Consider the following 250,765-nt stretch of genomic DNA (forward strand, 5'->3'; position numbering starts at 1 on the left):
CAAGGTGCAGATGTGCAAAGAGGCCTCAGAGACAGTCCAACAAATAGTGGCAGGGTGTAAGATGCAGGCAGGAACAGCATACACTGAACAGCACAACCAAGTAGCTGGCATAGTGTATAGGAGCATCTGTACAGTGTATGGGCTAGACCCCCCCAAGTCCAGATGGAAGATTCCAGAGAAGGTCATGGAGAATAACAGGGCTAAGATACTGTGGGACTTCCAGATCCAGACGGACAGGCAGGTACTGGCCAATCAACCAGACATCGTAGTAGTAGACAAAGACCAGAAGACAGCGGTAGTGATAGTTGTAGCAGTGCCAAGTGACAGCAACATCAGGAAGAAGGAGTATGAGAAGGTGGAGAAGTACCAGGGCCTGAAGGAGAAACTAGAGAGGATGTGGAAAGTAAAAGCCAAAGTGGTCCCAGTGGTGGTAGGAGCACTCGGGGCTGTGACTCCTAAGCTGGGAGAGTGGCTCCAACAGATCCCAGGAACAACATCAGAGCTCTCTGTCCAGAAGAGCGCAGTGCTAGGAACAGCTAAGATACTGTGCAGAACCCTCAAACTCCCAGGCTTCTGGTAGAGGACCTGAGATTGAGGAAGACACGTACCACCCATAGGGATGAGAGGGGAAATTTTTTATTTTAATAGAGGAGAATATATGTAGCTCAGGGTTGAGCTGTGGAGTCCTTGATGCTCTCTGAGCTTGGTTGTTTGCTTGCCAACTTTCATTACCCGACTAGGTAACATAATCAGTGCACTAGTGACTCCACAAATATTTTTAATGTATCTTTGTACTATGTAGTTATATTAGTTTTATCTGTATAATATTTAATAAAATTATTGGAAAAAAACAGGGATGAATAAACCATGGTTCAGATAGCATATCAGTGTGAGTCACTATGTTCATGGGGGCTTATTCTCTAGTAAACGCCCCTAGAATTTCAGTTTTAGATTGCAAATCTATCTGCACCTGCCTAGAAGTTCCTGCTGAACATACAGTGCATTGGAAAGTATTCATACCCTCTTTACTGTTTTCAATTTTGTTATGTTGCAGCCTGATACTACAATCATTCAAATTCATTTTTTTCCTCATTAATCCACACTCAGTACCCCATAATAACAAAGTGAAAACAGAATTTTAGGAAAGTCTGTAAATTTATTAAAAAGGAAAAACTGAAATATCACATTGGCATAAGTATTCAGACCCTTTGCAACAACACTTGAAATTTAGCTCAGGTGCCTCTTGATCATTGCTGAGCTGTTTCTACACCTTGCCTGGAGTCCACCTGTGGTAAATTAAATTGATTGGACATGATTTGGAAAGGCACACACCTCTCTATAGAAGGCCTCACAGCTGACAATGCACACTGTATCAGAGCAAAAGCCATGAGGTCAAAGGAACTGCCTGCAGAGCTCAGAGACAGGAGTATTGCATGGCACAGATCTGGGGAAGGCTACAAAAAAATTTCTGTTGCACTGAAGGTTCCCAAGAGCACAGTGGCCTCCATAATTCTCAAATGGAAAAAGTTTGGCACAACCAGGACTCTTCCAAGAGCTGATCGCCTGGCCAAACTGAACAATCGGGGGAGAAGAGCCTTAGTAAGAGAGGTGACCAAGAACCTGATGGTCACTCTGACTGAGCTCCAGAGATCCTGTATGGAGATGGGACAAAGTTTCAGAAGGACAACCATCACTGCAGCCCTCCACCGATCTGGGCTTCATGGCAGAGTGGCTAGACGGAAGCCTCTCCTCAGTGCAAAACACATGAAAGCCCGCTTGGAGTTTGCAAAAAAGCACCTGAAGGACTCTCAGACTGTGAGGAATAAGATTCTCTGGTCTGATGAAACCAAGACTGAACTGTTTGGCCTCAATTCTAAACGTTATATCTGGAGGAAACCAGGCACCACTCATCACCTGCCCAATACCATCCCAACAGTGAAGCATGGTGCTGGCAGCATCATGCTGTGGGGGTGTTTTTCAGCAGCAGGGACTGGAAGACTGGTCAGGGTTGAGGAAACCTGAATGGAGCAAAGTACAGAGATATCCTCAATGAAAACCTGTTCCACAGCACTCAGGACCTCAGGCTGGGCTGAAGGTTCACCTTCCAACATGATAACAATCCTAAGCACACAGCCAAGACAACACAGGAATGGCTTAGGGACAACTCTGAGTGTTCTAGAGCGGCCCAGCCAGAGCCCTGACTTGAACCCTATTGAACATCTCTGGAGAGACCTGAAAATGGCTGTCCACCGACAGTCCTCATCCAACTTGACTGAGATTGAGAGGATTTGCAAAGAAGAATGGCAGAAAATCCCCCAATCCAGGTGTGCAAAGCTTGTCACGTCATACTGAAAAAACTCGAGGCTGTAATCGCTGCCAAAGGTGCTTCAACAAAGTACTGAGTAAAGGGTCTGAATACTTAAGTACATGAGATATTTCAGTTTTTTCTTTTTAATAAATTTATAGACATTTCTAAAATTCTGTTTTCACTTTGTCATTATGGGGTACTGAGTGTAGATAATGAGAAAAAAAATGAAGTTGAAAAATTGTATCAGGCTGCAACATAACAAAATTGAAAAAAGTGAAGGGTCTGAATACCTTCCAAATGTACTGTAATATGACTCAACAATACATTTACCATTATACAGTCCTTCTCTGAAAATCCCATAGCCTCATGAATCTCAAAATTACTCATCCAATTAGTGACATGTAGAACAAGTTTCTTTAGATGGCCAGACTGATGCTAATTCTAGTAATTGGGTAATCCGCTTCAAAAATACCTACTTCAAAAATAGTAGCCTCTTAAAATACCTCTAGGATGAAAATTCCTTTCTGGAGCCACTTAAAAAAAGGAAAGCCCAGTAGAAGATATATATTTTTATTGCCTAAACCATGCGGTTTATAAAAGAGAGCTAGGAAAGCTGTGATAGAGTATCTCAGCACCCTTTCCCGTCCTTGAATGGACATAACCCTGGATCAGATATGCCCACTGGCTTGCCTCATGAGAGACACTAAGCCAGGAATTAGCCAACCACATTGTAGACAAGCGTGTTGTGCAAACTACCCACTTAATTTATGGTTTCGTGTGTTGTGTGAAACCAGAAAACTGGATTGAGTAAACAATCCATTAAGTTAAGCAAAGAGTGTCTCATATGAACACAGTCACTGAAATGAATGGGCTGATCACTTTGAGAAGAACGGAACAGGGCCGAGACCTAATGAACCCAGCCTTATATTACAAGCTATTAGGGAGTTAACCGGCTAACTAGGACTTTTTCTGTCGTTGCTTGAGTCTCGGGGACCACCTGCGTCCCCAAAGCACGCGCAAAGCCAGCGCCCAGACAATCGGGAAGAGCTGCGCCGCAGAAATTGCAAGAGATTCTGAATCCGGCACTTTTCCTTTAAGGACGCAGGGATGGCGCCCCAAACACCCCGTCCCCTAGAGAAGCCTCCTTTCGAGCTCCTTTCCTCCCGTTTCCTGCGGCGGCGAGTTGTGCTCCCACCGCGGGTCGGCCTTAATAGCGGAGAGCTATTTACTCGGTTTTGTCACGATGATTGGTTACGATCTCCTTTCTCTCAACCCGCCCCTTCGAACAACAACGGATCTGATTGGTTCTCCCGAAGCCCCTTCTTTCCTACGGGATGCAATCGGTGAGATCCCGCCTTTGCTCCCTTCGCCCGGTTTGGTTTTGCCCCTTCGGCCTGTCTCGCGCAGTGTTCCGGCCTCGTTGCGTCGGGATGAGCTGCGCTGTTTATCCATGGAGACCAAGCGGCCTGAGATTCCCGGCAGCGTCTTGGACGACCTGTGCAGGTAACGCTTCCGCCTAGAAAAATAGCGGGAGTGGCCCCTGCGGTCCTTCCACTCCTCGTCCCCCAAAATGCCTGCCGCCGCCTCCCCTCAGTGTCGCAGCAAGCGGTCCGAGGGACCTCGACAGTTGCCTCGGTTTTAATTAATAATTTTAAGCGAAAGTGCTTGGACGGAGAGGTGCTTGGGTATTGACCACACTCTGTGGTGGTAAAGTCCATACATTCTGCTGAGCCATAGTTCGTGAATTACTGAACAAACTGCAGTTGGCTGGATTTCCACACAAGGTTAAGCCATAAACCATGGTTTATATGCAACAATGACTGGGTTCCTACAACCCGTTAAGCCAGATATTGTGGCTTTGTGCAACCTGTGAACCTCCTATAAGGTTCGCGGATCTGTTCTCCGGCCGAAAAAATGAGTTCTAGCCTTTAATTTTTCCGCCTTTTAAACATTTCTTACAGTTCTCTTGAATTATTCACAACAGATTTCCAATAACTCTGAAATTGCTAAAAAGATGTTGCTTTTTCTCACACATGACTTTTAAAAGAAGTTATTTTAAAAATGGGCAATGTTTCAAACAACCATACTAAATCAGCTTTAATTAAGAAACTGGTCAAAAGTATTAAAACTTTATTGTGGAAAAGAACTAGTATAGGTGAAGTAGCCATTAATCTTATGTATTTTAAATGAAGGATAGGGCAATAAAAAACTTGAGGCTAGATCAGATATTTTGGCTCAGTTCTGTTTTAACTGATTATAAAAATGTTGATTAGATTTAAGCAGTGGTCAGGAAAAATTCTCAGCATGAATACAAAGTGAATACAAAGCATTTAAATTAGCATGCGTTCTTGGTTTCTGGATATTCAGAGTTATATACAGTGTGGTATTAGTGGCTACCTGACTTTAGATACTTAAAATAAGTAAGTTAAGTTCTCTGATTAAACTGAGTCACATTTCAGAAGCCTAATTTGCAATAAAACCTGGAGAAAGTGCAAGAAGAATGTTATTCTGTATTGCTTATGTTGGAGAGGCTGTTCCTTTAAAAGTCAGGGCTGGAAAATATAAAATAACTTTTGACAAAGTTAAACATTATTAAAGAAGTGTGATGATTGGGCTGCAGATTTATTAATGTTCGTATCAGTAGTTGATAACCATGATCTTAGAAGAGGAATTGGCTTATGGGAGAGAAAAGTTGGGATGCCTCTTGGGGTAGTTTTACTTGGATACAAGTACATAATCTAAAAATACATTTGGCTTCTGTGAGATAATTGCTTGTAAAAATGTAATTATAGAAAACACATTTAGTTAATGAAGCTATAATTCTTTAATAAGGTGACAGCCCATTTAGAATTGTTTCAAAGATTATAAAATTGCTGGGAGTCCCTAGTAGGTTCAGTGGCATATAAATGAAATAAAATGCCTCCATTATTAAACTTGCTATTGAATGTCTAGTTAACTTTTGGTTATAATGAAAATGGCTCCTGATAGGTAATGACTTATTTATTTAGTTTATGGTGGATAGCTTAGGAAATGGGTGAAGTGGGATGACAACAGTACTAGTCTTCTGCAGGAGCTTGCTTTATGGGGAAAGATACTGCTAGGAATCAGAAAGTTTTGTGGAACTACTGCAGATTGTCCACAGATCCGACAGTACTGTACTTTCTGCCCACTTAAACAGTTTTATTTGTTTGCTCAAAAGCTTTTGTTAAAATACTATAAAACCTAATGTAAAAATTCTAGCCTATCATTATTTTTTAGAAATGTGGCTCTTAGCTGAAACTTTTATTTCATACTCCCTATTAATTTGATAATTTGTTCTATTAGTTTAACAATTCCATTCATTCATCGTTCTGCAGTTACAATAATTTCTTAAATTTTATACAACATTTTCAGTGTTAAGCTCAAGGAAAGTCTCTTGTTACAGTAAATCATTCAAAATGTTGTTACAACTTATCCTTATAAAAGAAATATACAATCGTTTTGGGCTGAGGGCCTCATTTGTCCTTTAGGTAGCACTTTTAGGGGCCACATCACAATAAGTAGGAGGGGCAAGACAACTTAAATTTTAAAGCAGTTTAAGTTAATTTTTAATTAAAATTACATATTATATAGAGAGCCAGTTTGGTATAGTGGTTAAGGTACTGCCCAAGAAACCAGGAGACTGTGAGTTCTATACCTCCCTTATGCATGAAAGCTAGCTGGATGACTTTGAGCCAGTCACACACGCTCAGCCCAACCTACCTCACAGGGTTGTTGATGTGGGGAAAATAGGAGGCAGTAGTATTAGGTATGTTAGCCAACTTGAGTTGAATATATATAAACTATTCTTGGTTTTGGTGGTACATTAATCCTTATACCAAATTTTGGAATGCCTCACCACAGATCTCAGTCTCAGCCACTGCCTTGTGCCCAGTATTAGTGTAGACTCCAGATACCTAAAGCTTGCTTGTCCCAGTTTTAAATCTTTTTGTAGCTTGAACTTGTTTTACAGAAGTCTTATATTCATTTGTGTTATATTTTCACTGTAAAAATAATAATATGCCTATTTCTTACATTTATTTTTTGCTTTTGGCAGTCGATTTATTTTGCACATTCCCAGTGAAGAACGAGACAATGCAATTCGTGTCTGTTTTCAGATTGAGCTTGCCCATTGGTTTTACTTGGATTTCTACATGCAGAACACACCAGGATTACCTCAGTGTGGGATAAGAGATTTTGCTAAAGCTGATATCCTTTTTATGTGATTTTGTTAAAGATACAAATGGTGTTGAAACTTAGGTAGTGAAAAGTTGCATTCTTGGTATATGGTGGTTCTCAACTTTTCATGTCTTGGGTTTGTCAGTCACTGTTATGAATCTGGCCCTGCCAAGACAGAAGCAAACAGATAACTTTTTCTGAAAAAGATGTGTCTCTGTTTACAGGCATTTTATATTTATCCATTATGTTTTAAAGACATAAAGCATTGCAATAATATTGTTTCCAGTACAGCATGAGAGTGTTATTGTAAAATAATGATGAATAAAAGGAATCTAGGACTGAAGCAGTGTTTGCCTCTGTGGGAGCAGTCTTCTCTTAAGCCCCAAACTAAAAAAATAGATCCAAAGAATGAGAGAACCTACTACTGAAAAGCATGGTTTTATTTTGACTGCTAAGTCTAGACCTCAGGGAATTCCAATATCATTTCCTAACAAACGCCAAGCTGTGGAGTACCCTTTCCCCAGAGTACTCATTTGGAGACTGGTAGCTTTATCCACTTTTTTGCTCTCCTTTCTGTCTTGTCAGTTATTTCCTGATTTGGGGATGGAGGCAATGTCCCATCTAAGCTACTTATGCGTACCACCAGTGGTATGTGTACCATGACTTGAGAAACACTCTGCTGTACTATGAAGTGTACTTCTTTGGGTATACCAACCTCTGAAATGTGGGAAGCTTTTAAAGCATGGTACTTTTCAAGTAATTTCTTCTGAAGTTTTTCTTACTTGCTGCTGCTGCAAGTTTATTATGTGTGCATATCTTTGGAAGTGGGTATACCATAAATTTTTACACATTGGTTGGTTACACGCAACTTATTTTAACCAGATTAGTTTGATATGTCACAGTGGTATAGTTTACACAACACTAAGTCATAAAACAAGGGTGGGCTATCTCTTGGACTGCATGTGACTCCCAGCACCCTATTTGTAGTCCTCAGTCTACCACAAAGTGGGTGTTATTGAAGTTTTCAGACCTGATGATTTCATGTTTGTAGAGCTGTAAGTGGCAAAATGGTGCCTTAAGTGGCCAGGACAGAATGATGTGTTTTGGAGGGATTCAAGAGCAAAACGATTTCCTTAAAGCTCTGCAAGCCTTAAGGCCCACTATGCTCTTTAAACTCTTCTCAACGTAGCATAATTTTTAAAAAGGTCCCAAAAGTCCACCCCTGCCCACAAATAATAGCAGCAGCAGCAGCAGCAGCCCCCTTCAGGTATAGGGTAGGACATAAACAAAGTGACTGGTCCAGGCTGAAAATGATTGCTCACTCCTGCCATAAATTATGGATCAACATTCCAAAAGGCTGAGTTTACACATCAGAATAAACAAATGCAATATATTGAATTCAGCCATCCTTAAACAAGATAGAATGTCTCTCCACTGAATTGAATGTGGAAATTCATTTTGTGGGAGCACCGTGTGCATGTTGAAGCTCTGGATTAAATGTACTTGAAACTAATGCTGGTCGATTTCTGTGATATATCTGAATTGGAGAGTGCTAATAATCAATGATTTGTTTTTGGCTTCTGTGCATTTTAAAATTATATATGTAATGTTTTTTACTTCCCTGGCCAGAGACATAGGACTGGACTTTGTATTGTTGCACACCAGTTTTCAGACAGGTTTATTTTTGAAGTTCTATAGTAATTTACTTGCAACAATAATTTGGAAATGGTTTATAAAATAGAATAAAAAGTATATGTGGATATATAACATTCAGATAGTATAAATTGAAACAAGTAAACCAGTTTCAAGGAAACAAAGACTCTAAGGTCTTATTGGCATGAAATGTAATGCTTTTGAAAGGAAAGGAGATGAGTAGGTATCCCAAGGCTATTAAAAACCTGTTACCCTGCTAAGTGCTAAATTAATGCTTTATACAACATGAGTGTTATCTTGCTAGAAGCAAGAACAGAAATCTTTCCTGAAATCCTTAGGATGAAGTCTTATAATTTGAAAGTTCAGAAACTGCATATTGATTTGGAATCAAGCTAATAGTCACTGCAGCTGTTTTAGAAGATCACAAATCCATCAAACCATAACTTTCAATGTCCTGATCCCTTGTACTGATTTCACCTGGCAAACTAACCATATGTTTTGCCACTTGAGAGTCTAGGAGTCTTCACTCCAGGTTAAGAATGCTTAATGGGGGAGTGCTTTATCGAGGAAGGCATTTTCTCAGTTGGGCAGTTCATTGAGTGTTCCTGAACTTACTGTTTTCACTTTTATAATCTATTTCCTATCTTAGGTACTTGTTCAAATACTACCTATTAAATATGTTTGTACTTGAAAAAAATCACAGCAGGATGGCTCTTTACTCTGGGTTTGAACATCCAGTGTGTTTGTGTAAATATAATAGCTAAATAGAGAAATAGCATAGAACAATTTCAAGAGGGAGGACTGTAACCATAGATTAATTATGTTCTGCAACATACCTGTTAAAAAGAAATGGGATTTTTTTATAGAGAAGCTATACCTTTCTGTTACTTTCTCATGGGTCATCAAGCAAGGCACCCAGAACAATTTTTCCTTAAAACTGAAATTAATCAGCTTCATCTAAAAGTATCACTATTAAAGCATCTTTTTTGGCAACCATTGGCAACTACAGGTAGACCTTACTTATTGACTGTTCTGTTTAGCAACCATTCAAAGTTATGATGGTGCTGAAAAAGTAATTTTACAACCAGTCCTCGCATTTACATCTGTCACAGTGTCCCTGCAGTCATGTGATCAACATTTGGGCACTTCACAACTGGCTTCCAACAAGCTCAGTCAATGGAGAAGCCACCAGTAAAATCGCAAGTTGCAGTCATGTGATTTCTTGCTTAACAACCCGCCATGACTCGCTTAATCACCGAATGGGAAGTGACAGCATACGTCTGTCGCAGTCACATGATGTTTCACTGTGACAGTTCCAACTGCTAAGCAAGGACTACTTGTATATCAAGATCAGATTGTTCAAGATTCAAAGATAGTTTTATGAGCATAAATCTCACCATTGGCTTCCAGGACCAGGGATTCATCCCACTCTAAAATTGTTCACTGCCAGCTTTTTCATATAATAAACTTGATCATATTACATTATCTGGCATTTTCTTTCATAACTTGGTCTGGATGGTTTTAAAAATTGGTAAGGAATGTAATGTATACTGAGGTTTTTAATAATGTTCTTGTGGTTACTTAGAGCAGAGTTTCCCAAACTCTGGAATATATTTCAAAATTAGCCTGTGGAATACATTTCAAAATTAGAGAAACTGTAATTGATGTCACTATAAAATGGCTGCTGTGGGGATGGGCTGTTAGAAAAAACCAAGTGTCCCCATATGGCAAGAGAAATCATCCACTACATTCAAAACCCCGAGCATTCATACAATCCTCACTTCCCAAGCACACAAATCTTCAGACTCTCTCTCCAAACCTCCCTCCAAAAAAAAACCTTCAGAAGATCTGACAAAAATAAGCATAAAAGGAGCTACAAAATGCACCTGTCCACTCCAAATGTGAACACAGTCCCCCATTCCAAACAAATGTATGGATGAAAAGCCAGTGTGATTTAGTGTTAGTGTTAATCGAAGAGCAGGGAGACCAGGTTTAAGACCAATCTTAGCTATGGAAACTTATTGGGTGACTATCACAGGATTGTTATGGGAAATGTTTGGACAGAATACTGTATATGACTTGAGGAACACTTTGGAAGAACAGCAGCATATAACTTTCATTACTGTATTTTGCTGCCATGCTGATAGTGCTGTTCTGGTAGGTAGTGCCTCCAAGACAGTCTGCAGTGCTTTTCCCCATCCCTAAGATTACCACATAGCGGTGGAGACCCTTTTTCTTTTTTCTTTTCTTTCTTTTTTTAAAGGACGTTTGAAGAGTCAATTGGCTAGAAAACAAACCCCTTTAGGATCACGTAGAGTTCTTTTCTAAAGAAAAGGGGGGGAAAAAGAGTACAGAAATTGGAGACCCATGCTTCCTTTTCCAGTAAACTCAGTAAAATGTAAATAAAAGTGCTGATAAATGCAAGGGGCTTTTGAGAATGCAGATGAAGATATTTAAGGAGTATATAGGAGTACTTAAGGAAATAAGAGTTAAAGGTGACTAGTTCACATTCCTCCAGATTATTTCCCATGCTGTTTTTAATTATCATGAACATTAAATCCTATCCAGTAAATGAGTCAGCAAAATAACTATTTTTGCTGAAGGCAGCATGCATAAAGGAAGAAAAATCAGTAGAAATGTGGTCTAAAGATTTGAGATGTGTCCTGATCAATGAATTTCCTTGATTCACTGTACTTTTCAGCCATTGCCCTTTTTTACTTCCTCAAGGGGAAGATGTGCAGAAGGTTTTAGATGAATGGAAAGAGTACAAAATGGGAGTGCCAACTTATGGTGCAATCATTCTTGATGAGACCCTTGAAAATGTAAGGTATTTTCTTTTCAGCTTTGTTGAACAGAATTGACAGTGATTTAGCTGTTGACTTTTAAAGGCAATCTCTATAAAAGCAGATATTCTGAATATATTTCCCCATTGTAGTAGAAGAATTGTTCATGTTATTAGTTTTGTTTTCTTTTCATTTTAATTCAGACTTTGGTATCTAACTCTTGTGGGTTTTAAGCTGTGTGTCTATTTACCGTAAGTTGATTTCCTCTTCATAATCTTTTAATTATGTCTAAATGATTGTTTATGTTTTGCAGGTACTGCTAGTTCAGGGTTATTTAGCAAAATCTGGCTGGGGTTTTCCAAAAGGAAAAGTGAATAAAGAGGAGGCTCCACATGACTGTGCTGCCAGAGAGGTGATTCTGTTTTTTATGTTGTTTGACATATTCCTGTCAGAGGATGGGAAAGAGACAAGAACTTATCCAGAAAACATACAGTGTTCTTCTCCAAACTGAACTGTTATAAATAATAACAGCACAAATACGGTAACTAATTTGTGCTTATATTCTATATAGAGTGGTTTTAGCTGAACAAACTATAGAGTTTCTTGCAGTTCCTCATCTATTTCACTTGTCCCTTCCCTTATTCATATAGGTCATAAATTTAATAATTGTTTTGCTATGTTCATTCTTTTTGGCAACTTAACAGTATTTTACTTTCACCTCTTAGCCTTTTCTATGGCAGAGAGGAGGAAGGAAAGAGGGAAAAATGACTCTTTCTTGAGCCTCTTGGAAAGGAGCACCTTAGTCACTGTTTTCTGCACTGACTCCTGGTCTGTCCTTTCCAATTCCTTTTCAGTCCTTTCCACCAGCCAGACAGCTTCACAGATCTCACTGATTCTGCAGGCTTCTGCTGGGACCTCAACTGTACATTCCTCCTTCCTCCAAGAATCTTTTCTCCAACTCTGTGCCTGCTTTCTTCCAGCAGCTTCAGTTCTTACTTCTTGATTCACACAGTCCAGCACAGCCACACCAGCCAACCAACAAAATAATTTTCAAACTGACCAAGTCTTTTATGGTATTTGTTTATTAGGTCTTTCCCCTCCTGGTTGATTAACATTTCCTGGGAGGTGGTATGTGATTGGGTCCATGTAGAGATGAATGCTTCTTCATATAAGAGAGTGGTGGTGTTTAACCTGAGAGAGGCAGTGGTATCTCCCCCCTCAAGAAGCCATCGCTGGACCTGACAGTTGGACAGTTTTCATCCAGTTGCCAGCCTTCCCTTTATCAAGATTTTGAGAAATGGCCAGATTGTAATTTCAGGGAGCCCTAAGTGAAGCAGATTATCTGGATGCCTTCTAGTCAGGTTTCAGGTTGGGTCATAGTATGGAGATGGTTCTGATTGTGCTTGGAGATGGTCTCAAGGTTGATGCTGATAAAGGTTGTGTAACCATCTTGGCTCTTCTTTATCTCTTAGCAGCTTTTGATACCATCTATCATGGTATCCTTCTGTGCTAGCTCCAGGGATTAGGAATGAGAGATATGGTGTTATGATGTTTCTCCTCCTTTTTCTTGGACCAGTTTCAGTTGGTGTTGGTAATCTCAAAGTTTGAAATCACTGGGTGAGGTCATCTGCTGACATAGGATCCAATACTCTTAATATGCTGTCAGTTATATATCTTGACCCCAGCTATCAAGATCACATCTCAATGCCTGGAGGCTGAGAAGATCTGGATGGGGAGGAACAGGCTTAAACTCAACCCTGACAAGGCAGAGTGGCTATGGGTTTTTGGTTCTCCCAGTATCTTTAGTTCTGGACAGGGTTACACTTCCCCAGAAAGAACTGGTACATAATTTGGGAGTTCTCCTGGATCCTGAATTCTTGCTTGAGCAGCTGTGGCCCAGATTTGTCTGGTGCATCAGTTATACACTTATGTGGGCTGAGATTCCTTTCTCAGCCATTCATATCTTAATCACTTCATATTTGGACTATTGGAATGTGTTTTACATGAGGTTGTCCATAGGGTTAGGGTTAGCAGCTGGTCATACGGGCAGTCATATAGCCATATCGCCAGTTATGGGTGTGCCCAGTACACCCATGTGACACATCTACTATGTGAATTGTCCTAGTTATTGGTGAGCTGGGTGCAATTCAAAGTGCTGGCTGTGGCCTATAAAGCTGTTCATGACATAAGGCCTATTTACATGAGGGACCATGTTTTTTCCATTGTTTTTCTCTGCCCTGTAATATCCAGCAGAGTGGGCATGTTCTGAGTCACCTAATGGGGCCCAGGAAGCATTCCTCCTCTGTTGTGGTGCCTGCTCTTTAAGGAAGCCTTGAGACTTGGCTCTTTCCCCAGGCCCTGGGATAAGTAGTGATTTTCTTTGATTGTCTTGTATTATTAGGCCTTGTCCTTTTTTTTGTTTTTTATTAGTTTTATCGAGTCATAGCATCTTACTGGGGATTTTTAATTGGCGGTTTTTGTTGTATGTTGGCCAGAGTTGACTGTGTTGGGCAGCTCTATAAATTTGATTACATACATACATACATACATACATACATACATACATACTAGAATCCTGGTCTGATAAGGATATGCTGTGCTGAGACTTGTACACCTATCAGTAGCCCAGCTTGAATGTAACAAACCAGATATAGTGTGGTTTGTTAAAGCAACAACCTGGAATTCTGTTTTGGATGTAATGTATAGCAAGCCATTATGGAAGGTTTCCTCGCAGGAGAAACAAACTTGGAAGACCAACAACTAACTTACTGTTACTTTCCTGTTACTACTGTTCTTAGTGAAGAACTTGTGATAATGAATATTTTATATCCATCCTTTGTAATTCCCTAATTCTTCATTGTAAAGGAAGTAATAAGGTAATTTCAGTGCAAATTTATTGAAATGTTTTTTTTGTCAGTTCCTACTGATTGTTTATTTACATTACCTTATTATCTCTATGTTATTTTTGTGGGTGCACCTCCAACACTATTTTTCCAATAGAAGTGTGATGTCTTTTGCTACTGGAAATCTAATTTGAATAATCCACTAATATTAGCAATATCATTGATTTTTTTTCTCAGTTCCTACTAATTGTTTATTTACATTACCTTATTATCTCTATGTTATTTTTGTGGGTGCACCTCCAAAACTAGTTTTCCAATAGAAGCGTGATGTCTTTAGCTACTGGAAATCTAATTATTTGAATAATCCACTAATATTAGCAATATCATTGATTTTCAGATTCTGTTCATTCTTGTGATATGTAATTTTGATAGTTCTGCATAGATCTTCTTTTTTGCTTTCTTAAAACTGTAATGCGAAGTTTACAACTTTAGTCAGATGATGTCATAATTAAGCCAGATTTTTAAAGTAAAAGTCTGAGTCAGATTTCTCATTTCTTCATCCTGTAATATAAAACAATCAGTTGCTTTATTCCTAAAATGTGTGTATAAATTTTATTCTGTTCTTGTCTGTTTTCAGGTATTTGAAGAAACTGGTTTTGATATAAAAGATTATATCAATAAAGATGACTATATTGAATTAAGAATCAATGATCAGCTAGCACGATTATATATCATCCCAGGCATTCCAAAGGACACAAAATTTAATCCTAAAACAAGAAGAGAGATTCGGGTAAATCTACCTTTCAAATTTTTGTAAACTATAATTGAATGTTGAGATACTAAGAAATTAATAATATTATAATACCAGATTATTGAGGAATATCATGCATTTTGATATAATCCTTTATGGTATTTCCTTTACATTAGGCCTATCCAAACTAAACTAAAAATCTGGATAACTACTGGATGGCAACAAAGGGATCTGGTGGCTTTCTGGGTTTTTGCAGCCCAGATCTGATAGTATTTCCTTATGTGAAATACTCCTTTCCTTAGACAAAGCAATGCAAGAAGGACTGTGTCCAGAACCCTGCTGCTCCCAAGTAACTAGAGCAGGAGATAGGAAAGATTAGTGTTATCTTTGTCTTTGTCCTTGCAATTTTCTTTTAATTTTTGTTACATTGATACCTTTGGGAGAGAATTGAAATCTGCTAACTTCAAACTAGAGTAATGAAAGGTGCTGACTTGGGAATATGCTAGTAGATCAAAAGGTCTTATCTGTGATCCATTCCTGATATAATTTAGCTGCCTCTATCATCAGCAAGCATACTGCTACCAGTATTTGTATTTGTGGAGCTTTCTGAGGTATATTGGGGTGGTCCTCAGTGAATATGCTGGCAGAGATCTCCATCTCATCCAGTTCCAAGATACACTGAGGATATAATTACTAAATCTTTAATTGATTATTTGGTGCATTTCTATAAAACCACACACATTAGAGATAAAGGAAGAAAATACATTACAGGTAGTCCTTGTTCAGTGACCTTTTGAAGTTACAACAGCACTGAGCAAGGAGATGTATGACTGGTCCTCAAAATTGTGGCTGTCGCAGTGTCCCCATGGTTACATGATTGCAATTCAGACGCTTGGCGACTGGCATGCAATTACAACAGTCACAGTGTCCTGCAGTCACATGATTCTCATTTGCGACCTTTAACTGCCAGCTTCCAACAAGCAAAGTCAATGGGGAAGCTGGCAGGAAGTCACAAGTTGCAGTCACATGATGTCGCGCTTAATGCCTGTGCATGATTCGCTTAATGACTGCAACTGGAACTGATGGAACTGCCATCGTAAGTCAGTGTGGTCATGTGAGTTTTCACTTTACAACCACGTTGCTTAGCGATGGAGTTGCCAGTTCCAGTTCCAGTCGTTAACTAAGGACTGTCTGTATTTATTTGCACATTTCAGTATAAGGAATTCAAATTACTTTTTGGTGATAGAAAAGTTTTCTAAAGATATGCTTTACCTCTTAATTAGATGGTTAATGGGAGTTTTTATTCCCATCTGTTGTATCTGTAAAATGTTAAGAAATCTCTTTTCTGTGTTTCAGAATATTGAATGGTTCTCAATTGATAAATTACCTTGCCATAGAAATGACATGACACCAAAGTCCAAGCTAGGTTTGGCACCTAACAAGTTTTTTATGACCATTCCCTTCATCAGGTACGTTCAAAATGAGAGAAGAAAATAAATCTGTTATGTTTAATTTCTGTATTGAAGATTTTAAGGGTGGAGTTTTGAAACCCTGTTTCAAAAATCTGAATATTGCTGTTCTAATGTTAACCCTTTACAGACCCTTGAGAGACTGGCTTTCTCGACGTTATGGAGACTCTTCAGATAGTGATAATGGGTTCTCATCCACCAGTAGCAGCACACCACCTAAATCCAATGTAGAAAAACACAGGTAACTAATTGTGAAACTTGCTAATTGCTTTCAAATTAAAGGCAAGTGTCTTTTTCTGTAAATGAAATGAATAATAATAGTTTAAGACATTTTCCTAATATCATATATCAGCTTTCCCAATCCTGATGCCTTTCAGATATATTGCACTTTCAGATTGCCATCACCATCCCCTAACTAGCATGGCCATTCACCATGCTGACGGGAAATTGTGGAGTTTCTCTAACAACACTAGGACGTATTATCTCTCCCCTGCCTTTCTTAAATGGAGGGATAGAAAAATAGTGATGCAGATTTTCATTACTGAGAAAAAGTAGCACAGATGTGAACAAGGTGTTTTCGATATTTGCACAGCTCTAATATTTAATAGTGAATTATCGGTGAATGAGGAAGCTCATTCGGTGAAGTTGCTGAATCTGTCTGTCTGTCTGTCTGTCTATCTGTCTGTCTATCTATCTATCTATCTATCTATCTATCTATCTATCTATCTATCTATCTATCTATCTACATTCGTTCATTCATTCCAAGCATCAATTATATATTGTTATTTGGTAAAGGCAGCTTTAATTTAAGTTCCATAGAAATGTAAAAAGAATTATGTGTGTCATCTTTGGACAGATATTTCTCTAGTTAGGCATCTGTGAATTAATTATTTTGCATGTACAATGGAGCTATAGACATCTTTATGTGCCTGCTGTATGTTAGGTAGAAGTAACTCAGATTTTTGTGATCTGCTAATAACGTTCACAACAATATTATGTTCATATATTGGGATGCCATTTACTTTTCTCATGGCAGAATACGTGCTATAGCTAAGTGACCTTCACTGATATACCATATGGGTGGAGCTCCAGGAATTTCAGTGTTAACTGCATTACTTACCAGCACCTTTTAAAACTTAAGCCAATGACAATGGAAGGTTAACTGAAACTTTATAATGCAGGGGTATATTCTTTACTATTAGCTAACGTGTAGATTATTTTCTTTTTTGGCACTGTCTTGTACTAGATTACAACATGGTAAGAGAATGATAACCTGGTAGAATAGGGCAAGATGACTGTACCTGGAGAGTAACAAAAAAATGACTCTGCATCTAGCTGGAGCATAATATCAACTTGAATGCCTCAGAACTATGTCCTGGGCCCTGTTCTGTTCAGCATTGTTTTTAATGACCTGGATGGAGTGGTTGAGAGAAAGATTATTGCAAGTTGCAGTTAATACAAAGCTAGGAGGGGTGGCTACTACTTTAGAAAAGAAAGAAGATTCAAAAACATATATGCCATTTTGTACAGTGGGCCAAAATGAACAGGATGAAATTTAACAAGGAAAAAGGCACTTGGGGAGAAAAATTGAAGGGCACAAGTATAGGCTGAGGAGACTTGACTTGGCATGTGAAAAGGATTTGGGTGATTTAATAGACCCAATAGTATATGTAGACCTCATATTTAGTATATGAGTTGAATATACACCAGCAATGTAATGCAGCTGCTAAGAAAGCAAATGTCATTTTGAAACATATCAACAGCAGCACAGAGTCCAGATCACAGAAAGTAATTGCTCCATTCTAGTCTACTTGGGTCAGGCCCCACTTGGAATACACACTGTGTCTGGATATCGGTTGGATTGAATTCAGAGGAGGTTTATCAAAGTGGCGAGGGACTGAAAGCCAAGACCTGTGGGGAACTGGGTATGTTTAGCCTGCAGAAGAGAAGACAGGGTAGAGTGAAGGTACAGTGGCAGACTTCAGATATCTAAAGAGTTGTCATAGAAAGGAGGGATTTTTTTCTCTGTACCCTGAAGGCCAGGAGCAGAACTAATGGGTTGAAACTACAAGAAAGTAGATTGTGCCAATGATATGCAAAGAAGTGTAATTTAATAATTGTTTTTCACCTTTTCACTGCTTTTGGAACAAAACAATAGTGCCCTAAAAAAGAAATTTAACAAGGTGTTAAATGATTATTTGAAAGAATAGTCTTATTGAAGCAGTGATATTGCATGATCATAATCGACTGCTGAAGTTTTCTGAAAAGATGCTTTTTTTAATGAATCAGATCCAAACTCCATTATAGTCAGCAGGTGTTTACAGATACACCTTTGGGAGACCAATCAAGGCAGAGGCAATTACAGCAACAAAAGCCATATAACAATCATTTTGATATGCCTGAAACTTTAAAATTAAAGGTAAGTTTCTATTAAAAATAGTTTTTATTGTTATGTCAGATTTGGTGAGACTTAAGTTGAAGTATGTTTTCAAACTTTTAAACTTATTTTTAAGTTACTGAATGTCTCAAAACCATACCTTTTAAATGGATCAAGACATGTTTTAAATAAGCTGAATATATTTGTTGATGAACCACAGAGAACCCTTGGGCTTGGGAGGTTGGTGCCCCCTTTATTAGATGTTAGTTGTTGGTGGGATGTTTTGGGATTTGCTGGATTTGCCGTCTTGCTTTTTTGTCTGAGTCTGGTTCTGTTATTTGCTTGTATCTGTTATACTGTTTTTATATTGTTTTGGTGTTTTATGAGCTGCCCAGAGTCTTGGAGTCAGGCAGCATGAAATTAATTAATTAAAGTAAATAAATATACTTTGCTAATATTAAATGTATTTTATTATAAATATATTTTAAAACTGAATAATTCCAGCTGAATGTAATTCTTCATTGTCCTTTTTTTTTTTTTTTGCTACATTATTTGCCTAGAATGCACGAGGCAATGGCAAAAAGCAGTATCAAGATACTCCTAATCAAAAAAAGAGAACAAATGGAGTTCAAAATCAGCCAGCCAAACAGAACCAAACTTTGGTAAGATGCACAAAGGTAAATGCAAACTAGAAAGCACTTTGAATTTAAATGTGGAATAATTTTAGCATCAAGCACTGTGTGTTGGTGACAGTAGCTTAGGGGGTGACCCTGCAGTAGAGGCCCTGGAAATGTTTCTAATGCTTTGATTGCTGAGATGGCTTGTGACATAACGTAAGTCTGTGTACACAGTTTTGTCTGTTGGCAAACAAGGCATTTGCACTCAACAGTTATCTTTTGGATATTACTATTGCTGCTGTTGAGGACTGTCTCACCTTTTACCTGGGATTGGTAGGAAAAATTGGGAATGTGCTCTGTTAATATCCTCTGGGTATGTCCAGATGTGTTGAGAATATCTTGCAGTCATTCTCTGATTGTTCTGCTGGACTTTTCTTGTTAAGCTGCTACTTAAAAATAATGTTGCAGGAGGAGAGCATTGGTTATTAGTGAATAATGTATTGCTAGGTTAGCTAGGAAAAGAGTCTTGCAGCATGAAATGCTATGGGATAGTTTTGTTTTCATTGAGGAATTCTGTATATGGTTAAACATTCTTGGATTGTGATAAGTCTGCCATGACTTTTCTGTAGCCTGGCAAAGAACTCTTCCTTCCCCTGAACCAGTCAAATAGTCCTCTCAGTCAAATAGGTAAAGCCAATGGAGATTGAAAGAGTTCATGAGTTGGTTGAGGCAAAGGGAAGACTAGAAAGGAAGTGAAGGAAAAAAAGCAGTGACTGCTCTCCAACTAGGAAGAGGTTGGAGCACAATGCACATTGTGGGGCTTCAAACTAAAGTCTTTAAGACTATGGTTGTGGGAGAAGTGAAGGACCCATGACACATGAGAATGTAATTCAGACTGTATTTTGAAGGCTACCTATTAGATCCTGTCTTTCAGGCAAGTGTGTAGATCTGATTTTCCACTTCTCTGAATTTTGTGATGCATTTCTTAGCTCTAAAAGCATACAGAACTGCATGTGAAAATGTGCTTGCTTGAATTAAGTGTTTAAAATGTGTTCTGTGAGAAATTTATTTAAAAATAAGTATTCATTTTCTTGTAAATTAAAAAAAAATAGATGGAATGATTTATGAGCTTATGTAAAACTGGCCCAGTCTGTCCCTAAAGTTGTGCGAGAGAGATGTGCAACAAAGGAAGAGTCCATGAGAATGAGTGAGGCCATTTCTGAGGAACAATTCTGCTTGAGGGTGTAGATCTGAAGAGTTAGAATATGTGTGGGACTTTGTTACAAACACTAGCGCAGAACAGAGCTCTGTCTCAGAATGCAGTAAAACTATTTTAAAAATAGCCTGTTTGCTTTCAGTCTTGTCTGCTTAAAAGCGTGTTGTTAGAAGGTGTACTTTACATGGAATTGGGAGATACAGACAATAAAACTCTTAGGGCATGATCCAGTCTGCTTCAGTTTTTTAATGATCCTCTGTTTATGAATTTAAAAGTTTTTATGTCATTATGATTTGAACATAAATCTCAGAGGTTTCTGAGAAATGTTTAATATGATTATCTTCTTAACTAGAAATGTGAAAAGAAGTTGCATCCAAGAAAACTTCAAGATAATTTTGAAACAGGTATGTATGTTTATAATGTTACTTTAGACAATGCAGAATGTAAAAATAAAGGTATATAGCACTTGTATTTCAGTGTATACTACTTATTTGTTAATCAGCAAACAACTTTGTAACTTAGTTGTAAGTGTATGAGGTTAGTGCACTATGATTTATAGCGCCCAACCTAGCAAAGTTTTGGCTTTATCCAAGATATTGTAGCTTGCTTGAGCCATAGTTTCCTGTTACAGCTGAACAGGGAAAACTAAATCCCTGCTCTGATCAACATTATAGTTATATAGTAACTTCCTAAGGAAGGATTAAATAACAGTTTAAACAATTTTATCACGTTAGTGCTGAAGCTGAGTGTGCAAAGGATGCAAGGGTGCAGTTTGTTTTTAGAGTACATTACAGTACCCAATTTTATTACTCTGAATTGTTTTCTGAATAGAATACTGTACTTCAGTATTCTAATTTTTAAAATACTTTTTTTTAAAAAAAAGGATTAATAGCTTTTCAGAGTATAAATTCTAAGGAAAGCTGTAAAGTTTAACAGTACTTTAGTTGATGCTTGTGTTGCTTTATTTGAGAGCAAGCTTACAAATTATGCAAACTACAATTCTGAGAAAATAGCCATAGTGCCAATATATTTTAGATGTTAGTGGTCACAATCTTACTAGAGATGTCCCAAACCTATGGCAGTGTCACTGCTTATTCTGCAGATTAATTAATAGTAAATGGTAAGTTGGAAGATAGGGATTCATAGGAGGAACAGGCAACAGTCTTGTGGCAAAGACCTTTCTCATTTAGATCTGTCTTGCCTAAGATAGCATTCTCCAATCTGCTGCCCCTACTTTGTATGTTGGACTATAGTTAACGACCCTGTCCAGTTTTTAAATTAGTGGATGTCTTAAGTAATATGCTACTGCCTTTGATGTTTTTTCATGGATTGTAGGAAATTATTTTGATACTTTTTGTCACTCGCTGCTAAATACTTCTTTATCTTTTTAATATAGAAACAGCATATGATGTGTGTTGTCTCAACGAAGACCAGCAACTAGAACGTGGACAATCGGTGTCATGCAATGGCCATTGTAAATTCTCTTTCTCATCACGTGCTTTTCTGAGCTTCAAGTTTGACCATGATATGATCATGAAACATTTTGACCTCTGAAGCTTGGTGATTTGCACAAGCTGGCTAGAGTTTTGGCACAGAGCAATTGAGTGGGTTTTTAAAATCCAACTTTTACACTTTCTCAGGTTTTAAAGCAATGCAGGGACCTAGTGGTGGACTGGAAGGTTTTGTTCTCATTGCAATATGGGAGTAGCACCATATAGTATTGCACTTTAAATGCAGTCTAGCTTTTACCTGCAAAAATGCTTTCCAGTGTATCATTTACTAGTTCCTAGCTATGCATTAGAGGGCATTTTTTAAATCATTTGTTGTCTGTCTAGATTTTGGAGGAATATTTTGCCTTTGGTCGCATTAACTTTTTATGCATTTAAATTGCTCTGATGTATAATGGTTTCATTTGTGATACTTTGCAGTACAGATGCTGAAAACCCATACAGATTTTCTGAAGAGATCAATATTCTGTACTGTGGAAGGAGCTAGGTGTTTTATGATTCAGAATGCTAAAAGGCAAACTTTTGTTCTGAGAATCATTCTGTCTGGGATCTTACAATATTCAAATCAATTTATTTCCACATCTTTGTTGCACTGTATTGGAACTTTTTAAAATATAGGCATAATTTAAAATTGTATTGCCATTATAATATTTTATCTTACATTCTGTTCAGTAGTTGTGTTGTTTCAGCTCCAGTGAGAAGATGGTGGTGATATTGAAATGTGTCTAATACAACTTTTACTGTTTCCCGTGTGTGAAATGTCTAAGCTGTTTCCAACCAGAAGAATTACAGGTATTAGAAGATGAAACATGAAAATGTGTGTTTAGGGAGATGATTCTAGCAGATAGAATAAATTAGTTTTTGAAGTACTACCAAGATAAACATTATTATATAAAACCATGTGGCTTATAGCTTATGTAGCATCAAACTGAGGCTTGAAAAAATACTCTAGCCAATCCCAAAGCCCTGTTAGCTGTGCTGCCCATGGCAGAAGTTGCATGGATGGTTTGAGGAGGCTTTCTAGTCTAATGGAGCTATATATTTTAAAAGTTCCTCCTAAAAGCAGTATGAGAGGGAATTAGCCATACCTAAAGACTGGCAGAGTTGATAGCCTAAATCAGGAAAAAGGAACATCGTTGAATCCAAAGCTGGTTCTTCCCCACCGTGGAACACCATATATTGAGACTGTGTGCCATTTGCTGCCACCAGTGGACTTAGGAGGATTTCTACAGTAATGGAGTTCCTTCATACTGGCAGAAGAGCACCACCACCATATTCTAACCCTTCTCTACAAACATCAAGGGCTTTTGTTTATACTATTTACTAGGTTTGTATCATTTCTTTTAGTATTTTGCTCTGATTTAAAATTGAGTTTGATGTCAGAGTAGTAGCTCAAAAATGTATCGTGCTATGTCAGTGAAAACATGGAAAGGAATAGCAACAAGCAATACAAAAAAACTGAATTTATAGTCCTAGCCCAAGCTGCACTGAAGGAATGTGTGTGAATATGGATTGTATAAAAACTGCTACTGAATTTTGTTTCCTCAGTGCCCTATACTTACTGTGACAGTTTGGGTTCACAGTATGCACTGAGATTTCTCAAATTTAACCAGAGTAGGCTTGAAAGTTAAGTATAGCCCATTCACCTGCAAAATCCCTGCAATATATGGTTTTCCCTTGTTAAAGGATTGTACAATGAAATTTATATGTAACTATTGTATGCCTCTTCTTCATAATTGCAAAATAGGTGCAGATTAATTTCCGAGTAAGTTCAGTTTTCTTTGTTGGCCATTTTGTAAATGATTGAATGACAGACTAGCCTGTTGCCTACATGCCTGCCTGCTGCATCCAGCATTTATTCATAACGTGAAGTTAGTTGGATTTACATATCTGTTAAAAGTAAGATAGTTGAACAACTGAGGATGAAGATGCCATTTTATTTTATTTAATCTTCATCTGTGAAGATACATTTTTGGTCAGTATTTAATGCAGGTTGACTTTTCTAGTAATAAAAGTGCCTAATTTGCTAACTTCTCAATCACCGCAAATTGGATTTTCAGGCTGCTAGTGCCAGTCTTCTTCTGATGTGTACCTTGATTTCCAGGAGTGTTACTGTTTTATGCTGCTTCCTTTTTGATATGCCATTAATAAGAGAAATGTTGGCACAGTTATGTGTATTTTGAATATGAGATGCTTAAGTGTTATACTAGCAATGTGAGATTAATTTCCCCAGGTGAAATAACTTTTAGGGGGCACATATTTTTCCCTTTTGAATATACAAAATGTTTTCTGTTTTGCAGAGAATAACTTCTTCAGAAAATCCAATGTCTGACTACTACTTTGTTGAGGACTTCCCAGGGACTCTAAAAGACTAATCTCGGTTTATTAACCTAGCCTTAATATAGGTTGCAAATTAACATAATAAAATATGCAATAATTATCACTTTTACAAGATACTATATTGCACATGGTTGTATTCCTTAATTTGACTGCTATCATGTCTTAAAAGTGTGGAAAATAATGTAGTAGTTCCTGGGCACCCTGCACTGTGAACATTTCAGATTGTTTATCTTTTTGGTTAGTAATGGTGCTTTTTATTTTTTGCAAAGTGCTTAAATGAATTATTACACTCATGTATTCCAAAATGCAGGCATATGGTTTACCTAGGTTTCTATATAACAGTGAAGAAAAGGCAATTCAGTGACTGTAATTGATTCTTGTTTCTCTGATTGGGGCATTTTAAAGGATGGAAAATAAATGATCTGTGAATGGATCTGAGCTCATCTCCATAAAAAATCTTACTGCTTGACTGTTGGATGCTGTGCTGCTGTTTAGGAGGAGGCATGGCCATTATTAATCTGCCTTACTCGATTGAATTGTTAAGTATGCCCACTTGAAGCTTTTGAGATCAAGTTAAGTGACTTCTGCTATAAAGATATAGACTGTAATATCATCTTTGGAGAGTGTTTGTATGTGTCTGCTTAGTAAAGGTTTTGATTCCTTACTAACACATGTCTACTCTGTCAGGGATATGTTTTGTGGTGGCATGAAGTCTCTGGTCTTCCTTTGGATGCTTTTGAAACATTTAGAGAAAACAGATTGGAAGACGTATTCCAGCTTCAGTTGCTCTTCATTTTTTTTTAGGATTATAGGCAACATTTAAGCAGATTTTTGATAGTTTTGTATACAGCTGTGCATGTATGTTTCAGTTTAAACTTGGATTTTGTTTACATGGCTGTCAGATATACAGTATATGATCACACAGTCAAGTGATAATGTATTAATATAATCTTTTACACAAGTTTTGGTTGTTATCACAAAGTAGAAAGTGATGAGTGACTTAATGAATATATACTTAAAGCAGCTTCTGACATTTTTAATATAGAGGTCATGGATGGTATAAGTGCCTCTGTTCAGTTTTTTTTTTTTCCCATTGCTGCTTGCCTGAAATTGATCATTGTCATGTTTTCTGTCTGAGAGCAGTGTTGTGGCAGATACTATTTTAAATTCCAGGTCAAAGACTGTGAGATTTTGCTGGTTAGATATGTAAATTTTGATTGTTCCTATGCTAGATCAAGCATGTGGGACGTAGATATTTTTGTAAATTAAATCATGAAGCATCCAATTCAGATGTTCTGCTCCTGCTTTCTTACATTTGAATTCTTATATGTGCGTTTAATTCATATGCACTGTGAAGGCTTCCTTGTAGGAAAGCCGCCTATTACTAAAATCTAAATGTGGTATTTAAATGTGTATCTTTTTCAAGAAGAGGAAATTTGGCTTTAAATGCTACTATATGCTGAAAGCTCTGATAGATGCAAAATGTATTGAATGCTTATATTCAGTATAGATTTCACTGTTCTTCCAAGTATGTTTGTCAGAAATGATGCATGAAGGTCCTCTTTATTTTTGTTATTGGGAACATGAAAAGATCAATGTTCTGATGGGTTTTGAACTATAAATCCAGTTTTTAATATCAACACAGATTTAATTGTTTGCTTCAGACAATGCCTAGGATTCATCAATTGAATTTGTTCCATGTATTCAAGGAGATTTTGGACTTTTCTTAGGCAACAGCATCTTGTATTAGATGGCAAAGATTTTTTTTTTTTTAAACTAAGGGATGTTTCCAAAGTAATTTTGTATGTGAAAAAGTTTGTAAAGCAGTTTTGTATGCGGAGGGGGGGGGGATGAAAATACTGGTGAGTGCATACAAGCCTTTTGGTGTGCTGAAAGTAGTTATTTAGAATTTAGTAACACCACAAATATTAGAGGAATAAAATGAAACTGTAATTTTAGAAAAATAAACTGCATATTGAGGTCCTGTTTTGAAATAAGTTTTTCTGAACTTGTTTTGCTAATAATTTCATTTTCAATATGGTAAAAAAAAATACAACAATGTAATTTAATGATGTGTAAAAAAATCCCTTTTTGCAACATACTGTAAAATGTTGTAAAATCGTTTTTTTTATTGTAAAATCAGTTAAATGGTCCAGTGTTATAAAATGAATATTCAGTATTGTGGCTTATTTCAAGAAAGCAATGTGGAAGTCTTTCTATAATGGCAGATATATTAGTGGAAGTATAAATTCGATGTACAAATTAGTTTGTTCTTGACCAGAGTTAGTTTAGCCTTTAAAGATGACCAATCCTAATGCACTGTAGCCAGTGGTCTCTTAAACATACTAAGGAGGTGTTTTTTAAACAAAGCAAATGTTAATGTTCACTGTTATATGGTGTAAAAAATTACACTGCAATGGTAATAGCTCGTTTTTGATGAGATGGCAATGAAAATTATAACTGAAGATACAGTACCAAATGATAACCCATTTGGGAATTTGTGTTATTATTTTGCAGTGGTCTAATATGTATGGTTTAAATAGCCTCATTACTTGAAAAGCCTAAGGAAGATTTGAGGCAATGGACAGTGCAGATTTTTGCAACCATTAGTTCTTCAGAATGTTCTTATTTTACCCCCATTTCTGACAGCAAGAATCTTTGGTCCTGACCAAAGTGGGGAGCAATGGATTGGTTATCAGAGTATTTCTTCTATTACACGTTAGAGATAGATTTTTTTTTTTATGTATAAATTTAAAATAAACCAAGATCGTCTTTGAAATACAATCAGATGCCAAGTATCTAATATATATGGTTTTGTGTGTTCATTCTCCAATATATTTGTATTTTGTAAAACCGCTATAAGAATGGGACTTGTGGATAACAAATAATTTGAAATACTATGTTTCTGAATTGCAAGATTGTAGTCTGCTTGTTGGACTTTATAACTAACATATCAATTAGAAACTGCAATTAACATTTCATTAAATGACAGCAGTATTTAAACAATCCTTCTCAAGCATTTTGCCTGAACAGGGAGTTCCAATGCACTTGGGGTGCTTTGGGCTGCATTGCCTCCAGTGTCTTTATTACCTCCTGGATCTTATTACATTTAGCTGAACTTGATTAGAAATCTTCCTGTGATCAGGGATCTTTCTTTTTCAGGGTTCCTGATTGCAAGTTGCCTTCTTGCTCAACAGGAAGATAGCATATTTTGGAATAAGGCATAGAACAGAAGCAATTTTTTTCAACCATTTTATCCAATGTTGGTTTTAAAATGTGCCATATTCTATGTTTAGTGACTAAAAATACAATTCTAATATTGATGAGTTTTGTTATATGAGAAATGCATTGACTGCGCACATAATTCTTGTATGATATCATTAAACAATTTTCAATCATAGCTGTCATGTAAACAAATGTAAAGTATAAGGCAGTCTTCCTTAAGTTGGGTATCCTCCAGCTGTGCAAATGTCAACCCTCAAAATTCCCAAGTCAGCACTGAGGTCCACATATCCAGAAGATGCTAAGGTTGGGGAATGGTGGTATAGAAAATATTCCCAGTGGTATAGAAGATAGTGCTATTAAAAATATTCCTACATATAGAATAGCTTCAGCTTGGGAAACATTTCACTGCCCCCAAAACAGAGACTATCCAGGGCTTTTGACAAAGAACAAAATACACAAAGGTAGTCTGTAAGAAAGAAGGTTTAATGACTTCTCAGCATTAATTTTTTATTCAGAATATAAGAACATTTATAAAAGTGTTATAAATGCCTCTGTATAAATAACTACAGTTTGTACAATTCTATATCAAATAAACACAAATAGCTATTTTACAGCATCTAAGAAACTACTGGAATGAGAAAAACCAATGAAAATGGTGGTTTTTCAGCAAAAAATGCCAATATAAACAGGAACAATACTGACATTTAATTTAAAAATGTGCTTGCTTTGTTTTGTAAATAATAATACATTCAAGCTGGTGTAAAAGTCATGCCTTGAAAAAGTAACAGAAGTAACATGATTTGTGCAACATATATCAAATGCACCAACTTCTAGAAGCCTGTTTTAACAGTGTAACTTGTATCATGAAATAAGCTTTCGTGTAACAAACAGAATGGGTATTATTTATGATGTTGAAACTACTATAGTGGACAAAACTATCTGAGCAAAACGAAGAAGCTGGACCCATCTGAAAATTCTGCTCAGGTGATGCCACTGGTGGAATGCTGGAGGAAGTACAGATTTCCCCTATCCCATTTAGAACATTTGGGGAGTGCAGGAAGAAAAATGGCAAGATGGCTGCATTCTTTTCATTTAGCATGATCCTCCACTGGCTGAAAAGCCTTCCATCAAAGTAATCCTATTTGCAGAAAAATAAGTTAGGAGTAGGGCTGTCATAACTCTGGCAAAAATCCAGACAACTAGATGGCAGTTAAATTTTCTGTATGTGTTGGCTGCCATCTGGTAGTCATATGGATTCTTTCAGTCCAGTTATGTTACCTCCAGTTGATCTAACTTGTGATTTAAAAGAAAAAGGCCATTTAAATTTCATACTAAACATGATTCAGTTCTTATTCAGCACCAATAATGTGCTCAAACCTAGTCTGACAAGTTAAAACACTGAATCTCAGCTCAGATAACTCTAAATCCCTTTTTTTTATGCCTACTGAATCAAATCCTGCCATGGCCAAATTTGAAATAAAGTGCCTCGAAGGTTTGTAGTGAAGTTTAGTGTTTTAAATTTGCACTCTTTCAATATTGTATTGGGATGTGGAATAATGGTTTTGCTTTATGTGTACTGACAGTCATTTTCCTGTAGGGACAGAGGGGCTAGTCAGTACATTTTATCTATAGTATGTCCCAATCAAATTATTTATGTTAGCAACACTTACAAGGCTGACTCTGGTTCTCTGAGCAAGACTATATTCTTTCTGAATGGAAACTAACTGCCAAGCTAGATCAGGGCAATTCATGCTATTGTCTCTAGGTTGGCATTTCCAAATTAACCAGCATTTTTCTATAATCTACATGCAGAGTAAAACTAGCTTAACAGAGTTTTACTGACATTCTCATGTTTGGTTACTGCAGATTTTTGTTATAGCCACCCAAATTCTATTCCAGTATCATGAAAATTGTGAAAAATGCTACCAAAAATCTAATGCAAGAACTATATGTAATGAACTATCTTTTCTCACCTGAGTGGGACTTCCTGGAGATATTTTCTGGGGCAGTAAAGTTATTACTTTATGTGGGGATAAAATATAGCCTTGCTTAAGGATGTAGTCTTGGAGATGCAAGCCCATATTTTATAAGAACATTTTAATCAGAAATTCAAGATGTTTTCTTAATGGTTATCAGGCCTCATCAATCCTTGGCATTTAATATTCAAAACCAGATCATACAACACTTAAGTCAATCTACGTAACGTGGTGTTCTGAATGGACAAAATGAATTTTACAAATTGTGGTCTATCCAGCAAGCAAGAGAACAGATAAACAGTTGGAATCAAAAGAATTTGACACCAACTGGATAAAAAAAGACTAGATCTAAAGGTAGCTACAAAAATGTTCCAACTGGTATCAAAAGCAGTAAAATCCAGAAAAGCCTGCCACAGAGTATTCTATTATGCATGTCAAAGGATGACAATAGCCATTAAACAGAGAAAGCATGCTTTTCAATGAGGTAGTAAAATAAATAATGCATGCCTATGCAGGAAATAAACAGCACAATAAACCTGTTGGAAGACTTTGTTGGTATATGTAAGCTCTATAATATCTACAGATGCTCTTAGTGGTTGACTTTCAAACATGCAATTATAGCTATGCTGGTTAAGGACTAGCTCCCTGGCTGATTTGCCTAGTTGTGGCAGAAATTTTTGATGCTTAAAGTTGGGAAATGAAGGCCACATCAGCTGATTGGTGCCTGCCTTTTACTCCAATAGTGCATTCACTGTAGCTCTGCTAGGATTCATCTGAACTCCAGTAAGCTGAACACAGGCATGTATATAAATTTCCTTTTCCCCATCCTGTATGCGTGGCTGCCACCTAGATCTTCACATATTCATTAGGAGGATCTGCAACTTTTTTAACACTGAATTGTATTAAAAGGCAAAGATCTAGAAGGAAGATGTAAGGAATCTCTAGGGAATGAGGACTTAGGTGCGGGCCAAGATATTCCTATCCTTATTTAGCTCTAATCAATTTTAATGCTTAAAATTTGTTATTTTCAGCTGACATGCAGGCAAACTTGAAAATGGTTTGCATGTATTATGCTTGGTGTGTAATTTCTTGGTAATACTGGGGATAAAAAGTATAAAGGGTTCTGTGCAGTCAGATAACCAAAACTCCTTTTGGTTCTCTTTCAGCGCTGAAGGAATACCTAATGATTTCTAATGAATGAAAATGAAAAAGTATTGTTGCATATCCACGTTACAGACCTTCTTTTCTTCCAAGACTGTTCACTCCCTTTCCATGGATGAAGCTGATTCCTTGATATGAAGTATAGCCCTATCCATTGTTTCTCTGTTCAATTTAGGCATTGTCCAATGTATAAGTTCAGCTTCCTTAAATATAGTTTGATGTGATAGGTGGTATATGATTAAACAAAGGTTAAACCCTTGTATCTGTCATCAAGGGTGACAAGCTCAAAACAGACAATTTTGAAACAAGGATCTTCTGAAAAGCTTGATGTATTCAATATGCATTTCTAAGCTTTTATACCATTAATCTGCAGCAAGCCAACCTCTACAATGGCACTAGAACCCTTAAGTTTCAGGCTTATATTTCCTTGTTACAGGTCTTAGCTTATTTTAAAAAGTGTTTTGAAACATGCATTCTGGAGAAAATAACTGAATAGCACGTCAGGTAAAATGGGTTAAGAATTATAAATAAAATATGGAATGTATAATGTAGTCAGCAAAAGAATTTTGAAGATTTCTAACTTGAAGGAAAAAAGATACAGTGAATGTACATAGCAAATAAATTGCTTCCATGTAACAGAAATAGTTATTCTTCAAATTAGTAATTTCTAATAAGAATTGTCATTGCTAATCCAAAAACAAATCAAAACCCAGAGTGACTGAGACAATTAAACTACTCTAAATACAATGATAAAATACTATTACAAAAAGTGTGTTAAATCATGCAATAAGGAATTTTAAAATGGCAATGAATAACCTTTTTCAGAATTAGAGTTAACTTGTGATTTACAACTTGTAAGAAAAAAGGAAGAAAATAGGTGAATTCTCATCACCTTTTACTATAGGAAGTCATCAATACACTTTGAGAACCACTAACAGTTTCTCCATGGAATAAAATCTCATTAATAAATATCTGATTTTCTTAGATAATGGAGATGATGAAGTTTTGCCTAACAATCAGAGCATCTGTCATAAAATAGATGTACTATATTGAAAAACGCAAAACAGAGAAAGGCAAGAAAACTGGGCCCAAATGAAGCCTTATGTGGATAACTTCCAGAGCAATACCATGGGCATCGTATGGGAGTGGGGAGAACCGGAGGTGGGGGATGTGTGTCATACTCAAGGCCTATCAGGCTTATGCTGGTGGGCAGAAGGCCATTTTTCTCCACTGAATGAAAAAGATGGAATACTAGCTCCAGGATATGCTTTTCTTCCCTATTCTTTCCTTCCCAAACCTATCAGAGATCAGCTCACATACTAATGAGGCAAGAGCTGTAGAAGATTGCATGGTGTAGGAAAGGGTTAGGAGGTTTTGTGTTTTTTTTAAACTTCAAAAACTCTCTTTTTGAAAAGGGCAATCTGAAACATTCTGCCAGGGACTAAAGCACTGCAGCCTTAATTTTGTCCATACTGAATTCAAATGCGCAGACACCTTCGAAAATAAACCCTTATTTTGGACAACTGCAAGTTGAGATAATTTAATGTTACTAAGTAATCCTAACAAAATAATGCAGGCGAGATCTATCTGACTTCTCCCTTCGTTTGAAAACATGATTAGGTACTGATCTTCAGTGGAAAAGGAACAGGAACAAGACTCCAAAATTTCAATTTGATTGAAAAGCATATTAAACTACCTACAGTGATTAAATATGGAAGAACAATCAAAGGCCGGAAGAGACTGGTAGGGCTATTGGCCTTATTGTTGGCATTGCAAGAATCACAGTGCAAGGAGAAACCATTCTAAAAGGAAGGCACCATAGGAGCATAGTATGTGCCAATTTGGAGGATTATCCTTAAAGATTAATGCTTGATGACACATCTATACAGCAGACTAAAGGAAAAAGAATTATTGCTACATTTATGTTAGAACAGAAAAGAAAAATAGCTGAATAGAAAGAGACATTTCAATTTAAAAAAGCATTAACTTCAAAATTTAAGGGACATAATATTGCAGTCTCCTCTCATTCTAACTGATATGGTTTCACTGAGCTGAGTGGACAGTATTAGCACCATAACTGATCCCTGTTGGAAATTAATTTTCCTATAACATTTTTTGGAAGTACATTTACATTCATTTAATCAGGCACATTCCTTATATTTTAGGCTGGTTTCAGTTTTATGGGAATCTTATCCCAAACACCCCCCCTTCATTCTAGAATGTCTTGCAACACCCTTTTAATTGATATAATGAAAACAAAGGGTTAGATACTGTCCAGCAATATACTCCATAGTCTCTTTTGTAAAATGCATAGCTGTTATAAATTAAGAGTAACCTCTTATTTGTAATGGATAGTAATAATGGAATAGCTTGTATTTAGACACTAGATCAGTGTTTCTCAAACTTGGCAACTAAGATGTGTGGACTTCAATTCTCAGAATTCTCCAGCCAGCCATGCTGGCAGAGGAATTCTGCAAGTTGAAGTCCACACATCTTAAAGTTGCTAAGTTTGAGAAATGCTGCACTAAATGATTAGTCTCATAATTAATATGGATTCTGTTCCCATTGCAGACTGACTTGACAAACTGCAGGTTTACCAAACTGCAACAGGATAATCCTGGGGCATTCTCAGTGGGCACATCCTGAAAATGGTATTATCGATCAGAAAGATAGAGGCACCAGCTATAGTGTGGGGAAAGTTATTCCAGTTGCTTTGAGATAAAACTCTTCAATTGCCTGTATTCTTACTGCTGTTTAATGAGAAGCAAAAAGCTAGAAGAACTGGTTTAGTCTCCATTTCAAAAGGCCCAATTTAAAATCACCTTTCTATTATATCTTCCTTTTGAAATGGGTTGCAACAGCTATTTAGCCACTTAAACCATCACTGCAATAACTCTTATTGTGATTTCCCACCATCTGATGAAGCAAGAATAAGTTTTATCCCCTAAAAGCCAATTGTGTGCTAATGTTTGACCTGCTGTCTACCCAGAGGCTGGCTACGGATACCTGCTTTTCATTGTAAGGGGGAAATGCAGAATGAATGGCAGAAGAAAATGGGAAAAGAAATACTATTATCCAAATGAAAGTTATGCGTACACTGCTGTTTAGCATTGCCTCATCATTATGGTAGACTCCAAAGAGAATGTTCAATGAATAAGAGCAGAAGAATATACTTACTCATACAAATTTGAAATTTAAAAGAGAATCTGCAATAATATCAAGTAAAATTATTACATGGAAACGTGATAAACTGATACATTTACCATCAGGCACTGAGTATGCTCAACTATTCAAACATACTTCTTTTGGGGCTCCTGCCCATGGCTGTGTATTGTCGAAGTTGCAATCTCTCTCTGAGGTACTGATCTCCAACTTTGCCTGGTTTGTAATCGATTCACATCTGTGTTTACCATCTCAATGAGTTTTGTAAGGAGTCATTTTTGTAATGGCACATCGATTAAAAGAAAACAAGTATCTCTTAAAGTGATGTTTCATTGGTATGGGGTCTTGAGTTCTCTTCTTCCAGCAAAGCAATTCTTTGTTTGAGCATCCTGACTTGAGTCTCATGTCTTTCCACCATTGCCATCATCTGGGATTCCAGTTTCTTCAGCTTGTTTTGGTGCTTCTTCTTTGCCTTCTCATAGGCAGCCACAAGGTTACTATTGGAAATACAGTAATGGAAGGTCAAGGTAATCACATCTACACATCCATTCTGACTGGCAGCATCTTAAATAGATACTGATTTGCTGACATACTGGATAGGACCCCCCACCAACTTTTCAATCCCACCTGGCTACACAGCTCTACTCTGCTCCAAGCATAACCCCACCATTCTGTTAGTACATTCACAGTCATGTACACTCCACATACTGGTTCACAGCAAGCATAGCAAAAAACATAACGTGAGCTCAGCTCAATGTACGGTATGTTATCACTGACTGGAGGAACCTTTACCTGTTTGCTCTTTTCAAGTCATTAACAAACTCTGCAGACTGCTGATGCCGAATTTCGCTGCTCTTGGTTAGTCTTTCTAAGGCACTCACCAACTCCTGCACTCTGGCTTTCAGTTTCTTTTCTCTGGAAAGCACAAAGCAAAATACTATCAATCCAGATGATGTACACAGAGCAGGTAAGTTGAACATCATTTCGTTTATCATCTGCAATCTGACCGACGGGTTACTCTGACAGCATGGAACGTTCATACGTTAATTAACCTCATTGCCTGAGGTCTGCAACTGTGTAAAGGAGTGACAGCATGGACTATTTTTCCGTAATGCAGATCTTCTCTTGTTACCTTGGAAGTATTGCTGCAAGTCCCTTGCTGTTGGAGGACTGCAAATACTGGGTCCAAATGATATTTGCAAGCATGGCTCTTAGACCTAACTTGAGCCACTCCAAGGCTGCTTCAGTATGGAAGATGCTATTGCTATTCTACTAACTTTGGTAAATTTGTAGGTAAAAGTATGCCTTCATTTTATTTTAAGATCATTCATTCATTCATTCATTCATTCATTCATTCATTCATTCATTCATTCATAGATTTATATAGCTGCTCATGTTATGTAACACAATCCTGGGCAGCTTATAAACAATAGTAAATATAAAAACCAGCATAAAAAGCGACACACCCCTCACATCCAACAAATGACTTTCCTTGGCTCAGGCCATACACCACCCCAATACTTGTGGAAAAAGCCAGGTCTTCAAGGCTTTTCAGATGACTAGGAGGGTAGGCGCCTGCTGGACATCAGTGGAAGGGGAATCCAAATGTATTTTATATTTATTATATATTCAATTTATATCCCACCTTTTCATTCAGGAGCTCAAGATGATGGACATACTGCTTTCTCTTCCTATTTTTCCCCCCAACAACCTTGTGAGGTAGGCTGGGCTGGGAAAGTGTGAGTGACCCAAAGTCACTGAATGTGCAACTGGGGCTAAGGATGCAACCATGTCTTTAGTTTGGCTTCCACACAAACCTGAAAAATGATACGGCTGCTTTACGGAGAGGCTCACCTGTCCTCTGTCATGTACTAAGCACCTTTTCTGAATCACTGCATCAGCAGGCAGAGTCCTAAGCCCAGCATAGAGTTGGAAGTTATGCTTCAGTTTTGGAGAGTTCTTATAGTGCAAGATTTATATCAATCCTTGTCCCACAATTTCTCTTGTGAAAGGTGAAAATTGCCATTAAGAAAAATGACACTATATGGTTTCCATGAAAATACCAAGAACTATTTTCACTGTCAAAATGAAGAAAAAGCCTCTCGGTCCTAAACTTGTTAAAAGCTAGGGTTCAAATTACTGCTTTATTCTAATTATCTTTTTTCTTTGAAAACTGTGCTTCATGACAATGAATAGCTACAACAAGACAACAGAGCAACAATGCTGAAAAAAACTTATGCACCACTTTCAAGGAGCCAGTACAATTTACTGTACCATTTGTACAACATTAGCTGTTGTTAACTTTTTATGTGCAACCGCGGCCTTAATCTGGCCTCCTGGTGGCACTGTCTTCAATGCCAAAAGCCAAACAGGCTGCCCTTTCTGGTAGACTTGATTTGAGCAACTTATATTTTAAAGGACTGCTTCCTGAACAACGTTGTCATCACTAATCAACACGTAAAGCATGTTTGCTAAGGAGGTGAACCTTTATTAATGAAATAAGAGAGAATGATTCTATTAATGAAATAAGAGAGGACGACACAGACTAAGAAACACCCTTTATCTTATCTGAGTCAGAGTCTGATCTAATTTAACTGAGGGGGCAGGGAGGAATCCATGGTTTAATAGCACATATGGTAGATTTGGAAGAATAACAGGAGAGGGGGTGTTTCTTGTGCTTCCAAACATCCTTTCCTAAGGAATAGCTTTTGCATATATTACTAAAAGATTTAATGTTTTCAAGAACTCAGGAGGGCTGAAGGAGCCCTGTGCTTGGGTTGGACTGAAACCAGATACAGCTATCAATGGAATTTGGTACCTTGCTTCATTCAGCACCCAGATCATGCCAAGACCTTTTAGGAGCATTCGAGCCAACACAAACACACTCTTCTCCATAATTCCTAATTGAACACATGGAGGTCAGGAAAAGTACAGAGTAGAGCTGTATGCACAGCTCCGCTCTGTACCAGTTTCTTTGCCACTGGTTCAAATCAATGCCTGAAGAGGATTACCTTTATCTATACTATACTGAACAGTGAAATTGCACTAAATTGAAACTGGTCCATCTAGCTCTGAATCATCTGCACTTGGCAGCATCTTTCCAGGGTCACAGACTACTTTGCCAGCTGTCCCTCAAAATGCCAGAAATTAAACCTGCCTGCAAATAATGTGGCCAGGATCCCCTTCCAAGCCCTGTTCTGGCAAGCAGCCGTAAACAAAAACATTGCAAGGAATTTAAAAAGTAATACTAATATTAATTGAAACATTTATGTAACTCTAAGGAACAGCATTTTCATTAATGCCATTCTTCTTTACATTTCTTAAAAATCTATGCTTTGTATTCTGCAGTCCAAAAAACAATCTAAATATCCAGAATTATATTTTATAAATCTTTCATGTGTGCCATATAAATGTCCTTAGGAGAGCAATGCCAGATTATTTCAAATTTTGACAAGCCTACCTCTCTACATAAATGCCTTTTATCTTTATTATACTTTTTCTTAATTTTATTGTTTCTACCAGAATTTAGTTTTCCTTGTCCTTCTGCTGATGAGCAGAGTTTTCTGTTAATCTTTTACAAATGGATTAAAAGCTTTCATATTATAAAAATCATATGGTATTCAGTATCTGAAAGGCACCAATAATATTCTTTTTATGATGGAAAAGTGGTATACAAAGGTAGTTTTTGTTTAGTGACCATAATTGGAACCAGCAACTCCGTTGTTAAGCGAAGTAGACAACTTTGCTTATGATCTTACTTCAACTTTCCTTTGCTTTACTGACCTGTGAAGGTCGTAAATGCGAGGATTGGTTGCAAAGTTACTTTTTCATCACTGTAGTCACTGCGAACAGTCACTGTATGAAGCAATCACTAAACAAGGACTGCCTGTAAACTGACATCAGAATTCATCATTAAGTAATCACTCTCCCTTCAATGGAGAATTAAAAAGCTATTCAACATCCCTTTATTTACAAATTAGCTTGTAGTTGGAAAAAGAAACTTGTGCAGTAGCTTTAAATTTCATCTCTTAGTTTCAATTTTTTGTTGCTAGATAGCCTGGGTTTTGCAGTACAAGTCAATCTAATATTAACAAAAGCACTTGGATGATCCACTAAACCTTGGTCAGCTGAGTATCACCAGCCTCATTCTTTCTCAAGAATAAATGTATAAGCATTTCTTTTGTACATACACACACACTTCTAATTAATTATCAAATGTTTCTTTTTAAAATATTTTATTTCAAATATATAGGTAGTCTTCAGGTTACAACCATAATTGGGACCAGAATTTCCATTGCTAAGGGAAGTGGTGGTTAAGTGAAACATCACGTGACCATGTGCTTAGCAATGGGAGTCCCAGCAGTCTAGGTTGAGGTTGTTAGGCTAGGACCGCACATTTCTTCTGCCCTGTGCAAACTGCTTCCACTTCGACCCTCCCCCCACGTATCCCCCTATCTCTGCCCTTTTGACCACCCTGCACAGCATGGCCAAGATGAAGCCACTGTATTCCACTGCCACTACCCCGAGATGATCTTCATTGCCATCTTCGCCTCCGTCCCCACCCAGCCCAACCGCAGCCTAGTCAGGGAGGCGCAGCCTCTCCTACGGCCAAAGTCCTGAAAAACTTCTCCCACCCAAATCCTGGCCAGCTCAGCCAAACTTCACCATGGGGATTGTGAGCTGCGGCAGACCCAGACCACGTGGCTCCTTTGTAGGCAGGAACTCCCAAAGCAGAGCGCATGACGCACCCTAGGACCAGAGTAGGGAGTGGTAGGTTGCAGAGGTGGAGCTGCAGCTGCAGTTGTCCCAAAGGTCTCAGCACGTGCCCTAGGTCTACCTGGTTACCGTTCACTCCTGCCTCACATGTTGGTGGTGGCTCTTCACAGGGAGAAGCAGAACCAGGAGAAGAAGCAGAAGCTGCTGTGGACAGCTGGTTGCACTGGGACTTTTGCAACTGGGCACCGGAGTTGAGGCAGTGCATCAGCATGACCCTCAACCGGAGGTGGGCTGAGACTACTTAAGCAGGGCAGCCCGCCAGGAGCCAAGCAGCCAGGGAGGCAGCGACGGTGGTGAGACCAGTGGAGGCGAGGCGAGGCGAGGCGAAGGTCAGCTGGGTGGTGGTGATAGTGGAATACAGCGGCCTCTTCATCTTGGCCATGCTATGCAGGGTGGCCAAAGAGCAGAGATGGGGGGGGAGACAGGCGGGTGGGGGAGTTCAAATGGAGTAGTTTGCACAGGGCAGAACATGACCATGGAATGCTGTGATGGTTGTAAATGCGGGCTAGTCGCCAGACACCCAAATTTTGATCACGTGACCACGGGGACCCTGCAACAGCCCAACTTTGAGGACCCATCATAAGCCCATTTTTTCAATGCCATAACTTTGAACAGTCACTGAACAAATGGATGTAACCCAAGGATTATCTGTAGGCTCCTTGGAATACATAGCGCAGGCCTGTTATTATTCTCTGATTCAAGGGCCGATTCATATTTTTCCTACAGTGAGAATACTGATATGCAGGAAAAATATATATATACTGTGCTGTACAGAATTTATTTCATCAGCAGTACATAGATTGGGTATCAAAGTTTATTCCTAAAGAAAACAAAATGGCTTATTTTCTTCTCTTTTACTACAACCACCCTTCTTCATCTGCAAGCATTGTTTAAGCTTTTACATAGTATGTAGCAATTCGCAGTATCTGTTTGTAAGTACAGAAGTCTCTCAGAACAAACTTGTGACAAATTCAGTATTCAATAATCTATACAGAAATTTGTTCAAGCCAGAAAAAAAGGATAATTTCAGTATTTGTAACAAAATAGCACAAACTCTCTAAATGATTTTGTATTTCTGTGAAAACACTCATGCTTTTTCCTAAGTATACATAAGTTCTCCAGTGGAGGGTCCCCCTGATTAGTCTTTTACTAGGAGGCAGACATTTCCACAGATGAATGTGGAAAATTAATGGAGAGATGGATTAAAGGCAAGAGTTATGTCGACGGCTACATTAGCCTCAGCCAGTCTCAAGACTTGGTGGGGAGCTGTTCTGGGGCCTCAGGTCCTCCACTGTTTAATTAAGGGCCAGAGAGAGTGAGTGGGGAGTAAATGCTGGCAAGAAACTGTGAACCCGATGCTTTGGGAGGAATAATGGACTTACTTAACACACAATTTAGGTTGCCATCTGTACCTAAATGATCGCAATATAATAGAATAGATAATTTTACATCAATTTTCATTTATTACATACAGGTGAACCTCGAAAAATTAGAATATCGTGCAAATGTTCATTTATGTCAGTAAGGCAACTCAAAAGGTGAAACCAATATATGAGATAGACGCATTACATGCAAAGCGAGATATGTCAAGCCTTACTTTGGTATAATTGTGATGATTATGGCATACAGCTTATGAAAACCCCAAATTCACAATCTCAGAAAATTAGAATAGTGTGAAAAGGTTCAATATTCTAGGCTCAAAGTGTCCCACTCTAATCAGCTAATGAATCCATAACAGCTGCAAAGGGTTCCTGAGCCTTTAAATGGTCTCTCAGGCTGGTTCAGTAGGAATCACAAGCATGGGAAAGACTGCTGACCTGACAGTTGTGACACCCTCCATAAGGAGGGAAAGCCCCAAAGCTGTATCAAAGCACATCAATAGAAGGGAAAAGTGTGGTGGAAAAAGGTGCACAAGCAGCAGGGATGACCGCAGCCTGGAGAGGATTGTCAGGAAAAGGCCATTCAAAAGTGCTGGGGACTTTCACAAGGAGTGGACTGAGGCTGGAGTTAGTGCATCAAGAGCCACCACACACAGACGGATCCTGGACATGGGCTTCAAATGTCGTACTCCTCTTGTCAAGCCACTCCTGAACAACAAACAACGTCAGAAGCGTCTTACCTGGGCTACAGAAAAAAAGAACTGGTCTGTTGCCCAGTGGTCCAAAGTCCTCTTTTCTGATGAGAGCAACTTTTGCATCTCATTTGGGAACCAAGGACCCAGAGTCTGGAGGAAGAATGGAGAGGCACACAATGCACGATGCTTGAAGTCCAGTGTGAAGTTTCCACAGTCTGTGTTGATTTGGGGAGCCATGTCATCTGCTGGTGTTGGTCCACTGTGCTTCATTAAGTCCAGGGTCAACGCAGCCGTCTACCAGGAGATTTTGGAGCATTTCATGCTTCCTTCCGCAGACAAGCTTTATAGGGATGCTGACTTCATTTTCCAGCAAGACTTGGCACCTGTCCACACTGCCAAAAGTACCAAAACCTGGTTCAATGACCATGGGATTACTGTGCTTGATCAGCCAGCAAACTCGCCTGACCTGAATCCCATAGAGAATCTATGGGGAACTGCCAAGAGAAAGATGAGGGACATGAGACTGAACAATGCAGCGGAGCTGAAGGCCGCTATTGAAGCATCCTGGTCTTCCATAACACCTCAGCAGTGCCACAGGCTGATAGCATCCATGCCACGCCGCATTGCAGCAGTCATTGCTGCAAAAGGGGCCCAAACCAAGTACTGAGTACATATGCATGCTTATACTTTGCAGAGGTCCGATATTGTTCTATTTCCAATCCTTGTGTTATTGATGTCATGTAATATTCTAATTTTCTGAGATTGTGAATTTGGGGTTTTCATAAACTGTACGCCATAATCATCACAATTATACCAAAGTAAGGCTTGACATATCTCGCTTTGTATGTAATGCGTCTATCTCATATATTGGTTTCACCTTTTGAGTTGCAGTACTGACATAAATGAACATTTGCACGATATTCTAATTTTTCGAGTTTCACTGTATGCTTGGTGGAATTTTATGGTGCAAAGCAGTACAGCTATTACAATTTGGTTTTGCTTGCTGTTCTGACTCAAGCACTTTTAATACTCCAAACTTATTAAAAGTTACACTTAAATAGCCCATTTGCTTTGCAGAGCCTAGCATTTATACTTTCTAACTATTAGTAAGTCAATTGTAAGGCCAACATCTAAAAAACCCTGCCCTAACATCCAGGAATTGTTTGCATTTTTTGAAAAAAGTACACGTGAAGATTTCATAAAAACAGGAATGGCTCTTCTTGATAGGGATCTTCTAGGCCACATTTTGCTAATCTGCAGCACAACAAATCTGCAAGTGAAAACTTGTTCAATAAATCTATGCTGTTTATATTGAAAAAGTTCTAGCCCGCCAACTCTGAGACCATAAGTAATCTTGGCCCCTCCCTCCCTCCCTCCCTCCCTCCCAATTTAATACCCTGTAAAGTCCATCTAGGAAACAAGAATAATACCAGCTTAATGGTTGTTATTTGTTACAAGTGTTGTCAAAAGATGTCAGAAAAGTTTGAGCAACATGTCATCCCTGTGAGGGAATTTCCTAAGATTATTCAGACAAGTGTGTAATGGAACAAGGATCTGAATTGATTGTCCATGTCCACTGCTTCTTTACAAATCACACTGATTCATTATAAGAGCACCCCTCTCATCAGTTTCCATACTGGTAAAATGAAAATGCTTGCATACTCTATATAACAGTGTTTCTCAACCTTGACAACTTTAAGATGTGTGGACTTCAAGTCCCAGAATTCTCCAGCCACCATGCTCTATATGCTCAATGAACAGTAATCAGAGAAGTTATATAGCTTATGGACCATATAAAAGCGCTGTACAATTAATGAAATCAAGCAAAGCAACAATATTTCTGAATTTGATTCAAGATTTCACCTGCTTTAGTTTTTCTGCTGACATTTTCACAAGAGCATGCTAGTTAAATAGAATGCAGTTTTCAGCATTCTGAGATTTGAACTGGAGAACTGAAATAGAAACAGTTGTATTTTTTATTGCTAAACTCCATAATTATAGCATTGCGTAGCTTTTTAAAATGATGCATATTGTCTCATGCACAGCTGTGTGTAATGTGGACAGACAGGTCCTTTAGTCTTATCTGTTTCAAAGGTTTTAAATCCATTCCTTGCTCTCATGCATTTTTAATAGAATCCTAGAAATATGATACAATCAACTCTCTTCCTTTCCTAAAAAACCTCTCTATTAGATCATCTTATTCTCCGTTCTGCCTATGCATGATTGTTCCCTACAGGATATTTTGTTCATTCCTCTTCCCTGTGGAGTAACTGCTCTAAGTGCTCCTGACCTGTTAGTGAATTTATAAAGCCCAATATGCAAAAAAGAAACACCAAAGCCTGCAGAGGCAACAATTCTCATCTATGACTGAGGAAGAAAACATACTCCCAAAACCTATGTGTTCTCCAGGAATTATGTTATACTTAACACTCATGCCAAAATAATCTCATTTTTAGTACATATTGTTATTTTAGGATAGGCAAGATGTACTATGAATTCTTTTATAGAGCACCTACTCCCCAATTTGGGGATGTTGTGATCTGGTGTAGGTGGTCTGGAGGTGCAAAATCTTACAATTATTCCCAGTGTCGCTTTTTTGGTGCCAGTAATGAGCCACACTCAGAAAAGTCTATGGAAGAGGTAAGCATTCAACAACTCTCATATGTATATCCTCATAGAGTTAAGAAAAAAAGACTCCCAAAGATCTTAGTTGGATAGTACAGATCTCTGATTAAAGTTTTAGGGATGTTTATAGTGAAAAGGTTTGGGGAAGACAGAATGACCAAATAACACTTGGGCACCATCTTTGTTGTTATTTAAAAAGAACCGCTGGTGAAATGATGGGTCTGCTGTTGTTGTTGTTTAGTCGTTAAGTCGTGTCCGACTCTTCGTGACCCCATGAACCATATTGCGCCAGGCCTTCCTGTCCTTCACTGCCTCCCTGAGTTTGCTCAGTTTCATGCTCATTGCTTCAGTGATGCTATCTAACCATCTCATCCTCTGCCGTCCTCTTCTCCTTTTGCCTTCAATCTTTCCCAGCATCAGGGTCTTCTCCAAAGAGATCTCTCTTCGCATTAGGTGACCAAAGTATCTGAGCTTGAGCTTCATTATCGATCCTTCCAATGAGCAATCAGGGTTGATTTCCTTTAAGATTGACTGGTTTGACCTCCTAGCAGTCCAGGGGACTCTCAAGAGTCTTCTCCAGCACCACAGTTCAAAGGCATCAATTCTTCGGCGCTCGGCCTTTTTTATGGTCCAGCTCTCACAGCCATACATTACTACTGGAAAAACCATAGCTTTGACTATGCGGATCTTTGTCGGCAAGGTGACGTCTCTGCTTTTTAATATGCTATCTAGGCTTGCCATAGCTTTCCTCCCAAGGAGCAAGCGTCTTTTAATTTCATGGCTGCAGTCTCCGTCTGCGGTGATCTTGGAGCCCAAATAAATGAAGTCTGTTACTGCTTCCATTTCTACCCCTTCTATTTGCCAGGAATTGATGGGTCCAGATGCCATGATCTTAGTTTTTTTAATGTTGAGTTTCGAGCCAGCTTTTGCACTCTCCTCTTTCACCCTCATCAAGAGGCTCTTTAGTTCTTCTTCACTTTCTGCCATTAGGGTGGTATCGTCCGCATATCTGAGGTTGTTGATGATTCTCCCTGCAATCTTAATTCCAGCTTGTGATTCTTCCAGCCTGGCATTTCTCATGATGTACTCTGCATATAGGTTAAATAAGCAGGGTGACAGTATACAGCCTTGTCGTACACCTTTCCCTATTTTGAACCAATCGGTTGTTCCATGACCGGTTCTAACTGTTGCTTCTTGGTCCGCATACAGATTTCTCAGGAGACAGGTAAGGTGGTCTGGTACTCCCATCTCTTTAAGAATTTGCCACAGTTTGTTGTGATCCACACAATCAAAGGCTTTTGCATAGTCAATGAAGCAGAAGTAGATATTTTTCTGGAACTCTTGTGCTTTCTCCATGATCCAGCGAATGTTGGCGATTTGATCTCTAGTTCCTCTGCCTCTTCGAAACCCAGCTTGTACATCCGGTAGTTCTCGGTTCATGTATTGCTGAAGCCTAGCTTGTAGAATTTTGAGCATAACCTTGCTAGCATGTGAAATGAGTGCAATTGTGCGATAGTTTGAGCATTCTTTGGCATTGCCCTTCTTTGGAATTGGAACATAAACTGACCTTTTCCAATCCCGTGGCCACTGTTGCGTTTTCCAAACTTGCTGGCATATTGAGTGCAGCACTTTAACACCATCATCTTTTAGTATTTTAAATAACTCAGCTGGAATACTGTCATCTTCACTAGCTTTGTTGTTAGCAATGCTTCCTAAGGCCCACTTGACTTCACTCTCTAGGATGTCTGGCTCAAGGTCAGTGATCACACCAGCGTGGACATCAGGGACATTAAGATCTTTCTTGTATAGTTCTTCTGTGTATTCTTGCCACCTCTTCTTAATCTCTTCTGCTTCTGTTAGGTCCCTGCCGTTTTTGTCCTTTATCATGCCCATCTTTGCACTAAACGTTCCTTTGATATCTCCAATTTTCTTGTAGAGATCTCTAGTCTTCCCCATTCTATTGTTTTCCTCAATTTCTTTGCATTGTTCATTTAAGAAAGCCTTCTTATCTCTCCTTGCTATTCTCTGGAAATCTGCATTCAGTTGCTTATATCTTTCCCTTTCACCCTTGCTTTTCGCATTCCTTCTTTCCACAGCTATTTGTAAAGCCTCATCAGACAGCCATTTTGCTTTCTTGCATTTCTTTTTCTTTGGGATGGTTTTAGTTGCTGCCTCCTGTACAATGTTACGGACCTCCGTCCATAGTTCTTCAGGCACTCTGTCTACCAAATCTAATCCTCTAAATCTATTCATCACCTTCACTGTGTACTCACAAGGAATATGATCTAAGTCATACCTGAGTGGTCTAGTGGTTTTCCCTATATTCTTCAATTTAAGCCTAAATTTTGCAGTAAGAAGCTCATGATCTGAGCCACAGTCAGCTCCTGGTCTTGTTTTTGCTGTCTTTATAGAGCTTCTCCATCTTTGGCTGCAAAGTATATAATCAATCTGGTTTCGGTATTGACCATCTGGTGATGTCCATGTGTAGAGTCGTCTCTTGTGTTGTTGGAAAAGAGTGTTTGCTATGACTAGCTTGTTTTCTTGACAGAACTCTATTAGCCTTTGCCCTGCTTCATTTTGTACTCCAAGGCCAAACTTGCCTGTTATTCCGATTACTCCTTGACTTCCTACTTTAGCATTCCAATCCCCTATGATGAAAAGGACATCTTTTTTTGGTGATAGTTCTAGAAGGTGTTGTAGGTCTTCATAGAAGCGGTCAACTTCAGCTTCTTCAGCATCAGTGGTTGGGGCATAGACTTGGATGACTGTGATATTGAATGGTTTGCCTTGGATACGCACTGAGATCATTCTGTCGTTTTTGAGGTTGTACCCCATTACTGCCTTTCCCACTCTCTTATTGACTATGAGTGCAACTCCATTTCTTCTAAGGGTTTCTTGCCCACAGTAGTAGATATAATGGTCACCCGAATTAAATTCACCCATTCCCGTCCATTTCAGTTCGCTGATTCCCAAGATGTCGATGTTCAATCTTGTCATCTCATGTTTGACCACATCCAGCTTGCCTTGGTTCATAGATCTTACATTCCAGGTACCTATACAACATTGTTCTTTACAGCATCGGACCTTCTTTTCGCTTCCAGATACATCCACAGCTGAACGTCCTTTCGGCTTTGGCCCAGCCGCTTCACTCTTTCTGGAGCTACTTGGAATTGCCCTCCGCTCTTCCCCAGTAGCATATTGGACACCTTCCGACCTGAGGGGCTCATCTTCCGGTGTCATATCTTTTAGCTTTTTAACATTGTCCATGGGGTTTTCTTGGCAAGGATACTGGAGTGGGTTGCCATTTCCTTCTCCAGTGGACCACATTTTGTTAGAACTCTCTGTCATGACCTGTCCGTCTTGGGTGGCCCTGCATGGTATAGCTCATGGCTTCACTGAGTTACGCAAGCCCCTTCGCCACGACAAGGCAGTGATCCATGAAGGGGAGTCTGCTGTTATCCCCACACAAGATGAAATTTTCTACTCAGAAGTGTCTTTACTGCAGAACAGTTAAACTACTTTCAATACTTTATGCTACAGGTTATGTGACTATCAATATATTTAAATTCAGGAATACCATGTTGGAAAGAAACTTTATAGGACTTTAATTAGATTCACAGGATTTTAATGGCATAATGTTCAAGAAGTGTTTTCCCAACAATTGCATTTTCAAGCACAGATTTTACTGAGCAAAGTTTTCTTATGTTACATTAATTTACTGATTTGAAGATAGACAGAAATGTGATCATAGTCTGGCCTTTTTCTCATAAAACACTGTTTCCATTAAAAACATTCAAGCCAAGTAGAAGGACATTGATACTCTTTTCAATGCCCTCAATCATTTCCTTACTTTGTAAAATGTGATATCCAAATTTTGTGTACAATTTTACTGAGTCAGTCTATCTTCCCCGACACTCTGTATATACATTTGTAAACCTTTAATTGGAAATCTATACCAATCAAGCAATGCATTGCAAGATTTTGTTTTTTCTTCTTTCTGTTCAGTTAGCATCTGCCCTTCCTGGCTCCTTGCTCAATCTCTGCTAATTAAGGCTTCAAGTACAGTGGTACCTCTAGTTACGAATGCCCTTACTTACGAATTTTTCGAGATACGATCAGCTCCGGCCCCAAAAATTTACCTCAACTTGTGTACTTGCCTCGACTTACGAACCGGATCCGCGGCCATTTTCCACCCGTTCCACATGGTTCGCGGCCATTTTCCGCCCGTTCCACATGGTCCGCAGCCATTTTTCCGCCCGTTCCACGTGGTCTGTGGCCATTTTCCGCCTGTTCCACGTGGTCCGCAGCCATTTTCCCGCCCATTCCACGTGGTCCGTGGCCATTTCCCCGCCCGTTCCACATGGTCCGCAGCCATTTTCCTGCCCGTTCCACGTGGTCCGTGGCCATTTTCCCGCCCGTTCCATGTGGTCTGCGGCCGTTTTTCCGCCCTGCTGCGTGGTCCGCGGCCATTTTCCGCCCCGACACGTGGTCCGCGGCCATTTTCCTGCCCGTTCCACGTGGTCCGTGGCCATTTTCCCGCCCGTTCCATGTGGTCTGCGGCCGTTTTTCCGCCCTGCTGCGTGGTCCGCGGCCATTTTCCGCCCCTGACGCGTGATCCGCGGACGCCGGAACGGATTAACGGCAATTACATTGAACCTTATGGGAAAATTTGCCTCGTGTTGTGACCAATTCGAGTTGCAACCAGAGTTACGGAACGGATTAAATTCGTAACTCGAGGTTCCACTGTACTAGGATGTCTAAGTAAATAAACAAACAAACCATAATGCGATGGACGATAAGAAACACAATTCTTGCTCATTTCCTAATATGATATGGGTGATACCAAACATCTGTGGATGTACTGACCTTACATGCAGGCATCCTATTAATTTATTTAATTCTTCCCCCACTTCCCATGAAGAAGATCTGTTTGGCTTACTCCATGAACTGAACTCAATGCTTACTAATAGCAACAGTGACTGTTAGAAGCAGGCAAGAGGAATTCTACAGTTGCAATGATTATTAGTTTACACATTAGTCTGACTACTTTTGACCTTGATGTCCATGATATATCAGTTAGTTACATCAATGTTTATTCTAAGAATCTTGACAAAGTTTCAATTCCCAGTCCAGGTAAACAGAGATACTGCCAGTTAGTTTTTCAGACAGTAATGGAATCAAACTAGCATTAGAGAAAAGGGCTATCAAGCAAACATAGTTTGCGGAATCTCCCTACATACAAATAGCTACAGTATCATGGAATCTAGTTCACAATTGTTTCTACTAATTTTTTCTACTAAAATGCATGCAACAGTATATGCAGGTATGTATGGAGAATGTATAAGTATGTGGGAATTAAATATTTTATTTTTCATTACATTGAAATTTACCTGTGATAAACTGAATCAGTATTGATTTATCAAGTTCTGTGTATTACATATGTGTTTTGTGGTGCTATTTTAGTATCCTGAGGCAAGTTTTCTTGAGCAAGCAATGGTATAACTATTGCAAAGTTTTAAATTGTTAAATTGTTAAATTGTTCTGATTGCAATGATTTCCCAGAGCCCAATAAATGTCTGTATTTAAATTTAAAGAGTTATGCTATTGATTCTCAGAATAAATTAAATTGCCTTTGTGTCTTTGTGGAAACCTTTCTGATCAGAACACTTCCAGGAATCTTTATGTGCTAGATTACTTATCTGAGGTTCAACCCCACTTTACAGCACAACTGCATACTACCTGAGCTACGAACTCTGCCCGTCAGCCACCAACAACTAAGGCTGTGCAATGCTTTGGATACAAAGGCAAAAAGATACTGCAGAGGAGGTGAGGAGGACATAAACCCCGCAGTCCTTGTCTGAACTACTTAAGCAGCTGTACCTTTTCCTAGGACTCTGTTGCTGCCCCCCTTAGATGTCCTGCATTTCTGGAAAAAGATGTGGCTGCCTTACACAATTGAAAATCAGTGCAATGTTTGTACTCCTACATGCTCTGAAGAATATTTTTGCTTTTGAATACAAAGCACTGTACAGCTCTATTAACTAATTTTCAGTGATATTTTCTAATTATCATTAGTGGGCACGCTTTCAACAGTCAAACTGAAAATTCCTTTTATTAAAAATTCTGGAAAACCTCCATGACCAATCATATTCCTTAAAAGTCTCACTATCAGGCCAAATCTATTGCCTGCCACCAACATTTTCAGTCAGCTTGAAGCCTTTCTTCAACTGCAGCATAACTAAAACAGCCCCAGGGTCCTGATTACACTGGGTAGCAAAACTAAGCCAATTATTAGCCCCAAATTTGATTTCCAAACCCTGATCTTTATCTCTTAATATGGAGAGTCCAAATTCATGCTTGGTGCAACAAAATGGCACGCGCACACACACACACACCAAAAAAAGGTACAAACTTTGGCACAGGAAACCAAATATTAGGGTCCCTAAGTATCACTGTGCAAAACTGACCTACTCTATTATACTATAATGTCACTCAAATGTCACTTGCAACACATAAAGACCAAATACAGAAAAGCCAAAGAAACACAAATTCAGGGCTTTTCCCAAAGAGCTCATTAATTTGGATTGTAAGAAGTAAAGCCATATTACAGTACTTGGGTGAGAAGATGAAGATAAAATACCACAAGGGTGTATTTTGAAGTAATTATTATGCACACTGTGATTGATACTATTTTAAAAAATAAAATAATCTGAGAATAACTGTAGTCCACCTAAGACAAAAAAAGTATAATTCTTTTTTCCAGGATGAGCACATTCTCAAAGGAAAGTCTGAAAGATCTTAAGAATAAGAAACAAAAGATTTCTATGGAATAAGAAATCCAGCATTTCATTAAAATCTGTCTCATAAATTATACATGATACACTGAACTGCAGTAGATGTTTATGTAAGGCCTGGAATAATTCAGGATACACAAACATTTAGAAGAGTCCATAAACATTCATAAGGAGATACTACTCAGAGTCAGACTGTAAATCTAACAGACTGTATCAGAGATGAATTCAGAGCAATAGTATTTCTGTGCAGAAATATACTATCTCTCCTTGTTTTTTACTGTAGATTTTTCCTCCACTCAGCAATGTCCTAGTCTCTTTAAATCATCTACCACCAAATGGATTTCTTCCTGAAACCTTTTGTACCAGTGTGGAATTTTTAAAAGTAACAAAGCACCGGTGTAGGTTTGTGTGAGCTTAATCCATTAGTATTTCATGTAACATACTAGTAAAGAACACCATCAAATTGGTTGGCAGGCAAATACATGTAACATTAAGTTTTCTTGGGATGTCAGATAAACTGAATGTTTTTTTTCCTCAAAGCATTGTGAAAGTCCAGTACTGATTTCTTAAGCAAGCTGAGTTTAAGTCACCTTAAAAAAAGACAAGAAAAGACAAAAAAGAAAATGGACAAAACCTTGCCACAAAATGAATAAAGTGCAATACAACACGAAGCTGAAAATATCCATAACACGTTGCACAGATTTGATCCTGCACTTTTATTCAATCTCCTAAGCTGAGAAGGATCAATTTTCTGTTTTGCAATAAGCAGTGACATTTCTGAACTATAATCAGATCAACAGAGAAAACTAAAAATGGTATCATAATGAATAAACATGCATCGATTAAAAACAAACATTTAAATTGTATTTAAAGTGAGAACAAACTATAACTTGTGCTCATGTGCCTTGCTGAACACCATTAAAAGTCATGAGTTGGAAATCTGTCTCCCTGAAAACATGGAAACCATGCTGCACTGGACAAGGTCATATATCATGTAAGTTCTTCAGGCAAAATAAAGTTTTTTTGTTCACTTTTTTCAGAGGTTTAGGTATCAACTACTATCATTTAATGCAAGTCATGTCCAATGAAAAACTTCATGATTATAGTTTATCGTAAGCTGCTTAGGATAAGCTACAATATGTATATTGCTATAATTATAACGCTTCCTTTGCCTGCAAGGAAAGCAAGTCTTGGTCACAAAAAATGTTAGATTTCTTACAGTCTTCCCTAATTCCTGAACAAGCTGTATGGGCCTCCAGAGCAAATACTGAAGATGTTACAACAGGTTGGGTAGTAGTTCAAGATGCCACTGGATTGGACTTGACTCCGTTCTTCCAAGGATATTCCAATAGTCTATTTGATCTTGTCCATCCACCCTTATCTGTTGGCTTCCTCTCCTACTTTCTACAATCTTGACAAACATAGTAGGTTTCTTAAAATCTATCATCCACTCATATTGTATGTTCCATTGCTAAACAAGCAGAACAAGGGAAGAGTCAGACTTGGTCTAAGATTGAATGGTTGGTTCTTCTTGCAGACCATGATACTAGGGATTCATTAAGCATGCTGACTGATACTACCTTTGTCTTCATATGCTTAACATTAACCCAGGAATTTCACTTTCCATTTTTATTTCCAAAAGGCCAACAGAGTGGTGTTATCTGCACATTCAAGTTCTTAATGTCTCAACCTATTTTGATTCCAGCTGACATCTCTTCTAATCCTGCCACTTCTTTTATTATTTCCAACGCAAACCAATGTTAGACAGAAAGTACAGAAGGGGCTCAGACTCTGTCCATTCATCAACAGAATGGGAGCAAATTTGATGTGATGGCAGAAGTCAGCAAAAGAAAGATTGAGTTAAAATATGAGCTGGATCTGGCTGAGGCCTACAGAGAAAAAAATCCAGGAAAAAATTCCCCCAAATACCTCTATGGGAGAGGCAGTTGGGTGGCAGTTGGAATGCTGCTGACTATTCTATTCTAAGCCCCTCCTATTCTATTCTAAGCCTCTACCTCCAGATCACATGACCCAGACAGGATCTGGATCAACCCTACCCTGCTGACAGGCAGATGAGGTAGTCACTAAATGAGGACTACCTGTAGTAACAATGCAGCTCATAATAGAGAAGTCACATAGATATATCATGATATGCCCTTAACTACTCAGGCCACTGCATACAAATCTTATGAGTATATCAACAACTACTTTCTCATCCTTCTAGGTGCAACAGTCAAAGTTATCAAGCTGCTAGCAAATAGCAACTAGTTGCCTGACTATCTAAGAATAATAAAGTGATTGACTGGATTGCTATACTATAATACATAATTAAATTGTTTTGCTCTGGTCAGTATCGGAATGCAATTTAGGGGAATCATAACGACTTTGTGTGATGGGAAGTACTACTGACATTCTCTTTTTTCATTTAGTTATTTCTTATACTAATGTTAATATAAAATTAGGAAGCCTATTCTTACGGGGATCTAAACTCACAGAGATAATTCTGGAATGCCATTTCTAAATTTGCCATGTCTCCCTAGTGACCTTTCATTAACTTAGTCAGCTACTCTGTCCTCTAGAGTTCTCATGTAAGTTATGGGAATTAACAGCAATAATTAATCTCCTGGTTTATAGATGTTGTGAAAACCTGAGGGACATGTAGATGAGCATTTCAGAATACGAAATGAGAAAATGGATACTTCAAAAACTAAATAATTGCAAAACAGTGAGAACATCTGAGTAATTTAAAGGCCGCTATAAACTCATAGATTTATTAGCACCTTTCTGTTTGGGAGGGGGAGGGGGAGGAACACATCTCGCTTACCTTCTGAGTGCATTTGCCAATTCTGTAGTCAGCTCACTTTCATTGTAAGATTTGAGCTCAGCTAGTGTTAATGATGCTGATGTGCCATCTGTGCACTCCTGCAAATTAAACCAAGACAAGGTAGGATTATTAAAAATGCAGGCATATTTTAAAAAGTTAATAGTACTCATAAAAATGTACCTTTATTATCAGACTATCAGTCACTTACTTCATTTTAACCTCTTTCAAGGTCATAGTCTTCCCAAATAAAAGCAGTATAAAACATAATAAAATAGTAACAGATATAAACATCTTTCAAAATAGCCATCCACAAATGCTATTAAAACTTAAGAGACAAGACAGATTGATTTAAATCCTCTTAAATATAGTATGTATGAAATCCTGTATGTATTACAGGAAAGGAATATCACAGGATAGGGACTAGCAAAGAAAAGCTCCTATTGTTAGTGCTCAGTTTTATTCATCTTGGAAGAGCATCAGTAAGCAAACTTGCAAAGTTGATCTTAAAAATATACATAGCTTCAGAGGATATAGGTAGTCCCCCAAACTTTTAAAGAACAAAGATAGAACTTTAATTTATTCCAGAATGAACAACCAACCATTGCAGCAAAAGAAGGACTGATGCAACATTACCTAGTCTTCAAAGGCAACAGTTTTCCCCACTTCTCCACCAGTATTTAAAACTGCATTTGAACAAGTTTGAGTAATCCTAATCAGTTACTATCCAAATATGTATGACAGTAACTCACTTTACTTGACTTGTCTTTGCTGCTGCTACTAGCTGAGCTGAGAGATCTCATTCTCTGTTCCTTTTGCTCTTCCACTTCTGACTTTAGGTGCTCGATGTGGACCAAATATGCTTGTTCTTGAGCTTCTCGACTGCTCAGCTTCAGCTCTAGAGCTTTCTTCTCTTTTTCTAGCAAATACAGCTGTGCCTTCAGTTCGGCCATTTCTTCCTGTTGGGGGAGACAGCAGAATATCAAACTAGTGTGTCAGATTAACAAAATTCCACATAACTGGCTTACAGTATTCTGCACCTAATAAGATGTGGCCTTCCTAATCTTAGGTACAAAACATAGGTCTACTTTGTGCTCTATAGGGCACTACTCACCTGGGTTAAATTATTGTTTAAAAATAAATTGATTTTATATAAAAAACATTGCAGCTATATTTTTAAATCAAGATACCAAGGATTCCTTGCCTGATACATCATTAAATAAATTACCTTCATTGCCATGAGTTCCTGCATAAGTACAGCATTTTCTAGATCCAATCTTTGGCTATCTCCACGAGGTTTGACATCATAACTGAGGGGGTCAATATGGATGCTCTCCAGCTCCAGCATGGTTAATTTAATAGCTGCTCTATCATTTTTCAGCTGTTGAATGTAGTCCTTCAATCTTTGTTCATCCTCCTTTGTGAACTCTGTATCACAACTGCTTGCTGTTGAACTAGTAGTACTTAGAAGAAAATGAAAAACATGTTTAGGAATGATATGTCTAAATAATCCATGTCTGCATAAAAAAAAAAAACATGTCTCAAGGTAGATACTGAGAAAATCTCCTTTTTTCAGTAAAAGAATGCCAAGACCCAATGAGTTATTTAACTGATGGATAAGACTTATCTTGGTTTAAACTATGGAAAGGTTTTCAAGTCAGATTACACAAAAGTGGGCTTGACAGAACATTTGCAAAAAGAGAAGCCAGCAGTTTATCACTTCACCATCTTTAACTACATGCTACGATCAATATGACCTATACACTGGTGTGATCTAAACGCAGAAATAGCTGTTTTTCACATTTTATAATATTCTTTCATATAAATACAAACACATATACAAATAGTTTCCTGAACTTAAAACAAAACTGCCAGAAGTTGGCTAACACAGAACCTCACTCCCAAAAGTCTAAGGAGCTTTAGATTTAGTAACTATTACACCTTAAAAAGAAACTAGCATTGCAAAGGCTTTATATTTAGTTACATATGTCCATTGTCAATTTTTATGCAATATCCTTTTTCATACTATAGTCTCAGATTAGAACACACAGCCAATTTGATCTTGCTCTGTACACGTTGCTATTTCAAATAAATATGAATATGTTCCAGAGTTTCTAGATTGCTTTATGAGCTGAGTTCTTTTCAGTTATTTACCATTCTAGTCATCTTAAGAAAGGAGATTTGTAGAGATTAATTGTAATTCTGCTATGCATTCCTTAACATTCACTACTGAACATAATTATACCACCAGCAAAAAGAGACAGAAACAATTCTGCATTTTCTACAACCTTGTACAGAAACAATGCTGTCTGCTGTCTCCTGAGGACCTGTAATCAGCTGATGGGTAGGGGTTAAGTCATCCATTAGCTCTGCCTGTCTGGAATGCTGGATGATCTCAGTTATCAGCAAGAGAATAAATCATTTTCTGCACTGGGCTGCAATATTTTTCCATCCATTTCAGACAAAGAGAGAAGGAAAAAAGACACATACCCCAGGAACAGTTTCTGTAGCCATACTTAACATGGCTTTTTATTTAAGCTTGGTTTCCCCCCCCTTCTATTAAACTCAAAACTGTCTTTACATTTTAAAGAAGTTCATCAAATAAACAGCCTGCCAATCTTCTAGAGACTTCAAAGCATGCTTATCCTAAAAGTAACAGAAAGCATTGGCAGAAATGCACAGATTTCTCTGAACTATTCTCTTCATGTAGTAACATTACGTATATGATCCAAATCAGCCAGCCCCTTTACTCTTCTAGTGACAATAAGAATGCTGTGAAGCAGCAGCTAACAAATCAAATTTATTATTTTTTTCTCTCTTAAATTCCCTTTGCCTTGACTGACAACTGAGAAAGAGCCAAACATGCAGTTGTATGCAAATTTTTAGGCACCCCTGTATAGTTCAGTCAATCTCTATGTGAACCACTGCACAGTACAAAGTTAACATCATCTTTCTGTAAATTGGGGGCAAATTCACTGTTTATATGCAATTGTTTATAGATTCAAAGTAAAAAAACTACAAATATGGCATGCAGAAATTCAGACCTTTCTGTCAATACTTTCTAACATCTTCTTTAGCAGAAATAATGTCATCCAAATGCAAAGATCCATGAATTCAATTCTCAGTAGAGTGTTTGAACCCCACTGAACAACGTCTGGCTTTGGAAGTCACTGAAATATGCCATTTCACCAGGAGTATCCACATTTTTGCATACAACTGTATCTTCTCTTTACAAATATACAGGCTTGAATAAAGCCTCTGATTTTCCTCAAAAGGCTCTCAAACTTTTAATTCACTAAGAGAGAGAGGAGAGAGATCAAAAGAATCAGAGCAAGCCCCGTGCCCAATTAACATCAAGTTCCATAAAACTTTTTTGCAGACTCAATAGATTGTTTAGGCTCAAACATGTTCCTTTTGATCTCACATTGAGGAACAGCATAAAGATACTCAAAAGACATAAAGAAATAAAGCAAGTTTCTTAGTGGTTACTCTCCAGACAACAGCTAACTGAGCTCACTACAGGCAATAGGATTTCTTATAGAATAAAAAAGGCTGATATGGTTATACTGGATCAGAAGATACTTCCACATAGGCTTGTATCATGCAGTTACTCTGCCTTATTTATAGAATTTCATGAACAGTCCAGTTCAGGACTACAAAAAATGCAGTGCATAGACTGCATGCAACCTGTTAGCAAATCCTTTGTAGCTCCCTACAGCTCTCTACAGTAAAATCTACAGTAAGATTTTAAACATAGGCAAGATTTTAAGGCACCTATTTCATTCATGGTAAATCTTGATAAATGAGAAACAAGACAAAAGGGAGCAGACAGACTTCATGAGAAGCCTTCAATGTATTAACTAGTCATGGTGGTTGAAAAAAGGTAGCAAAGGCAGTAAGAAGGAACTAGTTGACATAATAGGGATCATTCATTATTATCTATAACCTATGTTCCAGCTATGGTCAATGAATCAGAGAACCTCCTTCAAAAGAAAGAAGGGGGAGCTGAACAGTTTTCTGGCCTAGTTGTAAAAGGGACAACAGGAATTAATCTCAAATTCTCAAGGAAAATCAAGCAGGAAATTTTTTTCACTAGGTTACGAAGCTGATCTGAAAAAACCCCCCCTAGAATATATATTCAGGAATAAAGGGCAATACATTTGTCTTATGCCGCACTCACTCATAAAATAAGACACACACATACACATTCACACAACAACCAAGGTATAAAAACTGTCTGGAAAAACATCTACTGTACATAATTTCTGAAGGTCTCACTGTGACCATGTGGGTCAACCCTCCCCATTTGGCTACATTAAACTCATTGTGTACATCAGGGATGGGAAACCTGAGGCCCTAGAGCTGCATGTGGCCCTTGAACAGACTTTTTTTTTACAGCCTCAGAGCCCACTCCAGCTATAACATCTGAAAACTGGTAGGATGGTTTCTTGCCATTTTGAGATACAAAATGAAAGACTGAAGAAGATATATTTACAGCAGATATTTTTAACATGTTTTATAAATATAAGTTCTATAAATATAGCTTTAATGGACTCAAACCCATCTTGTCAATTTGGATTAATCAATTTGCCAATTATGCTTTATGGCAATTTCCTTATGCGTTAAGGAAACAGCATCATGCTGTTATGAGAGAGGTGTAATACAGACAACTCTAAATCTAAAAACAAGTTTAACAAGACCTAGGAGGCTGAATGGACCCATATATATATATATAGGTCCATTCAGCCTCCTAGGTCTTGTTAAACTTGTTTATATATATAAGACAAGTTATATATATAACTTGTCTCATATATATATATATATATGTTATATATATATCAATATATTCATTGATACGAAAAACTTTGTTTTATTTCTTGTCTAGTGCTGACCAAATAGGCCAGACTAGTAAATATTGGTAGTGAAGTTTGGAGGTGACTTCATTCTGTCCTTAATGCCCATGTGAGAGGCATTAATCAACCCATATTTATCTGTGGATAAATATGGGTTGAAGGAAATCATTATAATTTTTGTGAATGGTGATGGATTTATGAGGATACATTTCAGGATATGTTACTATCTGAGTACACTAATATACAGTAGTAATGCTGTATCAAAAAATGAGTTCAGAGTTGCAGAAAGTTTCAGGAGTCACCTTGCTGATCCTTTTGGTTCTTTCAGGTTTTTCTACATCACCTAAATGCCACCTACTATATCAACTGTACTTGTAAACAATATAAACATACACTTTCTAGTTGTTAGATATATAACCCACCTTTTGTACAGCAGCTCAAGGTGTTTTACATGGGGATCTCCCTTCATTTTATTCCCAGAACATTGTAAGATCGATTGAATTGAGAGAGAATTACTTGCCCAAAGTTACCCTCCAAGACTCCAAAGCTGAGGGTGAACTTGAATTACGTGAGTGGTACAGAAGTACCAGAATAGCACTCTTCTAATAAATTAAATAAAATATATCTCAAACCTGCAGAGTTCAGTGCCTGGCATGCTATATTCCCCTTTATGAAATGAGATAATTTAATTCTTTTGCAGCAGAAGGATTAGGTTGTAATTAATGTTCTAATATTATATATCTAGCAATTTCCAAAGGAATAGCAGTAATAATCTCTAGCAAGAAATACTTTAAACTGATTTATTATAGGATATGAATGGAAGATAATATGGATTAGAAACCATATTTATCTGACAAAGTAACCTCTAGTCCCTGAAAGTTTACGCTACAAATAGACTTTAGCCTCATGATACTGTTATGTTTACATATCTAGTAACAACTTCACCCTTTTCCCCTAGCATCTTATTTCCCTCCAAGTTCAATCAATTGTACTTTTTAGGTATATGCTTCAAGGCTGAGCTTTTGTCTTTAAAACAATTATTATTTCTTAGTACACCACAAATCTATTTCTGTTTTCACAAAGGAATACGCAGTCTGACTGGGAGGCTGCAAATTGAAATTCTAGCTATTAATTTTATTCACTGCCTCGTAACAGCAGCCTCTGTGTTGCTTTTTCCCATTTTATTGCAAATGCTCCCTTTTATCGCCTTTAACCTCCTTGTCCCCAGCGGTTGTCTGAGCATTTGTTCCCAGTAATGTGCTCGGCAATCTGACATTCAGCAGCTCATTTTTGATGCTGAAGTTAAGCTCAGGTCAACACTTCAATTACAAACCCCATTTTGAGGGGTTTCAAACAGCAGAGGGAATTATTCACATTGACATGAAAAGTCTTTTCCAAGGAGAAAGGCTCTCCCATTTCCTTCACAGAGTTTATACCCAACATTTGGAGTATCACTATTTGCGCACAATTTGGCACACAGAATCGATAAGCCTCAACCTTTTATACTGTTCTGTGGTTGCACAGTTCTAGTGAGAGATCATCCACAGGAACCTATGGATGTTGTGAGAACGTCCCCAAGGAAGGTGCATAGATGTAATAGTTAAATAAGATGATTATTAAGTCCTATTATATATCCAAGCTAACCAATCTACAATGCAATAAAAATATTCTCTAGGTGCAGAGGCTTAGCAAATATATAATATTTATAAATTCCAGTTCTAAATGACAAATCAATCCCACATATTGCATTAAAATGCTTGCCTAAATTTAACTTCAAATGGAGTCACATCAAATGAATTCATTTATGTAGTTAACATGGAGCTTTGGAGGAAACAGATTCTTACTCATTGAAAACTTGCAAAGTCTTCATATAATACTACTGAACCAGTAGCATATACTTTAAGTTTCAGTGAGAAGTAGAAATGGAAAAATAAAGAAATAGCAGAGAAATTACCAAAATAAATGATATTGTTTAACTCTTTACAAAATAGATTAGAATTGCTCACACGCAACCAATCTCCATAAACATCTTTTAAAACCAGCCTATTGAAAATCTGAACATAATTCAGTCACAGAAGCCCTGAAATAATTTATTAGAAGCACCAATATTATCTACAGGTTGTTGGAAGATGGATGGATAGCTAATGCAAAAACAAAAACAAAAAAACTATAATTTATTCAGAAAACCAGATGCCTGGGGATTAACCAGATCAATGAGCCATAGTTACCTGGTATGACTGTTGGAGGAAAGACTCTCCCAGGGCTGTACACTACAGCCAGTAACTGCATAGGCTCCCCCACAGCTTCCATCCAGTTTCATCAGCAGGGCTTTGGCTGCATTCTCAGCTGTCTTCCTACAGTCATGGGCTCTTTTAAGCATCTGGGTGATGCTTTCATCCCCTGTTTGATCCCCTGTTCACAAGCAAATGATCAGAACAACATAATACTGGAGCAGTTCAGAAACATTAATATGAGTAGGTGGGCTTTAATGCAAACATCTATGTTCCCAGGAGGACATTAGCACTTAGTGGACTTCAAAAATAATTGGGCTTAGAAAGAGACAAAATAGGCAATGCTCCAAAGATGAACTCTCCACACAAATGCGAGTTTTCATTTCATTTTCTGTTCTTGCTCCTCACATGATATCTTTGTGGGAACAATCTCCATGGAGAGTAACACAAATAGATGAGCTCTGAAGAAAAAGGTAAGACTGTATGGTGAATGCATGGAATTCTAAAAGAACTAGATGACAGTCATAAAGTCTCCCTAGCCCTAGCCCAGACTCTCTTAATTTACATGGTATTCTCGTATTATCTGAAGTAGAACAATATTATCTATTTATACAAATTGTTTCAGAGCCTCCAATCATTGCTATTTGGTATTCTGCTACTGAGAACTGCTTTGGTTAATTATTTTAATTATTTTTATTCTATGCATTAATAAGTTTATACTGTGGTCTATCAGGATGTCACTGTACAATTTAAAATAAAATAATATCCATGGATTTCATTGGAGAAATAGTGACAGACACTTTTTATTTCAGGGGGCTAGATATTTCATGTAAAATATGCTTTTTATATAACCCATGCATTACATGCTACAAAGGTGAACTTGACATTTCTCTCTGAAAAAACTGAAGCTTGAATGAATTTGGATGTTTCAGCAAGATAACAACCTGAAACATATCTCCAAATCCACTATGAAGGACTTACAGGAAAGAAAGATAAAGGTTTTGGAATGGTTTTTACAGGCCCCATACTGACAATATGTTCCAACCAGTGCTTCTGGTAGTGTGGAGTGGTCTAGCCCTAATCCCCTGCTTTATGGAGTCCCACATGGCTCTACCATCTCCCCACACCTGTTTAACATCTACATGAAGATGCTGAGTGAGGTAACTTATCAGTACAACTTATTAACAGCATGCTGATGATATTCAGCTGTCATTTTGCCCTGGGCTGCCATGTAATACTGTCAAGATTCTTTCCCAATGCCTGGAGGTTATAGGGGTCTGGTTGGGAAAGATAGGCTTTGACTCAACCTTAGCAAGACCAAATCACTGTGAGTTTTAGGACCCTCTAGATCTGAGAATTTTCCATTTGGTTCTGGATAAGGTTACACTTAGGCTCTTGAGTCCAGCATGAAGAGCAGGCGGCACTTGTGGCTTGGACAGTGTTTGCACAAATACATCTTGTATGCCAACTGCACCCATTCCTAGGTTGGAAGGCTTAGGTCTCCCAAGGCAGGGTTACTGCCTTGGTCACTTCCCATCTGAATTACTGCAAAGCATTCTACATGAGATTCTCCCTGAAGACCATATGGAAACTGTAATTGGTCCAGTATGTGGTGGATGAGTAACTTTGGGAACACCTTGGTATCTCCATGTACCACTACTGCATGAGCTGCACTGACTTCCAGTAAAATTCCAGGTGCAATTCAAGGTGTTGGTCATCACCTATAAAGCTCTTTCTGACACAGGACTGGGTTATTTGTGGATCACCTGCCTCGAGATATTACTGCTTGTCCCACAAGTTCTGATAGAATGGGCATGCTTCGGGTCCCTTCAATTAAACAATGCCATCTGATGGGCCCTAGGAAGAGTTTTCTGTTGCTACGGAAGAGCTTACTCTCCAAGATTTGCATAGACCCTATCCCAATGCCCTTCTGCAAGTTGTTAAAAATTTGGCTTTTCTCCCAGATGCTGAGCTATTAAGTTAGGTGAACTTTTTTTAGGGGATTATTATTGGCAATATACTGTATATAAACTTTTCTAGGCATGATGTCTTCATATTTGTTGATGTTTTAACTGCTGTTTTTAACATGTTGTTTGCCATGCAGAATTGTATGTCAATTGGGTGGCAAATCAAATGAAATTAATACTATTCTATGAAAACAAAGCATTGTTTTCCTGCAAGCTTACACCATGACTAATTTCAGAAAGCAGGAGGTAAATTCCCAGATACAGCTCTTATACTTTATTCTGCATGATACATGTCTTTCATTTTAGGAGACAGGTTAAGTCTTTCTTGTTCAGTCCTGACTTTCCATGAGTCAGTGTTAATATCCTTTATTTAGAAAACATGATATTGTTTGTATCTTTTATTACTTAAATCATAAAAGCTATTTCTTTTTATAGCTTTTGTCAATACTATTTTGTATTTTGTAAGAAATAAGAATACAATTAAAAAAACTCAATTGTACAACAGCAAGAATAGCCAGGTTGTCTGTATGAAAACATCCCAAATATATATTAGCATGATTCTTCTATTATTTGAATACAAGATAATAAAACAGTTTGAAAGCTCCAAAGTTCTTTGGAGAAATATTTTATGACTTTGGCTTCTTAAAGCTATTGTTCTAATATAGATTTTAAAATAAATAAATATGTTGCTTTCTAAAGAAAATGTTTTCAATTTAGAAGAAAAGACTCATACTGGAACTCTCTACAGTGACTGTGAATAATTAATTCCAACATGCTAAAACAAAGCACAGAAATTCATTTATCTTGTGACACTGGAATCAGATGATCATTTGATCTTTAAAAACTTCCATATTATAGTTGGTGACTGTTGAGATGCCGATGTAATGAATTAAATCTTCAAACATACTGTCTCCATGCTCCATTGTAGTCTAGTGGATCTTTAATTTTGGGAAGCAAATTGGATGAAAAATAGCATTTTTAAAAACACTAAACACATATATAAAATATATAACCTGCTTCACTCAATTGTTGATATGCCTGTTTATAGATTTCTACCCAATAGCCCTATATCAACATAGGCAATATAAAGTTATTGCTCAAAGCACTTTTTTTACTGTGATTTATTTCTTGCATTCTTTGTTTAGCTTCCAGTTCAATCATTTGTCAGAATTGTACTTGGCTGTCGTAGCTGAACAAACACACAGATAGCCATGAGATAATTCACTACTGTAATCTACTCTTGAAGGGTGACGGATCGCAAATAAAGTACAAAATGGAAATTAGGGGGAAAGTGACTCAATGAACACTTACCAACAGACCCAACACCTGCAGCTCTAAATTGTCCAAGAATGAGAGACTGTTCACTTTCAGCCAATGCTAGCAACAGCTCATAGGCTTCAATGCACTGTTCACTGAGGAGAGGAAAAGACTGAGTCAGTGTATGTATATTTGGTGGGGGAAATTAATGTACTTAAAGACATGGCAAAATATGCCTGGAACTATATGATTCCTCTCTCTTGGGTGGGAAGCTAGCATCTTCTTGCTGTGTTAAGTATGGTGATCATTGGTAGTCCCTACTTTCCTAAATAACAGTTTGAATTATTCATTTAAATAACATAAGGAGGATTGCACGAATGCAAAATTCACAATAAAATTCTGATCGTAGAAGCCTTTAACAGTGGGCGTTATGAAATTATAGAATAATCTTCCTGGGTTTCGTAAGAAGTTGTTAAGATAGACATGGCTGTTTTTCAAGAAGACACCACTGCAACAGTTCTGTTAATCTACTTTCAGTACGGAACTCAGTATTTCAGATGAAACAGAGTCAGGTGCTTTTTCTCTCCACGTTTCCTAAAGCACATCAGATGTCCCATGGCAAAATATGGGACAGTTGAATTGGATGAAAAAACATTAGAGGGGCAGAAAATCTTTCCCTGAAGTATTTCTTCTATTAGGTCCTGCTTTGGTTTCAACAGGGAATAGCTTGAATAGCTGGTAAAGAACTTTCCTGGAGGCACTTTCAGTGCCAAAAACATTTTGGGTTTTTAGCATGCATAATAACAAACGTGGATTGCTCTTATTAGCATTATAGCTTGATACACATTATTTGTTTTACTGAATTGTTCTTAAAAATAACATTCAGATACAGGTAGTCCTCGACTTACAACCACAACCGGGACTGGAATTTCCATCACTAAGCGATGTAGTCATAAAGTGCAATATCATGTGACCGCATAGCTTAGCGACAGCACTCCTGGCATTCCCCGTTGCCACTGTTAACTGAATTCCATTGGTCGTTAGCCAAGGACCCACCCCAATCTAAGCCATTCTAGGCTTGACCCCTCCCAGCCCCAAGCCTAGGTTCTTCCAAGGTAAGGGATTGTCTCCCCTTCAACTTCCCCCAACTGCCTATTCCCCCTCCACATCTCTGCCCTTTTGGCCACTCTGCACCCTGCCTTGCCACACTGTGGCTCAGTGGCTTCTTGATGCACCATGGCTCTGAGGCTGCTAGAAGCCCCTGAGCCACAGCATAGTGCAAAGCCGCAGCCACCCCTGGAAACCTCAGCCGCCCCCGCCTGGCCCAGCAGCATGGCCCAAAGGGTCTTCTTGGTGCACCTGGGCTCTGGGGCTCCAAGAAGCCCTGGAGCCACAGTGCAAAGCCCTTCGCAGTGCAAAGCCCATCCCCAGCCTGGCCCAGCAGCATGATGCAAAGCCGCAGCTGCCCCAGCTCAGTCCCAGCTGCAGTCATCCTCGCCGCCCTGAGTTCCTCCATACCAGCTGACCTTCACCGTCTTCTTGCTCCTGCTGTTGATGAGGCATGCCCAGCCTGGCCCTTCTCAAGGCAGCCGCTGGCCATGTGAGGCCATCGTCCCCAGGTCTCACTATGAAACTGCTGTGAATAACCTGGGGAAGGAAGCCTCGTGTAGCCAGCAGCTGCCTCACAAAAGGTCTGGCCAGGCATGCTTGGTCAGCAGCGGAAGCAAGAAGATGGTGAAGCTCAGCTAGGGCGGCCGAGGCCAGAGGGGACCAAAACAGCATAGATGGGGGAGATAAGCAGGTGGGGGGAGTTGAAGTGCCCCTGTGGTTGTAAATGTGGGTGGGCTACCAAGCACCCGAAATTTGATCACGTGACCGCAGGGAGGCTACAACGGCCATAACTTCGGGGATCAGTTGTAAGTCCCTTTGTTCAGAACTGTCACAACGTCGAACACTCACTGAATGAATAGTCATAAGTCAAGGACTACCTTTACTTTGTTAAGCCATGGTATGGAAATAACTTGTAGGACAGTTGATGTATAAGTGTGAACTGAAGAAACACTAAATACAAACATACTCCATTTTCCTGTAGCATCATTGTCAATATGAACTGACAACCCATCAAAACTTTGCACAGAAAGTTCCAAACTTGAAATTAGGAGTAATTTCCCAACTGTGAGAGCTATTAAACAGTGGAACAGCTTGCCCCTGGAGTCATGTGTGCTCCATCACTGACAGTTTGCAAACCAAGGTTGGAGCCATTGTCTGGAATGGTCTGAGAATTCCTGTCCTTGGCAGTGGAATTGGAGTAGAAGATTTCCAAGGTTCCTTCAAACCCTATCATTTTATGATGCTAAATGGGTACTCCTAGTCCCTGGTCTTGAAATGGAAAATTGTCTACCTATGGTTTATCTCTGTAACTTCACTTGCTCAATAGAAAAGATTAACAGTAAAGCCAGGAGGCAAGAAAGTAAATAAAATAAGCAGAAAGCACAGTATTTCAAATGCAGTCCTTAAGCTTTTTACAGTAAATCAAACAATGCAAGAAAAGGTATCAATTCATTTACATTTTTTCTTATATATTCTCCATTGCCATACCTGTATTGCAATGCCAGTCTAAGGGCTGTAGCATTGGATTCATATTTTCCAACCAACATGCTCATCCTTTCAGCATTGTTCTTACATTCTTCCAGAGTTATTGTCAATAAATCATTCTGAGATTTTAAATGCTCAATGCGACTGTGGAAAAGAAAATCCTCTTAGTTTTCACGAAGTGCTTCCTGCCATCCTACAGTGTCTTGGTAGTTCTATGGCTTATATCAGTGTTTCTCAATCTTGGCAACTTTAAGATGTGTGGACTTCAACTCCCAGAATTCCCCAGCCAGCATGAGAAACACTGGCTTATATAGACAACCCCCAAGTTGGGGAAAACTGATGTTAAACCACCTACGCTGCCCTTGGACCCATTCTCAAAGGTGGCATTTAACTGGATGAAGTCTCTGCCACTTTGCCAGAATGGAGAAAATTATTCCAATTAGAATAGTAGCCAGCAGCAGCCTTAATTACTGGCATAGCATTTTGCTTACTACTGCACTTTATCTTTCTGCAGCCGGTGCTTCTTCAATAGCATGACCAATTGGGTGTGTGCGTTCTTATTAATTTCTACGAGGCTATGGAGTGCAATCCTCTTACACGGTGGTCTGATTCGGCAACTCCTGCTTATTTTCTCTCATTCTGAGCTACTCAAATCAGTCTTAGAGATTTCATACCACATTTCTCAGGAGACAACATCAGCTGTTGTTATGACTTACAGAATAATATGGTAATCCTAACAAATCACTTTATGACCTAATACTGATGACTAAATTATCTTGTTGAAAGAAAGATAATAATTTAGATTAACATCGTCTTTTCATCATCATGTATTTCCACATTGCTATGCAGCTGGCATAAGCATAATTCACACAAATCAAAGTGAAGGAGTTAACAAATCAATTAACTGAAATCAAGGGATTACTATATGTATACCTTCATATGTAAAGATTTTTTTGGTAAATATAGAATCTACTTAACATTTGTGCACTGATAATGAGTTTGCTGTATATGGTTGTCCTGGAAGCTCAATTTTATTCCATAATAAACTTTCCTATGCAGATAAATTCATGGCCCGGTTATTTAATATAATTATGAGCTGCTCTTTTAAAAGTTCTTAAGAGTGACAAACAGTAAGTGAAAAATTATTGTCTAAAACAAGATGGATGCATGCATTCACGAATTATCATTTCTTAACTCTGGAAGTAAAAAACAAAAGGTCTTTGTGTAGAGCCAAAAAGATGCAGATGCCAGGTAAAAGTCAGGTTTTCCATGACTTGGCCCCAAAATGGGGAATGCCCATTCTCATGTAGCTCAATCCACTCCCACCTCTGAATTAAAGTTAAAAAAGGGAATCTACTCTACTGCAAGAAAAGTGGTAAGATATGTCATCTTACCTGTTTAACCGCTCTGTTTCTACTTCAAATTCTCTAATTTTGCTTTCAGAGATAGCAGATCCATGTGAGTAGAGTGTCTGGAAAATCTCTTGGATATTGGAGCAGTCTTGGAGCGAATGCGCCAGGTGTTCTGCCACACTACTGGATACCTGTGTACAGGGGTTGCGAAATCTATTATGAATGGATCTATTCTTTCATTTTGTACTTTGTTGTATACGTAGCAGGAATAGTCACTAAAATAATTTTATCTTCGGGGGATTGAGCCACAGCTCAGACTTGAACATGCTGGAATAATGAGGGGGTGTGGGAGAAATGTAACCATAGTAGTGTTTTTCTAGAAATTAAATTTGTTTTGATTTTTGCCTTCAAGCTAAAAGTAATGAACAAAGGAAGCTAACAAAAATTGAAGTGTGAATCTGCTTTAGATGTTCAGGTCATGGCTAGATTAGCTTGCAACTTCTATAAACTTCTATAATGAATGGCCGAGTACAAAAAGGAAAGAGAATAAGAAACGTATTAAAGTTCAAAGTACATTAAAAAAAAATCAGAAGAGATATCGGTTTCTCATGCTCCCATAATTATGTAATTAAGTTCATGCCTAATAATTCTTTCTTCTATCTTAAGAAATGATAGACCATTATATGAAGCTGGTATACTAATTTTGCCAACTCTATTCACCTGAGTCTAGGGAAACTGAACGTTGTTAAGAATTATTTGCCAATTAATTCTGTCAGCATACAGTGAAGAGGAAATGTTGATGGGGAGATGGCATGACCAAGTCTCCAAACTTAGTTCATACAACGGTGTTTACTTTATTGCCAGAATTTTTCTCTACCATTCATCATATAACATGTAACAGAGCCACATAAGAAACATAACCCCTGAATACGTATTTTAAAGGCACTCTGTTAGGATGTTTGTTGTCTCTAAAAACAGCTGTAGAAAATACAACCCTGACAGTAGATATTTACTGAAGAACTCAAATGCATGAATTTGTACATTTTATACATGTTCACGGATTGGCTACCTTTATCCTGAAGGATAAAAATTAGTTTTGCTTTCATATTTCAAAAGAGAAGTACCAAAAGCATGAATCCTTAAATGACAAAATTTAAAGCCAACGGGAACTTACTCATCTTGGTTTAAGATGAGAGCTGCTTTTATTTCTGTGACTTTCACACAGACTTGATCATGACTGTCAACTACAGTAGCTAAATATGCACTTTGTGTGAATATTATACTTACTCCTATGCTGCTGATCTCTGATCCCAGGACAGGACGGTCAGATGCTGAAGATTCTGACCTCGTCTTTGAAAGCTTTACTCTCTCCGCAATCTAAAAACAGTCAAAGTAGGATGGGGAACCAACCATAAGAATGAGTTTTTATGGGGCCCATATAGCTGTTGCATACCCTCACAGTATCTTCTAAAATTCCCCCTCTTGTCACACAGATACTATGTTGAAAACCCTGTGTTAAATTGCATATATAAACTGGTATGTGAGTTATGACTGAATGAGGCTGAAATTCCTTACAAAGTTCTCTCTCCTGATGGCTCAGGACAGTTGTGGTATAGCAGCACAACAGAGCAGCAAAAGCAAGCAGCAATGTCCTGGGACTTACCTTGGCAATGGGAATGTCATTACTGCTGCTGCTTGTGCTCAGTTCTCCAGTGCTAGGATTAATGGGACGGTTTGCCGAAGTGAGACGACCTGGACTTGGTGGGCCCGTTGCCTGGACACTCTGTAATCGTGTCTGTAGTTCTCTGACCTGCAAAAATACAATCATGCAAGCCAATACTGCACCACTACTGCCTTTAACTTGTTTTGATCATGTAAGAGTTACAGAAACCCAGTTCTGCCTCAAGTTGGGATAATTTATTTTAAAAACAAGCCTTCAATATGTTTTGATTCAAAAGCTTTTCCTTGACTCTTGCTACCACAGAGAGATACTTACTTTTATGTAATTTTACCCAATGTAGTCATATTTTTAAAACAATCTCTGTCGGAGGGGAAAGCACATATTGAAGATGCAGTTAATGGGTATTTTGCAAGAAGCATAAAAGGCGTATTTGGGAAAAAAATGGCATGGCATGGATTTACTGTCTTACATAGCTTTTGTATTGAATCAAATAAGGTTTTTCTTTTGGAAACTGTGACAAAAACAAGAAGAAGGAAAACAGTGAACCATACAGCTCCAAATTTATCAAAACATTATACCAGGCCATAATCCAAATAACCTTTTATTTTCAAGAACAAATGAAGTAACTACGAAGACAAATTTATTTAAAATGACAATGCAACCTGTTTTACTGATTTTCTTCTCCAAGCTTAAAGAAAGGTATATAAGAAAACTCAAACCAATACATTACTTTACATTTATCTCTAGGAAGTAAGGAATGAAAAGGTCAATTTTTCACTGGCAAAAAATAAGTAAGTCACTGGACTGGTGAATTGGGAAAAGTGAAAATTCAGAGATGAGAAAAACTGGATTGCAGTCAACCAGCGGCAGCAGACAGAGTGGACAAAAATAAAGATGCAAAAGGGTTAAGGAAATTCTAAGATGAATGAAGGGTGGTAACCATTTTAAACATGATAAGAAATTAATTCCACTACAGCTTTATCAGCTGAGCTACTGAAAGAAGTCTGATGAACAGTGCCAAACTATCTGAAAGCAAGGGATATCTTAAAGCCAAAATGGTTCATCTTATGTGTCAATTGCATCAATGAAGCCAGTGATAAAGGACTTTAAAAGTTAATGTCATGAAATCAGACATACTGGATGTGATGTCTATATTCCCTAAGACATTGAAAATACATAATATGTCAGTTTATTGGGGGGGGGGCATTAAGATCATTTCATTGTTAAAGGGAAGGAAATAGCATTTTAGCTTCTAGAAAGACTGACTGGAACTTCAGACACAAGCCTGGTGGGAAATGCCCCTCTGATATCCAATCTTTGTGAAAACTCTCTTTCTACTTACTGACTGGTAGCAATTATTGTAGTCTTGAACTCAGCATAATGGGGGAATTATGAAATGGGAAAAAAAAAGCCAAAAAACCACACATATAGTATTCTGCTCCAGGTGAACAAATGCTAGTTGAACATGATTTCACCTTTCTGATGGTGAAGGTTGAAGGTTGAAATTTACCTTTGATGTTCTCTTATGGGAAGTTCAGTGCATGATCTTTAAATTCTAAAACTACTTTTGTCATACTGAAAGAGGAAGTAATATTATACTGGCCTAGTATACTAAAGAACTCCTCTTACTAGACACAACAAATTGAGTTTCAGTAACCTAGTCAGACAGAACTTTTACATCTTTTTGCAAACACATACAATTCAAATATTTGAATTTTACTTTAATGTCAAGCTGAGGAAATACATAGGAATTTATTTACTTTTCGAACTTCTGGGAAAGCAATGGTGGACTGAAGATGGCTTTGGCGGAAAGAGGAGCCAGTGAATGGATCAGCTCCTTGGAACGCCTCTCTGGATTAAGAAGAGGACTAGAATCACCCAGAAGTTTGCTCCATACAGAGACTCCCCACGAGGACATAATAAAATAGCGGTCTCCAGCGGGTTTTAGAGCTCTGGGAGCTGGCAGAGAAACCTTCTCACCTAAGCCATGATTTGGTGCCTTCCTCTCTTAATCACCTTAGGAAATTGCTTGTTATTGACTTTTTGGATGTTAAGAACCTTCAGAAGGGCAAGTTTCATTACACCAGGAGAGTTTCCTTTTATCCTTGATGACAGAAGTTTTATGTTAAGTTTAAGGATTAAAAAGAAAAATTTTTACTCTTGAAAAACAGCAAAAGGGGGACTAGTATGTTGATTTTGGAAAGTTAAGGGCCCAGATGGGCTTGAAAGAATATTTCCTGTGGGTTGTTTAAAATTTTATAAAAATATATATGAAGATTTTGAAATTGTAAAAAATTTTTGTAAAAAATCCTCCCGTGGGAAAGTTTGTTGATTTGAAAATAAACATGCAAGAGAGTATTTTGAAGGTTAACTAGAGGGAACCAGAGAGAACTAAAGATTACAATTAAAGGAGAAGAGACCTATTAATACAATGGAGCAATATTATTTGACTACGGAAGAAATCAAGGATATTTGGGAACAATGTACCCAGAAATTACTCTTAAGATTGTTAAATCTATTTTTATGGTGGCAGACAGAGTCTACAGAAGATGAACAGATTTAATGGACAAAATAGAGACTGAGATTGATCTGAATGTGGACTTAAGAATACCAGACTACAAGAGTGATATGGAAAAAGATGCCACATTGGATTTACAATGAAACTAGCCGATGTCTTAACAATTAAAGGGGACATTCAAATAATAAATCAGAAAAGTGACTTGGGTAGCTTTATCATCTTGGATTTACAAAAGAGACGTGTTAAACTCTGAGAGGAGACAAAGAGAAAATGATAAGAAACTGACTTGTGGGACATATTTTGAAGGTATTAAAGATCAAGTTTTTTAAAAGTAAACAGAAGGAATATATAGTGGGTTTGTTCAATCAGTGTTAAAATATATATGTTGTGGTTTCTGGTAGTTCTTTATGGAACTTTTTTTTGACCAGGACTGAATGATGAGGTTTTAAAGATTTGTTTATAGATAACATAAAATATGGGGAGAGATTTCTTTTGCTTTATTTTTTAAAGAAAGTGATAAGTTGAAATATAAAATGGATTTATTTGATTAAGGTTAAATATATATGTGTTATTACTTCTGGCAGGTCTCAATGGACTTTTGCTGATTAGGGCTGAACAAGTTTTTATAATTTGTTTATTGATAAGGGATGAGATATTGGAAAAAGAGATTTTTTTAATTTAAATATTAGAGAAGATGTTAATTTACTGAAGTTGTTTATGCTCGTTTGGAGGGAGGGAGGAGTCATTGATGCAGGATTCAGTACCTAAAAAATACAGAAATCAGAACCTCTGATGATAATTAGTGTGGAAAAGTTAGAACACTAAGATAAAGCAGTCTTTAAATGTAAAAGGTTACACAACTTCTAGGGCTTTCCCTCAGATTAATTTGGTCAATTATGAAGTTATTTAGTATCTTGGCTCCATTTCAGCAAAGTGATTAAGAGAAGGTTTTTTTTGAGAAATATTACCACACAATGTACAACAACACTTAAGAAATAAAAGGAAATTCATCCAAAAGTTTTACACACAGACTGTTTGGAGACCAATCTTAGCTCTGAAAAAGGACAAGCAATCCATAATTTAGGAGCAATGCAGAAGAAAGCTTAGCTAGATAGCTTTTTTGAGCTGAGATGCTCTCTAAAGAACCATAATCCTAAGGACATTTATACTGAAAATTGCATAATAATTCGCTAAAATAGAACAAAACAGCTCATAGTAAGGCAGATAATCTCTAAGAAACATAGTTTTAAAGGTTCAGCTTATATATTTGTCAGAAATCTAGAAAAATTAACTGGGCTATCAATGTAGTTATATTACTTTTACATTTATATAATGTCAAGTAATACATAGGTTGTAGGACATGTATTTCACTATGTTTTAATCAGCAACTTCAGTGGTAATTCAGCAGTAGCGACAATTGGCTTGCAAAACTATCTGAGGAAACTAAGCAGTCCATGTTATTTCTTAAGTAAAGAAATATATGATTACTGCTACTTCTCACTCCTCTTTTTAATAAAATGACACTAATTAAACTGAACACTAATTTTAGTGTAGAGTATTCATGATTGGTCACACAGTCAGCCAGATGTTTAGATTGGATTTGGCATTTTTATCCACCTATTGAGTCCTTCCCAAGGACCTGGGATAGGCAGATGTTGTTGTTTGATGGTGTTAAAGGTATCGTCGCAGGATGTAAGCTGTTCTAAGTAAAGCTGCCTTTTGCAATTGACTGATGGTGATTTTGTCAATGCCGATGGTGTTCAAGTGGTGCTCCAGATGTTTTGGGATTGCACCCAAGGCGCCTATCACTATTGGTACTATCTTTGATTTCTTTTGCCGTAGTCATTTTACTTCTATTTGCAGGTCTTTGTATTTTGTGATTTTCTCCAGTTATTTCTCTTCTATTCTGCTGTCTCCAGATATTACAATGTCCACTATCCTCACATTTTTGTCTTTCTTATCAACAAATTATTATTATTATTATTATTATTATTATTATTATTCAACATCTTCTGTATATATTTAGAAATGGAAGTCATGTTTTTGAATTTTAAGTCAATATACTTCCTGGAATTAATTTATTCACATGGGACACATGCTTTATAAGTGAGCAACCTCAAGGAAGAAGACACTCATATGGGCCAGAGTTATTAAACCTTAAATTTTCAACATAAAAAGCTTCAGTTATGATCAGTACTACTGTAGAGGGATATACTCCCAATCACAGACAAAGTTGGCAAGGTAAAAAAAGATACCAAGTTTCAATTCAGCCTTGCCTTTGCTACATTTAGAATCAAGATTATGTTGGAATTTAGTAAAAATCATAGCGCCACACAGTATTCCCTCACTATAGCAGCTTGAGTTTCACACAGCCATTTATTTATTTATTAATTATTAAACTTATAAGGTATAATTTTTACATAATAGCTAGCAGATATGACTGTCTTCAGTCTGTGCAGTTTTCAAATCAAATCACATAAAGTACCAACCCAAGTCTTAAAACAAAGTTAACCTTTAATGTGTAACTGATACTTGCCTCAATGATTTGCCACACAATTTATTTTAACAATAAGTTAAATGGGAAGCTATTTACTTAGGCACTTCACAAAGCAATCCGAAAAAAAAAAAGAAAAGAAAACTAAACATTCTGTTCCCCTAGACCAGCTTACTTACCCAGGTCTTTGAATGCTTCCAAATTAAATCTAGCAAGTCTCTACCAAACTGGCAGCAACAGAGAATACTGTTCTTTATATCCTTTCTCCTGCTGCTGACATACAGGTATCTATCAAAAAGTCTCCTTCTCAGATCATATGCATCTTAGAAATAGGCCATCTTAAGGTGCATTTCTACCTGGAATATCCACTGGTAAGAGATGTTGTATTATATGTTACTTTATTTTGTATTACGCAGATGATTGGGCCAGACTTTTCCACTGTTTCTCTAATACTATTGAGAATCGGTCTGAACTGATTTTTAGGGAATAAGGTGTTTGTGTCCTGGTAACTTCTCAGAGTCAACCCTGATTGCTCATTGGAAGGATCGATAATGAAGCTCAAGCTCAGATATTTTGGTCACCTAATGCGAAGAGAGATCTCTTTGGAGAAGACCCTGATGCTGGGAAAGATTGAAGGCAAAAGGAGAAGAGGACGGCAGAGGATGAGATGGTTAGATAGCATCACTGAAGCAATGAGCATGAAACTGAGCAAACTCAGGGAGGCAGTGAAGGACAGGAAGGCCTGGCGCAATATGGTTCATGGGGTCACAAAGAGTTGGACACGACTTAACGACTAAACAACAACAACAACAACAAAACTTCTCAGAGACACTTGTTTGGTGGCATACGTTAACATGACATTTTTTTCTATCTTTTGGCTGTATAATAGATATAAAGCCCAGAATTGCTCTCCAGTGAGATGGACAAATTTGAAATATAAATAAATATAAACTATACATCTCCCCTGACTCAAAGTAATAACTGAATACTCTTACCATCAAATTTTAATAATTAAGAAAAGGAGGCATGCAATCTCCTATAGCTTGACACCATTTAGCAGTATACAGTACATGGTAAATACCCATATGCTAACACAGAATATAATTTGATATGTATTAAAAACAAATGGTGGTAAACATATAATGCAAAGGAGAAATCAGTTGGTTACGACAATAATAATCTAGACAACAGTACAATTAATGTACATTTGCTGATTCTTCGGTGTCATAAAGTCAACTAACTTGGATATATATAACATATTAGCGAATTGGTGAATATTGTTTCTAGTTCCCAAGATGAGAAAGGAGCTAGTATGTTAGGTTTACTTTCTTGATTCTGTTTACTTTTTTTTGGTTTTCAGGCCTTTCACATCTTTTAAAAAATAAAATAGACTATTTTACCTCTAATGTGTGTTTAGCAATTATATAGACATGAATGATTTGTACCTTTGGTCTAAAACAGATGTTCAATATGTTTATTTACCCAAGTTTATCTTAAAGTGAAGATAGTGTGTATTTGCTGTACTGCAGATCAAAGTAAATGCAGATCTGTTTAGAAATTGCCCACATATTTCCGTGAGCTAATAGATGAATAGGAGCCACATGGGTGTCAGCCTGGAATTTTTTTATTTAACTATGTTGTAGGCATTTTTTAAAAATACCATTAATATATATGAATTTGTAAGCACTGCTATTTACAAAGATGTAACACAGGATTACTAAAAAATATGCACATTTCAGTACAAATGGTTTTTACAGGTAGCAAAAAATAACCTGACTGTTCTCTTTTTATATGGCTACTTTGCAAAGAAGTAAAGCTACATTATGGACACCCTACAGAAATAAGTAATTACCTCATTTACTAATGACCTTGAAGAGGTACATGTCATTTCTTAGTTATTGTACTCAAAAGCAGAACAATCTGTTAACTGAATGCATTAAATATCTAAATTAATTAAACCTATAACAAGCCTCCAAAACCCTACTGAGAGCACTTTGTTTGATTACAGACATTGGACTAAAGTAACAGCCCTATTGATTTGCTCAGCTTCAATTTCTTTTATGTACCCAATTTAATGTGTAAAGAATAAAAACTAAATTTAAGCAAGGGTTTCTTTCTCATTCCCTAGGGAAATAATATGAAGTTCCTCTTGGTTAGGGTTGCATATATAAAATATTTAGTAGGTCAAGGAAAACATTTATTTTGGTGGCAGCTATAGTCTGTATTACAAATGCAAATAAGCTCCCTAGTGCTCATCATTACATCATGTGCTTGACATAGACATCTGTAACAGATAGATTCCTCCAGGGAGAAATAAACTTACTGTTGAGCAAATTAGCATATGTTTAGAGTATAAGACTTCCCTAATTTTCAATAAGTCTGAAAGAAGAAAAAAAGGAAAAATAAAAATTCTGCATTTAATGATCAGGAACCTTTATTTCAGCTATTGTGTCATGGGCCAAAAGTTAAGGGTTAACAATAGAAGAAAAAAGAACCATGTTACTTCTGCTTCTCCATCAATACACCAAACTGAGTGAGACTATCTCTCTCATTGTGGAGGCCAATATGTGCAAGGTAGGATCTAACCTGAAGAAAAGCACAGTGGGATCAAAATGTTATTCTACATATTTAATTGCCATAAGATGTGATGAGGGCTGGGGTTTAAGGATTTAGCTGAATTCATGAATTATAGGTCTGTCAATGACTATCAAATAGAATAAATACATGGAACCTTCCTATTCAGAGATAAAATGTTACTGAGTATCAGTTTTGGAGGAAAAGTTGTATAACCACTACAGGAAGTAGGATATTTGATTAGACAGACCAGGATCAGGCCTATAACCCATGAGCTACATTCAGACCTTGGCAGACTCCATTAGGACCTGCAATAGATACCTCTCCTTGGAATTTCTTTTCCCATGCTCCTGCCAGCCCTTCCCCCAAGTACTGAGATGCTCCTCAGCAGCCCATCAATCATTTGTTTGGTAGGCTTCAAGGAAGAGCCATCACACAGGGGCTAGCATGTCAGAAAGTTATACTGGTGCACCTCTTTGCCAACACAGGAATGTTATCACACTGCAGAAGATGGTGCAAGAAGGTTGCGCCACAGTCTTTTCACCAGCTAATGGCATTCCTCTGCAGTCCACTAAACAATTATACCAAAAGTTATGCGCCTATAAAAATGTTTGTGTGTCTATACACGCACACATGCATACTCACATACATACATCATTAGAGAAATCACAACAAAGCTCCTTCTTCTATCTGGCTCCTCTGATTCAAATATAATGCAGTGATTGAAGTCTTTGCAACTTATCTAAAAACATGTCACACTTCAAAACATGTCTATCATTTGGTTAGTTTCTTTTTCATTTCTATCTGGTCATTTCTCCTCTTGCTTTCTTCCAATGACAGGCAGCTGCTCTAGTGAATAACTCATGTTAAAAAACTAACTGCATTTCATTCATAGGTAGAAGGAAGACAATTTATCCTATTAAGACCAGCTGTTGCAGTTCAGGACAAAAAAAGAAACACTGATGAGCCACTGGAAAAGAAAGGAATTTGTAAGGGGCAGGGGGCTTGAATGCCGACTCTCAGAAAAACATATGTGTACTTTCCAGCCTTGCAATTAGATCTAACTGTCTCAACCGTTGGCACAAAACACCATTTGATTGTTTCACATCTAGATAAAAATGGATAGCATGCCAAGCTTCCCTTTTCGGGATAGACCAATTTCACACATTTTACATCATGTCTACTGCTACGAAAATCAGCATTAGGCTGGATCTTAAGGATAATCTAAGATCCTTGAATAGCAGAACTATAGATCTGAACAGAATTATCTATGTGATACATAAAATGCATTCCATTATCACTGAATTGTTTTTGTTAAAAACTAAAAAAAACCCATAACCCCCAATCTACTTTTCAATGACAAAAACTCTCAGAAAGCAGATTATAAGAAAATCAGAAGAGAGAAAAAAGAATTTTGCAATGCAACAATACATAGTGATACAATTCAGGGTACTTGAAAACAGTAATATTTGACTACTAAGATGAACAAATAGATGAGCAACATTTGGAAGCCAGAGAATGGAATAAAGCAACCAGGAAAAATGAGGCCATCTGGTACTCTAAGACCATCTTGTACAACTTAATACTCCCCAGCTATGTTAGAACTAAAAGATCTGGAAGACACAAAGGCAAGGTAAGCTGTTTTGACAAGCCTTCAGTGTCAGATGGTAGAGAATGAAAAGCAGGCTGACAGCTACGGATGGTACAGAAGCCCCTTTTCTAAAATGCGGACGATGGAAAGTCCAGCTTCCTACCTGATCTTTAACCTGTTTGTAATCAAAAATGCAATGACCAGCCTAAGTTTCTTGTTTTTTGTTGCTGGAGTGCACTGACAAGAGAACAACTTTCAAACAATGGCACAGTCCTGATCTATGCACTTTTAAAAGGTTTCTGCTCTACCGCTCTAATTACACCACACACCCGATTAGATATGCAATATGTTTCTGGAACTGAAAGACACATTAAATTATGCCGAGTAGAAGTTTCGATGGTGTGATTATTTGTACAGCAGAGTAGCAGATACTGTACATGAAAATAACAAACGAGAGAGTAAGGAAAGCATAAGAAATGCATTCAGAAATTAGTATTTGTAGTACAGGCTCCTCAGTTGAGAATGAAAATCATAAAAGTATACTGATGTTAATTCCCAAACCCTATTTATGTGAAAAATGAAGCTTCAGTGAGAAGTAGTATATAGCTGTATGTATGTATAAAACTTGCTCAACACATTCAATATACACTACAGATACTATACATCCTGCTTCCCAAAAGCCCCTGCTCCACATACGATTGAAGTACAATCCTCAAAATATCAAGGAAGCCTGACGCATTCCTACCCTAACACTAGGAAGACAGAATTAATCTTTTGCATTCTCAGAAGTCTCTTCCATATATTCCTTTATATACAATGGCATAACTGCAGAAAACTAGTCAGCAGTACCAGATTGCTAGGAAGATAAATTCAGCTGGCAGATAATTTTTTAATTTGTTGACTACACCCACACCATTAAAGGCAGAACTGTTTGCTTGATCGGGAAAAACACCAGTCAGTCTCCCAAAAGATGCTAGTGCTTTGTTATCCTGTATATTCTATTAAACTTGAAGACCCTAACAATATCCAAAGACAGATTAGATGTTCTGTTTCAGACCATCCTCTCTGCAATTAATTCTGAAACATGTTCTGAAACCTAAGATCTTATTCAAGCAAATAATATGTATAGTTTAGTTTGATACTCTTAATTATTTTTATCTGGAATTCTATGTGTGACTGTTACCTTCCTGTAGTCTTCTTTATATCTAAGAGATTTGGTTTCATTTATTTAAAAATGGAATTTATAATTAAAAGTTTCCCATGTACCAGACTGCAATGCTACTCCTGTGTTTCTAGGAAGCTCACAAGATTTTGCGGAATTCTGTATTTTTGGATTTTGGGAAGGAAGATCCAAAGCACTTCCCTTTATATTTTTTAGAGCTGAGGTGAAGGGAGACGGCCTTTATGGAAGGGCTAAGAATTCTCCACTTGGACAGATTAGGATTAATTTATGTAGTTACATTTTACTGGCAATCCTAGCAACACTAGGGCAGAGAAGAGTCAGCCAAATTATTCCCCCTTCCAGCTTGTGACAGAGAAAACAGATAGAGCAAGAGAGAGTGAGGGAACAGCTCTTTTTGTAGCAACTTTTTCTCACAAAATTAGATGTTAATCTAAGAATCCTTACCCTTCTGCGTAATCTGTCTCGTTCTTCTCGGATAGCATTCATGGTGGCCTTAGTTCTGTTTAATTCTTCTTCCTTGCTGCACAGCATTGCCGTCAAGCTTTCATTCTCTTCCCTCAAACCTGCCAGTTCCTTCTCCCATCGAGACCTTTCTTCAGCCAAATTTGGGTACAGATCCCGCCCTAGCACACCTTCAATCTCCTCAACCGTCTGAAAAAACATAATAAACTAGAGTTTTAGAAGAATATATCATGAGGAATCACCAAATATATACATTAATATTAGCTCATTCCTTTTTTAGTAGGTAATTTTTGTTCAATCTTTTTGTTCAAAAATTATCATCTTGGGGTATTTATGCTACCATTTTAGTCTTTTGTCAACAGGTGAGTTCCAACATACTGGGAAAAAAATACTAAAAATATACTGATCCATATCCATCCTCCAGTTTATTTGGATTCATGCTGGAGTTTGAACTACAAAGCAACATGCCATGGAGACTTTTCTAAATCTTTTATGAAAATCAATGTTCTTATTCTTATGGCTTTTGGGGTCCTATAGATACCCTATTAGGAGGACTGAAAGAAAAGGAAAAAAACAACAACCCAACACCTTCATGCAAGAAGTAGAAAATAAAAAAAGCATATATTGCCATAATATAATTATTTAACATCACGCTGAATGGTATTAAGGCTGAAAAGTACTGCAGATTTACAAAAACAAAACAAAACAAAAAATCAAAACCTTTTTCTAAACCTGAGTTCCTTTAATTTTGTACTTCTTAACCCAGTTATTTGAATTTGTTTGTTTGTTTGTTTGTTTGTTCATTCATTCATTCATTCATTCATTCATTCATTCATTCATTCATTCATCATATTTCTATGGTGCCACAATCAAAACAACTCTTGTCGGTTAACATAGAAAAAATACAGTATGAAGCATACCCAATACAAAAAATAAAAACACAACAGCAATGCCACAATATAAAGAAAAAAGAATAAAGAAATTGACAACATTAAATTAGGAGAAGGGTATCCCAAACAGCTTGGTCTTTAAAGGCTTTCAAAAGACCAGCAAAGAGGGAGGCAGCCTGATTCGCAGGGATGGCTGTTCCACAATGTTGGCACTGCAACAGAAAAGCAGCACCTCCTTGGGTCAGCCCCTTGCACCTCCTCAAAATGGGAGCAGTTTCTCCCTGGAAAAGCTAATCAGTTGGGCTGAAACTGCCTGGACAAGGCAGTTCTTCAAGTAACCATGTGCCAAACCATGAAGGATTTTATAGAACACCAGCAACTTACATTGGACCTGGAAATAACCTGGCAACCAGTAAAGGTTCTACAAAACTGGTGTTATGCGCTCCCAACATTGGGAACCCAAAATACATTATCTATCTGTCTGTCTGTCTGCCTGCCTGCCTGCCTGCCTGCCTGCCTGCGTACCTACCCACACATTTGTGTGGATATTTATTTGCCCTGAATTCATTTATTATTATTTAAATTTATTTATTATTCATTTATTTATTATTTAAACTGACACAGAAATAGACTAAAATTAATTTATGGTTGGCAAAGGAAAAAAATAGTGAAACCAAAATGGACAGTTATATCCCCAACTCTTAGGAGACAGCTAGACTTAATGGACATTCTCACTCTTGGATGAGAGCTTTTCTCAGAACATTATAAAATTGACTGTGAAGAGTTTCCCGTCAGATATCTTTTTACCCAACCAATCTCCAGCTAGTGGTTGAAAAACTAAAAACAACTTTAAAATTTCTGGAGAGTAAAATAAAGGATAACATGAAAATAGGTGGGTATTTTCTTTAGAGCTAAAAATTATGAGTATTTCTATAAGATTTGTCATAGATTACTCACTACTAACAATGTTTGCATGACAATACATGTTACAACTTAATAACAGTATTAGATTCATAACAGCAGCTGGACTTCATATGCTACTGGTATAAGTGCTATGTATTTTATATTGTAGTGTATTCACTCTTTGAAATAACAGTGATTTACTTGAAAAAGAAAACAACTCAAATTTGTTTAAAATTTACTAATCATGCCATTCTCAACTCCTTTCTCTGCTTTGTTTTTGTAACTTTCTTGGGCTATACTTGCCTCTAAACCAAATACATGCAGCTATGTTTAAGCTGCAGTCAAGAGGAAATGTACATTTTAAAAATAAGGGCCATTTCATCCACATCTTGTTATGCTAATGTATGCAATACTAAACCACTGACATTTGTAGAGCATATTTGCTCAGTAGGCAATAAAGTACATGAAACGTTCTAATTAAGCTCTAAAATGGGTAGCAAAGTGCATTCCACTTAATCAGTCGATATATGAAGTGGACTTACTGCTGCTTTCATTAACTAATTAAAAAAAGTTACTGTTAACTGGATGAACTACCACTCATTAATGCAAACACTGCAGGTTCCTTATCTGGTACAGCCACAGACTAACAGGCATTTTGTACAATCATTTAAACACCAGTAACCTATGGCAGTTTCAATTTGTATAAACTCTGATATGTTTTACTGATTATTTTCTCTGCTATGCAGTGAGGTGACCCAAAGGGGTTGGGAACAGACTGAAGCCAATTGGCAACTTCAACCTGGAGTTCAGGGCACTCTCCTCAGCTTGCCATTCTTTTTCATCTCTCTCTGGGAAGAAACCCAGATCAGAGCTGCTCATCTCAGCTGTATTAGGAAGCGGTATGCATCGGGCCAAATAGCTTATCAATGTCTGGGAGAGCAGCGCGGAAAATGTTGGAGGCCTGTCTTTCTCAAAAGCCAAGTTTTGAGAGAACTGGCTCTTCCACTTTACTGGATTGTCACCAATCAATTGACAGCTGGCTTGTTTTGACAAGAGATGTTACTGTGAAAATTCTGAAGTTCCGAAAGAGACTAAATCTGCTCTCTCCTTGTGCCCGGAAGAGTTGAGTAGTAAAAGCAATATGCAGTGTCATGTAAACCTCTCTTCTCCCCTCCCCAATTAAACTGGAGTGGGGAAACCATTCGTATGACATGACTGGGCACATTTTCTTTGGTCTTCTGTAAAGACAGAGCTTGCGATCTATCCTCTCCCTTCATACTTAGATATGGTGTGTGGCTGAGCATGTGTTTTTCTTCTTTGGTCTGACTTCAAAGCTACAGTTGGCTATGAAGCAATAAAGACACAGTCATTATTGCTAGTCCACTTAATGTAAATATCCCAGCTGTGGGTTGAGCAAAAAAAGCTCACTTCTTGCCTTTTTTTCTTTCTCCTCAATGGAAAAAAAAAGGGGGGGGGAGGAAAGAAGTTATGTAGAATTGCAAAGAAGACACTTCTAGAAAACTGTCAATGTTCGTTGCATGTATACGTACGCACTTCGGGGCAGAAGTTGGCAGCAGACATATTGTGCTCTCTTATTTAGCTTAAGGTAGTTATTCCTGTTGCTGACAAATACTAAGCTGGAGAGAGAACCTTGTAGCAGGAGGAGAGCGTCAGAGAGGGGAAAGGAAAGAGGTGGAAAAGTGTTCCAACCTCCACACTTCTGCAAACACAGCAGTCTGGCCAATCAATTTTACCATGACGTAACTTGCCAGATATCAAATCCTAGCTCACCCCTACATTTTGCCAGTAGGATATCTCAGTTGGCAGCAAGCCAGAACAGTGGCTATAAGGATCAGCAATGGGGGTAGCAAATGTTATGCTGCTTTAGTTTTCTGCCAGCTGAAGAATTAGCAATGAAGAAAAAAAGATGGGAAATGGAATAACTGGCCACAAGGCACACATCTGTTGTCAAAATTTTTCAAGATAGAGAATTCTATAACTGCCCAACATTATGGGTAATATCACATCCGCCACTGCCACAACAAAAGTGGCATCTGTTAATAAGATGATGATAATGTAACGCCAAATTAAGCCATGGGTATTTATTCATATCCCCCATTCACATGCCTCACATGGCAGCAAAGGATCTAGTACATTTTTTTGAGAAAAGTTGAATGTGTGACCAAAATGAAATCTTCTGCCCTCCTCAAATTTATAAACCCATGTATTCTTTACAGCCCAGCTTACATTTGATAAGGAACAAAAGCATTTACAAGATATCTGCATATATAAAAGTGATGCATAATAACCAACAGGTTTAGTCACTAATGAAATTTAGTCACTAATGAAGCTCATGAATGCATGTGATCAGCCTATAAAAAATTAATGTGAATCAAGATGCATATATTTGGCAGCAATTTGTGCAATTATGACACATTTTCTTCCAGCTAAAATGTACATGCCTGCAATAATGTTGCCTTTTATTGCAAGCGTATGGTATGCTGATAAGTTATGATTGTGCAAATCTGTGTATGCGTATACAGGTGGCAAGAAAGGTAATTAATTAGTAATTAACTTAATTAACTGTTTGCTGGAAGGTTTGTTTCTGTATTGTCCTAATGGTACTCATTTATTTATTTAATTTCTCTATTTTTTTTTAATTTTTTGCAAAGACAGACCCCTCTTTCCTCAAAAATATCTTCTAAATATATTATTAGAATTCTAATTTCTATTACTATCCACAACTTCTCATTTCCAACACAATATTTTATATAATAGTGTGAAACTACCTATACAGATCACCTTTAAATCAAAATTCAGAGGCCTTAACTGAGCTTTTAAGATTCTGGATGCACGGATGAACCTCATTTCTGAAATATGACAAAAAGAATAAAACAAAATCCCTTTGGGATAAATAAACAATATTTAAACAGTAGCATTTCCCCTCTGAACAAGAAATGTAGGACATAGAAAATCACAAACACAATGAAACTTGTTTTGCTAATTCAATAATGCCTTGCCACTATCACTAATCATAATCATCATTCAGATAATAAGTACAACTTCCTTATCTTTTCAGATAGTTTACAAAGTGTAAAAAAAATTTAAAATGTATAAAATTAATTATTTTAAAATGAATTAATCAATTTAAATTTGTGAAAATACATCTAAAGACAAAACCAGTAAAGTACACTTCAACTTCATTGTCCTGGAAACAGAACTAGCACAAATTTCATCACATTAATTGACTAACATTGCTGGAAACTAGTAGAACAAACTTGGTTACTTCTTTCATCACAGTTCGTAAAACAAAAACAGTCATATGGATCTGCTCCCCTTTCTCCTGTTAGCTGAAGAGAGATGGGAGCACATAGCTGTATTGTTAGGGAATACACAGGAATACATAGTTACCTAAATAAAGAGATACTCTACATCCTATGAAACCAAATCAGATAACTCATGCTGATTCGAGGTCTGACTTCAAGGATGCTGCAACTGCTCATTGTTCTTCAGCCGCTCTCTTACTCCTTAGTGATATACATGAGCATAATGTTCTCATTAGCATTTATGTTTTGTCTGTTATCTCATTTCTGTACTTCATTAAAGTCAGTGGAACTTCTTCACAGTCTAATCCCACAGCAAAAACACAAGGGCTTTTTAAAAAACTGGTGGGACAAGTATAGTAGGCTCCTTCTCCTCAAGAATGCTGAACTTCAATGTGAATTTCAGTGTAATCTAACTGAATTCTACTTTTTTCACTTTTTCAATTTTAAAAAAATTGCTGGCATGTGGAGCCAATGTGGTGGAGTGGTTGGACTTGGATGTGAGAGCCACAAGTTCAAGTCTACCCTCAGCTACAGAAACTCACTGTCCATCTCTCTCAGCCCAACCTACCTCACAGGGTTGTTGCTGTGGGGACAAACTGGATGAGGGAGTGCTATGTATGTTGTCTTGAGCTTCTGGAGGAAAAGGAGGGTCTCAACTAGCAAATATGGAAGTGGTGGGCTCTGGCTGATAGAATGTTTGGAATACAGCATGACATGATAAAAACTTAGGCAATGCTAAGAGGAACATGTAGAGAAGGTTGTGGCAAACATCCAGTTTTATCTTTTTTATATCCTTTAAAATGTATGTATGGCTTAATTATTTCTTTTATTAGACATCCATTATTCTGTATCTGTTGAACTATGTTATGAAATGCTTTATCAAATAAAAGATGGTACATAGGGACCAATTACTCTACGTTCTATAAAAAGTTGTATTTAATGTTGATATTACCACACCTTAATGGCTAAGTCACAGTGTTCACTGGCAGTGGTGAGCTGTTCAATATGCCGGTCCACATCTGCCACAGACAAGCTACAGCTGCTCTTCTTTCTCCCACAGACAACATTCTCCAGCCCTGTCAGCACTCTCTGCAATTCAGAGTTCAAGTCACTACAGGTATCTGTGAAATAAACAGAATGTGTCAGATGAGCACTGCCAGAAGAGAGAGTACTACATCTTCATCTTTCTCATAGGATAGGGAAGAAGAAGGGTACCGACTAACAGATTCCAGTTGTTTCTCCTTGAGAATACTAACATCCTAATCTTGCAATTTACTAATTATCACCTAACAACTAAGGTAAAGACAGACTCAAATACAGCCTTCTTTAAGTCAACCTGAAAGCTCCTTTTGCTTGTCTCCTGTGCATGAGTCATCTATGTAATTTTCTTCAGAACAATACAAATGGAGGTTGCCATTATCTTCTGGGATTTTTTTTTTTACCCTCGGCCCTGAGATTTCAGACTTCCATCCGAGTATTAATCAGATCTGACTTCGGCTTTTTTGAGACCAGACAATCAGAGCCTAAACGTTGAGAGCTTGACTTTCAACATCATGAGAGAACCACAAAGAGTTTTTCATGGGCAAATGATTTAGTTCAACGGAAAGGCCATTTTGCCAAAAATGTGAAACATGTACATAGTGTTACTGGGGCCAACTAATAAGACAAACCAGGGATCTTCAGTGTATGTACTTATGTTCTTCTAAGCAATGTTTGGTCTGGCTCACTTACGCTTTACAAGACCTTGTAATTCTAAGTGTTGGTAACATCAGAGCAGAACGTCCTGATTACCATTTTTTTTTTTTAATGAGCAGATCTCTGTTTCTGCTTGCACTGCATCTCTGATTATATTTCTTACATTGGATGGTCAGAAGAGAAACTGCTATAATCCTCCCACACAATAGCAGTGGTAAGGAATAAACTCAATGGCATTTAATATTATACTTATCCTTTATAGGTGTCAATTACATAAAGCAAGAAGCAAACAATATATTGTTCCTATTGAATTTACTGGGTAATGTTTACGGAATCCAAATACTTTCAGTTATTTATTTTATTTTATTTATGGTCACAGAACAAAATGAAAGCAATAATACAGTATGAACCAATAAAACATCATTAAGAATTACGACACAAGAGGGATAGAAGTTAGTGACAAATATTAAATGTTGGCAACTTTCTACACAAGGCAAAATTTATGAGATCGCCCAAACCTTTGTGTCATTCAAGAAGATACTAAAGGTATTTTCTAATAACAATTGCAATTCAGTAGAAGTTAGAAACTTTCTTTAACATTTCAATAGACTGATTCACCAATAAAAACTGCACAATTTCCATTTCAGGTCAACTCAAACATTTAGTAACAAGGAGGAATATTAATTCAGAGTGCCAAGTATGGTATAAGGAGTAGCATAGCAAGACATGTGAAAAGATCTTGATGGCATTATCTGAATGTGGACAGAGGTGCTTTGAGCATGGGATATCATTGAATTTTCCCTCTGTCATGCTGAAAGGTGAAACATTTAATCTTGCAATGTAAATGCCCCCTTATGCAGAGCAGAGATTGCTGTGGTCTATTATAGAACCCCCCCCCCCCCCAAATAATGATTTGAACCTTTGCAGAACCTCTGTCCTTTTACAGATCCAAATCAAGGCCTTTCTGTTTGACTTCTACCACTGGGACTGGGCTGAGGGGCTGCAATAAGAAATTCGAAGGCTATATATTTTTCTCAGGAGGAGGTAAACTTGTCAGCAAGGACTGACTGAACAAATGACCCATCCCAGAAAATTAAGTCTTAGCCAATATTTCGAACTAGTATTAGAACTAGCAAAATTAATTATAGCATTGAAAGACTTTTGGACATACGGCAACAGATTTTCAAGCCATTTGTTACTTCTAAGCAGCAGTAGATTCAAAATAAATCCCAAGATACGTAAAAATCGTAGTCTATTCAACTGGGATATCATTGATTCTCTGGCAGTATTTATTACTTAGTAAAGAAAACCACTTTTAGAAATTAATTTGTTTTATCAAGGTTGATAGAATTCTGTTGAAAACTAACTTGAGTCTGGGAAAGAATTACAACGTATATGGTTACTGTCTAATCTGGGGACTGAAACCCACCTTTTTGCTCTCAAATATATGAATTAAGCAGGAGAAGCTTCTTGACTTCTAGGTGTGTAGGAAACTATTTGCTAGGTACTGGTAAATAGTATTTGTTTCTTCTAAAACTTTTCATACCTGACTAAATTTATAAAAAAGATGTTCATATTGTAAAATATTCAAAACTTGTAACTTAATTGTTTTTCATCACTGTAGTTCAGACTCCTCAAATCTCAATTGTACATATTGCTGTATTCATTATTTTCTCCAATGAACATTTAAACACTAAAAAAATGTTTTCAAAACAAGTTTTGTTAACACAGATATACATAATACATTCTGATATGAAACAATTCTACTAACAGATACACAGTATGTAGTCCTTGGTGCTCTCTGAGCTTGGTTGTTTGCTTGTAGCCATTTCATTACCCAACTAGATAACACCATCATTACTAGTGAGTGCTCCCTGTTTTTATATAGTAGCTTGCCCTGCTATATGTTGCAGTATACACAGTGTAAGGACTATAACAGCCACTATGTAGGACAGACAGGCAGAAGACTAACAGAGTGCATCCATGAATACCAACTAGCAGTCAGAATGAAAACTCCTTAATCTCATAACACACGGACAGATTCAATGATAGTTTCAACTGGGAAACTGTGAGCATCCTAGACCAAGCCAATTCCAAAAACACAAGGGAATTCCAGGATGTTTGGCATTCAGACAAATCAGCCATCAATAGACACATTAACCACATTTATACATCATTCAAGAGACAGTAAAAAAGCTAAGAAGGAAACAAAAAAACCAGAACACATCCTCTCCTGCAGCCTACACCCAGATAAGCAGGGATTAACACCAGACAAATAATCAAGCAGAAAACAATACCTTAATCAAAGAACTACCAAGGAGAAAACCACATCCCACCAACACTGGCAGGGCAAGCTGCTGTATAAAAGGAGCAAACCCCACACTCACTAGCATTGATGATAGTACCTAGTGAACTATGGTCACTGTATTTGATCTACTTCCAAGCTTAAACAGAAAGATAGGGGATGCTGTCACTGCACTGAGCTCCATGGAGAAAAGAAATTACAGTATAATGGAAAGGGAGCACAAAAGAATGAAAAAACATCTTAACTATCTGTCCACCTCCTCTGTGATATTTTGTTGTGAGACTCCACTGACATACTAAACAAGAATGATGAAGCTGAAGTACTTTCCATATCAAGGGTTTTCAATTTCATACTGGGATAAATACTTAAGAGTTCTATTCCTTTTTCTAACGGCTAATTTATAAAAATCTTTCACATGATAGTGCTTCATATGGCAGGATATGAAGTTTGTACTTGGCGTATTGCACAAATCAACCCACTTATATGAAATATTTCCACATAAATGCTACAATACTTTGAGAGCAGACATTTCAAGCAACTGGACAGACTGAAATAGTAAGCACAATACAATATAAAACAGCTTCAGTAAGGGGTGATTACTGTAGGAATTCATTCCAACAGTGTTGTGAGGAAAGAAATCTATGCCTCATATGTGAATGACAGTTTGTGCATCAATTTCCTGTTTGATACTCATGAAGAAAATATGTCTCTGATATTTGCCAATACTCGACTATCAGAATAATTAGTTTATTAAGTTGTCCTAAGGAAACACAAAGAGAATAATCAACATTCACTCATTTTAAATACATACAGTATATAGCTTTTTCACAAAAAGGATGAGCACACAATAGAAAAGGGCAAAGTATAGATCCTGCATAACCTCTGAGTATCCCTGGAGATAAGCCTTAAAAATGGTTAAAAGCCCATGAAGAAAATCAATGTCAATGTGGATTGACCCCCCCCAAAAAAACATGGGATACACTTTTGAACTCTGTTCATTTGCAAAAGGTAAACTACAATAAAATAAAAGCTTTCATACACCCATGAGAAAGCTATTTGCCCCTATTAACTACAATTAAAATCATGCTTCTGCATTAGCTACATAATTTGCTTTATAATTAGCATGTTTCAGACAAAAATGCACCAAGAATATTGCTGAATTGATAAAAATTATTCTCCAATCATATAGAATATTTGTAGCTTCAAGATTACCAAGATTACCCTTCCTCAAACACTTATATTTTACGCTGTGGCCTTCAGACAATTTTCCTCCAGGAAAATAGAACTAAAGGCTAAACTGCCCAAAGTTATTCTGCCTATGCTTCTAGAGCACCATAATAATCTGTATACAATTTTGTCATACTTTACACAACAATGCCTTCCTCAAACACTTACATTTTACGCTGTGGCCTTCAGGCAATTTTCCTCCAGGAAAATAGAACTAAAGGCTAAACTGGCCTACATCTTGAAGAAAAAGCAGATTACATCGTAATGTAGGATTTACCATATACTGTACACCCAATTAGGTTTTTTGATGTTTTACTGCCTGTAGCAATAGAGAGTCATATCAAAATTGTCTAGCGTATCACAGTATGTGAATGTAGTTTGGTATTATCAGTTGGTCTGTTACATTAGTGAAACGTGCAATTTTACTTTTTCAGCTCATGCTGCATTTGCATTATGAATATATCAACAAAATAAAAAAAAAGTGTAGTTACAAGAAAAATAGAAGAGCAAAAAAAAAAAGACATACAAAATGAAAAGAAATATACATTAAAAAACTTGCAAAACTATATTGTGATAGTTACTACCTCTCTTTGCAGAAAACAAATATAAAATGATGGAAAAAACCTGTCATTCTGCTTTTGCTATCCCGCCTGATACGACTTGAACATTAAGGCATACTGGATTCAAAAGAAAAAAAAGTTTCACATTCTGGCAACTTCTTCAAGCAGCTACATCTTTTCCTAGGATCATACAGCTGCCCAATACAGTATTTGTTTCTATTCAGAGTTCAACTTAAATGAATTTTCCCAAACAGGGATCCCAAATAGGTAATTTAAAATAATGATATATATATCTAAAAGCAAAACATCCACAACCTTGCCCTGGGCAACTTTATCATTCAACATGCATCTCCAAATTCATTGGGCCAGATATAGCTCTATAGACCTCAACCAATATTAATTATGCCTAACATTAACAAATGATACCCACACATCAATTTTGCTTTTGTTGCAGGATCTTACAGTAATCGCACCAATAGATTTTTCCATGGTAAGCTTGCATGCTTAATGATGGTACATCATAAAAAATATGCCTAATGTTCCCCTTGTACTCTGTTTTTTGCTTTTATTGAAGAAATGAAACATCAACACAAAGTCTGAAACAATTACAAAAATACAGTAGGAATAAAAAAAAACAAAGAAAAAAACTTTCAGTATACATACATACATGCATACGTACATACTTATGTGCATACTTAGGGAACATTTCCAATATTTTAAATATCTATATTCAGTATTTCCATCCAGAATGACTTTTGTACAGAAGAGATAAATCTATGTGGAAAATCATTGTTTACAGTTCATAAATGGTGAGTAAATTTGAATATAATTATCCTCAATTGTAGCCTTTCGATGTTCCTTGTTACGCTGTTTTTTTTTAGCCACAGCAATTTTCTACATTTTACAGATGCAATTAACCATTTACTTTTCAGGTATTTTGTGATAAGAAATATGATAGCCAGCGCAACAGGAATTTCATCAACTTATGTGCCATAAGAAATACAGACTTCCACTTGTACATTGAGGAAAATGTGAGACATACTCTACACAACACATCTTTACCAACAAATTACTGGTATGTTTAGAAGATATCAAAATGACTGATGTAAATGTCAGAATTGGAAATGTGTTACCCCTCTGAATTAAGTCTCAGAATCCAGAATCTATAAAATGTGGATTGATATACTGACTCTTTGTGCCACATGAGTTAGAGCAAATTATTTCTACACAGCACATTGGCTATAGGCCCAGGCAATGGAACCACAAAACCTGCTGGAGCTTGACAAAGACCATGATTACCAGAGTCATTCTGACACAAACAAACGTCCCTAACACTTCCCAGCTCGGCCAAATGTTATTTGAAACCTGCCATCTGTACAAAAATTACACAGCTTTCGGAAAGCAACAAGTCTGAGAAGAACACTGCTTTTCATTTCCTCTGTTATTTGATCCTACAGTACTGGCAATCAATGAATTACACAGTTAATTGCATAATAGAAAACTAAAGTCTTCAAAACCTAATAATTTAATGCAATATTGAAGAAAAATGCTATATTTAAATTAATACATTTCACAATGTTTAAAAAAATAAATGGACATACGAGAATGATTTACCTCAGTGCTTTTCAATCATTTAAAAAAAGATTACCTCCTATGAAATATGTCATTTCTGATTTTTTTCTACAACTGAATTCCCAAGTCTAAGCCTTCTTGCTGCAAGTGTTGCTGAAATTAATATTCCATACCTATTTCTAGGTACTGATGTTTTATGCCTAATTTTAAAAAATGTATTTTTAAAAAAATAATGCTTGATATTTTTACTTTCCTTTCAACCTTTGTTAATGTCATTTTCCCCTCCAAGAGACTAAAAAAAGAAACTGGGTTATTATTAAATGTAACTGTTTATTTTATATATTTATAGATTAGGGGAGTTTGCTAGCCATTTAAATCTATTGAGATATGACACTATATGCTTTATTCGAAAGATTTTAATCCATCTTTTAAAAGCTATAGATATATTTAAAATACCAATGTCAGCTGTGACCATAGTTGACTGGTTTTCTGGAAGGGAAGCAGAGGTCTGATCTTGGTCCATGCTGTGTGAATCATCATTGACCTCATGCTGACTTTGACTAAGTTCTGATCGCAGTTCAGAATATTCATCTTCTTCCCTGAGGAATGAAACATAAGAGATTATTTTTCCCTGGAATCACTGAACAGAAACTGCACAAATGTGGTTTAATAATTTTAAGTAAGCAAAGATACTTTTCACAGATATTCTATATTGGACATTCAGTAAGATCTAAGACATTTGTAACATCTAAGACATTAATACAATGGTCAATGTAGGGCATGTGAAACTCACAAAATTAATCCCAGAAGGCATAAAAATAAAGCTATAGTACACTGAGTGCTGTCTATTGGTGATTCAGATATTTAAACTCTGGTTTCAAATTGTTATTTTATTCATTTACCTATTATATCTATAACTTCCAGGTTTTCAGAATAGCATAGAAGTCAGCAGAAAATATATAGCTTGTGCAATTCCACTTCATGGCTGAATGGAATTTCAACCTAGGTCTATCTAAACCACTCTCAGGGACCTCTGACATTTTTCCTGTATTATTCCTTTGCTAGTGTATGCGTGTTTTACTTTTAAGAAATGCATTATTTCACAATATTAATCAGCAGTTTATAAATGAACAGTAAACACATCACACTGAGCTGTTGATGGATACCAAGTTTAAAAAATCCAGTATGAGTCACATTTTTCTTTCATAGAAGGCTATCGCTAGGAATCACTTATATTCGGTAGCATCTCTCTTCAGGCATGCTAAAATTAATACTTTAAGAATTGTAGGAATCATAATTTTTATATCTTAAAAGGAAATTTATACTATTGTGTTGACATACATTAAACTATTTACAAATATTCCAATAATAACACATTCCAATAAAAATAATTTTTGGCTGGTGTGGGTCTTCCGGGCTGTGTGGCCGTGTTCTGGAGGTTTTGTTTCCTAACGTTTCGCCAGCACCTGTGACCGGCATCTTCAGAGTGCAGGAGCACAGACAGGAGCCCAACCCCCCCACACCCCCAGCCCCCCCCTCAGATCCCTATAAATACCCACAAAAGGGTCGCATCACCCTGAGCACAGAGAGAACTGCTCCTGTCTGTACTCCTGCACTCTGAAGATGCCGGTCACAGGTGCTGGCGAAACGTTAGGAAACAAAACCTCCAGAACACAGCCACACAGCCCGGAAGACCCACACCAGCCATCGTATGCCGGCTGTGAAAGCCTTCGACAATACACAAAAATAATTTTTATTTAAATATACAGTTTAAGGGCTTTCCCCCCTCCTAATAAAATATTTAAGTTCAACTATTCAACTATTGAATACTATTGAAGGCAGTAATGGAAGACTCTGGATGCCCACAAAATCCCTTCAAAGATGCCTAAAGTCAACTGATTGAGTACTTTGCTTTAAGAGGACAGTAACTATTTGTGATCAAATAGTAGCTATTTATGATCAAAGGAAAGCATAAAATTATTACTTGCTGTGAGGGAATGAAGTTGGAAAAAGTAGCTGTAGCCAGGCAGAAATACTACTCACCCCATTTCCCTCATACATTCATTCATTAACTCACAACTTTCATAAGCATCCAAGCTGGAGTTCCAGCTGCCTGTAATAATAGAGCCACACCCTGCTGTTTTCAAGGACCTGTCAACATCCAGAGGCAGCCTTACCCCACCCACCCAGGCTTGCTTGCTTGCTTTTCTTTTCTTTCTTTCCTTCCCAATTAATTGATTAATTAATGCTGCCCATCTCCCCCAGAGGGTGACTTTTAGCTTAGAAAAGCAAATGCTAAGACAGAGTGGGGAGGTATGTATAGGAAGAAAGGTGATAGGCAAGTAGCACACAGACGGGGAAGTGGAGGCATTGTCTGAAGACTGGCAGCTATTACAAGCAGGCAAGAGGACTATAATTCAACTGCCAGGATGAGTTATGGTGAGCAGCATATCCTGGTCAGAGTCCTGCCTGGAGCTTTTCCGGGAGCTTGGTAGCAACTAGAAGAGGAACAACCATACTGATACAGCACCTCATCCCAACTAGTGTAAGAACTTTTGGAAGGAGGCAAAGATTGTATGCCACTTTTCAGACTTATGGACTTTTGCTTGAACTAAGTATTAAAGGACTGAGTATTAAAGACATGTTTACATGGCAACATCACCTTACAAGTCCTAGATGGGTGGAGAGCAATAGTCTGTTGTTGGGGAAGGTGTGTGCTGCAATAAAGCATTTTGTACAGATTTGTTATGCTGTGGTGTGTCCAGTCCTTGGAAAGCAAAGAACCCTCACACTTGCTCATCATGTAATTGTACAACTATTCAAACTATTTATCACAACTAAGTTCAAATGAGAAGCATTAGTTTATTAGGAGAACCAAGAAAATATTCAAAACGTACCAGCTGTTTGTTTAAAGTTGAGATCAAAGCTATATATTTATTAAAGCAGAGAAGAACTAAACTCTAAATAGCACAAATTAAAATACATGATAATGAAATATGGGTTAAAGCTCGATGAATATGTTAATTACTGGGGACAGTCACTGCAACAATAATTAGCTTTAAGCAAAAAAACAATTACCATGATGTTGAAGACAAGTCTTTTTTGGTTAGAAGGATAATTTGCTTGCTTGCTTAGTCAACTCTCTGCAATTAGTCATCCATTTTAAAACCTGAATTACTTCTTTCCTGGTGAATGAGCTTATCACCATATCAAAACTGAACACACAAGCTGCAATGAACTTCAGTTCTACTCTATTTAGCCAAATTGGGTCAAATTCAAACTATGGGGCAATGTTAGCTTTTTCCTTGTGAAAACAAACTCCTTAAGGTTGAACACAGAGCAGCCAATCTGGATAGCATCTCTCACACATGCAATTTCCTTTATTTATAGAACACTCATCAGTCTTTTTCTGCTCTAGTTTTCATTTTATGAAAGTCATTTAAGGAATGTCATTTTCAAAATTAATTTAGTTTGGATGAAAAAAATCTGTCCAATTTAACATATTTCAGTTCAACATGCTCCCTTTCTTTACAACATAACACACACAGGCTAATAACCTGCCTCTGTTAACTTTAGTATTTCTGAGTGAACTTACATAAGACTTCACTGCAGGCAAGCTATATGCTTCCAACAGGCCCCTTTAAATTGTGCATCTTTTTTCTTCTTGCATATATTAGAAATAATACAAAATTAAATATACTTATGTGAATTCAGTAAGCACTTTCTTTAAAAAAAGTATGTCGCACTATGTACCATGTCCTATATTTGAGTTACCACAGCCTTTGATTTCTTGGGGTCCTCTACATGTATTTGTCATGCTGGCTGATAATTGTGAAGTCTGGAAGTCTCTAGGATATGAAAAGTTGTATTACATCAATCACAGTATGACTCCAGACTGAAAGCTACTTGTGTAAGGCTATTTAGTGAGTATATGGCAGATGTAAACATCCCAAGTTCAACACGTTACAGAAATTATAACTGCTTGTTTCCTTTCAAAGTATTACCTACCTGAGGATACAGTATTCTTAATACACATTTTGAAATCAGTCTTTCTGAAAAGTTTGACATTTTTTCTCAGAGATTTTAAATTTGCATTTTATTTTAATGCTTCAATAAACTTGCTGTTTAACCTTTGCATATTATTTTGATACTTCAATAATCTTGCTGTTTAACTTATGCATTTTTTTTTAATTGAAAGTGCGATTGACAATTAGAATAATTATCAAAGGGCAATAAGACTTTAGCAGTCCTCCTTCCAGAGGACAAGAATTACAGAAGGAAGGCTAACACTTTCAGGCCACAAATACCATCTTGAATTATGGTTCATATTTTCAGAAGATATCATTACTTGACATCTTCAGTGATTTCATCCATTGTCCTAACGAGAGTTCATTAAAGCCTGCATGACTACTAACATTTTGTGAAATATCATATACATGACAATCTGGGCATTGTTAACCACTTTGTTATTTAAATTTATTTTTTGAGAACCATACTATTTTTTTTTTGGTCTGCGCTCAGTCATTACTGACCCTGCAGTGACTGCTTGGATGAGTCCTTGCAGTTTTCAAGGCAATTGTTTCGGAAGTGGTTTGCCAGAGCCCAGCTGGCGAGCGCAGGAGGCGGGGTTTCCGTTGCTTTGCGCCCTTTTCGGGCGAGCGCAGTTTCGCGCTTACCGGCAACTGCTCCTGACTCCTTTTGCAAGGCGCCGTCAGCATTTTTCCTCCCACCAGAGTGAGAGTCCCCATTTATCTACTCACGTGAGTTTTCGACCTGTTGGGTTGACAGGAACTGGGGAGGAAAGGAGCTCACCCTGTTAACGCGAAGGCTGGACTCGAACCGCTGAAGCGTCGACCATTTCTGGCCGGCAACTTTCAGCGTCATTAAGCCGCTGCACCACTGCGTCCCCACCATACTATTAGGTATGCATAAATAACAAAACTATCTTGAAATATGCTGAGATAGTCTTATGATCAAAGCTCTCTACAAAAACCCACCTTTCCAATTTCTTATTTAGCCAGTGTTGACTTTTGATCAGATCACAACCTTATTTTAACTTACAGTTATTACTTATCTTTCTAATAATAGATCAGATAAGATTATTTTTCTCATTAAACAAAATGCAAGGAATTATACAGATTACACAAACCTTCACTCCCCATACACTACTCCACTAAGGAATTAATTTAGGGTGCTGACAGGGTGTGTGCACAGTAATTCTCTCATGGTTTCACATACAATCTAGAAATTGGCTTTTTTCCAACTTTCATTCTGCTTTAATCAGTGCTGCTAAAACACCTTGATATCCTCTGGTATGAGATCCTCTGTGAATAAAAGATTTGTTATAATTCAACTTATGCTAACATTTGTGTTAGATCTTCTCACTGTTATGACTTTGAGTTCTCTTGGATGAACACTGGCTAACAATCCTCCAATTTTTTCTGACTTTTTGGTAGTCTGAATGGGTGACTTTGTTCCCTTGTCCAACAAATCAATTTTGCAAAGTTAAGAGATTTATATGCTAAGGAACATGGAGAAAGCTAAATCCTTTTTGGGTGTAAAGAAAAAAAAAAGAGAACAAATCTTATTTTTTCATTAGGAGAAAAATAAGACACAATAGGGAAATCTTTCCCATAGCAAATTTATGTTGCAAAATAAATATACAGCATAAAAGCATTCAGTTGTTTGCTATTAAGGTAGGCTTCCACAAAATTCTGAATGACAGCATAGTGCAGTGCTTCCCAAACTTTTTCCTTCATTACCAAAAACCTGGTGGGTGCGTGTGAGCGAGCAAAGGGGGTAAGGAGGGTGTCATGCATGCGAGTGAAGTAAGGCTGGGGTGGGTGGGGAAGACTTATCCAAGCAACTTGTGACCACCCCTGCTGGCTTCCTCATTGACTTTGCTTGTAGGAAGCTGTCAGGGAAAGTTTCAAATGGTGAACATGTGATCACGGGACGCTGTAAACAGTCATAAGTGCGAGCTGGTTGCCAAGCACCTGAACTTTGTTTATGTGACTGCAGGGGCACTGCAATGGCCAGAACTTTGAAGACTGATCATAAATCCCTTTCTTCAGCACCGTCATAACTTCGAACGGTCACTGAATGGTTGTAACTCGAGGACCATCTGTATTATAAAAATAATATCACTGAATGATCTTACATCATTTCAACAAATTACTATTGGTAATTTCATCGATTTTCACCTTAATAGGAATACTATGGGAGATTTTTGAATATAGTACATGTGGCAATATTAAATCAATTTAAATATCCCTGTTGTGATTGGGTAAGGGTTCGTGTGTCATTACCCAAAGAAAAACCACTTTTACCCAATTCTGGGTAATTTACTCAGGTTTGGGAAGCACTGGTATAGTGCATGCCACAAGCCAGTAAAGATCTGGCCTGAAGCCAGACACTTCCATATTCACTAGTTAAGCATTCCTAAAATTAAGAAGAGTTAATCAAACACAGTTTGCTTGTTTCAAGACATTATTTCAGATACTTCTAAAGACTTAAGGATAAATTAATCTGATAACAAAATTAATGGGCAGAGGAATGTTAATTTTAGTTAAGCTAAATGAGAAACAAGGCATCACTCTTAAAAGCTCTATTGCTTATAAAAATCATATCTTGAACTAACATCTGTTATATATCTGATGAATTATACAATCACACAACATTTTAAATAGAGTCAAGATAAAATAGCAAGCAGTGATGATATTTATCCAATTACCCCAATTTTTCAATCGGAATATAATTATTTCAAATGGTGAATATTGTCAGTACTCCTTTGTTTGCAAAGAAATCATTAATGGATTGTATGAACAATGTCTATATTTTTATTAACGGAATGAGACCTTTTGAGGCAAACTTTATAATATATTAAAGATTCGGTGATGCAGTGCTCAGTTATCTTTTTCTTTTAATTGTTAACAAGTAGACTATGATGTAAAAAATAGCTAGAAGAAGTAAATTATTTTTATAACACAGGCAAAAAACTAGTATGGATGCAACTGGGACTCAAGCTTTAGGCCACACTAACATTTCTAAGATATCCTAGAGATATCTTTCCAACTTTCATCAAAGCCATACCATACTTAATATTCACTCCACATTTTTTTTAAAAAAATCTTACCACTGTTACCTCTTAAAAACCTATAAAAGAACTGAATTATTTTCAAATTTAACTTTGCTATTTTTAATTATCAGCAACATCAATCATAATCCAATAGAAAATATTACACATGAGTATCACATTTCAGGTTATTAACAGACTACTACCCTCACCCTTACTGCCTTCCTAACTATCCCTACTAATGTTCAGCCATTCTGTTCCCTTCTCCCTGAGTTAATCTACACAGAGATGTGGGTCTGATCACAGGCAAATTTCTTTAGCAATATAGCACAGCTCAAAAAGTTCATAAGGCAATACTGATTATTACAGTATACATAGGGAATCCTTAATGAGCCAAGATATTTTAATTTCCTCATCTATATTAAGGGTTAGACATGCGTGGAGAATAAATTGTAAGCAAGGACATTTTGTGACAATGCATAATATTATTAATCACATGATATATCTATTAAGGCATCAGTGTTAGCTTCCAATTTCCTAAGTGTGTGGAGCCTCAGCCAACATGAGATATTCTTAATGTTGACCTTAATCTGGCAGAAAAATGCAGAGTAAATGGCACCAAAAGAATATCCCATAATATGAGCTGAAGCTTATCATCTGATATTGAATAGAGCCTTACAATATTTATTTAAAAAAAAAAAAAAACTTTCTGGTCACATATGACAATGACTGGAAAAGGTTTTCTGCATCATTTTCAAAAGTTATGAATCGTAACATTAAAAAGGGAATTGTAATATAAAAGTATCATTTCACTATTACAATATTATTTAAGTATTTTAGCATGATGCTCTTTTAAAAAGATATAGTGAAAATAAATTGAGCTATAACAGGTTCAGCTATTCAGCAGGTGACTATCATTTCAAAATCACATCACTTAAAATCAATCTTTTTCCTATCCTGCTACATGACAAAATCACATTCCCATTTTCTCAAGGTATCATGTCTAGGAAACAGCTTGTTTAGGGGTAGCTGTGTCATTTCTAGGTTACTTGTAGGAAAAACTAACCAGACACCATCTGTTTAATTTATTTAGGTTTGTTTATTCAGGAGATGTCTGATAAGTTCCTCCTGGAAGTACCATACAAACACCACAGTAAGCCCAAAACAAGTTGCAGATGGCCATTTCCTAGCCATCTAGGGGGAGTAAGACTGGCAAGTAAATTGTCCTTATGGTTTATCATGTCATGAAAAAGTTTGATGGCCAACTTTCAGTAAACCTGGCCTTTTGTGTATCTGTATTGTCCCTCCCTAATCCAAGAAGAATTTATTGTATCTCAGAAGGCAAGACATTGCTACAAAAGAGGTAAATGGAATACTGATTTTTTAAAAGTATATGAACAAAACAAGGCACATGAAGAAATTAAGCTACATTGCTACCATATAAAATCACGGAGCTGTAAACAAGAAAAGTAACAGACAAAAAATAGAGAAGGATGTGTGTTATGTTTATTCAATAATCCTGAAACCATAATTTTTCCACAAATATTTTACTGGAATTAACAGCCTAAACATCTATAATAGCTGTGATTATACACATGAGCATGAAACCAGATGCTCTGGTGTTAGCCCTATATGGATAGTTTCTTCATTTCTAGGTATAGTCATCTTTACAATCATACTATTTTGCATACTTATCTCTATTTTTTCTTTAAATAACTATGTGCTGCCATTTAAGGATATAAAGCTTAATTATCTTTATTATTTCCTGTACTGGCTTGGTAACACTGTATTTTTATTTACCATACAAGTAGGAAGTTGGCCTGACCTATCATAACAATTGCCTTTTAATATTTTTCCTCACTAGAAATCAAGGTTATAGGTTTCTGTACACTCGTTATAAAAATGTTTGTTAAGAATTATATTTTAAAAAGTTGACCAATCAAATATATAATAATATTAGTATTTTTATTAATGATGTAATTTGCAAATTTGTCTTCTGCCATCATGTTGCCTAAGGTTATCTTTATCCAATTGATTTTTATAATGCCCTCTGAAAAACCTTAGACCAGTCTTCTCTCTGGGAACCTATAGACACATTCTCAGCCAGTCTTAACTCATCAGTTGATTCTTTGCTTGGGCAGCTAGATTACAATTCAACAAGAGGCTCAACTTTTATCACACTCTATGTTTTAATATGCTCCTTGGTGCAAAGATAATGAACACCAATGACCATGGTTGATTCCAGCTGGGCCTCCTATTGGGCAGCCCTCTCAGCAAATGATGAGCAGAGTGATATACTAAAGGAGTAGGCAGTTCCCAAGCCTTAAAGACATTTATATGTTAAACCATACATTTTAAATTTGATATGGGAAACAATGGGTAACCAGTGAAGCTGAGGCAGGAATTCACCCAACAAAAGCCTGGCCACAGCATTCTGGATCTGCTGTAGTTGATGAGTTTCTTCCAAAGGGATCCACATGTAATGTGTGTTGTAACAATCTATTCAGGAGATTACCAGAGCATGGATCATAGATACTAGGTAGGCCCTATCCAAGAACAGGCAAAGCTAGTAAATTAAATGTAACTGATAAAAGGCACCTCTTCAAGGAAGAGTGCAACACCATCAAGTCAAGCAACCTCTTCCTCCTACCCCCACTCAAATGGACAGAGCTGATACCAACAACAACGAACATTATCCATTATCTCCAAAACACAGGAACTTAGTCAATCTATTTTGTTGCATACCAAAAGAAGAGGATATATTTGACTTCATTACAGTCATTACAATTCCCAGACCATTCTGCCACAATAACTCAGAGCTAGAATACTGATTTTTGCTAAAACAATTTGTGAATAAGTCACATCATCTACATTGCAGCCTATTTCTCACAAACCCTTGTTTATGAATAATGTATGTTTTTAAAAACTAACTGGCACTATTTCAAATAGTTATACAGTGGTACCTCTAGTTACGAACTTAATCCGTTCCGTGACTCTGGTTGCAACTCGAGTTGGTCTCAAGTCGAGGTAAATTTTCCCATAAGGTTCAATGTAAATACGGTTAAACCGTTCCGCCCTCTGAATTTGGTCGCACCACGAGGCAAATTTCCCCATAAGGTTCAATGTAAATACAGCTAATCTGCCCTCCGAATTTGGTCGCACCCCGAGGTAAATTTCCCCCATAAGGTTCAATGTAAATACGGCTAAACAGTTCTGAAACATATGCATTTTATTTTTAAACCTCAAAAACCTTCCAAACGCCACAAAAACCTTCCAAACGCCACAAGCCTCACCAAACGTCTCCTTGCTACCGCGATCTCGCCCACAGGAAGCTGCGACCGCGTGGCAGCAGGGAAAATGGCCACGGATCCGGTTCGTAAGTAGAGGCGGAGTTTGCAAGTAGAGGTAAATTTTTGGGGCCGGAGCTGGTCGTATCTTGAAAAATTCGTAAGGAGGGGTGTTCGTAACTAGAGGTACCACTGTACACTGAATTTCAAATCTCATATTAAATGATACATAACTGCATCTCTCATTTTTTTTAAAAAAGCATTACCCAAGCAGCTGGAGTGTAAGCAACTGCACTGTCATAAGACAATTCAGAATGGTAATTGGCTTGACTATTTATTTAATCACTATGTCACCTGCATTAGATGCATTTGTAACAGTGAATGCCTCGTCCAACTCATATTGTTGTGTGGCTTCATATACGCTTTGCTGAATAAATTTGAAAGTTCTTTCGCAATACTAAAAAACAAATCAGCCCTGTCATTACAGAAAGTTAGAATACTTAATGAAGAAATAAGAAATATTACATTGCATTGCACACTCTCTGTTTACATTAATTTTTGCAATCATTAAGTTGTTTCTACCTGTCCCATTCAGTCTGGCAGGAGAGGCATACTCTGAGTCCCATCAACTAAGGAGTGTCAACTGGCCGACCCAGGAGGAAAATCTTTTCTGTCATCGTACCCACCCCCTGGAATGCCATTTCTTCAAAGATCAGGTTGGCCTCTTCCCTAAGGCCTTGAAGATGTGGCTCTGTGCTTGAGCCTGGGGGCCCTAGGCATGGGACAGAGTCCATTTTTTTGTTATACCAACTGTTAAATTGTGGCTCTATAATTTTTTCCAGCTGCTATGGGTTTTATATTTTGTTGTATATGTTTTTAACATTTTTTATTTTGTTATCTCCCCAGAGTCATGTATGTGAGATGTGAGATGGCCATATAAATGTATGTGAGATGTGAGATGGCCATATGTGAGATTGAGATGGCCATATGTGAGATGGCCATATAAATCCACTGAATGAATGAATGAATGAGAATAACAAATGGAATAGCCAATAAGAGTCCATTATTATAGTTTGGTATGGATCTGTCTTACCTTCCTTTGCAAAGCCTTCTGTACATAGATGATACTAAATGAAAACTATTAGTCTTCATTGCCAAAATGCTTTCTCTCCATATATTTTGCATGCTGTGGACATATAGCTTTGCAGTCTATTGATAAAAGCATGTGATTTGGATGACAAATCTAAGTAACGTTAGAAAGTTTTACTGTATAAAAGCAATGGATCACAAAAGTGGGTAGAATTAATATGGACTACTCATAAATATCCAAAAATGCTCATGTTATAAATAAGAGTGTGTGATGCTTTAATGTTTTAAGGATATGTAGCTCTGGGAGATGGAAGAACTAAAGGTAGATATTAAGAATCAACTATTGCTAGAAATGGTCAGCAAATCACAGCATCATGTTCCCTGGCAAAATTTGCCAACAAATGTTCAGTGGACTTTTGGAAATGCAATCTTGTTGGAAAGTAAAACACATTCTTCTCTATCATGACAGGGCTCTTGATCTACCATGGAGCAGAGTTTCATCTATGAGCCCTCATTAGACCTCTTCTCCAGATCACTGGAATGAGTGTTACAGCTTCTCCAACTCCCTGGTTATTGCAAACACAACTTTCTGCTCCTGTTATCAGTAAAATAATCTTTTCCATTGACCAAATGATTGTTGACAGACTGCCAAGGCCTTAGGTTCCTCATTCCTATTGTAAATGGTTACACTTAAGGTTTTTTTTAAAAAGTGCTTTTAACTCTGCGTCATCTCATATACATTAAATGCCAAGAACTACTGGGTCTTAAAAAGAATGTCTAAGAGCTATAGGTAGCTTGCAGTTATACTTAAGATTTTCAGAAAGGAGGGTTGAGAAGTTGTTAAAAAATGTTCCACCTTACAAATATTAAATATAACTTTAAAAAATACAGGACATAGTACAAGTGTAATTAATCTGGAATGAAGATCAAATTATAAGGTCATACATATTGGGCTCAAGAATGATAGCTGATGGGAAACTGGATTTGGATGTTGGGCAAGAGGGTATCTGAAATGTCATATGAATAGGGAATGAACAAGGAAAGCAGCAAAAACAGAATTCAGGCACTGGGGTTATAAGCTAAGGTTTGGAAGTATATATATTTAGAAAGGTAAAATTGTTTTCATGAAATCTAAGAAGTAGAAACCAAAATGGCAGTCTGATGTGGTTTTACAAATAGCTGTGGAAAGAAGGAATGCGAAAAGCAAGGGTGAAAGGGAAAGATATAACCAACTGAATGCAGATTTCCAGAGAATAGCAAGGAAAGATAAGAAGGCCTTCTTAAATGAACAATGCAAAGAAATCGAGGAGAACAATAGAATGGGGAAGACTAGAGATCTCTTCAAGAAAATTGGAGATATCAAAGGAACGTTTAGTGCAAAGATGGGCATGATAAAGGACAAAAAAGGCAGGGACCTAACAGAAGCAGAAGAGATTAAGAAGAGGTGGCAAGAATACACAGAAGAACTATACAAGAAAGATCTTAATGTCCCTGATGTCCATGCTGGTGTAATCACAGACCTTGAACCGGACATCCTAGACAGCGAAGTCAAGTGGGCCTTAGGAAGCATTACTAACAACAAAGCTAGAGGAGATGACAGTATTCCAGCTGAGTTATTTAAAATATTAAAAGATGATGGTGTTAAAGTGCTGCACTCAATATGCTAGCAAGTTTGGAAAATGCAACAGTGGCCACAGGATTGGAAACGGTCAGTTTATGTTTCAATTCCAAAGAAGGACAATGCCAAAAAATGCTCAAACTATTGCAAAATTGCGCTCATTTCACATGCTAGCAAGGTTATGCTCAAAATCCTACAAGCTAGGCTTCAGCAGTATGTGAACCAAGAACTACCAGATGTACAAGCTGGGTTTCGAAGAGGAAGAGGAACTAGAGATCAAATTGCCAACATCCGCTGGATCATGGAGAAAGCACGAGAGTTCCAGAAAAACATCTACTCCTGTTTCATTGACTATGCAAAAGCCTTCAATTGTGTGGAACACAACAAACTGTGGCAAATTCTTAAAGAGATGGGAGTACCAGACCACTTTACCTGTCTCCTGAGAAATCTGTATGCGGGCCAAGAAGCAACAGTTAGAACTGGTCATGGAACAACCGATTGGTTCAAAATAGGGAAAGGAGTATGACAAGGTTGTATATTGTCACCCTGCTTATTTAACTTATATGCAGAGTACATCATGAGAAATGCCAGGCTGGAAGAGTCAAAAGCTGGAATTAAGATTGCAGGGAGAATCATCAACAACCTCAGATATGCAGATGATACCACTCTAATGGCAGAAAGTGAAGAAGAACTAAAGAGCCTCTTGATGAGGGTGAAAGAGGAGAGTACGAAAGCTGGCTTGAAACTCAACATTAAAAAAACTAAGATCATGGCATCTGGACCCATTAATTCCTGGCAAATAGAAGGAGTAGAAATGGAAGCAGTAAGAGACTTCATTTATTTGGGCTCCAAGATCACCGCAGACGGAGACTGCAGCCATGAAATTAAAAGACGCTTGCTCCTTCGGAGGAAAGCTATGGCAAACCTAGAAAGCATATTAAAAAGCAGAGACATCACCTTGCCGACAAAGATCTGTATAATCAAAGCTATGGTTTTTCCAGTAGTAGTGTATGGCTGTGAGAGCTGGACCATAAAGAAGGCTGAGCGCCAACGAATTGATGCCTTTGAACTGTGGTGCTGGAGAAGACTCTTAAGAGTCCCCTGGACTGCTAGGAAGTCAAACCAGTCAGTCTAAAAGGAAATCAACCTTGACTGCTCATTGGAAGGATTGATAATGAAGCTCAAGCTCAGATACTTTGGTCACCTAATGCGAAGAGAGGACTCTTTGGAAAAGACCCTGATGCTGGGAAAGATTGAAGGCAAAAGGAGAAGGCAGAGGATGAGATGGTTAGATAGCATCACTGAAGCAATGAGCATGAAACTGAGCAAACTCAGGGAGGTAGTGAAGGACAGGAAGGCCTGGTGTGATATGGTTCATGGGGTCACGAAGAGTCGGACACGACTTAACGACTGAACAACAACATTTTCATGGTAGCATCTTGCTGACACAATTCATTTATCATTGTACCTTATAGTAGTTCCTTGCAGTCGATCTATTTTCTTATTTAGCTCTGCAATAATGCTATGAAGCTCTGTGATCCGTTCCTCATAGCGAAGCGTTGTACGCTCTTGCACATCTTCATGCTCTCTCATTAGGTGAGACTGTTCACACTAAACAGTGTAAAAAAGAAATTTAAAGGTAATATGGTGGCAATATAAAAATATGATACAAGATACGTAGTGTTTACAACCTGTCATCTTCCCAATCATAAAAAACCTTATAGCAGGTTTAGATCAGTTAGGCTGACTAACAGTAATTTCCTTCAAGGATTAATATAATAAAGTAAGTCATAATAACACTGCTTTTTGTGTGAATCTCATCCTTTGGTCAAATTATTTTTCTTTGTAAAAATAAAAAACAAAGGCAGACAATGAAGTTTAAAAAGACAGTTAAAACCTGGCTCCATCCCCAGGTGCCTGGGGACAAGGAAAGTTCCCAGCTTGTGAGTTATAGTATATGTTATTCTTGATTGCCATTTAATTCTTTTAGTTTGCTTTAGTGGTATGTGTTATTTCTTTTTTGTATTTTTGTTTAATGATTTTGTACACCACCCAGAGTCATGTTGTTGGGGTGCCATATAAATGTACTAAATAAATAAAACAAAGTGAATCCACTATACACATTCACAGCACAGGAATAATATATCCTCATCACAACAAGATAATTTAGTAGGTAAGTGAAACTCTAATTCTTCAGATGCTATTGAACTACAATTTTCAGAACTTGTTCTTTACTCTTGCTGCACAGTACCGGTTTCAGTCTACCTCCTGCTGCAATATCATGTGCATTTCCTGTTCCAATAAGCAGCAAAAAGACTGATTTCTGGATGGCCCTATCTGCAGAACAAGGTGGCAATGACTTCTGGATGTCATCCCACTTATAAAAAAAAGAGGCCAATCTGCTCAGTGTGTTTGCTAAAGAAATGTCCTGTCTGGTGAGATGGACTACAGCGAAATGGTTTTCTGGCTATGTGCCAGTCTCAAACCTGAACTATTTATTAAAGAAGAGAAAGACTCCTACCAAAAATATTAACTCTGGAACATTCCTGATGGCTACTTATGCAGAAAGTTATATATATAAATCACAGAAGTCACAATGAAAAACCTATCAGTCCTACGATATTGATACAACTCGATGTGTCCTCTCTCTTTAGATAAACTACATCCTGTAGTTTCATTGGAATGAGATTCTGTACCTCCACAGACTGAGATAGGTGCATGAGCCTAAATGAAAATTTCAAGTGATGAAAGTTCCATAATAAGACAGGATCATTACATTATTACTCAATGTATCAATCAAATTATTCAAGATAATTTACAAGGTGTGGCAAGTCAAGCTAAGGGAGAAGAGTTAGATTTCCAGTTAACTGATTTACTGTTGTTTTAAATTTTAGAGTAGGAACCACCCTAAGCAAAGCAGGCAGGACTTTTCCTCTTGAGAGTAAGCTGGTGCAATGCTTGAATGTGTCAGTGGGTGGATGAAGATGAATAATGATCTTGATATGGGGATAATCTTCACATATCTGTTGGGTTTAACTTTGTGTGAAAGGCATATTCCATGATTTTATGGTAAAACCACCACCAGCCTGTAAACTAAACTAGAAATCTAAGCTAGATATTCTCTATAACTGTGCAATCCTTGACATAACTATCCCATTAGCTTCACTGGAAATTAATTCATGGTTTTTATGGAACTGTTACCCTAAGTAATTTAAAGAAGTTACTCCATGCTATTTTCTCATTCTTTCATCAGAGCAGCAAATATTCCAGGCACAAGTTTCTCAATATTACATTTTTACTTAATTGAAGAATTATTAATACTTGGAAGTAATCAGAATAATTTAGAAGACTGATATTAGTCATCTTCTATTTCATCATAATATTCACAGCCACAACCCAGCTAATTTTTTTTTCTGATAGTACAAATCTTTAAAAATATTGAATTGCATAATACTAGTCTGTTGAAGATTATTAAGTGCTTTTTGTTTAATTATTGATCTACTTTTATAGAAGAGTTATCTGTTTATTAGTGTGTTTAATCTTCTCCTTTCAGGAAGTTGATGACCATGTGTCTCCACAGTGTCCCTTCTGTGCCACTCTTGCACATTCTTCATAATTTAGACAAATCCAGTTATGAATCTTGTTACTGTAGGTGTCTCTTTGTCATCTCCTGCTTTTCCCTTCTATTGTTCCTTCTAACCAAGTCCATTATATAGAGCTGCATCTATGACCCAAATATCTCAGTTTTCTTTGTTGATGGTCTTTATGAAGATTTTTTTCTCCTGTGCCATCTCTAAGACTTCCAAGATTTGATCCTTTGTTATTCCAAAGGATTCTTAAGGTTCTTCTTAAAGCCATATTTCAAAGGCTTTCAGACTGTTCTTAGTGTCCTTGGACATTGTCCATGTTTCACAATTGTAAAGGAGAATTGACCAAATATAGCATTTAATCATTCTAATTCTTCATTTTAAATCTATTTCTCTTGAGATTAGAATATTCTTCATTTCTAAAACAGCATTCCTGGCAATTTCTATTTGCCTCTTTCTTTCACCAACTGTTTTCTCATCTTCTAAGATTAAATGTCCAAAACAGACAAAATTCTTGTCTTGCTAAAGAGGGATATTATAGATCATAGTTTTTATTTTGCCCCTCCCCCCTGATTATCCTCACCTTGGGGTTTTTGTATTAAAATGTAACGTATACTTTTCACTTTTATCAGAATCTTTAGTTCTTCTTTTTCTGTCAGGAGTGCAGTATCATCTGCACATCTTAAATTGTCTATTACTTATCGACAATCATGGTGCAGTTCTTAGTTCATTAAATAGTTCTTCAGTATAGACACTGAAAATGAGAGGTGACACGCCACTAGTACACTTCCTTCTGGATTAAAAATCTCTTTGAAAAATCTCCTTCAGTCTTAAAAGAAATTTGCTTCCAGGATAGATGCATTATAATCCTAATCAGAATTAATTATTATAGCTATCATGTGATCTCCAAAGATTAATTATCTAGTGATGTGATGATCATCATGTACATTTGCCTGCTTGATACTGTATTTCCCCATACGAAAAAATCCCAGATTTCATACTGGAAGGAGTGAAGTAATCAATATTATCATGTCTTTTTCTGTCATCACAATAGATATATTGCATACCAGGAGAGTACTCAGAGAATTCAAGGCAGACTAACTACAGTGGAAATGTCATGAATATGATAATTTGTGATTATTAAATCACATTAATACTAATCACACACAACTCTGATGTATGAACTAACTCTTGTCCAAGCTAAGCAAGGATTTCCTTTTGATCTTCCTATTATTATAAGTAAACAGTCTTTGATAATTTGAAACATAATATTCTCTGACCACTTTTCAAAACTCTGCATCTGAGATACTGATATTGTTTATGTTTCTCTAAACCTAATTTGTTCATGACTTAATAAAGATGAGACCAAAGGACTCCTCTCTTGTGTCTTCTACTGCCTCCTACACAATAGCTGTTTTGCATGCCAAAGAACATGTGGCTGATGCCACTTGAAAAAAGCCTAGAAAAGAAGGATGCTTGAAACATTCAGACAAATCTTGGTACCTGACTGATATTGCCATTTCATCTAGGCAATGTAAGAAAGCATCTAAGTCAGGGGAAGAAAATCTGTGGGCCTCTGGATGTTGCTGACTTATACATAATACATTATTTTATTATTTACAACAGATCATGCTGGAAGGAGCCATTTAGGCCATTGATTCCAAGCCCTTGTCCAGAGGGGAATTCAAATTGAAATATCACCAAAGATGGATGTCTAGCCCCTGCTCAAGCACACCCAGTGGATGGGAACCTATTATTTTCCTGAGTAGTTGGTTCCATTGCTGAACTGCTCTTACTGTTAGGAAACTAGCACATTTTTCTAACATGCATTTAGAATCCATTCCTTGGGTGATACACTCTGGAATGATAATAAACTGGTCTTGACCTTCTTCTGTATGACTTTCTTTCAAGGACTTGAAAAGTGCTATCTCCCCCCACCCCATTCTTGTTTCCTCAGGCTAAATATTCCCAATTCCTTCATTCTCTTGTCATAAAATTTTATTTATAGTTTAGCAATTATCCTTGTTGCCCCTCTCTGAACATATTCCAGTTCATCTAATTTTTTTTTTAAGTGTAGTTGACCCAAATGGATGCAATACTTAAAGTCAGGTCTGATCTACACACAATAAAGTGAAACTGTGAGAGAACAGTAGGGTGACTACCAGGACTGTTCCTCTTACACATTCTGTCATCCCATGTTACTCCCGTACCTTCAAGGAATGTGGATACAGGGGAATAAGCAGGCAGGCAGGGTTGCCATGGCTGATGGCAGAACTACCAAAAGTTGCTGGGTTGTTAGAGAGAGAAAGAAAAAGAGAACAATATTGTCAACAGAGAAGGCTGCTGAACATTTTTTTATGTGTTCCTGAGCTGGTGAAAAGTTCAAGTCCCATGAAAAGTGACTGAAAAAGCCAGAGGCAGGAGTTGGTGTAGATAGTTTCAGTGTGAGGTTCAACTGGTAGGCCAGCCACTGGTGATCAGTATGGGGTCTGGGCAGGAGGAATCAAGGGAGCTCGATTAGCAAATTGGCTAGTGGTAAGTATCCACATCTGGGAGCAGCCTCAGCCAGTAGGAGCAAGTGGCAGTGCACAGTGGGGTGCTTACCTCAGCAGTCAAGCTCTGGCCATAGCAATATCCATGGAGATTTTGGCCAATAAACCGGTTAGCAGTGAGTGAAGCCCATGAAAAAGAAATGGTTCTTTAGACTTGTGAGGAAGTTTGTCAAGTGAGGAAGAGCCAGGGCCTGGACAATACCAGTTGCAGTTTGCTAGGTATTCAACTGACAGAGTATGGCCCCCAACAGCAAAAAGGCTCTAACTGGAAGAAGAGAAACTCAGCTGAAATGGCAACATAACATTCCAACTGGGAACAGTCAGAAGCTTTAGCTGGAGGACCATGAATCATCCCCATCAATGGCAAGAGAGAAACCTAGTCAGTCAGCAGACACCAGACCTGCTCAGCTACTAGTGCTAGGAGCACTCAGTGACTGGTGAGAAAGAAAAGAGTTGGTGAGAGGAAAAATAAAGTCTCCCATGAAGTCTCCTGGTGGAGAACCAAAGGATAGGAAGGTCCCTAACATGAGCTATCCTGTGGTGGTCAATGATAGCCATTTGCAAGGGATGGCAATACAATTTGAGAGAAGAAAGGAGTTGAACTTTTAGATGCATGGGACAGAGGAAACCAAGATCCCGCTAAATCAGGTGGCAGTGGTGTAGAAACCCCTTCAAGACATAGAAAAAGGTAAGAGGAAAAGAAAGAGGAAACCTTCTAAGGTTCATGGACAAGAAGAGTCTAAAGTGCCAAGCTACCCCCAAATATGCAGCGGTGGCAAAACAAGGGAATGTGTAAAATAGATACAGCCAAATTTTATTTTCCCACATTAACAAGTTGGCAAAGTATTCGAGTCAAGTTTAGCTTCTCAAACGTAGTCTGGGAAAGTAGCTGAGGCTGAACCAACTCAGAGATAAACAGGTGTTGGTTGGAACAATTCCCCCCCAAAAAAGAAACTGAATGCTAAAATTTGTTTTCTTCACATCTTTGTAGCATTAAAGAAAAAAATGCTATTCACTAGCAACTAGTCTAAGTATTTTCTCAAGTTTTGTACCACCCCAAATCTATGACAGGAAATATTACTTCTATATTCCTATTGATACAGCCTAATTTTGCATTTGCCTTTTTTGCAGATACATCACACTGCTACTCACCTTCATTTTTTTTTTCACATCGGTTATTACCAAGCCAGGTATCCCCATCCTTTTTTACTTGTGCACTTCATTTAGGTTTCCTAAGTGAAGAATTTTGTACTTATCTTTACTGAATTCATTATGTTATTTTTCAGCCCATTTCTCTAATCTCTCAAGATTGTTTTGAATTTTACTTCTGTCTTCTTTGGTATTAACTATCCTACCTTAACTATCCACTTCATATCATCTGAAATTTGTTTCCCTCTACCTATTCTTCTAAGTCATTAACAAAACTGTTTTAAGAGTGCAGGACTCAGTCTTGTGGCCTCACTCAGTATCACTCCAATATGATGAAATACCATTAGGTCACCACATGACTACTCCACTGTGAATACCAGATTTAAAGCATGGCCAAACATGTGAGACAGGTTGTGGTAACCTGGGATAAACTCATAGTTGTCACACAAGCTATAAATTCCCATGGAAGGGAGGCTGAAATCAGGCTGAACCATGAATCCACAACTAGCCTTGCACTGAGATCCTGCCGCTTAGTGTGGGATGCCACCATGCAGCTGGAACAGTATAATAGCAGCAATCGCAGCTTGCCCCTCTGGCCTAGCATTATGAACAAGGCTTCACATCTGGCCACCTGAAAACAGTGTTCCTCACAACAGTTAGTGTCTTCCAGTAAATAACTGCTATTCTGCCTCCCCACTCCTGGGTCAGAACTGATGTAAAAGATAAAACTCAGCTGGACTGATCTTCAGGAGGGGAAGTTTCCCCTCTTCATCCAGCTAAGTCTTAGTGATATATGCCAGATCTGTCTTTTTGTCCACAATTGAATCATGGACAAAGCTAATTTGATTGCAAGCAGATCTGCCAATTAAAGTCCCCCCTCACTACAATGTTGTGCCTCTTTGAAAGATCTGCCTCTGCTTTTGGAAGGCATCATCTACTTCTTTTCCTTGGTTGGTAGATAAAAGTAGGTATCAACAAGAATATTAGCTTTTTGTTTCTCCACTTATTTTAATAAACAAATGCAAGTTAATAATTGTAATAAATGAATTAATGGAATACTGCATTCTCAAGCAAATGCAACACGTTGAAAAGCAGTTCAATAGAGGTCACATTTCTACAAACTGATTACAGACAATGACTTATCAATGCCAGATAGTCCATTAATTTCTCTACAAACAAAATTTGCTTCAATGGTTGGGAAGCTCAATAAATAGACATTTGAACTGAGTGTGCCACTTCCACTGGTATGAAACTTGTTAGTCATATTTGCAGGAATTTTGTTTTTCATAAACTGTACAAATGCTTTGAACTAGGGCAATAACTTGATTATGTATTACTAATATAAATGCTTGTATATCTTTGTTTAGTAAGATAACATAATTTTTTTCCCGAACACCCCTAGTATAAAGAAACTAGCACGTTTTGCTATGTTCCTCTGTGAAAAGTCACATTTGATGCCTTTGATGTTACAACACCACCTATTCTTTTTATTGGTTTAAATCCTTGAGGTATTAATAGCGAAGACCGTTTTAGCAAGTTAAATAATGACTAACCTGGGCTTTTGCCAATTTCTTTTCCAACAAATCTCTCTCTCGTTCTGTTTGTTGTAGGCGCTTATTAAGTTCAACGATGTCGCCTTTCAAAGATGCCAGTGCTGCTAAATGGAACTGTAATATATAAACAAAAATAGAGCTACAATTAAATGCAATCAATAAAACATTTAACGTCCTGGTTGAGATAATGCAACTGGTGTAATTCAGGTATAAAATTTCATACTTTGGAATTTGAAATGAAGAAATAGAACAAGCTATTTCACATTATTCAAATAATTCCATTTTGTATACCTCCAGCACTAATGTTGAATACTTTTGCTTATTTGAATTTAATTAGTTTATTTAATAACCATGTTTCTACTCTGCCACATTCCAGAAACTTTTGGAAGCTGACATAGGTTACAAAAAGTAAAACATTCATATCATAACAACCATAAAAATGGTAAAATAACACCACCCAAACATAAAATAACACACAATAAAAATAGAAAGTAAAGATGGCATGATAAAATCAGGAGAAGGCTCTGTAGAAGAACTCAACTTGGAGGCTGTTCCACAGAATTGGCACCATCACAGAAAAGCAGCACCTTCTAACTTCAGCCTCCTGGACCCCCCCCAAAATGTGGGATCAGTAATAGTTTCTCTCTGTTTGATCTGACTGGCTGGGCTAGTACTGGTTGGAATAGATGGTGCTGCAGACATCTAGGCATCAAGCCATAAAGGGCTTGATAGGTTAAAACCAACATCTTAAACTGTACCTGGAAACCAACTGAAACACAGGGTCTGCAAAACCAATGTTACATGCTCCTAGAAACCCAAAAGTAAGCAGTCTGCTGCATTTTGGAGCAACTGTAGTTTCCAAGTAGTTTTTAAGGGCAGCCCCAAGTACAGAGTGTTCCTGTAGTCTTGCTGGGTGATGATAACTGCATGAATTACTGCAGCTAGGTCTTCCTGCCGCAGGTAGGGTCACAACTGATGTACCAGCTAAAGCTGGGTGTAGTCCCTCTGGCACAGCTTCCACCTGCTACTCCAAGCAGGAGCCATGAGTCCTGAAGGACCCCCAAGTTCCTGATGAGAGTGTTTGCCCATCAAAGAACAACTCTGATGCAACAGAGAACCCCAATGTATCCACAGCAACTCAGACTTACTAGGTTTCAGCTTCAGCTGTTCTTTTCCATCCAGACCCAGATAGCCTCCAGGGATCAGAAAAGGTCATCAACAATAGTGATGTACAATTGGGTATTATTAGCATACTGATAATACTATACCCCAAACTGTTGAATGACCTCTCCCAGCAGCATTATATAGAAGTTAATGAGCAGAGGAGAGACAAACAACCATCTTTTCTATACAAACGTAATGGAGCCCAATACATTCTAAATATTTTTGTTGTATAAGTGGAAGTTTTAGGTCCATTGACATTCTTGCTATATATGTTAAGACACTTTCCTATTGTCTAGGGAATATAGGAACCTCTAATTCTTTATTCCACTCATCTCTTAGCATCTGCATATCAAATTGATTTATTGATAGCAAATATCTATAAAAAGTAATAGGTTTTTAGTTTTAAAGTTTTTCTAGTATCTCAACTGTCTCAGAAGTGAATATCCTGCTGGTCCGAACAATGTTGTCAATAAATGTTGTAGCTGTAAATATTGCCATTGGGTTACATCTGATAGATGACTTTTATCTCTTAACACAGCATATGTTAAAAATTCATCTTCATCATCTATCAATTGGTCCAAAGTCAATATCCACGGTTCCATCCAATTTTTACATATCACCATCTTTTTCCCAATTTTTAATGTTGGGTTTCTCCACAAAGTCAATTTAGCATGGGAAAAAGGATCAAATCTTTTTTTATTAGACATTACATTTCATAGCTTTCTAACTGACATAATGGTTTTGAGAGATACTAGAGTTCTATTGTATTTAGATTCTAATACTATCCATCCAACCAAAGATACTATATATGTATATTCCAAAGTTGCCCAAATTGGAAAATTAACACCAATTGTTGGCTTCCAGTATTCAATACTTGACAATAGGTAAGCTTGATGATATATCTTCAAATTCGGACAATTGAATCCTCCTTCATTAATTTATATATTTTGTTTACATAACAGGTAACTGAGTCATATCTTCGGTTATGCATATACCTAAATATTTAATGGATTCGGTACAATATCAATATGGATTGATATTCCTTAAATGGATGGGTAGCCAAATTTTCACCTATTTGCATCAACTCCAGTTTGGAGCAGTTAATAGAATATCCTGCTATTTTACTAAAGGCATCCATCATTTGCATCAACACTGGAATAGTAGTGTGAGGTTCAGAAATAAATAAAAAATATCATCTGCAAATAAAATCAGTTTTTCAATTGAATTATGTGCTACTCTGTAAATCTCCCTATGTTGTCTAAATGCACAAGCCAAGGGTCTAGCATTTAGCCAAGGGTATCAAAAAGCAAGGGTGAAAGTGGACAGCCTTGTCTAGTTCCTCTAAATAATGGGAAAGTAGCAGAAAGCATACCATTAACCTTTACTTTAGATGTGGGCTACTCATATAATATCTTGGTCCATTTTATAAATTTCAAAGGAAATCCAAACCTATTTAGTACAGCAAACAAAAAATGTCTATACATTTTGTTAAAAGCTTTTTCAACATCTAATGATAAAATTACAAATTGGTCTCTATTTTTATTCAAGTCTATTAAATCTACAACTAACCTAATGTTGTCTGCTGCTTGCCTAGTTTTTATAAACCTTGCTTGATCATTCTTAACAACAAAAAGTATCACTTGCTGTAAACTATTTGCTAGCACTGCTTAAGATCTTTGTAACAACATTAATCACTGAAATTGGATGATAATTACCACATTGAGTATTATTTTTACCTGACATAATTGCAATATAAGCCTGATTAAATGCCTCTGATAATATTCCCTTATCAAGTATCTCATCGTACAATTGACAAAGTTTTGGCACCAAAAGTTCTATAAATGTTTTATACCACTCTACAGGAAGTCCATCCAATCCTGGTGTTTTACCATTTGCCATTTTTAAAATTATTTGTTTAATCTCTACCTCAAACTGTACAGCAAATAAAAGTTGTTTTTGTGTGTCATCTAAGTGTGGCAGGTGTATATTCTTTAAAAAGATCTCTATATCCTCATTCAATATATTTTCTGGTTTGCTATATAATTCTGAATAATTTTTTTAAAAAATTGATAATTTATATCTTTTGAAGTTTTATATATTTCATCTCTTTCACCTCCAATAATTGGAATCATTGCCCTTTCTTTTGCTTTAAACAATTAGCTAAAATTTTACCAGGTCTTTCACCATTCTCCCAATATCTGTCATAAACATGCTAGCATGAATTCTGTCTGCTGTGATATTATAGTATTTAGTTCGTATTTCTTCTTCTGTATTTCTCTGTACAAAATAGTAGATAGGCATCTAACCATCTGTGTCAGGCCTAGCCCAAAGAACTCCTGGAGACCATGCAGGTTCAATCAGCAAGGTTTATTTGCCAGCTCCTGTTTACAGAAATCTTCTCAGACTGACCAGCAGTTCCCAGGCACAAGTCTCTACTATCTTCTGGAATGTTTAGGGATGCGCCAGCTTTCTCTGCTTATCTCCAGAGCGTTGCTCTGGAGACGAGAGCACCGTTTTCACCCCCCCTTCCTCCATTCCAGTCCATCACAATCTGTGCCCATAAATATTTCAATTCATCTTTCAAGTTATTTTCCTTTTTATTTTTAATCTTATTTTTGTATGATGGGTAAGCAATAATTTGACCTCAGATATAAGATTTACTGTATATGCTTCTGATTCAAAAATTCGGGCACCTGATGTTTCTGAATTGAAATCAAAGTATTGGATAGTCTGTACCCTCATTAGTTGTACAAATTCTTTATCATTCAATAAGGGGACAGTGAAATACCAAATTCTCGATACTTTGACCTGTTTCTGAAATACAAAATTCAAAATAATCTAGTAAGGAATTATCTCTCATAATAAGAGAGACGAGCTATAGTGCTATCCCACTGAGAAGCTGTGGTTTGCCACTGCCTCCTTCCTAGGGCTGAGAGTGACTGGCCCAAGGTCACCCAGATGGTTTCATGCCTAAGGCAGGACTAGAACTCACGGTCTCCTGGTTTCTAGCCTGATGCCTTAACCACTAAACCATGGCAGCTGAGATGAAGGTTGCTGAAGTAACACTTTTGGCACAGAAAGACTAGGACAAATGGAAACTATAGAAATCTTTTCTCAACAGCATACTTTTTTGATATATTGAACTGGAATGGTGTTCCATTTATGAACATCGCAAATACAAAGAGAATCAAACAAAGCTGAGATTGAAAATTCTTATTTTCTTTGTTATTGTTTACTAAAAAGCATGTTGTGCCCTACAGAGAGCCAAGAGGCCTGCACCTGTTCACTTTGGAAGCAGGAGAAATACTGTGTCCACAGAAGTTCCTGGTGCCTGTAGCAAGTCTCATTGTAGATCAAACTAGAGATTATCCTTAAGGTTCTAAACCACAGAATTGGAAAGAGAGTGATAGCTAAATGAAAACAAGGCCTAGTCACAAGTAGATACAGCGCAGCAAATTGGATCTGAACACCTTCCACCTCTTTGAAACCTTTTCAAATCCAAACTAAATTGCAATTTGATGGCTGTGTGGGGTTGGAGTGGGCTTAAATTAATGATGGAAATAAGGGTGGTTCTTATTTCCATCATTATTTCTATTCTTACTATTAACATCCAAGGAGGGAAGGAGGGAGAAACAAAGCCAAAGAAGAATCTATTTTTTTTTTCCTGGTCTTGTCTCTTCCACTGATGTTGTCATATCCTCAGACGACTTCTTATGGTATCTTGGAACCTCAGGAGGCTGAGCTGTAACCTTCAGCCCCTCAAATGTTGCCCAAATCTTCTACAAATCTGTTTTCAACTCATGGGCAAATAAATAAATACAGGGAAACATCTGTGCCTCAGTTGGCACTTCCAATTTGTAATCTTACAGCAATTGCTCTGAAAGACATAGTTAGGCTTACCAAGATGGTATATCAAGATACTTTTGTGCCTCAAATGCTTCAGGATGTTTATGGTATCCTTTTTCAGTTTCTTCTTCTACCTAAATGACAGCTCTGTTGCAGCCCTATTTCTTTAAAATGATTGATCAGTGTCTTTCAACATCAGCAAATTTAAGATGTGTGGATTTCAACTCATGCTGGGTGGGGAATTCAGGGAATTCAAGTTCCTAGTGCTGGGAAACACTGATCAATCATTTTAAAGAAATAGAGCTGCAATCTATAGAATAACATCTGTCTAAGCTTTTTACTCTTTTTGTTTTTTTTAAAGCTAATAGTCTATACTTTTATGACACAAGAGGTGAAATGAATGCAGTTAAAGTCCATTTTAGGAAATATATGGACAAGGCTGAAATAAAAAATATAAAAGGGAAGCCATTACCTAGAATAAGTAACCTGACAACTCAAAATCTCCAAAGACAGCTTTGCTGTTTGATCCCCAAAACACTGGGAACATGGAATGCCACAACCCATTGCCTCTTTTAAACAACCATTTCAGAGAAAGGAGTCTCCCTAGGAGAGGGGGAAAAAACCTGCACACCATTATTTTGTGAAAATCTAAACTAAAAGTTAATGAAAATGAATTCAAAACAACGCCCATTATAGGAAAACAAATTGAAGCAGGCATCAAAGCTTCAGATTCATTCACATGTTTATTCAACATGTTCCAAAAGTTTTTACATGACATTAAACAAAATATGAGATTTTAAAAGAGAAAATATATATTCGAATACAATGCAAGCATACTTACAAATTTAGCATGATGTATTAAAATACACCTCAATCTTAGTGGTCAATAATTGTTACTATAAGCCTGGATACATGGAGTGCATATCTCTACAGATCTAGTCTATATTCAGAAATATATACAAATCAAATGGCTGTAGCTGGAAATTCCAACTACTGCAATAAAAACATAAACTAGCTAAATTAAATATATATGTGTATGTGTGTAAATATATGGGGATTGTTGTGCTTATTTTTTCCATTAATTCATTAAATATATGACTTTTGCAATCAGGAGACCCAGAGGCTTTTTTAAAAATTAAGAAACATGCCAGGAATTAGAAAATGGCAAAATCCAAACTAAATTTTGTGCACACATGGCAATATTACCAGCACTATGGCAACCTGTTATAAACCTCATTTGCAACTGATAGCATATGTAAATCTGTTAATAGATACGTATTATAATTTCCTCCTCTGTCATCAATCTTACTGCAAACTTAGGTGGTAAACTTTACTGGAAACTGAATTTTTTCATTTTTCCTGAAACCAGTTCACAAAGAACCATCAGTAGAAAATCTTAGGAAGGAACACACAGTATATACATTTTATAACACCCAGTATTAAAAAGAAGATCTAAGAATCAGGTTTGCTTTTAGATATTCCTCCAGTATCAATGTTCTTATGTTTTCAATGAAAATACTTTGAAATAATTTTTGAGCACAAAACAAACTTGCTCTAGGACAAAAACCATGTTCAATATTCTGTTTATTTATAGCTTAATAAAACAAAGAGGACCAACTGTAAATTTCTGGAAAATAATCTGCACTTGTAATGAAATCAATGGATTCCTCAAAGATTTTCCATTCTGTTCACTAAACATTAAACATTCCATTCTGTTCCTAAAACATTTATATTTAGGAATATTCACACTGACCTCAGAAGAATATCGTACTTCCGAAGATTGTAATTCTGCCTCCAAGACTGTCTGAACAGCCAACTCTTTGCTCCTATCCCTGAGCAATGCTCTACCCCACCCAGTTGGAACAGCTCAGTTGACAATTAGGTAGAAACCCAGATGTGCTAATCTATTTTTCTCACCAAACAGGTTTTCAAGTTTATATTAGCCAATGGATGGAAAAGACATTCAAACAAAATTAAAATAGTAGAAATACGCCAGACTCAAACTCTTAACATTTCTGAGGCAGGAAATTATTTTTTTAAACACTGACTCTACAATATTCTTTAAAGCCAAATATATTACAGTGTGTAAGTTCATAAAATACAAAGCAAAACTGCCTGAGATGGAATTCTAAAAAAATTTTCAGAAGAGAAAAAATGTTCTGGTGTTTCAGAAGGTGCATGAATTGCTAAGAAATGTGAGATAGAGAATAAAGATACTATTTTCCTTGAAAAACTTTATTTTGCTATTTTAAATGAACAAGTATCCTTAAATCCTGCAAAACGTTGTATTCCAAGTAACTGATTCATATAATGATTTTAAAAAAGGATTGCTGATTGGGGAAAGGTGGTAGTAGTGTAATATACTTAGCAAATTAGAGGCATTTTGTTTCTTTTAAAAATTGTAATTGATAATTTGGAACGAACTCATTTAGAAGTAATGATATATACATAATTTGCCTTTCTCTTCATTCTCAGCAGCAATTATAGTACCTGGTTGTAATGAACTGAGACTAATTCCAAAATGAAGCTGCTTTGAGGATTACTAAAGAAAGAGACATTTAGCTGTATTCACCTCTTTTCTCTCACATACAAACAAGCTGTCATAGCAAAGTTACTGAAAAGTGCTGGGGGGTGAGGGTGGGGTGGGCAGCTGTGAATAAAAGGGGAAATTCTCCATTTACACCTGACCCAGAGGTATGAAAATACATAGGTGGTACTGATTAGCTTTCCTTTATGAAGCTTCTGAAATGGGAAAATGTTAAACTCCCCTGTTTTATAGGAAGTACAGATATTCCCATAAAAGTGACCTGTATCTGTCAACTCTCTATTGCAACTTTGCATCAGAGGGAGTTGCACAGAACAGGTCCTCCTAACATCTCAGAGTTATGATAAAGAACGCAAAGAGGCAGGGCCACTCTAAAGCAGCTGCAATTTTGTAATAAACTTGTTTATAGTCTTGGAACTGCACAATCACTCCAGAACATGCTCTAATATGTCAGCTATATTGAATTAAGCTTTCAAAATAATTTATGTTTGCAAGTTAAGAAATGCAACACTGGAGAATGACTAGTTTGAGCATTCTAACAGATAACATAAAAAAAAAAGTACATTAAGAAAACACACACTCTCTCTGTCTGATTCCTGAATGTTCACTGGAGGACACAGTTGATTAACTTCATTTAAACAAGCATCAGTGCTTCCTAATTTAAGAACGTAAGTAGAAGTTCTGGCCAAGGATACAGTATCTCACAGCAATGAGAGGAAATTAATTTTATCTGTTACAGTAAATAAGAATTAGTGCATATGTATGCTATCATATGTATGTTACTTGCTTATACAGCCAACTCTAGGCATTCTGGCAATATCTACTCAAGCATAAGATGGGGGAAGTTACATTTTTCAAATCAGCAAGGAACATGCCTTTTTTTTTTTTTAACAAAATGTTACAGTTTGGGTAAACTGACTTAATTGCATTTTTAAACAAATTATCATCACCAACTCATATTGCTAGATTCAACTCAGGCATTTCCAAATCAATAAAAGCACTTGTATTTCAGTAACTGAATGCCAACTGTTTTCATTTTTAGACAACAGTCTTTAAAACTAAAAATACAAACCAGGTTTTGCATGAACCATAGTTTAACCCATGGTTTAAAATTGTTTGTTTTTACTTCTAGAATTTAGAAGCAGTGAAATCCAGAGTAATACAACAGCTATAGCGACAGCATGTCAGATAATGCGCTGTTATTATTAAAAATTCATTAAAAGCAAGGTATTTAGTTTGTTGGATGATTGCAAGCCATAGTTGTGAACTCAGAAACTGCAATATTGTCTAGTTAAATTTGGCATATCTCATTGAAGATTATGTCTGCTCTTTTGTTAGCTCTGGGTTCACCTTCCCAATGAAGAAGCAAGGCTGTGACTTTCAGATTCTCCTGAAATCACAACTAATGCTGGATCAGCAGGTGGAAGCCATGGCATGGGAGCCTTTGCCCAACCTACAGCAAATATGGCTGTTGCAGCCCTCTCTGGAGCAAGACACCTGGCAACAGAAAACATACCCTCATCGCCTGGAAACTGGGACTGGCTCTGAAAACTATCTGGCAACTGGGACTGATGCAGAATGCATTGGCCTGCAGTGAGAGCCACTGCAGCCATGTGACATAGTTCTGCAGGCCTTGCAATGGCTTCAAATACATTTCAACGTACAAGCTTTTTAAACCAAGGGTTACCACAGGAGTGGCATGCAGGGAATTGCAATTCAAATAAAAGATAGCAAGCACCAGGACAAGAATCTGGTACAATTTTCTTCAATTTTAATTAAATTTAAATTAACTACAGTTAATATGATATTTTATTAGATTAAAAATAATTCAGGGTAAGTTTTTGAATGTTTTGGGAATCACATCCAAGGCTTTTAGAGACCAACTTTTTGTATACAAAGCTTCTGGCACATTTTCTTGTTACTTTATTTAAATAAATTCTGTTTGGTTGCCTTTGATTTTACTACATTCAAGCTATTAATTTCTATCTTACCCAATGCCCTGAGTTGGGCATGACTGGTAGTAACAGAGAGAACATAGCCAATAGCACAATCTTTCCCACTGTCATTGAGGATATTTCTAGAGGATTCTTAATATTGGCAATCAAAAGGCAGTGTACCTTTTCCTCCTTAATGGAGTTTCTCTGGATAGAAAAGAGATATTATACTGGCCACTTCCCAGCTTTCTGATACAGCAGCCAACTCAGGGACATATTATGTATATTGTAAAAGATCAGCAATTTAATATAATAGAAATCACTGGATGGATATTATCTGTATTTTTTAAAATAAATATTCCAATAAACCAAATGCTGATACAAAAATTTCATTAAAACATTTAATGGACCAAAGTAATAAAAAGATGAAAATGTCAAGGGTCAGCATAAGCCACTACTTGTAACTTATAGATGAAATGACATATGTTGTGCCTCTGTACACGGCAGTGTTTCCATCCTTCTGATGACCTCTCACCACATTAAAAAGAGCCCTGTAGGAACAGAGTTTTCTACTTACCACCATGGCTAAGTAGAAATCTAAGTAATATTACAAGAGCATAAACTTCGAACGTTGCAGGCTGCCCATATATGGTCATCAAATATTGACTATCTTTACAGTTTTTTACTTGGGTGAACTACACAAATAAAAATCAAAAGCATGATAAACTAGCCAACTGAGTAAATTATTCATTTCCTTCCCCTTGGCTTATGATTTTTTTTAAAAACCCTAGTTATAAGCAGTATGTCAGATTTAAAAACTTTGGATTGCCTGCCCAACCAGATCATGCAACATAAATATTTCACAAAAAAAGGTTTATGAGGTTACTGAAACTTCTACTTCACATATCCATGCTGTAAAATGGGGGACCTCCAACATGCTATAAATACTTACTTGAAATGAGCCAAAATTTCCTTCTTCAACCAATTTTTAATTTTTTGAAATGTATTTTATCATGATGCCATGCACCCTGCAAAATGAAATCTGGGTTTCACCTTTACTTCCCCAAAATGCCACGGGGTCCTGCATTTACCATAATCATCCTTAGAAAACAAAGGCATCAGGCAGGCTGACACTCTGTTCTCCAGTATGACCTGATAATCCCTGACTGGATCCAATGACTGCTGGGATCTGAAAAGCTGGGATAGAGTAGGGGTTGGAAAATTGGCCAGGAGAATTACAGGACAAATACAAGGGCTGGGCTTTGGGAAGGTAGCTATGGATAAAGCGGTCATCCGGATTTTTGACTGAGCTGAGGAAATGGGGAAGAGCGGGACATGCGTTTGGTGATTCAGGTAAGAGAAAGAGGGGCGCACTGGCTAGCAGGAAGAGAGGGAGAGAGTTCTGTTGTGTTATCAGAGTACAAAGCTATGGGCCTAGAAGCAGTGGTTATATGAGATGAGATTTAGATCCCATCACAATATACAATATTACACAATAAACACAATAAATTAAAAATAGCCATTTTGCACATGTCCCATGGCAATTATTTTGTGTCAGTAATTTATGGCATGCTCGCAAAATTCCAGTTTTCTCCAAATTTCTACCAGTTAAAAGACACTGGCAAATCTTGCTGTAAAAGACTAGTTGATGTTATTATTATACTGGGAATCTCTTTATTGTCTCCAGATACAATTTGGAGGTCTGTCTATAATCTGCAATGCTCAGTATGTCTTAGGACCTCCGTTATCTGAAAGATCATATTATTCTGTATAATTCTTATTGGATTTTAAGATTCTTGGGCAACCTGAATCAATCTGGTGCAAACTCAAGGACAGGACTTTCTTGATGTTCTTCCCAAATTTTACAACTCCTTTACAAGTGCTTAATCCATAAACTGAGTTGTAAATATGTTCATACTGATTTAAGTAGTTGCTTTCTTAATTTTATTTATGCTTTCTACCATGTTATTTTCTTTGGTTTTATGTTATTGCTATTCTATATTATTCTATATTTTACTCCATTTGCATCATTGATTTATCCAACTTTGTTTCTACCTTCACTCCAAGAGCCCAAGGTGGCTTAAGCAGCATTCCTCCTCCAATTTTCCTCCATGATAACAACACTGTGAGGTTGACCTGAAAAGGAATCAGAGACCCTTCGGAGTTTCCATGGCTGAGGGTAGACTAGTATCTCAGTCTCTCTGGTCCTAGTCTACATCATTTAAGCTCCTTGGGTTATATATGGTAAGAAAAAGGAATACAAATTCATAAATAAATATTACCTAATTAAAATATGTTTTACGTAGCAACCTTTGATAAAATATTTCACAATTCTTTCACAAAAGTCTTAAGTTTCTAATCCAAATTTCTATCTTCTAGAGACAGAGTTCATTATTAATATGAAAATATAAAACAGTAATCTGGTCATGTCAGACTTACATTTCATTTCAAACTCATCTCTAGTTCCGCTTTTGAAAAACGCACCTGTCTGTGAAATAATATTGCCAGACTATTCCAGCTCATAATAAAACTGTTTGCAAAGAAATACATAAACATCTTTAATTACAATCTCTTGTTCTATTTTGTAATGAGTTAATTAAAATTGAGACTTTTAAAGGGATCAAGCATTTGTGCAGGTAGGGTGGGGGAATGTGTAATGTAATAATCTACAGGGAATTCTAGAAGACATAACTAACTATTATGCATTTGCCAAGTGACTGAAAATCACCACAACAGTTGCCCTCCTATACATACATCAGAATTGCTTTCAGAGAAGAAATAAAATGTATTAAAAGGAGAATTGCCTAGATTTCATGCAGTCAGCTGAATAAATCCTGGCAAAAGTATAAATGAGAAACAGGATGATAAAGAAAGAGAGAGCAGACATAGCAAAAAATTTAAGCAGCAATATAGTCTGTTGTCAGACACCACAGAAGCTCTCTATTTTTTGTTAAAAGTAACCTCATTTACTCTCATGTAGCTGACAATATAATATTTGTAAAGCAATCTGGCAAAAAAAGGTAAAAAAAATATATAAAAAACTGGAGCAAAAGAAGCAATGGAACTGTTACAATTCAGTACAGTGAATTAAGTAATTCTTAAGTTTATAATCCAATTTTTTAAAGAAGCTAAGCAATTTAATGGATGAACTCATTCCCCCCATATAATGTATATACAGAAAATAAACAATTGAAAAGTATTTCTTAATGCAAAACCTAAAGTGGGAATTTTCAAATCTTAATATATTCATGAACACATAATTGTAGAAAACTACAATTACTAGATACTGAAGGATGTGAGCTTCCCTTCCCATTTATCAGACATTTTCATCTAAAAGATAAGAAGAATTAGAACTTTTAGAAGAATAAACATAATCATAATTATGAAAATAAAGGTTCAAATTCAATTCTTTCTGAATTGGCAGTGAACCATTTTGTAGTGATAATACTGCTCTCAGAACATCTCTATACACTGCAATTTATTTTAATAAGCTGACCAGATTTTTAAAATGTGGAAATGAATTGCATAATACCTATAAGTAAACTCAAACTAGATACTATTAAATCAGGGATACACAAACGTTACTGAGTGATGCAGAGTAAGCCAAGCTATAAAGCAATTTAGAAATCTTCGATTGTTCAAGATATACAAATGGTGGATATTATTCATAATCAAGATAGGTATGTCAATGGGAATTGAATATAGGTACAGCTTCTACTGGTTCCATCTGGTTCATTTTTTATGCAAGCCCTGGGGTCATTTCAGAATGACCTGTTTCCTATTATAAGTTAATCCTAAGAACAGCATGCTCTCTTGTCAGGTATCATAGAATTGCCTGCTGTCTGACAAACTGAGCTCTTCCTATCATTTCAGAACAAAAGAAAATCAGTTCAGGTCCCAAATAAGAGGACAAAATTACCTTCAAGACATTAAGAATATACCAAAAATATTTGAATGTGGTAAAACATTTCTAGGAACAGTATACATATACAGTGGGGCAAAAAAATATTTAGTCAGCGACCAATTGTGCAAGTTCTCCCACTTAAAAAGATGAGAGAGGCCTGTAATTTTCATCATAGGTATACCTCAACTATGAGAGACAAAATGGGGGAAAAAATCCAGAAAATCACATTGTCTGATTTTTAAAGAATTTATTTGCAAATCATGGTGGAAAATAAGTATTTGGTCACCTACAAACAAGCAAGATGTCTGGCTCTCACAGACCTGTAACTACTTCTTTAAGAGGCTCCTCTGTCCTCCACTCGTTACCTGTAGTAATGGCACCTGTTTGACCTTGTTATCAGTATAAAAGACACCTGTCCACAACCTCAAACAGTCATACTCCAAACTCTACTATGGCCAAGACCAAAGAGCTGTTGAAGAACACCAGAAACAAAATTGTAGACCTGCACCAGGCTGGGAAGACTGAATCTGCAATAGGCAAGCAGCTTGGTGTGAAGAAGTCAACTGTGGGAGCAATAATTAGAAAATGGAAGACATACAAGACCACTGATAATCTCCCTTGATCTGGGGCTCCATGCAAGATCTCACCCCGTGGGGTCAAAATGATCACAAGAACGGTGAGCAAAAATCCCAGAACCACACGGGGGGACCTAGAGAATGACCTGCAGAGAGCTGGGACCAAAGTAACAAAGGTTACCATCAGTAACATGCTATGCCACCAGGGACTCAAATCCTGCAGTGCCAGACGTGTCCCCCTGCTTAAGCCAGTACATGTCCGGGCCTGTCTGAAGTTTGCTAGAAAGCATTTGGATGATCCAGAAGAGGATTGGGAGAATGTCATATGGTCAGATGAAACCAAAGTAGAATGTTTTGGTCTAAACTCAACTTGTTGTGTTTGGAGGAGAGAGAATGCTGAGTTGCATCCAAAGAACACCATACCTACTGTGAAGCATGGGGGTGGAAACATCATGCTTTGGGGCTGCTTTTCTGCAAAGGGACCAGGACGACTGATCCGTGTAAAGGAAAGAATGAATGGGGCCATGTCTCGTGAGATTTTGAGTGAACACCTCCTTCCATCAGCAAGGGCATTGAAGATGAAACGTGGCTGGGTCTTTCAGCATGACAATGATCCCAAACACACCGCCCGGGCAACGAAGGAGTGGCTTTGTAAGAAGCATTTCAAGGTCCTGGAGTGGCCTAGCCAGTCTCCAGATCTCAACCCCATGGAAAACCTTTGGAGGGAGTTGAAAGTCCGGGTTGCCCAGCGACACCCCCAAAACATCACTGCTCTAGAGGAGATCTGCATGGAGGAATGGGCCAAAATACCAGCAACAGTGTGTGAAAACCTTGTGAAGACTTACAGAAAATGTTTGACCTCTGTCATTGCCAACAAAGGATATATAACAAAGTATTGAGATGAACTTTTGATATTGACCAAATACTTATTTTCCACCATGATTTGCAAATAAATTCTTTAAAAATCAGACACAGTGTGATTTTCTGGATTTTCCCCCCCATTTTGTCTCTCATAGTTGAGGTATATCTATGATGAAAATTACAGGCCTCTCTCATCTTTTTAAGTGGGAGAACTTGCACAATTGGTGGCTGACTAAATACTTTTTTGCCCCACTGTATTTTATAATCATGAAAAATATGTTTTACTTTTCTCTCTTGCTAATTAGTAGAATGGAATATCTATGGTCAGGTAGGGTTAACTGGTAAATCAATTAAGTACTTCTGGTTTTCAGTAACAATTGTATTTCAAAAATCAACCTGTGGCCTTTTCATGCAGCACACTTATGCTAATCATTAGGAGGCTAAGTAGAGATAAAACACACACAGTTTGGGAGATCTTAATAAACTTCTGTTGATCCTTTCGCATGAATGCTCCAATCTCTTACTTTCAGAAATCTCTCTCTGTATGCCTTACGTTTATTCTTCACTGCATATGGAACTCTGAACATAACCATATGAGTCAGATATTTCAGATTGACCAGAGGCATAATAAAAGAGCAGAAATTATTTAGCTTGCTATACACTGATGTAAGTAGAAGGTATGGGTGAAACTAAAAGGAAAATATTAGGCTGGAAAACAGGAAGGCTCCCAAAGAATCCAATTGCAAGACACTGTGCAAGTTTTTAAGTTTTATTTATTAAAGTAGTATCTACATGAAATAAGAAATAAATTCTATGGTTCAAGATATGACAATATATGACAATGGTGTATACATACTTAGGATAACTCCCTAGATAGAATTAGCTTGAGATCATAAAATGGGAATAAAAACAATGATTTTTTAGTATTTAGACTTATGCAGCATATCACCCAGTTCAATATAGTTTAATCTTGAGTGTTGTCTGTACTCAGTTTTAACTTTGTACTGCCTTTTAAATAATTATTTTTATTATAGTATGATGGAATACAATCATGGATAAACAACAACAGTGGTGAGAACCTTTTAGTTTGAAATGGGGACTAGTCACAATTATACATATTTAGGATAATTCTCTAGATAGAATTAGCTTGTTCTGAGTTCATAAAAATTTAAGGGACTAATCTTAACTCTAATCTAACGTTGGATTACTCCAGGTACCTAACAATCTATCCATCCAATGATGTCCTTCCCAAAGGTAAAACAGTTTCTAGCACTATTTCTCCTCTTTCTAGCAATGTAAATATTTTCAAAGAATGTTTCCTTGGCCTCTCTTGCCAGCTTTTAAATGCTCAGTGGCAATTCTGGTAGGAATTTCCTGTCTTGCTTAATATATGCAGATCTTTCCTGCCAGGAAGAAATGTTTTGACTATCTTGGCAAACTAGCAGTCTGCTCCTATCTTCTTGCCTCTTCATTCACTGGCATTATTAATTAAAATTAGGGAATCAGATTCTCAGAGAGCAAAAACTGCCTTATACAATGCTGGCCAAAAATAGAATTCAAAATTCTCTCTTTCCTCATCTGCGAGGTCAACATGTTATTATTTTATAGAATTGTAGAGTTAGAATTTAAGCATCAAGTCCAACTGCTTGCTCAATGCATAAATCCAAATTAAAGCATCCCAAAGAGATAGCTGTCTAGCTCTGCTAGAATACATCTGATGAAGGAGAATCTATTTGCTCTAGGTAACTGATTCCACTGTCAAATGGCTTTTATTGTTGGAAACTTTTTCTAACATTCAATCAGAATTTGCTCTCCTTCCCATCTATCCCATGCTGAACTGTGCAACTTAAACAGGTCATTTCACTCTGTTGTTCTTAATAATATATGCTGTATTGGCTATAGATATAGTGGGAACTTGAGGAAAAATGAGAGCGGGGCGGGGGGGACAGAAACACTAAGGAATGAAGTTCTGTTCTTACAAAAATTGAAGTAAGTAGGCTAAAGGTAAGAGCCAGTTTGGTGTAGTTGTTAAGGCATCAGGCTAGAAACCGGAAGACCATGAGTTCTAGTCCCACTGTAGGCACAAAGCCAGCTGGGTGACCTTGGGCCAGTCACTTTCTCTCAGCCCTAGGAAGCAGGCAATGGCAAACCACTTCCAAAATCTTGTCAAGAAAACTGCAGGGACTTGTCCAGGAAGTTACCAGGAGTCAACATTTATTTGAAGGCATACACAGAAGAACCAAGGTTAAAGGCAGCTATGGTATGCCAGGTACCTCAGTAAAATTTGTCAGGAAATATATAACATAACCAAAACAATAACATAACCAAAAGCATACTCAAGGGAAGACTGAAATAGAGCTGGCCTTTAGTAAGCATTTTTAATTCTGTGGCATCAAATTGGCCACTCTCCAAATGAGATCTGCACTGATGGCATGTCATTCAAGAAGCAGTTTAGAAAATCATCATATTAAGCTATTTGCCATTCTCCCGGAGGCTGAGCACAAATGACTTACAAATAATAGCACCAGAGACCACATGCATGGTGGCTTTTTAGAACTCATCTGGAAATGTTTTGCTTTTTTTTTCCCTCAAAAAGTCTTTCCAACTGGAGTAGAAACTGACACAAAGACCACAATTCCAAAATTCATTCCAGTTTTAAGATGATGCTTTTTTTTCTTTACAAGCTAACTGGGTGGATTGAGTACAGTATAGAAAATGAGATGGTAGATCTTGTAATGAAACTACACAGAAAACTAAATCTTTTTAAAGAACAAAGCTGCAATTCTACAAAATGTAGAGATTACAAAGGCACCTATCCATATGTAAGACATTTGGCCCTCTCTGTTCTCTTCCATGAAACATTACTTTCATACAGGACCAAAAGACATGCAGGTCTTTGTGTACATGTCAAACACATCATTTACTCTATTTGTATTTAAAGTTAGGGAACAGATGCCTACTATTTATACAAAAATGCACTGTGTTTAACGTACACACAGCTAGCCCCAAAATAATGCTGTCATCTAAAAGAAACCGGCTGCATGAATGAGTCAGATATATACTACTAAACTAAAAAAGACCAGTATTATGTAAGAGTAAGAGCACTTTTATTTTTAAGCTAATAGATCATTGCCACTCCAAAACATTCCAGTTTCAAGCTGCAATAGTCTGGAACACCACAAACCACTTCCTGTTCTGGAAAAACTAGTGTCAGAAAATTATGAGCCAGCCCCATCAGGAGAGACAGAACGTTCCAGAATCAGACTACTTTCACACCCAACATTTTGTGCACAACCAGTGCTGAAGGCTTTCTAAGGCAAAACTGAGCCTCTTTCTACAAAGTAGAGGAGCTACACAAAGCCCTGAGCATAATGATGCAACTGACCAAAGGTGAGGAAAAAAATACTTGGGAGTTGTGAACACAGAATTAGGTTTATGTGAAGGAGCAGGAAAGGAAAGACCCTTTTAAAATGGAAAGTGTGAGGAAAATCTCTTCAGAAGCAGAGAACAGAGGAGAATGAAAGAATCTGCCTAATAATAGACAAATTTCTTAGGGCACTTTCACATTGCTCCTGGGTCCATTCCATTCAATTCCAATTCTTCCATGGCAGTTGGAAGTTGCCTGCCATTAAAACCACTAAATCAATGAATGTTCCCTCCAGCTGATTTAATCCAAAAGTGAAGCCATGCTCTGTATACTTTCCCTACCTTGCTTGAACGCATAGTATCTTAGCTTCTGGAGTAAAACAGACTACTGAACCAAGACCTGCAAACTACCAAGGCCCCTGAACTCAAGTAAGCCTCCTAAACAGCTTGCTTAGGCATTTGCGGCTGCTAGATCACGACTTATCTTAAATCAGCCTCTGTATTTTTAGATGGAAACCAAGAAGTATCAAACCACAAAAGCTGACTTGTGCTGACCTCCACTTTACTGGTCAGCATTTTATATACTACTACATAGAGGTTGTCTGTACCCTCCTTAAGTGGGCAGAACCTTGTATTCTGTGCCCAGTGCTGTTTAAATAAACTTGGATCAAGCAGATTGTGTGGTCTCCACTTCTAAATTGGGTCATGGGGAATTTTCCCCTTCAGTTGGAGGCTCATTTGGGATTTGGGATGATGTGATTATTGTGATTTGCAATTATATAGTTTAACTATATAAATACACTATATAGTTATATACTTATTGTGCTTGATTATTTTATTATATATTTGTAAATCACTCAGATTGACTACCGGTATAAAAACACTTGTAATAAATGATTAAATAAAGAATCACCCACTGTGCTAGTTGTCATATACAACTGAACCCCTGATATCACTAATCTAGAACTCTGGAAGGTAATTTTATTTTTTCAAATCATTAATATATTTAAAATTAGTTGTGCTAGTCAATATTCTGAAAGATGGATCAGCTAATTATTTTCTCTCTGTAAAAGTGAATGATTACATAAAAACATAAAGTAAGACCTTTTCAAACATACTATTTATTAAAACCCTCCTCATTGCTTAGAATCAGTGTACTTATTGTGCTACTGTGAATTTTGAAACATTCTGAGCTAACTTTCCCTGAACTAATATCAGAAATAATATTACCCAGACAACAATGTATAAATCTATTCTGTAGATTCTACCCTCCAATTCAAAGAATGTGTAGAACATTTCTGGGTAATAACAAATTACTATCATATCAGGAACTTACTAAGTTAAGAATGGTTCATCCAGGCTAGGTGCCATTAGCAAGCATTGCTAATACTAGCTAACCTTGCAGGAGTTCACCAGAACTGGATTAGAGCTGTTTCATTGACATAAGTGGAAACAATGATGGCTTCAAAAAGATTCATCAGATTCATACAGGACATGGCTAGCAATGATATTAGCAAATATTAGCTACGGGCATTTCCATGTGAATACGCCTCTGAATACCAGTTACTTGAGACCAATAGGAAAGACCTTATTGGGGGCCATCACAAAGACACCTGGCTGATCTCAGTTAGAAACATAATGCCAGAATATGTGGGCTTGTGGTACATTCCAGTCCTTCTACTACACTATTGAGATACAGCCAGAGCAATATGGAGTGTGAAACCTGGTGTTAAAAACAGTGATGTAAATCATGTCTTTGAAAGTCCAGTGACCAAAGGACTAGAGAAATAAATTAAAACAAAAAACAAACTGAATTCCCAAAGATACATCAGAACAGGTAGTCTATGAAGATCTAACAGAACTTCTGTTATTGATACAACATTAAATGTCAAAAGAACATTGTTTCCATGGAACCTTCTAATGAACATTTCCCTTTCCAACAAAATACAATTAAAAACTGAAGATATAAGCATCACACTTCAAAGACTATTCTTTTCCACATCATATTCATCTGCTTGCATAAAAAGAAGAAAATTTACAAAGCTTTGTCTCAAAGCCTGAGAGGGGTTTAACAGTACCAGCCTTAGAAGAAACCACCAAGTGCAAAATTTAATTCCTCTGATCCTTTTATTGTTAGCAAATTAACAATTATAGGTGAGTAAAGTGTGAAACATTAACTCAGACCAGAAGGAATGTTTAAGGAAACAAATTTTCATCCCAAATGATGAAGCAAGCAAAAATGCATGGCCATTAGTTCACAGACAGAGCAAAAACTAAAAATAGGGAGACTTTGGGCCTCTTGATCTGCAAGCCTTCAGTCTTCATATATAGTAGCTGTTTTTGCTGTAACAATAGTTTTCTGACCCAGTGAGTTCAAAAAAGATAGCAACTCTCCAAAATAATGTTTTGCACAGTCTATTTAAAACAATCTCAGTAGTGAAATGTTTCACTATTCCTTGTCCAATATTATAATTATCTGTCTAAAATGTATAGACTTGAGTTTCCCTATGCTTAGACACTAATTGGAATAAAAACATTTACAGAAATTATTTTGGCAAATGTTAATGTCCCAAACAAATCAACGTATTTTATGTGCTTCTCTAAATCAGCTTTCCTTTGCAAAAACCCAACAAGCATTTTTCCCCCACCAACGCTTCCAATGAATGGCATAAAATGGCAACCCAACAGAATTATGTCCAGACTCTCTTGATTTTGAGCAGAAAACTCAGTTTGAGAATTTAAATTGTTTCTCTGGACCAATTTATGTTAAAAAGATTTTGTTACATTTCTGCATTAGAATCTCAAATGCAAGAATCTGTGAAGTAAGTGAAAAATAACTGAAATTTGGGGAGATTATGTACTAGCATTTTAGATAGCATTTTAGGGCTGTGTTGTTACAGACCTACTTGTGTGAAATTTACAATGACAGGGCAGTGAGAGAGAATAATTTGTTGTTAGATATGTCAGTAAGGATTAAAACAAGTCTCTTAGAACCTTGTTAAAGGCTTTAAAACTGAACTAGCTTGCCCAGGTACAAAGCCTCTTTGGATATGAAAAATTCCCATAGCTCTATAAAGGTTAATCAGGACTATTATTAATCAGTCTCTTCCTCTGAGAGAAAACTTTACAGGTAGTCCGTGACTTATGACCATTTATTCAGCAACTGTTCAAAGTTATGACGGCACTGAATGAATGGCAGTTACAACCAGTCCTCAGAGTTCCTGCCATCCCAGCACCCCTGTAGTCATGTGTTTGTGATCTGGGCGCCTGGCAACCAGCTCGTACTTATGGCTGGTTGCAGTGCCCTGTAATCACAATCGCCATTTGCGACCTTTCCTGCTGGCTTCCCCAGAAAGTCAATGGGGAAGACAGCATAGAAAGTCACAAGTCATTGTGATACATCTCCTTTACCTGCGCACCCTCCCCCAGATACTCTGTGTTTGTGCTGGCCACTCACATACCCCTGTGCACCCTTCCCAACCCTTGCTGTGCCTCCCTCACACCCTCCCCAACCCTCCCCATACCTGTTGCGCACCCTCGCACATCCTCATGCCTCACTTGCACTCTCGTGCACCCCCATGCACCCTCCCCAAGCCTCGCCTTGCCTCCCTCGCTCCCTCCCCCCGACCCTCACGCCTCCCTTGGACCCTCGCACACCCTCCGTGACCTTTGCCGCACCTCCCTCGCATCCTTGTGCACCTTCCCCAACTGTCACTGCACCTCCCTCACACCCTCGTGCACCCCTCACCCTCTCCACCACCCAGCAGCAGCCACTTACTTGTCTGCCTGCTTGCAAGCCGCCTGTGACCTGCAACTTCCTGCCAGTTTCCCCACTAACTTGGTTGTGGGAAGCTGGCACAAAGTTGCCTTGCCTAATGACCATCGGATTTGGTTAATGAAGGCAACTGGGACTTCAAATATTGCCATTGCTAAGTGATGCAGTCGCAATTTACGACTGCATCGCTTAGCAATGGAAATTCTGGTCCCAATTGCTGTCATAAGTTGAGGACTACTTGTACTGTAAAGAATTCCAACAGATATGGGTATGGCTTACTGACATTTTCTTTCTTCAGCTTGTTCCCTCCAAAAAAACCTCAGTGTCATGTTCTGACAATGTGGCAACTTAGAATAAATCACAGATGGGTTGTTTGGAGCTGTGCCATTTGAGGGAGTAGCCCCAAACACATTTGTCATTAAACCATAACTAGATGCATTTACCTCTAAACCTTAGTTAGTAGCAACTATGTAAACTGCATATAATCACTATATAAAAGACAGATTAGTTATTTTATTTTGTATTTGCAACTTTTCCCTTGGCTCAGGTGCTATATAGGTAAATAGTTTATTATTAATGCAATTTCTTTTTAAAATGAAATCTTTCTCTTTTATATTTTTAACAAATATTATGGCTACCTGCTACCTCGTGCACCCCCATGCATCCTCCCTGTGGTGGCGCAGGGCTTAATGACACTGGAGTGTGCCAGTCAGAAATGGTCGGCACTCCAGAGGTTCAGGCCCAGCTCTGCGTGACGGGGTGAGCTCCCATCACTCGTCCCCAGCTTCTGCCAATATAGCAGTTAGAAAGCGTTTCCATCTGCGAGTAGGTAAATAGGTACTCCCATTTTGGTGGCGCTTCGCAGGGAGCAGGAACCGGTGCTGGACCCGACCTAATGCTGGATGTGACCGACGCGATCGGCAGGAGAAGACCTATGGAGAAGGAAAAAGCCCGGATGTGCTGTGACTCCCTAGCAACACTGCTGGCCATATAGTATAGTTGTTAATGTTAGACAGAGATAAATCAATCGTATATGTATGTGTTGTTAAAAGTTGTACTTTGTGAGCAGCTCAGAGTTCCCCATTGGGGGGGAGATGGGCGGAGAATAAATCCAATGTATAATAATAATACCTCAATAGTGGCTAGCCTTATTCGTGACTGATTTGTAAACGAATCCAAGTGTTATTAACATATGAGATCCCAGAAGAATAAGGACCCTGTAACATAGAAATAGATAGGCAGACCAACAGGCAGATCTGTTTGAAATTGTAGAGGACAGGGAGACCAAAAGGACTCTGGAAATCTTTACTGGGAGACTGACATTAAAAACGGATTAATCTGTGATTCCAGTTTTAACAGTGGTTAAAAAACAAACAAACAAAACCAGTTTTCCTTTTAAAATGGTTTCCTAAATAAAAGCTAATATCTTGGAGAAATTTGACTACCTGGTATTCTTCTTGAAGGGAGACCTGAATATGTATGTACATTCAGTCCTGTGATTATGTCCATACACAATAATAATAAACACTCATAGCTTCTACTGTTCTGTGACATTCAACAAGAACAAGTGAATGGAGTTTTTTTTGTTGTTGTTGCTGACAGCAATTTTCATATCAGAAAATCTTTATATGGAAGTTCTCCAACCTATAGCTTTTCATGACAAATAGTAATGAAGTCAAGCCTTTAATGGCAAATAATATTTTTCTGTAAATTTGTCATGCCAGGTGACAATCCATCCAGTTTGGCGGATCACATTTTCCCTTCCTTCTATTGGCTGTTGCATTATGTTTTACTTCAAAATCTACCAACGTCATTACAACCTTAATAAAAGTTTGTCTAACAATTTAAATAAGTTTGTTGGCAATAAGAAAGATTAGTTATTCCCCAAATCTGCCTGCCTATATGGCCTTTTGTGTCCTAGAGCTATTTTCTAGCCAAAGATGGAAAAAGCTGAATAAGGAAATGTGGATGCAAGAGATCCATTCTTTTCCAGTTTTAGCACTGACCTCTACCACTTCTTTTTTTTTATATAAAGTGTCTTATGGTATGCAGTTTTTTCAAGTGTCATCAAATGAAATAAAAATATAGTCAACTAAACTACGATGTTGACCTTACAAGAAATGTTACAGTGATTACATTTATGCCCAGTAAGTATATTTTTGGAATTCCAAAGTGATCATATACAGGTCGCTTACCGACCACTCATTCAGCGAATGTTCAAAGTTATGATGGTGCTGAAAAAGGAGATTTATGATCAGTCCTCGAACTTGTGGCCATTGCAGCGTTCCCATGGTCACGTGATTGCTGTAATCAATCTGCTTATAGTACCAAGGTCTATTTAAACAATTGAGAGATAGGACCAAATGATGTTATAATAAATGTGCAACTAATCCAGTTTACATATAATGGTTGAAAGAACAGTACAAAAATATAGTGTTATTATTAATAATCCATTATATTCAAGACTCTCCACTAAGACTTAAACAAACGATTGTTAAACAATTTCTCATGCAATGCACAGGAAAATCTTTAATTTTTTGTTCAATTACAGCAGTTCATACCATGAAGGAAACACATGATGAAGGAAGGCTTATTCTTTTTGATCCCCAGCAATGTTTTAAAAAATGCTTCCTCCAAAATGGCTACAAAATTGAGGGGAGAAATCAATCAGCAGAATGTTACTTCTAAGCTCCAAGCCGAAATAGAGGGCAGTTTTAAAAATGTTTGTCAAGTGAAGAAATAAATTACTCCTTTACTAAAGAAATCACTCCTCCATTTTTCATTAAACCCAAATTGAAGATGCGGCCATATGCTAAGATTAAGAATACTATATTTTGATTATAGATGAAAAGTTGAAACCTGAAGCTTGCTTCTACTATGCATTCCAAGATAGGTACTATATCAGTCAGGGAGAGCATCCATGTATGCTTTTTACTTAGAATATTCACAAAAAGATTTAGATCTTTCTTCAATCATCAACTGCAGCACCAAAATTTAAAATGTGACATAAATCTGCACACTTCACATTTGATGTGACAAATGTGCAGTTTGATGCCTGAGCTAGAATGCTCCATCCCTCATCTCCCCTTCCTGTGCAACATAGGATCTGGCCTATTCCAGCCCAGGACCTAATTTCCTCCCATCACAGCCTAGAATTCAGCCCTCCTCTGTCCACCTTTCTATCCTAATCCAGGATCTAGCTGTCTTCCATCTAGCTCATTGAAGGTCTGGCAACAAGGAACAGCTCTCTCAAATATGGTGTATAAATATATACTTTTTGTGTGCTGTCTAGAACATAATAAACAAAAAGTAAAACAAACACTGAATACTAGGTGCTGGGTAACATAACTGGGAGGACAGTACAGATTTCACAGGTGTGCAACTGCCAATGTAGGGTCTGCCTAAATATGCTTCTGGTCTGATTCAACACTGCTTCTTTAATGCTGTTATCTTTTCTGCATTGTGCTTTGGGTTACTGATTCTCTTCCAATCTATTAGTAATCTGGGTCTGATTACTACCTGGCTCTGATTCAAAAAAGCGCTGCTTGCACATAAATGACAAATCTGCACATACATATTTTAGCACTCTTATTATCTTTCCCAACAACTTTATGCAGAGGGTAGTATAGAATTCCATGAGATATCTCAACTGCCATAGTGTCAAGCTATAATTCTCAGCACCACCTGGAAAATACCTTCAAGGAAGCAATACAACCACACAGTGCATGAACCCCTAATCTCTAGCTCAAGTTGAGAGTCTCAGGGTCAATGATATCAAACAAGCTGTGGCTGGAAAAACCAGCAGCCCTCCAGTTGTTCTTTCAAAGTGACCTAGGCAGCTGGATAACTGACCCCAAAACCAAATGCAAATAAATCAGTATTATAAAGAAATTCTGGAGCTTGACAAGACACCATCTGTCTTAGAAACTTGTTTAAAAAGAAGTGTTTGTTACATAAACAGAAAGACAAGCTATTAGCCTCATCTCCAGAAAAGAAGAAAGTAATATTTAATTAGAATAATTAGCACAGCTTAACCTTTAAGGGCCATGATATTCAAATCGTAATCCTTGTTCTTCCTGCCTTAGCCAGCATTTTGAGGCAATATTTTGTTCAAAGCCTATGCTTCTTACTTGCATACATTATGATTACAGGTTTGTACATGTATTTGTACATTTGAGTACAAAGAATGGGTAGCACTTTGGTGGAGTGACAAAATTTAATTTTACATTTAGAGCAAGTTTCTTATCTAAAAGATTAGACTTATATTTTTGGAAAATAGCCAGTCATGTCTCTCTTGCTGTCTTATGTTATTTTACAGTGGCCTTGGCTTAACTAAGACATATTATGTCCAAAAAATGAAAGCATTTATCAAAACGTAGTATTCTGGTCATCTGCATTCCCTATGGTGATGCTTCTGGCCATTCTAGTCTATTCACATTTGATTCTGCATCTGTTGTAGTATGTATTCAATCTCACAAAATACCGTAGATACTAATTATTGCTGAGACTTCAGTCACATGACTTAGTCTTTTGGTGATCACCCTGCTTGAATATATTCAAAGAACACCATTCTGATTGCAAAAGAAATCCAGTTCATGTTCAGAGATGTATCTCTATTCCAGTTGTTCTTCAACAATGCCAAAGTAGAAGGGAGCTGATTTTTCAACAGTACAATAGCTGCCACTGCTTTTAAAACATTAATCTAACAATGAAACATTTCTTTCAAACCTGTTTGTAAGGGTAATGCTGTATTTTAATTAAGTTCCAGGTCCAGGGATGAATACAGCAGCTCTGTGTAGCAAACCTTACATTTAATTCAAACAGCAAAAGAACAGGTGTTTACTCCACATACTTAGGTTATATACTGCCTTTTAATCAACTAAATGCAACTCTATTTCAGCTTTCCTTATACCCACCATTTGTCATGAATGGTTCTTGCTACTCACAATGAGAATAATGCTTATATCATTCAATCTTCACCACCAACACTCATTGCATATCAGTAAGATCTTTTAGTAGGACACAGAATTAAAATTATTCCGCATCCTAATATGACTTAAAGGACCTTCACTGGAGGCTGTAGTACATCCCTCTGTCATGTAAGTTTCCAGAAAGACACTTACCAGAATTATCACTTTGGCAGCCATGGAACTTCACAATGGCAAATTACGTATACATTATGTGGAAGAAAAAAACAACTACTAGTAGTAAATGTATAAATAAGACATACTTGGGTAAAATTTATTTTGAAGAGAATGTTTTATGTTACATGCATTTATGACAATGTTTATCCCACCCTACCTCTGAATTGCTCAGGATACTGTGTGTGCACAAACATAAACATACCTCTTCCCCTGCTATTTTACCAACATGTCACATATTTTTTTTTTATTACTTAGAATAATCATCAAATGACAAGAATATCTAGAAGGTTTACATTTTTTACTGAATTTCCAAGTTCAAAAGGTATGTCTGTGTGCAAGGGTGGGGGTTGTCTTTTTTCAAAGTTGCATGAAAACAAGCTGATCATTTGCCACCAGGACCATGCAAGTAGAACAAAAATATACATTGCATAACCAGGAAAGAATGAAATAAATGTGAAAGCTCCATAAATAAGAACAGTGCATTTAAAAAAACATTGTCCTTTTAAAATGATGGATCTTTCAAAAGAATTTGGCAGAATTCATGTTTTACATGTAATACAAGCTCTTACAATATACTAGCTGCAATGAAATGTACTGAAAATTGTTCCTTTACCCAAAGAATTTGCTACTTAAAATGGAACATACAAATAATTCCACATAGAGTGATATGTTTGGGTTTTACTGAACAGTTAAAAGAAGGAAAGGGAAATCATCTATTTAAAAACAAAAAAGTTCACATATTGCAAACAAGACAGTTTTATTTGTAAGAACGAAACAGGATCAAATTCTGCAGATGTAAAACATAGCTAGTTCCTTAATCACGCTTGAGGTACGTAGTGAAATCATAACTCTCTTTCAAAAGTTTCCTTGACTGTTCTTCCCAAAGTTACTTGGCCACATTACATGAACATTGTTATTAAACATGAGTAACGCTGCTCTTGTCTGAGAGAAATCCTCTCTTAAAAAAGACAACATGAAGTACAATTTCTGATCTATAAACCTGAAAACAGGATAATCTGCACTGCATGCCAATGCTGGTCCAGTGGAATTTATCTGAAAATACTCCATCTCAATTTAATTTTAATTTGAAAGTTAACCTGGGCCCAAACCCTCAGAAATGCTGCTTATAACCAAGAGTTGGTTGTATTCACTCTAAAGCTACCACAGATGCTGGCTTGATTAATTCCACTTAGGACAGCCTCTTTCCCCAGCCACCCACAAATAAAAGCAAATGCTAATAAGCCAAAAGAACTTGCTTTAAAACCATAATTGAGCCTTTATCTGCATCTGAACTATACAGATCAGCAAGATCAGTTCATAAAGTCTGAATCACAGGAACAAAGTTATCACTTTGCAGTATTTTGACCACATTCAAATGTCTTCTGGGGCTGTTTCTCTGTGGAGGTAAAGCCAAGATAAGGATCTTTACTTGAAGTCTATTCTGTGTCTAGAACAAAAACAGCAGTGGTCATCGTGTCAGCAACATTGCTGATTTCATATATCACAGCATACTCACAAACCTATATTTTCCTTTTAAGAGCCACCATATCAGTGTACATGACACAAAAAATTCTGGCAGGATTACATCAGCATTCTGAGTTCTCAGTAGATATGCATTCTCTCTGTCCCCCCCGCCCTCCCCCCGGTACCAGATACAATACAAAAAAGATTCCCTGTTCAACATTCCAAATGTAGTCAATTTGTAAAAAAACACTTCTCTATTGAAGCCTATGTTCAGTAAAGTTGACACATCCAAGTGCTATATCCATATTTGTCATATTAATAGTATTCTGAAGGAATAAATATTAAAACCAGTAGCAATGCATTATTAAATACTTATTTCATAATTATTTATTATCTATTATCTGTGGGGCTATTGTTTTATTGTATTTTAATTAATATTTATTCTTTTACTATAAATCGCCCCGAGTCACTTCTAGGGAGATGGGCAATGACAAATGTGAAATATAAATAAACAAACAAACAAATATTCATTCATTTTTATAGTAAACTAAGAAGTTGAATTAAAACAATGTTTTAAGAAGTTTTAAAAGAACTTCAGAAGGGAGATCAGTGAAGGAGTTGTAAGCTTTAAGGAAACAGTAAAAAGCATGATAATGGTAATTGGCAATTCCAGTGAGCTGGGTGGCTGTATAAATTTAATTAATAAATAAATTCGATAAACATTTAGGAAAATGTGCATTTAGATTATGTGATTTAAATGTAAGTTTATTCATACGTGCATATGGCAAATGAATGATCATAAATGTAAAAGCATTATTTGATTTTTGTGATGAAAAGTTGAATTAACAAAGGACAGATTATCAATGAGAGCTTTTGATTGTGAGACAGATCATTAGACTTATCTTTTGAAAAATGGACATGGAAGAAAGAGAAAAAAAGGAACAAGATTAGACTGAAAGTAGAATGTCTGCAGGAAGAGAAAATATGGGTCTTGTAGGAAAAAGCATTAGAAGCCGGATTATTCTTGCAACAGAGTAAATGGAAGATACATATAAAGGAAGATTATGTGAAAACTGCTTGAAAAAAAATTGTTGAGCATGTAAGGAAACCGAATTAGAAAATACTTAGAAGGCTAGCTTTCCAAAACGTATGAGAGTCTTAGTCTGGCATCTCAACTGAGACCTGTCCACCTTGGGAGGCCCTACAAGTAGTCCATCTACTGATGCCGTAGCTCTTCAGATCACTGATGCAATCAAGTTCTCATGGCATGTCAAGCCACAAACAAAACAAGGCCTTGATCATTACTCCATTTAACTTTCTGGGTATAGGGCAGAGGATGATGGCATTCAATTGTTAAGCAGAAAAGTGTTTCACAGATATCCACATAAATAAGAACCTTCCTCCATATGGTTTGAGCAGTAGTTCAAGTATGCATAACACCATGGTTTTAATAAAGCAACTATTTAGTGTCACTTAATGAACCCTGGCAGTTGCAGAATAATAACAATTGCTTAAGAAGGAGTGGGATAAACCTCCTCAAATACTAAATGAACTAATCTGTCAAGTTTGCTTTCTCACGCTTTTCAAGTTTTAAAATTTCACATTTTTCCATGCTCTTTATGTAAAAATTACACATTTTGGTAAAATTTTATTAAAATAAAATAAATTAAATTATCAACAATATGCACCAGACACATTTATTCTCAGTGCAAGGAAGACTATGTAGATGTTTAGCTATGAAACATGATGAAATTATTAGGAAAAAATAGTGCTAACCTTCAACACTACAGACCATTAAACACCAGGCTCCATACCTAGACTTCTATGAATTAAGTACACAAAACATACCAATTTCATTTGCTCCCACATTAGATTTTTCTTTAAAAATCTACATCGTTCTATTCTACGCATGAAAAAATTAACACAATTTGGTTAATTAAAAAATTCTGCCCCTGTTGCCCTTCATATATTGGATGACAATATTTACACAGGGTACCATTATGAGCCAAGGGTTCTATGATGCTTGTGGAGCCCAGATGTTCATAGCAGATTTTTCACTGCAAACATTTGCCTTCCAACTTATGGAAAGTGATGGGTAGTTGGTATATTCATTTTCATTCCTTTCAGTTTTAAATTATATGGATTGATTAGATATCAGAACTAATAATTTTAATCTCAATCTTTCCCTGAAGAATTCTGAAAACCAGCATGTGATTCTTTTTGATATTATTTCATAGCAGATTGATAAAAATGTTGTACCATTCTTGATCTAGATACAGCAGAATTATTTTCTAATCACTGTAATAATGATGATAAACAAATTTTTAACAATCTAGATTTTTTTTAAATCTAGAAGATACATAAAAATCTAAGAATTACATGAGTTTTAGATCAAATTATACAAGTATTTTCAAATAGGATTGACCTCTCTCATCATTTTGATATCCAAAATTCAGGAATCTCCTTTTGACCAAAGTTGAAACTACAAGGTAGTCATCGGCTTACAACCATTTGTTCTGAGACCATTCAGTTACAATGGCACTAACAAGTGGTATGTACAACTGGCCCTCGGACTTCTGGCTGTCACAGCATTCCAACAGCCACATGATCATGATTTGTGAATTTCCTTGCCAGTTTCCCACAAGCAAAGTCAATAGAGAAGCTGGTAGGAAGTTGGATGTTACGGTCATGTGAGGTCCTTCCTTAACAACGGCAACAGCACTGTCAGAATTGCCTTCGCTAAGCGGTGCAATCATGTGACATTGCACTTTATGATCATGTTGCTTAGTGACGGCAATTCCAGTCCCAATTGCTGCTGTAAGCTGAGGACTACCTGTATTTAGAAAATAATGTAAAGGAAGACCGAGAGGAAAATACCTTTTTTTTAGAAAAGCCAAAACTTTGCCTCTTTCTCATTTTGCCTGGACAAGCTAAGTATTGGCTTGTCTAAGCAAAGCAAAAAAGCAAACAACACTCAGATTTTTCCCATTACTCTGCCTGGACAAGCCAGATGTCAGCTTGTCTAAAGGAAGTGCAGAATTCCTATCTCCCTCAAATTTGCTTTCAACTTTCCTGGGAATTGTAACCTACAGTTGAGAATCTGGTACAGAGGTATTTGCACAGAATGTTACGAAGGAGAGGAAATAATGGTTGAGATTAAAAGAGGCAGAGAAAATGCAGACCAATTTTGATAGAAATGAAAATATGTTTTGGAAGTGGATGAAGAGGGTTACACAAAAACCCTCCAGCAGAATGAATGGAATTAAAGATAAAAGTGATAAATAATTGGAATGAAAGCGAATGCTGGTGGGAGTAGATTTTAGATTTGTACAGAAATAAAAGTGATATATCAAAGAGTAGAACTGAAACAAATGCTACAAATATCAATGCCCAAGAAAAAAGCAGATGAAAAGTAATAAATGATGTGAGAATACTACAAAATGGTAACGCTGCAGTATAAATGGCATAACTGGAGAAATGTTAAAATATAAATAAGATTAGTTTATGGAAGGCTGAGCAGCCTGTTTAATGTGTTGTGAATCTATGCCCCAGGAGTTAAAGAATGTTGGTATTGTCTTCCAATGTAAATGGAACTACAGCAAGAGTAAGTACAAAAATTTCAGGTGAACTTGTTTGTCAAATACATATGGGAAAATGTTTGACATAATTCTGATAGAAAGGATATGAAATATGAAAATGAGCAAAATTTGAGGCAATAACAATATTGGACCATTAAGCTCTGGGAAATGGAAACTATACGCTACAGGTAGTCGTCACTTAACAATGGTAATTGGGACTGGAACTCCATTGCTAAGATGAGGTCGTAAAGTGTAACATTATATGACCGCACCAACTTACAGAGGCAATTCTGGCAGTTCTAGTTGCCATTGTTAGGCGAATCCTGCTTCCACATAGCTTGTTGGAAGCCAGCAGTGAACATCGTAAATGGCAATCATGTGGCCATGGGATGCTGCGACCATCATAATTGTGAGCCAGTTGTCGAGTACCTGAATTGCGATAATGTGACCGCGGGGACGCTGCAACAGCACAATTACAAGGAACAATCATAAGTCCCCCACTTTGGTTGCTGAATGAGTGGTTGCTGAACAAGGACTACCTGTATACAATTTAAAATAACCATATAGTATATTTAAACCAAGGATAAGATATTTTCAGCCTTTTGAGAAGTTTAAAGCCCACCTAATTCCCCCATAGTTGTGGGATCCCTCCCATTCTCCAAATCTCCATCCTACTCATTATTCTCAGAGTATATACCTCGAGGTGGTAGTTATGGCCACAGCTTGTTATGCCCATGTGACACTGTGAGCTGCATGGGCTCTCGTTAGGCTTCTGGATACAATTCAAGATGCTGATTATCACCTTTAAAGCTCTGCATGTCAAAGAACTAGGTTACTTGTGGGACCACCTTCTCCAAAGAATATCTGCCTGTACCACACACTGCCATAGAGAGGGCGTGCTCCAGGTTCTGTCTCTTAAACATTGTAATCTTATGTGTCCTAGGAAGCATGCCTTTTTTATTCTGTTTGGTCATCATTTTTATATTTTATGTATTGGGTTGCTCTTTTTTAATGTTATATGGTTACTGTTTGTTCAAAGAGTGATTGGGTGGTCCTATAAATACATGAAATAAGTAAATACATTTATTTTCCCATCCTGAACACACAGAAACGCAGCCCCTTCTACTCTATGTAGAAAGACACTGTATTTGTTTCATACCTTCCTCTGTGCAGAAGATGAACTCTTTCTCTATTTAAATGAAGTAGACTTGAATGGGGATTGGGATGTGGAGCAGCATGGGACAGGGTATCTATCACCTTTGCAAATCCCATTACCTACATTATGCAGCTTGGCATGCAATTATAAAAAAAAAAGCATTTGAGCTATAAATAATTCTGTACCCATTTAAAGACTGGAGATTAAAAAATATAATACTGGCTTATATCCATTTGATCCAATAAATTGAATTAAGCATGGAGATTATACAGTAAGGGTAAATACATTAGCTAAAGATTTTCTAATCCTTACTGAATGATGAACAATGAATATTTTTAGAAGGATCCTCAGCTAACTATTTCTGCAGAGCTTATTCTGCAGAAAGTTTGGTATTTAGACAAATAAAGAAAAGCAAAACAGTACAGACAATAGTTATGGTTAATATCTTCTTCAATGACTAGCAATGCAGCATGTTTTCCAAGCAAAGTCTCCTTTTCAGACTTGCAATTTCTCCCCATCAGGAGAACTTCAATATTTCATTCAAAACCATTATTTTATAAGATAGGAAATGACAAATTTAGAAAGGGATTTAGTGATACGAAGCAACTTTAGCCTATGAGGGAAGCATTAGCAAAAAAGGACAAGAAGATTGAAATGAATGTCAAATTGAGGAATCCATCACACTAATGTCATTTTAGTCATAGAGGTAGTCTTCACTTAATGACTCTAATTGGGACTGGAATTTTCCAAGGGCTCACAAGGCCTTGCACAGCACCAACAGCTGCCACCTTCACCGGGGAACCACCACCCTGCCTCCTCTGCCGGCTCTACACACTGCCTCCTCCCTGGCCGGGCCCAGCTAGCTTCCTTCAGCAGACAGGGCTCCACCACCCTGCCATGCCCTCACCCAGTGCCTGATCCCAGGCCAGCAGCAGCAGCAGATGGCAAAAATCAACTAGAGACAGTGGGGGTGGGGGAGGCAGTGGCAGCAGAGTGCAGGGTGGCCAAAAGGACAGAGATGGGGAGATAGGCAGGTGTGGGGAGTTGAAGCATATGCTGCAGTCATAAATGGCTGGTTACCAAGTGCCCTAATTTTGATCATGTGACTGCAGGGGGGCTGCAACAGTTGTAACTTAGAGGACCAGTCAATGCCTGTAACTTTGAGGACTATAACTTCAAACAGTTGCTGAATGAATGGGCATTAAACAAGGAGTATCTGTACTGCAAATTTGCTCAAATCCAAATCAATAATAGAAATATACACGGGATGCCCAAATACTGCTTTTAAATCTAATTGTAATTCATAGGCAAACCTTTGAAATTTATTAAAGATCACAGAAAAGAAAAACATGTCCAATATGCTACTGTGGAAGGAAGACAGAAGTAACATAAAACAAAAACAAAAAACTAAGGCTGATAGTATTCGCAACTCTGTGCCTACTTTCATTTAGTAGGCCCTACAAATATATAACTTTGTTATTCTTACTTTTCCCACTCAATGAATTTTAATAGTTTCACAGAACATGCTAAGCCAAAGCACTTTATGGCTCTGAATAACCAGTAAACCCATTCACTTTGTTTACTATAGTGCTCTCTCCACTTCCTGTTGTCCAGTGATGTCTGACCGCTACTTCCAGATGGAGAAACTTCAGGGTTCTGGATATGCAGAGCTTTCTTAACTTTCCCTAGCCAGCAAATCCGTTTCATTCAAGTAGCAATGTGCAGAAAATGGTAAGTTAGAGCACTAAAGGGGCAACATGGATGAGTTAGGATCCTAAAGAATTTTATTAAATGCCCGCCTTCAGCTTAGCATAGGCATTCCATCAGTACTGCCGACTTCTTGGGTGGCTACAGCTTGCTGTTTCAAAATATACATTTAACCATGAAAAGTAGTAACTGAACTCTCTTCCTTTATGGATAATAGCCAAGGACCCATCAAAGTTCCTGTAGGGATCTGGTGTCCTATTTTAGGCCCCTGAAAAACAGGAAACATTTCTTGGCTGCAGTCCTCAAATATGCAGCCTCCTTTTCCAGGTGGTGCAGACAGTTCCCTTTTATCATCACAATTTATCTTGCTCAAGATTACCAGAAAAATTCACAACCAAATAGGGAATGCAGATCCACATCCCTGGTAAAACTATACCAATTTAACTATATTACATGCCATTTTAAACAATTATGTCATCTCTTACCATGATTTTTTTCCCCCAAAAGCATGTTAAAACTAAAAACTGAGCAACACAGCTCTAACCTAGCCTGCATTTACTTGTATGAGAATGCAGATGTCTAATATCAAGCACTTCTATCTGAGGACTCTCATTTCAAAAGTAGCTTCAGACCTCGATGATCATGACACTGAGGAGTTGGTAATAAACTGATTTATTTCCATCTCAGTTGTGGTGTTACTAGAGCTCCCAGATTTGGGCTACTTGATGGCAGCAAAGAATCAGAGCACTGTCTGTCAACCTTGGTAACTTTAAGATGTCTGGACTTCAATTCCCAGAATTCTCCAGCCATTATTTTGCAAAAGCGAATTTTGTACATGGTCTGTTTCCCCAATGGAAGGAACTCTTCCTTTACCTGTCCTTGCAGTTTCTGAGCTTCGCTCAGCCGGTCATAAAAGCCGTGTTTGTTTAACTTGAAGTGAGATCTGCTGCTTCCTCCTCCTCTTTTGCAGTGGTGAGAAAACACACTCAGTGTCAGCTGATTGGGTCTCTTTTTTCTTTTCCTTTTGGGGTGGAGAGGGAGGGAGGGCATTTCAATTACTTCAATGTAAGGAAATAGTATGTGACAAATCCTTGGTTTTAATATAGCACAAGAATTCACCATAAAGTTGTTTCTATTCTGAGATGGCTTTAGAGACAGTTCATCTTTTGTTTCACCACCACCACCAACAAACACTTCTCCCATATAATCTTATTTGAACTATGGCACAACTGATATGTTTTCCCCTACAAGGTCTTTACGAAATAAGATCAGCACTAGATAATTTCTGATTTGCTGGCGACACACAGGATGTTAAGAGCATTTTTGTTAACTGGGCAAAGCAACAATAAATGTCCCCAAAGGGCTGGCTTTTAATTATCCTCCATATTCTGTAAAACTGAAGGCAGAGCTCAAAGAGGAAAGAAGGAAGGAACAGTAGCAATGCTGGAAGAAGAGGGAATACAATGATCTCTGTTCACCTTTCCCCTCTAGCCTATGTGAAAATCTAGATCTCAGCGAAGCAGGTAGCAACAAAATAGTTTCACTAAGTTTGCTGTGTTAATTTTGATTTACAATTTCATGTATGTGATTGTTGTTTTTCTTAGTTTTTCCAACAGTTTTGTGTTCCCAGTAAACCTTTTTATACCTAGAAGCTTGACCTCATTGGTTTACTAATACAACTTCTGATTAAAACGTTCCCTGTATGCAAGACAAGCCCAGTTATACAGCCACCCTTGCGTGTCAAGATTGGCGCAAGGAATATTTTTTTTCTGGCTAAAGGATGGGCTTAAGGAACAAGAAGGGTTTTAGATTCCAGGGCCAGGCAGGCATGTTCAGCCTGAATAGTAGCATCCTTGATAGGTTTTAAATTTTACCAATTTGCAGTTTGCAACACCGAACAATGTGGAACTATCCTTACAATAAGTCACAGTTCCCACAATCTAGAATGTATGTATTTTGTTTAAAAGTTATTACTCACTCTCTTCCACTTCAGACATGCTGTTATGCCACTTTCATGGTCCATTTTTGGGGGGGGGGGTTAAGTACAAAAGCAGGGACAGCTTGGTAGTCAAGCAGATTCCGTTTACTACACTCAGATTTTTTGCAAACACACCCCACTGTGTACTGAAAAAGCACACTAAACATTTATTTCATTTTCTCTTCTGTGTGAAGTTGAAGGGTTTTTTTGTGGGGGTGGGTCACTGACTTAATGATGTTATTTGCAGGTTCCTATTGTTTAGCAGGAGGAACTGGCTCACTGTGTTCTCAGTGCATTCTCAGGATTCTGAGGTCAGCCAAGTGAATTATTGGATGGCCTGCTTCAAAGTACTTTGAGGAGACTGGAGAGCAGAAAGGATGCCATATGGAAGTGCCATGAAATTATATGGAAAAATCCAATTGTGGATAAGGAAAAGTGTGGTTGCAGAATGGCTTAGGTCGTGCCACAGAGTGCCACAGGCAATACTGAAGCCTCTGAAAGCAAGCAGCAGATACACATTTTCAAATTTTTATTTTTAAACAATTACAATTATACATAAATATAAAAAATGACATTTATTACAAAAATGGCATTTCAGGAAGTAGGCTACACACCTTATTCCTAATACCATGGGAAGAGCTGGGCATCATAGTTGAGATCATAGTAATTATTTGATTCTTTCTGAAATGGTTACAGTTAAGGTTTCCCTTCTCATTTTAGGCTGAAACTTCTTTCATTGGTCACAGAGTTCAGATAAATGGGTAAGGGAAGAATGCAAATCACAGTGGTTCTGAGCACCATAAGGAGTCTTCAAATGGAAGGCAGACTAAAATCCTTCTTTCAGGCACAAGGATAACAGGATGGGAGGTACTTCTGAATGCTAGTAGCTTTAATAATCCCAAACGATATTATCTGGAAGCAATACAGGTGACTCCCTAGCATCCTCCATGAGGATCTGACAAAGAATAGTATAAGACATTCTTAAACCTGATCTGAGATTACAAATTTGGGGCAATTTCACCAAGAAATACAGCTTAGCACTCTCCTTACAATTAGGACCAGCTGCAATAATATATTATTGAGCTTCTGTTATGTGATCAGCAAAGCTGTTCTTTTGACATGGTGGGTGAATTACCCCATACCAAATCCACCTATACAGAGAGAGCATACATATTATGCGATATGCAATTCTAGTTGAAAGCTTAGTTTCTATTACGAAACAAAAATATTACACTGTTTTAAAAATTAATGGTCATAAATGGCATTTCAATCTGCAGCCAGAAATTGGTGTATCTGAAGAAAACTTTGTTTTCATAAACTGCTACTGACCCTTTAAAAACCATTCTCCCTCTTATTACCCTTTATAGATTTCTATACCTTTTTAAGAAACATAGAGAAGGTAACATATGTTTCCACTTATGTTCTTATAAAGAAGTCAGCTGACATATGAACTGACCTTTATTAGCTATGTCATTGGTTGGCAATGATATTGAGTATGAAATAATTCACATATTCTTTTTATAAGACTTGAAATATAAAGCATATTATCAACTTCAGATTTTGGTTTTATTTTTAAATCTGTTTTATAGAAATGTTCAATACACAGTATTTCTCTACACAATAATCTAAAATAGCCTAATGATGTGCAAATAATTTAAAGTTCCATAAGTGAAAAAGATTTGAAACTTGCCTAGGGCTTATTAGCCAAATTACTGAACTTGTTATCTTTATCAAATAAAGAGGTATTCGTATTTTTATTAATCAAACAGTGCTACAAATGTACATCACAACAAACATTTTGAGCAAGTACTGAACACAAATATCCCCTAATCTATTAAAACAAAAACAAAGATTTCCAGCAGAAATCAAACCCTTCCAAGGATTTTATTCATTCCTGCTGGAAGCTTCTTGTATTACAATAATCAAAACTGAATAATTCAATCATGCATTAAGTTATGTATGTCAAATACAATAGTAATAAGCTGTTCAGATACAGTTACATTCTGAATTATATGCAACAACTGCAATCAGAGGAACAGAAAGCAAAGATCTCAAATTACCAGTTTTCCTACACACTTAACTCCACACAATGCATAATTTTATACATTTGATGTTTGCTGGCCTTTTGCTAAGCTTAACATCTCTAAATACCGCAACCTTCCCTATGAGTTGGTTCAACCGCCTGATGGTTATATTGTGGTACCCTTTTTTTTAACAGCCTGCTCTATCACCATTTTGTAGTTATCGTAAAGAGTAATAGAAGTTTTTACTAGAACATATTGTGTATATTTTTCAAATACACATACACTTTAAAAACAAATAACAATATGCTTAGTTGTATTAATATAACAAATTATTACTCTGAATCAACTGAAATACAACTAGAACAAAAGAGACAAAGAAGACTCAAAATAAACAAGAGCCTAGAATTAGGTAAAAAGGAGTTCAAATAAATCAAACTGACACTGAAAGATTTTGGGAGGTAGAATTCCAGAAGTACTGATCAGGAAATAAGAAAGGATGAAAATGCAGAACAGAAAAAAGGTAATGATCTTAGGAAAATAAGCTAGATTAAAAAAAAAAAAGGAATTGAAAAAAGAAGAATCACACAAAATTTGGAAAAAAAAAAAGCCCAATGACACAGAACTGTAAGATATATTACACGTATTCTGAGGAAAATATATTTAAGAACACTCAGGCATTTCACAGTTTCTATAGTATATTATAAATGCCCACACATTGCCATAGTTTGATACAATACTCACAATCTGTCTACAAAATAAATCACCTATAAATTAACTGCAAATTTAAGAACACAGGAAAACAAGCTTTTAAAGAGGCAAACATCAGATGTCAACTAAGTATCATACATACCAGTTGAGTTGTAACCAGTCTTCTTCATAAAAGGAAGAGCTGAATGAAATGTTAAATATTTTGATTTTGATAAAACCTGTTTCAGTTAATGATTGTAGTGTCTCTTGATGAAAAAAGTATGGTAATCATCCATGAGCTTGGTAGCTTTTAGCTCTTCAAAAGACGACCATGAAAATGTGTTTTGATTCCACTTTGAAGTGTTTATCGACATACTTGTTTTGTGTTGTGAAGTGCAATTTTCCACCTAGCTTTTTGCCAGTTTACTTCTTTTCTGAATGTCACACTAGCAAAGTTAAGCCAGATAATATTTTCTTTTTATAGTCACACTTAGAAAAAATATTCAGAATAAAAAACTGGACTAATCTGGCCACTTCCTTTTAGGAAATTCAGCTCTACTCCACCCAACTTCCAACATAACAGACCACTTTGTGTATATGAGACAAACCAATCCCCCCCCCCCCACACACACACAATAGAAACTGACAGAGCTCAAACAAATAGATGTTGCATATATGGGCAGGGGATTGTATATCACATGTATAGTAACACCGATGTTTGCCTTTTTTGCTATGGCAAAAATAAAGCAACAATAATGTAACAAACTCTTTAATGTGTGTGAGCAGTGAATGGGAATCCACCGTCCCATATACCTAAACCATCTGATTACACTATACAGTGGGGCAAAAAAGTATTTAGTCAGCCACCAATTGTGCAAGTTCTCCCACTTAAAAAGATGAGAGGCCTGTAATTTTCATCATAGATATACCTCAACTATGAGAGACAAAATGGGGGAAAAAATCCAGAAAATCACACTGTGTCTGATTTTTAAAGAATTTATTTGCAAATCATGGTGGAAAATAAGTATTTGGTCAATATCAAAAGTTCATCTCAATACTTTGTTATATATCCTTTGTTGGCAAGACAGAGGTCAAACGTTTTCTGTAAGTCTTCACAAGGTTTTCACACACTGTTGCTGGTATTTTGGCCCATTCCTCCATGCAGATCTCCTCTAGAGCAGTGATGTTTTGGGGCTGTCGCTGGGCAACCCGGACTTTCAACTCCCTCCAAAGGTTTTCCATGGAGTTGAGATCTGGAGACTGGCTAGGCCACTCCAGGACCTTGAAATGCTTCTTACAAAGCCACTCCTTCGTTGCCCGGGCGGTGTGTTTGGGATCATTGTCGTGCTGAAAGACCCAGCCACGTTTCATCTTCAATGCCCTTGCTGATGGAAGGAGGTGTTCACTCAAAATCTCACGAGACATGGCCCCATTCATTCTTTCCTTTACACGGATCAGTCGTCCTGGTCCCTTTGCAGAAAAGCAGCCCCAAAGCATGATGTTTCCACCCCCATGCTTCACAGTAGGTATGGTGTTCTTTGGATGCAACTCAGCATTCTCTCTCCTCCAAACACGACAAGTTGAGTTTAGACCAAAACGTTCTACTTTGGTTTCATCTGACCATATGACATTCTCCCAATCCTCTTCTGGATCATCCAAATGCTCTCTAGCAAACTTCAGACGGGCCCGGACATGTACTGGCTTAAGCAGGGGGACATGTCTGGCACTGCAGGATTTGAGTCCCTGGCAGCGTAGTGTGTTACTGATGGTAGCCTTTGTTACTTTGGTCCCAGCTCTCTGCAGGTCATTCACTAGGTCCCCCCGTGTGGTTCTGGGATTTTTGCTCACCGTTCTTGTGATCATTTTGACCCCACAGGGTAAGATCTTGCATGGAGCCCCAGATCAAGGGAGATTATCAGTGGTCTTGTATGTCTTCCATTTTCTAATTATTGCTCCCACAGTTGATTTCTTCACACCAAGCTGCTTGCCTATTGCAGATTCAGTCTTCCCAGCCTGGTGCAGGTCTACAATTTTGTTTCTGGTGTCCTTCGACAGCTCTTTGGTCTTGGCCATAGTGGAGTTTGGAGTGTGACTGTTTGAGGTTGTGGACAGGTATCTTTTATACTGATAACAAGGTCAAACAGGTGCCATTACTGCAGGTAACGAGTGGAGGACAGAGGAGCCTCTTAAAGAAGTAGTTACAGGTCTGTGAGAGCCAGACATCTTGCTTGTTTGTAGGTGACCAAATACTTATTTTCCACCATGATTTGCAAATAAATTCTTTAAAAACTAGACAATGTGATTTTCTGGATTTTTTTCCCCATTTTGTCTCTCATAGTTGAGGTATACCTATGATGAAAATTACAGGCCTCTCTCATCTTTTTAAGTGGGAGAACTAGCACAATTGGTGGCTGACTAAATACTTTTTTGCCCCACTGTATGCATGCAAACCCTTTTGTGTGACTCCATTAGTTTTGAATATTTGTTCAAATAAAATGGTGTGCTTACAGAATTACTATGTAATTTAACAAAGGCAATGCAAAAGATTTATCAGCACAGTCTATCAATTTACATCCATCTGTGAATATTCCCTATTTTCTACATAAATAGAAATATGTTTCTACTTTATGCTAAAATGTGACAGAATCTAGAACCAAATGCTTTGAAAGCAGGCATATCTTACCTGAGCTTTTCCTTGGCTTGAAAAATTTCATTGCATTGGACCAGGCAATTTCCAGTTATTGTGCTTTAATTTCCTTCATTTTTTAGCTAAATAAGTTTCTCCTTTTTTCTTTTTACTGCTAATCTTGATCACTACAGGTTCTTGCTTCCTAAATATTGTTTTCATTTCTTTGCCTTTACACACCTGTGCAACAGCCGCTACTAAATCACTGCTAACAGAAGATTAATTCAACAGAAATGTTTTGTAGTAAGATCATTAGATGCACGTATAGTTTCAGGAGAACAGATTTGTTATAAGCTTATTGAAAAAAAAAAAAAACAAGCCATCACTGAGCAAATATCTTAGTTAAATGAAAACAGCCCACTGGCTAGACAGCTGTAATTGACAGAAACAGAACATTACAATCCAAATGTAGTTGATAAATAAAAATACTCACAATGACATAGATAGCATAAGCAGAATTTCTTTTGTCATAAAACATCTGAGCATATATATTAAAAACTATATTTAGTGTTAACTATATTAACTGTTGTATGACGCATTTTTACATATGAATACTGGCAAATATCCAGTTGCTTAGAAAATTTAAAAGCATGTAAGATTTACTGGGTCAATCAAAGTTATCTAGATCATTAGCTAATTCTCAAAGACGACCAGCATAGTACAGCATAGCACAGCTTTTTAGGGAACAGCAGAACAGCAGCAGATGGGATTGACCAAGGGCTGAAGGGAAGGGGAGGTGCCCACATCAGTCCGGAACAGTCAATAAATGCTGCTATTTCCACCCACCCTGACTGCTTCTGATACAATGGATGGAGAAGCATACCCTCAGGGAAAAGACTACTGTAGCAACAGTACACCTAAGGACAACATAAGCTCTCTCATTTAATGGCTGGGGAGGAAATGAAGGCAACTTCAGGGAGCATGGCAAAAAAATGTTGCCATGGCATGTCTGTACCATGCTTAAGTACATATGGGAAAGGCCCAGTAACAAACCCATAACTTTTGGCAGGTCACAACTGTGCTTCCTAAAGCATATGATGCCGAGAAATCCAAATAGAAGGTATAAAAAAAATCTCCTATAAAATGCTTTTTATACAGTGACACAATTGGTCAAAACTAGACTATGCCTTTATGATTCAACCACAGGATCATTAGGAAGGTGGGTTTAGCACTGATTTTCTTAATCTGCTGGACAGATCCGTGACATCAGTGGCACAGTATTTTGTCTGATTGGACAAAGCAACAAATACATTACCAAAGAGGCTGGCTTTCATTTTCCTCCACATTGTACAAAACAAAGGAAGTACTCATGGGAAAAAACAAAAAAGAGACAGCAAGGAGAGCCTGCCTAATAACATCCAAACATGAGTCCCAGATTATTTTTCTCCAACTTTCTCTGCAACTTTATAGCCTGGACTCAAAGAAATGCTAACACACTAACTTGCTAGCTGCAGAGGGATCTCTTTATTTTTATTTATTTATTTTATTTATTTATTAAATTTTTCAACCGCCCATCTCCCCCCAGTGGGGGAACTCTGGGGGACTCACAACAAACATTAAAACATAAATATATATAAATACATAAAACATTAGTTAAAAACATTACTAAAAAGGAGAAGGAGAGTCCAAGAAGATGAAAAATCTGAGGCTGAAGACAGAAGGCCTCTATGGGGCTAGCCATCCCTATGCTTGAGGTATTCCCTCCCCACCCCAGGCCAGGTGGCAGAACCAGGTCTTCAAAGCCTTATGGAAGGCCAGGAGTGTGGGGGCCAATCACACCTCTGGGGGCAGAATGTTCCAAAGAGCAGGGGCTACCGCAGAGAAGGCCTGCCTTCTGGACCCCTCTAATCAAAGTTCTTTCACTGAGGGGGGTCTGAAACATGCCCTGGGTGATTGGGTGGGATGGGTTGAAGTCCCTTAGGTAACCTGGTCCCATGCCATGTAGGGCTTTAAAGGTGATAACCAACACCTTGAATTGGACCCAGAAGCAAAGTGGCACCCAATGCAGCTCACGGAGCAGAGGCGTTACATGGGCCCTCCTTGGGGCTCCAATAATAGCCCGCGCGGCTGCATTCTGGACCAGCTGTAGCTTCCAGATACTCTTCAAGGGTAGCCCCATGTAGAGCGCATTGCAGTAGTCTATTTGGGAGATAACAAGGGCATGAGTGACAGTTCGAAGGGTTTGGTTTCTGTTGCCATTACATTATTTAATGTTAGTCCTAAGTCTTTTGCTGTTCAGCACTCAATTTTGTGCTTACTCTTTGTGCATAGTCTGATACACTGGACCTTGAAACCGTCCAATCAAAACTCATTAGACTCTGACTGCAAGTGCCCAATTCTGTCCTGAATCTTCAGCTAGAATTGGGATGTTCGTCTTTAGCAGCTTGTTTGAGAATCTGCCACCTGAAATAGTAGTTAAAAGTCAAACATACTGGGGTGAAAATGATGCTAACTGTACTAATACTGATGCTAACAAATGCATTCCTTCTGTAAAAAAAAAGTTTATTCCTTTGGCCTCTCTACCCTATTCCTAGTATCACTTGGTCCTGAAAGAGGTATGCAAGAAATTAATCATAATTTTAAAAAGAGTCCTTTTTAGAATGATATATCCAAAGCTCATCCTTCCTGAATCCTGTTAAATATATTCCAAGCATCTTTCTTTCAGAGCCCTACAAAGCATCACCTCTACACATACAGAAGGGCATTCATACCAGTGAGACTCAATGCTGTACTCACTGCTGATACAGGAAATATTTAATAGTATCTCTTACACAGAGCACTTCTTTATTTGTTGAGAGGCTGCTGTTGAGTCAGTAGCACATGTTCTACTTCACTGCCCCATTTATTGCACTTGGTGTGCAATGTTCATATCTTTTCTTCTCACCTGATATCATTAACTTCTTACTTGTTGACTCTTGAACAAGGAGCTTCTGTACAATTACTGTTCTTCTTAGGAGATTCTGGGCATGATCCTTAATCTGGTGGGGATTGTTTGGTTATTTCTGATATCTTTACATGCTATCATCAATCCCTCTTTCTTGTTCTTATTGTGTACCATATTACTGTCTTTTCTGGTCTTTGTAAATCAGTAAAATAAGTAAAAGTACATGCTAAGCATGTTCAGATCCCCAGAATTTAATAAAGATATTCTAATATTCTCAATTCTTTCCTACTTACATCTCCCATGAATTTAGTGTTTTTCATAGCTACACTGGCGTATTTTCACTGAGCTACCCACAATGCTCCAAGATCCCTTGCCTGATCCCTTGCGCAGATCTCTCAGTATAAGACTTTCCCCAATAGCCATTACTTTGCACTTTTTAATTCTGAACTGTATTTGTCATTTTATTTCCCTCCCACTTTGGGGAAAGAATTCCTTTCAGCTATTTGCAAGCCATGAAGTTTCTGCTATAATGAATCATCTTGGACACCAACCAGGACAGAACCTCCGTGCTTTCTCATAAAAAAAAGATAATTTAAGAACAATTAAAACAGGCACTGGTTTAATACAGAAGGATGGGAAATTCTGCCTCTATTTCTTCACTATAAGCGCTCATTTATTCATTATTTTCCTGGTCATGGTTTTTCATTTATTACCGATCTAAATTGATGTATATTGTTCTTTGGGCATCATGTTATCTAATTATTTGTAATTCTTCATATGGGTGCATTTTCTTTTATAGGGTTTAAATAGAATATTGTAAATATGCTTAAAGACTTGGGTCTAAAACATAACTCCAGTAAATTCATGCTACAGTAGGAACAATTGCCAGAAAAAAATCAGATTCAAAATCAGTTAGGAATTTGAAATATATTTTCCAGCCCAGCATCTGCAATTTCTCCTCCTGTCTGTCAGATGTAAGAGTACAGGTTGCATAGAAAGAAGGCAGGGCAAATTCTTAGAGGATGGCTTCTATCTCCTAGGCAATGTGGGGAAGCCAAGAAGCTCATTGCTGACCAGGCAATTAGTCTGCTGCTGGTAGAGAACATATGATAGCAAATAAGTGAGACTGGAACGGATGTTATATCTTCTCTAAAAACCCAACGTCCAACAAGAGATCAAAAAAGAGGGAAGAAAAGAAGAGAGAAGAAATAAAAAATTACTTTATAGGATCAATCTATATTATCATCATCCCTAAGTGTCTGCCACTGTTCATATTCAAGTCCAAATATTTTCTCTTTCCAGGTAGTTGGACTGAATCTATCATTACATTTTGAGACAATGCTCCAGCAACAGATCCTGCCTTTCTTGAAAAATATCCTCATCTCCTTAACATGAAAATAATACAGGTATATTCCAAGAGAGTTCATTATTGAACTTTTATTGAAGGGTTTTCTTCACAATTTTATTTATGTTTTTTCCAATGCAGTGAATATAATCAAATGCTTGCAGAGGTATGCAATAATATGAGTGGACATAATAGAACAGAATCTGCTGTGCAAGCCAGACTGAAAAAAAGGATAAAGGAAACCTCTCAGAATCTTAGAAAGGTAAGTGAAGTGGAAAGACTACTGTAGGAGCTCTACAGGGCTATGAATTGAATTACATTTTTCAGCAATAACAATAACATTTAAGCCATCTGGGAGTATAAAACTGCATAGTATTTCCTTTTCCAGTGAAATCACAGCTCAAATATTCTTAGATACTAAAAGAAAAACTTACATGGGTTGCATGGACTGGTTGTTATGTAAAACACATGAACAGGACCAAAAAGAAAAGAGAAGGAGGAGAAAGTCTTCTGCATATGACCTTATGTCTATTGATTTGGATACAACCAGCATTTTCATTTAGAAATAGTAGCAATTTAGGCTATATTCTCCTTTCACATAGCTGTTTCCTGAGTATAAGTGAATTCTTTGAACTGCAACCTTTGAAAGCAATCTTGAGTTTTGCACTAGAAGTTGGAATTAATGGAGTATGAACAAATACAGTTAAAATAGCAAAGCTAGTTAGGCAACAGAATTAAACACTGCAGCAAAAGGGAGAGAGCTAGAGTGATAAAAGAATAAGCACAGGACAAACACCATGATGCAAAATTGTTCACACAATCATAGGATTCATTTCCAACAGTTTCAATGTGGTTTCTCACTTCCTATCAATGTGACAATAAAATTTCTTAGGACGCTCATTTATTAAAATGGTAAAATGGTAAACTGAAATTGCCATTAAAAATATTCATGCAACACAATTATCTTCTGCTGCTAGTTTACTAAGCACTGAAAGTCTAATTCAGCCCTCTAGCATAAGCACAGTAATGAAAAACAAGCAATTTAATTCATAAGGTTAATATATCAGCTGTCACCAGAGGAACAGATGGCTCTAAGCTGTGCTCATATTAAAATGAATAATATTATTAATACATTTTCAAAATTAAAAAGGGAAATGTAGACCCAAAAGCCAAGAAAAAAAAGTAAGTTAAGTGAAGTGCACTAGGGCAAAATGATACAGCAGGTAAATATTCAGAAAAGAGCTTTTTCAGTTGATGAACTGCATGGTGAAAAAGTAGTTCAGAGTAAAATGCTGACAAACACATGAGTGCTTTGCTAGGGATTACTTTACATTAAAAAAAAAAGACTAGTAAACCAGCATTGTAACGCCTTACATTTGGCAGCATTTGGATCACTGTATATAATGATGGCTATTTTGTCTCAAAATAGATGTTCTAGAGATCAGTAAGCCCCAACAGTCAAGCAAATGGTACATCTTCCCTGTAGGTAGAGATTAATGCCTCAAGATAGGGATAGGCAGCTCTTCAGACATTTTGGACTTCAGTTTTCTTCATCTTTAGTCAGTAAGGCTGCTTGCAGTGAATTATGGGAGTTTTTCCAAAACAGCATCAGTTTTGGAAAAAAAAATGAAGAAAAATAATTAACAACAGTTAGTTTCAAAATTATTTCTTGGTGGAAAAAGTAGAGAGAGATACCTTATTCATTCTGTCATATAAACTATGGATTACTCAATTAAATAGAATGGCAATATATTTGAGCAGAAAGAATAAAATACTTTTTAAAACACATAACTTGTGGAATTCCAAGAAATTTTGCAGACAAAATGATGTGCTGGTTCTGCTATAGCACTTCAGACAGACAGCTATCCAGCTTCTGTCTAAAGACCTTCACTGAAAAGAACATACCAGTTCACAAGACAATCTATTCCACGGTTGACCGCTCTAACATCAGACAATTCCTTCAAAGAGCTAAACTGGAATTTACTTCCCCTGAGGTTCAACTCATTGCTTCTGGTCTTGCACTTTGCAATTGCAACAGAAAACAAATCCATCCCCTCCTCTACATGTCAGGTGTCTGAAGTCTCCTATTCTATACCTCCACTGTCCTCTCTTCTATAGGCTAAACATATCTAGTTTCTTTAACTGTTCTTTACAGGACTTGTTTACAGCCCCCTCGTCTTGGTAGACATTCTCTGACTCTTAGACCATGGAGTTCGGGACTGGATACATATTCCAGGTAGGACTAAGGGAGACTAGAGTGAGACAATTTACATCTCATGATCTGGATTCTCTGATAGTGTTATCCAAAAACAGCAATTTTTTTTTTAGTGGCTGCATCACAGTATTGGCTCATGATCACCTTGCACTCTACTAGAATCCAGACCCTTTTCACACTTACTACTGCCAAGCCAGGTCTTCCTCAAATGCTCCCTGTTAAATTTAATCCTGGTCATTTCAGCAGGAAATTATTAAAATCTTCTCAGATCTTTTACTTCACTTCTGAAGTGTTAGCTACCTTTCCTACTTATATGTCATCTGCAAATTTAATAACTATCCCCTCAGCCTCTTATTAATAAAATAAGAGGCTGAGTTATTAATAAAATAACTCAGCCTCTTTTTAATAAAAACGTTGAGAAGCCCTGTGGCACAGGACTTAAATCTACTCTCCAGTCAGATGTGGACCCATGTACAGTACAAGTACTTCTAGTGTGGTCATGCAATCAATTATGAATCCATCAAACTGCTGTATCACTTAGCCCATATTTTATAGTAAGGAAAGACTTTGTCAAATGCTTTGCTGAGATCAAAGTATACTATATCTACATATTATAACCAAAATTCTTGGCCCATTTGACCATACATTCTTTAACTTGCTCTTCCTCCATTTCAAATCTCAACAAAATTTTATATATTTTATCAATTGCACGTTCATCATTTGTACATAATTCATTTTCAAATTTCAGAATGTTTTATCACATTCTATTCTTGGTACTTTTTTATCTGTATTAAGTCTTTCTCTTAATTGTGCATATGAGAACCAATGAAAACTAAATCCTTCTGCAATCAACTGTTCTCTTGATTTAATCTTAGTCCTGTGCTAGCAAGTCTTTATATGTTAACCATTTTTCTTTGCCCGCTGTTTTTCTATAAAACGCTTCTTGAGCTGAGGCCAACAAAGGTATTTTTGGGCATAGCCTGGTTTTTTATTTATTCCATATTCATTGTATGGCATTCCTAATACAATTTTTAAAATCTACATTTACTTTAACTTTATTATACCATAAGTAACCATGCCACCCAAACCTTCGACCATGATCTTCTAAATCTAAAATACTCTTATTTCTTAACAATAGTCATTCCTTTCTCCAAACTAAACAGCAAAATAAAATTTAAAACCAGGTAATCCCACTCCTCTTCTCTCCTTTGCATCTTGGAAGATCTTATATTTAACCCCTGTTTTTCCCCCTGCCATATAAATCTAGATATGTCTTTTTCCCATTGTTTAAATGATGCATCAGTTCTCAAAACAGATACAGTGGTTCCTCGGGATACGAACTTCATCCGTTCCGTGACTCTGGGCGTATCCCGAGTTGGTCGTAACCCGATGCAAATTTCCCCATAGGGTTCAATGTAAATCCGGTTAATCCGTTCTGCTCTCCGAATTTGGTTGCACCCCGAAGCAAATTTTCCCATAAGGTTCAATGTAATTACCGTTAATCCATTCTGGCGTCCGCGGACCACGCGTTAGGGGCGGGAAAACGGCCGGGCGCGGCGCGGCGGGAAAATGGCCGGGCATGGCACGGTGCGAAAATGGCTGGGTGCCACACGGCGCAGCGGGAAAACGGCCACAGACCATGGGTCAGGGGCGGGAAAATGGCCGCGGACCACATGTCATGGGCGGGAAAATGGCTGCAGACCACGTGTCAGGGCGGAAAAATGGCCGTACCCCGAGGCGGAGTTCGCACATCAAGGTAAATTTTTGCGGCCGGAGCTGGTCGTAGCCCGAAAAGTTCATTAGTAGAGGTGTTCGTATCCCAAGGTACCACTGTATTGTCTGAATAAAATTAACATTCTAGGTAACACATTCATTTTTACCACAGAAATTCTTCCCAACAATGACAGTTGTAATTTTCCCCATGTTAATAAACCTTTCTTAATTTAATTCCATACTGTTACATAATTATTTTGAAATAACATACAATTCATGTTAGTTAAAATGATACCCAAACATTTCACTTTTTTCTCAATCTGAAAACCAGTTTTCACAGACAATTCTTTTTGGTCTTCCATCTTCACATTCTTTGTCAATTTCTTTGTTTTTTCCTTATTAACTTTAAATCCAGCCAATGCAACAAATTTTCTTAGTTTTTCCATTAATACATCTATCCCTCCTAAAGGGTTCTCCAAAATTAGAATCAAATCATTGGTGAATGCCCTTAGTTTATAAATTTTTAAACTTTTACTCCAGCAATTCTCTCATCTTGTCTTATGTCTCTGTTCAAAACTTAAAGAGCCAGAGTGAATAACAATGGAGCAAGTGAGCATCCCTGCCTCATTCCTTTCTGTATTTCACAGGGCTTGGTCAATTCCCCATTCACAATTATTTGTGATTTTTGTGAAGTATACTGTATATCGATTTCACCCATGTAATAAATTTCTCTCCAAAACTGATAGCTTCCAAAATTCTAAACAGAAAAGTCCACTTTAAATTGCCAAAAGCTTTCTCTGCGTCAAAAAATATTAAGACAGCTTGTTTTTCACTGTGCTGCTCCAAGTACTCTAATACATTAAGAACATTTCTAATATTATCTTTTAATTGTCTCTTAGGTAAACACACACACACACACACACTGGTCTTCATGGATAACATCTTGTAAAACATTTTTCAGATTTTCAGCTAAAATCATTGTGAATATCTTATAATCATTATTCTGTAATGATATTGGCCTATAATTGTTTGACAAAATCAAATCCTGTCCTTCTTTAGTAATCAGTGCTATATGTGCCCCTGTCCAACTATCCAGTATCTCTCCATTATCTAAAATGGAGTTCATTATTTTTTGCAAAGGTAATTAAAGCTCATCTTCAAAATATTTATAAGAAGAAGCAGATAAACTATCTGGATCAGGGGCTCTACCTTTATTCACCTTTATAGCATCACAAATTTCCCTTACTGTTATTGATTCCATTCATCCATCTTTGGACTTCTGTTAACTTTGGTAGATTTTGTTTCTTTAAATATTCATCTCTCCTTGCTGATGAAATATCTTCTCTCTTGTATAGCACTGTATAGTACTGATGAATTTTTCTTTGAATACTTACATTATCGGTCACCACAGTTTTCTCATTTTGTAATTTTAATATCATTTTATTTTCCCTCTCCTTTCTTAGTCTATAAGCCAGACATAGACTTATTTTCCCTGGTTTATTTGCTGACTCAAAGTTCCTCTGTTTAACAAAATTCAATTTTGTTATTTCCATCTCTTTCCCCATTAACATAGAAAGTTGATGCTGTAGGAGTTTAATTTGCTGTGAGATATTTTTCTCCCCGGAGATCTCATTAGTTCCTCCTCCATCTTTATATCAGAAACCTTTGCATATTTTCTTGTCTTTTCTTGTTCTATTTATTGTTCTGCTGAATAAATTGTCCTTGCATGAATACTTTGCTGGCATCCCATACTATTTTAATATCAGTACCCTTCCTGAGATTTTTCTTAAAAAATTAAGATTCTTTTTATATTCTTCCACTAGTAATTCAAGTTGTAATAATATTTCATTTAGTCTCCATCTATAAGTTCTAGATTTATTCTTGTATATTAAAGTCACTGGATTATGGTCAGAGAATGTCTTTGGCAATATTTCAACTTTGTTAACACAAGTGGCCAAACTTTTAGAAATCTAAAATATGTCTATTCTGGAGAAAGATCTATATCGTTCTGAAAGATAAGTACATTCTTTAGAATCACCAATTTTTTGCCTCCATATCTCAATCAATTCAAGATTATCCATAATTTCCAAGAATATTTTTGGTAGTTTGCCTTGCATCATTTTAATCCCTTTGCTGATGTTCTATCTTGTTGTGGGCAGACTACTCCATTCTAATCTCCCACTAGGCACCAATTTTCATATGATAGCTCCATTAACCTTCCCATAAATCCACTGAAAAATGCAGATTTATTTTAGTTTGGAGCATAAATAACCACTAAAAGGATCCTTATTAAAATTAATCTTCATTCCCACAATATCTGCCTTGATCATCAGATCATTTTTAGTTGCAATTGTGGATTTATGTACAAAACAACTCCATTTTTTTTATTTAAAGCGGCTGAGATAAATTCCTCTCCCAAGTTTTTATAAATCAAATATTTATTTTTCTTTCTTATATGTGTTTCTTGTAAACAAATTACATCCAACTTTAATTTCTTTAAATAATGAAATATTTTCTTTATTTTCTTTCAGACCCTTCAGGCTTCCTCATAAGGAGTGGCTGTCCAGAGCACATGTGGGCAATCTTTTTGCCTTCTCCTTTCTCTAAAGAAGCCCCACAAGACTGGGCGCCTCATCCAATCACGATTCCAGCCTGGGCATTGTCTCTGCACTTTTGGAGATGTTCAGTCTGCCATTTTCACCCACCCCATTGACTTTGCCTGTTGGAAGCTGGCAGGAAGTCACAAGTTGCAGTAACATGACTGCATTGCTTAGGGAAGGAAATTCCAGTCCCAATTACTGTGGTTAAGCGAGGACTATCTGTAAACAGTCTAAGAGTATTTATATGGCTATGTATATGGACAAATCTTAAGAGAAAACAATTACCCAGCCACTTTTATGCATCCATCTACTTGACAGATTTCAGTTCAGATAAATGAAGCTGCCCTGTAAGTTACCTGTTTGTCTAGCCCAGTGCATAATATCTCTTCATTAGGCAGAAGTCTCTTTCATAATGTGCTATTCAATTTTTAATCAAAATTGCAGGAACTGAACTTGGATTTTTTGAATGGAGAGAACAAAATCCTCTACCCAAAGCACAGTATTAAGATATTCTAACCCTTCTACCACTTCATAAATAATACTTTAAAATATAAAATTTGAATGATAAATGTCTGCACATTATATAGGCCATTACCACCCACCCATAAATCTTAAATGGCTTATTCCTCTTCTGCTTTATAGGAAGTATGCAAGACAGTGGTACAGGACAGTCTTTTCAGATGACATAGAAAAGTTACAGAACTCACTTCTGAAGAAATTTTGCTATTCCCTCTTAGCTGACTGTTTAAAAAGATCTCTGGGAGTTAACTGAGTTACCAAAAATTAAATCTTGTAACATTTAGCTTTTGTTGTATTCCATCCTACTTTCATGGCACGCCACTCAAAGATCTTAGCTGGGAAGAGGTTGCACTCCCTTGTCCCAGAGTGAGGAGAATTCATAAAAAAGCTACTGCCACCTGCAAAGTTTCACTACTGCCAGTAACTGGTAAGAATGGGATAAGCAAGCATTATTTTTATTCAGTCTATGTGTTGAACTCTCTCTTTCCCACACAGAATTGGCGAGTGTGTGCGTGTCCTATTGCATTCTAATAGCCTTTTGGCCAGCCTCCCAGAAGCACAGGACTGATTCCTATAGAACATTTTAATAACTGACAGCACTAGCTCTAAAGTATTTTCATAGTATCACAGGGTTGGAAGGGACTTGGAGGTCTTCTATCCCACCTCCTCTATTCCTCCAGCCTTGCAGAAGCGCAGGACTGATTTCTACTGAACATTTTAGTATCTGACAGCTTAGAGTTCTTGAAGTATTTTCATTTTAAATAATGGATTTCACAGTAAGGGACCACCTAAGTTTTCCTATTGTTTACCCAAGGGAATTTTAATTTAACACATATTGCACAGAAGAAAAATACTGGTTCCTCGTTCTATTAATTTTGAGACCTCAAGAATTTCCACACAATACTGTATGAATTAGCTCAGTGGAGTTCCTGAATGGCTGTTGTTTAACCATATAAAATAGCTTAATCAAGTCAGTTCAAATTTAGAAAAAAGTATTATGGTAATAAATGCCACAGCCTTCATGAAGAGAGCATCTGTACTTAGTAGGGGCTCCTAAAGTTATAAGTACTATAGTGTAAATAGAATTGATGATTATAGTTGCTTTTGCTTAAATATGTCAAAGTTGTATTAAATGTAATTGCAATATATCCCAGAAAATAATCAATTCTTTTACACAAGTTGCTTGAATATGATTAAGTATCCTTAAAATCAATTAGGGTTTTGACACTGAATTCAATACAGCATTGACTGCAGCCCTTGGTAAGATATTATATCACTATAAGAACAATTACAGAAAGTGCAGTGCTCATTATGATGAAGAATAGTGTAGTATTATAGTATTGCCTTGTTTATACAATGCACAATTTGAAATATACTTCATAACACTTGAAGAACACATATCCTATGACAAAGCTATTGTTGTTATGCAGGAAAGCAAATATTTTATTTATTTATTTGTCCAATTTATATAGCCACCCATCTCACAAAACAAGTGACAAATTTGCTGTGTTACTCTCAGGTTCAATCTCTAAATGCTCATATGGATGCTCGGAAAACACATGTGACACAAATCACATTAAACCATTATATGGTTAGTTTGGTTTTGAATTAGTCTGAATAGTCATTGTGATTTGTAAGTCATGGCTAACAATGTAATGCAATATATAAACCCAGTTATTGAGTACCCTTTATTTTGCCTTCTATTATTGCTCTAGAAAAATGTGCAAAACTGCTTCTAAAGTAAGATTTCTTAAAACAAGCAGACATTTATCATAGCAACTCTACCTCTTCTATTACATCTCTTTAAATCTTTACAACACAATCACAAGTATCTTCATTCATAAATAAAATCCATTGGATGGATTTATTATTTATTTAATTAATATACTTGGACACTACAACTATGGGCAGTGTACAACATATAAAAAATAAAAATAAAATAACTCCATGTTCTACGTTCAACTATCCTATTATAAAATATTAAGATAACTTCCAGTTTTCTATTCAAGAGTAAAAATTATAGAAACTGCAAGTGTTGTTTACTATGATATTCTAATATGGTGATTGCTATCCAAAAGATAATTGCCAACAAGCATCAGCTAGATGACAAGAGTTTAGATTTAATATGTGTTGCCTTCTTCTGTACATACAAATTAAGGAGATTATCTGTCACTTTCTCCAATTAGAGTTTGCTTTGTGGTTCAGGTAAGAGAAGGGCTGAAGCACTTAGAGAAGGGCTGAAGCACTACTCTACAAGAGTAGAGATAGAGATGCAATATATTATTCATAATTGATCCAATTAGTAGCCAAAATAAGCCAAATTATTTCAGCCAGGCTTCTTAGAAGCTGAAACCACAGGAATTTACGATATATCCATATGCAGGACTTACATGGTTCAGAAATAAAAGTAGAAAACGCTTACAGAATAAGTTTTCCAATTTATAAAAAATAAGTGAAAATTGTTTTTTAATTTGTCATTTTTCAACCATCATGATCCATATCAATACCTTACAAATAATTTTCAAAAATGTTTAGTAGGGTTGAGCCAACATTTTTGTCAAACATGTATTGTCCAAGGTCTTAGGTCTAGACCTTTTTCCTTCCCACAAAGGCCATTAATATGTATTTATCAGTAATTGTAGATACTGATGGCACAAATATTCATCCTTTTCTTAGAAATATAACCTGGCCTTTGTGATTCTCTCATGATAATCTGTTGCTGAGTTGGAACAAGGCATCATATAGGAACTTTCACGATAGCAACGGCAAAGAACAAACATACTAATCCAAAAGTGTGCAACCTGACCCTCAAAGACACATGTGACTCCAAAAGCCTTAGATGCAACTTCCGGGTACCTCCAGAATTTGTTGGCGTTGTAATTTTCAATGTAAAAAAAAGGGGAAGTTATTAATATTTGATAAAAGAGTAATCACATGAATTACAATTTTAATGAAATATTAATGAAATGAAAGCAAATGCAGTTTTACCCACTACGTTTTGGAATGTATTCCTAAACATGCCATTGACAAACAGTATGCCCTTGGACTGAAAAAAACTGACATCCCCGCACTAAACGATAATGAAGGTAAGCTTAATGTTTCATTTGAACCTATTCCAACTACAAAATTATACTAAACACAGAGATCTGGAACCACTGCTTGTAGTAAGGCTACTTACTTCATAATGACTCTGCATACCATTATGTCAGCAAAGGAATTAGCAATGGATGATTTCCCTCCTGGCCTCTGGTGGTGAAAACTGAAACTACTTCAATCATAGGATCATTGATGTTCCCAGCAAAACTCAGGATGGGGACATGATTGTTTAAAATAAAAAGGGGGGGAAAGAAATGTTGGCAAGCAACACCTGCAAAAGTGGTTGTGATACCAGATGAGGAAGAGTGGCAAGACAAATACGAAAAACTATCATTACTTTTAAATACTTTTTTTTTAATGTGATGCAAACTACTACAGAAGGCAAACCAGAGAGCTATAAATCAATTTTCCGTTCTCTGTCAGCATATTTTATTTTTCCCCAAAGGGAAGCTCTTCATTTATTTATTTATTTATTTATTTATTTAACTTATATACCTCTGACTACACATGGATTCCTAGTGGTTTACTGTATACCCCTAAGTTATAAAATCAGTTAAAAACATGCCATTAAATAACTATTCAGTAAGCAACTCCTCTGTGACCAGAACCCAACCACATTATACATTTTAGTTATGATTATAAATGCAATGTTCTGGAGAACAATTTTATTTTTAAAACTTTCCTGAAAACCATCAGGGAGGAACTGCAACTTACATATATTTGGCATAAGATAGAAGTAGCTCAAGAATTTGTGAAAGGGTCTGAGTTTTCTTATTTTGCTAAATTATATATATATACACACACATGGTAAACACACATATATTAAAATATGTGTATTTTTAAAGTATTTATCAAAAGTATAAACCATACTTAAACCATTCCATTAAACCATGGAAGAAAGTGAATCTTTGTTTTATCTTTTTAAGGTGATATGGAGGCTTTTGTAATTATTGGAATTGGTATTGGATTATTCCCCAAGATAAATAAGATTTACCACAGAAGGCACCTGTTTGGATACTATGCTCCCCTGCCCCTCTGCTAAACTGCTAGACATCAGTAAAAATTTAGGCCAGGTTTCTCATTTGCTGTTGGAATGCAATTCAGGATTTCAGTCATCAACTAACATAGCTTGCCCTTGTCCTGTTATTGCCATAGTTTGGGCAGAAATCCACCAGATGTTCAAATATGACTTTTAGACTAGTTGATGCACATAATCCTTTTCAGCTATATTTCCAGTGCCTGAAATCTATCATGACATCAAGAATTGTAAACCTTTAATATGTAGGAATGACAAAAAGAATGTGGGATTATTCCAGATGTACCATATCTTTGAATGATATGCTTTTTAGGGCATTTGGTAAATGTATAAAGTTTTAAAGAAAGGGATTTCTCTAAAGTATATCACAAACTACTTGACACCAATTATAGCTAAATGTATATACGTATAATGTCTAAATTATTTCCAGGTGGACTAGCGGAACTTGTACACCTGGAAGTATTTTGACAAATGTTTTAATTCCTCTTTATATCTCTTTCCATTAGAAGTAAATGATTTGCAGTTGTCTCACAATGGCATATTAAATATATACTACTGGTATAAGCAGGGAGAAGACTTCAGTTATAACAGCAAATATGTGGCCAGGGGTTGACTGTGGAGCAAATCATGAATTGCCCATGTGCAAGTCCCAAGTCAAGCTAAATCAGAAGAACAAAACAAACCAGTTTTCATGATATGAACCTGAGCATATATCCATCATTTTTAGGATGCCTGAACCTCACTGATACAGAATCAGAGGAACATGAGAATAAAATCAAAGAAGTTGTCAAATATGAATGTGGAGAGACTGCCAAACATCAAGGAACAGAAGGAAGCAAACTGAAAGTCAGTCGAAATTTCCAAGAAGAAAAGACATAGCCAAAGATTTCAGAAAGAAATTTAACAAAGAATTTCAGAGAGCTGTTAGAAGAGACAAGAAGCAGTATTACTACACCTGTAAAGATATCAAAGATGGAAACAGAAATGGAAAAACAAGGAGAGCCTTTCAAATGATGTCTGAACTCAGAAGATCCAACCTTGAACTGATATGCTAAACAACACCAATGGACAAAGAGTAACTGATTCCAAGAAGATTAAAGAAGGAATGGACTATACTGAAAAACAGTCTAGTGCAGATTTCAACATCGAAGTACTAACATCCAAGTATCCTCTAGTACTAGAAGATGAAGTTAGATCAGGTCATTACTAAATTGAAAGGCTACAGGGATTGATGGAATATCTGCAGAAATATGGCAAGCAATGTAAAAAGAATCAGCAAAAGTTCTAATCAAACTATACGAGCAAATCGGGAGAATGAGACAGTGGCCAACAGATTGGAAGGGGTCAGTCCATGTACCAATGCCAAAGAAGGAGACTTAATAGTGCGTGTCAACTATTGTACAGTACACTTAATTTCACGTGCCAGCAAAATAATGTTTAGGATTAGCCAACACAAATTAGAGCCTAATGTGGAAAGGGAGTTGCCAGATGTTTAAACTGATTTTAGAAAAGATTGAATAATAAGAGATATTATTGCTGATGTATGCTGGATAACTGAGGAAGCCAAAGAATACTATAATGAAGTCAATATGGGTTTCATGAATTATAAAAAGGTGACCATGTCAAGGTGTAGAATTTCCTTAGGAAAATGAGAATACCAGAATGTCTCATTGTCCTCATGGAAGCCTATACACAGGATAGAAAACTAGAGTCTGGGCAGAACATGGCAAAACAGACTGGCTCCAACTGAACAAAGAAGTAAGAAAAGGCTGTATATTCTTTCCCTTATTCATTCAACTTAAATGCCAAATATGTATTGAGGGAGTCTAATTTGAAAGATGAGCATGGTTTAAAAACTGGAGAAAGAAACAGCAATAAACTACACTGTGCTGATAAAGTACTCTGATACCTGAAAATTCAAATGAACTGGAAGCACTAATAATGAAAGTGAAGAAGCATACTGGAAAAAAAAATAGAACTAATATTAAATACAAAGCATACCAAACTAATGACAACAAGTATAGCAACCAGTCTTAAAATTCAGTATGAAAAAGTTTCTGCCTTTTATGATTGATTACCAACAGTAAAGGAACCAGCACTCAAGAAATACACCACAGACAAACACTTGGTAGAACAATGGAGGTCTTGGAAAAATATTCGGATACTGTGATGCCTTCAAAGATACCTACAAAAATCAGGATCATGAAGGCAATAGTTTTCCTTGTAACGCTTTACATAACTTTAAACTTTAAAGTTCAATTTTAAAGATGCAAGATAGAAATAATATTGATGCTTTTGAACATTGGTGTTGGAGAAGACTCCTGAAAATACTGTGGCTAGCCCAGAAACCAAACAAATGGATCATAGATTAGAGATAATAATATAATATGCTACAAGACATTAATTTTGGGAGCATCTCCTTTATGTAGCACAGATAAACAATGTGAAACCTACAAAAATCAATACAGTAGACCCACTGTAACATCTTTTGAAATCTGATTTTTTATTTCAGAAAATTAAATGGGAAGCCAGCATATTACAAAGCAATATGTCAATTTCTAACATCACTGTTGTTTATAAGAATGATTCTGGGTACCCAACAGACATCCTTAAAAAAATTAAAATCCTTTGAAAGCACCTGCCCAGAAAAGAGACAAGAGTTTTTTCTTAGACAAAGGAGTGTTCTGTATTAAGCCACACAAATTCATTCTACAATTAGACAAATCCTCCTCTTTCCCAGCAAATTACTGTTCATTTTGAAGGATAGTACAGAATATCTGTTCAAAATTTCAATTGTATGTACCAGACCATAGACTTAATTATTATTGTAATTTATGCCAAATAACTTCTTGGAGAAAATCTGAGCATCTTTCATGAAGCTACAAAACTCAACTGCAGTGGTCCTTTTAAAGAATGCACTGTTTGTTCAACTGTAGGAGACCATCTTACTCTACAAGCAGCATTTATTTTAGCAACTAAGAATAACAATTAGAAAATCAGAGCTGTGCCAATATGAAGGGAAGATCTTCATTTAATATTCAGCCACAGCAATATTCAGTTCATGACTGTTTGAGACTCCATTTAGCTTACTGCTTGCAACGCAATATTTTTTACAATCTAAGAGAGTAATATGGCTAATAACTATTTTTAGCCTCAGCTAATAGAACAATGGCTGTCCATTAAAATAATGCATCACACAATCCCAAATTTCATTTGTTGAAGTGCTTGAGTAAAAATAATAGCAATCAGGAATTTCTGAACTCAATACTCAACACTCAGTAAACACTAAAGATTTATCCTTCTACCTGGCAATTGTAAAGGAAATATGTTTTATTGAGCATGGCTTTCTATTACTTTATACTGGATTTCACTGATTAAGAAAGTGAGAAAGAGGGCAGTATTTTAAGGATTTTAGGGCACAAAAACATCTGAACAATGACGAAGAACAAGATTACTATCCTATAACTAGAGAGAATATTAGCTGCCATACAATATATAAATCTGTGAATCTGGCAAGACCTTTTCTAGTCCAATTAGAATTTGTTCCCTATTAATTATTTTGTATTTAATACACAGCAAATTCTAATTGGACTAGAAAAGGTTTGCCAGATTACAGAATAATACAAAATAATTAATCTAAATTGGGAGAAAGAAAGTGAGAAGCAGAACAAAATGTGAAGTGGAACCCCCAAGGATTTGTAAAGAATATGTGAAAGCATCTGCTCTTTTCTCAGCATTATCCTATAGTAGAGATGGAAGAAGACGACCAAACACCTTTCTTAACAGATATGGAAACTAGACTATTGTTCGTAGGTAGTATGTTTATAGTTTAAAAACCTTGCAATGCCTGGACAAAAGGATTATTAAAACACTTTATAGGCCCATCACTGGGTTACAATTCTGACTTTACTGAATACTGAAATTCTTCAAAAGAGAGTCATATAGATAAATAACTGACAGATGAAAATTTCAAAACCTTTAAACTCATTTCTTCCCAGTCCTGAACACTCCTCACTCATACATACCCATATAATCTTTCCCCTGAATTACAAATAAAATTTGATATTGTTTCAATAGCTGTACCAGAACAAAGATAGTAGCAAATTAAGGAAACAAGGTGCAATCGTTTAGGATCCCAGTACTATATAAACGTTACAATACAGTTTTTACAAACTGCATGAATGAACCGTGGAGCCTTGCTGTGGAGCTTGTTGTACTGCTTTTCATTCCTGCCGTCAATTGTGTAAAACAATCCCAAATAATGCCCAGGATGATCTGCCTATTATTGTTCTGGTCCCCCTCAACTATATTGCCCACTTGAAGAGGGGGAAAAGAAATGGAGGAATGTGGGGGACAGATTATATTCACCTTATATACATGATGCTGAAGTACATAATAGGCAGAGCAGGTAAGCTGAAGCTGTCTGATGACCCTGGAAGTAGGGTTACCAGATATCTGAACAGGCAAAAGAGGACATGGGGAATCAGAAAGGAGGACAAATGGGGGAAAAGGAAGACACACTAACTTTAACTTTCTTGCCATCTGCAACAAAAATTACACGAAAAAACTGCAAAAAATGTACTTCAGCCTATGTATATATACATATGAAATTACTTTTTCCAGCATCAGAAAGACTGGTTTTCCAACTGCAATCTTTTCCCAACAAATCTTTATTTTCAAGAACATACGCTAGTGATAATATAGAATCTACAATGACTTTTCAAATTTCACCATAGAAATGTATGACAAGTCATGTGATCTTCAGACTACAGGAATCATAGATTTAAAGGGGCTGGATGGAAGCTGGTTTCTGGAATTAGAAAACAAATAAATATTTTTTGCTGCTATCATCATATATTTCTAAGTTGAAGAGAATACCATAAATTAATTATATATAAGTAGAAATGTTGAAAAATACTGATTAAATCTCAATTTTACAGACCAGCTGGGCAAAAGGTTATCCGTTAAACCAGAAAATCCATAAAATCTGAATTTATATAACTGATATAATTTATATAATTAGCTCGGTTATCTAATTATATCAGTAAAACTCTGTCCTTTATTTGGGAGGCATGTTGCAACAAAATTTTGTCTGACCTGTCCAAAGTCCACTGAATGGGGGCCTGTAAAATCAAGATGCGTTTCTGAACTGGATCCTCTGCAAGTTAGAGCCCAATGGGGGTATGTAGAATTCTTATAAAACATCACTGCAAACACATTTTCTTGAGCAAGTGTTATAAGTATAAATATATTCATACTTAGTTATAGTTACCGGCTGTCCTCGACCTACAAGCGTTCATTCAGCGACTGTTCGAAGTTATGACAGTGAATGAATGGTGGTTATGGGTGGTCCTTGGTGTTCCAGCCATCCAGCACTCCCTGCAGTCAATCTGGGTGCTTGGCAACCAGTTAGCAATTATGATTGGTTGCAGCACCTCACAATCACGCGTCATTTGCAACCTTCCCTGCCAACTTCACCAAAAAGTCAATGGGGAAGCCGGCAGGGAAGTTCGCAAGTCACTGGGTTAAGTCTCCCCCATCCACACACCCTCCCCCAGTCCTTCTGCACTTGCGCCGTGTCGGCTACTTGCGCACTCCCGGGCACCCTCCCCAACCCATACCCTCACACACCCTTCCAACCCTCCCTCATGCACCCTCCCCAACCCGTGCCTCTCATGCAACCTTGCTGACCTCCCCTATGTATACCCGCTCTCTCCTCCACCTGGCAGCAGCCAGTTACCTGCCTGCGAGCCTGGGACTTGCAACTTTCTGCTGGCTTCCCCACTGACTTTGGTTGTGGGAAGCCAACAGGAAGTTACGTCGCCTAATAACATTTCTTGCAGTATAGGAAAGTATTAACATCACATTCATTGCATTAACTGCTTTGAAAGATTACCACTATCAGCTCTCTTTTGCAAAAACAAACTCCAAAAATCCCATGAGAACCAACTTAATTCAAATCAACAGCAAAATCAGTTTTCATGTATTCTGAAATGGATATTAATAATTTCCCAAATACTTGTGTTATGATTTCCTCAAATGCAACCTCAATATATTGTATATTCAAAATGAATAATGGCCCTGTTATGCTATCTGTACAGGGTACTAATAGTACAAAGCTAAAAAGAGTTGAAACCAGTGATGAAAACTGAAGACTTATTAACCTAAGAATATTACCATATGACATTCTAAATGCAGCAAGTTTACCATACTAATTAGAATCAGCAGCTTTTCATATCATTCAGAGAAAAATAGATTTACACTGAAACCTTCCAATAATACAGAAATACAGAATAATTTCCTAGAATTAAGAAAAAGCTCACCCATGAAAGGTGATTAGTATATTTTTATGACATTAATTATATGAGTTTTCTTAGCTCTTAAACAAATATACTCAATCAGCAGCGTTCATAGAAAGAAAGAAAGAAAGAAAGAAAGAAAGAAAGAAAGAAAGAAAGAAAGAAAGAAAAGGGGAAGGGGAAGGGAAGGGAAGGGGAAGGGGAAGGGGAAGGGGAAGGGGAGGGAGGAGAGGAGAGGAGAGGAGAGGAGAGGAGAGGAGAGGAGAGGAGAGGAGAGGAGAGGAGAGGAGAGGAGAGGAGAGGAGAGGAGAGGAGAGGAGAGAAGAGAAGAGAAGAGAAGAGAAGAGAAGAGAAGAGAAGAGAAGAGAAGAGAAGAGAAGAGAAGAGAAAAAACATGCATATAGAAGGAATATGGTTTTGTTCATTTTTACTCAGACTTATAAACCACTTCAGTTGCAACTGACCCTATCTGCTATATATATTCAAGCTGTAACAAGAGTTAAAGCAATACAATATTTAATAATTAAAAATGGTTAATCTTCATTAATGCTATCATGTAAGGAAATATTCTCTAGTACAGGTAAATCACAAACTGCATTGGGGAAGTCCGATGCAGTTCAGTATCCTAAGAATTCTGGAACATCCAGGTCCTAATGGCCTTTCTAAATGCCAAAAGAATTGGAGCTACTCTAATCTATACATCCATATTGAAGACTCTTTTAAAAACAAAAGTGCATGAGGCAGAAAATCAAAACACCTACTGAACTCTTCTGAATGTCATTATTCTTTGTTCTGATCTCTCCAACAACTTCCAACTTTTCCTCAGCTTTGTTTTATTTTAATATGCTATAATGTAGGCATTACTGGAACTCCCAAATCTGGAAGGGTTGTTATCTTAAAATAAAATAAACTGTAAATTACTGTTAAGACAAATCTGCATTCAGAGAATGTTGTCATTTGAGCATACCACTGCCTTCTTACTTACTAAAAATATTAACAACATGCATGAGAATAATAGCACACCAGATATTCCTGAATAGATATGCAGTTGGCGGTTCTGCACAACTATAACCAGCCAGGGTGGATGGTATCCAAAGCAAGTATTTAATATCATTGAGCTAACAGCATTTACCATGCCACTTCAGGTTTCATTTAGCACCACAATTTCAAACAGTGCCTTATGAATACCACTAGATGAGACCATACCAGAGTAAAAATTCCATATTGGTGTTTTTAATTCACTGTACACTGTAGACTATTATTACACTAAGATATTTTGGAAACAGACTGCCTCCTCCAGATTTATGACCTATTTCATTAGTACTACTGATACCATGGAAGACACATACAAAACAATGCCCACAAATAACTCCAGAAGCAACCAAATTTAAAATAACTTTCACTGCAATAAAGACATACAACAACAAATGCTTTCATTACAATCACTAAACAAACAAACAAATCCTATAATCTTAAGGTACAAATCTGGAACCAATATTATACAAAACTGTTGTTTAATTGTCTTATAAAATACCAGTCATACAAACAAGATAGAAGGTGGCTCATATATGAGTACTGACCAGTACTAATCAACTTTCTCCCCTCTAATTTGTCAAGGCTACTTAAATATAATTAATTCTGGCTACTACAAACGTATGGTTCATAAATTAGCTTCTGCTTATACCATGGATGTCCCTTGCCTCTCTCCCCAATTCACCATGGCTCCTAAATCTGTACCAGATGTCCTGAAAGTCCTTCTCCCAGCAGATTTGGGGGAAGGGCTTATATGGGACTATGGTGGGAGGGTGCCCACTTTTATGATTGTATGTTTGTATGTGCCTTTGAGTCAGTCTTTACTCCTGGCAGTTTTCTCAGCAACATTTTTTTGGAAGAGCTTTTTCATTTCATTTCACCTAGCTGGCTTCTGTCTAAGGCAGGATTAGAACTCACACTCTCCAAATATCCAGCCCAGTGCCTTTTAACCTCTACACCAAACTGGCTCTCTGCTTATGAATCTACCTTGTGTGGATTATCCTAAAAGGTATATAACTATTAGCATCTTAATACACAGCATATTTACTTCAAAAGAAGACAACTATGAATTTAAGACAACCAACCCCAAGAAAGAATAGATATTAAAAAATATTGTACAATGCCCTTTTTCCCCACCTTATCCATCAAGGGTTCCCAACTCTAGGTGAAACCAGTTTTCAGACTTCCCCACTCAATAAATGTGTGCCCCAAAACATGTGAAAAGCATGTTTGTGTGTGTGTGTGCGTTCAAAATACGATATGGCTATGACAAAAAAATGTATCTGAATTAACTGAATTAATAACTACTGATTAAAATTAATTCTGCGAAAATAACAAACACCAATCTCTCCTTCCTTGCAACGGAAACAGCAAAAAAGAAGAAAGAAAAAAAAGGAGGGGGTGGTTTAAAGCTAACTGGATAGAAGAAAGGTGGAAGGAAGGGAAAAAAGGAAGGAAGGAAGGAAAAGCCCCATTTAGGCATTGTGAAAGGCAAACACTTCTCCAAAGCAGCAACTAATATTCAAGCTAATCTTGGAAGGCATCAATGCTCTTCGACAGCCATGTCTGCTGTCATCCACACCTCCAGTCCTCCCTGCTACCACAATAATTCATAGGTAATTATTTGACAATGAAAAAGCCTTTCTTCCTACTGGTTAAATATGGTAGATAACTGATTACAAGGGGCATCCTTGGATTTCCATCTAAGATTGCGGATCTTTTGAGACTGAAATGGGCATACCTTAATAGCAAACAGGTAAGAGGCTGCTATCATCAGGTAACCTGAAATATGGATCAGCATTTCTTACCCTCCACCCTGTGTAATAAAGAAGCCTCCACACTTATGGAGTTCAGGAAAATTATTAAGACCCAGCTTTTCCAGGATTGGACCGTAGATGGCCACTCAGCAGCTGATGTTTTATTGGAAGAGTATTTTTGCAAGATATCAAGACACAGATTGTTAGTGCTGACTTTTTATACTGTTTTCACCTTTCTTTCAGAGGTGGCACGTTCACCACTTAGAATCAGCTACAACTTAAAAAGCCAAAGAACTTAAGTAATCGATAAAGTTGCATAATCTTTACCACTTTTTTTATTAGGAGTTTTTGGAACAGAGTATTATCTGTGCTGGCATGCACCAGGCAGCTCAGTAATCTATTTATAGTGTTTTAATTCAATGACATACAAGACTGAAATTCTTTATGCCTTCATGAAATTTTATTGGAGTATATGTTTCCTCTGCTTCTACATATTTATTTAAAAATCAGAAATGCTTGATTTAATTGGGCCACCCTAATGATGCCAATTTTAAAAGGAACACATGGTTGTAACACAATGTTTATTTAAGAAAAGCATGAGTTTTGAGTTGTACAACAATATGAATAAAAACTGTACTTTATCCATTGAGTACCCGCATAAAATAAAAGAATCAATGAATGAGACATATCTTCATAATTTTCTTCCCTACATATATTATGAAATAATTACGTGAATAATTTATTTTTTCCCACCAAGCCTGGGATTTATACCACCCCAAAGTAGGTATTAACATCTGGAGTACCCCAAATTAAATATGGCTCTATTAATTTTAAACCAATGCTACACTTCTGTACAATTTGGATCTTATTGATATCCTTTATACCTAGGGGGATAAATCTTTTATGCCTTACTTATTAGAGAAAATTATAAGTCAAAATGCAAAATAGATTTGTCTAAGCTTAAAACATATAAGTTATTACTACTGGTACTCTTAATGCTTTTGCTGATTAAGACTAATTGATGAATCTTTCTCTAATTTTGGTTATTGTTTAGTGATGAGAAATGGGAAGAAGAGGGTTTTTTTCTGTAATATTAGAGAAGGTATCAATGCTTATACTTGTTTGGAGGGGGGGAATCACTTTTTTATGTCTTTTTCTTTTTTTCCTTTTTCTCTTGCTCTCTTCTTTTTTGTGTATCTTTTCTAATTCTGTATTAACTTTTACCTATGTAAAACTCTAATACAAATATTATTAAAAAAAACAAAAAACAAAACCTGAATATAAATTCTTTACACCAGAAATGATGGCCCAGGACTAACCGTCAGAACCAGACAAGACCAGTTCTGTGGTAAAGACTGGGGAACTATTGTGACCTTATGACAAAAGCACCCTAAAACCACACCTCCTATGTTATTATAATTATATTATAATTGCACCCCCCTCTTGTATATTATGGGATAGGCAAGGTGTTACATGCATGTGCAACTTGCATCAAATTTTGATGAATCAAATTCTTCCTCCCTGTTTGAATATTGCATAAAGATGTTAATGTGACAAGCACTGGGCACGCTCCCTGTGTAGAGACACTTGGATGCATCCTCCTTTAATGCTGCAGTAACAGACGAGTTGGATTGGATTTCTCTTGTCCTGTGTGTTATTTGGAGCCCGTCATGCCAGATCCAGTATTTTGCACTGGTTTTCTGGCCAACAGAAATAATTTGATGCTGAAAAATGAACTTAATTCTTGTCATTTAGATTTTGGAAACTCATATGAGGAGGAAACTTAGCAAACATTCCTTACTTGTGTAACTCTATTTCTGATATATTTTTTTTTAAAAAAGGAGGAAATGCCTAAATATTTGCATGATCTTCCAAAAATCACTCCAGTGCTTAAGTTTTGGATAGAAATCAAATGTTAAAATTTGTAGCCAGCTTGTATTACTATAATCATACTTTGTCATAGGTTTTATCAAAAGAGTTGTTCTCATTTATGTGTGATCCATTTTCAAGACTGGAGATAATTTGACATGAAAAGATTAAACTATTATAGATGGGTCATACAAAGTTAATACAGAAGAATGAAATTTCTGTGGAAAAAAATGTTATGTTAGTATCCAGATAATATGAGAATATATAAAACTTAGTTCATACCACACATGCAAAGAACAACATCAAAAGCTAGACTGAAAGATCCTTAGAATTAGTAATAAAACATTCAGTCCCCTACTTAATTTACTGTATAAGAATCAAATATTTAATCAATGGATGTGAAATATCAACATCAAAAATTAACTGGAATGATTTCCAGTTATTAATTGATAATAAAATCTAAAATTTGGGATGATAATGCAAGAGAGCAAGTTATATGTCCCTGACTAATATGGACTGTTCAGTTCAGTAAACAATGGATAAACCATGGTTACTATAATATATAAATCTAGTGACATTTTAAGCCATAATTAACAGTTCACAGTATTGTGTAAGCCCAACAAACGGTGATTTAAGCAATGAACTATGGTTAATTCATGTATTTATGAAAAAAGGAAACAAGACCAACATATTATTGACTACTAAAAGGATGACAAACAAGCTCAGCAATTTACAAGGAGAGTATAATACACTTATGACTTTTAATTTCCACCTTGAATTCTTATAAAACCTGTTCCTATTTAATGCTCTATAGAGCTTTGCTTTTATGCCACTTTTTAACAAGCTGAAACATGCCTTGCAAAGTCTTCAGGAACATAATTTATCTTCCCAAGCTTAAAGTGCATTTCTCGACTGAAAATATCTATATAATACTTCTCCTGACTAATATCTGTTCTGCTTCTTGGCTAACACAACAAAGTGCTTTTCATGATTTGCACATAATAGGATTTATGTAAAGTGTGGGAGTTGTCCTACCTTCCTTTCCACAACTTGGTGTAAAGGATAGAGGGGGGGGAAATGGTTCCTCTCGTTCAGTATATGTATATGTAGAACAAAACCTGACAAAAATTTTTTTTCCATTTCTTGGATCTATAGGGTGCTTTTTTTTTTTAAAGTAAGAAGCTTCCTTTTCATGTTATTCCTTTTGCTAGCAAAGATCAACCTAGAATAATCTCAAATCTTTAAGCGTGTTTTTCATATTGTTCCTACTTTTTATTTCTCGTCATTACAAAAGCAAGGAAAAATTAGAATAGCTCACATATTCTAAAGACATTCAAAATACCATTTCCATTGGCTTGCCATTGTTCCCTCACTTTTTGTATATAAAACAATAAAAAGTAAGCATTTTACAACAGCTACTATCTGAATTCTTTGCAGACCTCAGGAGACCAAATGGAACAAGCAAATAAATTATAATTTCATTTATGTGGACATTCACATTTAAGTGAAATACTTAAGCAACAAAGAGGGTATATTTATATTACTGAAAATAAAATTTACACAGTGTAATAAATTCTTAATACATATTATAAATCAGTATTGTAACATTAAAAATTAGTACTTTATGAATATCAGTATGGAGTATCAGGCCAACTATTGTATTTCTAAATGGATGACAATTCTGGGTGCAACTAATATGGTACTGGAATTGGACAATATTGGAATATGGTTCTGTTACTTCTTATCAATCAGAACAATAATACTGAAATGGAAGAGAATGAATTCTTATGAGAAGGAAGGGACAGAGCTAAGCAGAAAAATAAATTCTTCTATCCATTGAGCAGGACAAAAAAGATACAAACATCTTTCATAGACACAATGTTGACAGAAAAATCTGTCATGATAGATAGCTGGATATATTTCATAGCAATAGGGAAAGCCAGTACATTACCCCAATGTGTTATCTCTGTTGATAGACATTATCTTTTACAGTCAAAACAAACTTTAAATAAATTAGTACAAACCCAGTCAGGCTCATTATTTTTTTCCTGTACACCCTTTTGCTTTAACTCTACACTGTACATTTTGTGCAATTCCTGGACTTGTATATCAATATTTGACTTATTCAGAAAGTCCTGATCTATACTTGATGATTGTAACCTATTGACACTTCTGATCTTCCATAGCAAGAAACAAGAGTAGGTATAGTCTGGCTGTTGGTCACAAGACTAAATGGCCAAAAACTCTTGCTTACACTTATCTCATATGTGAACCAGGCAATTTGTATTTAAACTAGGAGTACTGAAAAAAATTACTCAGCAAGATTGCATAACCCTAGCCAAAGTGCCAACCACAGCCAATTCCTTTAGTTTCCTTTAATGATCATGGGAGTGCTGTCTCCCTATGGCCAAGTACATGTAATTAAAAGCTCCAAGAGAACAAATACATTGGGGGAGGGAAAGGAAAGGAGAAAATAACAGAGAACAGAGTACTTAATGGCACAAGGAGGAAAGCAGATGACAAAGCTCCTCACATCTTTTCATAAACCACACAAAAGACACTACAATATATAAAAGAAAAAAAATACAAAGATAAAATTGGTAGATGACTGAACATTAAAATCAAATGGCTCAGGATTATAGCTATTAATTATTGGCCACGAACTTAATGACTAGCTAGTATGCAAGGCAGTATAGATTATGACTTCCATATATATCTCCAGCACATATTGTACAGTACAGAAAACAATCACTGTTTGTTTAGCACATTTGATGCTAAATTAAATAAAATAAAACCATAAAGTTGATTCATAACAATGACATGCTGTGTGACTCTAATATAGATCAGGGTGGTTTTGGATTGCGTATTATTTTATTTAACATAACATAAATAAAATACTATTTCTGCACTGAACCCAAACATTTATTTTCTTTCTATCTGTGGTTTAACATTATTTCTTTAGTTGCAACAAATACAGATAAAAGCAGAAAGTAGTTTATTTCTGTACATACTAGGATCGCCCTGAAATGCAGATTTTATTCCAAAAAAGTGTTTTGGAGCTTGAATGTAGCACCTGTCCACAACTCTTTTTCAAGTCATCATATGCCCGTCTTTGAGCTGGCATGTGATCCTAGCAAAGGATGAAGATGCTTTAATTTAAAGTGCTGAGACAGATGTAATATTTGCACTACCAGGTGCTGTGAAGCACCTTTGTGGAATCAAAACCATAACACTGCAAAACCATGGATGTTTGTGCATTAGATATATGTTCAAAATCTGACAAAACCATCAAATCAAGCCAAATCAATCTTTATTACAGTCATAGACCAACATTAAAAAACACCAACCAACTTGATCGTCTGCTTATAACTTGCACTTGCTATTGCTGTAATCAGCTTCATTGGTTTAAATCCCAATTCAAACACAAATATACAATAAGCTTTGGGGCTCATTTCTGAAGCTGAAACAGTATCTGTACCAGAACCAATGACACGCAACATACAAGACACATCTTACAAACATAACATTTTTTGACAAGCAGTGACACAAAGAACTATTAGCACCACCAAAACATTATAGTATTGTATTGTGTTCAAGCTGGTAATTTCAGTATGACATACACATTTAGGATTCTAATGCAAGAGATGTAACTTCTACATTAAAGCATATGTCATGATGTATGGTTAAAATCAGTTTGAATGTTATCTGAAATAAATGCGCGTTAAGGCCAAGATTAAGGTTTTAAACTTTCAGGAGTTTTTTGGTAGTATTTTTTTAACATACCATGAATCTCCTTTTTAAAAAATGTTAAATAGAAAATGCTTTTAGGACATTATGGAGATAAAAAAAATCGAGTAACTAATATATTGCATTTTATATTAATAGCAAAAGCTAGCAGAAAAGAGTGTTGGCCAAGAATTCTAAAGCACAATAATCATGCTCAGCAAAGTACCAGGTGATTAAATGCCGACCAGAGAAACTCCCAGGTTTCATTCAAAGCTTATAATTAATTCTGATTGCAAAGTAAAGCTTTAAATGAAATATTGAAACGACAAAGTGCATGATATCAAACTGTCAATCACCCCTTTTCCCACCCCTATTTCTCTTCTTTTTGCTAATTTTGGACATGATGCCGGATTGTTTCACTGGTGTCTTTACATTTCAGGCTTGTGTCTTTAGAGTTTTCACGGAATAACCAGCATCTCTAACTATAAATCAGTCTTCCCCAACCTGGGACTTTTCAGATGTGTCAGGACCACAATTTTTAGCTACCAACCCCAATACATATGGAGGATATAAAATTGATGGCAAGTGTTATAAAACATAATTTTTCTTCTTTTCTTATGTGGAACATTTTCTGTGGACACAATAGAAAAGAATGAAGATCATAGATCCAAAACTGATCACTTGGGTATGAAATTAAATATGTATCTAGTAGGTATTCTCTAGTAATGACAGTATGTCTCATGGCATTTAGTCAGCAGACTAGGAGAGGTACAACGACTCAGGTCCTGATCTATGCAACTTTACTTGGGAATAGTTGAACTAACTCCTACAAACAGATCGCTTTAGCACTGTTCATAAAATACCATCAAGCGTTCAGAAATTGACAGGAAACACAACATACATCTGCAGCAACTAAAATAAACAGTGCAATTCTTATCAAGAAAACACCATCATATCCTAGGACTTACACCTTTGGGAAGTAAAATTACGCTTCACCTAAGTGTGCCTTATATAGCCAGGTGGTCATGTGACTTCTTGCAGAATATTTGCTTTATACCCCTTCTCAATTAAAATAAAATGCCATCGGCTTGATTTCGCCTGGGATCTCCGTCCTTCTTACCTACTGCAGAATGGAATGCTGTGTGGAAAACGGGGGGGGGGGGATTCCTCGCAGCAGGGTGCTAAACGCAGAGGGGAAATCTCTGTACAGTTGCAATAATTCGCCTTTTAACGCTTTGCCCTTACAACTCAATTTCAGATCATTTCTTGAGTAGCCCTACAAGTCAGAACAACGAACATACACATCCATTAATTTTTAACTCCAGAGCGGATGCCAAAAAGGAGATTACTGTGTTCTGAAAACAAAATCCAAGAAGCATGAAAAATAAGGACACAAAAGCCTCTTACCTCGCTCAGTTCCGCAGAGTCATTTCCATATTTCATGGCAACTCCAGAATTCATGATTAGACTTTCCAGGGCTTGGCTGCTTTCTATAGATTTTAAGGTTTTAAAGCTTTGCTCCAGAAAATTCAATACCCCCTTTGCATCTGAGCTTTTTCTGTCTTGCACTTTTTGCTCTAGACAGCCATTTTCACTGAACATTTAGACCCCTAGAAATTAATAATGCACAGGGTCTCTCTAAAGAGACAAAAAGAAATCTGCCAGTCGTTTCACAAACAATTCATTGCTGCAAGATACTCATTAAAAACACTGCAGAGCCCTCTGCCAGACGGAGAGCAGGCAGGATGTAAAAATCTTCTGCCTGCTAAAACAGCTGCGATTCAGTTTTGCGCCTTCATTCTTCCCTCCTTCAGCTAGCTCGGAAAGAAAAGGAGTTCAATGCACTTGGAAGTGTTTGTGGAGCTTAAAACCCACTCATCGCTCTGGCTGAATCCTATCCAGAGGTGGAGGAGAGAGCAGGGCGCAGACGTATCGTGCTGCTCACGCTAAAGTTTCCCCTTCCAGGGAGCTTGGAGTTGTAAGTGGTTTATGATCAAATACAGCTGTCTTGCTGCTGGCTACGGGGTGCCTGGAAGAGGCGGTACCAAATGGAGGAGGGGCGGGGGGGAGGAAGCAGAACACATGCTCCAGAGAGCTTACTTTGGAACTGCAGGCATCCTTCCAGAGTTTTGTGTGCTAATTGTGTGCACCCAAAATTCCAAAGTTCAAAGCAACCAAAAAAAACAAAAAACAAAAACCTCAAGTAGGTGACTTTGATGCCAGTCTCTTATTTCCAGTCAACTGACCTTCTCTTTGTTACACCGAAGAAAGCTGATAAATTAAAAACTTTACAGGCATTTGGGCGTATTTAAAGATATACATCATCATTTTTATGCAGGATAGTATGACACGGAAGTTACTAAGAAAACCGAACGTTCCAAATTGGAATAATGGAAAATATGAGAAGAACTATCTTTTGTTCAAGACCCCAATTCCTATGAAAAACTGCCCAGTTTTCAAACCTAAAAATGATCTGATATATTTCTAATTATTCTACATTTAAAGGTCTGACTTAAGTTTATTGTTTTCAGGAAAAAGTTGGCTTTCTTTGCCTTGACCAAATTTTTTCACAAGGACACTTCCCATTGCCAAATAACTTCGTATGCCACAAAAGTTAAAAGCAAATGCTTTTTAAAAACTCATACATACCACCTTCATTTTTTCAGTGCAACTGCAAATTAAAAACATACTTCTAAAACTGCCATGAGCTTTGAAACCGAGAAACGAAACAAAAAATCACAACAGTGAAATGCTGGAGCTAATGGACTGTCCCTTTACAAATCAGTATTTTTATAGAAATCTCCTTACCCTTCAAGAGAAATTCAGAGGGGTTTTTTTTCAAGAAGGAAGTACCAAAAGGCTAAAACTACAGAGAAATAACCTTGAACAACCAAAAAAAAAAAAAAAAAGATTATTAGATCTTATACTGGTGTAATAAATGGAGCTGCTTAACTTTAGGCAATTGTCAAGGACCAACACCTGCAAAATAAGGTCAGCATCATACTGTATACACTTAGTTTCAAAAGGAGACAGTAGCACACACCCATCTCCTGCTTGATATTACAGTGCTGTTCCTAAAGTATAAACCTGGGTGTGCCCCTACTCTTGCTGTGGTGTAATAACAGTGCAAAAGATGATGGAAAATGCTGTATGCATTTCCTTCTTGAACAAATAAACTACAGAATTTAATTTCCTGCATACTGTCACAGATCTCCTACAAAAAGACAGCAAAAACAAGTTGATAATATGGAGTAGCATTTTCTTATCTGCTAGAATTTGTTTTTAACTTTGCTACTGGAAGAGCTATTGTTGACCAAAAATTGCCTTTAGGTATCAGTTTCTATAAAAATACTTAGTATCTTTTGTATATAACTAAGAAGAAAAAGAAGAAAATATGGCAGTATTTAAAGTTTATTCAATTAGTTCTCCATCTGATATCACATGAGAACATTATGTCTTAGAAATAAAACATTGAGAATGAATATCAAACCATAATCCTAAAGAAATCCTGCTTATATAAAACTCTTGTGCACATCATTAACCTTTATTCCCCCATACTTTATCAAAATAATTTATTCCACCTTATATACCATTGCCCCCGCTCTATAGAATACTCTTCCCCAGAGGTGAAAGGGGTGAAGACCTAGCTCTGCCAACTTGTGTGGGGCAGGAAGAGGGGCAACGAACCCTGGGGGTGGCTGGCACCTTGAAGATGCTCCTATAACCTTTATTTACCATCAGTATCTTGGAAGCAATTATTTATGTATGAACATGTTTTTTATTGTATTTTTATTGTATTTTAATTAATATTTATTCTTGTTTTACTATAGACCTGCCCAGAGTCGCTCCTGAGTGAGATGGGCGGTGACTAAATTTGAAATCTAAATAAATAAATAAATACTGCTCTAGCCCTATCTTTTTGAATAGTTATTATTGCCTATGCCTCCTTGTGAAAAATAAATGTTATCTTTCAAGCATTTAGATTTTTAAATCGTGTTACTATGATAGTTCCCTTTTTGTTTTCAGTCTACATTCCTTTGATTTATATTCCCTCACCACCTAAAAAAAACTTTGAACTAAACAGCCATATGTGTACAGTACCAACTGTACAGCTAAATGGCTGCAAGCTATGTAAAGCTTGTTATCAGTAACGCTGTCAATCAAGTATTTTCAAACCAAAGTGAATTTGTTTTTACGGAATAAGTCTAGAGACACATTTCTACCTTCTCCGTGAATATTTGCATTAATGAACCAACTTATTTCTGAAGTCCCCAGCAACTCTAGAAACATAGGTGATTCTCGTATCTATAACACAATGACATTCTGGAAAGGGATTTCTCTAAAATGATGACACTCTGAAAGGGACAGGAAGCAGAAACACAAGATAACTTCCTCTCAAAAATTTGGTTTTCACCTATATCTATTGCACTTTATAGGAGCGACATATGGGGGTCTGTTCCATAGTTTATCTTCATGTGAATCCTACAAGACAGTGTAACTAATAGAAATTTTCAGTGCCAATCATCTGAGGTAGAAAGGCTGCCAGACTACCTTTTCTATATATTTCAAAGGTAGATACACTATCACTGTTTGTGATTATTAATAAACAATATCCTGAATGCTCACAGTAACGGTGCTAGATATTTCACTTTTGGACATGAAGCCCATTTTAGAACTTTTCCTTAATCAACTTAAAAACCAAACAAGCAAATAGCTCACAGTCTGGAACATGGATAAGGCCACCATCCGACTAAGCAAAAGCATTAAATCAATTCCTATTTATCACAGAATCAAGCACAGAAAAAGGACTTGTTCGAAGTGGTCGATTGCTTTATGAAACAAAATGAAACATACCCTAACTCAACTCATCAGGAACCTGAATTGTTGAGGATAGGCCTTTGATTCTGACTTTTCACCTTGGAAACAAAAGAAGGCATCTTGAAAACAAAAGAAGGCCTTCCAAAACAACACGAGAGATAATCGCTTAACTTGGAAGAAGACAAATTCAAATAAATCAGTGGATACCTAGGCTGCGTGTCTTTCAGATGTTTCCTTTAGTAGTTATTTAGCCGAAGACTAAATCAAAGGGGAGCTCAGCTAGGTGGCAACATGTAACCAACCTTGGCAGACTAAGTCAAACCTGCTTAGAGTTAAGATGGGAGACCACCAAAAAACCTCTGAGGATAGGAAATAAAACCAAAACAAAAAACTTCCTGACAAACCAATTTCATAATGTGGCCAGGAAAAGTGTACAAAGGTATCTATGAAGTCACAAACGAGGCTTGACTGCAGGAAACTTTACCTAAATCAGAAGAAATCAGTTTCACATGTTATATAAAGACATGTATTGTTTGATCCTACTAATCCTCTTCAAGAATTATGGAAAGTGGCAAGATTCTACTCAGATTCAGTGTAACTTAGGATGAGCACCCTAGTTCCAATCTTTAGAAAGTAAATTATATCTGATAGAAAACTCTTATGTTTGCAGAAGCTCAAGTACAATTGAGGTCTCTGAGTCCTTACTTGTATAGTAGGTCTCCATGAACTCAAGAGTCTCTCTTCATAGATGGTTCTCTTATACCTAGAAGGCAATAAGAAGTGGAAAGGACCTGCAGGCTCATCCTGACATCCCCTAAATGAGAGTAAAATCTTGCCTTATTTCACTATTCTGGAAGAGGATAAAGTCTATGAAGATTCTTTTTTTCAGAGAAATGACCTATTAAGGGACAAAAGGAAGGGGAAACTCCATCGTTCTTCGCTCTGCTCCATTTCTTCTGACTCGGCCAGTTTCCCAGTAAACTTCATAACTAAAACAAAACAGATCAAAATAGCCTGAAGACAAGTGCAACTCCTGGTGACTACATGGATATAATTGTGAAGTTTTCAATACTTATAACCATTATCATTAAATCAAAGGAGGGAAATATGGGGAGGAGGATGTTCATGCACATAAGAAAAAGAGAGAGAAAGAGCGAAACAGGCAACTCTGGTCCCCCTCCTCAACTAAAATCCCCAGTACAGTTATTCTTGGTCGCACAGTCAGCCAGTTGTTTAGACTGGATTTGGCATTATCAAGTCCTTCCCAAGGGCCTGGCCCAGTCAGATGTTGTTGTTTGATGGTGTTAAATATATTGTTGCAGGATGAAGCTGTTCCAAGTAAAGCTGCCTTTTGCAATTGACTGATGGTGATTTTGTCAATGCCGATGGTCTTCAAGTGGTGTTCCAGATGTTTTGGGATTGCACCCAAGGCACCTATTACTATTGGTACTATCTTTTGCCACAGTTGTTCTACTTCTATTTTTAGGTCTTTGTATTTTGGGATTTTCTCCAGTTCTTTCTCTTTTCTTCTGCTGTCTCCAGGTATTGCAATGTCCACTGTCCAGACTTTTTTGTCTTTCTTATCAACAATTGTTAAGTCTGGGGTGTTATGTGGCACGTGTTTGTCTGTTTGAATTCTAAAGTCCCAGAGCACTTTAGCTTCTTCATTTTCTATTACTTTGTCTGTTTTGTGGTCCCACCAGTTCTTGCTTGTGGGCAAATGGTATTTCTTGTAGATATTCCAGTGCACCTTTATTGCTACTTTGTCATGCTGTTGTTTGTAGTCACTCTGTGCAATCTTCTTGTAGCAGCTAACTAGGTGGTCCACTCTTTCTTCAGCTTTTTTGCAGAGGCTACATTTGCTGTCTGTTGCTGTCTTCTTGATTCTGGCTTTGTATGCATTTGTTCTTAAGGCTTGGTCTTGTGCAGCCAGAACTAGTCCCTCTGCCCCTCTCTTCAACTTTCCTGCTCTTAGCCATTGCCAGGTCTTCTTGTTATCTGCATTGCCTAATTTTTTTGTGTACTGGCCATGTAATATTTCTCCTTGCCATGTCTCTTTTTTATTCTTCATTTGGTCTTTCTTGTAGGCCAGTTTGGTCTGTTCAGTATTCAGTAATCCTTCATGATGTACTAGCTTCAGTGCATCTTCTTCACTGTCCTTCAGATATTCCTCTAATGCCCATTTTTCTTCTTCAACTGTCTGGTATACTTGGAACATCCCATGCCCACCTATATTCCTTGGTAAGTAGAGTCTATCAACATTGCTGCATGGATGAAAGGCATTATTCATTGTCAGTATTTTTCTGGTCTTCCTATCCAGGGCTTCTAGTTCTGCTTGAGTCCAGTCTACTATTCCAGCTCTGTATCCAATGACTGGAATTGCCCAGTTGTTCATTGCCTTGATGGTATTTCCTCCATTGAGTTTGGACTTTAAGAACATCTTCATTCTCATGATTGACTACTAATCTTCTCCTTGACTTCAATGTGCTTGATGTCGTCAACTTGAAGGATGCCCAGGTATTTGTAGTGATCTTCTTCATCTAGACTCTTGATGTTTTTTTCCATAGGGCATCTTGAATCCTTCAGTTTTCACTATTTTTCCCCATTGATGATAAGGGCAGCACATTTGTCTAGTCCAAACTCCACTGCAGTATCTTGGCTGTATAATCGGACAGTGTTGAGCAGTGATTCTATTTCAGATGGTATTTTTCCATATAGCTTCAGATTGTCCATGCAAAGGAGATGGGATAACCTGGCAGATGTTTTTGATGTTTGATAGCCATGGCCTGACTTGTTCAGTATTGCTGACAGAGGAATCAATGCAATCACAAACAGTAGTGGTGATAGTGAGTCTCCTTGAAAGAGTCAACTCTTGATATTAACCTCTCCCAGTCTATTACCACTGACCAGCAACTGTGTCTTCCATTGTGCCATTGATCTTTGCACAAAGCTTCTGATGTTTCTAGTGACTCTTGTAATTTCTAGACACTTGATTATCCAATCATGTGGCAGGGAGTCAAATGTTGTCTTATAAAGAATCCAAGCTACCTTCAAGTTGGTCTTCCTTCTCTTGCAGTTTTCCAAAATCCTCTTGTCAATTAGAACCTGATCTTTTGTTCCTCTGCTGTTTGGAGAGTTTCTTTTCTGCTCAGGTGGAAAGAGCTTGTTTTCGGCTAGATGCTGTTGGATTGCATCAGCTACAACACCAGTTAGCAATTTGAAAGTTGTTGGTAAGCAGATAATTGGCCTGTAGTTACCTGGTGCTGCTCCTTTTGTTGGATCTTTCATTATTATTGTTATTGTTATTATTATTTCCTTGTGAATGTAGCTGTTGAGGGGGTCAGAATTTACCCAGTTCAGATATACAGGGTGCCTACTTTGTTTGACGGTACTGGTGATGTCTTCTCAACTTCCCCTGGCCTTTATAATTTCCCATATTTTGGACAGATTATCAAGAGATGGAACCTGTGTTATTATCTATTCAGGATAAATAGTAATTAAGGAAATACTATTAAAACAAAACATAATTTGGATTCCTTTTTGCACAAATATGTGCAAATTTCTCATTTCCTAATTTTCTTTACTGTATATAGAACATATAATTTTAATGTTATTAATCCCCTCTTGCCTGGGTACTTTTGCAACTTTAAATTAATATATACAGTACAAAATACCTACCATTAAAAAAAATCTAGCATTTTAATGTAAAGGAAAACCTTATATTGACAAGTATATAATAAACTATATGCAGAATATCAATCACCCTTCCTGAAATTAGAACCATTTGCTTTGTTTGTTTTCCACAGGATGAAAAAAGGATTTTACCAATACACAAACCTCTAGCCATAATTATAATCTGTCTCCCTGCTCTAGAAATGGCAATGTCCTTTTCTACACTGAAATCAAACAATCTCAATAAAGACTTTCTTCCCATTAATGATAAAATAAAGAGAAGCACCACCCCCTAGAATGATATTTTTCCCACTTCAGAAATATAATATTTGGCATCTGGCTGTTCACAAACTTTTACTGAAATACTAAACATGAGTGTCTACAGATGTATTGCACAAATGGCACAACTAATGTAACACATTACATGACTGACACAAATTGCATAATTTGCATAATGTGTATGATAATGTGATGATACACGTGGATGCCTATGGTAATACAGTGAATTGTTGGAAACATTTTTTTCTCCAACTATAAGCTGTATATAGTAGTTGCAGAGGCAAAATTCTCAGTTACTGGGTTTATTTTGGAAGGCGTCCTAAGGTGCTATAATGTAATTCTTACCTATCCTAACAAAAGATAGCAAGTTTAAAAGAAAACTTTAAAGGATTATCAAAGTGGACTGTATAGACAAAAAGGTAATCGCTTTAGCTAACCAATACACAAAGTATATTGCAAATTCCATTTTCTTCTTTGGCTGGAACAGAAATAATATTTTGATTTTTTTTCTTTTTAGACCCAGACTTACAGCACTACCTTTTAAAAAAATTAGTTGAGTTAGTAGAGGTTTCTCCAAGATAAGTGGGTCTTTCCCAAAACAACTAATGCACTGAGTTGAAGTATATGCTCTAAGAATTAATAGCTGAAAGCTAGCAATACAAACAGATTCCTTAAGAGAAATTATCTAGGTAAAATATTTTTTTCAGCCAAAAGTTTTCTTTTAGGCCCTTGCTGTGGTTATAATATGTGACCTAGTGAACAAAGTAAATGAATTTAGTTAAGAATATCCAATACCTTTTACTCTTACCTAAAATGGGACACCCTCAATAAATTATGATAGAAATCATTCAGACCATATATATTTGGAATTTCTAAAGCATTTCCTAGGCATATTCACAAAACGGCTCCCATGGTGGACATGCCAATCACAAAAGAAAAAAAAATACTAGAAAGTAAGCTCCGGGATGCTCTCTATCATCCCAGTGGGGCCCTGTGCTCCCAAATACATTCTTGAAAATAAATGTGACACTACAGAGTGGTGCTTTGTAGTAGACTGGTTTAAAAGTAATTGTTTAAATTAGAATAATATTTTTTTTAAAACTCAGGTGAGACTAGTCATCTGGGGGATAATAGGGAGGTGTCTGAGGGCACCCTGGTATCCATGAGCAAAATTTTGTCTATACCTGCAGTACAGAAAAACTATTTTGGAAACTGAGCTTTTGTTTGAACAGGTGAGTCTCATGTATTCTGGGAAATTTTGCAAATTTTCAGCTACTCTTTCAATACCAGGCTACTGTTTCCCTCTATTTGAGGCACTGTATACAGTATATTTTGTAATTTTATTTTATTCTAAATATTTATACTGCAGTGATGGATCAAAATTGATCTCTAAGACAGCCAAAAATACTATTTAAAGTCCAGAAAATGGGGAAAAACAGATGCAGAGTCTCAACATCTATTTCAGATAGACCTCCTGCTGTCTTCCCGCTCAGAGGCAAGACAGACACAGAGACAGACACACTATACATATATTCTCTTTTGAAGAATGTTCAGTAAATGCTGGTGGTTTAGAAGTCAATACCAATTTATTCAAAAGCCTAGGAACTGAACAAAGACCACCATAATATAGAACTGTGGTTCTGAGCAGACCTGTTTTTTTGTAAACTAAATGTTGTGAGGTCGAAGTTTTTACAGTTCCTAGTGGGCTAATAATTGTGGGGAAACTTTTGCTGGTTTATTCCTAAACTCTGTATTTCAGTTGTTAAATCCCAATAGTTTACAATCTTACAATCCTACAATCTAGTTCCATGTTGTTGTTGTTATTGGAAGCAGTAGTTGCATTAGTATCATCAGTCTCAATCAACCCACTGCAGGCCTCTTCAGTGAACGTTATGGGCTGTAATCTACCACACGTATATACCAGGTTAGCTGAAAACAGAATGGGGAGGCAGAGAAGAGAGAATCAGTATTTAGCATATCTGCCAAAGGAGCTAAATTTTGTATTGTGTATAAATTATGGAAATTAAATAAACTTGATAGTTTTTGTTTCTACCTTATTCTGTTTCAGCTAATTACTGAAAGTAGAAAACAGCACTCTAAGCTTCTGACTCCTAGAAATCCTACTGTCTATAGTGATATTCCCGACCTTAACGCCCTTCTGACATTTTAGAACGCTTGTCATGCTAGTTAGGGATGATGGTAGTTTATTTATTTATTTATTTATTTATTTATTTATTTATTTATTTATTATTAAAATTTGTATGCCGCCCATCTCCCCCTAGTTACATCTGAAGGGTACCAGATTTGAGATGGTAAATACTTATACCTATGTTTATCAGTAAAGTTCTTTTATTGAAATATGAAAATACATAAAATTCTATATATTCTCTTTGCTTAAATAAAATACAGATCACTGATTGTAAATCAGGCAAAATAAAATACATACTTTTACTGTACTTATCTACAGGTATCCCAGTTATGAAACACTTGCTTAAAATTAATCAATTTCAATTTTTGATCAATTTTTAGGTCAATATATAGGAAACATTCATGTGTGTTGAAAATATATTAGTGTCCTCTTCCTGTATGTGAGGAGGGATGTAATTAATCTAATCCCTTTTGCATATTTGTTTTAAATGGAATATATCCTTGAAATGCCTGTGGGAAAAATGCTAGGAAGAAAAAAAAAATCCTTGTAATGTCCAAATGAAGATCAAAAATAAAATTATGCAAACTGTACATTAACAAACTAAAAGTAACATTTAGTCACCAGTTGCTTTTTTTCATGCACATGTACACTATACAGTCATACTCCATCTGGTTCCTTGATTGTTCTTTTGCAATACAGTTTCATCATCTATTCAACTGCAAATGCTTTGATCAGTTTTCTTTAACAAAACCTGAATTAGTTATCATAATGGGGGGAAAAAATCACAATATAATGTATCTAATTAAAGCCTCAGACAAGAGCATCTCTTACATATATATGTTAAAATTTGCTTTATTGTGTTTTCATTCTAAACTCTGTTCACCCACAGAGGTTAATAAAGGAATGCAAGCTTAACCTTTCAAGCACAGCACAAAATATATTTTCAAGCATTTTTGAGACACTTTGATAAAACAATTTCTCACTCATGGAAAATTAGCAATCATCTGAACTTGGATATAAGTTTAGTATATTCTCTTTTATTCATCTGCATTTTGGCATGTTCTCTAAGGCTGAAGAGACAGAAAAACTATGTTTTAAAATAATAAATGAATTATCCTCATGAATTATCACCTTCCTTAATTTTTTTTAAATTAAATATAAAGTTTTTAATAACAGAGCAAAGTAACTGAGGAAAGAGAGAATAATCATCACATAAACATAATGCATAAACCTCTAACACCTGATGTTCAATTCCATACAAGTTAATTTCTACTACAAATAGTAAATTTGAAGAAAGGGATTGAAAAAGACCGAATTATTTTCCCTGAGCTACAAATGTTTGTTCAACAAACCATCTGCAAGACAAGGGCCCAAGCTCTTAGTAGAACGTAGTAGCACAAAACTGAAAGTATTTTGAATATAGGGAGGTCCATTTGTTGCATACAAGCCTGTTTGCTGAACCTAAACTCCAACAATCTTATTTATTTTAACTGAAGCTTTATTCGTTCTCAGTCAAGGAGTTGAGCAGAAAGAGGGAATGATTTAAAGGTTCAAACAGATGTGTTATTGTTTATTACCATTTACCACTATAAATATTATATATTTAAAAGTACTGTTTCTTTATAGAACCTCTAATTTCCTTATCCTAGCCCATTTACCTTTAACCAAACTATCACTTCCCTACCTATCCCCAGTTAGGTCTTCCAGAATACCTCAGAAATCTAGATTTCTTTTCAGTATGCTGAAGCATTTCCGGTACAGATAAAAGGCTGCATAAAGTCTCTTAGCTGTCTCTCATAATGGATTCCTAGCTTTTTGAGCTAATAGTCTTTAAATGACAGGCCTTTTTGCAACTTCCACCTTTTTTCTTATCTTCTTTCTGATCATGGATTTAATGACTTAGCAAAGAAAGTGCAACTTAGTTGCTGCCTTTGATGTATTTTTATTTCTTGAAACCAATAACCTTTCACATTCATTCTAGAGAATTTTCTTCTCTTTTTGTGAGTTCGCCTACCTTTGATTTTCAATTTTTATGACTATCCTCCTCATCCTGTTTCTTCTTCAGCTTCTATCCTAAACTCTGCCTTCTCTTCCTGAAATATCTGAATGACTCTGAATATTTATGGTATTGTCCTTTTTTACCTTTTTGCAGACCCAGACCCACATGAGGCCCTGAAGTCCCTTTCTGCAGCACTGGGAGCCCTCCCCAACTTTAACTGCTGAAAACCGAGAGCAGTTTCATATCATTCGGAGATGAAAACAGTAATGTATGTCCTAAAATAAGCATGATCACACTTAAAAAATAAAGAAAAACTCCAAGTTCTCCCCAAACCAAGTCCCATTCCTCATGTATGATAGGGCCTCACCAAATGTGGGTACCCCTCAGCTTCTTAAAAACTGTCAAGTTCAGCCCTTGGCCCCAAAAAATGCCCACTACTGTTTTATAACATCTGGTTTATGGGAACACATTTTTTTTCAGTTCCAAGGGTAGTACTGATTGCTGATAGAGAGTCAGGAGTCATACAGGTACATGCAAATGCCTCTGCATTTGCATATTCACAGATATCCCTCTCTCACAAACAAGAAATAACAACTACCTGGAACAAGATTGGTGAGAGGAACAGGAAAGCAACAAGAATCCCCCCAACAACCAGTGACTGGTCTATAAATTGGTGGTTTCCCATTGCAGGAAAAGAAAAATATCAAGTAGAATTGCTGGGAAGGAAAGGAAAATCTACTTCAGCTTCCCCCACAGTAATTTGGTTGCAGATTGTTGTTTTCCTATTGCTATGCCAAACCACACACCCCAAAACCTCAAACCAAAACTAGAGATCTTGAATATCACAATTATCAGCAGTTAGAAGCCAGTCATCTGGTCTTCCCTAGCCAAAAGATCAGATTTATTAGCTGGGTGACAAAAAACACATTGCTATTTCTGGCTGTCATTAGCAATGAGAAATTACTATTTGCTTTCCACTACCAAAGAAATCACACCCTGATTGCCCACCTGGTTGCTTTAGCCACCAACCTCTGATCAATGATCGTTTTATACATTATTAGCCGCCAGCCCATAGATCTATATCATTGACTGGCAGCAGAATGTTCAGTAACTAATGGAAGGTGACCTTTTGATTCTCCTGTACAGTATATGAAAACTGGCAAGATTAACTATGAACCACTAAGATTTATAACTGCTTTCTTGCTAAGATAAGTAATATCTTTTGCTGGTAACAGATTGATTAGTAGGCTTTGGCTGTAAAGTAACTGTCAGCTTTCATTTAAAAATAATTTTGTGATCTCTTATTGTTAAGTGCCTTGGTACATTCCACGATACAACCATATACATTTTTAATATTAACATTTACCTTAGAAAATCCTATTTCTTCACAAAAGGTACATTGTATTAAGATTTTTTTTTACAAAGTACTGTAATACTGTGTTTTATTCACTTTATGCTTCTAACTGACCTGCTTATGAAACAGGTCAAATTCACTCAATGGATCAGATAAACAACACCATATTGAAATTGCTGATAAAGGGTTGGTTTCTTCAGCATTTTCCAGAGTGAAGAAAATTGACTTAAGAATAGATTTTTTAAAAACCAAAACTCAGATAAAAAAGGAATACAATTAAAACCAATCTAGGGAATTAAAAAATCAACAGAATCAATGAGCTATGTAAATAGTACAGAAGCTTGGTCAGATGACAAATTTTGCTACTCAGAGAACATGGTAACATGCTAAAGTTTTTATCTGCCAGGACAATATGACTCCTAGACAGTTCAACACAATTTTTAAAATAAGGAAAAAGAAAACTGAACTAGTGAGGGTATTTTTCACTAAACATTCTTTTGAAAATTAAAACCATTATGGATACACAGGCACAGTTGAGAGCCAAGTTTTCAAATGCATGTTAAGTTTAACATTCTGTTTTTCTGCAAATGCTCCCTGCATGTACTATTGCAAAAGACAATGCAATGCCTGGACAAAATTAGATCCTGACCCAAGCTTACACAGTGTTTTTATTTATTGGTCCCATATAAAAATATTTCTGAATGAATTAATCTTTTCCAGAAATATAAAAAAAATCCTGATTATTTTTTCACAGGAATTTCTAGAAAAACAAAAAACAGATGTGAAACAATTTTTTTTCAAGTTATGAAAGAATCCATTATGCATAATTACAGAATTCAATCATGTGTCATGGTGAAAGAAACAGACTGTTAAAACTCACACAATAAGAGCTTGATGGGCTTCATGTTTTGGGACCGGGTTACCTGCAGCGTTGTTTCTCCCTGGTTTTATCTACTCATACTCTTAAATCTTGCAGGAAAGGCATGCTCCAGATCCCATCCATTACAGAATATCATCTGGCTGGACCCACAAAGAGACCCTTTTCTGTTGTGGTGCCCACCCTCTGAAACATCATTTATCCAGAGATCAGATTCACCCCAATCCTGCTGGCCTTTCATAAGGCCTTGAAAACCTGGTTTTGTCATAGAGCCTGGGGCCCCAGATGTGTGGCTGAACTTCTATCATGCTTTAATTATTATTGTTTTTTCTCAGTTGCCATATATGTTATTTATCATTTTATATGGTTTTTATCTTGTTTTTAAGTATTGTTAGCTGCTCAAAGTCATGTATTTGAGATGGGCAGCCATACAAATTGAATAAATGCACAAATAAATAAATAAAAAGAATGTATACTCTTACATGTAATATTTGTATTTTAAACGAAAGTATGTTTATATAGATAGAAAAGCAAAAAATGGAAATTAAGCTCTCTGCTTCTTTATATTGTGAAAAAGATCAGGAGAAACATTTTCTATGAACCTGAGAAGAAAATTGTATGTGTATATGTATTGGCATTTTAGTGTGGGTGTCTATGTGGGTGGGTTATATATATACACACAAATCAAAATGCAGATATATATAGACACAACAAGCAGCTTAAAAACTAAGTTCCTTTTCCAAGCATGCATCCTAATGTTTCTATACCTCCCTTTACTACCACTGATGAAATAGCATAGAGATTAATATTTTCACTTAGCAAAGAGATGATTGCTGTTTAACCCCAGCAGAAATGTGATTTTTTTTAAAAAAGTACAAGTCATCTTGAATAGGTAGTTTCCTTCTCTCTCTCTCTTTTTTTTTTAAATAATGCCAGAGTTTTACCATTTTACCATTTCCTAGTCATCTGAGATAGAAAGATTTCACCCACCAGCTCCCAAATAATCCGAAGAAATTTATCTGGGAGCTGGGAATAAAACCTTTCAATCACAGGTGACTGGAAACATATAACAGTAAACTCATGGACCTATTTAAAAACAAACCTTGGGGAAAAACTAGTTCTTCAAGAAAATAAAATAAAAATGTAATTAAAAAAAAGAAAATATTTTTTGGGCTTCTCTATCCTAAACAAAGAACTTAACCATTATGCTATTTTATTAGTGCAGGTAAAGCAAGATACACAAACATTAGCATGTATGAACTACCACTGGCTCAGTTGGAGGAGCAGTCCTTTCTCTGCAAACTGCCCAATTCACTGTTGAGGTTAGCCTGCAGCAAACTGAAGCTATCTAGACAAATGGACAGAAGGATTCAAGGCAATATAACAGGAAAAATGTACTTTGGATGTGGAGCAGAAAAACATGCATGAAGGTTGCTCGGAGGGTCAGTGGAAGACTGAGAGAGGGCAACATCATTTATTTCTGCTCTCCAGAAATAGCTGCTAGCCAGTTCTGATGATGAGGTGAGAGATACATCCAGGTCTGATGTAAGGGGTTATTTTAAATTTCCAGTAGTCTGGAGCCATTTGCTAATGGTTTTAAAAAATACTGGTGTTTTCTAAGGAACATCTATAATGGAACATACACCTTGGAAATATAAGAACGCCCCCTGCCTATGTTCACCAACTTCATTGAAACTACATTTCCTAGAATTCCCAGTCAGCATATGATTTGTATTCCCAACATGTCTAGAGACTGAAAAAGGCTGTAGTAAACTATATAGTTGCTTATTAGTTTATGGTACTTGCTGAGATCTTTTTAATCAATTAATTAATTTTTGTTGTTTTTGTTGCCTTCAAGTCAGTCTTGTCTCTTTGTAACTACATGGACAAGTCTGTGCAGTTTTCATGGCAACATTTTCCAGAATGGTGTGTCATTGCCTTCTTCCTAGGGCTGAGAAAGAGTGACTGACCCAAAGTCAGACAGCTGGCTTCCATACCTAAGGAAAAACTACAACTAAGGTTTCCCTGCCTTAACCACTAGACCAAACTGGAATTCTGGAAATGGCATTCTTGAAAGAGAAGCAATGCAAATTAAAAAATCAAGGAACTCAGAAAAAAATTGGCTCTTGATGGGAAGGAACATTTGTATTTGAAGAGAAATAAATCTTAAATATGCTTACAATGTAATTAAAAGACTGTCTTTAAACATAAATATTATATAATCTCTAAATATAAAAATCTGCATGCCCTTAATATTTTACGTGTTTAACATAATAACTGTAGCTTTGCTTGCAGTGAAAGATAATATTTGCAATAGCTTTTTTTTTTACATTGCAAGAAAGCAGTAATGCAAGAGGCTTAAATGATACTGCCTATGTATGCCCCCTGCCAGTCACTTAGAAAAATGCATTTAATGGAGACAATCATTAGCATTTGAACAGAAAGGATACTGAAAAATGTGAAATGAATGAGCTTCAACTAAAGCAGTTCAGAGGAGTATAGCAACAACTAATTTTATAATACAGTCTTGCAATATAACTCTCACAAAGGGCAAGAAGTTTATTTTTTATTACATTGCTATTCTGCCTCATTGCTAAGCATAGGAACCTTCTATACATTTCTTCCATTTATTTTCATAACAGACTTGAAAGGCCCGCTATCAGTGAAGTATGACTGATGTACAATGTACATCAATTGCCAAATCTCATATTCATGCACTGTATAATAAACTGAAATTATTAGAGATGTATTCCGATATAAGCTATATAGTCATTTGTACAGATGAAGAGTGCTCATACAGTAGTCTTCAACTTACAACTGCAATTGGGACCGGGATTGCTGTTGTTAAGCTATGCAGTCGTAAAGCAAAACATCATGTGACCACATCGCTTACCAATGGCAATCCAAGCACTCCCACTTGTCATCATAACCCAACACGCGTGGGAACCGGAGGGAGTCCAGGTAAGGAGTGCAGGGGTGCTGGAGGGGGTGAGGGTGGCCCTGGGAGGCCTGGTGCAGGCCATGTGTGAGTTGGGAGAGGGGTGCTTGGTACGGGGCAAGCTCAGAAAGGCCAGGGAATTAGGCCATGGGGTGCAAACACAGGGAGGCGCAGGGTACATGCGTAGGGAGGGAGGCCAAGGGAAGAGAGCATGAGGGTGTGTGTGTGCAAGCGCAGGGAGGCAGAGGAAAGAGAGAGTGAGGGTGTGTGTGTGAGAGTGCAGGGAGGCTGAGGAAAGAGGGCACAGGGTGCATGCAATCACAGGGAGGCTGTAGAAAGAGGGCATGGGGTGCATGTGTATGTGTGTGCAAGTGCAGGGAGGCCAGGGAAAGAGGGCGCAAGGTGTGTGCGAGTGAAGGGGAAAGGAGGGCATGGTGCATGCAAGCGAAAAAAGGCCAGAGGGGAGAGACTTACCCCAGCAACTTGAGATCTTCCTTGCTGGCTTCCTATTTACTTTGCTTGGGGGAAGCTGGCAGGGAAGGGCACAAATGGTGATCACATGACCACGGGACGCTGCAACTGGTCATCAGTGTGAGCTGGTTGCCAGGCACCTGAATTTTGTTCATGTGACGTGGGGGCACTGCAACAGCCAGAACTTCGAGGACTGGTCGTAAGTCCCTTCATTCAGCACCACTGTAACTTTGAACAGTCACTGAACGAATGGTCATAACTCAAGGACTACCTGTAATGTGAGCACTGCTGAAAAACTTTGTTTAAATTATATCAACCTCCTGATGACAATCACACATGCAGCATGGCTTTCTGCAAAAGGAAAACATGCAGCCATCCTGACACACATAGAAACCAATTTGCTATTGTTATACAGGCTTTCTTCCTGCAGACAACTGTGCTGAACAACTGCATGTGTGAAGTATGCTGATTTCAAATGAGTGAAATAGACAGGGATGAAGCTTATCACATAGGCACACACTAAGACTCACTAACTTCAGATATATAATCATCCATACTATCCCTCATCCATACTAATACTAGCAGTAGAATACAGGTAGTCCTTGGTTAATGTCTACTCATTCAGCGACTGTTCAGGAAGCTGACGGGAGGTTATAAATGGCAATCACGTGACCACTGGATGCTGCAATTGCACAGAATTCACCTAACGATGGCAACTGGGACTGCTGGAACTGCCATTGTAAGTTGGCGCAGTCATGTGACATTATGCCTTACAACCCTGTCATCTAGTGATGGAGTTCCCGGCCCTAATTACCATTGGTAAGCGAGGGCTACCTGTATTCAGGACGACTCTCCATTCCTTAAAATGAGAGGCCCCAAGACCACATGCAGCCTCTCAATCCCTCTTCTGTAGCCCTTAGAACTCTCTCTATCAGCACTGGCTGAAAACTGCCAGCTCAGTTTTTCAGTATTTTGATAGAGAAAATATATGCAAACTATAGGATAAGTCTAAAAATAGGTTTAACAGTTTGTTTGTTTGTTTGTTTGTTTGGGCAAAATGGAAACAAATATTTAAAACTCCACCTATGCTGTGTCACTGTTCTATCCATTGTGGCCCCACAAAATGGTAAGCACAGCCCCTGACCAGCAAAACCCTAGCCATCCTACCCTCAAAAAGTGTGTGTCATGCACAGAGATATGACAACTGCCTTCAGTCCCTAAGGCTAAAAGAGAACTAGAATGAAGGATATGATGTAAAAAAATGCCTCATCCTTGTCCATGGAAGAATAAGTGAGTGAATGGGCAAAAGAGAGAGAGGTCTGAATAACTAAGATGGATGAATACAGGGGGTAAGCTAATGCATCTCTCCAGAATTAGCTGCTTTAATGAACTTTGCCGTTCTTATTTATATGGTCACCTGTGGATTAGATCCTTATCAGTACTTCCAATGGATAGAAAAAAATTAATGACATGTTATAATAACACTTACCTACTTAGCTCATGCAATCACCTTACCTTACCTCAGTGTTTCTCAATCTCAGCAGCTTTAAGATGTGTGGAGTTCAACAACTCCCAAAATTCCCCAGTCAGCAGTTCTGGGAGTTGAAGTCCACACACCTTAAAGCTGCTGAAATTGAGAAGCTTTGCCTTACCTGAAACGATGGTATTAACATCTCTTTGACCTCCTCTTCTATAAATTAGTTGTAAGCTAACTATTCAGTTGGTTTTGTGTTCTTTTGTTAAAAACAGAATAGCTCTCTATTCATCTCTTTCCATTTATCATAATTAATATTACTTCCCTGACAAAGAAGATACATTCATTCTCTCATTTTTACTGTTGTCTAAGTTGAAGCACAGCAAAACAACTGTTCAGTCTGCTCAGTTCAGGACAAAAAAAAAAGATTTTCCTTAAATAGAATTCACTTTAGTTCTCTGCAGTGGGGTTTATTATATTTACACACAAAGAAATTATAAAGAGAATAAACAAACACTGATGTTTTAAGAAAAGAAAAATGAAATAGTAAATAATGGAATGGATTAATTTCTATATGACGAAGACTTCCCTTGCATTCTGCCTAGTTTAATTTTTTTTTTCAAGCAAGACGTTGCACCAATGAAATTATAAAAATAAAATTAAATGCCTAAGAGGTAACGAAAAACAAAATAATAATGTATAACAAAGCAAATGCTGGATACAAATTTACAAAATCAAACAAACCAAAACTGGGATAGTCTCTTTGATACATGCATAGGGTTACCATAGCATAGGCTATCAGATGTGAGGAAACAGATACAGAAAACTGTTTTTGCAGCCATATATGGTATTCTTATAAAGCACTTGCCTAATAACTTCTGTGAGTTATGATGCAAATTACTATCCAAGCTCATAGAGGGAGGAATATAACAAATCTAAACAACTTTACAATGAATCTGAACAGTGTACTTACAGTGTTGGCAAGTTCTAGATAACTTCCTCCAACTGAATTGCTAAGATTGGAGGCCTGTGTAAGTAGCCTTTGAAGAGCAGCCTGTTGTTGATTCATAGTATTGCCTCCATATTCAAAAAGCTTCTGTAGAGTTGAACGGCTATGCAAGTCAGGGCTTTGAAGATCTCTAGCTCCAGAATCATATTCCCAACTCTCTCTAGCTCCAGAAAGGGCACCTGGATAGAAAAAGAAATCAAGAAGTTTGTTTATAAAGAGTAATGCAATAATTCCATACATATAGCTTTTGATTTTGATAGGCTTCTTGTACTGATTCCCCTTCCTCTCCACACGCATACAGGAACTAGATATTGATCAGAATGAAGGATAATTTCTCGGCTCTCTGATTTCTAAATGCAATCAGCTACTACACAGCTATCCTTAAGAATAAAAATTTTAGTTGGCTAATAGGAAGTCTTCTGAGATAAAGAGAGGGTAGTATGGAACTTTGTGTGCATATGTATGTGTCTATATGTCTGCATAGTAGGTGGTCTCAGAGTATTTTTTTAAAAATTGACATTTTGTTTGCATATGTGTGTTTAGTTGGGATTGTGTGCATGCTGCCTGCATTCATTTATAGGGCATTTATGTGAAGGACAAATATTGGGGTTCCCTGGTATAATGGATATGAATGTACCTCCATTTTACTTAGATTATAAGCACTCTGTAAGCAGGCCTGTCTTTTTGCTACTTAAAGCGTTATATAATTAATTTACTCTTTTGAAGGAACAGCACTGAATCTAGATCCAGCAGCTAGACCCACATCAATTTATCTATTTATCAAACGTATACAGTACCTCAATGCAATTGGATTCTAGGTGACTTACAATATATAAAATAAAATATGTTAAGAATAAGGTAATATATACACATAATAGAAATGAAACCAATGCCCCTGGAATCAATTCTGAAAGGCCATCTGAAAAATCCAGGTGTTTATAGCATTCCAGAAGGCCATAAGTATGAAGCCATCCTTGCCTTGGAAAGTAAGCTGTTGCATAATAGGGAAGCCCTTCTAGAGAACTCCTGACTTCAGGCTCCTTCCCATTAAACCTCCCGCTAGGTATACCTGAGCTGTTTAGGCCAGGTAGATAGATGAGATGAAGACCACCTCTTAGGTAGCCAGCCTGGAACCATAAACAGCTTTAAGGAAATGACCAACATCTTAAACTGAACTCAGAAGCATACCAGCATCCAATGCAGCTTCTGCATCAAGGCTAAGACATGGCAGTGCTGAGACTGTCCAATAAGCAGGCAGGCCACTGCATTTTGGACCAAGTTTCCTGGTAGCCTTCAAGGGCAGCCCCATCTAGAGCAAATTACAATAATCTAAATGAGGCCTTATAATGGCTTGCTAGCCCTTTATTTGATGAAGAGAGTAGCAACTATGAAAATTTATGGCTTAAATAAAATGGTTAAGTATCATGACTATCCTCATTGTATCCCATCCCAGGTAAGGCTTAAGCTGGTATACTAGCTAAAGCTGAACAAAGGCCCTCCTAGCCACAATCTTCACCTGTTTCTCTAGCAGGAGCCAGGAATCCAGGAGGATCCCCAGACTGAGAATTTACTCTCCTTGTGGGAACACAATCACTAGAGCAAAAAAATAGTATAATCCAGCTGCTGAATTTAACAGCCACTCTGTCTGACTTGGGTTGATCTGAGCCTGTTCCACCCCATTCAGATCCTGACTTTCTCCAGGCAATAAGAAGGACATCTACCACATCTCACACTTGGCCTGGTATGAAGATATACAACAGATATCATCAACGTATTGATGATACTTCACCTAAACCAACGGATGACCTCTCCCAGCAGCTTCATGTAGATGTTGAATTGGATAGAGGTGGGAACTGAGCCCTGCAGCAACGCATAATAGAGTATCTCAGAGCTTTACCACTATCTGAACCCACCTAAAGCTGTGATTCATTTCAGCCATGGTTTATTGACTAAACTAGCATGACTGAGTTTATATATTAACTATCAAAGTGTTATGAGTTTGTACATAACATGAATGGATACAAGGCCTAGCACAATGTGGAAACAGCCAATGATTTCCAGTACCTTCTCCAACTGACACTACACATTGTATGTATCTCCCATCCCATACCCCATGAACTATAATCTTTGTGCAACAGCATAATTAATTGTTATTCTTTGGATCAGACAATTTTACTTTTAATGTGACCCAAACTGGTCTCCTTCCCTCCCTCCCTCCCTTCCCCTACTCACTAAAATTTTCATATCTCCCCTGGGATGTCTGCCTAGTAATAATCCAATGTATTCTATACATAAACCTATATCAATATCAGGAATCTGCATGAAAACACCTTTTATTTTGGCATGATCCTTATTAAGAATGCTGAAAAATGCTGAAGCAGTTAAACTTTCTTTAACATCCTCAATTGGGAAGACTTCCCAGAAATTGAATGATTCCAGCATCAACACAGGGGGTTTGAAACTTTTCTTAGTGGGAACAAAACTTAATTTAAAGATTCTTTATGGATTCATGGCAGGAGATCCCGAGGGTGAACTCACTTTTTGGGTTCATAGAGTGGTATCAACTGTGGACTACATGCTAGTTACCAGCACCTTTGCCTTCCATTCCAAAGTTTTTAGTGTGACTTTTCATCCAGAGAGTGATCACCTATCAACAGTAGGATCTTCTGTTTTTTACTTAACCAATCCAGGTTGATTATTACCCGCTTATGATTTATCCCCTACTAACAAGTAACTTAGACCTATCTGGATGAACAGACTGGCTATTATCTCTTCTCAATTTTTGTTGCCTCTTTGGCTAGCTGTTTGAGACAGTCTATATGCACAACCAGCAAGCCCTTGAAATAATTTTAATCAACCAGAAAATCATTAGCCTTGCTCAAAAGCACTTACAGCCCATTCAGACCCCTTTTTTACATTGATCGAAGCCCTGGTCCAAACCCTGGTTTGCCTACAACAATACCTTATCTATAACGACTCTCCCTCATATGAAAACTTTTACTCATTAAAAAGGGATTGTAAGAAACTTTTAAAAGAAAAAAAGCATAGTTACATTCTTGAGAACTGGACCAGAGTCCAAAAAGCAGTAATTAATAAAGATAATTGCCTGTTCTGGTGACACCTCAATTTTCACCCAAAATAAAACTTGGCAGCAATAGCAATTGAGTTATTTGAAACAATCCAACCCTATTCTTACTAAATAAGATTACTGGGTTTTTAAAAACTGTTAAAAAGACAAGTCCTCAAATATGTAATTTGAGAGTAAAGCAAACAAGTACACAATAATATTCTAAAACATATAGCCAATTCGAGTTACATATTAAATGCACAACATTCCCTATCTTAAAAATTGGTGAAAAATAATTCACTGCATAGATATCAATCTGTTGTAGCCTATTAAAAATTCCTGTATAGGGATGATGGCATTCCCAGCAGACTTTCCAAGGCACCTATTTTGGAATGGTAAAAGCAGCTGTGGCTTTTTCCAGGCTTGCACAGCTGCTTTGGAAGCTATTCCCAACTGTCTCTGCAGCAGAAGTAGCTCCCAAAGCAGTTGCATGAGTCTGGAGAAAGAGATGGTACTTTAACTATTAGAGAGGAGATGCTCTGTATGCATCCCCGCATGTCTTGAAGCATCTCTTTTGAAGGACTAAATTGTAATTAGACACACAGTCAGTTGTGCTACCTCATCTCTGCAAGTTTCTGAACAGTGTTCACTTTGGTTCTTCTTGTTGTTCTTGTTTATGCCAGGTGATCACATTTTTATTCCCCCAGGCCTTTTAGCTATATTAGAGTAAACCTGATTTGAAGCAAGTATTCTTTTCCAACTGCTTAGCTGTGATTTGCTTTATTATGATTTTGCTATTGTTGTAATTTGCAAGCAACTCTCAGTTAACAAACTTTTAAAAAAACAAACATATACAATATGTCAGGATATAGTACACAGAAACCAATTACTGGATATTTTAATATAATATAGATGGAAGACAAGCATGTAAAGTCTTGTTGGAAAATTTCATGCTGCATCTTCTCTACTAATAACTACCATAATACCCATTTAATTACATCGGCATCTGAACAATCGAGGAACAGCTGCAGCACATTGAGCTGAGGCAGGAGTTAAAGGCCAAAATCTTTATTGAATTCTATGCATAATGGTTATTTTGCTTCATGTAATGTTAATTACTTTCAACTACAGCTGCACTGGTGCATCAATAAAATACAATTTACTCAAAATGCATTTTGAATTGAAAAGTACCTAACTGCTGAAAAAGAAACCAACACAATACAATAGTAAAGACTATGACCACTATCCTAGTGTTTCTTTGAAGGTCACATGAAAATATGGAGGATTCTACTAGAAATTACTAGAAATGCAGGCTTTGTAGTTTAAGTGAACATTTAATTGTGCAATTACTGAAAGAAATGAAATATAGGCTTTCCCAATAACTAGTATACGAAATAGAAAAGTTGTCTCAGATGCATTCAGAATATGGGAATGGAGGCGTGTAAGTTTTTTTCTGTCCAATCTTCTTTTATTGGGGCAATATCAATTTGAATTTACTGTAGCTTTACTCTTGGATAAATATGATTTCTGCCAGGTTTGATAAGGAAATAATTCTCTTCAAATTATGAAAATTATTTTCACAAATACGATGAAGTTAAACAAAATAAACAAAAATAAATTATTTTACAGCTCTTCCATTTCATCTTTTGAAAAAAATACTGCAGAATGGAAATTATTTGCTGCAAATAGATTACATGATGCTAAAAGATGAGTTAGATTGTTACTTGTACACAAATACATTGTGAATATCGTGTTATTTCTCATCATGGACAGAAGCACAGGCACTTACCTTAAATCAAAGGGGTGGTTACCTACAGTTCAGTTATTTCCAGGCAGGTAGAAAGTGTGTCCATTATCTTGGGAAAAAAGCCTAGAGTAAGTTGGAAGCATTAGGGAGGATCCAGGGGAGTGAGCCTTCTGGTAAACTGACTTTTTTTTATTAGTCATGCTTGCCATGGTAATCATTGTATGAATGGTCAGGTATCCCCTTGAAACACATTCCAAATACACCTACAAGATCAAAATGTTTTGGGATCCTTACTGAAAAATATAAAAAAGGAGGTGCAGTGTTTCCTTCCTTCCTTCCTTCCTTCCTTCCTTCCTTCCTTCTTCTCATGTTTTTACACTGATTGCCTCCTATAACAATGAAGTTGAGGATTATTAGCTACATCACTCATAGCAGTTACAGTATAAAGAGGTTTGGTGGTGGTGGTGGTGGTTGTTGAGATGCCAAAAGATAGCACTATGTAGGTTGTATTTCATTAACAGCCCAGATACCCAAGTAGTAGAGACAGATGAAGTGAATTTCCCCATTTTCTAAAGGTGCCTTTCTTTGAGCATAGCCTCAACTGGGATTGGGATTTTTATTTCACAGTATTCTTCCTATTCAAGTTCCAAATCCAGTTTTTTTTTTCATTAAAAGCCTTCCTTTTCCATTCTGATCCATGGGACAACTTAGATAAAGGTAGACTGTATTTCATTCATAGATCACCAAACCACCATGGAGGAAATGAATTAATTTTGATGGTGTTTAGCATAGATGGTACTTGCATGTATCTATTTCCCTACAAAATAACTTGGCAAATAGTTATCTCTACCATTTGTCTAAAAATTGTCAAAATCAAACAAATTAGTAAAAGTTGCTTTTATTTCATCAGGCTGTTTTTTTTTTTTTAATCTGCGCTCAGTTGTTACCGACTCTGCAATGACTGCTTGGACGAGTCCTTGCAGTTTTCAAGGCAATTGTTTCAGAAGTGGTTTGCCAGAGCCCAGCTGGCGAGCGCAGGAGGCGGGGTTTCCGTTGCTTCGCACCCTTTTCGGGCGCGTGCGGTTTTTCGCACTTACCGGCAACTGCTCCCGACTCCTTTTTGCAAGGCGCCGCCAGCATTTTTCCTCCCACCGGAGTGAGAGTACCCATTTATCTGCTCATGTGAGTTTTCGAACTGTTGGGTTTACAGGAACTGGGGAGGAAACAGGAGCTCACCCTGCTAATGCGAAGGCTGGACTCGAACCGCTGAAGCGTCGACCATTTCTGGCCAGCAACTTTTCAGCGTCATTAAGCCGCTGCGCCACCGCGTCCCCCACTTCATCAGGCTGTACAGCATGCAAAAGCAACCTGTGGCTCTCAAGATACTGCTGATCTCAAGATACTGCTGATGTACAAATATGGCCAATGATGTAGAATGCTAATAACTTATTTCAGCAACATCTGAATAGCCATTTGACATTGGTTGTCTACCCCTGCTGTTAAGATTCTCCTTAGATCAACATTCTTGTACTCATTTGTCTGAAATATAGTAAATGTTATATCCACAAAAAGGTAAGCTAAGCTATAACTAGAAAATATTAAATCACTTTTGTGCTTTGAAAATTCAAAATAAAGGATCCTAGAATTCAAAGACTATGCCCTCTTAGAACAGTTTACTAAGTCTACAAATTTCATTTTGTTAAAATTTTTGAAAAATTATACCAATGTGCTGATTTCCAAATATAGTCAAGAAGATCTGAAACTTTAGGCTTCTGAATCTTGGTTCAGGTCTTCCAATTTCCAAACTGCAGTCAGGATGAAATCTTGTGATCAATGCACACTTCTATAGTATGAATTCTCTTTTCTAAGATATATAATAATGTTGAAAAACATGCAGTTTAAATCTATTTTTAAGATGCTACACAATTTAGACAACACTTCTTTCAGACATTTAGTGGAGAAAACAAAGCAGTGCCTAACTGCAGAGAGTCTTAATAATAAAACTTAAAATTTATCCTGGGTGTTAACATCACTGGGTATCATAAAAACAATGTTTTCTATCCGTCTCATTCTGTACAAATCAGTTGAATATGAAAACATTTCCTTTATATTGTCCCTTCACATTCTTGCTAACCTTTCAAAGATATTTTCAAAAATTAATTGCCCTCTTGTTTTCAGTAGGTGGCACCATGATGCTATATGATTCCCTAATGAAAAGTGAATATAAAATCATTTTATTTCTAGAATGGGCCACTAATATACAACAGCAAAATTATCTATATATTTATAAAACTCCTTCTGGAGTTCTATCAATTAAGAGTTCTCTAGAATAATAATTACTAATACAGAGCCATAACCCATCCAATATGCGACAGCTGAACACACTGAGTTTAAAATAGCGATTCTGTTATTACTCTTTCAGTATAAATACTAAATACATACATATAAATAATCTGATTTAAAAATAACTTTAGTTCACATTCTTGATAATGGTTGCTAATATTTATTAAACAAATTGCAACTGAAATAAAGATACAACCTATATTTGCAATCATGTTGCAAATGAAGTAATTTTTGTGCTGCTTCTTGCTGAATAACTCTGGAGGGTATATGTGCAGTTGGAATAGAAAATGAGCAAAAGGGGAGAAGAGATCTAGTCTTAATTGCTAAAATTGACAATTCTTTAAAATTTAAAAATTGCTGGAGATATAATGAGCAGGTTGGATAATTTTTTTATTTATTTTTTTTGTATTTGTAAAGCTCAACAATTCTGGAAAATGATCCATACTGGAATGAAACCAATTTTAAAAGCTGAATTCCTATTCGAACCTGAAATATTTTTATTAAACTTTACTAAACTATACATCCTTTCAGAGTATACTGAATTAGCTTTGTATATGTTAACTGCCACAAGCGAAGAAAAAAGAGACACCCACTGTTAGCCATTCCCAAACACTTTCCTACAAGGCAATGTGTTCTTACTCCCAAAGCCCTCTTGATTCAAAAGAGCTATCTAGAACTGCAACCCAAAATATCCTTGCTATGAAGTTAACTAAGTTTAGTAGTATATAAATATATTTCAAGTCAACCTGTAAATCACTAATAATAATATGAATAAAGCTGCCAGAAGGATGGCAAAATATCTATCTACTTAAATGAATGCTAACAAGTAACACCATATAGTGCTACCGAAGCTCCAGTCCTCAAAAGGAGAAATCTAATATATTCCCTTTCCTACTCTCTGCCAGACTCCATAGCTGGTACTCTCTGATGGTGAGAAGCACATATCCCAGAATGCCTCAAAGGAAATGGCAGGTGTTCAACAGGAAGGGGAATGGGAAAGCTTTGGATTCCAAAGCCCTCACAGTCTTCTCCACTTCCCCAATCTGCTAGAAGCTTCAGACCAGCCTTTGATGAGACTTCTTTTAGTAAGAAAGAAAAAAATAGAAACAGCAGAAAATACTAATTTCTCACTTTTGAAATGGGAGATGTCCTCAAAAAGATCTGAAGCATACTGGAGTCCTCCTTTCCTTCCTTCCTTCCTTCCTTCCTTCCTTCCTTCCTTCCTTCCTTCCTTCCTTCCTTCCTTCCTTCCTTCCTTCCTTCCTCCCTCCCTCCCTCCCTCCCTCCCTCCCTCGTTTTCCCACAGGATGCAGGGTCTGCTTTTTTTCTGGATCAATCGAATGTTGATTCATTGGTTGCAACAGAAATTGATCGACCAGCTTGTCGCCCAAGCCTAACATCGTGGGCTGAGAGAGAGTGACTGGCCCAAAGTTACCCAGACAGCGTTTATGCCTAAGGCGGGACTACAACTCAAGGTCTCCGGGTTTCTAGCCTTGTGCCTTCACCACTAGACCAAACTGTCTCTCTCTCCATTTTTATTTATATCATATATATATTCCACCCTGGATAACACCATGCCATATGACATAACACTAAGGACAGCCAACAGAAACTCTGGAAACAGAACAGAGCAAATGTATAATACAAACAATAGCTGCACTTGTAAAGAGACATACAAAAGATGCATTATTATGAATACGTATCTCTTCTTTGCTTTCATTCTAGTTTTTTTAGTGCTTTATTTCCCTGTACATTGCTCAGAGCCAGTCTGAAATAGGGCAGCATAGAAATCTAATTAATAAAATAAAAGAGAAACTACCCAAAAACTCCTCAGTGTATTTTCAAGGTATATTTCAATGCCTCAAGCATTCACCTATTTTTATAAAGCAACTGAAGACAATCAGGTTAGAATCCTGTTATTTTATTAACTGGTCTTAAAAGTATATAAAATGAAAAAATATACTCATTTGTCACAATGAATAATACAAATTCTTCAAATCATATTGCCAATTCTTTATATATGAAATGAGAAATGTCAGAACTATAATGTTTTTTACAGGCCTTAAACAGACTACATTTCACTGAAGTGACAGATTTTTAAAATAAGAAATGAGAAATTCATTAGGAAACATAATGCCTAACTTTATATAGTGACTAAGGGAAATGGAACTACATGATATTATGTAGGGAATATATTTTCTCCTTCCTAGTCTGCTATTTTGAGATATAACTTTGGCAAGGAACATGTAGTCCTGTAGATGTTCTTCAACTTCAACTTTCCCAGCATTCTTCACCACCAACCATGCTAGCTAGAAATTCTGGAAGTTTTACTTCAGCAACTTTTGGAAATCCACAGGTTTCTCATCCTTGAGGATGCTGCCACTTGCCAGAATCATAAGCACAGCATATTGTCATAGACTAAAAACTGCCATGCTGTTAGCAACTTCACATATTTTTTCCAAACGTGCAAGTTTTGCAAACTGTATGTTATTTATACTCATATTAAGAAGCTGCAGGTTGCAAAGTGCTCCCAAGTTATATCAACTGATTAAAAGAATACTTCCCTGTACAGACTATGTAGGAAGGAACTTTCATGTAAAGTAGAAATAAAATTGCCTCAAGTTATCAAACAGAATCTAGTTTCTGGGTCACCAACGTGGTGTCTTTTAGCACTAATACATTTACTGCACATTTCTTGAAACCAGCCTGTGGAAAGAGAACCTTGCAGCAGTCAGTGCAACCCCTTCCTTCCCTTTGTTAACTTTCCCCACTAGGAAAGCACTAAAGCACACCTGGTTTCCCATTACAAAAGGAAAATACTGTTAGCACCTGAGCATGGGTATGTATTGGAAGGAGATTCTTACTGTGTGGGAGAGCAGAAGCAGTAGGAGAAATTGCAGGCAAGAATGTGGAGCAGTTGCCAGGATAAAGTGTAGCATAGCAGGCACCTGATGGTGAAGGAGGAGCAGGGGTAGATTCCAGCAAACCAACAGAAGTCCTGAAAGAGGAAGGGGAGCCTGGCAGAGTCTCTGCTTCAGCACAGATGCTGACAGCCTACACCAGCCAGTAGCTGCTATAAGCACTTTCTCGTTTTCCTCCCCAGACACAAACTAGAAGACTATGCAAAACCAATGCTTCAGCAGTGATTGGCAACCACAGAAGCTAACTACCTTCAAGATGGCTAAATGGTGGCTAAAGACTGATAGCAAGAAAGAAAAAAAAATGTTTTAGTACTCTTAGGATTTAGATATGCACATATAGTAGTCATAGACATCAGTATATGTCTTAGACATATACATGATGTCATAGACATCATAGTATATGTCTACAGTAGTCATAGACATCAGTAATATAGTGTAGAGTATAGGTTTAATGGTAAGTGTTAAGTGACGAGAAATAAGAGCTTTTTGTGCAATAAAAACCACCCTGGAAACACAGGAAAGATAAAAATAATATCCTTATTGGTGATCTGTACCTAAAAGAACCCCCTCACACTAAATAAATAAAAAGCTAGCATCTTATAAACTAAAGGACAGGCCTCGAATGTAATGTCTATCTGCAAGACCACTTCTGAGCCATGCATATACCCAGAGGCATTGTTAGAAAATAAAAAGATTAGAAAGATGCAGTCCACCGCTTTGTTTGGAAACGTGCCCATCTATTACTCTAGATATTTGCTAAAGATTTGCGAATTGATAATTATGATAATAAATTGTATGTTTACAAATGTTCCAAAGTATTGAACACAGAGGCAACCAAACATCATTAAATACAGTAGAAAGTTTGAGTAAACTTGTGTAGGATTTCACTCAGACTGCAATCTTGAACGTAGGGAGGAACTTCAATTTACCTTCTTGTCAATGAATGATTTAAGACTGCCCGTGACCACCATGGCAGCCACTTTAAGAGAGGGCTTATAACATGCTTTCAAAATACCAGATACACCTTCTGGTTTCTGATATAACATGCCTGCAACAGAATGATTCTTAGGAACATGCAAAATATAATATTTTCCCTGCAGAGTTTTTAGTCTGTAATAATTTAGATTTTCAACATCTTTAATGTAATTTACAACCCAGACTTAGTTTGAGTCAAGGTATAATTTAAATGCAATCAGTATAGTTTGCAATAATATAGCTAATATTACAAGTATGGTGGTAGCTATTTCATACTGTACTTTGAACCAGATTTCAAAATATCTGATACATTGATAGGTCTATCAATCTTTTAAAAGAAATTAAATATATAAAAATTGTAGTTACTAATCTTCCCAATTGGGTTGGACTTTTAGGTAATAGGTGTAATTAAACCATACTGACCCATACTGTTATCGCTGCTGGTTGGCCATGAAGCTATTCTATCCCTTAATGTTTTCTTTTTACATGAGTCATCCAAATTCACAGAAAGCTCCACTTCTTCCTTTCTGATTTCTCGCACAAGCTGCATACGACATCGTGTGAAATCTTGAAAGGAAATTTTTCCATGTTCATCTGCACCAAGTTGATGCATGATCTCAACCACAGACTCTTCCATGTTCAGTTGGCGACATACCATCAGCAAGTCATTCCTGAAGAAAGAAAGAAAGAAAGAAAGGAAAAAAAACCTAAAACAAATATAATTTAGTAAAAACAAAAATGCCAATAAGTCCAGAGTTATTTTAAATATAATAAAGCCACTGCAGGTTTTTTTTTCTTGTCAGTAAAAGATCTTAGAGATAACCAGATTTCAATCAGAGGAGTGATGTCTGATTAAAGAAATAAATTTATGAACTCCAGTATTTTTGCTATAGTCAAGATTCTATATAACCTAACTCATTTTTATTAAAAAGATTTGATACTTTTTCAAATAAGAAGAAATGATACCATCTCTAAATTTATAAGAAGGGGGAAGAATAGGGTGGTATGGAACACATTTTCTGAATCTTAAATTTTCCTTAATACATTCTGGATTCAAGATGTGTATACTTCTCTCGCATCCTCATCCCAGTTTATTAGCTGCAAGAGAGAATCCTATGTCACAATATTGGCAAATAACACTATGAAGATTTCTTACTTACCTTATCAACTATATGATATGTATACTGTATATCTAAGTATTTAAACAAGTTTCAATTTTTATTTCCCTTAGAGTAGGCTGAGAAGTTCTTGAAATACATCTCACACATACCCATACACAAATACTTTAAATATATACAGGACACACAAAAAATGAAAAATTAAGTATATTTAAGGACTCAGGGATTTCAAGTATAACATCAAACTTTTCCCTCTGAAATCATTTGGATTTCAAATTATGTTCTATTTCTGTCTATTACTTCCTGTACAAGTTCCACACTTTTTTGTGAATTCCTACTAACAGCTTATTCTATAACTAGTTTTTAAATTTTGTATAGTAATCTTATTGCTCAATAACCTTCATATTGTAAAAGTAACAATAAAATTGTCCATGCTAGGTAAAAAAATTGCAATGCTGGCTATTAGTAATATTTTGAAACACCCCTATGAAGCAATTAATATTCAAGCTTCTATTGTTTGCTCCAGATTTCCTCGCCACCACTGCCTGCCTGCCTAAGCCTTCTAGGTTTGAATCTGAACAGAAGAAGATTGGGAAAAATGGAGGCTGCTTTACTTCCTCCCATTCCTGTAACTGCTCACTCAGGGAGGGCAAGTGAACTATCAGCAGTAGTGATAAGGACTGCCAAGGGTAGAGGAACAGGGTGCAGACAACCTTCTGGTCTGCATATCAGCAGAAGCCCAATAACATTACTGTTAATGTTACACTAAATATAGTGTATTGCTGGAGGCAGATTAAAATTCTATCTTCTGTTTGACAGAAGAACAAGATAGAGATTTGGTTGATTGGGAACTGCAGCATAATTATTATATGCACAGAGATGGAGGAATACTGAAACTCCCACAATGGAGGAATGGATTGTGAAGATGTCAGAACTGGCAGAAATGGCAAAACTAACCTGACTGGTCAAGGACAAAACAAGACATACTTTTATAAAAAACTGGAAACCTATTATGGACTTTTTGCTGAAAATGGAAAAAGTGAAGTGATGATTTATTAATTTGATGACTGAAAAAGGATTAAATAAGAGGCTGAAAACATTTTTGTAATACCAAGAGGGAGGAGGGATAATGAGTTGTTTATAACTGTTGAAAAGAAGGTCTGAAGTTGCTTATTTTTTCTCATTCTTATTTCTTCAACTTTCTTTCTTTCTTTTCTTCATACTTTTTCTTTATATTTTTTTATCTATGTAAAAATTCTTAATAAAAATATATAAAAGAGATTTGGGTGATTGGAGATTACCACTGTAATCATGCAACAAACAGAACACGGACTTGTCATTTTTATTTTAAACTTTTAAGAAGGCAGCAGTACTATAACACTGAACACACATTGATCTTCACATAAATAATTCCATGCATGAAGTAGCATATTTGTATTGGGAAAGTGTGAATTAGTCTTTTTTTTTTTTTTTTTAGCAACGGGACAAGGAAGAAGACTTTCAAGCAACTACAAAACTTTGTAGTTATCCTGTTTGTAAAATAATCTTCAGGCTTATCCCCTTTTATCTTTTCTTTTTAATGCTGTGCTTATCAATCTTGAGATTGTCTTGATCCTTTAATGCTACTGTATTAATTTGTAATTTTTAAAATTAATTTAGCATAATAAAATAAAGTAATATTAAATTAAGATTAGTCTCTTATGAAACCAAAGTGAAAGTTCCTTAGTAACTGGTTGACCAGTACATCAGCTATCACTTCTTCTGAGGGTCAATACTTAAATTCAACAATGCCCTGATCTTGCATTTCTCTCAGCATGTTATTTTCTGCATCAAATAATAAATCCTTTATTGACTCAAAAATAGGAACCGGCTCGTGTTTAGTTTAATTTTCTGTCTCTGAAAAGCTGTTTAACAAACTGCATTCCAACATGCTTGAGCTGCCTGGCTTTGTTGGCAGAATTACTGCTGTCATTTGGCTTCTGCTGATCCATGTTACAACTGGAAAAGACATCCAGTAGAAATTCAGGATAAGGCATGTCACCAAATCAGTGTATCCACATACCCAACTACTATTATGTTCAAGACTACTGGCAAACCTTTTTGGAATGATGTTTTCAAATCTCTAATTCCTTTTCAAAGAATTCTATCTACAAAGAGATTGTATTATTGTAACATCTGGCCGTTATTACCTGGGTAGATAAAGTAATTTACCAATTATTATTCAATGCTAATTATTGTCCAATGCTAAGAACTCCATATAATTTCTTTTAAAGTAGATTGATTCCTTCGTACTTATTTTTGTTTCTATCATTCTAAAATACTGTTCCATTAATTTTGTTCTGGTTCATCAGGAAAGTTCTAACTGTACTCTCACAATTAAAATTCCCAGGTAATGGATAATTTATTGATTTTAAAATTCTTAAAGTTGTGATCTACATTGTAATTCTTGCTCATACTACATAAAGGTATCATAATGTAGGTCTGTTTCCCTTCTCTTTGGTGTACAAACACACACCTGCCTTTAAAAAATTTTTTGCATGAATATTTTTCTTCCATTTGCAGTCTAGGCTCTTGCAGCCTGATTGAAATTATAAATACTTTTTTTGAAACCAGCATGCTTTGGTTTCTAGGTCACTGTATTCATGTGGTAGATCCAAATACAAGTGTTCACTGATACCACCATAAAGCAAACTATTTTAAATCCAAGTTTTCTACATATGTAATGGCTGAAGCTGGTAAGGTGAGAATCTCTGATTCTCAGGCCAGGAAAAAACATTTTATAAACAAGGGATAGATAGCAGAAACCTTTAACACTGAAAACAAGGAGCCACAGGGCTTTTGACTCAAAAAGCTAGAAGAGAAACAGGATTCAAACCTAGGGAGTAACATGAATAGGATTCCTGGGTGTCGTTACTCAAGAATTTCTTATATATACACCTTCCTAATTCTTCACAATAAATCTACTTGGAATGAAAAAAATGATACAGACTTTAATTACCATACCCAGAGCAAGGCATATATATAAATATAACTTCCTTTTTCAGAAAAATGAAACTTTTTCAAATTTCTGCAGCCCCTTATGGCTTGTTACCTAGGAACCTGCAGGCCCACTTGTTCCAACCAGAGTCATCCTGACCCACCAGATTTTGTAGAAGCTGCTCATAATCCCATATTTCTGAGAGGTGCTGAGGCTACAAAGTGCTGCTTCTCTGTGGCAGTGACAATGCTTTGGAATGGCCTCCTTATGGATATCAGTGTCACCTGACAATGGGAATTCACTGGTTAGTAACATGGCGTATTATACTCCAATAAACTGTGATAATGGAAGAACCAGAGATGAGTTTTAGAAAATGCTGTGCAACATTGAATGAATGCAGCTGGAGGTGGTGTGGGGATTTATTGTGCTAGATGACATGAATGTATGGGTAGAAATGAAACAAGAGTATAGAAAAAGTCATTGGGCCATTAAAAAACCTGAGAATCATGGTTGTGTCTGCTTAGAAAAAGGTACGTGTTTCAAGCATGTGGTTTAAGCATAAGTCTATTTATACGCACACAGAGCAAAGAAATAAATACAAAGTCAAGTACATTATTGATTGTTTTTTATGAAAAGGTGAAAGAATAAAAGAAAGATATGGGGATGGTGAGAGATTCCAAATGTGGCATAGATCATTATTTGGCAGCATGAAGAATGAACTTTGGGAAAATGTACATGGAAATAAAGAAACAAGGTAAAAGATACAAGCATAAAAGAACTGCAGGAAGTCAATTATGAAAAAGTCTTAGAGGACATATTCCTCTCCCGAAAGAATGGATGGAAAGTGGGTATAAGGAAAGAGGACATGAAAGCTGCTCAGAACAGGGTCAAAACAATTATGTTATAGTGTGATGTATGTGGAGTCCTTGGGGTTCTCTGAGCTTGGTTCTTTTCTTGCAAACGTTTCATTATCCAGCTAGGTAACATCTTCAGTGCTAGAATGGAATGGGGTTTGCTCTCTGTTTACATACTCTTGCATGCCCTGCCAATGTTGGTGGGGGTGGGGGGTTTGTTTTGTTCCTCTGGTAGTTCCTTGATTAGGGTATTGTCCACTGCTTGATTGTGTTCCTGGTGGTAACCTCTGCTTATCTGGGTGATGATTGCTGGTGAGGAGATGTTCTGTCTTTTGTTTTCTTTTCTATTGTTTCTTTTGAATAGTGTGTAGAAGCTGTTGTGTCTGTTGATTGCTGCCTTGTCTGAATACCAAGCTTCTAAGAATTCCCTTGCATTTTTGGATTTAGCTTGGTCTAAAGATATGGAGTTACACTCATGGAAAGTATGAAAAAGAATAGATGGGATGGTGAAGTGAAAGAATTAGTGGGTGAAGAAAAAAATGCGTGTAAAAATTATTACTACAAAAACTAAGCATGAGAGAAAGATATTGCAGCAAAAAAATGGAGCCAAAATGGAGCAAGCAACAGTTGATATTAAAAAAGGCAGAAAAATGCAAAATGATTTTGATGAAAATAAAACATTGTTTTAAAGTAGGTGAAAAGGGCTGAACAATGATTTCCACCAAAGTGTACATAGTTAAACATAACAGTAAAATAATTTTGGGATGAATCTGAAGGGAGTAAATGTTGGAAGGAGTGTTTTAGAGATTTATATGGGAATAATAGTGTTTATACATAGAAAAATATGGATAGGTATAGTGAGTGGTATTAGTTTATAGTAATTTAATCATGTTTCCCTTTTTTTGCTTATCTCATGTGTTTAATTTCTTTAGTTTATTATTTTTCTTTGTTTCCTGTGATCTGTATAATGTTACCCAAAAGGGAGTAACGTGATGGAGATGTACAAATGGAATCAAAGAGAGCAAGAAATAGTTAAGGTTAAAAAAAAAACAGAGAACATATTTAAATTCTTACTGAAATATAACAACTCTTTTGGAATGGGATGAAAAAGGCTAAGAATAGATTGGAAGAATACTGTTTTGTCTTGCACAAACTGAAAGGTAGCAGAATGAATACAAAAACTACCAATTATTAGTTTTTCAAATGTGCCTGGGAAAATATTTGGCAGAATTATGACACTGTCTCTCATGTCTTTCATTATTTCAGCTTACTATTTCTTAGCAAAGTGGAGATATAAATACATGTGTGTGTGCGCGTGCGCATGTGTGCGCGTGTGTGCATGCACATGTATACCCATGCATGCAGATGTTCCTGTGTGACTATGAATTATATATGATTGGATTAAATATTTCACCTTAGTATTCTGACATTCTTTTTCTCTGTTTCTATTATTACTGTATTTCAATCTCCATTAACTTGTTTTCAATACTTAGCGACATCAATATATACTGTATAGTAAGGATGATTCAGAGTAAACATGCTTTTAATCAAAATTCAATTACTCTTTTCTTTACTGTGCTGCACCTTCCTTCCTATCCCAGCTTGTACAGGTCTGTTGGCTATTTTCATTCTGGAAGAAGTAAATAAGTACAGCATCCAAATACTCTGAAAAGATTTATATATTTTTTCATATCATTTGTTAAAGAAGTACAGTACAGTACTTTGGCGCTGAATGCCTTGTTGCTCTGTGTTTGTTTATTTAAATAGCCCCCATCCCCATCCCCATCCCCATTATACGTACTCATTCTCACAGGCTTGTGCTGGAATTTACTGCTAGTTACTACAACAAGCTCCTTGCATTTTTCCAGCATATCACTCTTGCACTTTTGATATATGACTATGCTGCAAAAAGGACAATGGAATATATGATATTAATTTTCTTGGGATTAATTAACAGCACTATGCTATGGTAGTTCTATCCGTGTACTAAGAACAAGATATGATACTAAAGAGTCCCCATTGTGCCCTTTTGACTACTTTAATATCTGTTTAATATCTGTATGAATCTACTAAATGAATTTTGCTTAACTGCAACTCAGCATCCTAACGCAGCTGAAATTATCTAAGTAAGTGCTAAGTCAGTGTTTATGCTCAAGAAAGGCCTTGGTGAAAGCCAGCCAACTAATGCTGAACTCAAGAAATATGGAGCATTGTTTTAATAGCCGCTGTTTAAAAGCATTTAAAATGCAACATTACAATCCATCCAGAGAAGAAAACATAGCTATAAAAAAATCTGCTTAAGATGCCTAAAGTATGGAAAATTATTTCCTAATCACCAACATATGAGTATTATATACCACAAAACCTTATACTGGCCTTTTTGTAATCTTTGGGGATAAAAACTATCAGTCTCTGCCTTATTACAGACTGATCTGGCATTTAAGAGCAGCAGCCTAAGACCCAGGCTTCTGCTGATCTGCTGACCAGGTAAATGGGTTGAGCTCAGGGGGCTGGAACACAAAATTGGTACAAGACATTGAGGTCACATTCCCTGAGAGTGACCCACTTCCTGTCTCCCACCATATTTCCCCATACCCAACATCACCAAAATACACTGCCCCACCCTATTCACCCCGCCAATCATTCTCTCCCCCATCTTCAGATCTCTCCTCTCAATCTAAAGGGAACCCCCTCCACAACATGCAACCAGGGGTAAAGGTAAAACCCAACAGGTGCTACAACAATAGCTCTCAGCACCTTCCAGTAGCCACCCCACCCTCATCTCCATCAAACAGAAGCATCACCCTGCCTGGTCGCTCTCCCCACCCAGCAGGGAGCCACTCTACCACCACCCCTGCTTTCATCCAGAGGAGAGGATCTAATCACACTTACCTAAACTCTCATCCACCACCATGCTATTAACCATATTAACTAAGTAAATTTTGCACAATTACAAGAAAATCAACACAGTATTTTTAGTTAAGCATTTATAAATAAAAATTAAAAGACAACAGGAAATCTGAAACTACACCACAATTTTTCCTAATAGGACAAAGAATGTAAAATATGACAAAGTTTCTACTACAATATGTTTCACCAGGGGCTGGTGAAGTCCCTATTTGGAGAGGAGTATAAGAAGATGGATCCATTGATCAAAGATATACTGAGAAATTAAAATAGCTTAAATTTTCTCTTAGATTGATATTTGAAATTTCTGGCATAATCAACATGGAACTAGAGAGTCAGGTTAAAATATGTCAATGAATAAAGTGATACAGGAATATCTGAAATGGAATTTATGTAACGAGACATTTTTATTCACCCACAAGTTCAATTAGCAATATGCCAGGACCAAATGCCTTTAAATGGCTACAACAGTTGCTGTATTTTCATTATGATAAATAGCTTTAAAAAATATTTTTGTCAATTTTTTTTGTTTTTACAGGTAGTCCTTGCCTAACGACCAAAATTGGGACCAGAATCTCAATCGTTGAGCAAAGCAATCTTAGGTGAGATGCCCATGTGACTGCTTCACTCAGTGACCGCAATCCAGGCACTCCTGGTTGCGGTTGTTATGAGATCTCCCAGGTCGTTAAGTGGACGGAGAGAAAGAGCTGCCTGCTGAAGAGCTCCCAGCAGGCAGCCCTTTCACTCTCAAACATTTCTGCAGCCCACCAAAGGGTTTGCCCTCCCCTCCTTGCATGGAGGGGAAATCCTTCACAGGGCTGGAGGAATGGAGCTCAAATCTTCAGGATTTGAGGTCCGTTCCTGCACACTGTCAAGAGGTTTCTCTCTGTTCCCTCCACTTGCAACCTTCCCTGCTGGCTTCCCCAGAAAGAAGATTGCATATGGCAATCATATGATTACGAGGCACTTGACAATGGGTGGTAAATGTGAGCTGGTTGCCAAGCACCCGAAATGCAGCCATGTGACTGCAGGCAGCATGACGTTTTACAATGGCTGGAAATGTTTTACGGGCAGTAAAGTACCCTTTCTGAGGCCGTTGTAACTTCCAACTGTTGTTAAACGAATGGTCATTAAGCGAGGACTACCTGTATGTTGGTTATATTACAGAATGTTTTGGTGATGCAATTGTCAGTTAAGGATGAGAGTTTCAGTTTTCCAGATCTGGAATTATACCACTATGTGTACTTTTCAGACATCATCACTTAAGCCAGATCCTCCACCTGGGTCCTTTTTGGAATATTTGTATATAATACCTTTAGTTAATTGGTTTTGGATTGGGGTTCAAAATTTGCTATATCTCCTGTCACTATCATATTCAAAACCTGTGGTATATTATTTCTGAAAACCTGTGTTTTCATGCTTTTTCTCATGCTAAACTGATGCTATGGGGTAATCAAATCCCAGTTTAGTTTTGGGTAGATAAGGATTCACTAACAAACTGAAGAACAGAAAATACACCTCATTTTAGTACCATATTTAAGTCACATTTTACACCCTGTAAAGCTAGCTTTTCACACAGTCACTAAATCAGAGGTACGTTTCACATCTTCAGTATCAATTCTAGCAGTTGTATACACCTGCACTCATCAATAACATAAGGTTGCATAGACTCCCCCAAACTGGTGCTCTGCAGATATGTTGGGAGTGCAACTCTCAGAATACTTAGCCAGCTTGGTCAAGGACAGTCCCAAGGGGCAATCTGGTGCAGTGGTTAAGACACTAGGCTAGAAACTGGAAGACTGTGCGTTTTACTCCCACCTTAGGCATGAAGCCCCCTGGGTGATTTTGGGCCAGTCAGCCAAAGGAAGCAGGCAAGGACAAACCACTTCCGAAATCTTGCCTAGAAAACTATAAGGACTTCTCCAGGCAATCGCCAGGAGTCAACAATGATTCAAAGGCACGCACGCACGCACACACACAGGGGAAGGCTCAAGTAGTTATGGTAGCAGTCTGAATTGATGAAGACTCCAGGCTGCCAAGGAAGAAATAACAGAAATCTCTAAGAAAATAGCTTTTGTGAAACTAACAAATATAACAAGTCCCAGAGAGCTAAACTGACACCATAAAAGACTTTGTGGCTGCAGGTGTACCATCAAAACTTTGACCTCAGGAGAACCCCCAGAAACTAGACAAGGACCTCCTCTGTTGTATGAATTACAGTGTATATCAACAGCAGAAATTACTTATAAATAATCATATTTTAAGCTTGAGTTTTTCAATATACTAAGAGTCCTACAGTCCAGAACTGGTCACTCTGGTCTGCATGGGGATGTGGTCAGTTAAACAGAATGGTGCCCAGGCTTTATTGTATTTCTAACCCTATTTAGAAATAATTTGATAAAAAGCAAATGTTCATATAAGTTTTTTTCAACATACTTATTTCTTAGACTTATCTAAAGGTTCTGTCATTACTAGCTATCTTATCTGAAATACCCAATTACATGGTTTTATATTACTTTCTATCATATACTTTTTAAAAACTGCAAGGAGAAAATAAAGGTTTCCCTATACTTTTCTACTTTTTACAACACTTCTATTCCTGTTTGTGCTAATTTAAACTTGTTAGGAAAGCTTCTTAGAGAAAAAGTTTGGCATTTGGCCTACTATGAAAAGAAAAGAACTCTTTGAACTCATAAAATGGAAGCAATCCAAAATAAAGAAGAGTTCCATTATATTTCAAAGGTTTCTCCATTAGGAAGTTCAATAGCATACTGTTATCAGTATTACATAGTCCAGAAGATTGATTCTTGAATGTCCTTTTATATATTGGCGAAATGTTATAGATACAGAACTTCAAGGGTTGTATCTTTAAGACTGTGGAGGGAGGATAGAAAACAGTTCATAGGTCGGCATAACAGTACCAGCAGCCTTAGTATGTGGGAGGCCATGAAAGAAGATGTAACATCACTGACATTCCCCAGCATTTCTCAAGTTTCAGTAATACCTACTAAATCGTATCTGCCTTCCTACAGAAAGACATATGGTTCTTTATAATTGTCCCCCATACACTGTGCATTTGTATAAAGTCACTGAAATCCTTGTGTCGCATAACTTGACCTAGTCTTTTCTGCGTTTATGTGTTCCTCACTAGATGTCTAGCATTCTCCACATATCTTCAGTCCCATTCCAGTTCTTAGCACTGAATTATTTTGTGGGCCTTCTTCTCCTTTTCCTACACCATTTAGTTTAATGTCCTGTAGATCAGTATCTTCCAAAAGCATTTTCCTAATTTTCAACAGGTACAGCCAATTTCTTGCCAGGAATCCTTCATTTCAGAAAGACATTCCTACCTCTATCACGGGGCCCTTATTTTAACATCTATATTTTTCTGGAACAAGATTTCTTAAGATTGTTTTCCCCTCTGGGCCCATTTGGAAGGCAAATGTGTAATACCTTTGACATCCTAACAGGTATAAGGGTCTAGATAGCTTAAATCAAGATGTTTGTTTACTGTTTTGAAAGCTGCTAGGCATATTTAGTTATTAATAGGTAAGCTGCTGCAATTTGATTCCAAAGCACATGTGAATTCATGTTGTGATATAACTCAAATCTGAAAATAGTGGGTAAGAACTTTTATTGGAATGCTTGAGACAAATAAGGGAATAATATTTTAAGTCAGTTGATTTATAATGGTTGTTTTAAAGATTTTCAGAAATTGTCATTTAAGTTTGATTTGTCCTCAAGATACGCTTGTCAAAATATACATCTGCTACATGTATTAACTAAACAATATGGCCCAGATGCTATAGCAATCTCCAAGGTATCTGAAATTTTAGCTTCTTTAAGAGGTGATGCATTTGAATGGAAATCAACAATTCAGTTTTATAAGAGATTAAAAAGTGTAACTATTAGTTATATAGTCTGTGGAAGAAAGAATTGAAATATCCAATTTTGGAAAATGAATGGGTCCAGGCATTAAAAAACATGAAATACACTTCTTGAGATTCAAAAATTAAACTACCATATTTTTTCGACTATAAGACGATACTTTTTTCTAAAATCCTTACCCTAAAAACTGAAGGGCATCTTATTCAAGGAAGTCAGCCGAGAATTGCACGGTTCCAAACTGCCCATACTTTGTTTCTGCAGAGAGGCTTCCTCCTATTGCTAGCCTCCAATCACGAGTGAAATAGTTTGTCTCCCAAACAGACTTCCTCCAATCACGAGCCTGATGTAACTGACATCAGCTGATGCTGAACAAATCAATTAGAGGAAGGCTGATTGCAGAGACAAGCTATCTGCAATTTCACTCGTGCTTGAATGTAATCAGTTAAGCAAAAGAGCCTGGAAATAGAGCTGCAGAGACGGTTTGGACCTCCTCCCACTGAGTGTATCAGGTCAATGTTAACTAATCACTAAATAAAAATGTGTTCTGCACTATCTTTAAAATATTGATTTTTTAATTTTGGGCTGGAAAAGTGGGGGTCGTCTTGTACATGGGGGCGTCTTATTGTTGGAAAAATACGGTAATTCCTTAGAAATTATTTTGAGTCCACTGTACCCCTCAAAGAATGTTTAAAAAGGAATGGACATCAAACTTTTTGTGCAGGCCTTGTAAGAAATTTGAGGATTCTTTAACTCATGTCACTTGGCCTTGTCCAGTTATAGCTTTGTTTTTGGATTCAAATCATAGCATATGTTAACCCAACTTTGAAAAGAAATATAATTAATTTGTAACTGTTTCATTAAGCAATATTCCTAAAATATGAAATCTGTCATTTTATGAAGAGCTTTGGGTTTTCAAGCCTAGAGTTCGGCAAAGAGGACAACCTTACATAAATGAAAAAAAAAACCTTATCCTCCAAGTAATAAATTCATGAGTCTGTTCTTGTTTTTGAAAAGGCTTTATGGTTTAAAAATGAGAAATGAAGCAATATATTTCCATATCATCTAAATTTAATAACTTTAATGACTGAATGAATTCTACATTGATACTAAAGGGATATTATATGGATTTCCCCACCTTTTTGTTATGTTTAGTTTATTTTAATCATCACCAATGTATGTAGATTCTTTTCTCACTATATAACCATTACTGTATTTTTTTCTGCTGGTGTTGTAGTTTTTTGTATCCCACTATTAAAAATTACGCACACACACACACACGTATTCCAAAGGCCATTATTACGGTTTCCTCAGTTGAAATTCTAGCCCCACCTGTCATTTACTGCATGAAAAGCATCCTCCAACTGGCATGCACAGTGCTCCGGTTACTTTTTTTATTCCTTACAACAGTGGGTTGACTGGTCCACAGTTCAACCACTAGGTGGAAACAAAGAGTTCCTCTTTTATCCCTCCTTGCCATTGAGTGGTCATTTGTATTTGTGCAGTCGAAATGCAGCAACTAAGTGGTGTTGAAGAGCTGGAATTGAGAAAAGAGTTTTTTTGCAGGGAAAATCAGTGTGGGACCTATAAACTATCATAAGATCACAACTCCAAGACAAGAAATGAGGGCCAGGGCTTTCCTGAGAATAATGGCCACTAGGAAAGAAATTTCTCACAATCCTGGCTACGGAAGTACAAGAGCCAAGCAATCTGTTCAGCAGTCAACTATGTTGCAAGAGAATTGGTTGCTATGGTCAAACCTTATGAAATTGAAGCAAGATTGCCTCTCTTTCAAAGATGTAAAATAGTTGCTGCAACTAATGTCAAGCTTTTGGTAACTGCCTCAAACTGAATGCAAAATTCTCACAGAGCCTTTGTTAACCAGATTTATTGAGTGTTACAGGAATTTCAGCAACTGAATTATTACTCATAAAGAACTAACTTATCCCTTGAATTATCATAGGGCAGACAGTTACCCCATTTCTTCTTAACAACTTTCCTGTTAAGTGGTGATAAAGATGCAGTCCTCTTTACAGATAATGGAAAACCTTACAGCTGTTTGTTTACAAAAACCATCTCCTCAATCTTTACCAACCTGTGGAGACACAACTAGCCTATCTTATTTGCTTACTTTTTACTAAAATAATAAAAGTAACAAGTCTGGAAAATATATTATTGCTCCATGTTCCAACATTATGTTGCCATCTACATGCAATTATACATTTACTATAATCTACTAATGTTAAGAACAAGAATCTACAGCAGTATACACAGAATAAAAAGTCAAGTATAAGATATGGTTGTGAATTACCGTCATTCTAAAAGAACACAAGGAGAGATATAACATACAATTGCAAATTATTGTCATTCTATCTATATTGACATATAGAGCAAGTCAGAATAGGTATATTTTGTCTTCCTTCCAACTACCTTCTCTCAATATGTCTAATTTTAACACTACAGTGGTACCTCTAGTTACGAACGCCCCTCCTTACGAATTTTTCAAGATATGATCAGCTCCGGCCCCAAAAATTTACCTCGACATGCGAACTCCGCCTTGAGCTACGAACCGGATCCGCAGCCATTTGCCCTGCTGTCACGCAGTCGCGGCTTCCTGTGGGCGAGATCACGGTAGCAAGGAGACATTCGGTGAGGCTTGTGGTGTGTTTTGTGGCGTCTGGAAGGTTTTTGGTGTGCTTGTCAGCATGGCTCCAAAGAAAATGCAGAGCAGGCTGGCAACTGACTTTAGACAGGTTTTTCCCCAGAACTGAGCCTGCAGCTAAGAGGCAAAGAAGAGAGGAAATCCCTGAAGGAGATCTCCCCGATGTCCCTTTGGAGGGGGACTCTCCCTCCAAACTCTCCCTCCAAACAATAACTGCCTCCCCACCCCATTCTCCCTCTTCATACTGTGCTGTACTGTACTTTTTTTCATGTTTTTGAGGTTTAAAAATAAAATGCATATGTTTCAGAACTGTTTAGCCGTATTTACATTGAACCTTATGCGAGAAATTTACCTCAGGGTGCGACCAAATTCGGAGGGCGGATTAGCCGTATTTACATTGAACCTTATGGGGAAATTTGCCTTGTGGTGTGACCAAATTCGGAGGGCGGAACGGATTAACCGTTTTTACATTGAACCTTATGGGAAACTTTACCTCGACTTGCAACCAACTCAAGTTGCAACCAGAGTCACGGAACGGGTTAAGTTCGTAACTAGAGGTACCACTGTACTAATGTCACAGTTAAGAGCTTTTTCTCATCAAGTTGTTTTTTGGAATAGACTCCCACCAAGATTACACTTGAAATCAGTTCATTTAAAGTTTTAAAAAAGCACTAAAAACATTTCTTTTTTATAGGCCCCTGTGAAGTTTCTTCATTATTTTATATATATAGTTTATTCAGTCAATGACCAGCAAAAATTAAAAAAAAAAATACGTCAGAGTAAAATCAAATAGTTGAGATAATACTCTGGTTTGTCTTCAGATCATATAAATCTTTCACCTTTATAATAAACAAATTCCTGCCTCAACTTTGACTGTATAGGGGCTATTATTATATGTCATGGACAGTTTAGTTTAGCAGCTCCTTATTTTATATTAGGTTAGAATTCATTCTAATAAACTAGAGTTTCAATTGTCGTTCTATTGTATCTCTGTTCTGTGCTTAGATGTAATAATAAACAATGAATGTAATAAAACATTCATTATAATAAATAAAATTACACTAATTCTAATTTTCTTGGAAATCTACTTTAGCAGCTGCTATGTTCTTTGAAATCTAAGTTTGTCACTGACCAATTGTAAAATGCTCTAGGTGTAAATTTGGTATATTGGTGGACACCTGGGCATTCACCCTGAGGACAAGAAAAAGGGTCAGTGGTATTAACAGGATCACCATCTTCCTCCCTCTCCTAGTGGCTTGATTCTCTTTTTGGGGCAAAGGTAGACAGAAAGAAGGGCAGAATGAGTACGGAAGTTACAACAGGATAATATAGACACCTATTGCTCAAATTTGATGAGGGCACATATGTGCCTCTGAAAATCAGCAGGAGATGAGGGGAGTGGAGAGCCTAGGAGGCATGTACATGGAATCCACAGGTTGTGTATCCAAGGTTAAGAAGCTAATCACTAGAGATTTGGGATTACATTTGTATGCTTTGCAGGAAACAATCAGCATCTTTGAAACTGGGTCATGTACAATCCAAATTCCATTGCTCTGAAACTATTAAAAAAATCTCACTCCCAATAAGACAAATATAAAATGTCAATTTAAATAGGCACGGATATAGAAATATATAGAAATATTTAGAATTTTAATTATACCCACTTTTTGTAATTTTATGTACAGAACTGCAAGTTCTTTATTTTGATAATAATTATTAAAATGTTCATTATATTATAAGAAAATATTTTAAAGGATTACTTCATTAGCTAAATTTCAAATTATACCCTGCACTGCCAGATACAATTCCTTTTTAATATCAATCAGCAATTATTCTTTTATTTGCATTTTAAAATGTCACCCTAACTATTCATAGAATGAAAATTAACTGTTCTCTCAGGAGGTGCCTTTTCTCTCCATATGTAGCTTTTATTACCCAGCTAGTATTCAAAGAGTTTTCAATTTAATGCACAACAAAGGCTTTTCACAGCTGAGACACCATATAACTTCATTAGGTATGCAAATAGCTTGTCTCCATACACTAAATTAAGTTGCATACAATAGGAAAGCACTTGCTTTAGCACAAGAATAAACACCAGTTCTCCATAAAACTCATGTTTATGATGGCTTTTAAGGGCAAGAAACAACTTCATTCACAAATGCACATATGGAAAAGAGAATACAAAATACATGAAAGATAGAAAATATTTTAAAGTTTTAATATCCATAATCTAGAAGGTAAATTTCACATTTATAAGGAAATACATTCCTCATTAATTTAGATTTACATTTGCTTTCTTTATAAAGCAGAGGAAGTCAAGTCTGAAAACTTGTATTTGAAAACAAGGAGTCAAAGTAGGTTGGAGAGGTCAGAGTTGACAGAGTACATGTATTTATGGCACCTTTCCACACATTCCATCCTGTGTTGCTGCAGATCCATATAAAAGGCTTCACAAACAAGTAAATAGCTAGTATCTGAGATGTGCTTCATTTGTACAGCTATTGTGCAGGAAAAAGATTTACTGAACCTATACTGTTTCAGGAACACTTAAAAAGGAAATGGCAATCACATTGTTGGAAGCAAGCAACAAGGGGCTCGTAGATAGTAGTATGAGAAGAAATTATCATTTTTGAACAAAATACGATATATGTATACTGGAGAGAGAGAGAGAGAGACCTTTATCTCTAGATTTCTGGAGCCAGAGTTTTAGTAATCTCAATCACTAAACAAAGCTTGCATGAAAACGATGCCCTGGATTAAGTCAATCATTAATCAAATCATGCATGAAAATGATAGAACAGTAACATCTTATGCTTCTCTTCCCTTTAGAGAATATTACTGTTATGTATTTGGCTTGAGAATATTTGAGAATTCTTGATATACTTCTTCAGGGAAATCCCTGTGTGAACAGATAGATTGTCAGAATCAGCTGCAAGATGTTCAGCCTAATAACCCAATCCTAAACTCTCCAGTAGAGAGCCAGTTTGATATAGTGGTTAAGGCATCAGGCTAGAAACTGGCAGAGCATGAATTCTAGTCCCACCTTAGGCACAAAGCCAGCTGGATAACCTTTGGCCAGTCACACTCTCTCAGCCCTAGGAAGCAGGCAATGGCAAACACCCTTCCAAAAAACCTTGCCAAGAAAACCACAGGGACTAGTCCAGGCAGTTGCCAGGAGTCAAGACTGACTCAAAGGCACCCCCCAAAAATAAAAAAGTTTCTGGGTGGTGGAAAAATGGCAGACTGACTCACCTCCGCAAACAGCGTAGACGACACTGTTAGCTGCGAAGACCAGCTAACATTAAACCCAGGTCTATGGCACCTCTCTGGACAAGGAGAGGCTGGGAGATTGCCCATTTGTGCTCTGAAAAGCTGCTCCTTGTGAGGAGACCTGCAAGATCCGAAGAGATTTGCAGGCATCTTGTGAGTCTGAGTCCCAGGAACTGCAGAAGAGACAGCGAGCTCACAGACACAGTGTAGCCTGCGTAAGGACATTGGGTTCACAAAAGCTCCCACTTTCTTAAACACATTTGGAAGACAATTATCTTAAAGTTAAAGAGATTGTCGCAGAAGCAGAGATTGTCCCCCCTGGTAAGTGATCCTAGGGGGACAGCTGAATTTGGAATTACGGACTTTAAAGTATTTTTTAAAACCATTAAACAATTAATATATATCAGTGGCAAAGAGTTTTTAGAAACAATTATTGGTTAGCTTTTCAAAACAAAATATAAGGGAAAGTTGCTAAAGATCAGCTGACTACAGAACTATGGAGTGTTGAATGGTACCTAGAGAAGGGGGGGGAGGAAAAGAAATAAAGAAAACACACTTCTTTTACTTTTATTTTCCCTTCCTGGATTGAAATGGCTGTTACTAGAAAGTAGTAAACTTACAGAAATGACAGAAAAAGGTATTACACTTGAGACATTCCAAAGGGTCTTTGAGGAATTGGGAAGGAATGTGACAGCTTTAATAACAGCATCAATAACTGTTTATGTGAATGCATCATTTACAAGAGATCTGAAAGAAGAGATAAAATAAGAGATGAAAAATAACTTTGAAGAACCTGCAGGACAACTGAATGGAGAGGTGAAACATATTAAAGTCAAGATGGAAATTTTGGAAAACAAAACAAATAACAAACAGGAAATACAAATATTAAGAGATAAAAATGATGTAGAGAATGGACTACTACTGGATTTACAAGAGAAAGAAACCTGTCTGAGAGCAAGAGTACTTATAGAACAACTTGGTGAAAACAGTAAGGAAAGGGCTGTTGAAGCCTTAAAAAAAATTAGAATGGAAGGAAGAAGATATGGATGGAGATCAGGTCCTACAACAACATCTTAATGTCAAATTAAGATTAATAATGCCAGAATACTGCATAAGAGAAAAGAATACAAAATTGATTTGTTTGACCAGGGATAGGATAAGATAATAAGTACTTTTACAAAATACTGGAAACCTGTTATGGACTTTTTGCTTAAAATGCATAGATCTGAGTTAATGATTTTTGCATTTGCCAACTGAAAAGGATTGAATATGGGAAGAAGTGATCTATGCAATGTAATTTCAGAGGGGGAGGAGTGATATTAAGTCTGTAACTGCTGTAAAGAAAATAGGAAGTCATTTCTTTAAACATCTTTTTCTTCCTTTTTCTCCTCTTTTATTTTCTGCACTTTCTATTTTTCTTTTCTCTATTTCTCTTTTCTTTTAATCTCATTTTATATTATATTTTATTATTGTTAAAAACTTTCAATAAAAATTACTTTTAAAATGGCACCAAAAAAACCCCCCCTCCTCTCCAGTAAATAAGCTTAAGATTTATCCTTACACATAGCTTACTGAACTCACATATCCATGACTGATATATCCAGGATAGATTTCTAAGAAGATATTTTCAAGACTGGGCTGGTAAGCTGCCATCAAGTGGTAAATAACTTTTTAAGTGTACTGGAGGGCAGGGTACATTTCACAGTGAGTGCGGCTAGGACTAAAACAACAATTGACTCATTTTAAATTATACTAAAGCGAGTAACTAAATTAATAGCATTATTCCACATATTTATTTCTCCCAAATATTAAGAATTACAATTTAATTGCAAGTTTTGAAAGTACTCTGAAGACTGCACCCAAGGTAGGGACAGGGGGTGGGGAGGCTGGCTCTGGGACTCCATGCCATGCACACCATTTTAGTACAGTTTCACAGAACACAGTATAACTTGCTTGAGAGTAGCTATTTTTATAATAGGTTGTAAGAACTGTACATTCTACTCTGTTTCCGAAGTATTTACAAGGCAATATTCGTATTTTCAGATGGATACTTAGGTACTATAACAGAATTTGCAACTCTTATAAGCAGTTCTATAAACAAGCAAGTCATGTTAAGATATAGCGTATGTATGAAATTAACCATCATCAACAGCAGTAGCAACAACCCAAATCAATCCGGTGCAGGCGCACACGCTCTTTCTCTCTCTCTCATTTCACTCTCACTCAAAATGGCAAAAAAAGTCCATTGGGGAAGCTGGATTCACTTAATAACCACAATTCGCTTAAAGACTCTTATAAATATGGTCGTAAAATCGGGTCCCGTAAGATCCCTTTATAATGATACAAATGGTTGGCCATTGCTCTCTTTAGCTGTTTTTTCAACTTCCCAGTCTGGTTTCCAGCCCTGGCATTTCTTGTTGTTTTCCCATCCACACACTAACCAAAACCAATTTGCTTAACTTTTTGAGATGAGACAGGGATAAAACATTGTATAAAAGATGGGACGTGACTATGAATTTGAATATCACATCTCCAACAGTTAAATGAATCTATCAATCTCTATCAATCCCTTTATAAAATAATGCATGCATACGCAGTAGACATAATACTTTGTTGAATTAATTGTAATTTTAGACATACAGGAATTTGAGATAATGATCTTCCTTTACTGTTCATGTAAGTTGAACATTTAATTTAATGTATTCTAACAATTTTATAGATAGTTATTATTGGCTTGTGATATTGTTATAGTGTATATTGGCAAAACATACACTAAATCTTTTCTTATGAGATGGGACTCTGAAGCACTTAGGGCTCTTGGCCCTATCTAGCTTTCAAAGAAAATTTTAAGCAAAGATATTGCCACCAGTACTTTAGCAACACCTTAAATAACAATAAATAAACAAACCATAATCAACTCCTATTAGTTGATATATTTATTAAACATTTATTAAACAAACTTATATAAAGTGTTCATTTAATATTCCACTTGAGTTTTCCAACAGGAAGATAGTTTGGATTCCCCCATAATGTTGATTTAACATGACTCTAACAACCAAACTAGGTTTGCTATGTTGTTGCATGTCACGCCTTATAAGAGCTTATACAGAAGGATGATTCCATACTTGTCAAAGTAGTTGGATTCTAACATTCTCCAGTTTTAAGTGGTGTGAAATATTTCAGTTTGGTCCATGCAGGCAAAATGTCTAGAAGGTAAAACTTCTAGTTTATTCATCAGCCTGAGAAAAAAAAATTGCCTTATAATGTAACTTTAATGTGTAACATCAGCTGTCTCACTGACAGCTGAAGCTTCCTGAATGAAAAACAAAGGAAATTTTCCCTAAATAAATCTGTGCATAATATTTTCAAAAATACATTTTCAGAATACCATATATGATATATATTTTTAAATACATTAAAAACATTCATTGTTAAATAATTTTACCTCATCACTTTGAACATCAAAGTTATTAAAAATATAAGCAACTGCTATATTGTTTAAAAACACTATATATATATCGGTTATTCACAGCAAATTTGAATAGCAGACCCAAGAGCATCAAGAATTTCAGTATTTCATCAATATGGAAGACAGTTCTTCCAGAACACTTATGCACAGGATGAAACTATCAAAGAGTAAACATCAAAGGATTCCATTGTAGGTATTTGGTTTCTATTCACTATGCACTCTTCCTGGCCAACAATCCACTGGATGTTCACACTGTTTTCCACAGACACTGTTTTTAACCATTTTTAATTAACAGTCTAAGTCCAGCTACATTTATTGATAGAATTCCCTAAATAATATACTACTATACTTAAAAGTTTACCAGCAACAGCAATCTGCTGTCTTGCCTGAACACCTCTTGTGCCTTTCTATTTCTTCAGTGGTGTGCTTTTCAAAGCCAATTAACAATAATGATTTTGAAACTCTTTTAAAAGTTGCTGTACCTATGAATTCAAATCAGAAAGTTATATTGGGCCACAAATGAAATGTTTTGGATGAGGTTAGATTCTTATGCTACATTTACAACACTTTAGCTCTACCCCAGTATTACAAGATGTCCTGGATCATTTGCTTCCTACTTATATTTCTAGTTATCAATCCTTAATTATGGTAGGACAGCATAGAGCATTAACATTTCTGGGCTTCTCATTTTATTTGTGCTGAAAAGAGCATTACTACTGTATCTGCCACCACGCTACAAAGAATAGTCCAGTTAAGTAATTTTAGATTCTGAATTTAATATTGAAGGGGGCCATAGAGTTTATTGCTTCATTTAACTAAAAATGTGTTAAATCCATCCAGATATGTTGAGGGCTTTCAAAGATATCTTCCCAAAATCTTGCTCTGATTGCATTACTTACTGCAAAGCTAAGGTAAAGACAGTTAGTGGGGGGGGGGGAGTTGCAAAACAGTGACACTGGAAACCTGTTTCCTTTTCATCTCCTCCTTCAACTTCTGAGCAAATGAAGCAGCTCAACTTAATCTGGACTAGCTCAACAGAAATAACAATGAGAGAAGATACTTTAAAGCAGGAGCACGGCATTTTTACCATCCCAGCAAGTAATTCCAATCACCGCTTACACTTTCAGACTTAAAAAGAAGAGGCGAAGACCATGTTGACATCGCAGCTGGAATATAAATCTTAAATGGAACTTAAGAAACTGGGAGAGGCAAAATGGCTTGAAGCAGAAGAGCTTCTTCCAAGAATCTTTTACCTTCGGTGGGGAAATACCAGCGTTCCAACCGCTAGGTAGCCAGAAGGTGCTACGAGCTGGGCCCGTTCGGCGGCGTCCTTGGCAGAACTGACGGCACCTCCCCTTAGCCCTCCATTCCTCACGGCGCAAATCCCGACTCAGAAACTCAACTTAGAAACTTGCGAGGAAGTTAACCCGCACTTTACCGGGGCTCACGGAGTGCAGGAAATCTTCAGCTCTTCCCTTACCTGCTGATATAGCCGTCGCCGTCCCCATCGCAGGTCTGGAAGAGGCGCCTCATCCTCTCCTCCTCGCCGGTGCTGGAAGTGTCGCTGCTATTGCTCCCGGTGCTGCTCATGCTCACCTCGACCACCACTGCCGGGCCGGCAGCTGCCGCCATCATACACTCTCTCCCGAGGAAGAGGCAGAGGCGACACAAGCCCGATCAGGCGGCCAAGGTTCCCGGAGCCTTCAGCTCGCCAGGGACCCCCGCGCGCACTCCCTTCCCAGACCAGCTGTCGCGCATACAAAGCACGAGAGGCGGCACAATGAAAACAAGAGGGGTGGGGAAATCCAGACGCTCCGCCGCTCCTTCTCGCGCACGAATTCAGCGCGCGCCGCCTCGGGCGCCAATCAGGCCCATCCTGGGGACGGCGCGCGCGTTGGCTGGAGCAGGAGCCCAGCTCTGGCCCATTTCTTCTTTGGAACCGAAAGCCAGGGGTCCCCGGGTCGCAACGGAAGAGCTCGTGAAAGTTAGGCGGAAGACGGCGGAGGAGGTTTGCACGCTTATCTGTGATTTCGACTCATTTCCCTGAGACGTAGGCGAATGAACGGAACATCTTTCTGGAGCACATTGAAAGACTCTTTCTTTCCTTGTGCAGAGTGCATCTCCATGGATGACCACCCTAAACAAGGATTATCGCTTCAGAAAAGGCTAACGTCCGTACTAGCAGTTATCTTTTAGGAAAGAACCGCTGCTTTAGAGGTTTGATTTCTTGGATCTTTTTACTCCAGATAGAAATGCCCTTGCTGCTTTTCCACAGTGAATAAGGATTACGTGATGAAGCCACGGATGATCTGTGAGATCCATGCTGTTTGGTACACTGTCAACACTGCATCTGTATGTGACCTATCCTCGCACAAGTTATGTTTGGGCATGCTGATGATCAGCCTTGGGCAAAAACGTTTCTATCTGCATTTCTTGCTGAACAATCATCCTGTACGTCATATAGTGTAGGAAATCATTGGTAAAAGCAGAAATGAATGAAATGTTGCATCTGTCCACAATTTACCTGTTTCTGTTATGTAACTCATTAACCATAGTTGTAAATCTTCATTGCCTTATGTAAAGCTTTTCTGTGACAATGTCTCTAATTTATCTTGAAGCGATCAATCTTATTGCTGAGCAAAATATGAATGTTGCAAATACATGCTTCATCAACATCAGATCAAACTCTCCATCTTGATTGATTGATTGATTGATTGATCATTTATATAGCTGCCCATCTCACACACAGCGATTCTGGGTGGCATACAACAGTCAAAAAGAATAAATGCATAAAAACAATTACAAATAAAAAACTATAAAAGCACATAAAACAGGAAGGGATAAAATTAGTAAGGGAGCCATCGCAAAATGTTCCTGGTCCCCAAGCCAGGTCTTGAGCAACTTGCAGAATGTTAAGAGGGATGGAGCTAATCTCACTTGTGGGGGGAGAAGATTTCACAAGGCGGGCGCCACGTCAGAGAAGGCCCGCCTCCTGGGACCCACCAAATGTAATTCTCTGGAGGACGGGACCCACAGCATGCACTCTCTGCCAGACCCAATGGGATGGGTAGATGTAATTGGGGAGAGGTGGTCTCTCAGGTAACCCAGACCCATGCCATGAAGGGCTTTAAAGATCAAAATCAGCACCTTGAATTGGACCTGCAAGCAAACTGGCAACCAGTGCAGCCCTCAGAGCAGAGGTGTAATATGTACCGCCCTAGGGGCACACATAACTGCCCACACTGCTGCATTTTGCACAAGCTGAAGCTTCCAGATACTCTTCAAGGGCAGCCACATGTAGAGTGCATTACAGAAATCCAAATGGGAAATGACTAGGCATGAGTGACAGTGATTAGGTCCCTCTGATCTAGGAATGGGCACAACTGGCACACAACTGTGCAAAGCAGCAGTCGTGAATCCAAGAGAATCCCCAGATTGCGCGCAGGGTCTGTGTGGGGCAGTGTAACCCCATTCAGAACCAAAGATGGCATAGCCCTAGCACCAGAAGGCCCCAAAACCCAAAGTTACTCAGTCTTGCCAGGGTTTGGTTGAAGCCTGTATTTCCCCATCCAGAGCCCCAGAGCCTCCAGGCACTGGGATAAGACATTCATAGCATTGCTTAATTCACCAGGGGCAGAGATGTATAATTGGGTATCATCAGCATGCTGATAATACCTCACCCCATGGAGACAGATGAGGTCACCCAACAGCCTCATGTAGATATTTAATAGGAGGGGGAAGAGCACTGAACCCTGCGGCACCCCGCATAACAGGCCAAGGGCAGGATCCTCCTCCCCAACCACCACCGACTGGAATTGGCCCCAAAGGAAGGAGGTGAACCAGCTGGTGGGAGGAAAAATGCTGGTGGGAGGAAAAATGCTGGCAGCGCCTTGCAAAAAGGAGTTGGGAGCAGTTGCGCCCGAAAAGGGTGCAAAGCAACGGAAACCTGACTCCTGCGCTCGCCAGCTGGGCTCTGCTCTAGGAAGGAGGCTCTGGCAAACCACTTCCAAAAAACAATTGCCTTGAAAACTGCAAGGACCGTCCAAGCAGTCACTGCAGGGTCAGCAATGACTGAGCGCAGACAAAAAAAAAAATTAATTTTAGCCAGTGTGACAGCTTTTCATTTGTTTTTAGTAGCTTTATTTTCTAAATAGTTTTTACCAGCTGCATTGCACTTCAGTTGAAGTACAGAGTTGAAGTACCATAATATGGTTTGTAGAAGTGTTTTTTGTTTGTTTTTTGTTTGGTAGAGCAGTATCTATCTGGCTTATGGTACTCAAGTGGCATATGATGTATAGCCCAGTTCATTGTTCTAGAACTGTTTCTCCCTCAGTTTGGAGAGGTTATTTTAGATCTTTTCAATATCCATTTTTATTTTAATTAGCCTAAATAATTTTATATCAATGCACATAGCCATTCCTCACCCCTAACTGCAAATCATGTTTGAATGATTTGAAAAGCACCAGTCCCTACACAGCCAGGTCGCTGATAATCAACTACATAAAATGGATTTGGTTAATGCTAACTTGGAATATGGAAGTAGGCTCCAGTCATTCAGATAAGCTCTGTCAAGTGCTGAGATGATTTCACATTACATCCAGAAGTTATGTTACTAATATCTGCCCCATCTTTTTGTTTTTAAGTAACCAGGCTTGGGTTCAGCAGTAAATCAAAGATCTCCCAACACTTAAATGCTTAACTCAACTAACTGCTTTCACTTGTCCAAAAATTCTCAGTCTTGGCTCCACTAGATTAAAATCTTTATCGCAGACAACAGTAAAATCATATACAATACTTGCCAACAGGTTAAAGACTTATACTCTCAGTGGTTTACACTTGAGGTTTCCTGCCTTTCCAGATTAATGGATACTTGATGCAGGGCTTGGCGGCTTGAAGCCAAGAAATTATTGCATGTTTACATAACAGACACCTCTGGCTTGGGAACTACTGGTTCCTGCTTTGCCTACCTCAACCCCTGATTGATTATGTGTCATCAAGTCAATGTTGACTCTTAGCAACCACATAGATTTTCTCCAGGAGGATCTACCCCTAACCTGGTCCTTCAGGTCTTCCAACAGTGTACCCATTACTGCTGTAACTGAGTCCATCACTGCTGCTGCTGCTGAATTTCTTTCTTTCCACATTTCCCAATATTATAAACTTCTCCAGAGAGTTAGGTCTTTGGAGTCCTTGGGGTTCTCTGAGCTTGGTTCTTTTCTTGCAAACGTTTCATTACCCGGCTAGGTAACATCTTCAGTGCTAAAATGGGCTGGGGTTTGCTCTCTATTTATGTGCTGTGGCCTGCCTTGCCAGTGCTGGTAAGGGTGGGGGTCTTGTTTTGCTCCTCTGGTAGTTCTTTGATTGGCATATGTTTACTGCTTGATTGTGTGCCTGGTGGTAACCTTTGCTTATCTGGGTGATGATTGCTGGTGATTGATTGCTGGTGAGGCAATCTTCTGGGTCTTTTGTCTCTTTTGAATAGTATGTAGATGGTGTTAATCTCTATGTGTCTGTTAATTGCTGCCTTGTCTGAATACCAGGCTTCCAAGAATTCTCTTGCATATTTGGATTTAGCTTGGCCAGCCCATTTTAGCACTGAAGATGTTACCTAGCCAGGAACCAAGCTCAGAGAACCCTGAGTTCAACCCTGAGCTACACATATTCACCTCTACTGGTAGATGCATAATGGGTTCAAAGTATGATAATTTGAGCTTGGTCATTTGTGCCTTGACTCAGAACTCTGAGTTGATTTGTTTGATGATCCATTTGTTGTTTTCTTGCCTACTTCAAGCCTTACAACTACAAATAAGCTCCAGAGTACAGTGCTCTATCAAGGTCCTAATGAGGAAATTGAATAGGGAGCACATGCTGAAGGTCCCCTCCTATCAGGAACTAAGATGAGGGAGGGCACAGAGTCAGGTACTCTCAATAGCCCCCCCCCCCGTTCTTTGCTTACCCCTTGAGGTAAAAATAGCCCCCACTCTTATAACCTTTCAGAGACCAATAAAACTTGGATATTCTTTGGTGATAAGCAGCTAGAGGAAGTTCTCTACTACTACTGTTTGTTATTGTTTACAGTTTTCTTGTTTATTTTTTCATTATATTGTTCCTTGTATTGTGTTTTGATTTTGTACACTGCCTAGAATAATTGCCAAAACTGGTGGCAGTTTTCCATTTAGAGATGGAATATGCACAAAAATTATAGTGTGAATCCTACAATAGGCTTAACACACCTCCCCCCAAAAAACAGAAAATTCCCACAAAACTGAGGAAAACTGGAAATTCCTCGACCCAGTTATATGTGCATAAGACAACCTATCAATTCAACATCATTATTTTCCTGCAGCCTCAGTCAAAATGTTGAGTATATACCTCAGCTAACAAAAGGTTGCACATCGTTATGCTATCTTTAGTCAAACAATTTTTATATGCCACAATGGTTGGGATTACTACAATTATAAGCCATAAATCATGATGTAAAAAACACAGTGGCAGGGATCATACATCATGCAAAGCCAAAATCTGACAAACCACATTATGGGAATTTAATTCTGATCATGAGCACCTTGCATTTTGCCCCAAGTCATTCCATCTCCTGATGACCTAAATGCCAGTTCTGGTGTCTTCCAGCTGTGTTACAGGGCAAACAGGCATACATATAAGATGCCTCTATAAGAATATAGAAAAGACAAACAAAAAAATCGAATGTAACATCCTGCTATATGAAACACTTAACAATACCCCTCTTCTATTGTCACACCCTAGCCACTCTTTGGCCTAAAAACTTCCTTAGGAGGAAAAAAAAGCAAACAAACATGGAGAGCCACAGTCTAATATTTTGGAAACGTGTCTACTTCAGAAAAAGAATCAAGGAAAACAGAGGTAGTACAGAATGCATTCCATGGGAGGATGGTAGACGTTATAGAATTTTGACACATGGTTGCTTTATAACTGATTATAGTTCCCATAGCCACCATTTTGTGAAAGTGTGCATGAATATTCCAAATCTGTTCACCAGACTGAAAAAGTTGGAGACTCCACCTGTGGCCTTGTCCTACATAAGGAACCCACTCACTCATGAATTTTACCAGTCACACTTATGTATCTTAATGCTACCTTTTCTCTTTTCAGAATATTTGCTTTTCCAAAGTTCTATAATTTGTCTTGTCACTATTTTGTTGCTTGCTAATTTTAATTATATAATGTACCTATTTCACATGCCTTCACCAAACCACTAACTAGTTCTAAAAAAGATAAGTATTCTATGGAGCTAATAATTAGATTATGTTTTCCAGCAAACAGGTTAGCCCAGCTTTAAAGTAGTTTCACTACCCTTGTTATTGCATCCTTATCAGGTTTTAATTCTTGGAATGTGCAGTATTGTATGCTTAAAATTGGATCTCTTCTCCAGCATTTTTGTTAATCTCAGAAAGGCCTTCCATGAAACTTCTATGCAATAAAATCCCTTCAGAGCATATGATTACAGACCTTATCTTGACCCTGTGTTTTATTTCTATGGTTAGAAAGGCGCCATAACTTATTAAAAGCATTAGCAAACTAGACCAGACCAAACACCCATTTGATGTAGCATTCTGTTTTCCACAATGGCTAATCAAATGGTTATGAGGAATGAACAAGCAGAACACAAACACAATAACACCCTTGTATTTATGTTCCCATTACTGGGATTGGGAAATATGTCATATATGATTTAGCTAGATTATCATATGTCTGGATTTTTCAAAACAAATCTAATTTTTGCTGGGGGGGACGCGGTGGGGCAGCGGCTTAATGACGCTGAAAGTTGCCGGCCAGAAATGGTCGACACTTCAGTGGTTCAAGCCCAGCCTTCGCGTAGCAGAGTGAGCTCCTGCTTCCTCCCCCAGTTCCTGTCAACCCAGCAGCTCGAAAACTTACGTGAGTAGATAAATGGGTACTCTCACTCCGGTGGGAGGAAAAATGCTGGCGGTGCCTTGCAAAAGGAGTCAGGAGCAGTTGCTGGCACTCGCCTGAAAAAGGCGCAAAGCAACAGAAACCCCGCCTCCTGCGCTCGCCAGCTGGGCTCTGCTCTAGGAAGGAGGCAACGGCAAACCACTTCCGAAACACCTTGCCTTGAAAACTGCAAAGGACTCGTCCAAAAGCAGTCACTGCAGAGTCCGTAACAACTGAGTGCAGATTAAAAAAAAACAAAACCTTTTTGCTGCAATCACACTCTGTCCACCAGGAAGAAAAAAATATCCAATATGTCTAGAACTGGAGTGGCAGTGGCTGGTGGCTGAAGCATCCACAGATCTCATGGAGAATTCTTTTGCCCACTCATTAGCTACATTATTTTGACAAACTACATTTGTTTACTTGATTTTACTGGCTTAGGAATGGGCACAATTAATGAACACATCAAAACTGGGCAAAGACTCTCCTGACCATGATTCCCACCTGCTAATCCAGCACAGCTGAGAGTCCAGGGGAAGCCCATGGTTATCACAGCGGCCATGAACTCTTGAGCACCCCCATCCTCGCTCCCAAAGCATGGAAATTGAAATACAGTCTGGGGGGAGTCTATCCCCAGCTTAGCAATGAGGTAGCAACTAAAGGAGGGAGCAGCAGGAGGTCAGTACAGCACAATATGCTTTATACTTGTGCATCTTGTGTTATAAAGGGAAAATATATAATTGTAAAATACTCCCAAGCATACAAACAGTACAAACCTAGTCTATATTAATCAAGGAAGATAATTGCTGAAGAAAATGACACAACAAATGAGCTTCCTTTATATAGCAATGGCTTCATGTTTGCAAAGTTAAAGACTTGTTAAACTTTTTAGAGCTTTAGCTATACACAATGATTCAGTTGTACTGAACTAAATTGTATTTATAGCCTTCTTGTAAGCTCTCAGATTTTCTAGACGCTTAACATTTCAAAAGTGTTCTAGATTTCTAATACTAAATAAAAGATCCCTTTATAATGATACAATATTGCTAACATTAATTTGCTACTCATTGTACTTTACTCCACAAAAATGAAAGAGAAATTTGTAAATGGCACCAATTTTGTTTAGAAAAATAAATGTGTCCATAAAATCCGCTAATACATTGGTAAATGAAGCAGCGCTGCATTTTGCCTTTAACCTAATTTATTGAGATAGGATGGCAAGAATCAAAACTCAGTTATCAGAAATAGCTACATATCCTTCAGCTTGATTAACTGTTGATAATACTACATACTGCAATATTGTATCATTAGTAATGATCATTCTTGATTTTTGTTTCTCAGAAGTCAACCAGCATGACCTATATCCCAAGTTCTTACCTTCCAATATTTCCCAGTCAGTTGCAAAAATAGAGCAAAAACAAATAGAACCACAATGATAAATATAGAAATGTTTAAAATAAAATGAATCCTTCATAGGCATGGAAAAAATAATGTGTCATTTGTCTCATGTTAAAAAGAGAGAGGGAGGAACAGCTATGATTTTTGCAAGAGGAAATTCCCAAGCCTTTTTCCCAGTTGTTATCAATTTCACCTGAGTTGCTGTGAACCTCTATAGTGGGTGTCTGAAGAGACTGCGTGGGTAGCTTTATGGATGTAGAAATTAATTCAGATATGCAAGCCGCAAATTATATTGCATTTTATAGAACTAATTACTGTTTAAATTGTACATATGAGTGATCAGGCAAGCCAGTTGAGTACCATAGAGATGTTCCCAATTAAAAAGCTCTTGGAATTCAAATTTTTAATACATTGTATAATAATATAAGAAAGACATGAAAACAATAACATAACATATTAAACAAAATAAGCCAACTGGATTAGAAAGTTTTATATCATATTTTATATTTGAGCATATAGCCATAACATTTCCAAACATTGTCCCATCTTGTTTTCTGTTCAGATAATACTGAACATCATGTGAAGATAATTGTGACAGGATACATGCAGTGCACCAAACCACAATTTTCTAAGCCAAAAGTAAAAAAGCCACATTACAGCTTAATATGATGTACAAACCAAACACTCATCATAAATCACTTCAAAACTGAAGAAATTCCTTTTAAAAATGTCAACAGTTACTAGATAAAAATTAAAGTTGCAGTTCTCTGCACTCTGAAGACTTTTCCCCATAATCATTCTATTCCTTCAGTCCCTGAGCTGGCCAAAAAAAAGTATGTGAATATAAAGTGAAGTTTCCTGAAGTCAGAAGTCTGGCTCATCAATAAGGTCAGCGTGTGGTGTTCTCATTACAATTTTGATGCAAAACAAGTTGGTTTCTCCAGTTGTTTGAGCATCATCTTCTAGCAAGAAAACCACCACCACTTTCCTTAATGTGCAATGGAGTCAGGTTGGACAAATATAGGTGGGTGCCTGGGACAGAGGAAGCCATCTTTTAAGTTGCCTGAATAACAGACTGCCAGTGTGGAATGCCAGCAACCAATTAATTGAGCCATTTTTGAACACAGGTCTAGTATTCTTCTGGTAGAGCACTAAACTCAAAACTAGACTGATAGGTCATGGGTATAGGTAAGAAGTGCAAGGAAAATTCCCTTCTTCATCCCACACCCATCTCCTCACCTGTCAACTAGTCTAGGATGGACATGGGTTTAGTACTCTTCATTAGACCTGCATACAGAAATAGCCTGACCATAGTAGTAGTTAATACAAGGGAAAATAGAACGCAGTTTCTACTGAAAGCTTCCGTGTTCAGTCTTTTTTAATTACTGAAGCACAGACATCCAGTGGTGGAATTCAGAACTTATATGTAGGTATAATTGAATATGTACTGAAATACAACAGAGGCTGAGTTCACGTAGGACTTTTCCTTATGGTTGAAGCATTTCCATTCTCAGGATTGTGAACTGTGAATTATTTGGTTTAGCCTGAATGCAGCTACTGTGATTTATGACTTAGCAAAATGTACGAGCCACTCATTTGGCCAATTCAGCAAATTATCGCTAAATAATTTATTAGAACAATGCTGGAATTATGCCAGGCATCATCATCCGATCCACAAAACCTTGGGTGTAAATAAATTTGAACATCTCTGAGGCGCCAAAAAACCGGTGCGTTTTTCTTCTATTTACTTATGTTCACAGGGCGGTATCCTCCGGAAGCTTTCTGAGTTCACATAACACGCCACCCATACGGTAGTTTAAAAATTAACCTAATCGCCAACGTTTGCACAACGCCCTGAATAGTATTTTAATTTAGTTCACTCATAAGACCTGA

The 250,765-nt window shown here is 37.1% G+C and overlaps 2 protein-coding genes across 6 annotated transcripts; one reads left to right on the forward strand and one right to left on the reverse strand.

Moving 5' to 3' along the window:
- Positions 1-3,651: 3,651 nt before the first annotated feature.
- Positions 3,652-25,838, forward strand: DCP2 (decapping mRNA 2). Of its 4 annotated transcripts, XR_003084852.2 has the most exons (12): positions 3,652-3,811; positions 6,384-6,535; positions 10,853-10,980; positions 11,255-11,353; positions 14,422-14,574; positions 15,892-16,004; positions 16,135-16,245; positions 18,294-18,423; positions 18,942-19,058; positions 20,567-20,618; positions 21,611-23,049; positions 24,023-25,838. XR_003084852.2 is itself a non-coding variant. In XM_007429571.3 (11 exons), the coding sequence occupies exons 1-11, from the start codon at positions 3,759-3,761 to the stop codon at positions 21,766-21,768; spliced, it is 1,266 nt and encodes a 421-aa protein (XP_007429633.1). In that variant the 5' UTR covers positions 3,652-3,758; the 3' UTR covers positions 21,769-25,838. The 4 variants fall into 4 exon arrangements, 3 of the variants coding, with proteins under 3 accessions (XP_007429633.1, XP_015743798.1, XP_087986169.1); XM_007429571.3 differs by having other exon boundaries at positions 21,611-25,838; XM_015888312.3 differs by having other exon boundaries at positions 3,653-3,811; positions 18,942-19,043; positions 21,611-25,838.
- A 5,167-nt stretch (positions 25,839-31,005) lies between these two features.
- On the reverse strand, positions 31,006-241,495 carry MCC (MCC regulator of Wnt signaling pathway). Of its 2 annotated transcripts, XM_088130041.1 has the most exons (19): positions 241,023-241,495; positions 218,824-219,071; positions 207,312-207,526; positions 113,823-113,936; positions 106,450-106,592; positions 92,369-92,511; positions 85,511-85,674; positions 79,417-79,623; positions 68,595-68,741; positions 68,219-68,308; positions 66,974-67,122; positions 65,583-65,723; positions 63,039-63,139; positions 59,758-59,941; positions 53,905-54,139; positions 53,429-53,635; positions 52,680-52,777; positions 34,379-34,501; positions 31,006-34,083 (listed from the first exon to the last, which is right to left on the reverse strand). In XM_088130041.1, exons 1-19 carry the CDS (start codon positions 241,175-241,177, stop codon positions 33,903-33,905), a joined length of 3,045 nt encoding a protein of 1,014 aa, XP_087986167.1. In that variant the 5' UTR covers positions 241,178-241,495; the 3' UTR covers positions 31,006-33,902. The 2 variants fall into 2 exon arrangements, with proteins under 2 accessions (XP_087986167.1, XP_087986168.1); XM_088130042.1 differs by lacking the exons at positions 207,312-207,526; positions 218,824-219,071; positions 241,023-241,495 and adding an exon at positions 187,715-188,315.
- Positions 241,496-250,765: the final 9,270 nt, after the last annotated feature.

This window comes from Python bivittatus, unplaced genomic scaffold, assembly GCF_059951505.1.
Source record: "Python bivittatus isolate LINGU-HERP-01145 unplaced genomic scaffold, Pbiv_v1 ctg000850_np1212, whole genome shotgun sequence".
Lineage (NCBI taxonomy): Eukaryota > Metazoa > Chordata > Lepidosauria > Squamata > Pythonidae > Python > Python bivittatus.

Excerpts from the sequence above, each read along its gene's own strand:
- DCP2 (XM_007429571.3), top strand. The coding sequence starts at position 3,759 with ATGGAGACCAAGCGGCCTGAGATTCCCGGCAGCGTCTTGGACGACCTG. Across the intron at positions 11,354-14,421 it reads ATGACTGTGCTGCCAGAGAG|GTATTTGAAGAAACTGGTTT; the intron begins GTGATTCTGTTT and ends GTCTGTTTTCAG. Across the intron at positions 20,619-21,610 it reads TCAAGATAATTTTGAAACAG|AAACAGCATATGATGTGTGT; the intron begins GTATGTATGTTT and ends TTTTTAATATAG.
- MCC (XM_088130041.1), bottom strand. The coding sequence starts at position 241,177 with ATGATGGCGGCAGCTGCCGGCCCGGCAGTGGTGGTCGAGGTGAGCATG. Across the intron at positions 207,527-218,823 it reads CAGCAGCGATAACAGTATGG|GTGCCCTTTCTGGAGCTAGA; the intron begins GTCAGTATGGTT and ends TTTTCTATCCAG. Across the intron at positions 53,636-53,904 it reads AGGAACTCATGGCAATGAAG|GAAGAAATGGCCGAACTGAA; the intron begins GTAATTTATTTA and ends CTCCCCCAACAG.